General features: G+C 39.4%; 6 protein-coding genes across 9 annotated transcripts; 3 read left to right on the top strand and 3 right to left on the bottom strand.

The window, feature by feature from the left end:
* Window positions 1–7,756: 7,756 nt before the first annotated feature.
* ITGB4 (integrin subunit beta 4) lies at window positions 7,757–90,017 on the top strand. Its single transcript, XM_070934619.1, has 41 exons — window positions 7,757–7,833; window positions 7,921–8,088; window positions 31,779–31,951; window positions 32,427–32,509; window positions 33,243–33,341; window positions 34,151–34,355; window positions 38,942–39,038; window positions 40,633–40,804; window positions 41,676–41,939; window positions 44,485–44,574; window positions 45,708–45,830; window positions 47,231–47,395; window positions 47,573–47,649; window positions 48,841–49,052; window positions 49,970–50,073; window positions 50,527–50,625; window positions 51,820–51,955; window positions 53,587–53,694; window positions 54,872–54,978; window positions 55,801–55,834; window positions 57,291–57,476; window positions 59,259–59,362; window positions 60,071–60,129; window positions 60,453–60,476; window positions 62,216–62,364; window positions 63,943–64,122; window positions 65,517–65,665; window positions 67,618–67,877; window positions 68,835–68,937; window positions 70,970–71,150; window positions 72,334–72,471; window positions 74,193–74,375; window positions 75,052–75,183; window positions 82,134–82,283; window positions 82,532–82,702; window positions 84,479–84,631; window positions 85,351–85,539; window positions 86,039–86,194; window positions 86,415–86,579; window positions 88,379–88,495; window positions 89,545–90,017. Exons 3-41 carry the CDS (start codon window positions 31,873–31,875, stop codon window positions 89,685–89,687), a joined length of 5,346 nt encoding a protein of 1,781 aa, XP_070790720.1. The 5' UTR covers window positions 7,757–7,833; window positions 7,921–8,088; window positions 31,779–31,872; the 3' UTR covers window positions 89,688–90,017.
* Window positions 90,018–93,130: 3,113 nt separating this feature from the next.
* Window positions 93,131–104,689, bottom strand: GALK1 (galactokinase 1). The gene is made up of 8 exons (XM_070934618.1): window positions 104,483–104,689; window positions 102,192–102,381; window positions 101,539–101,658; window positions 99,631–99,766; window positions 98,289–98,470; window positions 97,655–97,805; window positions 95,216–95,378; window positions 93,131–93,489 (listed from the first exon to the last, which is right to left on the bottom strand). The coding sequence occupies exons 1-8, from the start codon at window positions 104,651–104,653 to the stop codon at window positions 93,415–93,417; spliced, it is 1,188 nt and encodes a 395-aa protein (XP_070790719.1). The 5' UTR covers window positions 104,654–104,689; the 3' UTR covers window positions 93,131–93,414.
* A 3,128-nt stretch (window positions 104,690–107,817) lies between these two features.
* Window positions 107,818–137,700, top strand: LOC139312623 (uncharacterized). 2 transcript variants are annotated; one of them, XM_070937563.1, is made up of 16 exons: window positions 107,818–107,930; window positions 113,278–113,385; window positions 114,233–114,308; window positions 118,698–118,854; window positions 119,974–120,019; window positions 125,008–125,066; window positions 125,207–125,242; window positions 127,589–127,641; window positions 129,477–129,609; window positions 130,737–130,933; window positions 132,743–132,788; window positions 132,895–132,960; window positions 135,938–135,997; window positions 136,222–136,304; window positions 136,781–136,875; window positions 137,462–137,700. In XM_070937563.1, exons 1-16 carry the CDS (start codon window positions 107,894–107,896, stop codon window positions 137,494–137,496), a joined length of 1,287 nt encoding a protein of 428 aa, XP_070793664.1. In that variant the 5' UTR covers window positions 107,818–107,893; the 3' UTR covers window positions 137,497–137,700. The 2 variants fall into 2 exon arrangements, with proteins under 2 accessions (XP_070793664.1, XP_070793665.1); XM_070937564.1 differs by lacking the exon at window positions 137,462–137,700 and adding an exon at window positions 137,163–137,216.
* Window positions 137,701–138,233: 533 nt separating this feature from the next.
* Window positions 138,234–140,358, bottom strand: H3-3B (H3.3 histone B). The gene is made up of 4 exons (XM_070937565.1): window positions 140,162–140,358; window positions 139,522–139,663; window positions 139,044–139,197; window positions 138,234–138,937 (listed from the first exon to the last, which is right to left on the bottom strand). Exons 2-4 carry the CDS (start codon window positions 139,647–139,649, stop codon window positions 138,809–138,811), a joined length of 411 nt encoding a protein of 136 aa, XP_070793666.1. The 5' UTR covers window positions 139,650–139,663; window positions 140,162–140,358; the 3' UTR covers window positions 138,234–138,808.
* Window positions 140,359–143,941: 3,583 nt separating this feature from the next.
* Window positions 143,942–202,050, top strand: UNK (unk zinc finger). Of its 3 annotated transcripts, none has more exons than XM_070937560.1 (17): window positions 143,942–144,089; window positions 176,749–176,958; window positions 177,421–177,597; window positions 179,004–179,134; window positions 179,266–179,401; window positions 180,262–180,379; window positions 182,810–182,894; window positions 184,440–184,582; window positions 185,336–185,383; window positions 185,946–186,146; window positions 188,064–188,132; window positions 188,906–189,080; window positions 191,175–191,276; window positions 193,515–193,703; window positions 198,126–198,223; window positions 199,618–199,875; window positions 201,484–202,050. In XM_070937560.1, the coding sequence occupies exons 1-17, from the start codon at window positions 143,992–143,994 to the stop codon at window positions 201,637–201,639; spliced, it is 2,394 nt and encodes a 797-aa protein (XP_070793661.1). In that variant the 5' UTR covers window positions 143,942–143,991; the 3' UTR covers window positions 201,640–202,050. The 3 variants fall into 3 exon arrangements, with proteins under 3 accessions (XP_070793661.1, XP_070793660.1, XP_070793663.1); XM_070937559.1 differs by having other exon boundaries at window positions 198,042–198,223; XM_070937562.1 differs by lacking the exon at window positions 191,175–191,276 and having other exon boundaries at window positions 198,042–198,223.
* Window positions 202,051–213,072: 11,022 nt separating this feature from the next.
* On the bottom strand, window positions 213,073–262,834 carry UNC13D (unc-13 homolog D). The gene is made up of 32 exons (XM_070934617.1): window positions 262,655–262,834; window positions 256,559–256,591; window positions 249,362–249,469; window positions 248,884–248,943; window positions 248,567–248,633; window positions 247,096–247,288; window positions 245,811–245,855; window positions 244,642–244,710; window positions 244,408–244,477; window positions 243,108–243,212; window positions 242,479–242,571; window positions 240,800–240,903; window positions 239,957–240,074; window positions 239,208–239,332; window positions 236,832–236,922; window positions 236,387–236,443; window positions 234,919–235,016; window positions 234,177–234,228; window positions 233,073–233,203; window positions 232,285–232,405; window positions 230,882–231,025; window positions 228,823–228,921; window positions 228,531–228,737; window positions 227,297–227,365; window positions 226,584–226,663; window positions 224,057–224,162; window positions 223,885–223,956; window positions 222,148–222,231; window positions 220,120–220,240; window positions 218,440–218,563; window positions 217,959–218,164; window positions 213,073–213,879 (listed from the first exon to the last, which is right to left on the bottom strand). Exons 1-32 carry the CDS (start codon window positions 262,709–262,711, stop codon window positions 213,773–213,775), a joined length of 3,216 nt encoding a protein of 1,071 aa, XP_070790718.1. The 5' UTR covers window positions 262,712–262,834; the 3' UTR covers window positions 213,073–213,772.
* Window positions 262,835–266,048: the final 3,214 nt, after the last annotated feature.

Genomic DNA, 266,048 nt, shown 5'->3' with positions numbered 1-266,048 from the left:
TCCTTCATGCAAGCTGCACATGGATAGTACCTTTCAAGTTCCTTAGCAACTACAGGTAGTCCTTGTCTTACAACAATTCATTTAGTGATCATTCGGAGTTACAGCAGCACTGAAAATAGTGACTTATGGCCATTTTTCACACAACCATTGCAGCATCCCAATGGTCATGTGATTTACATTCAGATGCTTGACAACTGACTCATGATGATTGCAGTGTTCAGGAGTCATTTTGCGACCTTCTGACAAGCAAAGTCAATGGAAAACCCAGATTCATTTAACAACCATGTTACTAATTTAACAACTGCAATGATTCACTAAACAAATGTGGCAAGAAAAGTCGTAAAATGGGACAAATTCACTGAACAATAAATTTTGGGCTCAGTTGTGGTCGTAAGGTGAGACTACCTGTATTATTAGTTTGTGATAATAATTAATAGAACTTAGAGAGTGCATCCTTGACATTACAACAAATAGCTATTGTTAGCATAATCCCTTTCTAATTCCCTTCTAGAACATTTGACATTGGAGGCTCTCACTGTATCTTGAGACAGTATATTTATTTGCACTTTTTTCCTTTTTTTCACCATACCCGTTTTTTACTTTTTCTGTGAGGATTTATCTGTTTGCTCCATAAGCTTGCACACAATTAGCTCAGACTTCTAGCAAAAAGTATTTATCCTTTCCCTGGCAGCCTGCAATGAGGAGGAAGAGAAAGGGCATAAAAGTGTCAAGAAAAATGAATGGGGTGTCAAGAGGAGGGGGGGGAAACTGGCTTTCTTCAGATGCACCCACTATTGAAATACATTTAAATTCTAAGTATCAAAAAGAAACATTGAAATAATGTATGTCTTATACGTTACCGCCACTGGAGAAGAAAAATGCCTCTCCTGACTGGAATAATACATGCTGGAACTTGATTAAACATAGCACGTTAAAAAAGTGGGGGGGTATATAAGTTACCTCAGCAATTCAGGATGAACTGTCTTGTGTTTTTATGAGGGTGCAAAGAAGAGTAAGTACATATAGTCTCCGTTGCAATAACTACCATCCTATTTCTGTCCGGGTATAGTTCAAGGTTAATGGGGAAAAAATGCAGATTTTGCACAACTCTGCAAGTTTTCCCCTATTCTCCTGTCTCCATTGACATCAATATAATGTTCTTAGAGATTAAATCAAAGAGTTACTGAGGGAGGGCCTCCTCATCCATGAACTTGTTTTTATGCACTGATTGCCCTGGTTATCCCTCAGCGTCCAACCCTGCAAACATTTCAAAAGCTTTTACATGTTCCTTCCTCTGCCAATTTTAAACCACTCCTTCGTATAAAGTTAACTACAGGTTGGTCTGGAATAGATTTATTTTGTTGAGAGAGAGAGAGAAATTCAGCATTTCTTCATATATAGAACTCGATGGAAACTTACGTAGAAATGAATGCCCGTGGGTATAGCACTCCCATTCGTATCAGAGCAAAATTCAGAACAACATGAAGGAGCATAGTTTTAACCAGTGGGAAAAGCTCATAGAGGCTTTCTCTGGGGTGCTTCCCTTTCCCCCACCTAGAGTGCTTCTGTTTGAGAGAGAATATTGTCTCCTATTCTCTATTGACTCACATAACTTGTTTCAGCTGTTTGGATTTCCTGAAGAAGTATTAGAGCCGGACCAAATCATTCTTAAAATACTTCAATCCATTTTTGTCATAGTCTATAGTGGTCTAAAACAGAGTTCTCCAAGGTTGGCAACTTTAAGACATAGAACATTGAATAATAGAGTTGGAAAGGACCTCGGAGATCTTCTAATCCAACCCCCCCCTACCCTATATCATTTCAGACAAATGGTTGTCAGCCTCTTTTTGAAAGCCTTCAGTGACGGAGCACTCTCAACTTCTGAAGACAAGCCATTCCATTGGCTAATTGCTCTCATCATTAGGAAGTTTCTCCTTAGTTCTCGGTTGCTTTTCTCCTTGGTTAGTTTCCAACCATTGTTTCTTATCTTGCCGTTTGGTGCTTTGGAAAATAGTTTAACCCCCTCATATTTGTAGGAGTCCCTCAAATATTGGAACAGTACTATCATGCCACCCCTAGTCCTTTTCATTAGATTAGACATTCCTGTAGCTGTTTTTCGTACATTTCAGCCTCCAGCCCCCTAATCATTTTTGTTGCTCTTCTCTGCACTCAGTCTCAACATGGTGGTGACCAGAACTTGATGCAATATTGCAAGTGTGGTCTTACTAAGGCCATGTACTAGGACTTTACATGATCTTGATTCTATCCCTCTATTAATGTATTTTAGGATTGCATTGGCTTTTTTTTGGCTGCTGCCGCCGCACACTATTGCCTCATATTTAAATGATTGTCCCCTAGGACTCCACTTGTGGACTACATCTCCCATACTGGCTGGGGAAATTTGGGAGTTGAAATCCACAAGACTTAAAATTGCCAAGTTTGGAGTCCCTGGTCTAAAATCTCAGAACTGCACTGTTTTGTTTGAACTGAGATAGACTATAAATAAAATGTTTTGGAGCTGTCTTTTTGTGAACACTGCCTAAAGCAACCTTCCACCACTGCATTTCAATTATTTTATGATTATGACTCTCAGAATCCCTAATCAGCAAAGCTATCGGTGAAATAGTCCAGGGAAAGTGACTGAAAGTGAGAAGTATTTTCTTGGAGGACAAAACTGCCTCTTTGGTATATCATACCGCAGTAATTGATGGGTTGCCTTTTTGCAATAACTCATCTTCCTCATCAAATTTGACACTATATACATTTCTACTACAAATCACCCTTTTTATGTATAAGGATAGTATGTTTTTCTGATTGCTGCTGCCTATTCTGTTCTCATCTCTATACTGTAAACCCTTTCAGGCAGGGCCTATGACCGCTTCTTGGTGGAGGGTCACTGACAAGTCACTAGGATTACATTTGGATGACACATTAACGATACAGTCTGTGATTAGATGTGAATGTGCCTGATCAAGCCATCTGGCTACCTGTGTCCTACCTTTGAGGTTATGCTATTCAGCATTATCTGCTGCTGGTTTACTGCAGAATTACTGGGTACTTTGCTTTCAACCCTTGCAAACTATGGAAGGAACTTAAAATGATAGGTTATGCTAGCATCACACTGACGTTACCATTAGAAGAAAAACCCAAAGCGCTAAAACAGGAGCAATTAAGACATCAACTCATTTTGCCTTAGCCATTCGTCATAAAAACTAAAAACCCGACCCGCTAAGAACAAGAAAATTAATAACTTTCAAAATGTTTAAAGGATCTAAAAGAAAATAAGCAGAGGTAAATTACCTCTTAGGAAAGAATTCCATAAATACGGTTCCACCTTTGATAAGTTCCTGTCCATGCCTGCCTGCTTGGCTCTCAAGGCCACCAGGCTTATGAGCAGCAGCCCTTCTGCAGCTCTACAAACAACATGGCCAGATGAGTAATTGCTATTTATCACACGAATGTTAAGATGGTGTGATTGGTTTTTTTTAGCTTCTCTTGTTTTTTGTTTCAGAGCAGGAGGGCATACTTCCAGATAAAGTGCTGAACTAAATTTGCAAAAAACTGAATTTGTGAAAAGCTCTTGGGTTGCAAGGATTTTGAGACATTTCAGCTGAACTGAAGTTAGTGCCTCAGTGCTTAACTCCTGAAATCAAATGATAACATTTAAGCCTGTTAAAAGCATCCCCAGTAACTTTTCCACTACAAAAGTTCAGAGAGCTTCACATAGCGCTTCTCAGCAACTCTTTAAAATAGCTGCTTCTATGCTCCATAGATGTAATGTGACTCCCAGGGGAAAAAAAAATTGTTTGCTCTAATGCAGCAATCCCCAACCTTTCCAGCTTGGCAGTCTGGCATGTGAGTGGCAGGCACACGCGTACTCACAGCTCCACTCGTGCAAATGCAGCTTCGTGCACAAGCGGAGAGTATTTTTGCTCATGTGCAAAGCTCCACTTGTGCGAGTGGAGGGCTCTTGAGCGAAGGGTGCTTGTGCATGCATGCGAGTGGAGGGCACTCACATGCAGAGTTTCATTCGCATAAATGGACCTCTGCACACAAGTGCACGCACCCTCCACTCACAGGAATGGACCTTCACACATGAGCTCAAGTGCCTTCTGCTTGCACAAGTGGAGCTTCATACATGCGCACTTGCCCATTTCTCCTGCAGCCCAGTTTCAAACAGACTACAGTCTGGTAATGGGCTGCAGCCCAGGGGTTGTGGACCCCTACTCTAATGAGTTGCCAACAAGAGCTACATAAGTCTCCTTCGGATCCAAAAGTCCGCACAGTTTTGATATATTTTTTAAAAAACGTTCCATTTCTCTTTCATTATGTGGGATCAGTCCCTGACTTCAGATTGATCAAGCTTAAAACAGTACAGGTAGTCCTTGATTTACAGCAGTTCGTTTAGTGACCATTCAAAATTACAACCGCACTGAAAAAAGTGACATGACAGCTTTTTACACTTATGACCGTTGCAGCATCTCCACGATCACATAATCAAAATTCAGATGCTTGGCAACTGGTTCACATTTATGATGGTTGCAGTGTCCCTGGGTCATGTGATCATTTTTCGAGACCTTCTGACAAGCAAAGTCAATGGGGAAGCCAGATTCACTTAACAACCGGGTTACTAACTTAACTGTGGCTAGAAATGGGGCAAAATTCACTTAACAAATGTCTCACTTAACAACATACATTTTGGGCTCAATTGTGGTCGCCAGTCGAGGACTACTTGTCTTGTACAAATATATTTCTACTTCCACAGCTTCCAGGCTCTTACTTTGTTAAGCCGGCTAATGAAAATAATGCCTGAAATTGGTGCAAGAATGGGTGTCCTTTAGTGGTGAAATGTAAAATTTGTTACTACCGGTTCTGTGGGCGTGGCTTGGTGGGGGGTAATGTGACTGGGTGGGTGTGGTCAACTTTTTATTTATTTATTTAAAAGCATTTTTTCTACAACCTCCTCGGCCGAAGAGGTTGTAAAAAAAATGCTTTTAAAAGGCTCTGACGATCCCAGCTGAGCCGGACAATCATCAGAGGCTTTTTTTTTTTTTACTTTTAAAAGCCTTTTTTCGACTGAAGAGGTTGTAGAAAAAATGCTTTTAAAAGTTAAAAAAAAAAAAAGCCTCTGATGATCGCGCGGCTCAGCTGGGCATGGAGGGGGGGCAGAGATTTTTGCTATCGGTTTTCCAAACCACCAGTCGCCATCGCTACCGGATGGTGTGATCCGGTTCGAACTGGGAGCATTTCACCCCTGGTGTCCTTGCTTTGCGTGTGATGAAGTGCCTTAATCAAGAGCTGAAACTATCCAGTGCAACAAAATCCTTTCTGACTCACAAAAAGAAAGTCCTTTTTCTCCCGCCTTTCTTTTTCTACAGAGAGAAATGGCCACCAATCTATTTGGCTCCCTAACTTGGAGCCAATTGACATTAAGAAGCCCTGATCTTAAACTCATAGCGGAAAAGGCAATTTAAATCAGGCTTCTCCAATCTGCAGCCGTGGACTGCGTGCAGTCCTCTGAATCCTTTTCTGCAGCCTGCAGCAACAGCTTTTGTAAGAGCTGAAGACACCACCTAACAAGATCAAAGCCCTGAGCGCTGCACTAACATGCAGACTTGGTCACCAGAAACACTCAGAGCAGCCTCACCACTTTCCTCAACTAAGCCAAGCAGACTTCCTGAAGCAGTTTGGACTTATTAGCCGAGCCATGAACTTGGTGCCCCAATTTCTCCTCCGCCCAGCAGTGCTAGCCTTTGCAAACTTCTGCCCCCTCTCATACTCTGGTGGGCACTGATTTGGAGGCAGGACTGAAGGCTCTCTGAATGTCTGAATGAGCGAGGGTTACTTGACCAGGAAAGATAGGCTAGAATGTGGCTCTGGGGTTGTCTTCTACCAGGACAAAATCAGGAAAGACAGCAAGTATACAAGCAAGCAAGATCTTTCTGCTAGGGGCAGGCAGGCAGGCAAGGAAAGGAGGGAGGGAGGGAGGGAGGGAGGGAGGGAGGGAGGGAGGGAAGGAGGAAGGGAGGGAAGGAGGAAGGGAGGAAGGGAGGAAGGGAGGAAGGAAGGAAGGAAGGAAGCCTGTGCTTCAGAAGGGGGAGAAGGGGGGGAAGCAAACCTGAGATGAGTTTCCTGGATTACAACATCGTAGATAAGATCTTGGAAAAATATTACATATCAGCTTAATAATAATGTTAAATATGAGTCTTCTGATTAATGCAAAATCTGCCAGCTAAGTGACCAAAATGAAATAGATCTGTTTATTCGATTTCTTAGTTAGCTGTTTAAATTGATTAAATGTATCATTAATGACCTTCAGTGCTGTGATGATCTTCGTTTTCTTAATTTTTGACTCAGTAGAGACTTTTGAATAGATTGACATCCATGGAGAGTAGTTGCCCTGAAATCAGAGGGTTACCAATTTTCTTTCCCTCTTTGAGTTCTGGAAATATGATTTCAAAATGAAAATTAGTCAAAGCATTCAGTTCTCTTCTTTTGCCTTCCAGCACTCTTTTTTCTACTGAAGATTTCAATCTCTATGGTTCCTTTAGGTAAGTCATCGGGAAGGAACTACATATAATTAACGTTACTTTGAACTTTAATGGCTGTCCCATTAGGGTAGGGATTGTGAGCAATGGTGACTAAATTTGATGTAAGATAGTGGATGTGTAGAGGCTTATCTACAGCACAGTCATTTCAGATTTATGAGTTTGGTGGAAATATATGCTATTAACGAGTTCCTACTGATGGCACAAAATTGCCACACAAAGAAAAACCCCTCCACCAATGAAATGACAGGGTAGAAGGAAACCCTTTGCTATCTTTCTTGTTTGTTTTGTTTTTGTCAACTGCTTTATATCTTGTGATTTTAGAGGGTGTGGTAGAAGAAGGGAGGGGGGATGCTTGTCCTACATTCAACCACACGGAGAGACTTGGGATTCCCAACTTTGAACAGAGGTGGCTTTGGAGGAGATTAGGGAAAGAGAAAGGAATCTGTCATTTTATGGTTCCTAGAACTCAGTTTTACAAGACTAGAACTGTATCCAAGAGAACCAGCCATCAACTGCCTCAACAGGACTATTCTTTAATGATCAGCAAGTTAGTCACATGAAGTCTGCAAACACTGGGAAACTGGATGGATCATGGTTTTGGTCCAAGAATACTGTAGACTGAATCAAGAGACTGCATCCATCTGCTGTCCTTTCACCCACTAGAAGACGTACAAAAAAGAGGATGCCCAAGACTTCAAGCTTTTCTCCGGCTGTGGAGGAAGCAGAACATTTGAGATTGTTGATTCTGCTACAGCTTTGGTGACCTTTTCTTGGAGGGTGGTCCTTGGACACAAATAGCAGAAAACAAAAAAAAACCATTTTGCTTCGGTAGCACTGGGAGCTCAGAGGGAAAGAGAGAGAGAGAGAGAGAGAGAGAGGGAGGGAGGGAGGGAGGGAGGGAGGGAGGGAGAGAGAGAGAGAAAGAGAGAGAGAGAGAGAATGAATTGGAAAATGAACTTCAAAAGCCACCCTGCGATCTTTCTTTCAGCAATAGAATGCCGATGAAATATTAAGGAACTAGAAGAATTTGTCCTGGGGCACCTTAAAAGCAAAGAGATTTGTTTTCATATCCTTGCTGTCGAGCAAACCTTTCTGTTGCACAAGTAGAGTTGGGTTGGGCTACGTCTCGGTGCTTAGCATCCACCCTTTTCCTGTGGGTGGGAACCTCAAAAAAAAAAAAAAGTACTGGGAAGAAATGGAGAAGAGATTTGGCTACCCGGGCAGTTCTTGCCCATGCAGGTGTGCATAATGCGTAGGAATGCCAGACAGACCTGAGTCACAGGTAACCTCCCCTGCATACATGCAACACACCTAATCACACCTGAGATAAAGAGAAAACTGCTTCTTTCCTACTTTACTTGCCTAACAGCTATAGGTGCTGCTACTAGGAACTCCTCCATTTACCCTGGAGAAAAGAAAAACAAGCCAGAGGGAGTTGTTTAAAAAAAACAAACGACAACAGCAGCAGCAAAAAGGTGGAGGGAGTGAAAAGGTGTGAGACAATCCTGGATCAGAAGCAACCAGGAGACCTGAAGAGGTGGGTCAAATTGATGAGCTCTTCTTTCTTTCCTTCCTTCCTTCCTTCCTTCCTTCCTTCCTTCCTTCCTTCCTATTTCAACTTTGCATCTGAAATAAAACTAGAGTGTGTGAAAGGGGGAAGAGAGGAAGAGCAAGGGGGAGTCAGGATAAGCCAACCTTACATTTGGAAATGACAATGCAGCAGTGAAACAAGTCTCTCTCTGTGTGTCTCTTCCCCCAACACACACACACACATGCACACAGCACACACACACACACACATCCCTTGCCACTGGAGGAAGTTCTTGCCTTGGTGTGTGTGTGGATGGCTGTTCTTTGGATTGTTGCACAGGATCTGGACTTTGAAATGGAATCAGCATGAATGAGGTTTGTGGCACAAAAGTTTTGTTCTTGGTCCCTGCATTTATTTTTGATTATCTGTTTATTTATGTTACTTGTTTAAAGAGACAACTAATGATTAATCAGAGAGAAAAGTGAAAAGAAACACAGGGCTTCTTGCACAGGTAAGCAAGCAGGCAAAACGGCTGAGGTAGCCCTGTGTTCTTTTCCACTTTAAAGTTAGACCGTAAGTTGTGTTCCCTCTTCTTTGCACGGTTGGAACTTGGCACAAGTTCTTGATCAGCCAGTTTGATGCAGCAGATCAGAGCATTCCCCCCACCCCCTCTTCGCTCTCTTGCTGGAGACTCCTTTTTATCTGAATTAACCAGGCTATTCATATAATTCCTTTGCGCCCACATACCCATGCAGTTTCTCTTTCTCTCTGTGTACATTCGCAGGGCACATTAGGAAATTACAGGGAAGATGGCTATCAACAATAATGTGTTCTTCTCAAACAGAGGAAGGTGAACTTTTCCTGAGTGAGAACGTTGACATTTCCCTCCCACAATATCCCTGTGTTGTTAACAACTTCATAACAGGCAGACATTGGGCAGTAAACTTGATCTTGGCATGGCAGTATAGTGAAGAACAGTTTTCCTTAACTAATTAATTTCAACCTGTCGTGCCATTTGTAAATTTGTTAAAAGTGGAGAAGAATGGGGGAGAGAGGGAGGATTATAGTAACTCTCCTAGCAGTTAGAAGACAGCGGCTGGGTATTTTTAATATGTTATCAATGTTTAGGGCTCTAAGCACAGATTCACATACCATTTTTATTTCACATAAGCCCCGTTCTGACTTGATTGTTGTTTAATTGAGAATCACATAATCTGTATAATTGAAAATAATGTACTTGTCCTGATTTCAGATGTTAATGTCTTTAGGAAAGAATGTGTGAGAATGAGGAAACTAGGTAGATTAACAATGTGCATGAGATTTAAGATAAATTGGATGGATTGTTTGATTGCTTGAGAAGTAGTTTAAAATAGGTAAAGCAGCAGATCTGGAAGAAGGGCAGATAGAAGTGAGGTTATAGGATGTGGACAGAGATGATGTTGGTCTGCATACAAGGAAGTCACTAAAGATCAGCTTCAAACCTCTAGTCAGTTCTAGAGCTCAAGTATGATATGGGTCCCTGAGAATTAAAAAGTGAAGTTAAGAACATATGCATAGTATATTTCTCTTTACCGCTAAGCTCACTTTCAGGTTAGAGAGACATTTTGGATTTTAGCTGAGGAAGGATTCAGGTAGCTCTAAATATTTGTTCTTGTTTGCAGTATTAGATGTCATTTTTTCTCTAATGGAAAGACTATCAATGTGTTGTTTACAATGCTAATTGATTATATCTCTATAATCTCTATTGTTGTGGCTACTGTTGGAAAACCGTAGCCACAGCAATAGGTCACATTTCGGATCTCCAAGAAGTGTTCCTGGGTTCTCCCCAATATAAAAGTTGTCAAAATGTCATAAATTTGGGTAATTTGGGAAGGAGGGAATATCCCAGCCACAGAAAGACAAGACCCAACTAGATTACTGACTTCTTTACAGTTTAGCAATACAAGACAAATCAATATGATGTTTCTGATAAAGAAAAGAGCGGTTTGGTTTTTACTGTGTATAATTAGGGCATAGCATCTTTTCTTTTTACAACGGCCATACTTAAAATATTATCTGTGATGTGTCATCTGTGACAACAGAGGAATGCAACAAAGGAAACAAGAGTTGCCTCGTGTCTCTAATTGATACCTGCTTATTATGCAAGCTTGAGTTCTAGCATTTCCCTCTGTCCGTTAAATACTAGATCAAGCTGAAATGCAGTCATAACAAAATCTGCAAAAAAAAATTGTTTTAGAAAATATGTAATTTTTGGCTTTATTAATGATGAGAAGGTTGGTCATGGAAGCCTATTCATTAGCTAAAAGGAAGGAAAATGAGAATAGTCAAATGGAAAGACTGGGGAACTGTGTTTTTATTGCTTTGTAGAAATAGAGATATCTCTATCAGTGTTTCACCTTGTATAGTCTAATTTATGTTTGTTTTCAATATACTCGTCTGTGTGGGATCCTTGGTGCTCTCTGATCTTGGTTGTTGTTGTTCTATCAATATTCTTCCACTTATTTTGGCCATGTAAGGTACTAGAGTGCCCATTCATGCCTCAAACTCAATGGAATTTGTAATTTATCAAAAGTGGTTATCTAAGTGAAGTAATATTCTGAAAGAGTGGCCATGGGAATTTGATGACTGGAAATCTGGAACAGCTCAAAATAATACATTTGGGATCTAATTTTTTTGGGGGGGTATGCTTTGCATAAAGGTATGGGAGAAGGAAATTTATCACAAGTGTGTGTAAGACTGTCTTACCTAATATCACCCAATTCATGCTATAAAAGCACCTGGAAGAAGTTTGTCTGTAGTCCCTCTACTTGATTTCTTTTTCAGTGCAGCGACCATGATCAGGGCCTTCCCAGTGGCAGCCCCTTCAGGTTGTCAAACTGAGGAGAGGCCTATTCACCCAGACTATTCAAGGTTATCAGATCACCTATCATATTACCCATCCTTCCTATGTATTTATCATTTATATATTTATTGTTTCTAACCATTGTTGGTTTTCTGGTAGTTTTAAGAGTTGGTGTTGTTGCTATTTGTATAATTTGATGGATTGATGTTGCTTCTGTACTAAAAAAATTCTGTTTTGGTCTCCTCATGGTTACTAGTAGAGAATTGCATGCTTCATAGTCCACTGCCTTGTGTGCTTCATTTATATGCTGTCCAGAGTCATCTTCTGATGCAGTAAGGTCATTGTCATTGTAGAACATTTGTATAGAATTCTTGCATAGATGTCTTTTTCTGGAAATTATTTCCTTGGGGGTTGATTGATTGATTGCTTCTGTTTTTCTGCCATTTGTAACATTGTCTCTATGTACGTCAGAAACCTTCATTTGTACCTTTCAAGTGGATTATCTCTTCTTTTTCAATTTCTCTTTTCAGCTGCAAATTTCTTTTTCTTCTCTCTTTCTCCCTCCCTCCCTCTGCTGTACAGTACTTCCTCCTTTGACGTGACTGTCCTATTACCATCTGTTTCAAAAGCTGGTCTTTTCCCTTACATTTTCCATCTTGCAAAGCTTTTGATGCAAGAGTTGAAATGGCTTCAAATGTTGCCATAGGTGTGGCACCATCTTCTTGTGCCTTTTTTTTTTTTTTTTTTTTTTGCTCCTCTGAAAGAGAATTTTTGTAGAGGAACATGCTATAGTTCAATGTCTTTCTACATACTGGATAGTGAAGTTGATTGGATTTAAGCAGAAGCTTTAAAGACGTAACAAAATAGGTAGGAGGTATCTTGCCCCATGTCTGAAAACAGTCCAGCAAGTTATTTGGTAGATAAATGTTGAATAACTATATTCAATTCAACTTCCTGTCTTCTCATGGACTTACTTTCATTGTTTGTCCCTAATAGTGGCAAATGATGGAAGTGAAGCATGCATGAAAATAAAGGAAATGCTTAGCAAATGGTTTAACACTGCAATAAGACAAATGCATGATATCCCCTTGTTTGTTTAATTTATTTATGAATAGGCACAAAAGGTTTGGTGCAGAGTTATTAGAGGAATGATGATTGGGGACACGAATGTGCATACACTTTAGTATGCAGATGTTACTACCTTGTTGTCTGAGAACCCAGAAGATTTGCAGCAAATATTAAATGAAAGAATGCAATCAATTCTGTAATATAGTTCTGAAAATTTATGTGGGAAAGATCAAGGTAGTTCTTTTTGACTGAGACAATTAAGTGAATAGCTGAAAACTATATACTGATGGCAAAAATTAGAGTAGGTAGATGCATTTGTATCATGGTATAATGTTTATTAAAGTTCAAATGGATGGAAACATTTGAAAATGATTAAATATTGATAGAAAAGTAGGGAATAATAGGAGGGTCTGTTGAGCAATGTTGGACTTCAGAGTTTAGTGATCATAGTCACAAATTCTGAAACCCAACATTATTTAACAGATACCAACCATAGGTGATTCTATGGCATGCTTGGTGCTCTCTGAGCTTAGTTGTTTGCTTGCAGACATTTCTTTACCCAACTAGGTAATAGCATCAGCACTAGTAACTGTGGGGTTTGCTTCCTGTTTATGTACAGTAATTTGTCTTGCCAGTGTATTTTGTTGGAGGTGTGGTTATCTAAGGAGAAAGCTATGGAGAGAGATAGTGAATGGGAGTGGTAATACTAAATTACTGCATTTCTTTTACTTTCCTCTTATTTCAAAATTTAAATTTATTTGACTTATTACTCATTCCTTTCCTACCCTTTGCATATTATTGCTTACCCTAAAAGAGAATAATGTGATAGGTACATATGTGGATAAAAGCTTACCAGAGGTGGATTTCAGCAGGTTCTGACCAGTTCTGGAGAACCAGTAGCGGAAATTTTGTGTAGTTCGGAGAACCGGTAGTAAAAATTCTGACTGGCCCCACCCCCATTTATTCTCTGCTTCCCAAGTCCCAGCTGATCAGGAGGAAATGGGGATTTTGCAGTAACCTTCTCCTGGATTGGGGAGGGAATGGAGACTTTACAGTATCCTTCCCCTGGAGTGGGATGGGAATGGAGATTTTACAGTTTCCTTCCCCTGCTATGCCCACCAAGCCACGCCATGCCCCAGCCACGCCCATAGAACCGGTAGTAAAAAATTTTGAAACCCACCACTGAAGCTTACATTACTTTTTTATCATCTATCTAAGCCAGAGAAAGGAAATCATTTGTTTTTGGATCTATAATTTTATTGTCTATTTAAATCAGGTGCAGACAACCTGCAATCCAAGGAGTACATATTGTGCAGCTTTTGAATATTTTTTTGTCCTGAATTCTTCACCCCCCCCCCCCCCCGCAAAAAAATCATTGTTGATGTTTTCTACCATTTGAAGGCAGGAAACAAACAGCAAAAAGGTGTAAGCCCTAAAACAAACTTATCACAATTAAAAAGATCTTCCCCAAACAGGAAAACTCAGAAAATGCCATCCCAGCTGCCCTAATATAATTATGACCTTCCTAGTTTGTAACATCTCTCAGTGACTTAAATACCACAGCCTTCTTGCCTTTGTTTTTTGTTTTGAAGTTTTTAGATTGCCAGGAATTGATAACCAGAGGGAGACGAAGTTACATTCTCTTTTTATCAAACCCTGAAACAAGAAATAAATCATCTAGGTATTAACTGACCATGGAGAGCTCTTATATTCCATAAGCGCTATATAAGTGTTTAAGAATGAAGCCAGTAGCAATTTGGCCTTAAGGAAACAAATTTCAAGAGGGATGTATGCAAAACTGTTGTCCAATAGCCTAGCAGAGCTGCAAAAGAGAAAGAATATGCCCAAAGACAGACAGGGAGGGAAAGAAAGTGTGCTGACACTGAATCCTTTCATAGCTTCTGGGATCTGGGCATAACAAAAGAGTTGTTGTATCACTCCCTTGTTGTAGTGCTGACTGATTCTTGCACAGCACATTGAAGAGTTCATTTTGCAGAAACACACAAGTTAGAACGGCTGTCAGAGTACAAAAGCTTAAACATACAAGAAGGAGAAATTAACAAAGGATCCCCCTCACAAGCATGCAAATAAGGGAAGAGAAGGCAACATAATTCCTTACACGTTTTCTTCCTCTTTTCTTTGTTTTGGTTTTTCTGGTTGTTCTGCTAGTGGGGAATTCTGGGATTCGAAGTCCACAAGTCTTAAAATTGCCAAATTTGGAGACCCCTGTTCTAAACTTTACACACCTAGAAGATTTTGGAGTAAGCCTTTTAACATCGCTAAAAACAACCCAAAAAATAATCAATTTAGGGACTCTCGGGGCCAGAAGAATGTGGTCAGAGGGCTGCATATGATGCATGGGTATCCAACCCTAGATTAGATGATAATCAATCTAAAGCAAAGGCTGACAATCTTTTTCAGACTGAGTTGTATTTTGCATTATTCTAGTCTAGGGGTATCAAACTAGATTTCTTCGAGGGCCAGATCAGCATTGTAGTTCTTTGTGGGCCGACGGGGGTGGGGTGGGGTGGAGAGATGGGACCCTTCCTGCAGCACCCTGCCAGCCAAAATGGGATGCCCCATTTTGGCTGGCATAGTGCTGCAGGAGGCTGTCCAGGCCAAAAACGGGGTGTGAGGGGTGGCACACAGTGGGCCAGTCCTTTGCTATTTGCAGGTTGGCCCCACAGGCCAGATTTAAGTATCCCACTGGTCGGATTCGGCCCGTGGGCCTTGAGTTTGACACCCCTGTTCTAGTCTCTGACAATGCCTCCAAACTAGTAGTTTACTGCTGAAAATGCTCTGGGAACTGGAAAGGTGGCAATGGTGGAAACCTGTAGTATGTGCATGGTGGAAACTCTAGGAACTTGTAGTTCTCCAAGTGTTGATGAATGTCATCCCCTAACAGGCCTAGGTAAAGTGGCCAATGGTGACAGATATGGGAAGTTGTGGTTCAACAATATTAGAAGGCCACAAGTTGCCTACCTATTATTTGTGCTATTTGGAAAATACTTTCCAGCAGTTGACTTGGGATGTTTTGCATGCAAAGATGTTCTCCACTACAGTGTCTTCCAGATGTTATTTCTGTTTCCCTAATTACAGGAAAAAAATCTATCCATAGCCATTTACATTCAATTGGGCATACCATATACTTTTTGTTTTATACGTAGTTGATTAAGAATGATCATATCAGAGTATCATATTTTACCCTAATACCCTAACATCTGTACACACACACAAACACACACATATCTATATCTATATCTAAATACTTTCACTTCCAAAGGATGGAGCAGTTACTTGGCTAAGATCATACCGTACAGTAACTATATCAAAATTATAACAACTGCCAATAAAATAAATTGCTGTCAGTTTTAAATGTATCAAAAAGCTGGCCATGGATCATACCTAATGTTCACCATCTCCTTTACCTACAGAAATTTCACTAAATAGGCACACTTATACAATTGCTCCTAATTAGCATCAATTAATGATTTCTGAAATATTTAGCATAGGGTTTTTATTGTAAATGACTTACTTCACTACTTTATATGGCTTGGAGGTAGCACTGCATGCTTTGGGGTGGACCCCTTGTCTTTGGGGTACTGGTTATTGAGCTGTTGCTTTGGGGTATTTTTTCACATTCAGTGTCTGTGTATGGAATGTGCTAAAGAACAGAGTATAATTATCCATCGAGTTTATACCTTAATCAAATGTATTCATTCATTCATTCATTCATTCATTCATTCAATTTGTTTACTGCACCATGGGTGACAAATGCCACAGAACCATGATTATGACATCACTGCAATAGAAAAAGGAAGTGTTTTGCAGACCATAAATGATTTTATTCTTTCCCTTTATAGCAACCAGGTTCAGTAATTGCAGGTATAAGGAAAATCACACAAACCATTTTATTAGGTTCCTTGTTTTTTTAAAAAACAAAACCATGTTAACTGAATCCCTCCTGTAAGAATGCATGTTCGGGGGGGTGGGGGGTGGCAGTGGAGAGATGGCATTGTTTTTCATACAAATAGATTAGGACTACTCCGTCAATCTGTAAAACATGCAAGGCAACCAACAAGATGATCCCTAAAACTCTAACTCTTGGCTCCCATCTAAAGATCATCTGGATTTTTTCAGCTCAGGCCATAACCCAGATCTAAATACACATTGAAAATTAGGGTCCTCCACTCTGAACATATGACTAATTACTAGCGTCATTGAAGAAAGGAAATAAAGGATAATCATAACTTTTTTTTCCTTTGCACAGCATTCCCCTGACCCAGAAGTGAAGTCAAAACTTACTGACCAGCAGTCTCGCAACACATCAGAGGGAGAAGTGCAGAATTCAGCCTCTAACTAGTTCTATCCTTCCTTTTCTTCCTTTGATGCTTTTATAGTATTTTTATGGGAGAAAAAATGTCACTAGTTGCAAATCTACCTCTTTGCTTTAACTGAAGTGTGGTGTAAACCCATTGTGAGGCAATGGCAGAAGGACAAGAAAGAAAGGAAGCTGCTGAGAGAGGCAGGGATTGGCAGAGATAACTCCTACTAATGGGGAAATGGCCCACTACCAAGCACTGCAGAGTGCCAGCTTCACAACTTGCCAAACAGAAAGTGTGTGATTTGTGCTGAGCTGAGGAGCTAGAACTAAATCTGCTGATGGTGGTGTGGAGTCACAAGAGTATGGGGTGCTTTATCCATACAAATCCTTGTATGGAAGGCATTTATGGTTTTAAAGGCACTTCCCTCAAGATGTTATAGTGCAAGATAGAAATACACATAATTGTGTACTGAGAGAAAAATACCACAGTAATGGGTTAGGATCACATGAATGAGTTAAAAGTTGTAGGACTTATGCCGATTATTAGCCCCCCGCTGCATAACTGCACATATTTGGAAGGCCACCATGAAGATGTGATTTTCCTACTATCAGGGCTGGCTTTAGACCAAGGCTGAGTAGGTTAGAGTGCCAAAGCTTAAGGAATGTCAATGCCATCCTGCCTTCTGAAAAGAAAGCCCACAAGAAATTTCATTTACATTTATTCTATCTTTAATGAATCAACCTTTAGTATTTTAATACAGGGTTTTAGGTACTATATTTTTGCATTGAGGCTTAGTAGTTTCGATAGATGATAGAGAGGGGATAGGATGGGAGGGGAGGGGAGGGGAGAGGAGAGGGGAGGGGAGAGGGGAGAGAAGAGGAAAGGTAACAAGTTAAAAAATGTTTACAGATACTGGACTCAAATTATTCCTTCCTTCCTTCCTTCCTTCCTTCCTTCCTTCCTTCCTTCCTTCCTTCCTTCCTTCCTTCCCTTCCCTTCCCTTCCCTTCCCTTCCTTTCCCTTCCCTTCCCTTCCCTTCTTTTCTTTTGGAGGTTTACAGATTATTTGACTTTCTAACTACCTTTATCTTTTATATTGGCTATTTTATATATAATAGCTCTCCTCTTCTAGTGAATTTATGGCATTTGATTACTTTTTCCATTACAGTACTGGTTATATGATTTACTATTACCACATTTGAGTTGGCTATCTGACACAAATCCATTCCTCTACGACTGTCTCTGGACTAATAGGCACCAGACCAAAAACTGGCACCATGCCATGTAGTTGTTAGTGTTTTGTACCTAAATTATATTCCTGAAAAATTACCCACGTAGCTGCTCCGTCAGCAGCATCATTAGCAGAGTTGAAGGGTGTGGACTTTACAATGATCTGAGGCGCAAAATTCTACACAGGCCTGCAGGTTATATCTGGAACTAAGGGCATACTGTGCAGCTCAGGTAAAGTCATGCCCGCCCAACCTTGAGGCAGCAGAAAAGTATACTGGCATAGCATTTGCTCCCTCCACTGCCAACTCCTATCACGCCCTTTTAGTGCATGTTCTGGTCTGCCAGGGAATAGAGGTGTTTTGATTTCAGCTGCACATGACCAGACTTAGAGGTTTAGCCATCTGTCAGAGTAGAAGTTCCTGAAGTCTCTTCGACAAGGTGATTTTCAGGCTGGGGAAATGGGGAGTTCACCAAAGCATTCAGTTTGAAAGACAGCTGCCAAGCCCAATTGCCTTGTGTCACATATGGATCTGAGGGTGTATGTGTGTGTGAAGGCGGGATCTTGATTCCAATAGCAAAATGTACCAGGTTTGATTCACCTTGATGGTGCTACAGGATGTTGTCAGGTTAAGAGGAAAATTTAACATCAGGAGAGCTAATGTCAAGCCAAAGCCCAAGGACAACACAGTGAAATCCAATCATGCCCAGATTCTGGACAGATTCATGTCAAACTAAAGCTAGAAACTTCTATCCCATTAGACACATCCTGAGAGATTTTAGGGTATGGCTACCCTGAACCTCTTCCCTCCCACACCCTCCAGCTCAGGACTGGGCAGTCTCTTAATCTATTCTAAGAAAGCTCTGCATTGCCAGAACTCCTATCCACTAATTTTCCATGTGCGCATTCCAGCACAGCTAAGGACCTTTGTGATTGTGGCAAGTGTGGGCCAGGAAAGAGATGGAGACAGTGTCATGAAGGGACATCCATCACTAAAGAAAAAGAAAAAAACTATCCCATGCTCTGGTGTAAGTAGGGAAAGTGTGAGTGTGCCTTGGTTTGAGTGTGCCTTGGCATTCTCAAGCTGTAACTGTATACTGGCCTCATGAATCATCTTATCCACAGAGCGGGACAGATATATTACATTTGGGGTCTTTTCTACCTACTGATCCTCCCTCAGGCGTTGTTCTCCTGGGTTAAAATCAGAAAAGTACCATGTAAGTGCAGACAGAGAATGGGAATATGACAAAGATCTACAATATATGATTCTGGGGACTTTAGGAAGGCAAAATATGGAGATATATACTGCTATAAATCAGGATTGGGGAGGGAGGGGAGATAAATTTAAAAACTTCCTTGTCAGACTCAAGTATTCCCAATGGGAGATAATTCCTAGGAGGTGCCACCAGTCAGGATGAACCGCTTCACTCTCCCTAGTTGGTCCAGCTGTAGAGTTTTTACTCCAGAGAGCCTCCTTCAATTAAAGAATCCAAATCAATAGATATAAAAATGTGTTTATTGGTAAAGGCTGGTTGGAGAGAGCTGGTTTGGTTTTTCTGTTTGGTTTTATGTTCATAAACAGTTTCTCTTTTTTTGTTTGTTTGTTCTTGTTTTGTCCCCCACCTTCCCCAAACACTTATTTTTACTTTTATAGAAAGTGGGGAAGAAATGAAAGCCAGCATCGTACAGGGAGACTTATGATTGTTTTGCCCAGTCGTGGACAATTGTAAAAGCTGGATCTAGCTAACAATTTAGAAATTATCTAGGGACTAAATCCCCCTTCTTAATCATTCTTGAAGGAATTATAAAGGCAGATTCTGTTTTCACAGGTTCTCTCTTTTGGAATTTTGTGAGACAGGCTCTTCTTGAAATAAAAGCCAAATCAATCTATCCAGACCTTTTAGCACAGGGTCAATTCATCAGGTGCTTTAGGGAGCTCTGTGGGATCATACCAAAATTAGGGGCTTATCATATAATGCCATAAGTCCTGATCATTCTTTTGTGTTGCTTTTATATCTCTGAGAAATGTACATCTGTATACATGTCTGGACATGAGCTATGCGGTCTGTTGCTCTAGTTTTAAGTGACCATCGTACAGACATGAACTGTGTGACTAACACCTTAGAAGAGGGCACGTTAGAGTAACACAGCTTTTCCAATTGGGTGCCCTCTAGATGAGCTGGTATAACCATTTATTGTGTTGCCATAGTTGCAGGGCATACAGACATTTTCAGGGTCCTCCTGTCTGGAGGACACTGAATTAAATATTGATGAACTAATTAAAACAAATATTGATTTGATTCATACATACAACTTTGTAACATGCTTTGTGTCAGCATTAACATTTATTTAATATTGCTGATCTCTCCCCTGAAAATCAATTATTATTAACAAGATTTGCACAATGTGGCAGAAATCCAAAGTGTTAGATGGTCAGAGGAGATTCCTTCTCTTCTCTTGCACTTGCTTTCCCTTTCCAATAATAATTGTGTTTCCCAAATTGTACTACATTCTTTTAAGATAAAGAATAAATAACTACTGATCCCAGACTCAGATATTGCCTTAAATGTATATGTAGATGTGTCTAATTTCCAAGCAAGAATGCTGCCCGCCTTACATAATCTCCTCCTACACACATGCCATTCATGTTGTTATTTTCCTTTTCCCCCCACAGCATGTCCTATAAACAAGTCCTTACTCTGACTGACCTTCTCCAGCAGTAGGAAGATTCATCCAAACTAACTTTGGTTATATGTAGACAATAACGCTTTTTCTACTGCTTTATATTGAATTAAGGGCTCTTCTACATGTCTTCTTAAGCCTGGCACAAAGGTGCCTTATTAACCATTCTATAAGAACACGTCTTCATGACATTGTCAGCATTGGTATAATGGTTACGGTACTGGCCTAGAAACCAGAAAATAGTAAGTTCTAGTCTTGCCCTAGTCATAAAAGTCAACTGGGTGACTTTGGATCAGTCATTTTCTCTCAGTCCAACTCACCTCACATGGTGGTGGTTGTGGGGAAAAAGAGGAGGAGGAAAGAGTATTATATACCATATGTTTGCCACCCTGAGTTACTTATAAGGTAATAAGGCAGGATAAAAATCAAATAAATCATAGATTTCAGCAGATAGCTGAGGCTATCTAATTTTGATGTTAGCTAATCTGAATATGTTAAAGAGGTGTTTCCATCTTCTCCCAGCACAAACATTGCTCCATAGACAATTTGTGATGTTTTGTCAGCAAGCATGATGATGCCATGGTGAGGGACTGGGACTAGGGAGCACAAGGTATTTATTTATTTATTTATTTATTTATTTACTTACTTACTTACTTACTTACTTACTTACTTACTTACTTACTTATGCATTCTTAAACTATCTCTAAACTGGCTAGCCATTTTATTGGACCTTAAGGTAGCCAGAGAGTTATGATTAAGCTTCTGAACTGGGACTAGGAAGACCCAAGTTCAAGCCTCCATTCAACTAAAGAGCTGACTGAATAACTTAAGCACTATCTACTTCATAGGGTTGTTGTGGAGGGCAGAAACATCCATAGCAGCCAATTATTTCATCAAAATATTGCTATTGTTGCAGCATCCTGATGCAAATTCTGCCCCGTGTGTGCTCCATTGCCAGCAGAAGTGAACAAGCTTAAGAGTGTGAATTGCAATGTCACAACATGTGTTGGTTATTTTCACCCACTCACCCTCCCCTGCTCATCCCCCACTCCCACTCCTGCTTCCTCCCCACCCCCCACTCAGATGTCTATGTTTGTGGGATAAAATGAAGGATGCCCTCTGCAAAGGCTGCCTTGAAATGCCAATGGTGAAATAGTAAATAAATATGGGAACTCTTGGGAAATTTCTTGGTGGAATTACATAAGTGGGCAATCTCTCAACAACTGAACTTGAGGGAAATATATACTCTTCCCTTGTAACCCCACTAATGTAAAAATGATGCATTAGATGAATTCCAAGATTTCCCCATTCAGCCTTGCCCAGTAGCTATAATGATAATTGGTCCCTTTCTACCTTCCCAGATTCAATTCTTGACGTATCCTTTTCAAAAATGAAGTGGATAGGAATTTTAAAACAGTGAAAGAACCCTGCTGCCAGATGAGGCAAAATGAACCTCTGCTCTTTGAAGATTGCTTCCTTAACAGTTTCTCTCTGAAGCCATTACATCCGAGGCAACTATTTGTTCACATAAATCCTCGGGAGCGATGACAGGATCTAGGCAGTGGAAGGGATTCTGCTGGATATATATTGGCAGAGAAATAACTAAAAACAGAGAAAGTGTTTCAAGAACAGTCAAAAGATCCTTCTCGCCAGACATCAGCCTTACAAATAATCATTAATATAATTATATATAATATTTTAGGCAAAGAGAAAGTGAAATTAGGCAAGCCTATTAGAGTAGGAGAATCACAATAGAAAGAAGTTGGTTGAAAATGCTGAATCCCCTCCCTTCCCACTGAAACCAAAGGAAATAAATTGCAAGTTCCAAGTGACAATGACTGGCATTGTGAGAACTGAGCAGCAATGGAATGACAATGGATAATGTCACCATCAATAACATTCTATTGCAGAAAGGTAAACAATCATCCCGAAGATGACAATGGAATACAAAGTAGTGAGCCTATGTGGGGTAGGGATTAGATCTGGGGGGGGCGGGGATCAAATTTAAATTTACCCCCAACCGTGAAACTCACTGGATGACTTTGGTCCAGTCACACACACTGAGCCCACCTTACATCAAGGAGATCCTGATTTCTTTTGAGCTCTTGCAGAGGAGTGCGGAGGGGGCTTAGAAGAAAATATCCAACAGGAAATTGGAAAATGTAGGAATATGTGAGCTTAGCCTGAGAAAACAGGAAAACGGGAGGGAAAAAAAGTCAAAAGTTTCTCTGGTTTGACTGTCTTTGATATAAGAAGGGGAAATGCTGTCAAGACTTTCAAGATTCAGTTATTATATCTATATCAAGTCAGTTGAGCTCTGATATTTCTTTTGGTGTCTGTTTCCTGAGCTGGCCTACCTTAGAGGGCTGACAGCTCCTCAAAAAAAGACCGGAAATAAATTGGACAAAGAAAGTGGTCTGTTATAATACAGCTTTGCTATATAAAATATTTAGATTGCTTTACTTATAGACACGGAACGCCGTTACCTTCCCACCAAAGGTGGTCCCTATTTTTCTACTTGCATTTTTACATGCTTTCAAGATGTCTTCGGACAGCGCTGGCTCTTCAGCTTTGAAAAGGAGATGAGGACCGCCCCCTAGAGTCAGGGACTAGCACATATGTGCGAGGGGAACCTTTACCTTTTTTAGTTATAGATAAGTCTTGCTAAGCTGCAAAAATTCTAATTATAGTTTCCTTTTTCACACACTCCCCACCTCTGCAGAAAAAAAGGAAACGATCCAAACTAGATTAATGGTTTTCAGTTTTACCAATCTCAGTGGCAGAAACATGATTCATTCTTCTGTTGATGTACAACTAAATCATATATTATTTTCATATTTTCATCTCTCTAGGGATGTAATAGAAATTGCTACCTCACCACACTTGGCTATGTAGTTAAATTATCACACATACTCCAATAGCACAAATTTATACTTAGCTGCAGCCACAAAGATTTCGGCAGTGTATTGACATGTCAGAATAATTCACTATCTAGAACTAGTCATGAGCCCCAGCTGGATGAATGCTCTTGCATGAAGAAGTTAATTTTATTTATCTCCGTGCGCAATCAGTAATCATACAGGCCACTACAACTCCTATTTATAACTGCTAGGTGGGAAGACTTCATCACATTATCAGATCATGAGCCCATTCTCTTTTAAAGTACAGGAGCTGTTCTCTTATATATTAAAAGTATATGCTTACCTGGCACAGATAATATGATTCTCTATGAATGCAGCACAGCTCAGACAAAAACATCATTACCAAAGACAATGCAGATAGAAATGTATTGTTTGTTTTAATAATACAACAATGCCAGCAATGATACTGCTGATCATAAAGTGACTGCAGGCGCCTTGAATGTGACAGGCCATATAAGCAGCTGATGGGCCCTAGACCAACTGATGTAGTTAGATTTATCCTGCCCTCTCAAGGTGACTTAGTGGGGATTTCCCTTCTTATTATCTCCACAGCAGCTGTCTTATGACTGAAGGAGGTTGGGCCGAGACAGTGCCCAAAGTCACCTGATGAGTCTTTAGGGCTGAAGATGGCTTATCCAACACCTTAAACACTTTGCTAGCTCACCTTCCAACTGTACAGAAGCTGCTCATTGATCCTGGGCCTAGGTGTGTGGCAACTATTTATGTATCTGCATGGCTTAGGAGGATGACCAAAAGCAGCTCCTGCATTCACCAACCATGCAGAACCAACCCACATTGCATCACCAAGTCATTTCCTATAAGCATAACAGCTTTATGGACTTTGTTTCAAAAATAGCACAGGATGCATTCATTCTGCAGCACAATTTTACAGCTTCATAAATGTTTAATATGTTAAAATGAATTCTGGAAAATATTATCTGGAATGGTGTGTTTGACTCCAGGGAATTATCTGGATTCAAATCCCAGCTTGGATAGGTTCAAGTTTTATTTAGGCATCATGCTAAGCAAAAAAACAGATCTTACTTTGGCCAAGTCTAATGTGTGTGGTCCCAGCCGCTTTGCTTTGAAAATCATCATTTATATATTTGAGTCTTAGCTACCGTAGTTTATTTTACAGGCACAGTTGCTAATATTGTGGTTTAATGCAGTGTGTGAAACTAAAAGAGACAGGGCAGATATATGTGTGTGTATTTGTGGACAATGTGTTTGCTCTATGCAACCTGTAGTACGGCTAAACCCATGTATGGGTGTGTCAGGCAGGTTCACATTTCCACTTTGCTTTCTACATGGTGCTTTTTTCTATTAGGCATTTTTCTCTCCCTTGATGAAATACTTTCCAAATATTTGCATGGAAGGACAGCTAATGTGGTACAGTGGCTAAAATACTGCATTAGAACTGGAGGCCAATTTCACCCTTTAGCCATGCAAACCAACTGAATGACTATGGACCAGCTCACTTTCAGTAAAATAGCCAGAGAGTTGTTGGTGGAAACACTTGAGGAATACTATGTATAAGGGGGTCTTTGATGCTCTCTGAGCTTGCTTGTTTTCTTGCAGACATTTCATTACCCAAACTAGGTAACATCTTATGTGCCAGTAAGGAATGCTGTTTGCCATCAGTTTATATCACAGGTGTCAAACTTGCGGCGTCACATTGCCATCACGTAGCATTTCATGTTTTTCCCATTCACAGAGCTGGGGTGGGCAGGGACTGCACGTGAGGTATCTGGCCTGTGGGCCACCATTTTGATACCTCTGGTTTATATTCTAGTGGCTTGCCTGTCAGTGTTGGTGGGGGATGATCTTAGAGATTCTTTGATTGGACTGTTTGCTGTTGGCTTCTTTGGCAGTTTCTTGATTGGGGCAGTTTACTTGATCGTTGGTCTGATGTTAACCTTGGAGTTAATCTATGCTGCTCTGGGTGCTGATTGCTGTTGGAGAGGTGCTTGGGTCTTTTTGTTCCTTTTTGGGCTGGGTGATAGTCTCTTTTGCATAATCTGTACGGTAGATGTTGTTAATGTCTATATGTCTATTGATGGCTGATTTGCCAGAGTGCCAGGCTTCTAGAAATTCCCTGGCATTTTTGGACTTGGCTTGATCTAGGATTGTCACATTTCCCCATTGAGACTATTTATTTAATTTATTTATTTATTTATTTATTTATTTATTTATTAGTCCAATTTATATGCCGCCCTTCTCCGTAGACTCAGGGTGGCTTACAATGCATTATAGCAATAGCCTGCATACTTTTTTGTATATACCTGCTTATTAGGGCTTTCGGCCCCCCTAAGCGGTGTTGTTCTATACAAAATTGGCTTATTGCCCCCACTATCCGTGTCCTCAATTTACCTACCCCGAAAGGATGGAAGGCTGAGTCAACCTTGAGCCTGGTGAGATTTGAACTTGCACTAATTGCAGGCAGCTGGCAGCTAAGTGCTAGCACTTAACAGCACTTTAGTCTGCTGCACCACCGAGGCTCTATAATTATATAACTATGGTTAAATCTGTGTATATGTGGTGAAAATAAAGAATTTTCATCATGCCTTCTGACTGCTAGTTGGTGTTTGTGGATGCGTTCTGCCAGTCTTATGGCTGCTTGTCCTACACAGTGGTTGTTGTAGCATTGTATGGTGTAGATGACTCCTGTTTTTCCTTCTGGGGCCGCTGGGTCTTTTGGTCTGCTTAGGATGTTTTGAAGGGCTTTTGTTGGCTTGTATGCTATGCTGATTCCATGTGGTTGTAGTAATCTGTTTGTGGTTTCTGAGATATTCTTGATGTATGGCAGTGTAATTCTTTTTAGAATTTGTGTTGGTTGAGCTCTATGGGGTTGAGTGATCAGGGACTTTCTGATAAAGTTGCGTGAATATCCATTTTGTTGGGATGTGTTATATAGATGCTCTATTTCTTTTTATGCTGTTCCAAGTTGCTTTTATGCTGTTCCAGTGTGTTTGAGCTCATCTAAATAAAGTCCCTACGGAGCTTCTCTTGTGGGAGGTTGGGTTGTTGCTTTAGTAGAAGAGCACCTGGTTAGTATGGGAGGTTTTTTTGTAAACTTTTGCATTTCTAGTTTCTCTAAGATCACTCCCACCAACAGAGACAGACAAGCCACCAGAATATAAACTGATAGCAAACAGTACTCCTTACTAGCACTGATGATGTTACCTAGTTTGGATAATGAAACGTTTGCAAGAAAACAAGTAAGCCCAGAGAGACCAAGGACCCATCATGTCAACCTTGAGCTACAAATATGTTCCTTTATCGGTACTATGTATGCCACTTTGAGCAGACGGAGGACAGGCAAGATATGAACTGAAAAATAAATATTTAAAATATTAACTGTCTTTGCACAATACCTTAAACTACCATTTGGTTTGCCTATTTGGTAGAGCTATTAGACCTTGGGTAAATATTCTGGATGACCATTAGATGGTGTGAGGTTGCTATCTGCTGAGTGTCAGATTTGCAATAGAGACCTAGTGAGTCTATCTGTGTGGTCTACTGTGTTGTATGAATCCAGCTACTGTGCTCTGCTTTATAAATTATGAGTCTGGCTCACAACTTTGGAATATTATCAGTAGAACGTGCTGCACTTTAGATCCAAAGCCAAAATAATGCCTTGGAGTGGGTGTAGATGTGCATGCCACACCTGCTGGGGCTTCCTGAAGAGCACATACTTGTACTGAAATTCTCTGTCCAAGCAACAGCATTTGTAAAGAACAATGCCCCAATTTAAAACAGTTTAGCATTTCATGTAACAATTCCATAAACAAGTCTTCTACCTCTATTTAGTTTATACTGGAAGAAAGAAAGAAAGAAAGAAAGAAAGAAAGAAAGAGAGAGAGAGAGAGAGAGAGAGAGAGAGAGAGAGAGAGAAGAAACAGAGAGAAAAGAAACAGAGAGGAGAGAGAGAGAGAAAGAAAGAGAGAGAGCAAAAGAAAGAGAGAAAGAGAGAAAGAAAGAGAGAGGGAGGGAGGGAGGAGAGAGAGAAAAGAGAGAAAAAAGGAGAGAAAGTAAGAAAGAGAAAAAAGAAAGAGAGAGAGAAAGAAAGAGAGAGGAAGAGAGGGAGGAAGGAAGGAAGAAAGAGAGAGAGAGAAAAGAAAGAGAAAAAAGAAAGAGAAAGAGAAAGAGAGAGAAAGAAAGAAAGAGAAAGAGAGAGAGAGAGAAAGAAAGAGGGAGGGAGGGAGAAGAGAGAGAGGAAAAAGAGAGAAAGAAAGAGAAAGTAAGAAAGAGAAAAAAGAAAGAGAGGAGAGAGAGAAGAAAGAGAGAGAGCAAAAGAAAGAGAGAGAAAGAGAGGAGAAAGGAAGAAAGAAAGAAAGGAAGGAAGGAAGGAAGGAAGGAAGGAAGGAAGGAAGGAAGGAAGGAAGGAAGGAAGGAAGGAAGGAAGGATGGAAGGAAGGAAGGAAGAAAGAAAGAAAGGAAAGAAAGAAAGAAAGAAAGAAAGAAAGAAAGAAAGAAAGAAAGAAAGAAAGAAAGAAAGAAAGACTCTGTAAGGATGTGAGCTTGCAAGTTTACAAACACCCACCCTGCTCTCCCCAGACGAGAGTTTCCTATGGAGGCAGGGCATTTTCCACAGTCCCACCCAGCATTCTTTAACAGCTGCTGGAAATTGTTAGCACAATAGGAAATAGCTGATAGGAGGGGGTTGTTTGGAAACGTATCTTGTTTTTCTTCTTCTCCGATTTTTATTAGGCTAGAAAGTCCAAAACTCAGGAAAAGAGGTGCTTGTTTTGGCAGTGAATCATGAGTCATGTGTGCAGAGGGATGCACATTTTGAACTACTGGTAGGAGAGGCCAATTGCACCAGATCACCCACACATCAGTTGTATGTGTACATAACAGAAGTTTCAAGTTTAAGTGCTAGGGAATTTTCTTTTTTCCTTGGTTTTCTGAATAGTATTCCCTGCAAATATTATTTCTTCAGATTTGTTTTTCATTTGAGCAAGTTCACTGAAATTTCAAAACTACAATGATAGAACTTCTGTAAATATATTATAGAAGTTAAAATAAGATTTGTAACTGCTCCGGGACAGTATGATACACGACATATTCTAATTCTGATTTGAAATCTTGCAAATCTTGCAAATCATCTTCTGCAATAAATTTATTAGTCTACCTTACTAAACTGAAACAGAACTTTAAACAAGTACTTAAGGCCAGTGGAACACAATAAGACTAGTGATTTCTAGAACAAGGGAATTGTGTTTTATTGTAATCTCATACATTATGTATGGACATTATCTCATACATTATCTAAGAAGAAGTTTCCTAACAGTTAGAAAAAATAATCAGTGGAACAAATTGTCTCCAGAAGTTGTGAATGCTCCAGCACTGGAAGTTTTAAAGAAGAGATTTGACAACCATTTGTCTGAAATGGTGTAGGGTTTCCCAGTGGTGGGATTCAAGTAATTTAACAACCAGTTCTCTGTCCTAATGATTTCTTCCAACAACCAGTTTTCCAAACTGCTCAGAACGTTAACAACCGGTTCTCCCAAAGTGGTGCGAACTGGCTGAATCCCACCGCTGGGGTTTCCTGCCTGAGCAGGGGGTTGGACTAGAAGACCTCCAAGGCCCCTTCCAACTCTGTTATTCTGAATGTCTTTGCCTTGAGAAATAGAACATGTTAGGTATACAAACTCAGTTGAACCTCTGCTGGTTTTATATTTGAGGGGTGTTTTATGAAGAATCCTGAACAATCGATCCCTTCCCTAGCTACAATCATTACTGATACAATGCAGCAAAAGCTTTGCATGGCTTTGGGATGGTATAAACAGGCACACATCCATTCAGAAATGCTAACAGCCATGCAGCAGAAAAGAAGAACCTTTAGCCTTGACCAACCATTGTATTCAGTTCTTTGCTCCATGCGGTTGAACATATTTTATAGATTGCTATTCATACCGCAGGTTTTTGTAGATCTCCTCTGAAGCACAAACTTTGGGCTATGTCAAAGTCCTACAAATAGACCTAGCAATTTTGTTTGCTGGTGTGATTGCACTGGGGGAAATGAGCATGAACATAGGGAGTATTCACAAAACATTCTGGGATAAAAGCAAAATATTTTCATCAGTGTCCCATTATGAGTGTGAGAACCATAATTTGAGAGTTCCAGAAACAAAGCGCCTAATTTATTCTCTCTTAAACATAGCCAATTAACTCATGGTTTTATCTGAGGCATTGATTGGAACTGTAGTTGTTTTCTAATCAAAATTTGTCAGCACAGTGAGGAATTATTTTAGTGTTAAAAAGGTAAATGTGCTAGTTGTTCCCGACTCTAGGGGGCGGTGCTCATCTCTGTTTCAAAGCTGAAGAGCCAGCACTGTCCGAAGACGTCTCCGTGGTCATGTGGCTGGCATGACTAAACGCCAAAGGCACACGGAACGCTGTTATCCTCCACCAAAGATGGTCCCTACTTTTCTACTTGCATTTTTTACATGCTTTCGAACGGCTAGGTTGGCAGAAGCTGGGACAATAATGGGAGCTCACCCCGTTGTGCGGCACTAGGGATTTGAACCGCTGAACTGCCGATCTTTCAATCGACAAGCTCAGCGTCTTAGCCACTGAGCCATCGTGTCCCTTTATTTTATTAATTTTATTTTTATTTTATTATATTTTTATTTATATTATTTATATAAATATAAATATAATTTATTTATATTATATTTTATTTTATTATATTATATTATTAATTAAATTAATTTTAATTAATTTTATTGTTATGGTAAGTTTAATATTAGAGTTATTTTATCATTATTATCTGGAATTCATGCAAAAAACAACAGAGATTTCAAGAAGCCACTTCATTTCCTGGGGTTCACCAGCAAAGGCTAAAATGTTTGTCCTTCTGAAATTCATTGAGAGGTTTATCCAAAAAAAAAAAGTCCAAAGTGTAAGTCTAAAGAAAAAACTATACATAAAATAATAAAACAAGCAGTGATTCAGCTAAAGAGGAGCAATTGAATAGCAATGATAATAATTAAAAGACAGCAGATGTTGAGATATCATCAAAACATATTACTGGTAGTACTTTAAAAGATTATCTTTCTTCTATGGAATATTTACATACTACACTTAAAGGACTTTTCATCACTAAGTACAATTAAAGTAGTGTTTCCCATCCTGACTACTCTTTTCAGTGCCTCAAATTTCCCAGCCAGCATGCCATTGATAAAAATTCTGGAACTTGAACTTGCCATTGATAAAAATTCTGGAACACACTGAGAATTTCCCAAAGCTGGGACATGGTTGGTTAAATGAAAAGACCAATGTAGGCTATTTTGACTCTCTTCAGATTTACTGAACATCAGGTCACTCTGATCATGGATATGTTTAGGTATGTGCAAGCCACAGAGAACTACCAGCCAATCAGTGCCCAAGCTAAGCATTGAGAATTATCAGCCAATTAGTGCTTGTCTACTGGTCTGTGACCAAGAATCTCACCCTACATTCTTAGGTCCATATCTTGCCTCACTGGTGGACTTCTTTTTCTTTCTTTCTTTTTTTCTGCTGCTGCCGTGCTTGCCATGGATAAATACCTCCCTTCCCTTTCAACGTCTAATGCTGGAGTGCTGGCAGTTCTGCATTTGGATTCCTTTAGCTTATAATGCCACTATGCTAATTAAGATAGGTAGCCAGAGCTGGGAGGTAGGACCAACCATAAATCTCTTCCTTTGTGAACATAGAACATACCATGTTTCCCCAAAAATAAGACCCTGCCTTATATTTTTTTGAACCCTCAAATAAGCGCTTGGCCTTATTGCCATGCGCCCAAAAGCCCGATTGGGCTTATTATCAGGGGATGTCTTATTTTGGGGGAAACAGGGTACTTTTAGCACAAGTCAGTGATGCCTAGTCATTTCTGAAAATACATTCTTGAAATGGATTTCCTCATCAATACGCAAAAATACTGGAGAAGGGATGCACGGTGTAAACTACTAGAAAGTTCACTATGTGAGCAGTGAGCACTATATGAGAAAACTCTTTGCAAGTTAACTAATGTGACCAGTGAGGATGCTTCATCATGAATGAGTATGAGGTCTGTGCCTTTCTATACAAGATATCTGGCCATTGTTCATTCCGTGTTAGGCAGATGCTCTGATTCAGTTACCTTCTTTGAATGTCAGAAGATAGTATGAACTGGTACTGTATTGCTCCACGCAGACTGATATATACTGAGAATGGAATCTATATCCCTTCCCACCCATCTCCTTCTTTCCTCCAAGCAAGTTTTTTTATTTTTCATGCCTCTGGAGGATAGTTGGAAAGTGCAAAAGCAAAGCCTGGCGAAATCTCAGAAGTTAAGTAGAATTTCAAAAAATTCAGATTTGGGGCTTTAAAACTTTCCACTTCCCCTTATAAATAGACACAAATCATTAATTTTTTCAAGCACAATACTTCATATTTGCTAGTTCAAGGCTGCTCAGGAATTTAATGTTAATTCAGTTACATAATATTCCTGACTATCTCAGGTTATTCGGAGGTCTCTTGTGTCTGCAGCAGGGAATGTTCTATTCTATTTCTTACCAAACAGCAGTGGTAAGAAACCTGTGATTGTTTTCTATAACCCTTCCATAATCTGATGGCTCCCAAATATGTTGGAATTACATCTTCTAGATTACAGAAGACCACGTTAAAGGAGTTCAAGAATTATCAAATGAGTCTGAGCTGAGCCATTGCTGACTCCACAGTCTGCTGTATTTCAGGAAGAATGGACAAGCTCTTGGGAAGGATGTGGTTCCAGCTGCTTCTGTTCTCCCTGCTTTTTATCTTGGGCCAAGGAAAGAAAAGTAAGTTCAAAAAGTACAGTCTTGATTATGATTCTTCTCAATCCAGGCTGTTTGCCATTTGGAAACATGCCTCTGCAGGAATCATAAAATCAATGGCACTCCCAAATGTGGCTTATGTACTCTCAAAATATAAAGTAAAACATTAGCATTTAAGATTAAGTGTTACCAAGCAAAAATTGACTAATGCCTCATATTCAACTGTATGAAGTGTCAGCGAATTCGATGAATTTAACATCTGGAAATTCAACAACTATGATGATGATGATAATCAGCTGCACTAATATACAATTTTATGTGATTGTGCTCACATATCAATGGGAACAATATCAAATCTTTGTAAAAAAACAACAACATTGATCCTGTAAATTTGAAAGGAAATTATGGTATGACCACATTTTAGAACTAGCCTATTTCTAGACAATTATGTTCTAACCTGTTTGTTTGTTTGTTTGTTTGTTTGTTTGTTTGTTTCTAGTTAACCAATGTGTGGCTTCTAGGGCAAAAAGCTGCACTGAATGCATCCGAGTGAGCAGCAACTGTACTTTTTGCACAGATGAGGTAAACGTTTTTAACAGTTATTGAGGATAGGATGATGTGATCTCAAAGACTGAGATTTGGCCATGATCCCTTTCCATTCAACACCTTGACACTGATCTTTTTATTTATTTTATTATTTAATCCCGCCTCCTTCAATCTGACAACATGGATTTCATGAGTTGTTTCTCAGTTTTAAGAACCAACAAAACCCATTAAAAACAATAAAAGAACAAATTAATAAAAAAGAACCCCCAGACTCTTTTATGGTGATTTGATTTCCTTGCTAGTATGCTCACTCAGAAACACTGAGGGGGAGAGAATTAAATACCGTATTCCCAACCTCACTGAGGTTTACTCCAGGAGGTCTACATGGGTAATAACAAAAATAATTTTATTTGCTATGGGTGTGCCTTATTTGAAACTTTTGTCCTAGTGAGGCAAAAAAAAACCAAAACCCAATTCAAATAAATTGGGTTCGAAGGCTGAGAATTCAATCAGTTTGGGGTTGGAGAGATTGCCTGGTTATCTACTGTGGTAACAGCCACTCTGAGATAATGCCTACAACATAACATCTTCACAAGGCCAAACAAGATTAGGATCTTTCAATACAGGCATCATGCTGAATTAGAATTTTTCAGTGAGTCACTAATTCTAACCTTAAACTAATATTAAGCAGAGGCTGAGTCCCTAAAGACAATTTAATTTTGAGCCTAATTTCTAAGCATACTTTACTGTCTAATTATTCTCATCCCAGAACTTCAAAGGCATCCGTTGTGATTTGGAAGATAATCTAAGGAGCTATGGCTGCCAAAACAACATAAAAGTAAAGTCTGGAGAGGTATTAATGACAAAGGTAAGTAGAGGTACAGTGAAAGAATGATGGATATGAACATAAGAAAATTAATATATACCTGAATAATCTCTCAGAACATCCCAATGCAAAATTTGTCAATAAGCAATTAACTAAGTAGCTATTCTCAATGAAGTAATTTCTAATTAGTCAGAATGTTTTTGTTCATTTAGTGCACGGGTATCTCGCCGTGTCACATTGCTGTCACATGACATTTTGCGACGTTTTTCCCATTCACGAAGCTGGGGTGGGCGTGGCCTGCACATGACACATCCGACCCGCGGGCCACCAGTTTGAAACCCGATTGAGCTCAAAATTTCTGTTGCTTTGCAAGGCAGTTGTTAAACAGGTTTTGCTCCATCTTTTTTGCCATACTTTTTAAGCGAATCACCACAGTAGTTAAGTGAATCATGTGATTGCTAAGCACACCTGGTTTCTCTCATTGACTTTTCTTGTTGGAAGCCTGCTGGGAAGGTTATAAATTGTGATCACATGACCCTGGGACAATGCAACTGTCATAAGTATGTGCCAGTTGCCAAGCACCCAAATTTTGATCATGTGACCATGGGGGATATTGCAATGGACATGAGCATGAAAAGCAGGCATAACTCACTTTTTTCAGTGCCATTGTTAACTTCAAACAGTCACTAAACCAATGGCTGTAAGTCAAGGACTACCTGTATACCCATTGCGGGGAGGGGATACTGTAATATTATCTTGGGAATCAGTACATTCAACCAATTTGCTATAATAGTAGTCTCTAAGTCTTTTCAAGATCCCCCATTATGTATAATTGATGTCTTTCCTGGCAGAATTTCCAAATTGATACAACTCTGAGGAAAACACAAGTATCTCCGCAGCACGTATTACTCAAACTGAGACCGGATGACGAAGTAAACATTGCCATGCAGGTGTTTGAGCCCACTGAACCTCCTGTGGACCTCTACATCCTTATGGATTTTTCATATTCCATGTCTGATGACTTGGACAACCTGAAACAAATGGGCCAGTACCTTGGTGAGAGATTAAATTATCTCATTTTGAAATCAGTCTGAGACATTTGTCAGTCAGTTAATTATCTGCAATTTTTCAAGGAAGTTGGCAAAGGGAGGGAAACAAAATCTAAGACCAGCAGGTGGATTATATATGTGGCAGTTAAAAGCTGGATTTTTTCTTGCAAACTTGATCTATTCCAGCTTCAGCATGGAACATGCAACTAAGAAATCTATTCCCATTTTATCTGCTTCACTTGATTCTCCTTGGTTGTTTCTCATCACAGAGGTCCTCACATTCTATGCCTAGCTAGATAATAGGTGCTAGGCAATTGTAGAAGAGAGGACATGGCTAGGAGGCAGAATTAAATGCATCATCAGTTTAGAGTCCTTGCGTTCCTACAAGCGCTCAAAGTTCAATCCTTCCTGTATTCCATTGACCATTATCTGGCATCAATTTAGCATTGAACTTTAATTCACCAGATTCTTATGTATACGCTTGAATAAATCTTCTATGCTGCATTCTTACAAATGGTCCTGATTCTTTGGCCCTGACAGCAACCAAGCTAATTTGAAACAGTATGCAAGGTTAAAGCTAGTTAGCATTTGGATGGGTAATCACCAGGAAATAATGTAGCCACTACCATGGAAACCAATAAAAAATCCAAAAAGAAAGCTATAAGAAATGCTTCTACATTGTTGCCAAATAACTCTTGAGCTTATCCATAGTCATTAATAGTCAAGCTGAGCTCAAAGAGATATTTATGTTCTTATGCACATATGTGTATACATCATCAGAACCAAGTTGATAGATATGAAAACCATGTTCTTGCTTTTGTTTATGTAATAGCAGCAAAGCACGAAAAGGATAAAAAGGGAACTTACTCCTGATTCAGAGAACTTAAAATTAAGATAAAGCAGAGCGGGGCGGGGGGAACCAGAGGAGAAAGAGTGATTAAAGTGAATAAATAGTTTATACATAGATTTAACTTTTGGTGGGTTAAGGACAAATGTATTAAGTCCAACATTTTATAGGAATAGGAAACTTTAAAAAATAAATCCATTTCATAGTTGTTTTCTTTTTTTTTTTTTGAAAAAAAAAGTTTTTATTTTATGATCAAACAAATATACAATATAGGCAATCATTCAATATATCATAAACCCAGCCTTCAACCCTCCCTTCCCACCCCCCACCCCCGACTTCCCAGAACAAAAACAGGGTATAAATTTTACCAAACATATGCTAAAATATGCTAAGTTAATGCAAGATTTAAAACTCCCTAGACCCCTTAACTCCCCTTCTACAGATTATTCATCAGCCTCCCTTTTTTATAAACTCAAAATAACATATAATCCTTTAGCCCTAAGAGTTTTACAAACATTAACAAACACTAATAGATCATTCAAACCCTAAAAATCTCGTAATACATCTGTAAAATATTCTTAGTTCATTTACTTAATCATTTTACTCTTCCTCCTACTTTTATTCTCAAAATTCAAATATTTTAAAAATTTTAATACAACAATAAGTAAACCTTAATTAATCATTAATTGAATTTCTATATTTTCTTAATTCATTTACTTAATCATTGTAATTAATCATTAATACACCAATAGTTAGACCAGAAAAAGTTAATCTTCCATTCTTCCTTTCTTTCTGTATTTTTTCCAGTCTTTCTTCCTCCCTCCTACTTTTATTTTGAGGAGGTTTTGAATTTTAACTTGAGGTTGATGTATCTTTAAAACTTGTCCCTTTCTTGGAACCATTTCCTCTGATTTAGAGCCCCCATATCGACTCTTCTTGCTTATATAATCAGTCAGTTCATAGAACGAAGAATTGACTCGATAAGATTTATCAGTTTTCAAAGAAAAGTCCAATTGTTGCTTTTTAATTAATTGTGTGAAAGCCTCTGCCAAATCTTCTTTGTCCTCCAAAACCTCGTAAGGCTGGTCAGTTTCTACTTCTTTCTGCTCCAAATTATATTTTTGAAAAGTTCTGTCAGTTAATTCCAAAAGAGCAGGAAGAAAGTTTGAAGATTCTTGAGAGCCAGCTAGTTCCAGCTTCTCTGTTTTGGTCAAAATGTCTCCTGCATTGTCATTGTGCTTTCCTTCAAAAACATCCTCAATTGCTTTTATATCCTCTACCAGTTCTGTAAGTTTTCGTTCCATGATTGCTGTTTGGCTATTAATAATTGCAATTTGGTTATTCATGGCTTCCTTTATAAATTCTGTAAGTTCTCTAAAAAATCCTCCTGGCTCTGTGAATCAATTCTCTGTTTCATTTCTGACACCATTAGAGAGCCTCCACCACTTTCAGGAACTCCTTGCTTGGAAGCCATATTATTTTAAAAGAATTTTTCTTTTCACAACCATAAAGTCTCTTGAACAGCTTTCTCAAATTTATTTGTGATTTATCAAGCAAGATAGTCTTTTCTACACCCAGCTCTCAAATCCCAGCAACTTAAATCCAATCTCTGAGCACAAATCTGTTAACAAGCACTTTCATTTCTAACTTTCACTTTTACGCCCACAACGAGGACACCATTTCCACCTCCAGCTCAGAAAAATCAAGTAGAAACAATGTATCCCAGGAGTTAAGCATAATACTTGCAAAAGCTTGTTCTCCTGCTTCCGTTCTGTCTGCTTTTGAATTCAATTAATCTCCTTTTTGAAAGCAGAGTTGGTCGCGACGTCTGGCTCCGTTTAAAACGGAGTCGCCTCGGATCTGGAGCTTCAGTGGGCTGACCGGGGAGCTCTACCCTCGCCCACCAGCTCTCCTCTCCTTCTTCTCCTGAAGGAGAGGGTTTCAAGCCGTCTGACAGCTGATTAGCGCTGTCAGAACAGCTCCAACGGAATCACGGGGCTGGCGGTCCAAAAAGACCATCCGCGACGCCGGCGGTGCCAACCGGAAGCCTTCATAGTTGTTTTCTATGACTAAAATGAGTGCATTTAGGATATCTTATGATAATTAGGATAGAAAGTTACCGAGAGAGAGATTCAAACTTGTGTAATCTATAATTAAATTCACAATGAATGGTAAAAACTTAATAATTCACATTCTAACCAAGGACCTAAGAATGATTAAGGTAGCATTTGAGATATGGGCTGCTCCAAGCAGTGTATTTTATTCTTGTAAAATTAAAGTCCGATAAATTCAAAATTTCCAAATATTGAGAGAAACCTTTAGGTATTATTCCAAGAAATCAAATCACAATTACAGTATAGTAGCAACAAATTTCTTTCTCCATAAGCATTAACTTCTATCTACAAGTCCTAGTATTTTGCAAGATTGCCTTTTCTCAATCCTAGAATTACCTGGTATAGCAATATCAATGAGCGAGACTTTCTTATTTTTATTCTTATTATAGCATCTTCAAATCATTGATTGCCTGGGCTAGTCCCTTCAGTTTTCTTGGCGATATTTTTTTTTAAGTAGTTTGCAATGGCTTGCTTCTTAGGACTGAAGAGTTAGTTAGTTTACTTTATTGTCATTGCACCTCGTACAATGAAATTAAATGCCATCTTCAGTGTACATTATAACTATAAAAATAAAACACAAACAAACATCCTTCACATTCTATACAATTGAACTGAAAACCCCTGATATTGTATTAATATTGCACTATACAGTAGAATTCAATATAGTTACTGCTCTGGGATAAAAGCTGTTTTTCAGCCTATTTGTCCTTTTTAAAATTATCCTATATGGTCTGCCAGATGGTAATAGTTCAAAAAAAGGGTGCCCAGAGAGAGTGACTATCCAAAGTTACTCAGCTGGCTTTGTGCCTAAAGTGGGATTAGATTTGATGATCTCCCAGTTTCTAGCCTGGTGCCTTAACTACTATACCAAACTGATTCTTATTACCATAATACTAATATTTATTTTATTTATTTATTTATTTTATTAAACTTGTATGCCGCCCTCTCTCCCAAAGGACTCAGGGCAGCTCACAAAGATAAAAAACACATAAAATTCAGTATTCAAATATAAAAACCAATACAATCCCCTTTAAAAACCCCTTCAGTCCAATCCAGCCAGGCCAAATAGCCATGTTTTGAGGTCACGGCGGAAAGAGCGAAGGTCAGGGGCCATCCGGAGCTCCAGGGGGTGCTAATTCCACAGAGTAGGCGCGCCCACAGAGAAGGCCCGCTCCCTGGGAGTCGCCAGCCGACACTGTCTAGCCAACGGGACCCCAAGCAGGCCCTCCCTGTGAGAGCGCACCGGGCGATGGGGAGCTGTCACTGGCCGCAGATGGTCCGCCAGGTACCCCGGGCCTAAGCCATGTAGGGCTTTATAGGTAATTACCATCACCTTGAATCTCACCTAATAAATAATTTATTAAATAATAAATAAATAAATAAATAATTCAAAAAACAAGAATGTATACTCAAATTGCATTAAGGTTCCGTTATAATACTGGGGTTTTCTCTGCATGGTCATAAACGTCTCTCGGGATTGCTGTAAATTTTAATTGGTTCCAGGAGTGAATGATTTCACTTCATCCAATGTAATATTTATAGTAACTGAACTCCATCATGGGATTAGAAGATTTAATCTAAAGTCCCCAAATATTTTCATCCTTCTTTCCTTTCTTTCTTCTATCCTGCTAGCAAATTTCTTGACGGAGCTGACGCATGACTATACCATTGGTTTTGGCAAATTTGTGGACAAAGTTACAGCACCACAGACAGACATGAGGCCCATAAGGTGAGTACTAGTGATGAATCCATCAAGTCACTTGGAAATGAACTATTCAGGATCTATGATATTTTTTTTAAAAAAATAAAGGCTTTTATCTAATCTGTGATCTTCTAGTCCCATATTTCTTCCTCAGACCATGCTTTCTTACTAACCTTGCAATATTCTACGTATACCCAAATCTTGTCGATATCAGTCGTTGATAGATCTGCTCTCAGTCAGAATTCCTTTGTTTTTAATTCGGCTATCAATTGGCCAGTTGAATCCATTTTTTTCTGAGGATTTAGGATTAGTTTGATTAATCCCCCAATAAACCTTTTCTTTTATATCCTTTTTAAGAAGCATATAAAAGTCTCAGGGAATATAGCTTCATTAAAGCTACCCTAAAATTATGCTTCTAAACATTTCACAAAGGGGCATATAACAGTATTTTAACTGCCCCGTGAATAGACAGCTTGAGTAATTTGGCTCAGTCTTGTCCAAGCAAGTCCTGAGAACTACTTGAATAGAAGATGACTCATCCATTTGTAGAAAGGGACTCTTGTTTGGGGTAATTTGTTTTTTTCCCCAATCACTTTGAGATGAAACTGAAGAAAATACCCAGAGAACCAAGTTTGCTTTTTAAAAGAAATCCTGTGATATTGTATGGAATTTTCTAGCAATTGGAAAAGGAACAGGAACGTTAATGTTTAGATCTCTTCATCTAACCCTCTGTGTGCATGTATGCATGCATATGTGTGTATTTGTGAATTATGTTATAACCTTATAATCAGTGGTGGAATTCAAATTTTTTTACTACTGGTTCTGTGGGCATGGCCTGGTGGGCATGACTTGGTGGGCGTGGCAGGGGCCATTCCCACCCCACGCAAGAGGAAGGCTACTGCAAAATCTCAATTCCCACCCAGTCCAGGAGAAGGATACTGCAAAATCCGCATTCCCTCCCCCCTCCTGGGGGAAGGATATTGCAAAATCCCCATTCCCTCCCCACTCTGGGGCCAGCCAGAGGTGGTATTTGCCGGTTCTCCGAACTACTCAACATTTCCACTACCAGTTCTCCAGAACCTGTCAGAACCTGCTGAATAGCACCCCTGCTTATAATATAAAAATGTGTTATGTATTATCATGTGTATCAAACAAAAATAACAGGAACAAATGGAACTATTCTGAGAAACTGAACCCAGTGTATGGATTGGTGCTCCAATGTCTCAATACTCAGAAATAGGATACATACACAAGAAGTAGCAATGTTAAGCCTCATTGTCCTCTACTACTGTAAAATGTTTGCTTCTCACAACTTATTCTCATAACTCATTGGTGCTTTGGGCAGGTTTCTATAGTGTGTTAAACCTTATAGCCTAGTTTAGAAATAACAATGGCTAGCTTGTATATTGTGTTCCAAATAACAAAGCTGAATTTGTTTTAGTTTGAGATTTTAAATGCAGTCTCTTTTTACTGCTTAAATCGAAACTGTTCTGCTCAGATTCATTGCATTAAATATTGTGGTAAACAATAATATGTTTTTTCAAGGAATCCTTGTTTAGGATTTCTGATAGTCAGGTTGGCAGTAGTTACCAATTAAAACTGTCTGTCCTTTTGCTTTCAGATTGCGGGAACCTTGGTTTAATGCTGACCCGCCTTTCTCTTTTAAGAATGTCATCCGTCTAACCAATGATATTAATAAATTCAGCCAGGAATTGATGAAGGAACGTATATCAGGGAACTTGGATGCTCCTGAAGGTGGCTTTGATGCTATATTGCAAACAGCAGTTTGCAAGGTAAACAGGATAAAAACCTTTTAGCTGCATACCAAACTGGGAGAGCAGTAGAAAAATCTAGGCCAAATTTTTGCTTTGAAAAGCCACAGCCCTTTTTGTTTGCAGTTTGATAAGAAAATGGGTGAGCTTTGGAGTTAGATATTGTGGAGACTGTTTATTTTATTTACTTATTTTTCAAATTTTTGAACCATCCATCTCCCGCAGGGATCACTGCTGTTATCAAGTTTTGCTATTATCAGCTCCTAACTGGAGTTAGGATATTATAGTCTGAATACCAGCTAAACATCTTATGAAGGTCAGGGGAAAAACAAACTACCTAGTGCCTAATAACATTTGTAAATTTAAGGAGCTGAAGAGTTCATTGCTGAGGAGACAAGATAAGCATGAAATTCCTAGATCTATGACAATGTTAGTTTTCTCAATTAACCTTGATCTGAGCTGCATTTGAAAGACATACTCAGTGGTTACTAACATTCCTGGAATAGCTGTTTATAGCATATTTCTCAAAAGTTATCATGAACAACCTTTCTGGATTTTTGGCAGCTATTCCCACACTCTAGTTATGTGATTCCTCCTGGCACATGGAGAAAGCACACTTAAATTTTTACCTTTTTTTTAATGGGGATGATACGATTATATAAAACGTGGATGCTTTTGGCATTTTTATTTTTGATGAATTGGGGACTTTGTTGTTAACAGTTGTGTGTGCTACCCTTATTCCCTGCTGAGAATCAGCTCAACATTGTGCTGTAGTGGTTTCCCATCAAATTTAGAAACATGAATTTAAGAGGGCAGGAGCTGTCAAAATGAGTCTTAGGGATGTGATTTGCCCACCTCCACTCTACATCTTTGACTTTCCTTATTCCCACAGGAGAATATTGGGTGGCGGAATGACAGCACTCACCTCCTGGTCTTCTCCACTGAGTCGGCCTTCCATTACGAAGCTGATGGTGCCAACGTCCTTGCTGGAATTCTAAGAAAGAATGATGAAAAATGCCACCTAACTCAAGCAGGGACTTACACCTTTGATACCAAGCAGGATTACCCCTCAGTGCCTACCCTTGTGCGCCTGCTGGGGCGGAGTAATATCATCCCTATTTTTGCTGTCACCAACCACTCCTATGATTACTATGAGGTAAAAGATGTCATTAAGCAGGAAAAATATGGGAACTTGGGAGTATAAAGGAACAACATGTGATGATATTTGGAGTTAATACTGGCCTATAGATATTTTCCCAGCAAGGGAACTAGCTCATCTATTTATTCCTAGGGCAAGAAGCTGAGTTTGCTTCCTATAGGAAGATTTAGAGTTAAAACATTAAAAAAAAAATGTAGTAATTCTTCATTAGAAGGGAGTTTCCATTTGTCCCCACAGAGTAGAAAGGAGTCTTGTCCACATATCCTGGCATCAAGAAAATCAGAAAAGAAAAAAACTTTGCATCCCGAAAAGTTGAGAAATCACTAATTAATTTTGTGAGAAAGGAGTAGTCTGATCCCTGCTAATTTTGTAGCCCAGGAAATTGAAGATTGCTTGCAAAAACTCAGGAAGGAGTGGGGAGGGCAGGCTGAACTTTAATAGTTTAGAAGATGTATGTCAGTGTAGCAGCTGAATGCCTAACTTCAGGTATAGGTAATCCATGACCTACAACCACAATTTTATTGAGCCCGAATTTTCTGTATATATATATATATAAAAAATGGTGAAATACATTTTTTTTTACTACCGGTTCTGTGGGCGTGGCTTGGTGGGGTTGGTGGGTGCGGCAGGGGAAGGATACTGCAAAATCTCCATTCCCACCCCACTCCAGGGGAAAGATACTGTAAAATCCCCATTCCCTCCCCACTCCAGGGGGAAGGATATTGCAAAATCTCCATTCCCACCCCACTCTGGGGCAAGCCAGAGGTGGTATTTGCTGGTTCTCCGAACTACTCAAAATTTCCGCTACCAGTTCTCTGAACTGCTCAAAATTTACCGGTTCTCCAAAACCTATCAGAACCTGCTGGATTCACCTCTGATATGTATGTATGTATGTATGTATGTATGTACTGGATTTGGGAATGAAATGTCTTTGCAGTCTGTATTTTGCAATGCAGTGGAGACACCCAGTGGCTAGCTAAATAATCCACGTTAGAGGTAACTCAAAGATAATTCTTCTGTTACCTCATAAATCTTGATCCATGGATAGGCCAAAACTCTATTATGTTATGACATCTAAGATTGGTCTGCATCTATCACCTCCATCCTATGGTAATTAAGCCTTCTGTTTTATTGCTTTTTGGATTGAAAAAAGACATTTATGGCCGTAGCTTCAAGTCTAGTTTGTCTCTTAGAACAATATCCTTCCGTTCGCTTTCTTTAGACCATGGACAATGTTCTTAGGGGTTTTTTTCTGCTGAAATATCATGGAGAAGAATTTTATCTTTATGTCTTACTTCTGGTCCATTTTCTCAGTCTCAGTTATGTTGTAAGGTAAAGGTAAAGGATCCCTTCGCATATATGTGCTAGTCATTTCCGACTCTAGGGGGGGTGCTCATCTCCATTTCAAAGCCGAAGAGCCAGCGCTGTCTGAAGACATCTCCGTGGTCATATGGCCAGCATGACTAAATGCCAAAGGTGCACGGAACACTGTTACCTTTCCACCAAAGATGGTCCCTATTTTTCCACTTGCATTTTTTATGTGCTTTTGAACTGCTAGGTTGGCAGAAGCTGGGACAAGTAACGGGAGCTCACCCCGTTACGCAGCACTAGGGATTCGAATTATTGAACTGTCAACCTTGATCGACAAGCTCAGCATCTTAGCCACTGAGCCACCACATCCCCTCAATTATGTTGTACTACTTAGCTATTGAAATTTGATATTGTAAAATTTTAATGTCATCTATCATATATTTTTAGATTGCTATTTTTGTAACTTTTGTAACTTTTTCTTTTCTGTTTTGTTTGAAAAGGCCTTCGGGCTATTCAATAAACTATACTACATTTTATTTGTAGGAAAGAAAACAGGTGTGATTTGGAAAATTGTATTTTCTTTTTGTAAAGCAACTAGTAGTTTCTTAGATAATGAAAAAGCCTAGGCCCTAGGGAAAAGACTAAATACTCCAGACTTCCTATTGTACTGTGAATATGTCTAGGCTAGTATTTTCTTCCTCTATGTCGGGATGTTAAACTCATGTCCTCACGTCATCATGTGATGTATCACAACTTTCCCCCCCTTTGCTAAAATGGGGGTGGGCATGGCCAGTGCGTGACGCATCCGACCAGTGGGCCATAAGTTTAACACCCTTGCTCTATGCACTCCTCAAGATGAATTGGGGGAATTTTCCTCAGAAATCAAGCTCTTATTAAAAGGAATTTGAAGTGAAGGTGAACAGAGTCTACCCAATGAATTTTTGTTATTCACTTTCACTTTCATTCACAAGCCATTGTATTTGCACACTTCTGTAAAAGTTAAAGGAAAATGTTACATTAGAATCCAGAGAAAGAAATCAGAGGAAAGTTTTTCAGCATTGTAACTGGTGTTTTGTCTTTCTCTACAGTTAGCCATAATAACAATAGAACAATAAGAATAACTCTTCTGTGCGCTTGGTTTTCTAAATATTTTCCTTGTCTTTTTTATCCATTTTGTGCTTACAATATTAAATTGTTGTATTATAATAAATAAATATTACTTTTTTATTAGAAACTGCACAAATATTTTCCAATTTCTGAAATTGGGAGGCTTCAAGAAGATTCTTCCAACATTGTGGAATTGATCCGTTTGGCTTTTAAGGTAAGAAGCAATGTGTGGTATTTTATGCTGTTACTTCTTGGGATAACATAATTCTCTTATAATTCCCCATAAATGATTTACTCACTCACATTTCATTCTTGCAGTTATTTCTTGGCGCAACTCTTATTTCAGCCAATTCATAAAGTATTTTCAGGCAGGTAATAATTAGATGATATAAATCAGGGGCATAAAAACTACGTATCTCAAAAAGATAGCCCATGGAGCTCTACAAAGTACCTATGATTTAAAAATGTAGACTCTTAGTTGCATTCAGAAGGATTGGTGGGGATTAATGGACAAAATGGGTACTAACAGATAAATTCCCAGTTTTTAAATAATTATTAATGATTAACAATATTTATAGAGTACCTCAATCTATACAACTCTGGATAGTTTCTATGAGCAAATAAATATAATATGGTTATCTCCTTCCTTAAAATCAGAATTTCAAATAATAACTACCATTTTCCCCCCAAAATAAGACCTTCCTGGATAATAAGCCACCCCCGAAAATAAACCCTTTGCCGAAAATAAGCCCTCCCCCAAAAATAAGCCCTCCCTGAAAATATTTAACTGCATGCGCAGCCTGTCCCTGCCATTTCCTCTGGTTAGGTAGACAGAACTGGAAATCAGGTAAGACGGCAAGAGGAGCCCAGTCTTGCTCCATGCACTCCAAAATAATAAGACCTCCTCAAAAATAAGGCCAAGCACTTATTTTGGGGTTCAAAAAATATAAGACAGGGTCTTATTTTCGGGGAAATACGGTAAAGAAGAATAAGAGAAATAATATAAATGTGTACTAAAACATTCTTCTGAAATAAGCTTGTATTGAGGGCCTTCCTAAATCTATAGAGGGAAGGGACCAATTGTACCTTCAGGGAAGCGTGTTCCATAAAGTGGGGCCCTCCACTGCGAAGATCTGTTTCCTGGTTCAGTCCCATTAACCTCCTATAATGGAGGGACCCAGAGAAGGCCCTCTCTCAATGTGCATACCAAAAGGTCAGAATCATGCTTGGCAAGGCATTTCCTGATATATTCCTGTGCGATGGTTAGACTTCAGTAACTCAAATTATGAAATCAGTGGCCTGAATCCATTCCGGTTCTGTATGTTTTCTTTCCATCTTCCTTCCCAGCGCATTCGTTCCAAGATGAGCATTCAAGCTTATGATATCCCAAAAGCCATGAAAACTGAAATATCATCCTCGAAAAGTGAAAAAATGGAGTCTGGTTCATTGCATATTGTTCAAGGCGAACTGGTAAGCTTTCTATTTTGCATTTCTATCTCTTAATGATTTGCAATTAAAAACAAAGAAAATGAAGAAAACTCTTGATTTTGGAAAGGCATTTAGATCTTTTGGGCTACAGGGGGGCCTTCTCTGAGCCCGTAAATTTGCATAACTTAAAGCAACAGGGGGAAAACTGAGCTACTGCAGTTCCTGGACCATTTTTATTTTTTGCAGCATTTCAAGATTGCACTGCCAAAATTCACTGACAGATTCAAAATGCAATTTCCTCCCAAACCCCATGTATACTGAACATGTGTTAAACTTTCCAGTAAATCTGGGATAACTTAACCAGCAAATTCTACTCCAGAAATCTGAACATTTAAAACAAACAAACAAACAAAGTTTGTCTCCACTAGTGTAACATCATGATATCAATGCCCATCCGTGTGACTCCCAGCTGCTGAGGATATCCCTGCTCAAAAGAATGCCCTCTGGCTGTAAACAAATTGGACACCTTGAACTAAACGAAACAAATGAGAACTGTCTGTGTCTCATGTCCTCTTCTCAGGTTGAGCCACTGATCATGTAACCTGTTGATCCCTGGAGGTATCTATTGAAGATTCTGGATTTGCATTAATTTCTGATAAATTATAAATCAAATATATTCTATAGTAACTGTGGCAGTAAATAAACCCAGTTTGAATGCTATGCCAATGGGTTTAAAAATGTTGGTAACTGGCTGTTGAGACCAAGAAGAGTAATGTCCCAAATCCCAGATCATCTTTGTATTTTATAGTATTGTTATTACCCCATCCTTAGTATTGTTATTATTCCTGGGAAACCCTGGCACAAGATCGATCGACATGGCACATGTTGATCCACCAAGGCTGCCAGACATTTGAAGGCAGAAGGACAATCATAGCACAAGAGAAGCGATCACTCCGCAAAGCCAGAGCTGCAAATGCTGCAACAATGGTGCCCACACATGTCTGCTCGACATGTGGCAGAACATTCTGTGCCCTTATGGGCCTTACCAGCCACCTGTGAACATGATTACTCCATCCTAGCTGTGCTTGAGGGACTGGGAGGAAAAGCAGTTAGTAAGAATAGTTTTGGAAATCTGTACTTCTTGCATCCTCTTTTCAAATTTAAAAGAGAAAAATCTTATTTCCGTGTCTCTATCCATTCAGCTTTTGAACTAATTCAGGAGGAAAGAATCTACTAGTTACTTTGGATTTTAATTTCTATTGGTCCTCTATTAGCCATGCTAAAAATAAAGAACTTTGCAGTCATAAAACAAACTATCCAGTGGACCTCAGGATCCCCAATTGATCTTTCTCTAGTCTTTCAGTTCTCACATTTGTGGATAAAGTTGCTTCTTTTTCTAAATGAATCCAGAAAAAAACACAAGGCTTCTCTCTTCTCTCCAGAAAACTTTCAATGTGAATTTGAAAGCTAAGCACTTTGCTGACAAGCATGTCTGTGATCTCCCAGAGAAGGAACGGAAAGGTATTATCCATATTAAGCCCTCCTCTTTCAGTCACAAAATGGAGATCGATGCCTCAATTCTCTGCGACACCTGCTCCTGTGAAAAGGTAGGTTGTTTCCCTCCTCTTTGATTAGCAGTTCCAAGAATTGTTGTAGACCTGGACAATATGTGACGCAAGAAATTTAACCCTGGTCTGATCCATTTTTACTAATAGAAATCATAAAATTAAAGGATGTTCTGTGTCTGGAATGAGATCCAGTAATGTCTTCTTGCTTGTTTGCAGACTCAGGAAGTTAAATCATCAAAGTGCAGTTACAATGGAAATTTTGTCTGCGGACAATGTGTGTGCAATCCAGGCTGGCAAGTATCCTAATTAGGTTTTTCTTTCAAAGTGGGGTCCATTGTCTTTCCTCTATCAGAAAGTTTATGCCTTTCTTCTCCAAGAACAAGAAGTAGATGAATTGGAGAAACTGATAATTCTCCTCTTGCCTCTCAAAATGTTTTTTTTCATACTTTAGATAGTGTGTGTGTGTGTGTGTGTGTGTATAATATAAACATATAGATTTATGCAATTATATATTTAATATACTTAATATTTATTTTATAATAATCCACATGATTTTATACACACACACACACACACACACACACACACACACACACACACACACACATAACCTCTTATTTATTCAATTTACATCTCACATATTTAACTCACAACAATTAAAAATAATAGAGTAATAAAAAATATAAACAAAAAACCAATATACAACCATGCTAAAACCATTATTACACTATTCAAACATGAAATATAATCCGTCTGCTGGTCAATACGAGTAATATATCCCATTTAATATAATCATTGGAAAGGCTCACTGCTACCACCTGACACTAAAGGACGGTGGCCCTGCCGTGTCTAGGACAGTCTTACCTTTCCTAAAGGCCAGAAGGGTAGGAGGCCAATCTATCCAATCTATATCTCAGTATATACTGTATATCAGGCCTGTGAATTCACATCCCAATAAAGGTTTGAACACATATAGAAGATTGAATATTTGGAGTAAGTAACATATAATAGCCAGTTTGTTGTAGTGGCTAGGGATCAGATTAGAAACTGGGAGACTGTAAGTTCTAGTCTTGCTTTAGGTATGAAGCCAGCTAGGTAACCTTGGGCCAGTCACTTTCTCTCAACTCTAGGAAGGAGGCAATGGCAAACCAATTACGAAGAACTTTGTCAAGACAACTGCAGGGACTTGCCTGGGTAGTCTCTAAGAACTGGACACTATGAAACTTAAGGGGGGACCCTATATGAAAGCTACCTATGCCTGGTTAAGTCCCATATAAGAGTGAAACTAATCAAATAATGTCTGCTAAGGTCAGTAACAAATATAGCAATTTATAAAGCACTTTATGCTATTTGTCAAAAATGAAACCAGACCCTGCCAATAGTCAAATAGCCTAAATGGTTTGGGCCTCTATTTAGCTGAACAAGATGTTATATCTGTGCATCTAATGGCCATTCTCACACTTGACTTCCTCTCGCTTTGACAGGCGGGGGGACCAGTGTAGTTGCTCAACATCCTCCTTTACTGATACTGAGGCCTGCACACGATCTGGAGATAAAGAACCCTGTTCTGGCAAAGGAGAATGCCTTTGTGGGATCTGTCAGTGCTATTCTGAAGATCTCATCCAGCGTTATGAAGGACAGTATTGTGAATTCGACAACTTGCAATGTTCCCGCACTTCTGGATTCCTCTGCAATGGTAAATCTTTGGGAAGGGCAAATTATTGCTTACTCCACCCTCAATTCATTGAGATACAGCCTTGTAAACTACTACCTGACAATTCATGAAGAGGTCAGCAATACTGGAGTAGCTTTGGCCAACTTGGGGCTCTCTGGTGGTGTCCCTCGGCCCTTGAAGAAGACTGATTTTGAGGGCATGTCCCATTGTTGATGACGGTTCAGAATAGCTTTCCCAGATGAGGCGTCCCAGTGATAAAGTTTAGAATATCTAGAGATTCCTATTGGCAGTAAACTTTTTTTTCCGGGTCAGACCATGTGTTATATTATTTATGGAGTGTGCAGCTGACTGAAAATATTAATAAGAGGAAACACCAGAATTCTAATAGGGATTGCAAGAATGCAAGTTGGGCAGTCACCTTAGAATTCCCCCTGGCTAGTCATTTTCATTCAACTCATCCTATCTCACAAGTTAGGAACGATTAATTGACTATGTGCTATCAAAACATTGTCAACTCTCAGTGATCACTTAGATAGATCTTTCCCATTTGTGTAAGGAATAACTCTATGTATATTGCTTAGAACTCCTTAGAAAAAAAGTGAGATACAATTATGGCAAATAGACAGTTGGCCCCAGTTGTGTTCTTGTTTGAACTGAATTCCTAGTTGAGGACAGAAAGGTTTTGAATGTCCATATGTTTTCTTTGAGGCACATGCACAAACTCAAACACAGAGGGGGGAAAAAGATGTTCTATTCAAGCATTCCCTTTGTTCTAACCTGTCACCTTTGCTTAGCTTATCTGTAGAGATATGTATCATATGTGAACTGCCCTTGTACTGCATATAGATGAGAAAAAAATAGAAACATAAAAACAGACCTGCTATGTAGGTAAGTTGGCTCTAAACGTCTTTGTGCTGATGCTATCTGTCTCTCTACAGACAGGGGACGATGCTACATGGGCCAGTGTGTATGTGAAGCTGGTTGGGAAGGCACCGGCTGTGAGTGTCCCACAAGCAACGAAACCTGTGTCAGCAGCAATGGGGTAAGTAAATTGCCCATCCAGAAGAGCTATCAGAAGAGGTCATGAAGAGAAAAATACAAGTGGCCTACTGGTTATCCACACACACCCCAATCCAGTGTTGGATGCACAAAGTGTTTAATATGACAATTCATGTGAAAATCTGCCAATATATAGTTATTACAAACTGAATAAATTGGAGATGAAATCCAGTATTGTCAATTCATCTTAAAAAGAATAATTGATCTCATTAGATCGCTAGTGAGATGTTGGCTGCTTGACAGTTGATCTTATTGCTGTTTAATATATATAATCTGTGATCCTTAAATAAAAACAGACAGAAAAAGGTTCTTTCCTTCCCTTTTAAATGTTCCCTGGTAGTGAAAAAAGCTCTGTCTCGAACATCAGGTAAAGCTTTCTGTTACCTCAATGTAGGCAATGAAGAAAAAGCTGAATAATTACTTTGCTCTCTTGTAGCTGATTTGTAATGGACAAGGGAGATGTGAATGTGGTCGATGCCTCTGTAATAACCCCACTGCTCCCCATACTGATCTCAACTGTGAACTTGGAAACTTGGTAAGTGCATGAAAGTGCATATTTGTTAAACAAATGACTATGACTATTAATACTGTTGCTATATTGTAGTAGGAAAAATTGGTACAAGGATATGTTCCTTTTTCTAAACCATCTTGCCTTTTCATAATGCATTTTTATTGTTGACAGCATCCATATGCAAATATAAGCCTGTACAAATATAGTCACAAAAGCTCTTTCTTCATCTGTCAATATTAACTCTTCCTCAATTCAGGAATAACTATTCCTATCCTTTCTCACAATAATCAACGAATCAAACAATCAATCAATCAGAACAATAAATTTTCTACAGTACAATAGAATATCTACAGAAGAGGCAAAGCAGATACACGTGATTTGCTAGAATAAACAATGCAGCTTATTTTTGAGTGGTGAGAAACTAAGGTTGCTGGTATTTACTGGAGGTTCAGTTGTTTTTGAAGGAGGCACTTCCATGATACAAGGTGTATTTTAATATACATAAGAATAGAAGTTCATATTATTTATTCCCCAGCAGAATCAAGTTCCCTGTTGGGTTGCTTGGGGAATCTTTCTATTTGCAGAAGGCTTTATCTTCTGTCCACCAGCGGAATGGAACCTTCAGGCTTCTACCCTTGGCCATGCCTCCTTCTCCTCCAGCCTCCCACCTCCGCCCATTTAAAGCCAGCTTTCATCCTCCACTAGTCCTCCCCCAGTCATTTGCCCTGGCCAATGTACCTCTAGCCCTCTGCCCCACAGCCTTCGGCCTGGCCCATTCGCTGAGACACTGTTTGTCCCAGGCCTTTGGCCGCATGGGACAGTTAGCTGCCAGCCAGCGTGTGATTGCAGGGAGCTATGATGCTATTGTGGAGGTGCCACAGCCGAACGTCAGAGTTCGTAATAGCATTTATTTTTCTATGGGAGATTCCCTCACTCACCCCTTCTTCTCCACTGGCTTCATTCACAAGACTGCATCTCACATCAGTGTTACATGCACGGGGCATGTATTGTCCTTTCTGATACTTTCTATGTGATATCCATGAAATGCTTTTAATGCTGTAAGCCGCCCAAATATGTTTCGAAACAAGATGGGCAGCAAATAAATGTAATAAATAAATAAATATCCATCTTTCCGCTCCTCACTATCTATTCGTGCTCAGCACTAATCTAGAACTGAAGGCTTTGTCCGCCTTCTCATGCTCTCTCCTTCGTGTCTAGGCTTTCCAGCAATTGTGTGAGGAAGAATTCCGAAGTTGCATCCAGTGTCAGGCTTGGGACACTGGAGAGAAGAAGGGACAGAAATGTTCAAAGTGCCATTTCGAGATCAAGCTGGTGGATGAATTAAAGCAAGGTAGTGTAGTTCTTCAACCACCCAGTTTAATATTCAAATGCAAACCGAACATTCCACATAACACTGTTGAATTTGATGGGTGGAGGGAAAGGAAGAATAATGTAAGCCAGACCTGGGCATTTTAAAGTGCCCAGGCCACATGTGGCCCTTTGGCTGTCCCTGTCCATCCCATGTGGCTTGCTTTTATTTTGAAGGCTATTGCTTTTTTAAAAAAATTATATATGTGCCTGCATGTATGCCTATGCATCTTCATAGATTTATTACTTTGCCCCTCCACAATAGTCCCAGTGTCTCACGTGACCTCTTGGAAAAATTAATTGCTTATCCCTGATGTAAACAGTAGGCAGTCCTAGTCTTCCTTTTCCTAAAAGCCATTCCATGTTTTTGGTTATCTTATTTTTTACTGTCCCTGCTTTGTCTGAACTTTACCTTTTGGGAAAAACTTAATTAAACTGTGAGTGAGTTGTACCATCAGTACTTGTTTCTGACAATCAAAACATCGGAGTATAATATCTTGGGCATGAGTGTATCTGTCTTTAATGGGCATGCATGTAAAAACATGTACGCAGACAGTAAATCACCAAGTAAGATATAAACCTACATATACTTCAAACTTCTTTTGAAATCTGAGAGCAGCATATCTTTAATTACATCTTCCTAAAATACTTACAGTATTAGCCAAAATTAAAAAGATACCACTGTCATCCAAACCAGGGAGCAAAGACTATTTCATAAAGCAAAAAAAAATGATTAAAAGTAAAACTATCTATTATGGATGGGGAACATAGGAAGAATCCAGGGATGTTCCTATTTTCATGTACGCAACATTGAAGAATGTACTGATTCCCGGTATTACACAACATGTTCATTACATCGCAATTGCAATTGTAAGAAGATGGTTGGCAGAGATAAGCTGTTTAAGTCTGTTTCCTTATTATGTGAACATATCACATTTTAGTAGAAACATGCTGATCAGTGGACTTTACCCTCATTAGTGATTTATAGCATCTCACAGTGGCACCTAACATAGATTATTTTCATTAATGATTTGTTGTCACAGTAATGATTGGGTAGCATTGTAATATACTATAATCTTCTTATAAGAAAATGATCAGTGATTACTGGTAAGCACGCTTTTTCACGCCCCCCCAATAAACTGAGCAAAGAATAAGGATAGAGCCATCAAATGCTTATGCCACGCTAATTGGCTTTCCTCTTTCTCCTTTTGCACAGACACATCAAAACATGCTGAATAGAGTTGCATCATGAATGTACATATTTCAGATATTCTAATGTAATTTATTACATGGCAATGATATAAAGTGGGTTGGATTAGCCACATTTGGATTAGCTGCATTGAAAACTCTGTGATTTAGTTCCTTCTTGTTGATTCAGCCTTATCTCCTTTAGTTCAGGCTTTTAAAACTAAGATAGCTTCTTTCCCCTTATTTTGAGGAGTGTGTTGGCAGATTGAATCACTCAAACCCTGAAGGTGTTTGTTTGGAATGGCCTCAAATGGAAAAATAAGAAGTTCTCCCTTTTCTCCATTGCCAACAGTAGAATTTTGATCCCAGCAATTTCCAACATAAATTGGCAATATTACATCTGATGGTTGTTGTTTTTTTACTCTGCAGAACAGGTTTGTACCTTCCAAGATGAGGAGGATGATTGCCTTTACCGCTACACTAGGGAAGAAGGCACCAATCTATCACAAAACAATACTGTTCTTGTGCAGAAGAAAGGCAAGTATTAACTTTCTATGAAGAGAGTGGGATCTCAAGATGTAGCAGGTGGGATAAACTAGAAGGTCTGTTATTTAGATTTCACTAAGCCCTGTCAACTAGTTTTTCATTTGTTTTTGAAACTCTGTTGGTCAGTATTTTCTCATTCACACTAATGGAGTTGCATCATGGTAGATCAGGATGTACTAGTAGTTTTCTGAATTATTTGCAATTGATTGACAAAGATGCCTGACTTCTTTTTTTTAGCAAGCACAACAACAAATGACTTTTTAAAAAATTGGGTTGCTGAAACAAGGAAAGCTTGAACTGACCACGAGTGGACTTTATATGACAAAGGCAGCTTGGTTCATTTCTGATCTTGGAAACAAACCCCTGGATTTAAAGGGTGTTTGGAGACATGCTTTTTCTTTCATCCCAAGTTTGTTTCTGCAGTCAATAGTGGCTCCTGAATGACAATGAAAGATCCTCAGTCATCCAGGCAGAGTTGTCTGACAGCTGAGTGATGGCAACTGGACTTGTTTTCTTGTTGGTTTGAGAGATTTCGCTGCCCATCCAAGCAGCATCTCTAGTCTGATCAAAGTTAGTTAGGGTGAGAAGGAATGTACCGACTAGGTTGAAGTGCAAATGATTCCTATAGTCTGCCACTTTTCGTACTGACTTTTTCTATTCCTTCACCAACCTTGGATGGGCAGCGAAACATCTCAAACCAGGAAGAAAATAAGTCCAGTTGCCCTGACTCAACTTCCAGTGGCTCCTGAAGTTTTAAAATAAATAAAGTCCACTCTATTAGTCTAAACTCTGCTGCTCTAAATTAATCCCTCCAGAAGTTTTAGACAACAAAACTCATTGCCTGCACACAGCATCACTATGCACAATCTTGATGGTGAGATTGTAATCCAGCTCTTTTGGAGATAAAATCTGGGCTCTAGAAGCCTGATCTTCGTAACCTGGCAGGAATTCTCAAAGTTTTCAGTTGGCTACCTCTATCTGGAGATGCTGGTGCAGAATTTTTTACATGCAATGCATGTGTTCTGCCACTGAGTTACAGTATCTGCTGCATTTGCTGTAACACTTTCCTCTTCTCTTCCCTAACCAGGAAAATGAAAGATAATGTTGCTTCCTTTGATCTCTTGATTCTTTTGGAACATGTTTTTTTATTTGTTGTCATTATATGCAGAGTGTCCACCGGGAAGTTTTCTTTGGCTTATCCCCCTACTCATTTTTCTGATACTACTCCTGGGGTTGCTGCTCCTCCTATGCTGGAAATTCTGTGATTGTTGCAAGGTAAATTTTATCTTCCCAACCTGCAGTAGCAAAGGAAAACTGGGCCGGGGTGGGGTGGGGGGTTTTGGTGGCATGTTTTGAATCTAACCTGTGACTCAGTCATTTTTTCTAACAACTTGAAGATTTTTTTAAAATCTTCTCTCCGATCACGTAAAAATTAGAGGTCAATATAATACATTTTCTGTCTTGTCCGTGTAAGCTTCTAGTTGAAGCTATTTTTATATTGACTAAATGTTAACAAGTATGTTTCTTCTACTGTAGATGTAGCTTTCTTCAACTTCAGGAGAATCATTATTTTAAAAGATTACTTTTCTCCAATATATCGGAGATACTGTATTTTGTTTTATCCTAAAATGATTGTGTATGGGAATTCAGAATGGAATATATTGGAAGGCATTGAGGTTTGGAGTTGGAGTAGACACTTGTCCGGTGGGAAAGATCAAGAAACAATGGCATTGCAACATCAATGCCAAGGAGCAAATGAAAATGAATGGAGAAAGAGAGCCAGTGATCCTTTACCACTAGTCCTATCGAGAAGTGCCTGAGAAATAAGCATGTAGAAAAGGCATTATTTGTAGGATGCATTGCCATAATCACTTACATCATTGATCCAAAGGGGTTAAGGTCATATTAAGCTTATTTATTAGTTCAGTCCCTATGCCATGTAAACCAGGTTGGTATGTTTCTCTTGTTGTCTTTCATGGATCCACTTAAACAAGGGCAACAGGCAGAGAGGTCTATTCTCCTGCCAGTAAGCTTAGCTTTGCATTTTTGCATAAAAACCAATTCATTAAAACCTTTTTTTTTTTTTTTGACACCTAGCATTGTTTGACGTTGCTACCCTGTTGTGCACGAGGTACATCTTTTGAATTTATATGCGGTCTCTGGTACGGGTGATAATAGCATTAGCATGGTGTGCTTAGCTCAAGACTGAAAGAAAGCAATATAGACAGTCCTTGACTTACAACCATTCATTGAGCAACCATTCAGAATTACAACAACACCGAACAGAGGGACTTACAGCCAGTATTCACACTTACAACCTTTGTAGCATCCCATGGTCATGTGATCAAAATTTAGGCACCTGTCAATCGGCATCTATTTATATGAGGTCAGGATTTGCAACCTTCCCAGCTGGTTTCTGACAAGCAAAGTCAAGGGGGGGGGAGGGGTTAGTGGATTCACTTAATGATCATATGATTCACTTAACAACTGCAGTGATTCACTTAATAACCATGGCAAAAAGGTTTGTAAGATTGGGAACATCTCACTTAACAATCACCTTGCTTAGCAATGGAAATTCTGGTCCTAATTGTGATTGTAAGTTGAGAACTACCTATATTACATTCAAAGATGGCTAGTATGTTTGGGGGGGGAGGGGAAGCTAGCAGCCAAAGCTTAATACAAGTTGCCTGTCACTTAAATCAGCTCAGTAATTATCTGTCTAAATTCTACCAGCCTGTATCCAGGCAGTTAGGCAGTAGCTGTCTTAAGAAGATTAGGACTTTTCAAGCACTGTTCTCTGAAGCTCTTCATTTTTGGGAAAACCTGGATCAAAACCTATGCATTTAACTCTCTGAACAGCAGAGAGAAAATAATCCCTTATAGAGTATTTAGAGCAGTGTTTCTCAACCTTGGTAACTTGAAGATGGGTGGACTTCAACTCCCAGAATCCCCCAGTCAGCGCTGCTGGCTGGGGGTTTCTGGGACTTGAAGTCCACCCATCTTCAAGCTACAAAGGTTGAGAAACACTGATTTAGAGAATGTAAGGAAACATAAAGCTTCATGTGTTTGAATTGAAATGCATTTTAGAATAGTATAATGATTCTGGAATATACACTATGAACCCATGCTGAAATATATGATGTAAAGTAGATGTATGATATAACAATAATGAGGGACAGAATTAGGAATTCAAGTCATGGATGGCCAATCTCAGAATTAACAATAATATAACTTATTGCCAGCAATCTGAGCACCAGTTACTAATTAGAAATAGGGAAAGGGGAGTGGGAAACTCATGCTACAATGTAAGTAAGGTGCTTCTCCTTTGACAATGTAAATAAGGTGCTTCTCCTTTGACAAAAGTATTTTATTTATTCTATTTAATACAGGGGTCTCCAACCTTGGCAACTTTAAGACTTGTGGACTTCAACTCCCAGATTTCATCAGCCAGCTTTGCTTCTGGGAGTTGAAGTCCACAAGTCTTAAAGTTGCCAAGGTTGAGACCCCTGATTTAATATATAAAAAAGATCTAAAGTTAGATCAATGGTGCTGAAGTACCAATACTAACTTTCTTTCCCTCTCTAAAGGTCGCATGGTTGGTTTCAAGGAGGACCACTATCTGCTCAGGCAGAGTCTCATGGCATCAGATCACCTGGACACTCCAATGGTGCGCAGTGGTAATTTGAAAGGGAGAGACACAGTCCACTGGAAGATCAGAAACAATGTGCAAAAGCAAGACTACTCATCCTTCGCCCTCAATCCCAAGGATATCAGTAAGTGCTCGTTTTACAAGGTGGAAAACAGCATCCTGATGGAACATAGCTTATTTCTGAAGTTAATGGTGACCATAGTGCAGGGGTGCCAAACTCAAGGCCCACGGGCTGAATGGCGGCCCGTGGGGCTGGCTTGGAAACAGCGAAGGACCAGCCCATGGTGCCTCTGCCAGCTAAAACAAGCTCCCAATCTCCATGCGGCCCTCCCGAGCTTCGTTTTCACTGGCAGAGGGTTGCAGGAGGCCATCCCAGCTGAAAACAGAGATTGGGAGCCCGTTTTCACTGGCAGAGTACTCAGACCCCCACAGGCGCCCCTGACACGAGGGACATCAAGCTGGCTATGCCAACCCTGGCCACACCCACCCCGGCCCACCGAGGTTAAACACAACCGTGATACCCTCAATGAAATCGAGTTTGACACCCCTGCCATAGTGGGATAGTTACTCCTTCAGTATCTGGCTTGAAACCAGATTCAAATATCAAGGCAGTCATGTAGCCTCACCCATGTGAGGAACTGCTGGTGAGGACACAGGTAGTCCTTGGTTACAATGGCAAGTGAGACCAGGATTAACGTTGTTAAGCAATGTGGTTGAAAAATACAACACCACATGTCCACATTGCTTAGTGACAGCAGTCCCAGGCAGTTCTGGTTGCCATCATAACCCCAAGATGGATGGGTGTTAAGCAGAAAGAGATGGGCATCTCAAGTAAGGAGCACATGAGTCGCAGGAGGCCAAGGGAGGGCATGCAAAGGCTTGGCGCAGGCTGCACGTGTATTGCAGGAGGCCAGAGAGAACAGGCTCAGGCCATGCATGAATTGGGGAGGGCAGCGGAGACTTTGCATGAGATACAGGAGCCAGGAAAGGGTCTAGAAGGACCAGTGGAAGCTGTGTGTGTTACTATGGGCAGGTAAAAAAGCAGGAGCAACTTACAGGAGCAACTTTCAACCTTCCTTCTGGGGCTTTGCTTGTGGAAAGCTGGCAGGGAAGGTGGCAAATGGTGATGTATGAGTGCAGTTTTTTGCAATGTCACAATCATAAGCTAGACACTGGAATACCCAGTTCACAATTATGTGACCGCAAGGGTATTGTGTTGGCTGGAATATCAGAGATTGGTCGTACATTCATTTTTTCAGTGCTGCCATAGCTTCGAACAGTCACTGAACTAATGGACATACAGTAAGCCAAATCCTTCCTGTACCCCTCAAGTCATGATCTCTTTCCACGTTTTCAAAGATAATGGTAAGCTTGCAAGCTATCTTTTTCAGTAGAGCTGCCTGAATAGAAAAGGATTTAACATAAGGCTGATTCAAAACAGATCTCAAACTTGTTTTTTGAGATGCTGTTAATTTTTCAGAGAACTCTCGTGACCATTAGTACAATTGCCTTGTTTTTTTAGATGTAATTGCACCACGAGCCTATACGTTTTATGTAAGTTTAATTTTTGAGATGTCTCTGGAATTTCTGCTCTGAAGATACTGATAGAAGGTGTATCTGTGAGAAATTCCTGTCATTCTTACCTACAGTTATACTTAGAAGCAGAGAAGGAATCACTGTGTAACTAATGTAAGACTATGATGTAGATTCTAATTTTTGAAGTCCAGCAAAACTCTATGTCAAAATTATAGGTACTTCAAAATTCTAATCACTGTTTGGTATGTGTAAAATAAACTCTCTGACTGAACCATATCATTATTTCCCATTATATCTCTGTACTAATTGGTTGTGCTCCTTGCTTGACTGGCAGCTGCAAATTCTGATGAATTTATTTTCTTATTTTCAGTTCCATATGGGCTCTCTCTCAGATTGACACGGCTTTACACCCAAAGTCTTGCAAAACTGGATAGCCGTGAAAAAGAGCAACTGCAGAAAGAAGTGGAGGAAAATGTATGAAGTAGGAGTATTTGTTCTATTTTTCACTCTCCCTTGTTATAGGAAGCATGTGTGTATATCTGTATGACTTGCTCCTCTTTTTATCCTCACCATAGTTCTGGCAGGTGGGCGAGGTAGATTTTGACAGACCCAAAGTCCACACAGAACATGACAACTAGTCAGGTCAAATAGGAACGAAAGAATCCTCCCCAAACACTCTGTCATGCTGGTTTGTTGCTGAGGAGGCAGAGATATTGAACCCAGTGCAAAATTTCTTTCCCTGGATTTGAGTGTTGATACAACTTCTGTTGTGGATGTGATGTCTGGATATAAATCAAATGAAGGGCAGAAGATGAAGGGCTTGATGCTTTTAATATTAATATTTGACTGAGCACCTGATGAACTTATGTTCCAGCTTGATGTATATTGGGTCAGTTAAGGATCCTGGTGGCTCACATGGTTAGGATGCTGGGTGGGAGGTTAGCAAGCCGGCGTTCGAGACCTGAGTACTGCTGTGGGTTGGGGTGAGCTCCTGTCATTTGCTCAAGCTCCTTTATGGGGATATCAAAGGAGCCCACTCAGGCATCCCCCAGGCAACAATGCTGTCACTGGCTAAACCTAATCTTTAAACGGTGCCTCTAACATGAATGGGATGGGGGGGATTAGGGATTGGGGTAGTTCTCTTGAGGATCTGGACTAATGACCCTCTCTTGCTCTTCCCAGCTGAATGAAGTGTACAGAATAATCCCAGGTTTTCAAAAGTTCCAGCAGACAAAATTCAGGTGAGAGCATAACTGTCTTGGGAAGAAAGAATGAAATCTCAGTCAACAGATTTTTTTTTACAGGAAAGTAGATGATGATAGGTGAGTAACAAGGAACTTGTGTAATGAGAGAATATCTTTTTGGCTATCTTCTTTGACTGTTTTCTTTCCTAGAATGTGAAGGTAGTAGAATTTGAATTCTTCTCTGATCAGCTTTCCAATGCTACAACAATAACTGTATAAGGTGTACAGGGTACTGATTTGGTCTGTCAGTCATTAAAGTTCTTGATATTCTTTTTCATTAAATCCAGGAAATTTATGGATTTTATCTGTTTTCTCCCCAGGATTCAGCCAAATGCTGGAAAAAGGTAAACAAAACCATTCATTTCTACTCTAACTTCCAGGCATGGACTTAGAAATAAATTTTCATGCTGTGCTTTACTGCAACAATTTTTGCCTACCTTCCAGAAAATAGGATGTTGTTATTTAACTTTATCACTGCTGGTCTTTTTCTCTGCATTGTATTATTTACTTTCCAGAGAATCAATAGCAATAACACTTAGACTTATATACCACTCCATAGTGCTTTACAGCCCTCTCTAAGTGGTTTTCAGAGTCAGCATATTGCCCCCAACAATCTGGGTCCTCATTTTATCCACCTCGGAAGGATGGAAGGCTGAGTCAACCTTGAGCCGGTGAGATTCAAACTCCTGGCAGCCAGCAGTCAGCAGAAGTAGCCTGCAGTACTGCATTCTAACCACTGCGCCATGACGGCTCAAGTTGTTTATCCTGAACTTCTCATTACTACCGTGCAAACCTATGCTGATACAGGTAGTCCTCAACTTATGTCAGTTCGTTCAGTGACCATTCAAACTTGGGACAGCGTTGAACAAGTAGCACTTAGGACCGGCTCACAGAGTTTTGACCTGTTGAAGCATCCCTGCGGTTACATCAGTGGTGGGTTCCTCCCGGTTCGGTCCGGTTCGGCCGAGCCTGTAGCGGTGACGATATGACGTCACCGAACCGGTTCTCCCCCCCGCCCTCCCATCCCCCCACCCACATTATTCTTACCTTTTATTTGGTCCCACCTCCAATCTATTGCTGCCTCCTGAGTCCCAGCTGATGACTAGAGGGAAAAAAACTGTTTAAATTCTTGCCGCGGGGCTTCAAAGGGCCATCCTACAGCTGATCAGTGTTAAAAGCAAACAAATGAGTTGGGTCGTAAGTGCGAGGACTGGTCGTAAGTGCGAGGACCTTCCAGAAATGACTCTGACCAGCTAGCCATGCCTACCTAGTCACATGACATCCAAGCCACACCCACAAAATAAGCCACGCCCACAGAACCGGTAGTAAAAAAATTTAGAACCCACCCGTGGGTTACATGATTTCCAATATCCCCTGCCAGCTTCCCTTAAACAAAGTCAAAGGGGAAGCTGGCAGGAAATTAGAAGTTATGGTCATGTGACATCCTTGGTGGGACTGCCGGAACTGCCATCGCTAAGAATTGTGGTCATGTGATCTCCCACTTTATGACCTCAACTTGGTGACAGCAATTCCAGTACTAATTGTCATTGTTAACTGAGGACTACTTGTAGTAGGCAGCTAAGAGCTACACATAGATTATTCTGGCTGTTGTAGATGGACATTTCCATTGACAGATTCCTCCACAAGGTTTTGGATTTGACTCTAGCCTGAAATGTTTGAAGACAGACATATGGCCATTAATAGGCTCCCGGAAAGTGTAACCAGCTAAAAACTGTAGAAGCCCATGTTATCTCTTTGGTGCTGCATGTTACCTGGTCTTTCAACTCACTGCAGGTGCCACTTTTGGGGATAGTGGGAGCCACACCCAATATTAATTCCTTAGCTGTGGAAGACTCTAGATCAGCATTGTCTGTGGATTAGCAGTTATAAATTTGTGTGGGCATTTGTGGACAATGGTTGCATCTTGCTACAGCTCAAGCTGGGATGGCTGATCGGTTTGGGCATGATTTTATTTTTTCTTATATAACACCAGGGCTTCATTTGTCATGTTTCCTCATATGTGGCCATATGCCAGGATGCCACATGGGCAGGGGAGGCAGCCTGATGTTTCTCTTCTTCCCAGGCAAGACCACACAATCCTGGACACGGTGCTCCCAGCTCCCCGCTCAGCCAGGAACGAAATTATCAAAGTAACAGAGAAGCATGTCTCGCAAGGAGCTTTCAATGAATTAAAAGTGTCGCCTGGTTACTACACTGTGATTGCCGACCAAGGTAGGGGCCTCCTCCTCCTCCTTTTTGTTTTAACATCTGAGCTGCTCCATTTCAGACTGATTGAAGGGTGGGGTAGGGGGAGCCTTCTGTGATGGAATGCTTCTCCATACACAGTTTTCTCTGTCAGGGAACCAGTCTGGGAGCCTTTGGGAGGGAGGAGTCTTCTTTCATACGTGGCAGAGTTCTTGTTTTTATTACTATAGTCCAGAGGTCTCCAACCTTGGCAACTTTAAGACTTATGGATTTCAATTCTCAGAATTCCTCAGCCAGCTTTGCTTTGCTGGCTGATGAACTCTGAGATTTGAAGTCCATAAGTCTTAAAGTTGCCAAGATTGGAGACCCCTTCTATAGTCAGCAGTGATACAGATTGTCCTCAATTTACAACCACAATTGAGCCCCAAACATCCATTGCTAAGCAAGACAGTTGTTAAGTGAATTTTGCCCCATTTTATATCCTATCTTTTCACAGTGGTTAAGTGAATCACTGCACTTGTTAAATTAGTAACATGGATATTAAGTAAATCTGACGTTCTCTCTTTTTTAAAAAAATGTTTTTATTCAACGTTTACATCTTTTAAATCTTAGTTATACTTTTACAGCTTTCCAATACCGGCATTTTTAGTAATATCCAATTTATCTTTCAGCCAGCTATATACATACACATTTTGCTTGTTACATACTTATTCATATAATCAATACATTTTATATACAAACTTACTACACATTAAATATAACATTCCATTATAATATCTTCTCTTTTGCTATACACTATCCATTAAGTTTAGATTCCTTTTCCAGCCAATCATACCATCTGTTCCATGTTTCATAATAAATCGTTTCCTCTCTGTCCTTAAGTTCCATCATTAACTTGTCTGCTTCTACACTTTCTCATTGACTTTGCTTGTCAAAAGATTGCAAAAAGTGATCACCATAACCCTGGGACACTGCAACCGTCATAAATATGAGTCGGTTTGCCAAGCATGCCAAATTTTGATCATGTGACCATGGGGATAGTGCAACAATCGTAAGAGTGAAAAGGGTCATAAGTCACTTTTCTCAAGTGTAACTTCGAACAGTCACTAACCAAACTGTTGTAAGTCGAGGCCTACCTGTACAGCCTAATGCAGACTGACAATTGCACTGAAGGTTAGGGGTGATTCCAGAAACAAGACTTTGCCATTTTTAGTCATGTGACACTGTGGACCTATTCTGTTTTCCTTTCCTGAATAAATATTCAATGACAGACGAAAAGGTAAATCCAAGTGGTGCTAACCTGTGACCTTCTAATGTTGTTGAGCTTCAGCTCCCAACAGTCCTGGCCAGCACGGCTAACATGAGAAATACTAGGAGCTGCAGTTCAGCAACATCTAGGAAAATGAATGTTGCCCACCACTTGAATAAATGATGATGTGCAAATTCAGGAAGAAGAAGATATTGCCATCTGGACTCTCCTGTATTATGTAGGAGGACAGAGTAACTACCGGTATATAGTAAGAACTCAAGGGCTCGTTTTATAAGAGTGCTTTCTAATAGTGAACTTATCCTTCTTCTTTCCTTTGCCTCCATTCCAAACCCCAGATGCCCAAGGCATGGTTGAGTTTCAGGAAGGGGTAGAATTGGTGGATGTTCGGGTTCCCCTGTTCATCAGGGAAGAGGATGATGATGAAAAACAGCTGCATGTAGAAGCTATTGATGTTCCTGTGGGCACTGCGAAAATTGGTCGTCATCAAGTCAACATCACCATAATAAAAGAGCAAGGTAGTATGATAGCGTACAGTGGGGAGGACAAATGTTAGTCATACAATCACCTTTGGCTGGTCCTTGTGTAGTTTATTTACCATAGTTAAATGTAGCTCATTCCTGGAAAAGACGTTTTGTTCCAATGGGCAGTCAGAAAACTTTTTGGTTCTCTGAAAAATCAGTTGTCCTATCTATATATTATAGACAAGAGATGGAAGAACTCCTTTTGTGTCACTTAGAGCACCTTCAAACTCTTCAAAGCACGCTTTGAAAAAGGAAAGTTCAAAAGTTAGGGTAAATGGATTGAGGGAAGCTGATTTCTATAAGTGAATCTAGGAGCAAAACAGGTACTTGCACGCCTTAAATGAGGTCACAGATCATCATTATATCAGGGGTGAAATCCAGCACGTTCTGACAGGTTCTGGAGAACCGGTAGTAGAAATTTTCAGTAGTTTGGAGAACAGGCAAATACCACCTCTGGCTGGCCCCCGAGTGGTGTGGGAATGGGGATTTTGCAGTATCCTTCCCTAGGGGTGGGGTGGGAATGGAGATTTTGCAGTATCCTTCCCCTGCCACGCCCACCAAGCCACGTCCACCAAGCCACACCACGCCTACCAAACCACACCCACAGAATCGGTAGTAAAAAAAATTGGATTTCACCACTGCATTATAGCTATATGAAAAGAGTAGAACTGTCTCCAGTATCACTGGTGATAAACATGTTTTCCATTTTTCTTTGGCAACTAATGTTTTTGGAATTCCAAATCTCATATTCATTTAGGGAGGGATGAAAATGGTGAAGAACATAGCAAAATCCATTTAGAGGGTAGGCACGCACATACCTGTTAATATTAGGGATGCCAATAAAAAAAAAATCTGAACTTGGCTGCCAACCTAGGCTATGCAGAGTATCAAGAAACTAGTTGGAGGAATATTGAAGTGTGAGGTCCTTGGTGCTCTCTGAGCTTGCTTGTGTGTGTCTGTGATCATGAGCCATATCATTTTTCACCCAGTTTCTTGGGTTATTTTCCATCCAGGTGTGCAGTTGATTGGAGGTTTGTTACCTGACACTGAAAGGTAGGGCATGCTGTCGTAGGCATTCATGCAGGAAGAAAAGTTGTTCTTTGGTGGAAGTATGCCTGCAGGCAAATTTTTCCTAGAAAATTTTCCTACATTTTTCCAAGCAAGCTCAGAGAGCACCAAGGACCCCTCATTTCAACCCTGAGCTACAAATATTCTCTTTTATTAATATTAAAGTGTAGATCTTGTTCTCTAGCTTAAAAATAGGGGCAATAAGTAACATTTCCTGCTTGTTAATGTAATCGTATGATTGAATAGTGCCTAGGTTAAATCATTATTTTACAGTATTAGATGATTAAGATTGTTAATATATTATCTTTGTATCTCTTTAGCAAATAGCATCATTAGCTTCCTGGAGCCAGTTTATTCATACAGCCGCTTTGACCAGCTGGCTAAGATTCCTTTGGTTCGAGAAATATTGGAGAAGGGAAAATCCCAGATAACATACAGGACACGAGATCTCACAGCTCAGCAAGGCAAAGTAAGCATTCTTACAAAAAGAGTTATCATAACGGTTGCACAAAAACTTTCAGTCACTGCATGGTCATATTGTAGCCTTGGCATAAAAGAGGGAATATATAAATGTGTTTCTAGAAAAAGCATGAAATCCTGAACATCACTTAGAAAAGCAAACTTCAGCTTCAGCTTTTCAAGTGGGTACAGCAATACTTTATTATCTTTCTGTTATCAAGCATACAAAGCTGTGAGGAGAGCAAGAAGCAACAAAATGTGATCTCAAGGCAGATTGACAGGTCTGCAGGCATTCCTGCCATATTAGACCAGCTCTGTGGGCCTGCATTGGTTGCCAACAAGCTTTTGGATGTTCTGATACGAACCTATTACATAGCTTGGCAGGACCACATTTTCCCACTGAAATTAGCCTGGCCAGTTTGCTATGCCTGAGAAAAACTTAATAATGTTTCCATTTTAGGGAATGGAAGGGGGCTGAAATTCAACAGTAGTTCTTTTTAGTGGCTGAGATGGTTCTTTGAAACAACCTCCCGCTGGGGATCTGTTGGCTCCAGCCCTAATCACCCAGAGCTCTTCTAGAGGATACTTGGATCCTGACTCCTTCTTGGTTTGGTTATAGTTTAGTTAATTTGACATGACGTGGTTTTCCATTAGTCTTTGTAGACTTTTTGTTTACTGTATTGTATATTGTTTGTTATATAACTTATCTTTCCGTTGCTGGGATTCCTTAGGGATTTGGCTGGCTATCTGAGTTAAAGGGTAGTTTAATAATAATAATAGGAAAACCCCTGAATAAACTAGTAGACTTTACAACATAAATCTGCAGACTAAACATTGTTTGATAAAATGTGATGCGCCTTTGGTGTTACTGCTTTTTCTTTGGGGTTTTTGTTTGTTTGTCTGATTAGTTCAGGGCACAATTCTAATTGAGACCAATGTATTCAGAGGAAGGAGGCTGTCTGGGGAAGTCTTAAAAAAGAAAAAAGCTTCCATTCCTGCCAATTCAGTTTTTAAGCTTCAGTGGAGCAGAGGGCACAGTAATTTTGTGAAGGAAGAGACTGGGAAGGAAGGTTAAAAAGTCCTCTGGGACAATAGTTTGTGTTAGGGAGAAGTTATACAGTAAGCATTTCACCTATTCTGTAGCTGAGATCTTACACCATCTTCTTTCTATAGCCAAAGGAGGAGAGGAAGAGAATCAAACTAAGAATAAGAAGTTGTTGGTGCTGCTTTCAGTCCATTATCAGCCCAGTGGGCATAGTCCCAAGGCCACCTAACATCTCCTCATTTCTTTGTAGCTACTTTGTGGATCATCCATAGTAATACAGAGTTCAATGTAGATTTTGTTCTCCTTTCTTTCTCTCTCTCTTTTTTTTAACCAAGTTTTTTTCTTTTCATCATACATATTTTGTGAACAGAGTGCTGACCAGGTCACATCTCATACATCTTATATATAATCCAAATCATCATTATAATATATCTTAATCTTACCTTTTTTCCCAATATTTATCTCTTTTATACATCCTTTATCACTATCATTTTTCTCCATCTCTACTTATTTCAACTTCTGCCATATTATTTTCTTTCCATCATTTTTTATCCTGTTCAATTTTATTTTTAAATAACATTACTTTACGCCTTATGCTCTTTCACTATTACAATCACTCCAGTTGTTTACATTCTTCCTTCATTTCCGGAAATATTTCTCTATCTTTCTCAAAGAACGAATGAAATATATTTGGTGAAATGCAATTCCACAGTAAATGTGGAAACTATTATATAGTAAAAGATTTTAAAAATATTTATCTGTACATTGTATGGCTCAAGGTGCAGGCCATCTGCTAAAATGTTGTAAATTGCTCTGGGTGGTGTCATTGGATCAGAAGGATGGAATATGGATGTTTCAATACTTTAATGGGAAAAAAATAGTACCTTGTTCAGTGTGTTCTGTCTTTACCTTTCCAGGATTATGTTTTTGCGGAGGGTGATCTGATCTTCCTGCCTGGAGAGAAGCAAAAGGAAGTACAAATCAAATTGATGGAGTTGACAGAGATTGATGCCCTCCTTCGGAACCAGCAGCTGAAACAATTCGCAGTGGATCTCATCAATCCCAGGTTTGGGGCAAAGGTTGGCAAATACCCTCAAACCATAGTGACAATTGTTGATCCAGGTGAGCTACATTCCTTTCCAATGTCAATTCTCATTTTGATGCCTAAGTGTCATTTGTCTATTGTGCTGTATTGTATAAATGTTTAAACTTCTTGATTCCCTAGGCTCTGGCAAATGGAACCACAGAGACTTCAGTATTTAGGATCAAAAAATTTGACATAATGTGATTCCCAGAAAATATATTTTCATTCATAAGCTAGCAGTGTGGTCATTAAACAGTCAAATCCCATTTGTTCAATGTTGCTTTGAGTTTCAGCCAGAGGTGTTGTGTCATGTATGTCCTGTCGTAATTGTGAGTGTTTTAATGATATTCCTTTAGCCATTGTTTGATGTGGTAATCAGGATACAATTAGAGAAATAATTTTGCTAATGATTCACTGCAATAATTTTTATAATTACTTGTTTTATTTTTGCTTTGCATAATTTACATAAATGAGTGATCTATCATATAGTATGATATAGTATGACCAATATTACCTTGCAACAGATTTCTACAATACAGTATTTTCGTGCATCGTTTTATGATTCCAATAATTTTTTGCTGTGCCAAATAACTTTGCACAGCCTCCCTTATAATGATACCGGATACACATATTTCATCTTCAAAACATATATTGAGATGTATTTTTCTTCTGTGAACTATGTTGTTTCTGTGAAAACAGTCTCAAAATGTTAAATATTGTGCAAAAAGTGGAAAAGAACTAGCAACAGCCTTTTATCAGGTGAAATAGAATATCTAGTATCCCTGAGAGATATTAGCCCTGAGAATGTGGCCTGTGTTTAATACCACTTAACTCTTATTATCCCAAGTTTTTTCTAAAGTTTTTTCTCACAATTTACAGATGTGTGAACGAGAAGTAACTATTGTGCTTCTCCCAGTTTATGACATGTCTTAATCCTTTACCATTTGACTTGTTCTTTTTTAGCTGTTTATAAAGTAGTGTAATTTCCTCTACCTTTTCTCTCCTTCCAGAAAATGTGTCATCAGAGATTCAGTTTCCATATTCTCCTAGAGGCACTCTTATAGCACCTCTTAATCCAAATGCACAGGCTTTAAGCTCTAGAAAGATCCGCTTCAATTGGTTGCCTCCACCAGGCAAACCAGCAGGATACAAGGTATGGAAAGTAAAGCACTAAGGACATATGAGACTGTTGTGTATGGAGGGAAGCACACTCTTGCTTATCCCATCTGCTAAAGTCAAGGCTCGTGAAAAAAAATTGCACTGCAGTGCAAGCAAGAAAAATACAAACACTTAGGAGATGATTTCTAAAGTTTTTGCCAATAGGTATTATAAATCTGTTGGAGTACAAAGGAGGGAAAAGTTGGAAATTAAATATTTATCTATATTAGTTTTAGGGTGCTGTGTTATTCTTTTTTATCATCTTTTTTTAAAGTATTTATAAACTTGATAATTTATACTTTTTTTAATATCATGAAACCTCAATATACCTTAATATGGTTCATCTTTTACTAATGTTATACTGAGCATTAACTATACAATTTCAGTAACTATATATCTATTTATAGATATTAACGTCTTTGAAAATACACCTTTGTTTTAATTTTTAAAAAAACATAAGAACCTTGCATTGCATTTTAAAGATTTTATTCATTCGCATTGCTTACACTCATTTAATCAGAATTTAGTTTTCCAAATATTATTAATAAATTAATTCCCTGTTGTTTTTACATTCACTCTTATGTCTTTCCTTATGCATACGAGAACAATCCTCACTCGGATCAAACAAGTGGCATAGCCATTCCATAAGAACACACAACCATATTCTATCATTTGTAGATCCACTTTCAATGCCATCTCTGCCTTGTGAAATAAAACTTGTTCCTCATTTCCTATTTCTTCCATAACATCTTTTGCACATAGTCTATCTGTAGAAGCAAGCATCGCTATTAACGTTGTGGATACTAACTTAGGATTCCATTTTTCAAAAATGCCCTTCAGTATTTTCAATGTTATACTTTTTATACAGTAATATAATCAGAGGCATAATGTCACATCATTTTGACATAAGAAACAACAAAACTGCAACGTAAATTCTGAAATATTTTGACCTGGATTTAAAATCAACTAAAAATCCATCTCTACCAAAACATTAAGTGTGGCTTCAAGCTATTAAAGATATGCAAGCCTTAACTCTTCTCCAGTGTGGTGGCCCCGAGATATTTAGGTCAAATTCTTGGGAATTGTGGGAAATGCAATCCCAGCACATTTGTGTAATGTCAGGCTGTACAAAATGCCACTGCTGCCACTGAGGAAATGTGGGGAAAAGCAGAATGTTGGAAGAGTCAGAGTAAGTGCTGCCTATTAGGTCTGTACATTATTCAATATAATAGTAAGTGAACAAGTCAGTATCTGTTGAGGGTAAAACTGCCCTCTGCAAAGTGGTACAACAGACCAGACAGCGAATAAATATGTTGCTTAGCAAAACACACAGATACTCACAGACTCTGAACATTTAAAGAAAAATAAACAGTCTTTACTTGTAGTAAAACAAAACAAACTTGGCTTCTCAAAACAAAGATAACACTTCTTCAAATAATCACGGTTCAACACAAAACATAGTTTGCTTACAATTCCAGTTCTCTTCAGTAACACAGACACGGTTCCTTTCAGCAGTTCAATCTTCTAATAGCAGGAGCAGAAGTGAATGAACTTCCTGCCTTCTTTTATGTCTGCTTAGCACAGCCAATTAATCATCTTGTAGCAGTTAAAGTTACAGAACATAGTTTTCAATATATTATCTACCCAACCATAGGATAAGCATCCAACAGTATCTCATCATAGATTGTATTCTGAATTGATTTCATGACCCCCTTTGTTATAAAAACAAGAGAAAGCAGTCTTAAAAATTACCATAGTAATTTGGGTATCTGCATCCTAACATTCCTAGGATTATTGCTGAAAATGCAGAAGTTAGGTTCACTACATTTTGAAGGCCTGGATAAAAAGAACATCTTGTAAAACTATGGAATTGCATTGCAGAGTTTTGGCTTTATTCTATTCATTTAGAGATAGTAACATTTGTGAATGAGAATTTCCCTGTTTATCTTTTAATTATGTGATGGTAAATACTTCTTGGCCACTGGTGCAAATTTTTAACAGGGAAAGCCTTTCTCTTTGGACTGCAGGTGAAATATTGGATCCAAGGAGATCCTGAATCAGAGGCTCATCTGTTTGATTCCAAAGTACCTTCGGCAGAGCTGACCAACCTGTACCCCTACTGTGATTATGAAATGCAATCCTGTGCCTATAATGCTTTGGGCGAAGGGCTTTATTCTAAGGTGGTCCACTGTCGAACACTTGAGGAAGGTAAGGTCACATCCCACAGAGTTTGACAGAAAAAAAATGGGCCATCTAAGGACTCCTTTCTGCAAGCCTAATCCATCAAGCATCAGCATATTCATGAATCATATTCAGATGAAGTGGATAGAGAAGTTCAAAACAAGGCAATGGTCAGGAAGATTATGTTGAAGCAGCCGGCATTTTAAATTGGAGTTAGAATCTGATTATTTCTGCCCATCCGGGGACTTCAGGCAGAGAGAGCATGTTCCCAGATCCTGACAATGAAACAGTGTCACCTTTGGGATCTAGGAACTGGGCTGTTACAATATTTGCCCTCTGGAATGTCATCACCCCCAGAGACCCATATGGCTCTCATCAGTGGTGGGATTCAAGTAATTTAACAACCGGTTCTCTGCCCTAATGATTTCTTCCAACAACCAGTTTGCCAAATTGCTCAGAAAGTTAACAACCGGTTCTCCCAAAGTGGTGCGAACTGGCTGAATCCCACCACTGGCTCTCATCCAAATAGCAATAGCACTTAGAATTATATATTGCTTTACAGTGCTTTTATAGCCCTCTCTAAGCAGTTTACAGAATTAGCATATTGCCCCCAACAATCTGGGCCCTCATTTTACCCATTTTGGAAGGATGGAAGGCGGAGTCAACCTTGAGCCTGGTGAGATTTGAAGTGCCAAATTGCAGGCAGCTGGCAGGCAGCAAAGGTAACCTGCAGTACTGCACTCTTACCACTGCACCACCACGGCTCAGTCTGATGACATTAAGACAATCATTAAAAACCTGGTTGTTTTCCTAGGTTGTTGGAATAGGATGAATGTCGAGTCCCTATAACAATTTATTTTGTGTTGTTATTCATCATTATTGAACTAGTCTTCTGGCTGGCTCTTTCTATGTCAGTTGCTTCTTTTTTTTACTAATACCTAATACTAATATACACTTATCCATCAAACTCCAGATTTTAAGTTTAGAATTCCTATGAGGAGCAGTTCATTGAAAATGCTCCTAAATTAAGCACTTGGTTGATTTTTAGGGCATCTGATTTAAAATTACTGTATTATATAGCTCTTGTGCTATTTCCAGCTTCAGGTAGCCAACTCTTCATATTCTTCCCTCAATGCATTCAAAGGCATTGAAACATTTCTACACTGTGTGTTAGTCGCTACAGAATAGTTTCTATATTTCATCTCTGCAGTTCCTAGTGAGCCTGGGCGCTTGGCCTTCAATGTCATATCCTCCACTGTGACGCAGCTGAGCTGGGCTGAGCCTGCAGAAACAAATGGCATGATCACAGCTTATGAGGTCAGCTATGGACTCGTCAACGAGGAAAACAGTAAGCATGAAATCTGTGGGCTATCCTTAAAAATCATGTATAGTGTTCAATATCTTCATGGTAGTATTTCAGTTGCATACATTTAGAAGGCATCACTGGAGGCCATTGCTATTAAAACCTATGATATCAAAACTGTCAATCCAAGGTGCAGACTATAAAACCCCCAGGTGGTGATGATAGGAAGTATAGCACACACCCATCTCTCCATAGGTTGGATACAATTGATTGGTCTTTGTATGAAGCTTGACTTTGCTTCTCTTGCTTAGACTTCTAATTTAACAGTCATATTGCACAAATAAAGGGGAATATACCAGTAGTGAAATGTAAAATTTGTTACTACTGGTTCTGTGGGCGTGACTTGGTGGTGGTGGTAATGTGACTGAGTGGGCGTGGCCAACTTTTTTTTTTTTTAACTTTTAACTTTTTTTTAACTTCGGCCGAAGAGGTTGTAAAAAATGTTTTTAAAAGCCTCTGACGATCAAGCAACTCAGCTGGGATCGTCAGAGGCTTTTAAAAGCATTTTTTCTACAACCTCTTCGGCCAAAGAGGTTGTAGAAAAAATGCTTTTAAAAGCCTCTGACAATCCCAGCTGAGCCGCGCGATCATCAGAGGCTTTTTTTTTACTTTTAAAAGCATTTTTTTCGGCCAAAGAGGTTGTAGAAAAAATGCTTTTAAAAAAAAGCCTCTGATGATCGCGCGGCTCAGCTGGGCATGTTGTGGGGGGCAGGGATTTTTGCTACCGGTTCTCTGAACCACCCGCTGCCATCGCTACCGGATCGGGTGATCTGGTCCGAACCGGGAGCATTTCACCCCTGAAATATAGACAGGATAATGTTGTAGGATCCAATCTGGGTCAGTTATCGGGACCAGAGGTTTTGTCTTCTGAGCTTTCGGACTCATCTTGGAGCCTATCTTCAGGGAACTTCTCTCTAGCCTCTCTACAAACCTTAGTTTACTAAATTAAATCAGTCTTTTTCAAATAAAGGCGGTTAATTAACTTTCTTAACAGTCTACAAGAATCCAAAGAATAAATCATCGTAATCTTACTATGATTGGCAGAAAGCCCAGAAGCAATTTGCAGGAAACTGATAAGAGAACTAAGATCCGGACGCGAAGGAGAGTGAACGAAGTTGTTCCCTGCAAATTGCCTCAGTCGTCGTCCTTCCTTAAATAGGCTAAGGGAGTGGCCAATTAGCCCCAAGCCTTACTCTCGAGGAGACCTCCTCCTGAGGAACCACTCCTGCCTTTTGGCAACTCTGCGCACCCGTGCATCAAGAAGAGGCTCCTTCTCTTCTTCCTCTTCATTTACGGGAGCTTCTGGAGGTTCTGAAGGCCCTGGCTGAATCTCCGCCTCTGGCACCACATCTTCTCCAGCCTCCTCATTGTCTCTCTCGAGTGCCAGCTGCACAGGCTGCTGGTGCAGCACCACACCAGCCCCCTCGCTGTCGGAATCAGCTACTAGCTGCACAGGCCGCTGATGGGCCACAACACCCTGGTGCTTATTTCTTCACATAAAACCTTTTGCTTGTTGAAGAGGCCATTCGATTGATTCTGCCAATCCATACAACATTGAGAGCCTATTTGATTCAGTAGTAAAAGAACTGGCCTAGAAACCAGGGGACCATGAATTCTAGTCCTCCCTTAAGCAGGAAAGCTGGCTGCGTTGAAAAGGAAAAGTGACCAAATATGTATCAAATTTATATACACATACATATTTTCAGGACCCATTGGCCCCATAAAGAAAGTCTTGGTGGAGGAACTCAAGAAGCGGATGGTTCTGATTGAAAATTTACGGGAATCACAGCCCTACCGTTATACAGTGAAGGCAAAGAATGGAGCTGGATGGGGGCCAGAAAGAGAAGCTACAATTAACTTGGCTACACAACCAAAACGCCCTATGTCCAGTGAGTTTTTATCATAGCTTTTCATATGTGTATGTATGGTCAAGCTTCTACTATACAGTATTTTTGTTTTGGACTTAAACTAATGCAGCGTTGTTAACATATATTCCTTTGAGTTTCTGCTCCTATTGTGTGGATATTATACAATCAGTATTATAGTCTGCATTTAGACAACTGTAACTTGTGGCATATATTCTCTGTTTAATGTGATACCACTGGTAACAAGCATCAAGCTATTTATTAATATTCTTATTTTTAATGGTATATGCTAAATATATCATACTATTCCACCACATTTCAGTATTGTTATCCTAACTTGCATATTTTTACATCAAAGACGTTCAATGCTGACATAGTTTTCTCCAGTGAACTATATCTCACATTAGATCAAAGTATTAGATCAAACAGAGTCTTGATTTAAAGTATGGTTGGGATTCATTATGTTTGAATGTATCAAAAAATCCAATTCATCTTTCTTTTTCTTTCTTTCTTTCTTTCTTTCTTTCTTTCTTTCTTTCTTTCTTTCTTTCTTTCTTTCTTTCTTTCTTTCCTTCCTTCCTTCCTTCCTTCCTTCCTTCCTTCCTTTCCTTCCTTCCTTCCTTCCTTCCTTCCTTCCTTCCTTTCTTTCTTTCTTTTTCTTTCTTTCTGTCTGTCTGTCTGTCTTTTTTTTTTTTTGCAGTTCCTATCATTCCTGATGTACCAATAATTGATGCACAAGGAAGAGAAGACTATGACAGCTTTCTAATGTACAGCACAGATGTATTGCGTTCACCAGCTGGTAGCAAGCATCCCAGCGTCTCAGATGACTCTGGTACAGTATGCTTCATTATAGCTTACAAAAAATGTTTGGTGGCCATTTTTTAATGATGTTTGGATAGAAGAGAAAATGTATGTGCAAGGGCAATACAAAACAACTTGAACATGCAGAGCACCATATTAACAAGCTAGCAAATATTTTTCCTATTATTTAGAAGCAAACATACCTTAAGTGCAGTGGTTGGAATGTGGCACAGTGGTTAGAATGCAGTACTGCAGGCTACTTCTGCTGACTGCCAGCTGCCTGCAATTGGCAGATCGAATCCCACCAGGCTCAAGGTTGACTCAGCCTTCCATCCTTCCAAGATGGGTAAATGAGGACCCAGATTGTTGGGGGAAAATATGCTGACTCTGTAAACCACTTAGAGAGGGCTGTAAAGCACTGGGAAGCGGTATATATATCAAAGTGCTATTACTATTGCTATTAAGGCAGAGTTAGTATTATTGCTTACAGAAGTTCTAAGAGAAAATGGCAAGGCAAGAAAAATAGAAACAAAAAGTCCATTTAAGTTATCAGGTCCAACCTATTTAACAGTACCTTCTGGACTAAAATAAATAAATGAATAAATAAATTCCAAAATGCTATAATCCAGGCACCCAGATGTATCAGGACGCATCTGGTGGGTCCATATTGAAATTAGGGGGCTAGACTTGACCTGTGCTTTCCCTTGGAAACTATTAGCCTCTCTAAAAAAAATCTGAGGAATGCTTGTGTGAAGGTTTCATAGTTCAGAATATTTATACACATACTTCTGAAGTGGAAGTTTTCTGTTTAGTGGTTTATCAACCCCTGATAGCAAAACGGGACTATAAATTGTTTTTGTACTTGCATTTCATGGGTTTTCCTCTAATGTAGCAAAATAGCAAACGATCCTTTCTATCTAACTCCAATGGTCATGGCACAAGTTCACCGTCAGACCACTGGACTTGTTAAATGCCTTTGCCATCTACTTTTCAGGAATAAAAGTTTCAGCTTAGAGGTCATCACAATTAATTATTTCATCCTTTTTTAAATAATAGAATAACAGAGTTGGAAGGGACCTTGGAGGTCTTCTAGTCCAACCCCCTGCCCAGGCAGGAAACCCTACATCACTTCAGACAAGTGGTTATTCAATCTCTTCTTTAAAATTTCCAGTGTTAGGGCATTCACAGGTCCCACAGGTCAAGGTTTTTTTCCTGGTTAACTGCTATCAGTCGTTGAAGTAGTACAAATCCAAAAACCAAAATATGCCTTCCAAAACCAATAATAACTTAAACCAGGACAAAAAGACTAACAACCAAATCCCATTATCTACACCAGAGGTGAGGAGCTTATGTTGGTAAACCAATTCTTAATCCCATCAATCCATACCATTTAAGCCATGGGCCCCTGTAGTCTAGTAATATATGCATTTTGACCTGGGTAGTAGATAGAAAAGGACCCTACCCGTCATAGAGTTTCAAAATTATTGCCGTTTTGAAGGTCAGATAAACAATACACATGAAAACCAGTTTGTAAGTTGTTGTATTTAGGCATATGATTGATTTCTTCAAAAGAAGTTTCAAGTGCATTGTACTTTGCATTTGGTTTTGGTTCAGCATGTAGTTCCAATTCTTAGTCATTTTTAGTCATGACCAAAGCCTACTTCTGAAAATTACCCTGCTCTATTCCTTGCCACAAAAGACTTTTCGAACCTTTTGAACAAAGGCAGGCATAATGCTTCTATCTGTGGATTCCATATTGTGATTTTATTTGAGTCAAGGTACAATGTCAATAATTCAAGAGGAATGTAGATCATGGAAATATTGTGTGTTTTTAAAGCGAAAGATCTTGATGGTAATACATAATAAAATGTTCTAATAATTGTTATTTAAAATAATCAGTTATATTATGTTAAAATATTTTCCCACATTAGGATCAGTGGTGGGTTGCTACTGGTTCGCCCCAGATCCGGTGAACCGGTAGTGGTGGCAGCGGGAGGCTCCGCCCTCCCGCCCGGATATCTCTGTGCATGCGCAAAAGCTTCTGCGCATGTGCAGAAGTGGTGCATGCATGCACGAGCAAACCATTAGCAAACGAAATTGAAACCCACTATTGATTAGGATGTGTTAGGGATATGTAAAGAATTATCTCAGTTTTCAAAGATCAAATATCAATGTTTCCTGTTAGCTGATTCCTGGATTCTACTGTTCAAAGAATGTAGTTTCATCCCCCTTACTCTCCTTAAGGCTCCCCTTAAAGAATTTGTTCTTTCTGGACCTTGTCTGTCTGCTGTAGAGTGATAGTTCTCCCAAGCATTACCTTGGTCATCCCTTCCCATTTTAGCTGTTCCTTCAGCCTTATTTATATTCAGCTTTGGAAATAATACTTCCATGAAGTAGCTGGCTCCACTTCATTTATTCCTTAATTATTCTTTTTCAGTGTATACATATTTGAGAACAAGCCACTTCAGATACTACAGATATTAGAAAATTGCATTGTCTTCAGCTGAAATGAAACTGACCCTTTTAGCCCATCCACAAGGCAGAGTTATAATTTTCTGACATCGAACACTGATTGCTAGGGAGGTGGATACAATAATTTCCATACAGTCAAGGGTTCTGAAGAACCTGATCTTTTTACAGGTAGACTTCAACATACAACCATTTGTTTAATGACCTTTCAAAGAAACAAAGGGACTGAAAAAAGTGACTTCTTATAACCATTCCTTGCACTTAAAATTGTCACAGATCCCCACGATCATGCGATTAAAATTCTGGTACTTGGCAACCAGCATGTGTTTACAATGGGTTGCAGCATTTCAGGGTTAGTACCATTTGTAACCTTCCCAACTGGCTTCCAACTAGCAAAGTCAATGGGGGAATCCAGATTTGCTTGACAACCATGTCTTAACAACGGCAATGATTCACTTAATGAATCATGGCAAAAAGGATTAAAATTGGATGTGAGTCACTTAATGGTCTTACTTAACAATGGAATTTTGGTCCCAACTGCAGTCATAAGTCAACTTCGTGTATGTGATTTTGCAGTTTGAAAAAATTCTTCAGCAAGCAGAGTGATGTTCTGATATTTTATTCTATAAATCAGTGCTTCAGTTCAGCACTCTGTGTGTGTGTGTGTGTGTGTGTGTGTGTGTGTGTGTGTGTGTGTAGATACATGATAAGGTAATACAGTAATTTTAAGGTTGCAGTAATGCATAGATGGATTTATTCGGGCATAATCACAACTGAATGCAGCATGATTCAGCTGCCGTACAGTTATGGCCATTAGTATAAATTATTGATATGATACAGAAAGTTTGAAAATAATTTCCCCCTTCTGTTCTTACATTGAACTCTTATACATGCATATTTGGGAGCATGTTCTACTGTATTAACTCACTGAAACTTGTTTCCAGGTGACTCTGCATAGCATGTGTGTGTGTGTGTATATATATATGTGTATATTTGTTTTTGTAGATTTTCACGGGTACAGGTATGCAAGTCTTGGCGTATTCGGGTCTTTTCCCATGTAAGATTGAGAGTATCTTGGTGACGTTTTGACGAGGTCCCACTCGTCATCTTCAGGCTAGTGTCTTCGGCTTCGTGCTTGTGCAAGCAAAAGCATGAAGCCAAAGGCACCAGCTTGAAGATGACGAGTGGGACCTCGTCAAAACGTCGAACTTGTGGCTCAGAAGGTTAATTCAACTGCCTAACATGCAGGAAGCCCAAGTTATTTATATATTATATATATACATATATATATATATTGGGGTCCTGCTACATATTGAATCAAGAAATCACTACAGGTAGTCCTTGACTTACAACCACAATTGAGCCCTAAATTTTTGTTGCTAAGCAAGACAATTGTTAAGTGAGTTTCGCCCCCATGTTATGACTTTTCTTGACACAATTCTTAGATGAATCATTGCAAGTGGTTAATTAAGCCACATGGTTGTTAAGCGAATCTGGCTTCCCCATTGACTTTGCTTTTCAGAAGGTTGCAAAAGGTGATGATATGACCCCAGAACACTGCAACCATCAAAAATTCATGTCAGTTGCCAAGCATCTGAATTTTGGTCAGTGACCATAGGGATACTGCAACAGTTGTGTGAAATATGGTCGTAAATCACTGATGCTGTTGTAACTTTGATCACTAAACTAATGGTTGTGAGTTGAGGACTACTTCTTTCTGGTGACAACTAAGGCTTAATGATGAACTTAGTGCAAATAAGGCAGTTTGGAAAACTAACTCTTGTTCCCTGTTACTGGATATCTTGCTTCAGAGATATCCAGACAACTACTACTGTGTTTCCCTGAAAATAAGACCCTGTCTTATATTTTTTTGAACCCTGAAATAAGCGCTTGGCCTTATTGCCATGCGCTCAAAAGCCCAACTGGATTTATTATCAGGGGAGGTCTTATTTTGGGGGAAACAGAGTAAGTATTACCCTAGTTCTTGGCTAATTCGATTCTATACCCAATTGTGATTTTGTTTTTATTTATCGTCCAATGTTATATCTATTAAATGAAGAGGGTAAAGGAAGGTCACCTCTGGTCCTATGATCTACTGATTTTAGATATCTTTTAAAAAGATGGGATGTCTTAATTTTACTATAATTGGCAAGAATCAGAGAGTGGGCCTTATGGATCCTGCTTGGGCCTCCACTTTCCACTCATAATCTGAGCACAAATACAGTGCATATGTAGCAGACTCTTTGAGTATTGTGCTTCCCCCTAAAGTGTTGCTAGGAAACACTAAGGCAGGTTTGCAGGTAGTTTGCAAGTGATGGACCGGCTGCTTTGTACCCCTCACGGCGCTTCCTGCACTCTTCTGACTGTGCCAACGCAAGTCCTTCACTTGTTCCAAAAGGCTCTCGATGGAAATATGTGCAGCTGCTGGGGGACGAGCTGGACCTTCGTCACGTCACCTGGAGACTCCCAGTAGAACTGATCCCTCGTTACTCGGACAGCAGTTGCTTTTCCTCGGACACAGAGGGTCTCCTCCATGAGGGTAGTACCCTCTCTGAGCTAGTGGACAGTGATGCAACCAGCGGCAGCCTACCAAGGAGTGGGACTTCCCAGCCCCAACCAGGTGAAGGATGGCCACCTTCTTCCCTCCCAGTAACCATGATGTCTCCTCCTACTCCAGGGCCATGCAATATAATTTATTCAAGCTACCCCTCTACAAGCTACAAGGACATGTTAATAGCATGATACATTTAGCATTTGTAATGGAATCTGCTTGAGATTGGTTATTTAGTACCAAAGTCAGGGCTATCCTAGGCATGGAATTGAATGAAACAGAATGGAAGTACAAAGAGAGAGAATTCTTTTGGGACGCACGTTGCATATTTCTGCCCTTCATGTAGCTCACAAGCTAATTTCAAAAATCCTCTGCAAACCATCAATTCAGACATCTGAGTTCCTTTCCTACCAGGTACTTGGTAGAAGAAGTGAAAAGGGGGGAGGGGGGAATGGTGGTCAAATAGATAGACCCATTATTTCCTTCAGCCTTTTCCATTGCTGGCATTCATTCCCCAATCGATTATACCTGAAGGAACACCCCTCCCCCCCCACCCCTCCCCCCACAGTATTTGGAAGTCCCCGCCTCCCATTTGGAATCTTATTAGCATAGGACAGAGCTCTTCAAACTTGGCAACTTTAAGGCTTGTGGATTTCAACTCCCAGAATTCCCCCGCCAGCTATGCTGGGAGTCGAAGTCCACAAGTCTTAAAGTTGCCAAGTTTGGGGACCCCTAGCATAGAACAACAGTGTTATCTGCTACAGCAACCTCATAACTATGATTTTCTTCAGCATGCTAAACTTAGTGAACTTTCACCATCCTGGTATGTTCCAGCTGCTTCATGTGACAGCTTCTCCTTCATGGAACCTGTAGCTCTAAATATCTGTACAATGCCAAATAGGGGATATTACATTGAATAATCAACCAATGATTCCAACAACTGTTTAAAAATTCAGTACATTCTTAGAGCTGCTGAGACAGAACTAATGTCTTCCCTTGAGCATTTTCTGTAATTTATTTAAGAATGTCTCTTCATCTTGCCCTCATTATTTCCAATAGTGGTTAACAGAGTTGATTAAAGAACTCGAAAAAGGAAAAAAAGATGACCAGCCAGAGTGTTTGTTATTAATACTTGGTTCCAGTATATATAATGCCTCTGAATATGAAGGGTCTCTAACTATTCGGACAGACATTTGAATATATTAGTCTTACAGGAACTTAATGAATGCTCTAAAATTGCTAGCAATTATAGCCATGTCTTGTCTTTTCCAATGTTTTAAAGTGGATTAAAGTAGTAATAACATTTTCTTTTTTGAAAAATATAGCATTACTTGAATATCATGTCCTTTAGTATTTGGTACCTCATTTGGCATTCATGAAGCCACCTTCTGACCTAACCAACCCTTGCTCTTTTCCTATTGGCCCTTTCAGTCTGTTTAATTCTGATATTGATGTTTTGTTGTGCATTGTGGGTTTAAGTGATGCGACATAAGGGATGTTGGTTCTTATGGAGCCCCAGAATGCACTTTATAGATAAGAAGCAGAATAAAGATGAAGTCAATGTTTCCCAAACTGATAACTCTTCAGGTGTCTTCAGCTTTGAATCCCATTAATCTGCAACCAACATATCTGGTTGGAAAAAATACAACTGAAATCAATATACTGGAGGCACTCCGTTACATTTTGATACTACAAACTTTGAGTTCACATAATTTACTGAATCATTTCTTTAATTTAAACATGGATTGGTTAATGTAACCACAGTTGGCTGATTTCATACAGCATGCTGCCATGAACCTTGATATATGAACCATAGTGTTTGGGTTCATTAAGTAAAAATTAAACCACATTATGACTTAGCACAGACCATGAACCCAGGCATTCTAAGGTATCTTTATTGTCATTAATTAACATAGTCACTGGTTACTGATGTTAACTGCAGCAAATTGAATAATTTCCAGAACACCTGATGAATGGCCGACTGGATATTGCCTTCCCTGCCGGTAGTGGAAGTTTAACCCGAAATCATCTAAGTCCACATGTATACCATGAGAGAAGAGTGATCGGAAACTCATCGCTAACCAGAGAGTATACCACGGTGTCTGGACATGGTAGGTGACTAATGTGCGCTAATCTGTTAGTGATTTGAGAATGTTCAGTGTTCTATCAGAAGGAGATTCCAGTTAGTTGAATTCTTTCTCTCTCACTTGGTCTCTCATGCCAGCATTAGATAAGGAAAAAATATTCCTTCTTCCTCAGGCTATTTCTTCAATCACTGTGCCTGGTGTTGGTGCTGCAATCTTTTCTGGTACTCTCAATGGTGTGTCTTTCTTTCTCTCTGTTTTGGCATGTCCTTTAGACCCATCCAAGAATGTTTTCTCTCCCACATATGAAGAAACTAGAAGGATACCCCAGATCCCGCAGGATGCGGGCTTTAGGAGGGCAAATGTGATGGGTTACTCTGACAGCAGTGATGCTCGGGATTCTATAGTCATGACTGATGGGCCCTCTTGGATTTCCAAATACTTAGGTATAGCAAATGGCATAGCATGGCTAATCAACTGCAAGGCTGTTTGTTCCAACTACAGTGACTCATGTCATAAACTGCTAATTTATTCACGTTAAGTTCCTTCAAGTGGCTTTGCTTGTAGACCTGCTTGTGTGCATGTGCTAATTTGCTCTGCCTTCTAACCTTCCATCTCTTTCACTTTGATGGCTTTCATGTTCTAATGACATCACTTCAGTTATTACATTACACACTCAAAGGAGTTAGTGCTCAGGCAGTATCCTTAACAATCTGCGATTCTTCTGTGTCTCCATGTCCATCTGCCCAGGTCATAACAGGCAAATATTACAATATGTTCCTTTTAAAACATATTTACATAGTTTAAGGAGTTGCTGAAGTTCATGGTAGGGCTGAAATCCAGCAGGTTCTGACAGGTTTTGGAGAACCAGTAGCGGAAATTTTGAGCAGTTCGGAGAACCAGCAAATACCACCTCTGGCTGGCCTCAGAGTGGGATGGGAATGGAGATTATGCAATATCTTTCCCCCAAGAGTGGGGAGGGAATGGGGATTTTGCAGTATCCTTCCCCTGCCATGTCCACCAAGCCACGCCCACCAAGCCATGCCCACAGAACCGGTAGTAAAAAATTTGGATTTCACCACTGGTTCATGATCTATATTTATTATAGCTCACAACTTTATAATTACAGCTAATTCCTCTGGATTTGAAAGTACCTTGTCCTCTATAGAAAGGAAAGCAACCTTGCTTGCATCCAAAACAAACATTTGGAAGACAGGGAAACTTCTTATTCTACAAAAAGGAAGGGGTTGTCTGGCCAGATGAATCTATTCTTTTAAGGAGGAAAAATCAACTAGCAATAGAAAGACATGACAAGAACACTTTAATCTCGCAACACATAGCCAAATTCAGACAGTTTCAACTGGGAAACTATTAACATCATAAACTAAGCCAAATTGAAAAATGCTAGGGAATTCCTAGGATGTTCAGACAAATAGATTTACAGAAATAAACCATATTTACACACCATTCAAAAAAATGGAAATAAAAAACCTAGGCAGGAAATAAAAAGACTAGAACACATACTCTCCAATAGCCCATATTCAGACAAGCAGGGATCAAACAAGACAAACAATCAGGCAGAAAATAATATTCTAATCAAGTAATCACCAAGGAGGAAATTATACCCCAACCCAAACTGTCAGGGCAAGCTACTATTTATTAAAAGATAGCAAAACCCACACTCACTCACATTAATGATGTTATCTAGTTGGGTAATGAAACATCTGCAAGCAAACAACCAAGCTTAGAGAGTACCAAAAATTCTGCAAAATGAACAGTCCAGGGTGCATTTTGTCCTTCTCAGCCCCAGAAGGCCAGGGACTACCCTGACTCTGAAGATATTTATGAGGTTCTGGTCAGCTAGGCCCTAGTTTGTCAGGTGGGTGAGTTTAATCTAACCTCCACCTGGAACCTTGCCATGCCCTGGGGATCTAGGACCTGGGGACAAGAAAAAAAATTGCTTCCCTGATAAAACCAACTCTCTTCTTTTCCTGCTGCATGTTACCATGCAATGCAGCCAAGATGCTCTTTTCATTCATTGTCCAATGATTCTTCAGCCATGTTGTTCCCTTCATTTCTTCTGGCTACATTCTCAACATCTCATCTTACTCTTTTGCTTGCTCTTCTTTGACACAAAAAGAGGTCTCATGCTGATGTGGAAGATTGCATTTTGTCCTTTCTTTGCCTTCAGATCTTATCTTGCTATTTCCTATCTGCCTCAGATTCTAGAATGCAGCTTCTGAATGTTCCGGACACTCCTACTCGCTTGGTGTTCTCTGCCTTGGGACCAACCTCCCTGAAAGTCAGCTGGCAGGAACCCCACTGTGATAAAGAAGTACAAGGATACAGTGTGCAATACCAGCTTCTCAATGGAGGTTAGTGAAGCTCTCTCTGTGGTGAAAGTGGGAATCGGAAATATATACATAAAACTCTGTTTTGTCAAAAGGCATCAGATTCTACAAACATGGTTTGTAACATGAAACATCCCCAAATCGGTTTCTTATTGCCGAGATCTGTTTCCAAACTGCCCAAACAGATTTCCCTGTCCTGATGTTTTCCAGATGTTTCCATACACCACAGCAGGGGCAGAACCTTCATAGATCCTCTGTGAGGGGGATGGACAGTTTCTAAATTTGATAAACATTTCTACATATGTTGAATAATGTTCCCTAATATATCAACCAAGACTCCATTAGAAGATAGCCATTTGACTGGAATAGGAGTAAGGTGAATTTGGGTCCTGATGAAAAACACTAAATTCAAAATGTGTAAAATCCTTAATTCCCAAATTATCCAGACAGAATTGGTAGGCTTAGTTTTCTTTTCATTTTTCTCTGAGATAATGTGTTACAAAAGAGACAAGGACACTGTTTACCTTCTGACGTATACTAAACTGAAGGACGTGATCATCTATGAAGAAGAAACATTCACAATTATTTCTGAACAAAAGATCATACGCACGGCCGCCTCAAGATGTGACTTGTAGCATTCAGCCTACTGAATGCACTAGCAGTGCCTATTCTTCCAATAGAAGCTGCAATTTTTGATGATCATAGTTTGTGGGATGACATCTGGTTTTTCTCCTATTTCTTAGGCGAAATAAAGAGACTTACAATTCCCAATCCAATGCAGAACTCGGTGGTGGTGGATGATCTATTACCTAACCACTCCTATGTCTTCAAAGTAAAGGCCCAAAGTGATGAGGGATGGGGTCCAGAAAGAGAAGGTGTGATAACCATTGAGTCACAGGTGGATCCACGCAGCCCTCTCAGTCCCGTGCCAGGTAATTGTTTTGAAATGTTTACAATTTCAGGGATATGCTACTACTTTTCCAAATGTTGATTTTCAACTGTGCCTTTTGGGATTCAAAATAAATCTGTGCTTATTTTGCATGAAAACCATGCATGTAGTCGTTATTCATATTCCACCTTTCTTTTGGGAAGTGGGAGTGTCACATCCTTATTTTAAAATTAAGATAGGTTTAGGCGAAGAGAAAGAGCTTGATAGTAGAGTAAGGACTAGAATCTGGGCTTCCCCAGTGCCAGTCCTACGTTCATCCACTACTTACGCTGAATCTTGAGTGGTACTTTACTTTCCTGTAAATTTCAAATGTAATTGGGTTAGCTTTTTGGATTCAAGAAAGCAATAAATGTATAAGATATTTGAAAAGCCCAAATGGAAATTCTACAATTCTAAATCTTTGAACTTCTGCCTGTGCCTCTGCTTGCTACTGGTTTGATATTCTCTTAACAGAACTCTGACCATTCTTCTTTATTTGATAGGGTCACCATTTACCCTGAGCACACCCAGTGCCCCAGGGCCTCTCGTATTCACCGCCTTGAGTCCAGACTCACTTCAACTAAGCTGGGAGAGACCCCGCCAACCCAATGGCTTAATTCTGGGCTACATGGTCACTTGTGAGACTCTGCAGGGTGAAGGTATGTCAGCCTTTTGAAATAAATTCCACTTCAGTTGCAAAGCTTCCCCTGCTAACATATAGCATTTCCCAAATTATAGGAGAGAGTAAGATGGCTCAGAGCTTTATAAAATAACCACAATCACCTGAAATGAAGCATCTGGAATGAAGAGATGGGACTATATGGGTGAATATGTATTATTCCTTAATCTTCCTACTTCTTTTTATTTTTCTCTGCTCAGGGGAACCCAGGACTATCTATGTGGAGGGAGATAACCCAGAGACCACCCTTACAGTGCCTTACCTGAGTGAAAATGTTCCGTATAAGTTCAAAGTGCAAGCCAAGACCACTCAAGGCTTTGGCCCTGAAAGAGAGGGCATTATCACCATTGAATCTCAAGATGCAGGTATGCTTTGGTGACAAAGTACTTTTATCATCTGTTCTTCTTGGTGTGTTTTGCCCCAGCTATGGACCCCAAAGAACGCAGCACACACAAACTCTATACAAAGCTTATTTACTCAAAATAACTTAGTCTTTATCATTCAAAGGCTGTTAACGCACTGTCTTAACAGCCTACCAGAATTCTAAGATAAGGAATCACAGTCTTACTAGAGTTGGCAGAAAGCCCAGAAACAGTTTTGCAGACATGAAAGAGAGTGAACTAAAGTTGTTCTCTACAGTTTGTTGCAAGCGGCGTTCCTTCTTAAATAGGCTAAGGAAGTGGCCAATTAGCCTCAAGCCTTACTCTTGAGGAAACCTCCTCCTGAGGAGTTACTCCTGCCTTTTGGCAGCTCTGCGTGCCCGTGCTTTGAGAAGAAGCTCCTCCTCTTCGTCCTCTTCACTTAAAGGAGCTTCTGGAGGTTCTGAAGGGCTTGGCTGAATCCCTGCCTCTGGCACCACATCTTCTCCAGCCTCCTCACTGTCCAACTCGAGCGCCAGCTGCACAGGCTGCTGGTGCAGCACCACACCAGTCTCCTCGTTGTCGGAATCATTTACAATCTGCACAGGCCGCTGACGGGCCACAACATGGTGTGCTGTTAAGGGCACGTTGTCAAACAAAGTGTAAAAAATGCAGAATTCAATTTTTCTTTCTTTTCATACTGTAAAGTACAAATTATAGGAATTGGCTCTGGTACTGGTCTTGTCAAGTGTTCCATGGGCTAATGGGTGGTGCCTGATTACTCCTGCTGCGTAACCTGAAATGGCCATAGAGTTGCCAGCAACAGGAGAGGTGGCATGCCACAGCAGCAGGGTAACAGAATAACAGAGTTGGAAGCAACTTTGGGGGTCTTCTAGTCCAACCTTTCGGACCTCAGGGACCACTAAATTCAAAATTTTAAATCCTGTGGATCACTAATACAAATCCAGCGCACCGCTTGCTGAATCGCCTGGACTCACAGTGATGGGATGGGGTCCTTCAGGCACTTAGTTTGGCCACTTGTTTCTGCAACCTTAAACACTTAAAAGAGCCATTTGAAGCATTGGATAGGATGAGGCGGGTGGTACTTAGATGTATGCGAAATTTTGGTCCCAGTATTCCATGGGTTTTTGAAATTTTCACTGACTTTGTATTCTGATTGTTTTTAATGTTTTCCACACTATCCAGAGTTGTTACAATATAAGCAGCTGTATAACTCTTTTGAAATTTTTTAAAAAAATGCACACATGAATGTGTTCTTAAAGAACAGTGGGCAAGGCATCCAAAACCCAAAGTTAGGGTAATATGGATATGTCAAATTTGGGTCCTCATTACCCAATTTGTGCAAGTGTAATATATGGGAGTAGACAGCATCTGGAATGGTGAATCAATTTTTCCTTAACATGATGTGTGCATGGACATTTTAAATACTCTTAAAAGTAATGCTGTTTTCTTAGTGAGTAGAAAATTGATCTTCAAGGCGCCGCAAATGATTTTTACAGGTTTCTGCTTTTGAAGCTATCGTTATCCCATTTTAATTCAAAGGGAGACAGATGATAGATGAGAAATGAGAAATGAACTGAATATTTAGGAAGATTAGCTGGAAATAAAAGTAATAGAATAGAGCTTTGCATGGTCATGTGAAAACAAATGTTCTGCTTTAACTTAGACACCATCTTCTTGCATTTGTTCTCAGAGTCATTTTTAAAAAAATAATATTAGATGGAATGAGAATTAGATATCCAAGCATTGAATTACATCCCCTCCCCTCCTCCTTTCTGCTTCAGGAGTATTCTCACAATATGGAACACATCAATTCACCAGGGAGGAAGTCTTCAATCTCCCTACAGAATACAACACCCAAACGAGCATCACTCACTCCCTACTGGATCCTTTATATGCAGGTAAAAAAAAGGAATGATGGAAATAGGGGGTGCCTTGATTTTCGATAACCTTGCTGAGATCTTTGGGACAATATTAATGAAGAGTATCTAGCATTCATCTTAGAGGAGAACAAACCTGAATCTCGAGACTCTGGGATCGCAAGGGGAAGGTTGAAATCTTTATTCAGAAATAGTTAAACGAAAAATAAGTGGTTTTTTCCCGCTAGAAAAATGGCAGAACAGGCCTTTTCATACATAGGTTTACTCAATGGTAATGTATTCTTTTCATAGTATTAGGAAACTCTCCTATCACTGCTAAGATCAGGAACAGGGCCAGAGCAGTTATTTCTAAATTAAAGAACTGCTTTTTTTTGGTACAAAAAATTAAATGGAGACTTCTTCCCAAAAAAAGAACTCTGCTTTTGCTTAAAGCACACTACGACCAGCATCCCAACTCTATTCAGGAATTCTGGAAAGGATTATATTAATCACACAAACAGTGCTGAGTGTCTGCAGTTGCATCCATGAGGTCTTTTAAGATAGATGTCTGTGTTGCTTTATATGTAAAGCCTTTTAGGTTATGGAAGATTTCACAGGATATGAAGAGGTCTGTCTTTTAGATATCAGAAGCATGACTTCAGGAAGGGCTGGGATATTTACTACCTCTAAGGGGGCTTGGCTCTTTCCCAAGTGCCTGAACATGTCTAGGGGTATCAGATAAACGGCTCTAGAGTGTTCCTAAACACAACCCAGTGCAGGGGCAGAAGTCATAAAAGTGATGCTTAGGGATTACAAAACAAAAAATAAACTATGCTAAGTTTTCACATTTGTATGGCCATGTGTTTGTGCACGTACACTGATTGAACGCGCTTAATCCATCATTCAATTACAGTTTAGAAAATAAACCACAATTAGCTGGCTTCACAAAATGCACTTTTATATATCTGGTTTTACACTACATACTCAACAAAACCTTAAACAGCCAATTTTATGTTTTAAGAATGAACTGCAAATCTAGCCACGGGGGAAGTTGCTGTTTACACCGTTTTTATTCTGTCCCTTTGTTTCAGATGGGATGCTGATGACCACCCAGCGAGTGGAAAGTGGCGGCACCCTGACCAAACAGATCACCAAAGAATACATCACCAGCACAATGTCCAGCAATAGTGGGACATTCTCCAGACAGACAGAGAGACAATTCTATGAAGCTTGAGCGCACAAGGAAACTGCCAAAAAGACACTCAAATTTCAACAAGATGTTCTGTGGCCATCTTCCAGATGAGAGCGGACGGCAATCTCTGTGCTCCATTAGCCCTAAAAGCCACCCACTGGCCATTGCTTTTGAAATATCACCAGGTGATATCTGCACACAGCCTAGCTGGTAACCTAGCATCTTGTGAAAGGAGCTTTTAACAGAACACTTGGTTATGAAACTCTCTTGGCTAGTTCAACTCTGAATCCAGCTCATGAGTATCTGCTTTGCTGCTCTGGATTTGGTTTGAAATCCTTACCTCAGACCATTGCTTTTCACTTTGTTTATTTTAACTGGATCTCTTCCTCTTTGTTGAAATTAAGACCATCCTCATTTTTTTTTCTTCTGAGCACAATAACATCCTGTTTGTCACATACATTCCTTGCAATCCAGGGGAGTTAATCCAATTGTTGTATAGTTGGTTATAAAATCCCACGCTGTGCAGTATATAGGAATTCATTAGCAGATTAACAAAAAATACTATTTTATGGCGTAAGGTTGCTAAAATATATACAGGTAGTCCTCGTTTAATGACTTTGTTCAACAGCCATTTGCAGTTACAACCATAATTTAAAAAGTATGGTAATTTTATGACCTATCCTCATATTTATAACCTTTGTGGGTTATAAAGCAAAGGACAGTTAAAGCAAGAGCACAAACACAGGCACAGTTTCACTTAGTGACTGCTGAGTTAAGAACTGGGCTGTTGATCCCAGGTCATGATTGCTAAACAGGGACTTACCTGTAAACCCTTTTCCAAAGAATCTGATACAACATGGGGCAATTAAAGCAACTTTCCAACTTTAATATGATATCAAATATTTGGTATTGTTATTACAATTAATTATCTTTAATTAATATCTTTAAGAGGTAGCTCTCAAAATAAACTGATCTAGCCAACATTTTAGTTACTTTTGGATGAGGCTCTTATGGTGCAAATACAATAGCCTTGGTCAGAGTCCCAATGTGATTGTTTTCCTACCTTTTTTTCTCCCAACCACTTAAAAACTAGTGAATTGACAACGATAGCATCATATTAGCGTATTTTTTGGGAAATAATCCTAAAACTCCTTTGGAAACAAACTGAAATCCAAATTAACATCGGTGCTATGGCTGCATTTTTCAGAAGCTGCCCAGGAATTCTTTGGTGAGAAGGTCAGAATGCAATTACATGGCATCTTATCTATCTAAATCAGGGTTCTCCAAGCTCGCCAATTTTAAGACTTGTGGACTTCAACTCCATGCTAGCTGAGGAATTCTGGGAATTGAAATCCACAAGTCTTAAATTTGACAAGTTTGGCGAACCCTGATCTAAATGACAGTTTATTCGTCAGTGCCAATCATCACGCAAGGTGTGGGTAATGCTAGCTGGCTTATCCTGCACCCCACATGACTTGAAGGTGCCCCGTAGTTGTGAGTGGTTCTCAGAACAGATGGACATAACATTTGTTGAAAGTGAACATTTGATCAATGCCACTAGGAAGAGTAATGCAGCTAGGCACATTCAGGCAAAATGTATCAGTCTGGAGCTCTTAGGATCTCATATTCAGTGCTGTGAATCATTCATAAGAGATGGAATTATTAAAGTTCCTGGACTGTCTTTTAAAAGGGCAAGATTTTTTTCATACTGAACAGAATGAATGATTTCCTGGATCCTTTGTAAGGGAGTTGCAAATCATTTCTTCTTAGGAGAAGCTGCATTAACTTTTATCTCCAGAGCTTTCCATTTCTTTTTCTGATACGATTTCCTGTTTCTTGCAAACTCTTACTACCGATTATTAAACTTTTCCCTCAGAGTAAGAACCACACATCTTGGTGTAATCCAAAGAGGTATCTAATGGCCATATTTTAATAACACAGTCGTTCTAAATAGAAGTTTTAAAAGGCATCCTATGCTTTCACTGATGTATAATGAAAAACACTTTATAATGTAAATTACATGTTTGTAGATTATTATGGCTTGTAGAGGTTGATGGAATTAAGTACACATGCAGTTTCAGTATTTCAGAAATCTGACAGATGGTGCTTTGGACCAGATGGCTTTGCATTGCACTTAATAAACATTTTCTCTATGATCGCAGCTATTTTTTTTTATTATTATTTTCAAATTTGCTATGTGTAAAAAAAACCCAGGTTGACTGCTAATGAGGGCAATGATGCAGATCTTGTACAAACCTAAACCTCAACAGGATTAGGCAATAAAAGCAAAACATATAACTTCTACCTGAAGATGTTACTAAAATAATCTGACGGCCAAAGTTAAAAGGATATAAGGTTGTCAAAATTAGCATTAAAGATTAGCATCAATAGCAATGGGATCTGTCTTTAAAAAATGTTGTATGGGAAAAGTTAAGTCTGCATCTGTTCAGCAGTTGAGATACATGTGAAGAATAATTGAATAACTTTTGTGAATACGTTTGAGTGCCCAGCTGAAGTTCATTTTTAACGTAACTGTTGCCACTGCAAAACATACAGTTGGGATAGTACTGTTGGGATATAATGGCTGCACAAAACACTAAGCTTTACATAACAACACAGGCTAGGCACATGATAATTTAAAAACTGGTTAGTGGACAGTTGATGTTAAACAAGTATTGGCTAGTTTACACATTACTAATCCCTGATGTGTTTAACCCTGGTTTATTAAGACATTGTGCTTATGCATAACATTGGTATAATAAACTGAGGTTTACAAATCAAGGCTGGGTCACAATCATGCTAAAATGAAAACCAACTAACCACATGAAGGTTTCCTATAAGGGAACATAGCCAATTATTTTAGTGTGACAATCGTACATTCTATTGCAAGAAAGTCTATTATTATTGTGAATTGTGCTTAATTGGATCAGAGTTGGGGCAGAGGGAGGGGAGACAAATGATAAATGCATCATACAAATGACACAACTTACATCGTACAAAGGACACATTTTACCGTACATCTTTGCATTAGAAGTCATGATGCAATTACACATCATCTCATAGACATTATGATGCCTATTTTATTTTGACTTCACTGTAACTGACTACGCTGTCACTTTCTACCACATTTATACCAATTATATGGGTTGAGGGTATTATGTTGCATCAGCCCGTCCTTGTCAGTAACAAATGATAATATGGAATGCAATGGAGAAACTCGTCACAAAGTGACTCTATTTAAGAGATGTTTAGTGGGTAATTCATTATTGGAAGATCACTCATTAATGGGGTAAGCAAAAAGGAAAGAATAGAAGCAAAATTTAGAGCACAATGTAAAACAGAAAGCCTATTTCCACGATTAGTCTCTGCTTGGGAAGATAAAAAGGAATTGAATTGCTTTGGAGTTGTGGAGTTTATGCCAGGCTTTCCCAGCCTCAGTATTTCCATCCAGGTTGTTGAAGGAACTTATCACAGAAAACTGTATGCAGAAATCAAGGGCTGTTTAATGAAACTCATCATAGTGTTTCTCTGAAAAGGAAATTTTGAGCCCCAAACTGTCTTGTGAATCAGACAAAAATCTCTTTTGGGCTCTTGGCTAAAAGAAAAAAAAAACATCTGTGTGCGCACACAGGTTTTCACTTACTTCACTTCTTTTATGGAAGAAGTCAAGTCTTTGCTCCAAGCTAATGTCCCAGGAAGCTGTCCAAAAATGTCATGCTTCTCTTTATCACTTTTCTTAGTGAATCCTACAGACGAGGTGGAAGAGCTTTCAAGACAGGAGATGTATTTGAGATCCATCAGCGGGTTTTGTGAAATAGAATGTTGCTGTCCTGCTGTATTTGTCCTAATTGATAAAAGCAAAAAAACCATGATATGCAATTATCTGAATTTATCAAGGCACACAAACTACATCAGGAGAAAAAGTTCACAAGTGTGGAAATCTGACTTGGGGCATATCAGATGGCCGTTTATCAGTCAGAGGGCAATTATTAAGAGGTAAACCAAAGACGAGAACCATTTTGGTGTAGTGGTTAAGGCATTAGGCTAGAAAGTGAGAGACTGTAAGTTCCAATACTGGTCTTAGGCACAAAGCTAGCTGTCTGACCTTGGGCTACTCACTTTCGGACCCAGGATGTAGACAAGGATAAACCACTTCTGAAAAACCACGCCAAGAAAATTGCAAAGACTTGTTCAAGCAATCTCCAATAATCAGACACAATTGAAAGGGGGAAAAAACCCCAAAGACATTATCAGCAAGCATATGAGTTTGCTCAAACAGCAAATTTAGCAACAGAAAACATGTGTTGATAATGGACGTTTAAGCCAGGAATGGGCAAATGTTTTTCCAAATGTTTTGGTCTTCTATCTGCCGTAGGCAAAACTGTCAATGTCAAGGAATTAAACACCCAGGAGGCAGCAGATTGCCTGTGTCTGGACTGAAGACATTTTTATCCAAACAACAGTTCTAATAGCAACAGAAAGAAACAGCTCTTAACAGAGAAACTGTGGGAAGATAAATAGCAGGTGGACCAAGACAGTTTCTATGCTCCCCAGCACAGACTTTTCTCCTCAGAACTAAATTCATCTATCCTGTCAAAATCTTTCTTTCTCACACACAGACACTTTCTACTGTACTTCATTCCTCTAAAAACATAAAAATGCTTTCCTCACAATTTATGTTATGACATTAGGGATTTGAAAAAATATTCCATGCGTGGACCATTTTATGTATGCAGTTTTTGGCCTATATACAGAAGAAAATAAGGGTGTTTTGTTCCAGTATGGACTGAAATGTAGAAGTTCTGGACAAATGTGGTTTACAATGGGGAGCAAGAGGGGGAGGGGAATCCAAGATTGAGTGTTTTCCTTAATGCTGGTGCGTGGGAACATGGTGCATGGTACAGCAGAACTTGAGAGAGAAAAGGAGGCAGGTGGGAGGTGTAGCAGTGGGACATTATCATCAGTGGCTGGAGACAGGCAAAGGAGAAAAGGAAGATGCTGGGAATTCAGGATCCAGAAATATATGCTTGGAGTCTGTTTCTTCCTGCTGGGATCATCTCAGGAATGAGCAGGCACATAGGCCAATACACCGGTGGCAGGTTATGGCTGATGAAGGCAGAGAGGGTTAGGGGTTTTGTTTCAGGGTATAAGTTCATATCCTTAAAACTATTCTTAGATATACAGTGAGGAATTAGACCACAAAAGGTTTAATGACCCAGATTGTTGGGGGCAATATGCTGACTCTGTAAACCGCTTAGAGAGGGCTATAAAAAGCACTATGAAGTGGTATATAAGTCTAAGTGTTATTGCTAAAAGACAGCCAGGAAGAAAAATAGGACTGGATTTTACTGATGAACATATTGGAATTTTTGATATCAAAAATAATTGCATACATTGATTACAGCCTATATTCTAATATATATCTATCCCCAGAGAGAGTGCTTTGTATCAAGAAGAACTAAAACATAGGTCCAAGAAGAAAAAGCTGATGTTAAAATTCTGCTCATGTAGGTTGTAAATGAGAGAACTGTACCAGCAAATCCACTCTTGCCGCCCGATCAACCACATACCTTGATATGTTTCAGAACTTTTTCTGCAGCTCCCGATTCAAGAAGAGTTACGGTGCAACCTCCAAAACCGCCACCAGTCATTCTGCTACCATAAACTCCAGGAACTTCCATGGCAGCAGCTACCAGCTCATCTAATTCCGGACAACTAACTTCATAGTCATCCCTGATGGGAGGAAAAATGAGTGATTTTTAAACAAAAATGAGGGAGGAAAAACCCTTGTCAATTACTATATGGAAGGTAGGAAAACAAAGGTTAGTAGTTACAGTAGACCCAATCATTATAATGATAGACATGGGATGATATTACAGAAGTATCCAATTCTCACCTTGGGATAAATTAAAGCAGACCTGGGCATTTTATGGCCTTGAGCCACATCCTGCTCTTTTGGCTGTCTCCATCTGGCCCACATGAGGTCAATCAGAAATCAAATGTAAATAAGTGTACACTATGCATGCAATACAAGTGCTTGCTTTTATTTTAAAGGTGACTGCTATTTTTTTTTCCAGTTTGCCTTTGTGCATGCATTCGTGCCTACACGCCTTCACAGCCCTATTAGTTCAACCCTCCACAACAGTCTCAATTTCTCACGTAGCCCCTTGGAACAATGAATTGCCCATCCCTGCATTAAAGTGTATCACTTGCAACAGATAAATTCTATGTCAGAGCTCCCCAACCTTTCAGGGTTGATGGCCCAGAACAGGGGGGCGGGGGAGGGGGCTTGTGCGAGTGGGGCCGCAAGCGCCCGCGACAACGCTTGTGCAAGTTGGGCCGCGACCACCTGCAATGCTTGCAGCAATGCTCAAGCAAGAGGGGCTGTGCGCACATGCTGGCTACTCATGCAGCCCAGTGGAGACTAGGCCACAGCCCAGTAGTGGGCCACGGCCCACAGTTTGGGGACCCCTGTTCTATGTCATTACACTGCATTTAGATCTTTGTTGATGGGATATGGAAAAGAATATGATGTGCCAAACTAACTTCATTTACTCTTAGGAAGAAATGCCCCATGTGGAACAAATATGATTAAGGCAGACAATCCAGTCTACACTTTCTCTGTGTTATTTAAAAATATGTCTCAGCTGGCCAAGGCATGACAGATTGTGTTTATGGGTCCATCTGATAATACATAAACAACAATCATTTAGTATGTAAGAGGAATAAAAAGTAATAGGTTTACATTAAGATCAGTGGTGGGTTGCCCCCGGTTCGCACCGTTTCTATAGAACCAGTAGTAAAACCGGCGGGAGGCTCCACCCACTGACCCTGACGTCATCAAAATGCTTCTGTGCTTGCGCAGAAGAGCGAGCGTGCGGCCCCATTGCAAACCGGTAAATAGATTAAGATGTTAATCTTAAAACCTGATTAAGATGTTCTTAATTCTGTGAAACGAAAGAGATGCAATAGATGTAAAATATAGGTTGTCCTCAACTTACAACCACAACTGAGCCCAAAATTTATGTTGCTAAATTAGACATTTGTAAAATGAGTTTTGATTTTATGACTTTTCTTGCCACACTTGTTAAGTGAGTCACTGCAGTTGTTAAATTGGTAACACGGTTGTTAAGTGAATCTAGTTTCCCCATTGACTTTGCTTGTCAGAAGGTTGCAAAAGATGATCACATGACCCTGGGACATTGCAATCGTCATAAAAATGAGTCCGTTGTCAAGCATCTGAATGTAAATCATGTGATCAAGGGGATGCTGTAACGGTCATAAGTGTGAAAAAGGGTCATAAATCACTTTTTTTCAGTGCCGTTGTGACTTCGAACAGTCAGTAAGTGAACTGTTGTAAGTCGAGAACTACCTGTAAGGTGTGTTGATCTTCTGAATTAAATAGCTTCGTTGTACATCCAATCTACATACATACAGGAAAATCTTTACGTGGAAATTCAAAAACAGCCCTTTGATTCTATGAATGTTAATTTAAAAAAAAAAAGGAATAACCTAGTCCTAGACCCGTGATGGCAAACCTATGGCATGTGTGCCATAGGTGGCACGCAGAGCCATATCTGTGAGCACGCGAGCGTTGCCCTAGTTCAGCTCCAGCGCACATGCATGCGCTGGCCAGCTGATTTCTGGGCCTTCTGGGTCCACCAGAAGTTGGGAAACGGGCTGTTTCTGGCCTCCAGAAGATCTCCAGGGGGGTGGGGGAGGCCATTTTTGCCCTCCCCATGCTCCAAGAAAGTCTCTGGAGCCCAGGGAGGGCGAAAAAACGGGCCTACTGGGCCCACAGATAACCTTTTTGCCATCGCGTGCTAAACGTGTGGGGAGCATGGGGGGTTGCGTGTGCAAGCGCGGGGGGTTGCGGGGAGTATTGAATTATGGTTGTGGGCAAGCACACGCATGACCTCCCTGCGCTTCCCTCGCTTTTGGCACGTGACGGCAAAAAGGTTAGCCATCACTGTCCTAGACTGTATATCAGCTTCAGACTGTTGCCTTACCTTAAGGAATTGTGGCTCTCTACCATCAGCTCTCCAAACCTCTTATAATCTCTGGCCTCCAGAGCCTCGGCTGCCATAGCTGTGCGTTCAATCTCTCCAATCACATGCCTGGCTCGCCTGTACATCTCCTTACTCAGGAGGCTCCTGGACTCTGGAAAGAGAGAGAAAAAAACAAAACGAAACAAGATTCAATTAGGGCTCAAAGGTTAAAAATTATCCCCAAATGGAAAGTTTTGAGCTTCCAATATGCCTTCTGTCACCTCCTGTATGATAGTACAGGAAACAGTCCTTGTTTAGCAACTACTTTGTTCAATGACCGTTTGCCGTTAACAACAGTCACAAAAAAGTAACTTTACAATCCATCCTAAGATTTGACTTTTGCAGGTCTGTAAAGCAAAGGCAAGCTGAAGTAAGATCATAAGCACAATCACCGTTTCTCTTAGCAAGTGCTTTGCTTAATGACTGAGTTATCAATCCCAATTGTGCTACGAGAACTACATGTATGCCTAATATGTCAATTGCCTCTAGCCTTTCCATCTCCCCTTGCTCTGCAACAGACACACAAAGCTTCATATGTTCTGAAGAATGGAAGCTAACATGCCCACCCCCACCCCCCTTTCCAAATAATGTTTACCCTCTAAATCTGACATGTTGGCTTCTCTCAGGCTTGCCTTTCCCAGCAACTTGGCTGCCTCTTCACACTGACGCCGACGTGTGGGATACTCGCTGCCTGTCAAAGTGTGTCGTACATTGGAATTGGTGATGAGAACAACTAAGTCTGGGTCAGTCAAAGGGACCAGGCGAGTTTTCAAGGACCTTTAATAACAAGAAGACATAACTAGATCACACAAAATGATCCTAAAGATGGTTGCTGGGTTTAGTTACTTATACATAAGAAATACCGAAAAGAGCTGTCATTATAAACCAAAGTGCACTGTCCACATAACACAACTTTACAAATTTAATGCTTTAAATTTAAAACCTGCATTCTGAATTCTAAAATGTGCATGAGTTGGGTATGTGTTACATTCTAACAATTTTTAATATTCTGTAAAAATATTCATACAATCATTAAAAATTGGGTCTTAACTGTCAACTTAAAGGACATGGATTTAGCTCTATCCCTAGCCTCAGCAACTCACCCAGGGCTTAAGGTAGAAGGGCTATCTGAACGCGCTTTGAGAATTTCATTCCACAAATACTTTACAGGAAGTTTTTTTTTTACAGAGCAATAACATCCTTCTCCTCTTTTGAATACTGTGAGCCTAGTTAGATGAGATAACTGATCTCATAACACCCTCTACATAGGGCTGCCCTTGGGATGCATCCGGAGGCTCCAGCTAGTCCAGAACGCAGCCGCGCGGGTAGTTACGGGGGCGTCTAGATACTCCCGTGTAACACCTCTCCTGCATGAGCTGCACTGGCTGCCGGTGGTGCTCCGGATACATTTCAAGGTGCTGGTGCTCACCTATAAAGCCCTTCATGGCTTAGGGCCGGGATACTTGCAGGACCATCTCCAGCCGCTCTCCCACCGTCCTGTGTGCTCTCACAGAGTCGGCCTCCTCAGGGTGCCGTCGGCCAAACAATGTCAGCTGACGGCCCCCAGGAGGAGGGCGTTCTCTGTGGGAGCCCCAACCCTCTGGAATGGATTGACCACCGAGCTCAGGACAGCCCCCGACCTTCTTTCCTTCCGTCGCGAGCTGAGGACGTGGCTCTTTCGTAAATTCAACTGATCCATTTGGGGATACACTGTCATAATTTTAAACAATAGGGTTGCTGATTTTAATTTATTTCATTGTGATTTGTATTGGAATTTGTCATTTTGTAAGCCGCCCTAGGGAGAAAGGCGGCATATAAATCGCAATAATAAATAAATAAATAAATAAATAAATAAATAAATAATCTGTGTGGACATGATCTCTCTATATAGATAGATGGAAGAAATTACAAGAAAATGACTATTGCTACATTCTGACCTGCAGTCTATCAGCAAGGCATGTCCTTCCTTCCCCATTACGGAGATAAATTGGTCCATGATACCACAAGGCATCATTGCAAAAGTGTGTTCCGCTTTCTGGCACACCAGTGCCTTAGTAACTGGATCCATGTCATCTGTAGCAAAGAAGAAAAATATCCACTGACAATTTAGTACTTTATTTCCATATAAAGGAAAGAGGGCCAAATATTAAAATGTTTGATATTCATATATCAAAACAAGCCAAAACATGCAGATGTATAAAAAATCTAGCCTTCTAGTGCTCGTTTTCTAGGACTGGAGCTCTTCAGAATGGGCACGGCCAAGAAACCAACCCATGTTCCAATCAGTTACTTTATTGTTCTCTGCCTATTGCACGGGGATCTCTCCAGAGTGGCCGATCTCATCTGGGAATGGGTAGATAAGGTGCCAAGGCAATCGGAGTGGTCAGACCTAGCCCTCTTGTGTTTATACAGTGCATCCAGGCTGATTCGTTGCTTGAACCCTTCTCCCTCCTCAGCAGGGATAGTTGCTCTCCAACAATCCTTGATATGTTGTGTGAATTCAGCTGCTGTGCTTTGTGATGACTAATGCCTTAGAGCAGGGGTGTCAAACTCCATCCATGTCACGTGACGTATCGCGACTTTTCCCCTCTTCACTAAACCGGACATGAGCATGGTCAGCGTATGACGCATCTCGCCCGTGGGCTGCGAGTTTGACAGCCCTGCCTTAGAGGGTCCATCCACTAACTAAATTCTAATTCACTATTTTGTTTTTAACGGTGATCATGCAGCTGCTTGAAAAAGAGGACACCAGAACCTATATAGGTTAGTCTTTCTCCATCTAGCCTGCTATGTTCTTCCCTGGGTGGTAGCGGCTTTCTAATCTGGCAGAGTATTTCCCAACAATTTGGAGTTTCCAGGGATTGCAACACATGTCTACAAAACTTCTTCAGCTGTGGTTAATCTAAGTCTCATTTAGCTAACAAAGTCGAAAAGGGGGTAGAAATTTCAGGTTGAAAAATATACCCCCGACCAGCCTTCTAAAGGGCTACTGAAAAAATCTGGAATTGGTTGATGATGTCAAAGAAAGGCAGGAAACATTCTTTGCTTCCATCTCATTGTCTGGATTTTGCCCCTCAGCCCCTAGACTTCCCCAACATGGCTGTGCTCCAGGTGGGTCATTTTCAGTCTCAGAATTCCCAATAAAGCTGGATGTGTTCTTTGTTCTAATATTTTTCTATAGTTATTCTGAGGGTAAATAAATATATTTCAAATGTCACCGTTGGCACCCTGAACTGGTTAAGTGTTCTTTTAAGTTATTTTCCTGATAGGTTAAGATTGGGGATTGAGAAATAAAGCCTTATATTCTCTCTCTCATTAACTCAGAGTAGTTGACCAAAACATTAACAATTACCCTTAATTGATGGAAAACACAGGAGATAGATATGAAAACCAAAATGCACCTTCTATGTTTTTTTTTTAAAGAATGATTGCTTAGTTTGTCACAAGAGCTTCTTTTTCTCTTCCATGGTTGTTTGTTTCCTTCTTTTCCATCACTTTAATTTGCCCCACTATCAACCACCTCTTCTTTCAGTTCTTCCAGAAAGAAAGAAAGAAAGAAAGAAAGAGAGAGAGAGAGAGAGAGAGAGAGAGAAAGAAAGAAAGAAAGAAAGAAAGAAAGAAAGAAAGAAAGAAAGAAAGAAAGAAAGAAAGAAAGAAAGAAAGAAAGAAACTTTGAGAGTGAAGGATTGAAAGAGAAGCAGTTGATGGTGGGGCAAGTTAAAGTGATGGAAAAGAAGGAAAAATAACTTCCTTCCTTCCTAAGATGTATCCATTTAGCACTTCACTTGCTTTAAGGAAAATGTAAGTTATCTGCTGTTTCATCATAGGCATAGTATAATTCTTACCAGGAGAGAGCTGCTGCAGGAAGGTGTACATGGCCACTTCTAAGGAGGCTGAACTTGAGAGACCACCACCTATAGGTACATTACTTTCTATCACAACATCAAAGCCTGGGAGAGGGCCAGCTATAATGGAATAGAAAAGCAGCACAGGGAGAAAACAACATAATTCACGGCACGTCCCACAAATAATCTGTAATTTAACGAACTATTCTGAAAAGCATCATGTTTAACTAAAAATCTGTCACGGTTTGGGAAAGATGCTTTAAGTAAAGGGCTACACTTCTTCGAAGGGGTCAAAGACATAGTGGTTGGAATTGTTTATCCCACTGGTATCTTGGCTTTGTGGGAGATAGGAACCCATTTAATGGGTTATATGGCAATCATTATTTAGATTTAGGAGGAGAAAAAAACCCTACTCAAAAGTGAGGGGACATGGAATATTTCAATCTCTCTATTAAATAATATATTATAGTCTCTCATCGCCTCATTCGTGCCAAAGAGGAGAGTCTGTGGTGGGAGGGGGTCACTTGGGGAAAGGCAGAGTTTTGACTGCATGGTTGTAGCTGCCATCTAAAGTTTCTTGACTCCCTTCTTACGGATGCTCCAACTGCCAAACAATGTAACAACCCCAATCGTTGATTGATTTTGAATCTTACCTTTATAATGCTGGATAACCCCTTTTACATAATTAGCCCAGCGAGGTTCACCGGGTTTCAAGGAAACACCTTCCCTTGGAACTGGAAACTGCACAGTTTTAGGCTCTTCCGTTTCCTCTGCAGTTGTAGTTATGGATATCATTCCATCTTCCCTTGGACTCCCAACCACGACTGTTCTCATCTGTATGGCCTGAAGAAAGAGAGCACTGTAGAGGGTAGCAGTGGAAAATCAACTGATCTTCCAGCAGTTGATGAACTACAACTCTCAGTGCCCTTCTCCACAGGCTGGGACTGCTAAGGATTGTGGTTCTGCAACATCTGGAGTACAATAGGTATGTCACGTCCAGTATAACTAAATACAAAAAGATGGGCAAGGTTCCTAAAAAAGCACTTTCTGCATGGTATTCCCCCCCCCCCCCCTTATAAATGCAGAGGAGCCCAAGAATGAATAGAAATGAGGATGAGGAATATGAGTAGGAGTGTAGATATAGAAGCAGGAGAACGACTCTTCCTGAGGTTTTTAGTTTTGATCACTTAGGATAATTATTATAATGGAGAAAATCCTTTTGATTTGTAATGATTCCTCCAACATAGTCCTTAGAAACATTGAATATGCCTATTAACTGATTTGTGTGAAAACACATTTCCCAAAATACACAATTGCTAACTTCACACATCACACCTGGTTAATCTATGGTTTGATATTGTGCAAACTCAGCCAGTGTGATGAGTCTGGGGTTCAATGTGTTGGATGAACCAAAACATTTGGATTAATTTAGTTACTCTACCTACCAGACATCCTCAGATCAGAGCTGCAGAAAATGGTACAGTAAAGAAATGAATTTGGAGATGTGGAGGAAATCTTATAGCACGCATACAGAAATCTGCTTCCATCACACTGGATGGAAACTGTTGTTATTCATACTTTCTTAAATTGCCACCACTGTACAGGATATCTTGTAGAATACAAAGAAATAAGTGGCTTACAATTTAAAATTAAGCCCCGTGTATAAACAGAGAAGGAATATGCAATTATACCATCTGTACTTCTTTAGGATTGGGATGAGATTTTTATTATCCAATGGTCCAGGGGTGAAATCCAACAGATTCTGACAGGTTCTGGAGAACCGGTAGCGGAAATTTTGAGCGGTTCGGACAACCGGCAAATATACAGGTGAGAATGGAGATTTTGCAGTATCCTTCCCCTGCCACACCCACCAAGCCACGCCCACAGAACCAGTAGTAAAAAAAATTGGATTTCACCACTGCAATGGTTGTTTTAGTTCAATACATCTAGTGGGTTGAACTTCGAAGTCTATGGGCCACAGAGAGAGAAAGAGTAGAACCTCTTTAGAAAGCATAATTTCAGTTAGGGGAGAATGGTGAAGCAAAGATGAAGATCAAAGATATTTTGGAATTTAAGAGTGGATTTTTAGCATGACATTAATATAGGCATTCCAAAAATTAGCTTTCCCTTTAACTTCTAATGGAAGCCTATGTCTTAAGAACCATTTGTAGATGCAAAGTTTCAGTAAAGGAGAAAAAAAAAAGAAACCACTTACATACAGTATAACAACCTATACTGTAGCAAATTATAAATAATAAAATTACATTCTAATAGAATGTGCTGTGTAAACCTAGTCCCAGGTTAACTCAAGTGTGTTGTACTCATGAATGTTTTGGAGTTATTTCAAGAAATTATATTCAATGAATATCTGTCAATAGTTGTCATAACAGCATTGTCACGATCAGGGAACTTTATTTCTTGCTAAATTTTTAGAGAAATGTCTTTATCCAGTAAACATTTTGCAACAGGAAATCATAATGTTTAGACAAAAAAGTCAACTTTTTATGGAACAATTTGCCTTTGAATTCACTACTATGTCAGGGAAATAAGAGAAGGGTAATGAAAGCATAACTTGGGAAAAAATAGCTTAACATTTGCTATTTTATACTTAGTGAATATTTAACTCCACGTTTGTGCAATCAAAACTAGGCTTAACTCCGCTGGCCGTGGAAGAGATCAGAAATATTTCTGAAAGGAACCAAGTCTTCAATGGTAATCTTCAGCAGCTTTGCCTACCCATTGACAAAAAAGAATCTCTTTAAATACTGGCATTTCCCACATTTAGGCACAATATTAGTATCTTCATGGCAGAAACGGCTTTTTTATTCTCCTCCTCTACATCGATGAAGGAATTTCCCCGAGATGTCTTTGGAAAATCCCCATAAAACTGGAAGAAGCACAGCCGAAGTTAATCTGATTTTTCTGCACGGCATTGCTTCCTTACCATAGGTAGCACGAAACCTTGATTGTAATCGGTGTGCTCTCCGATCAAATTTACCCTTCCGGGCGCCGACACTGCAATTTTAGGATCTTCCCCGCCATAAACCCTTTTGTACACTTCCCGAGCGGCTGCTAGTAACGACCCCACTGGGTTGGAGTCTCTCCTTTTTTCCATGATCCCGATCCACTTTTGCAAACTGCAGGTTCCAGCGTTGAAACCACCGATCCCGGAAAGAGAGGAGCGGAGTTCTGCGCAGACGCGCGACTGCTCTCAGTCCAGTAGTTCTGATCAAGGCCCGCCCACTCGGCGTGCATTTCTCGGGCGTCCAGCCCCTTTGCTCCGCCAGCACATCTTCTAGGTGTCCTGTAGGGGTCGCTGGTGCAACTTCAAATCTTGCCTTCACTTTCCTGGGTTTCTTTCGTAAGGGTCAGTAAAGAGACTGGGCTTTTTTAAAAAAAATTACATTAATGGTAATTTTACAGCATTTCGTATCGACTTACGTATTTTGCTTTTGTAATACTCTATTCTACAAAATAAAGATTTCTCAAAGCCACCGTAAAAAAAAAAAAAGACTGCGCTTTATATCCCCGCTGCAAAGAAGTAGTATGTTCCGTACTGAGGGGGGTAAAGTGTAAATCTACACACACACACACGCACACACACACACACACACACACGCCTTTGCTGTAGTTTGCATGAGTAATGATTGGTTAGTTCTAAGTTAATGTTATTTGAAAGATGGAGCATAAATAAACAAAAGTGCAAAGAAAACAAAAACCTCTTCCACTTATTACTGATTAACAATATCTTGGAAAAGTTCAAGTTAACTACCGTAATAACCTGAGCAGAAAATGCTTTCAGAATTTGCAAAATCATTTGATGTATGCACCGTTAAGTCAGACTCAGTACTGTTTCTTGCCAACCACATAAATGATCGTCTCCAGGATGATCTGTTCTCAAAATGGCACAGACCACCATTGTAATTGAGTCCATTCACCTTGTTGCTCTTTGCCCTCTTTCTTTCCAGCTTTCCATCACAAGAGACTTTTCAAGGGAACTGGGTCTTCCTGTGTAATGGGTCCAAAATGAGATAATTTAGGCTTACTTGGTCATTTGTGCTTTGAATATGAATTCTGGACTGACTTGTTATATGATCCATTTGTTTTCTTGTCTATCCATGGTATTCCAAATGTTTTCTCCAAAGTTCAACATTTTATATTCTAATGGTACAAGCTCATGTTATTACTTTCTAAAATATCTTGGATGTTGACACTCCTAATATATATAATTTTAGTATATTTCTTCCATCTTTGTTTGATCTTTGAATCAGTTATTATCTATTGGTATTCTTTCACATACCAATTTGAGGTTGAAACCTTCTGAATTTGGAGATTTTTTGGGAAGATTTTTCTTGTTTTTCCAGGACTGTTCCCATCTTCCTTATCTTTTCAGATGTTGATACTATGTTCTAAAAGATTTATAAAATTATACAATTGAATATAGGGAAGTTAATAACAGCAAAAAAGAAAATAAAGAGCTCCAGAGAATTAAAATCATCACACACAAGCAAGGTGCCATAACACTCATATGCTAAATATATATGTGCAGGGCTCAAATCTAAAATGCAATAAAAAAGAGAACATTTGTGAATGAGGAAACAATCTGATTACACACAGGAGTAAGGTTGGATGCCTACTTAACCTCTGTAGAATCATTATCACTATGAAGAAAAACCTGCCAAACTTGGCAGGCAACTTATGCTGTGTACGTGGCAGTCAGCACTCATAGGGGTTAAAACTGCTATTGGTGGCCTCCTTCCTGTAGTTCTCAAGCCTTATTTCTTTCTAGAATTTGTGACTGAAAACAGCTGGCCTCAAAAGAGCTGCAAATACAAGGTATTTAAACCAATACATTAACCACACATGCATCATGAAGATGTATGATGATAGACCGTCCATTATAAAATATTCAAGTGAAGTTTGATTTCTGATGACCTTGTGGACACACCCATGTAGGGCTTTTTATAATTTATTATAAACAATAACAGATTTACTCTTGCCATCTTCAAAGATGTTTCCTCCACTTCTTATTCTACTTTACATCCAGGGCCAGCTTTAGGTTAAGGTCAAGTAAGCACTGGCTTAGCTGCCTAAGTTTTGGGGGCACCAATGTTACTTTTCCTTCCGAATCATTCTTAAAAAAAGATCTTGCATTGTGGCAGAAGATGGTGTTGTTCAATCAATGTGGCTTAGGAGCAACCCCAGACCCTTGAGCTGACCCTGCCTGCTTAAAGCCTTGAATTTCCTGTATGGTTTCCCATTCAAGGATTAACCTGGTCCACGTTGGACCTCGCTTAGCTTTCAAAATGAGCCAAGGTCGGTTAGTACTTAGGACCGCTTTTCACACTTATGACTGTTGCCACATCCCCATGGTCACGTGATCAAAATTCAGATGCTTGGCAACTGGCTTGTATTTATGACAGTTGCAGCATCACGCTGATCCCCTTGTGCGACCTTCTGACAAGCAAAATCAATGGGGAAGCCAGATTCACTTAACAATCGGGTTCCTAATTTAACTGCAGCAATTAACAACTGTAAGGTCGTAAAATGGGGCAAAATTCACTTAACAAATGACTCGCTTAACAACATAAATGTTGGGCTCAATTGTGGTCATAAGTCAAGTACTACCTGTATAGGGTCTCCTGCTTATGCAGTGGGTTGGACTAGAAGACCTCCAAAGTCCATTCCAACTCTGATTACTCTTATTCTGTTGCCACTTGGCTGGGCTCTCAAACTTTAGTTGCGTATTAAGGAAACTTTCACTGTCCTAATATTTCTTTTTACTTTTTACTTACTCTTTTCATGTATTCAAATTATGTTTATACTTTTACATGTATATATATATCATATATATGTATGTATGTATGTATATGTATATGTATATGTATATGTATATGTATATCTTGTATATATCTTATATACATGCTTGACAAATAAACTTATGATTATGATTAACAACCGAATCCTGGAGACCGGCGGCGGGTGAAGAAAACATCAACGTCGGACCCACGCAAGAGGGGTGACAGAACCGTCAGTAATTCCAGAAGTTTAACGACATCAATCATATCCGGGAACGGGGATATACATTGAACTTTTGGGGCTTATTTTCACCTCTCTCCAAACCCCGGCAAGTTCGATTGGGCATTCTTCCGGCCTGAAGATCGCTTTACCTCTCTCTCCCCCACCTCCACCCCCCGTCTCGCCGGAAGAATGGTACCTTCCAGAGTTTTGCCTACCTCCGGGTGTTCGGACGAAGAAAGTCGCTCGCGGACAGGAGGCGCGAGCGGAGGCTGAGTCTGGGACTCTGGGCTGAGCCCGAGTCTGGGCAAAGCAGAGCCGAGCAAAGCAGACTAGGATGAGTGGGAAAGAGCCGCTCCTGGGCGCTCTGAAAGGTGAGAGAGAGAGAGACAGAGAGAGATTCGCGACGGGTAATGCGAGCGGGATGTTTGAAAATGAAGTGTTGGAGAATAGCCGTCCTTCGTAGCATTGGGGGCTTAAATGGAGTGTGGCTCTGATGGGTCACCCAGCTGTCACGGTGAAGAAATGCGCTGTAGGAGATGCCAGGTGATGAAAGGAGTTGGATCTGTGCTAGAAGATTGGTACCTCCCAACCGGACACGTGTTCTCCGCTCCCCACGTTCAAGTGATTGCAGAACTCTCATTTCATTTGTGGCAGTATTTTAAGATTGGATTTCTAAGGTTCCAGTTTAGAAGGGGATGGAATCAGGAAAACCGATCACCAGAAGTCCAAGCAGCATGCAGGAGAAATGCTGGGATAGGGACATTTTATACTCAGTTCCAGGGCTCTCACCACCCCCCACCAACCAGTAATGAAAACTTGACAAGATCTTGTTAGACTGACAGGTGTCCCTCACACATGGGGATACATAGAAGAGACAATTTCATGTTTGCTACTACTTTGTTTCCTACTGTATGGACATGCAGGCAAGATACATACCCACCTATTGAGTTTTGTCACCTCCAGCGTCCTGCTAGCTAAAAATATATTTTTTTAGTTCTCATATTGGGTTACTTCATTTAATATCCTGTCCACAGCTGTAGACATTTTTGATGCCCGAGGAAAAAGATGCACGTGGAATAACTAATAGAGTAATTTCTTAGAGTTGTCTTTGTGTCGCCCTCTACTTTTTAAAGTGCTATTTCCTGCTGGCTGTTGATGACCATCAGTAAGAAACTAGGGGATAGTATTTTTGTCAAGCCACAAACACAGATTTTTTTTCCAGCCAAAATATCTTTTTTTCCTATCTAGATAATTACTGGACTAGCCCACAGAGAAAAAAATGTGCAAATACTGAAGTTGTCACTGCTCCTTTTCTGTAGAGGAAAAAACCGCAATACAAAGATTTATGCAAATGTAAACCCTCTTATATTCTATAGGATTTCTTCCAAACTAAAACAAATAGGATTGTAGCCTGTGAGTGCAAACATAGAAGTACTATGTTTGACCATTTTATTTCTCAAATCACACTAGTATAAACTGGTTTGCATGATGTAACGTTGACTTTTTAAAGGTCTGAAATCATGGGAAGCTAACAATTTAATTTTCTATCAATATCTTGGTAAAAAAATATATGCAAAACTACCATGAAAAATACTATATCTTAATTATTGTAGTGGCTGTCACTTGTATGAACAGCATGTATATTACGTCTAGTTTTTGTCTCAAGACATAAAAACTTCATAGATTACAGATCTCCCCATATAACTATCTTTTGCAGTGACATACACGGGATTTTAAAAATGATGACTTTGATTATAAGTTTTTTCTTCCTCATTTAATGATTTGTCCTATGCGTTTCCTTATCCGTCTTCTTTAAAGTAATCTTGCATGCCCCTACCTAAATGACATGGAACAGAGTGGGATTTACTTCAGTAGACATGTACAGGATTTGATTGCAATTTTTATTCTTTTGCCTGCATTCACATAACACACTAACCCAAGTTTTTGAACCCTGGTTTACAGTACAGAATTAAGGTATGGTTCGACAATGCAAACCATGAACTTGTTATTTGGGAGATCTCTTGGACTAACAGCTCCTGTTTGAAAGGCAGGTTTTATTTATGGCTAGTAGCACTTTAACTCAGCTTCATGTTGTGCACCAGTAATGCCCTTTCCAGGATAGAGAAGCTTGCCTCTTGGGCTCTCCTGCCCTGGTCATCTTTCATTCAGTCACTTATGCTCTGGACTATTGCAATGTGCTGTACATGTATCCTTGAAAAGTATCCAGAAGCTTCAGCTGATACAAAACGTGGCTGCGTGAGCAATCTTGGGCACCAAAGATCAGTGCATGTGACACCTTTGCTGCGTGAAGCTGCATTGGGGTGACAGTTTGCTTCCAGATCCAATTCAAGGTGCTGATTAGACATTTAAAACTCTACCTGGCATGGGACCAGATTACCTATGGAACCATCTTAGCTCCATCACATCAGTCCATCCCACTTGGTCAGGCAGGGAATTTATGGTGCGGACCTCGTCAGTTAAAGAATTCCAACTGGCAGGATCCAGGAAGAATGCCTTCTCTGCTGTTGCCCACTGCTCTTTGTAACTCCCACCCACTCCCCAGAGGCAAGGCAAGCCCCTACTCTCCTGGCCTTTCAAAAGTATCTAATGACTTAGCTCTGCCATCTCACTTAAGGCTCACATAGGAGACACAGCCTATGTCTCCTATGAGGAAGATATAGGCTGTGTCTCCTATGTGAGGCCTTCAGGTTAGTGCCCTGAAGGCCTTGCCCACCCCCGCTTTTATTTACCTTTTAATGTTAAATTTTGCTATCCTTGCCACTATTTTAAATTTTTATATTCAGTTTTTATGTTTCATACCACACAGAGTTCTTCTGTGAGGGAGATGGGTGATTTCTAAATTTTATAAACTTAACCACATAGGCTGGGTTCTTACAATCACTACCATCTAGCCCAGACAGTTCTAAGTAAGTAGTAATGTATACCACTGGTGGGGCTTAGAAGTAATATAGCTGGGTCTTGGAAGGACTTTACACCATTAAAATGTACAGGAAAGGATAACTGTAACAACAGTGCCTATAAGCATATATATGATGGTGATAGTGGATAAAGTGAACTTTTAATTTCAGTTGTGATGGAGCCTAGTTGTAATAGTTGTGAGAAATGTGCTTTTGGAGGAATCTACCATTGGAATTAAAATTGGTGGTAGGAATATCAATATCCTCCGATATGCAGATGATACAACATTGCTCATGGAAAGCAAGAAGAATCTGGAGTGGCTTTGACTCAAAGATGAAAGTGAAAAATTTGGACTGCAATTTCAGCCAAAAATTTGGCTGAAATTTGTTTTCTTAAGATCAAGAAAACAAAGATAATGACAACTGCAGAGAACATACAGATCAGAATGCAGTTCGACAATGAGACCATCGAAATAGTAAAGGAATTCATCTTCTTTTACTAAACTCAACCAACATGGTGAGTGCAGCCATGAGATCAGAAGGATATATAATACAAAAGAACTGCAATGTCCACCATGAATAACATCTGGAAGAGTAAAGACAACAGCTTCCCAACCAAATGCAGATTAGTTAACACAATAATTTTTCCAATTCCTACTTATGGATGCGAAACTTGTACTCTGAAAAAGGCAGATAGAAGAAGGGTGGGCACTTTAGAACTGTGATGCTGGAGACAACGATTACACCTCCTATGAACTGCAAAAATAACAAGCAAGTCCTAGACCGAACCTCACGAAAAATACGAAGCCAAGATCACAAAACAAAGGCTGTCATACTTCGGCCATGTTGTGTGAGCTGACTCACTCAAAAAATCATGTTGGAAGTGAACAGAGGAAAAAGGAGAAGAGGGAAATCTAGTACCCATTGCCTGGACCCTATAAAGCATGGCACCATGGTAGATCTGAAGGAGGCAGGGTGAGACAGAGGGGCATGGAGAGTGCTGATCTATAGAGTTGCTGAGGGTGGGACATGACTGAATGGCTGACAACGATGATAATGGAACCCAAATTAATTGATAGCATGAATGATAGGAGTTGATATAAAAGATTAAGAATTATTCATATAGCGAATCCATGTTAGCCCAACATTTTATATAAAGCCTATTGTAGGCTGTTCCTGCAAATTCATTTCATATAAGAAACTGAATTCTAAGCAGTTGGGATTATATTAATGAGCTCCCATTTTATAAGTGCACTTTCTTGTGCAGTCTTAAACTATTTACCCCTGGGTGTTCCTTGCAGGGTTCTTCTGAACTTCTGAAGATACCTGGATTGTAGAAATCAGAATGATCATTAGATAGCAGCAAAGAGTTAGTCTTCTGTATTTCTCTGCTACCATCTAGTAATGGCCCAGATTTTGACAGCCCAGATACGATAACTCTGTGTAACCACATGTACCACAATGTACCATGTTAAACATTTTGGAAAAAGGTGAGATCATTATTATATGGTAAATATTCAAATAAGTACACACAGTCATCATCTTGATAGAACAGAAAAAGACACAGGGTCTGTTATACAATATTGTTATTCCATTTAGTAAACAAAAATGTGGCAGGAAATCTCTTTCCCAAGATGGTCAGTGGGCTTGATGGGTGGAGCATGCATTAAAAGAACAGTCAATATTTGCCCAACCAAGCCCATGGCTGAAGACTTTTTGCATACATTCTTATTTATATTAAATATTTCTTTCTTCCTTGTGTAGGCCCGAAGTAGTAAAAGCATTTTACAAACAAAATTAATATCATAAATTAGCCTTTGTGTGCAAATCAACTAAAAGGGAAGACAGCCACTTTTAGAACATTTCCAGTGGATGTGCTAGTTACTAATAAAATGAAAGCAGAAAGAGAGAGGGAAGTGAAATCCTGGAAGTGAAAATTGAGCCTTATTGAGTATAATGAGAATTGCATCTAAGTAGGTGTGTCCAGCACAATTTAAATAAATCACTTGATTTAATCTGTTTAATCTGCTTTAATCTATTGATTTCCAATGTGTTCCAATTTAATGTTTTGCAACTGGAAACTCCAAATTCTTTCTTCCAAATAAACATAATTGCATGAAGTCTATAGAGATTCTCAGTCATCCAGGTCATGGCTGTCCCAAAGGTGTTTTTTCAGGTGGCAACTGTCCATTCCATTCTCCACTATCCTGTCAGAGCTGAAGAAGCTTCTTGAATGAGAAGTGAAACATCTTCAAAAGAAAAAACAAGAAAGTCCAGTTGCCTCCTGAAAAAGCACCTTTGGGGTATGATTGCTTGATTTGCTATATGTTGTAATTTATTTCAAACTTACTTGGCCTAGTTTGCTGTGCCTAAATTGCTGATGGAGACAACATGACATTTCTGCACCATATCATCTATAAAATTGCCTACACTTTCAGTCAGTTTTAAGAGATCTCTTTTTATCCCCAGCGTTAAGACTTCAGTGAAGCCATTACACTGAAAAGAAAGAATGGGTTTTTAAATAATTAAAATAATGTATTAACATTTTTTATTCTATAAAATGAGAAAAAAGGTTTGTCCCCAAAATCAGTGTGTACAGTATTTCAAAAAAGGGATTTTGCCTAGAGTTCTTCTATTATTGCAGCCTGCATTTGAAATTGCATTTGAAATTGCTTATGCGAGTCAGACTGTATTTGGTATTGTTTATGTTAGTCAGACTCCACACTGAGGCAAATATTTTTAGATCCATTCTTTCCTTTTCCATTTGAAATTCAATTTTATACATTCTGTTTTCTTGCAGTGTGCATTCTCAGCTTTCAGGAAAGCAATAGTCCTTACACAGATACCTGTCCTCATTTACAGTCTTTTTGTGAGATCCTGGAAATGATTCTTCGGAAAGGATTAAAACGTGAGTAACTTTTTTTGCTCCATGGCTTAATATTGAGAAATATACTTGGAACAGTTTTGAAGTCCTGACTTACATAAAGTCATGCCAATTAGGTATAAAATGGAAAAGGAAAACATAGATCTAAAAATATTTACCTCAGTATGAAGTCTGGCTAGCATGAGCAATACCAAATTATTGTACATTGGGCCTTAGCAACCACTGGCTATGCGCATGGTTTATTACATTTTACTAATGGATTAGAAAGGGTATAAGGTAATGAATTAGGAATGAATTAGAAAGGATATAAAAAATCGTCCTTTGGACCAAGGGTCTCCAAACTTGGTAACCTTAAGACTTGTGGACTTCAAATCCCAGAATTCTTCAGCCAGCCGAAATTCAAATGAGGAATGTTTGTATGTATGCTACACATTTAATCTATATATTATAGATTCAACATTCTTCAACATTCAGACCATAACAGTTCTGTAAAATATAGATAGTTTGCTAAGCATATGGCACCATTAGGAAACCCATGCATCGTGGTAACTTGCATGTAACATTTATAAATTTCATGTCTTGAAGGTTTCAACGATATATAAATATGGGTGGTCAAATGGTAGTTTGTGCAAAAGAACCCCAAAATTGTTTTTAAATAATAGATCACTTCTTTGCAATTGGGGAAGACACAAAACATTGATGCGTGCACAAAATAGACCATGTCGTTCCCTGCAACAGTACTCTGGACCTAAGGTAGCATCTAATTGTAGGTCTGCAAAAATGACTAACTCTTATCAGATGATAAAAAGTCATACTGCTGCCATCTCCCAGTCTTACCATTCTTTGTAAAAGATGTCTTTGTCCTCTTCAGAGCCAGTTCTGGGATTCAAGAGGAAGGACTATTGGCACTGGCTAGAGCAGCTTCCACAGCAGGAAACCCATCACAGGTAGGTGGTCTCTTGTAGCCTTTTATGATGCTGTAAACAGAAACTCACAATATTGGGTTTTGTTCTTTCACTGTTGCAATTTTATTTATTTATTTATTTATTTATTTATTTTTCATATTTGTATACCGCCCTACTCCCGAAGGACTCAGGGCGGTGAACAGCCATAATAAATACAAATACATATAGAAGTTAAAAACTATTAAGAAACAGATTAAGTAATTTAGGCTCAAAGATTAAAAAACATCCAAATGTATCTAAAGAGGTTTAAAACCCAATTTAAAAGCCAGTTTAAAAGCCAATTAAAAAGGGAGAGTTAGGCCAGACCAGCTTGTTGGAATAGAAATGTTTTCAGGGCTCGGCGGAAAATGCGTAAGTCTTGGATGTTTCGTAACTCCGGGGGAAGCCCGTTCCAGATGGTAGGTGCCCCCACAGAAAAGGCTCTCCCCCTGGGGGCCGTCAGTCGACATTGTTTGGCCGACGGCACCCTGAGGAGTCCCTCTCTATGGGAGCGAACTGGTCGGTGAGAGGCTATTGGTGGCAGGAGGCGGTCTCGTAAGTACCCTGGTCCTGAGCCATGGAGCGCTCTAAAGATAGTAACCAAAACCTTGAAGCGCACCCGGAAGACCACTGGGAGCCAGTGCAGCTCGCGCAGGAGGGGGGTTACATGAGAGCGCCACATTGCTCCCATTACCACCCGCGCGGCCGCATTCTGGACCAGTTGGAGCCTTCGGGTGCTTCTCAAGGGGAGCCCCATGTAGAGAGCATTACAATAATCCAGGCGTGAGGTGACAAGGGCGTGAGTGACCGTGCGTAACGAGTCCCGATCCAGAAAGGGATGCAACTGGCGAATCAGGCGAACCTAATAAAAAGTCCTCCTGGCTACGGCCATCATATGCTCTTCAAAAGACAGCCGTGAGTCCAGGAGGATGCCCAAGTTGCGAACCCCATCTGTGGGGGCCAACGACTCGCCCCCAATAGTCAGAGATGGCGCCAACTGACTATATCGGGACGACGGAAACCACAGCCACTCGGTCTTGGATGGGTTGAGTCTGAGTTTGTTCCTCCCCATCCAGATCCGTACGGCCTCCAGGCACCGGGACATCACCTCGAGGGCATCATTGGGGTGGTCTGGGGTGGAGATGTACAGCTGGGTGTCATCAGCGTACTGATGGTACTTCACCCCAAAACCACGGATGATCTCACCCAGCGGCTTTACATAAATGTTGAATAGAAGGGGCGAGAGGACCGATCCTTGTGGCACCCCACATATAAGGGGCCTCGGGGTCAACCTCTGCCCCCCTGTCAACACAGACTGCGACCGGTCAGAGAGAAAGGAGGAGAACCACTGTAGAACAGTGCCTCCCACCCCCAACCCTTCCAACCGGTGCAGCATGATATCATGATTGATGGTATCAAAAGCCGCTGAGAGGTCTAAAAGGACAAGGACTGAGGAGCAACCCCTGTCTCGAGCCCTCCAGAGATCATCAACCAATGCGACCAATGCTGTCTCTGTGCTGTACCCGGGCCTGAATCCCGACTGGAACGGATCTAGATAATTCGATTCATCCAGGTACTGAGGCAGTTGTCGTGCAACCACACTCTCAACAACCTTTGCAACAAAGCGAAGGTTGGAGACAGGACGATAATTTGCTAATACAGCTGGATCCAGGGAGGGCTTCTTGAGGAGGGGCCTCACCACCGCCTCTTTCAAGACGGTGGGAAAGACACCCTCACTCAAAGAAGCATTTATAATCTCCTGGAGCCAGCCTCGTGTCACCTCCTGGGAGGCCAGTACCAACCAGGATGGACACGGGTCCAATAAACATGTGGTCGCCTTTAGTCTGTTCAGTATCCTGTCCACGCTTTCGGGAGTCACAGGATCAAACTCTTCCCAAATAATATTCTCAGGACCTGCCCCTGTCATCTCCTCTGGATCAATCCAGTCAGAGTCTAGCTGTTCACGAATCTGAGCAATTTTGTCATACAGATATTGTACAAAATCTTCAGCTCTACCCTCCAAGGGGTCTTCCCGCGTCTCTTGATGGAGCAGAGAGCGGGTCACCCTAAACAGGGCGGCTGGGCGATTATCTGATGACGCAATAAGAGTAGAAAAGTAGTTACTCTTCTCTACTCTTATCGCCACTAGGTAATTCTTAATATGAGATCTTACCAGTGTTCGGTCGGATTCAGAACGACTAGCCCTCCAACTGCTCTCTAGGCGTCTTTTCCGGCGCTTCATCTCCCTCAGCTCTTCAGTATACCAAGGAGCCAGGTGAGACCGGCGCCGGGTCAGAGGCCGCAAAGGCACGACTCGGTCTAAAGCATCAGCCGCCGCCCTATCCCAGGCGGCCACTAAGTCCTCAGCCGAGTCGTGTGCTAGAACCTCAGGAAATGGCCCAAGCTCCATCTGGAATCTCTCAGGATCCATCAGGCGCCTGGGGCGGAACCACCTGGTCGGTTCCGCCTCCCTGCGGCGGGGTGTGGCGGTTCGAAGGTCCAGGCGAAGGAGGGAGTGATCTGACCATGACAAGGGTTCAATCATTATTTCCCCTATCTCGAGATCACTCAACCACTGTCCAGAGACAAAAACAAGGTCCAGTGTGTGTCCCCCCATGTGAGTAGAGCCATAAATTAACTGGGTCAGGTCCATAGCCGTCATGGAAGCCATGAACTCCCGAGCCACCTCAGATGTCTCGCCAACTGATGACAGGTTAAAATCCCCCATGACCATAAGCCTGGGGGTGTCAACAGCCACCGCGGCTATAACATCAAGCAGCTCAGGCAGGGCTGCTGCCACATGGCAGGGAGCCAGGTACGTGACTAGCAAGCCCAACTGCACCCTATGACCCCACTTCACAAGAAGGGACTCACATCCAGCCGTCTGAGGAACAGTGGCCTCCCTTGGTCCAAGACCCTCGTTAATAACAACCGCCACCCCTCCGCCCCTCCCCTGAGACCTTGGCTGATGGAAAGCATGGAAACCTGGTGGGCACATATCAACAAGGGGGGCTCCCCCTTCCTGGCCCAACCAGGTCTCCGTAATACCCGCCAGGTCCGCACCCCCCTCCTGAATAAGATCACAAATGAGGGGGGCTTTATTTACCACGGACCTGGCGTTGCACAGCATCAGCCGAAGGCCTGGGGCCCGAGGTTCCCTACAACCTGGGGAACGAGAAGAGCTTTGAGGGTCGGAGCGCGCCACCGCTTGTAAACAGCGAGGACGCACTCCCGTAGGATGATGTGGCCCCCTGCTCCCGCCATATCATAATTTTAAGTTCCCAGGCTTGATTTCCTTCTATCGCTCACATCCAATGCAATTTCATGTCTGCTGGAGGAGTTGTAGTCCCATATTGGAAGAGTACCAGTAGGGAATAGAAAGTCAGAGATGCTCTAACTCAGGGATGGGCAACTGTGGCCCTTTTACAACCTGTGGACTTCAACTCCCAGAATTCCTGAGACAGCCAAGCTGGCTCAGGAATTCTGGGAGTTGAAGTCCACAGGTCATAAAGGGGCCATATTTGCCCCCCCTGCTCTAACTTAATACCTCTCACACTTATTACAGGTTTCACTGACACTGTACCCATGATTGCTTTGGAATTGGGCATGGAGAAATTGTGGTTTTTGTTATTTTATAAGTTTCAACCTAATTTTAATGAACAGAGGGTGAAATATTTTCTTTTGATAACAAATTCACAGCTGCTAAAATCTCTGATTTGTATCAGAGAAAGAATTTGTGGAAGGCACATACAAGTAATCCTCTTTCAGTGATCATTTGAATAAGGGGACTTACAACTATTCCTCATAGTGCAGAATCCCTACAGTCACATGATCTCAAATTGGGTGCTTGGTAACTGCTTGCAGTTATGACAGTTGTGGCATCCCACAGTCACATGATCACCATTTGCAATCTTCACTGCTGACTTCTGACAAGCAAAGTCAATGGGGAAATATCTACCACATTGTGTCCGAATGTTCATCAAGAGCTTACACAGGCCCAATGTCTGATTTTTTCAACATAGACCATCCTGTTCTTGAATGGCTGGGTGGACTGGACATTAACATTTGAACTACTATAAGTCCATGTATTTACCATACTCTAAATAAAATAAATAAATGGGGAAGCTGGCAGGAGGTCACAAACGACAATTATGTTCAGGATTTGCCTAATGATGGCAGTTGGAATTGCTGCAACTGCCATTGTAAGCAGACATGGTCATGTGATGCCATGTTTTACAGCTGCATCACAAAGCAATGAAGTTGCGGATCCCAATTGCCATCGTTGAGTGAGGACTGCCTGTATGATTTTGTACTCATTTTAACAATATTGAAACAACATTTAAAAATACACAATAGCAGAGACTGTGTTAACAATAATTTTTCCACTTGTAGTAGGACCCTTCTGTCCATGATGATTGAGAAAACGAGTTCCTGTGAGAAGGTGTTGACAGCTCAAGGAAGAGGGCGGTACTTCCTGCGTCTGGCTTTGAATGGGAAGTTATTAGCAGTTGCTGTTCAGCAGCTCATCAAAACTCCCAGGCTGCTTGAGGTGATTAAATAATCCAGAAGAATTAAGAAGATAATTTGAATAACTACCATACTTTGATTTGTGTCTTTGTCTCTTTGCTTGAGGCCTGAGCTTGAACACTAACTACAGGTAGTTTTCAATTTATGACCACAATTGGAACTAGAATTTCTAGTCGATGCAGTTGTAAAGCAAACCATCACATGACTGGATCCAATCTTGGAATGTATTATTCCAATGTTGAAATGCTTATCTCCTATAATTAATATGATCTTGGGGAAGAAGGGTGTATGGTCAAGGTTTTGAAAAGTGTACCTATGTGGTTGGATATTAGATCTGTATCACTGTAATATTGATTGCCTTGGACTTCAACAATCCAAAGTCGGGTTGAACTGGAAGACCTCCAAAGTCCCTTCTAGCCTTATGATTCCACCTGGGATAAATCTATCATTTTAGTGTTGCATCTGAATATTGAATTTGACATGCTTTTCTTAATAACAACTACAGTATTTTGCCTATTTTTTTCTTTGTCTACAAAGATCTTGTGCTTCCTGGATACAAAATGACCCATTCCAGGTCATTTCAGTTTGTTGATTTCCAAAATGTCAGTGTTTCATTTTGACATTTCGGCTTTGCTAACATCCAATTTGTTTTGCTTTATATTCTGCCATTCCATCTACAAATGGTGTAGATATCTTTGCACCACTGATTTTCGCTTTTCCTCCCAGGCACAGCGGCAGTTGGACATCATTTGAACATTAATCTAATTATATCAAAGGACCAGTGCTCCTTGTATTGGTCCTCTGCTTTTCTCTGGTAGCCCACTGGATACCTTCTTAATGGGAAGCTCATGTTGCAATATCGTGTTGACATTGTTCTGACTGGAAATGTCAGTCATTGGGGGTTTTTTTAGCAGAAAAATGGAGTGGGTTACTATTTTTAAGTCCTGTGAAGTTTTGACAGTTCTCCAATACTAGTCTACATTTAACATGCTAGGTTTCAAATTTATGCTTCTTGCTTGATTTTCACTTATTATCTCTTATTACAATACACACGTTTCATATTTAAACATCTGTATCATAAATTATTTTATTTAAACTATTCTTAGTGTACTGCATGTTTGTTTTTATAATCTGATTTCAGTGCTATGATCCAATAACATCTATCCTGAGCAATGAAGAATTTTCAGGTAAGATTCTATTCTATCGTTATGCTACCCTCTCAAGATGCCTCCTTGCATACATCATTGTACTGTATGACATTTTTAGGCAGTAACTGAGGTAGTGAATTTTAGCCCGTAAAACAGTGGACCATCCTTTGAAGCAGGGGTCTCCAACCTTGGCAACTTTAAGACTTGTGGACTTCAAAGCTGGCTGAGGAACTCTGGGAGTTGAAGTCCACAAGTCTTAAAGTCGCCAAGGTTGGAGACCCCTGCTTTAAAGGCCAAAGGCAGCATTAACATTTTTCAAGAGTAAAGGGCCTAAAAGTGAAAGTCCCAACTCATACATTTTAGTAAAAGTGGCCTTTCAACTGTGTCTTTTTTTTTTTTTTTTTTTGCTTTAAGCATGATGCGCCTATTTTCAGATTTACACTGTAGTTTTCATCTCCCTCCACCTACTTCAACTTGGCAAAAGTTATCCATTAATTTCCAACAAGCCTAGCAAAGAATGGGTTGTGAAAGCTACCAAAAAAAAAAAAAAAGGAATTGAAGCCCTGAGGCTTGCAGGTTTTCTATTCCTGACCTAAAAAGTTTGCAATCATAATTTTTATTTTTTAAAAAATATGATATGATTCCTTTGGTGTGGAGTTTTTATTATGCAATTGCCCTGCTTCATTTACAGACTCTTCTAGGAGTGGGGAAGAAAGTTCCAATAATGTGTACTTCTTCCCAGTTTCCCACTGTTTCTTTCATAATACTTCTGTTTGGTAAAAAATGCTATTAAGAACAGTTGTGTGGTGCTTTTTAATGGGCAATAGGAATCACCTGTCACTAAGGTATGTGTCCTCAGCTGTTTTCAATGCAGGTAGGACATCGCAACCAATTGTAATGTGACCAAGTACCTGAATTGCAATCACATGACTGAGGGAGCAGAGCATAGTTAGTTCTCAATTTACGACCACAATTGAGCCCAAAATTTCTATTGTTAAGTGAAAGATTTGTTAAGTGAATTACAACCTTGCTTGCCACAGTTTTTAAGTGAATCACTACGGTTATTAAGTTAGTAACATGTCTGTTAAGTGAACCTGGCTTCCCCATTGACTTTGCTTGTCAGAAGGTTGCAAAAAGTGATTTACATGACCCCACGACACTGCAACCGTCATAAATATGAGTCAGTTGCCAAGTGTCTGAATTTTGATCAAGTGACCCTGGGAATGTTGCAACGGTCGTAAGTGTGAAAAATGGTCATAAATCACTTTTTTCAGTGACGTAACTTTGAACTGTTGTAAGTCGAGGACTACCTGTAGTTGTAAGGGTGAAGATGGGTTGTAAATCACTTTTTCCAAGGCTGTCATAACTTTGAATTGTTGTTAAATGAATGGTCATAAGTTGAGGAATACTTGTACAATACCATTGCCCTTTGGAAATTAATTTCACCTAACTCACGAGTCTGCACACACATTTATGCCCAGAAGGTTGGCAGCTTTTATTGTAATAGTTTTTTTAAAATATAAGCACAGGTAGTTGTCGACTACCAGCAGTTCATTTAGTGACCCTTCAAAGTTACAACGGCACTGAAAAAAATTGACTTAGGACCATTTTTCACACTTACGACCGTTGCAGCATTTCCATGGTCACATGATCAAAATTCAGATGCTTGGCAACTGACTCATATTTATGACGGTTGCAGTGTCCCTGGGATCATGTGAACTGCTTTTTGCAACTGTCTGTTGAGCAAATGGGGAAGCCAGATTCCCCAAGTAACAACCAAGTTACTAACTTAAGAACTGCAAGAATTCACTTAACAATTGTCGCTAGAAAGGGTGTAACAAATGTCTCACTTAATAACCAAAATTTTGGGCTCAGTTGTGGTCGTAAGTCAAGGACTATCTCTAACTTAAATTTTGCCAGGTTTCTGGAAAAAGTTCAATCCCAAAAAATATTAGTGGCCATTTGTTATTGTGTTAGATTTTAAAGGAGACCAAATATTCGGTTTTAATTACTCTCAGTTTTGTATCTCTTGAATAGCCTTATTCATTCTTTTTCCTTTCCTCGGTTTCCCCTTTCCTATTTTCTTTTTTTTTTATATTATGTAGCCCCTTTCTTTCTAGTATTGCTTTCTTTTAGCTCTTGTTTGATTCTTTCTTGTTCCTTTAGGTATCCTAAACTCTCATAGAATCTTATGCTGATCTCTCTAATTTAGAATCTTCTCTTTTCTCAGACAAGGGGGAAAAAAGTGCTAATACAGCTTTTCCACAACCCAGTGCTCTCCAGATGCCCAGGACACCAACAGTGTAGTGTACAATTTAATTTCATGGCATCATTCCCTAATAACTTTGGGATATCCTATTCCCTACCATCTAAATTAAGGAAACACATTTTGCTGCCAATAACAGTTTACAGCTATCTCTTGCTGTGAAGAAACTTTGCCCATACAGAGGTAGAAAGGTGCAAATCCATCTTGTCTTCATCAAGCTTTTGTATGGGGATTCAGTTAATTTGGGGGTTGCACATCAGCTATTTTGAAGGCATTTTATGAAGTACTTGTCTATATGTTCCAGCCATCTTGTGAGACACCCAGAGTTGCTATTTCACTAAAAGATCTGTGGAGGAAGAGTAAAATAAGAATTTAATTAAGTGATTGGACGCTTTAAGCTCAGCATAAAAACCCTAGAGATGCTGGTATATTTTATTTATTTATTTATTTATAAAATTTATAGGCCTCCCATCTTACCCCAAGGTAATGGTTGGGAGAATGAAGTCCAGTACATCTGGAGAATACTGAGAAATGAACATGAGAAAATAAGTTTAGTATAAATTTATTAATTTTGAAAAATTATATGATATAGTGAATAACCTTGAATTATAAAATGTCCTGCACAGATATGAGTTGATGGTTGGTGAATGTGATAAAATAGCTGTACATCATGGTAATAAAACATAAATGTAATGCTTAGGGTTAGCAAATGGTTCAACCCTAAACAATGAATAAAGCAAAGATGTGTGATGTTACATTGGGTTTTTTTAATGTGTTTATGTAATATTTTTTAAAAGTGCTTGTGGCAATATTACAGGTTTGTTGATAACCTGAATGTTCTTATACTTTTGTATGAAAACAATGCCATGTTGGGCTCCCAAATGATTTGAAATGAATGTTAGGTAAAATTGAATGGATCTGAAATATTTTTATTCATCTATTTATTCACTTATTTATTTAGTTTGTCAAACGTACGAGAAAACAGGTATAACATGGACATGAACACAGGAAATGAATACGAATAAATGGGGACAGTAGGACAGGAACAGTAGGCACGCTGGTGCACTTATGCACACCCCCTTACAGACCTCTTAGGAATGGGGTGAGGTCCACGATAGACAGTTTAAGGTTAAAGTTTTGGAGGTTTGAGGATATAACAACAGAGTCAGGTAGAGCATTCCAGGCATTGACCACTCTGTTGCTGAAGTCGTATTTTCTGCAATTGAGTTTGAAGTGGTTTACCTTGAGTTTGTATCTATTATTTGCCTGTGTATTATTGCGGTTGAAGCTGAAGTAGTCATTGACAGGTAGGACGTTGTATCAGAAATTTTGTGTACTACGCTTAGGTCAGACCATAGTCGGCGTAGTTCTAGGTTGTCCAGGTTGTCCAAGTCCAAAATTTCAAGCCTGGTGGCAATATTTATATTTATATTTCATAAATATCATAAATATATATGAAATATATAAAAGGCCAAAGAGTTGCATTTAACAGGGAAGATTGAGTGAAGAATAAATGAGAAAAAAACAAGAAAAAGCAGAGGAAGACTTTGTATACCTGGCAAAATGTATAATAAAGATTGATAAAGCGAATGGACAAAATTGATAAATGCTGGTTGAAAAGTGGAGGGCTGTATGAGTTCTACTGTGAGAAACAAATGATGAAAAAACCAAAAATATTTATTGGAGCATATTTCTGCCTGATTTTTGTATGCAAGTGAAAGTTGGGTATGTTAGGACAAACAGAAATAAAGAGAGGTAACTTAAAAACTGTGTGGTAAAACAAGGGGTTTGTCAAGAATGAATAAGGGCTAAAATAGTCTGACAGAATACAAACATAAAGTGATCGGTAGCAATAAAAAGTATGTTGAGGTGACTTGGTAATACAACTGCTCAGAGTTGCTCCTGATAGCAAGATACGGTAATAGGAGCCTTGGTAGCACAGTGGTTAGAATGCAGCATTACAGGCTAACTCACTGTTCACTGCCAGGAGTTCAATTCTGACCGGCTCAAGGTTGACTCAGCCTTCCATCCTTCTGAGGTCGATAAAATGAGAACCCAGATTGTTGGGAGCAACATGGTGACTCTGTAAACCGCTTAGAGAGGGTTGTAAAACACTATGAAGCAGTACATAAGTGCTATTGCTATAAATTTCATAAATAAAATGTAGGCAGAATGAATGAATTGGACTATTTAAAATATTTGAAGGATTGAAAGGAAAGGAAGAGCAGAAATCGTGATTGGGAGGAACTGAGAAGTCCCTCGGAAAGAAAGGGGCCAGAATTATGAACATCAGTGTTAATGTATGAAATGGTGTATGACTGTGGTAGAAATAAGATTAGAAATAGAGAGAGAGAGAGGAATAGTGAATGATGCTGATGAAAATTAGATATAACTATTTCCTTTTCTTATCTCATGCCTTGATTTCCTTGGCTTAACTATACCCCTTTCAGCAGTTTGTGTGAAGGCACTTATCCTGAAAGTGTACAGCATTATGGGTATGATCATATGTTTCCTCCTCCTCACTTTAGGTTTTAATGTGCTTGCCTTCTGATCTGAATACTGTAAATTTTGCTAGTTTATAATCCTGCCTGTGTTTGACATTTTCTTGAATATTATCTTGGGAAGTCTGACTCTCACTGCAACAAAATGTCCATTTGTTGTGCCCCCCTAAACATTCCTATGACATTTCTAATAAATTACTACAGTACTGGTCAGTTATTGGATAATGATCTATTTTTTATTTATTTTTTTTGCTTTCCAGAGCCTTTCTTTTCCATGATGTTGGTGGTTACAGAAATGAATTTCTTCTTAGATTTGCAGGTACAGTAGTTGATAGCTTTGGATCATGTTTCTTTTTAATCTTTCTTATGATGGATTTATTGATATTCTTCCTCTTTTTTCAGCCTTTCTGTTTAATCACTAATTATGGGTGTTATAGATTGTTGAATTTCTGTTTGCAGAATTCCAGTTTCTTGGATGAAAGCTGGCAACTTCCAGTAAGAGATTTTTAATTTTACTTTCTTTGATGCCATCTATTATATAATTAATTATGTTCTCCTGTTCTGATTTATAACTCATAATGTTCTGCTGTTGTCTTTTTTTACTGATCGTGCAAGCCTTAACATGTTCATGACAGGAAAACCAAACTGGCATTTCATCTTTGGGGCTGGAATTTAATTTTTATACTATCTTATACAGAACTGATGACAGGGACATGGAACTCTCAGAAATCTGCATTTTGGGCATATTTTTGAATTTGATAATGAGCTTTTAATTTGCTTTCTAATCATGCATCCAACCTCAGTTACAAAAAAAACCTATGAAATTTGAGCCTCAATTTCGAACAGTATTGTTTCTATTATCTATGCTTTTGTTGAAATTTTAAGCATTTGCCTTTTCAGTATTTCAATTGTATCTAAGGCTTTAGAGCTCTGACTTTTACTGGATCATGGAAACAGGCTGTCAGTTTGATAATTGTTCTTAAATTGTATCTGTTATAATCATGTTTATTACTCTTTTGTGGAGAGAAAAGATACTATGGTAAGACTAAAATAGTTTCATGCTATCAAATTGGGCCTTAGGCTGGCCGAGTATGTTTCTAAACCGTGCTTGATTTAGTGCATTAAATTGAGATAGGCTTCTGCATTTGCATAATTATGACTTCTTTACAACTCTTATAGCGTGACTAATTGTGAGAGGTGCTGGGAGCAACATATAGAAATGCTATGATTGGTTCCCCCTCTTAGCTCTCAAGATCAAGGATAATTTAATTCAAGTTGTGTTGAAACTGAATCTGCCTTAGAATTCTACTTTCCCTACAATTAATGATTTTATTTCACCCTATAACTGCAATTCTGTTTTTTCCTTTGTGAATAAAAGGAGATTTCAAGGCTTCAGGAACCTTCATAAAGTCCCTTTCAAGTGCTTAGGTTCATAGAAACATGCATATAATTTCCCCATATTTAGTAAACATGATAGGTATACAAATCATTGATTTACTGTAGTCTTCACCATTTATAGATAACTTAAAACTCTTCACTCAATTTTGTTCTATCAAATACAGCTATCTTCATTACATAAGGTAAAGGTTCCCCTTGCACATATGTGCTAGTCGTTCCTGACTCTAGGGGGCAGTGCTCATCTCTATTTCAAAGCCAAAGAGCCAGCGCTGTCCAAAGATGTCTCCATGGTCATGTGGCTGGCATGACTAAATGCCAAAGGAGCATGGAACACTGTTACCTTCCCACCAAAGGTGGTCCCTATTTTTCTACTTGCATTTTTTACATGCTTTCGAACTGCGAGGTTGGACAAGTAACGGGAGCTCACCCCATTACGCAGCACTAGGGATTCAAACTGCTGAACTGCCGACCTTTTGATTGACAAGCTCAGCGTCTTAGCCACTGAGCCACCGCGTCCCTTCTACATTAGTTACATTAGTTACATTAGTATTAAAATAATTTTGGAATTTATATGGCTTGTGCATATACAGCTTTATTTTAATTTTTTTTGCATATCTTTCAGGTTTTTAACTAACAGTATGACATCTTATGCATAAAAAGTACATATCCCAATCAACACACCTCTGATATCACAGTTCTGTTTATCCTATGCCAAAATACAGTAAGCAGCAAAAGAAACATCATATGTCCTTATCTTACCACTTCCTCAATGTTAGCCCTTTTGCTAAGCATTCCATTTATCTTTGTGCATGCCTTACTTACCAATGTACAACTATGATCATGCTCAACAACTGTCAACTTAATGTAGAACATTTCAAATGGAAGGTTATCATTTTATTATACAGTTTATCACAATCAAATGTACAATAAACCTAATTTCTTACATTTATACATTTCTTCTACTAAAGATTACAATTATGTTCTGTGCACCCATGTCTGGCACACTATACTTCCCAAACTTTATTCATTGTCACCTTATGAAAGACTAAACTCACCACCCATTCATATCAGGAGGCATTTTTCTGTCTCCTGATATCCAGAGCTTAACTGGGCTTTTTAAGTCACATTTTAATATTATTTTATGATGTTACTTATAAAAGGCCCAGAGTCGCTGAGGTGAGATGGGCAGGTTCCAATCAGATAGATAGATAGATAGATAGATAGATAGATAGATAGATAGACAGACAGACAGACAGACAGACAGACAGACAGACAGACAGACTGACTGACTTGCATCCCGTCTAATGGAAGCTACATAAGAGTGGTTGTATTTAGAGGCCCTAATGGAAGAAAAATGTTTCATTTTTGTCAATGATGAAAGCTTGATGAAGGAGAAGTCCTTCAAATGTGCTGGAAGTTCTACTGACAAATCGTGCTTTCCAGGTATGCCAGACTTATGAGACTGTCCCTTGCCGGGAATTGGGAATGGTGTTGAGGTAAGATACTTGACCCTTTCATATATGGCTTTCTGATCCTTGGTTTTAAGATCCAGCCATTAAGATCCAATCAATAAAACCATTGCTGATTCATAGATCATGCCAAGCTATGATTTTTAATTGTGGTTTATTGAATAAACCACAGTATCTGGGGTCACATACAACAATAAATCATGATTTACAAAACATAATGGTTCATTAAGCCAAACCAATCCGACTATTATGCTTTGGCACACAACGCTAACTTAATTCCATTTTATATTATGTATTCTGCTCAACTTCTGAGATTTCACTGGACATTGCTCACGAGCTGCTGAAACGAAATATAAGAAAAGATACTTTGGTAAAAGTTCAACAATCACTGAGGCTGAAATACTTTCTCAGATGGATATAATTGGGCCAGGTACTACCATATTGGCTTGTCTATTATGAGGTCAAAGAATCAAGTTTTTGTTAATGAGTTCCTTGTATATAGACCAAAGATATTAAATTCTGCATCCATCAGTAAATTAAGAATATATACCCTGTTTCTGTTAAAAGCAACAGCTTTTTAAACCACTATACATTATTTAGCATTTTCTTCTTGTAATCCATCTGTCAGATAGATTAATTTATTGTAAAGCTTGAACATTATCTAAAATAAAAAACAAATTTAGGAAGGAATTTAAGAATTTTTTTAGAAAGGAGTACTTAACATGTTTTCTCTTCCAAATTCTGACCCCTGTCCAATATAACTTTACATGTAGTATTTTGAACTTAGTGGTGAATAAGCTAAACAAAATTATGGACTGGAAAACATTTACTTTCAAAGTTTTGCTTCTCTGCTCAAAATTAATGATACAGTATTTTTAACTATTTCAAGTATATGTTTATATCTTAACATCGGAACCTCTTTGCAATATTTCAACCTAATGCATCTCAAATGGCAAGTGGTCCCAAGGAGCTAGTCATTTGAACTGCGACCTCCTCAATTAATTCAGTACGCTTATTGTATCAACTTTCCACTTCTGTTCCTTTTGCTTAAAAAAAACATTGACATCGGATCTTCATCTTAAGATAATTTCAAGTACAATATGTAACCAGTTTCAGGGTGTTTTGATCTGCAACTTCCATCATGCCTTAGCACTAGCTTTGCTGGCCAATACCGATGGGAGTGTAATCTAAACCAGGGGTCTCTAACCTTGACAACTTTAAGGTTGGCAGACTTCAACTTCTGGGAGTTGAAGTCCTCCAGGCTTAAAGTTGCCAAGGTTGGAGACCCTTGATCTAAATCATTCAAACAAAAAACTACCTCTATAAGATCTGGTTTCTCGGTCACATGGCCACTAATTGGTTGATACATTGGCATTTTTGGTCTGGTTTGGATTTTCCCCTCTCGCCAAAATTTTGTAACATGCTTCAGTTTATCAAAGTACCCAGGTTTGGAAGAAGGATAAGACTTTGTATGTTGCTGGGCCAACTGCATCATTGGCCTCTGGGTGGAACTCCCAGCAATTCGGCAGTTCAAATCTCACAGCTCAAGTTTAACTCAGCCTTCCATCCTTCTGTAGTCAGTAAAATGAGGACCCAGATTGTTGGGGGCAATATTCTGACTCTGTAAACCGCTTTCAGCACTGTGAAGTAGTATATAAATCACTATGAAGCGGTATATAAATCTAAGCGCTATTGCTATTATGTTTGAATTGTGACTAATCAGTGTATTATTTTCCTAATGTGCTGTACCCAAGCTCATTATTTTCCTCATTACTTTTTGTTTGAGTTTCTAACAATACAATTCTTCAATTCTTCAGTTTGAGTTTCTAACAATTCAATTTTCTTCTTCTTTTTTATATCAGGTATTTAGATGGACGGGTTTTCATAATAGAAGTGCTTCCAAAGAGCCAGGCAGAGGTGGATGAGGTAGTACTAGTTGGAGATGTCATTGACGAGATAAATGGATCTTCACTGAGGAATGCGTGCAATGGACAGGTATGGGAGGGAGGAACAGGTATGGGAGGGAGGATCCCTGGAGATGGAAGAGGGAAAGTTGGTGTGTTGTCTGCTACTTTGACCTGAAAAGAAATGGAAGAGATGGCTGTGCATTGTTGCTATGGGAACTGTACTGAACAAAAACTCTTGGGTTTGACCTGGAGATCAAGATGAAAAAATCAAGGTGGGAGGGATGTAGAAACGTACCAGGTTTTTAAGATATTTTTAATATTTATGAAGATTTCTATTTAGGATTATTATTTAAGATTTCAGAAATGTAAATTACTGGTTTATTTAAGGACTAAAGAGTTAAAACTGTACCCCACTATTAGCATACTTCCCCATCCCCTCCCCATCCATATTACCCCTCCAAGAGATGACCTTCTGTGGGAGTCAACATAGAATGTTCAGATACAAACTTATAAAGTCTGTTGCATGGAGATCATGAAGAAGAATAGGTGGCTTACTTGGAATAGCAATGCTTAGTATCAGTGCAATGACTATTCAGTCCACCATATCTTCCTCAGAACAGACGATTCATTTCTACTCTTATCTCAGGCACAGCATGCTGAGGCATGGGGACCAAGACTGGTATATACAGTATGTAAAAATAAAAAATAGGGAAAAAGAGAGAAAGGGCACCTGTCAAAGCCAAAGAACACTTTGGAATAATGGTCCATAGCATTTCAAAAAGAATAACAATTAAAATTAAGTGTGGCTAAAGAACTTGGTCTTGAACTTTTTAAAGGAAGAGAAGAGTTTAAAAAATCATCCAATCTTGTCTGAAGTAGCTATCACTCTCAAATGGTTATGTACAATTCTGTAAAGTAAAAATATATATAGAAGCTTCTCTTAAGAAGTATGGTCCCAACTCGTTGCAATCTTTATACTAAGAGCCAATTTTAATTCTTTCAGTATATCTATATGTAGGCAAAACAGCATCTTCCCATTTTATAAAGAGGCAATGATAAATTTGGTGGGATTGTACTATTTGTAGAAGTATTAAAAACAAAAGTCTTTAGAAACAAAAACCAAAAACCAGATTTATTACAAGGACAGGGAATAACTAATCTAGTGGATAATGTTGGGAGGCCCTTGCTGATCATCCATGTATCTCTTTGTTGCAGGCTGGTTCAGTACTGCAGAAGCTGAAAGGCAAACCACTGAACTTTCGCCTAATCCGATGGAAATGGCACGATGGAGGAATGTTCAAGCCACTGTTGCCCTATCTAAAAGTTCTCAGAGAAAAAATCCCCAGCTTCCAGCTCCAACATGAACACAAACCTAAAGAAGAGAATGAGGAGCGAAGTTTGCAAGGAGGCAGGTAGTGGCTGCTCGGGACAATTATGAAAACAAAAGTGTGGCAGATTTTCACAAGTCCTACCAGTGGTGGGTTCCTCCCGGTTCCGCCCGTTTCCGAGTCGATAGCGGTGATGATATGATGTCACCGAACTGGTTCTGGTCCCCCCGCCCCCTATCCCCTGCATTATTCTTACCTTTTATTTGGCCCTACCCCCAATCTATTGCTGCCTCCTGAGTCCCAGCTGATGACTAGGGGGAAAAAAACTGTTTAAACTCTTGCCACGGGGCTTCAAAGGGCCGCCCTACAGCTGATCAGTGTTAAAAGAAAACAAATGAGTAGACCGGTGCCTGCAAAAATACATGAGTAGACCAGTGCCTGCAAAAATACATGAGTAGATCAATGCCTGCAAAAATAAATGGGTAGATCGGTATAGCCTGGTAGACCATTACCTCTGCTAAATCCAAAATAATTGTCACATGACCATCAAGCCACGCCCACAAAATAAGCCATGCCCACAAAATAAGCCACTCCCACAGAACCAGTAGTAAAAAAATTTAGAACCCACCCCTGAGTCCTACCTCATCACCACTGGTTGGGTGCATAAGTCATTCCCCAAATCTAACCCACTGGTCCTTCAGCTGCTGCAGTTTGTAGTCTCTAGCCTGAGAGGCAATCCTGGACAGGAGCCAGCCTCTTTCAAATGTCAGACAAAGGGTGGCAGACATACATACTTTTGAATATCCCTCCTGAAACAGAACTCCAAGAGATCTCGCAAACCTCATTTCTGGTGGCTACAGAAAAAATGGAGTTACAGGCAGTGGTGGGATTCAAATTTTTTTACTACCAGTCCTGTTGGTGTGGCTTGGTGGGCGTGGCATGGCTTGATGGGCGTGGCTTGGTGGGCATTATTATAGAGAAAACTCATAATGCAGTTTTGCATTTCTCAATCACATGTGTGGCATGCCATCTAGGTTTTACTCAGCTGCCTTGTATAAATTTGCTGATGATGATATAGCCCAGTTCTCTGAAAATGTGTGGGATGCAGTTGTGAATCCTGGGAATTGCAGTCTGAATACTAAATAAATATTTTCTTACTGGCAGTATACAAAATGAATTTAATGGAACGCACCACCCTTCCTGAAATAGGGAAGAAGTCCATGAAAGCTAAGTAGGAAACCAGAGCTGCCCTTGTAGGTTCATGCACTGAACCAAAAGACTGGAGAATCTCAGTAGATCATTTCTTGGACTTCAGAGATTTTTGAGCTCAAATCTCAACAATAAAAAGAACACTTTGGATTACTTAATACTATTCCTGATTATTTGAGTGTACGTCTATGGTTCAGGCTTGGCAAAAGTCTGCTCCCATAATATCAGACTTTACTCAATTTTTAAAAGTTTTTAGTAGTTGTTATCCACTGTATCATTTTTCCTGTTCTTGTTATTTCATAGTTATTATCAGCTGTATTTATATATATTTACCTTAACTGATCAATATAAGAGGTGTCCTATTAACATATATATGTCCTTCTTAGAAAAAGAGGGCTTTGGGTTTCTGGCTTGATGGTACCAAGACCATTTGATTGCATGATTACTGACACATGATAGAAGAACTGTCTACTACGGTAGTAGTAGAACTACTCTTCCTCTGCTGTCAGTAAGGACTACTGATCGAGAGGCTGGGGAAACAAGCATAGCTCTTCAGTCCAAAACTTCTGTGAAGGCAACTTCGGTTTGCTTTTGGGATTTTTTCACATGCTGCATCTTGATGTGAAAATAAAGAAACTGTGCATAGATTTCTTGAACGAATTGTTTAATCTCATTTCTCCATAGACTCCTGTACAATCTGCGGTACTTAGGCCAGGCCAATGTAGGAAAGGTGAGGCTATGTTTCTGAAGAGAAAAGGGGGGTTGTTCAGTTTTCAATACTACTTTTAGGTCTGCATTTTTCTCACATTTTTTTCATCTCTTGGTTTCTTTTCCAGTATGGAGGCAAAGACATATTAGACGTAGGCATACCCACGGTGTTAGATAAGCATTTACCACAGCAGGTAAGATTCATGCTGGGAATAAGAGATGAATGTTTATCAAACTACTTTCTTTTGTTCTTAAATCATTATTTTAAGTTATGCTTTTTAAACAAAGAAGCAGATTGAATCTTGAACACTACAGCCCATTGTGATGGCAATCTTGATAATTTAATTAATAAAGTCAAAGGGATTTAGATGCTGGGGTTATTTGAAATGAGAAAACACCACAGGTGATGAGGCTTATATTTTAGATAAAAACATGTTCTGTGTAACAAATTCTGTAAAGAAAAATCCCTCCTTTAGGTCTCTAAATTAAAGGCAGAATGTGGCTGAACTTTTGTTTTTAATAGGAAATGCCTTGAGAAGTGCCATTAAATCATGTAGGACAAGTAAATCAAGTATCAGAATTTTCTAAATTAGAACTAGTAGAAGACCACCGTTTGAGGCAGATATAGACAGATATCAGGTTGTGATTCTTATTTGGGTTACCCCATGAGGCTGACAGTGTACTTTAAAAGCCTCTGACATGATTGCGAGCAAGATGGCTAATTCCCTAATCTCCCAGTGCTCAAGCCCTCAGAAAACTGTTGGCCTATGATCTCCACACAGGAAGCCATCCAGAACACATGGTGATTGCTCATCTTCTCTTTATCTGGAGGAGGAGGTTCCGAGGAATCAGTCTAGACACAGGTTGCTTGATCTTTGCCATGATCATCCGTTCTATGTTTGCAGAGCTGTCTTTAGTTTGCCATACTTCTCCCGGAAGTCCAAGAAGAAGAAAAAAGTCTTATGAGATGATTCCCCTCTTCTCCTGCAAAGCTATGGCACATCCCACCTGCTGATTTTCCAATTTCTTCCTTCCCTTTGTAAGCATGTAGCTGCTGCCATATTTGAATCCAATGCAGCATATCCAACCTGCCCCTCTTCCCATCTTCACCTAAACCTTTTTTGCTATGCACTTTGTCCCTCCCTTTGATTTTTCCATCATCTTCCCAGCACCGTGTTTCTCCTTTTCTGCTACTTCTCATCCCTAAACACGTCTTCCAGAATGTGCACGTATCAGTTTCATGCCTGGAGAAAAAAATTGGGCTTGAGTCTGGGCACAAACTGCTCAGTCCTGACTGGTCTATGGCAGTACAAGTATGGAATGTTTTATGTATACTGGTGCCTGGCCATTACGGTTGTAAGTTGTGATGGTCTTAAAACGAGTCATCATGTGACCAAATCCCATTTTACAACTTTTTTGTGGTGTCTATTGAGATTCTCAGTCATCCAGCTCATGGTTGTCCCAAGGATGCTTTATCAAAAGGAAACTGGACTTTTCGTCTCTCATTCAGTTCTGAAGATGAGAAGCGAAACATCTTCAAAGAAAAACCAGAAAATCCAGTTGCCTCTTGAAAAAGCATCTTTGGGACTTTTTTCTGTGATGATCATTGAGCAGCAGTTGTTAAATGAACACAGTGGTCGTAAAGCGAATGCCTCCGTCCTAAAGCGAACGTTGCAGTCCTAAAGCAAATGTTGTGGTTGTTAAATGAACTCCTGGTTCGCTATGGGATGTTTTTCTCCCATATTAGAAGTAAACAGCAAAAATGTTGTAAATTGTGGTTTTGTGACCATGGGATGCTACAGACAGCCATCAATGTAGGCCAGTTGCCAAGCACTCAAAATGCAGTCATGTGACTGGGTGGAGGGGAGGGCTGCCATTAGAACTTTGGAACTGGGTTGTAAGTACTTTTGGGGTGGGGGGCGGTCTGTCACGATTTGAAATAGTTGCTAAGTGAACCGTCACAAGTTGAGGACTACCTGTACCCGTTTTAGTTCAGTATCCCTTTTTTCCCTGGTTTTGAAGTTTAAGGAACATAAATCTAGATCACTCTGCTACCCAGCAAAATCCATCAAATGTATGTAACCTTGAAGAATTTTCAGCTATCGAAAAGAAATGCAGAACTGTAATAAGTAGAATATGTTTATATTATCCCAGCCAGTGTTTATCAATAGACTTAGACTAACTTTATTGTCACTTTGAATGTAGACTAATCAGCATATATTAAAATGAAATTTTGTTGCATACAGCTCTCAAGAAGGGTGTCCACCTCTAATATACACTACATAAACATGACAAAGTAAATAAATACAAAATTATGCATATACCCATATATATTATATGACACGGAGAAACAAACAGAATCTAGTTGTGATGGCAAAAAGGTGAAAACTGTACCCAAAACATTTAAAGGAAGATGCTAAATTGCCTGTTCCTGGTATACTTGTAATTTAAGTGATGATTGGCTTTGGCAGCCAGTGTTAAGCTGGACTGGCTTGTTCAACTTGTCTCACCCAAATATTATAGCTATGGCAACGCAAGTTGCTCACTTGCCTGTGTGGGTTTTTAATGATCTAGATAACAAGTCAACACAAACATCAACTCTTGAGAGATATGGCAGAAATGTGATCAGCTGCCTATTTACCACTATTGAGCAGGCGTAAAAAGATTTTCCCAGTCTGCGTGTTGCTGTTTAGTTGAAATACTAATAAATAAGTATTTATAAGAGGCTCTCGGGTGCATTAGGATGGTTTTGAAAGGCCCAATGACATCATTTTCCTCTTTATTGGGTAGAAAGGTAAAGGGAAGCCAATAGGCCAAAGTTCATCTTTCTTTGACTAAGGTTGCCATGGTTAAATTTGTAATAAACTGAAGCTGCTATACATTGCATATAGATAGAACTATTTAAAAGTCATGCTGTTACATTAATGAAACTTTCAAATGGTTTTCATTGTTTTTTCAGATACTTGCAGAAATGATTGTTAGCTCTTTAAGTGGCAATTCACTGATCTGTAAAGTGATTCAGTTGAAACTATGTTTACTATGATGTTGTCTGGGTAGAAGGAAGAAACAGGAAAAGAAAATTGGAAACATAGCAGGTCCAATTTTAAGTTTCTTTTAGGGACGCTTTGTCACTTGATAGCGTTATTAACAGTTGTAATATTATTTCTTCAGGAAATTTTATTCGATGTCAAAGAAACCGAAGTAATTGTTCAACACAAAACGACTTCAAAGGTTAGAATGTTTGTTTGCCGACTGTGCTTGATCATGCCTTAATAATTTATTGCCTTTTTATAACCTGGGCAATACATGCTTAAAATATACTGGAAATGTTTCTAAGGATAGTCATTTTTTAATTGTAGATCTAATCTTTATTTTGTCTCGACATTCAATAAAAATAATTCCCAAAAGAATGAGCTTTGATCAATGCCTTAACGGAAAACTGTTGTCATTTTCAGGTTCTTTTCCGTTATTCTTACACAGACATTTCCTGTGTGGGACGCCTTCTGGATAGCCACAATCTCTTTGCTTTCTGTAGCTTGTAAGTTTTATTTTGAAAAACCATCCACGTGTGGTGACATATTTCAAGACTATATTTACCAGTCCCATTAATCATGTCATAGTGGTAATAGTAATAGTAGCAATAGTAGTAATTTTCAGTGTAGGGTGTATCCATCAATTACATTCAAATGCTTCAGTGTGTCCTTTACTAACAATACAGGAATCTTAATGATTTCCTTATTGGACTTTGTGAATCATGCCGATTACCTGTTTAGCACATATTCTACCAAAGTTCCTCTTTGTGATTAAATATTCCCTTCCACATTGAATTGTTGATAAACTAGCTCATATCCAAGATGAATTAGGTTACCCGCATGAAAGAACCAAGTAATCCATTTTATTGATAGCCTGGTTTGTCACTTAGACCCATTAGGGGAATGCTATTATGTACGGGGAATTAGTCATATGCTATCTTAAATGTATGGGATGTCTAAAGTTACCATCTTTACTTTATAGAACTTCACCTGACTCTCCAGAAGATAGCACTTTTGATTGCCTAGTTTTTGAATCAAATTCCGAAGAGGAAAGTGAGGAAATCATCAAACGGATTGGTAAGGAATATGCTTTGGAATACATATTGTAGTAAAGGCTACTGTATTTTAAGGTGTATTACTCTATACTTCACAGCTTTACCTCTTCTGCAACTTTCTTCCATTTAAGCATTCTCCAGAATATATAGGTTGGGATGGGCTGTTGAATTAATATGAGTCCTGTTGCATTAATGAAATTCTGCTAAGGCAACCCAGTTATGTCCCAAGCATATACAGCATAAAACTAATAGTTCTTTGATATGATTACTTTGGTTAGGCTTTTAAATTAATCCATTCTTACATTTCAGATACCTGTATAACGGCGTGATAGCTTAAGAAATAAAAAAGTAGACCAAGGCAGCATATTAACATGTGGTCCTGTAATAATTGATGTTTGAAGTTTTACAAACTTGTATCAATTTGTTTCATTAATTGTTGGACTAAACATCCCTAGAACTAAAATCCAAAATGTTCTTTAGATAGGGTTCGTAAACAATGCTAGCAACTACACATCTAGCATGAAAGTATTTACGACTATAGCAGTAAGCGATCTGTAATGTGCCTAAAAAATAATTCAAGACATGACAAATTGTGTTTGTTTCTTTAGCTGCTGGATTTAAACATACAGAGTGGTTTGTCTGACAGATGTGATGTTCTGCCGCCTCATTAGCCTGCTAAAGTCTAATATCAATCAGTGATATCTTGATGGGTCAACTCTTGGATTACGGAGTCGCTTGGTAGATTAACATTCTGTCCAGATAAAATTGTTCTAGATAAATCAAACAGAAGACTCAACTGCTTTTTCAAATGTTTACATTGACAATTTTCAAAATGGAATAAAATCAAGCTGAAGCAATAGTTTGCATAAGGTAGCATATCTACACTGAAAACAAGACCAGTTTGATAAAGCAAAGCAAATAACTGAACAGTTTCTCAGCAGGCAACTTTACAAATGTTCTTTAAATTTAAAATACCCATTATGGGTTATCTAACAAAGACAAAATCCTAAAACAATCTGTAAATTTATATTCTCAAACAATGGGTTGAAATACCTGGAACAGCTTGTTTTTTTTAAGAGGCAGCACAGAAAGCTGGGCTGCTCTTACCTAGTTTCATTTCCATGAGTCATCTAATTAGTCCAGAAACAAGACTGAAATAATTTTGTACGCCAAGAAATTGAGTAGCATTTCCTAGTTCCTAAATTATTCTGCAAACGTAAGAATCAAAATCAGAAAGACTATTCACTGACTTGTTACATAATTGCTGCAAACTATTACTGCAATTGGGGATAAATACAAAGCATAGACATGCTTCAACTTGATTTAAGCATAAACCCAAGTAGAAATGCTACTTTTCCCACAACAATGACAGGACTCATGTGAATGTAAAACATTTAATTTAAAAATGTTGACACTACAATATATAAAATAGCTATTATAAATGCACATAGTGTATTCTATAGCTGCCAGGTTTACGTTTTTTTTAGGAAACTGTAAGTTACACTGTGGTTAAGACTTGTACTTTTACCCCTTCAGAAAGTCCACATTCTGTCACAGTGATGTATGGTCAGACTTAACAGCCCCAATTGTTAAACACTTGAATCAAGTTATAACCAGTTTTATTGCAAAAGGACCCTGTACACATTTATATCAATTCTAGTACCTTACAATTTTAGCTACCCAACAAGTCATTAACATACAGAAACATGCATGAAAAGCAAGAAAGATCACCCATCCCTTCTGCATATTAGCAACTTGTCACTACTGAGCAACAGGGCTCACATCACTGAGTTTTATGTGAACAGTCACTGTTAGCATTCATCCTGAGTGAAAGATGGAATGACTTAAGTACAAATGTAACATATTATAAACAATTTCATACAAAAAAAAGTCACAAATTGAAACCAAAGTATTTTACAGAATTTACTACAAAACACCATAAAAACTGCTTCCTTTTAAGCCCTTTCGCCCCGTATCCTACGAGCCAACTGGATGTCTTTGGGCATAATGGTAACTCTCTTGGCATGAATGGCACAGAGATTTGTATCTTCAAACAGACCCACCAAATAGGCTTCACTAGCCTCCTATGTGAAAGATAAAAAAACAAGTTATTGGTTAGACATTAACCTATAAGGACACATTATTCCTTTCCCCACATATAAGAATAGTAGTACCTGAATAGGTTCATACCTGCAGTGCACCAATGGCTGCACTCTGGAACCTTAAGTCTGTCTTGAAATCTTGGGCAATCTCCCTTACGAGCCTCTGAAATGGAAGCTTGCGAATCAAAAGTTCTGTTGACTTTTGGTAACGGCGAATCTCACGCAGTGCCACAGTACCAGGTCTGAAGATTTTGGGGGGGGAGGGGAGAGAAAGGAGTAAAGCCATCTGTTAACAGCATATAACAGTTCCAGGAAATTTCTAAGTCCATCTTTCAAAATAGTTTCAAAGAAGTAAAAATACCCTACAGAATCTTGGCATGGTTGGCTGGTCGCTGACAACAGCAGTGAGACATTTATAGTTAAAGCAAGGCTAACACTAAAATCACAGTAACAGAAGCTAACTTTGTTACAACACACACACCACTCCCTTCTTAATCCTTTTATTTCCACAGATCAGCTTGGCGGTTGTCCTGAAACACACATTCCAGATTGTTTTGTCTTATTACCTGTAGCGATGAGGTTTCTTGACTCCACCAGTAGAGGGGGCGCTTTTCCTAGCAGCTTTAGTAGCCAGCTGTTTACGTGGAGCTTTGCCACCAGTGGATTTACGGGCAGTCTGCTTGGTACGGGCCATTTTTGTTCACTCTTCTGAAAGAGAAAATAAATTCGATGGATGGACGGACGCGGCAGCTTTCTCCAAATTCCCGAAGGTCGAGCCGGCCTAAGTGGGCTTTCCGGCACTTCAGCCTCCATCTGTGCGTCCTCCTCTTCCCCGAGACGGAAACGCTTTGGCGGGAGGGGAACGGCAGCGGCAGATGTCGCCGTCCTCCATGCGGGCACAGGGCCAAGGAGGTTCAGCCAGCGCGGCGCACCGCCAGGAACTGCTCTCTCCTGCTTGCTTGCCCACGCGCGATGCCGGAGAGGAAGCCCGACTTCGTTCCTTCCCTTCTGTTCCCAGCCCCGATAACTACCGCCGGCGTTAAGTCTCCGGCCTTTGCTTAGCAGCCGACCCAGAACAAAGCGGCCTGCCTTCCACTTCTTTCCTCCACCCATTTGTCACAAAATTTGCTCCCCGAAGCACGAGGACCCTCTTTCTTTTCCCCACTGTCACTGTTCCCCCCACCCTCGCTCCCAGCCGAAACTCACCTCTTTCGGGAACAAATCCTTAAAAAAAAAAAAAAAACACTTCCGCTGTAAATGCACAAATAGCACGTACCGGACAGCCTTCGAAAAAACCTGAACTGTCCCCTCCCTCTGTTGGGACGCTGCCTTTATAGAGGGAGGGAACCTCAAACGTCATGACGTCACAATACAGACACGCGACGCGCGGAGCTATTGGCATCTGCTTTCGCCGGCGCCATGACGTTAGCTGATACAAAGACAGTTTCCCTGCATCCTGCATGCGATTGGATGGAAGCTCGAAACCCGATTGGTTGTTAAAGTTACACGCTGATTGGCTACCGTGGGCCGGAGCAAACCAATTACAATTGCAGTGAAGCTGGTGGTTCTGATTGGACAATAGAAAACATGGTTTGGATCCTACTTTTTGTTGCAAAGCTCTACAATGGAAAGTCAATGGGAAAGAAAAGCAGTCCGTTCTGAGTATCCTGGACTCAATGGGGAGGGCAAATTAGAGAAAACACAGCCTGGCAAATACGAAGGGAATGTGAAATGGTAGCAGAGGTAGGAGGACGTAGTTGACTGTACCTGACGTTCGTTTGCCGTCATATCAAATTTTATTTTTCAAAGTTTATGTTACCTATAAATAAAGAACATTTATAAAGTTCAGTTATAAGCAGCACATAAACCACAACTTTTCATTTCATTTGCCTAATACTTTTAACATAACAACTAACATATACCAAGGTTTCTTAATTAATTTTTAAATCATCAAAGAAATAACATGAAATTGGTTTATATTATATTTTATTAGCAAAACTAACAGACCAGTATCTAGTTTTCATAATCAAATAACCATGTGTAATGGGCACACTGAATATTTACAAATGTAAAATGACAAAAAACAGATCAGTCTGATTACAAAGAATCAAGCTAGACTCTAGAATGACAGTTGGTTGTTGCATGTAAAGTACAATGATGATAGTGTATTTTAGATATAAAATGCATACCAAGTTAAATTTGGCAAGTTTGGTCTAGTCTAGTGGGTAAGGCACCAACTAGAAACCTTGGAGACCATAAGTTCTAGCTCCACCTTAGCCATGAAAGCTGTCTGAATGATTTTGGACCTGTCATACATTAATACAACACAACAAAATTACAACAAAACAATATTTTTAAACATGTAATTGTGTAGCAATTATGGATCCTATGGCTAATTTCTAGGCATTTACTGGAGGATCTGGGTACAAATCAATAATTAAGTTATTTTAAAATTAGGTTAACAAAGCAGAAAAGAAACTACTAGTATGTTTGTTAATGAATTCACAATCTTTATTTGCTTTAGCATTATTGCTACACTGAGAACGCTTCTCAACAAAACATATTCAATGTAATGCACAATCAACCAGATTTTTTTTAAAAAAACAAATAAGTACTGTTTTACAATCAGATTTGTGACTATTTAGCAACAAGTGGATTAAATAGTGGGACATCTGGGCAATGTTTGTGAAAAAGAGGCGGGAAAATTCTTATTCAGGTAAAACAATGTTCTATCCAGCCAAACCACAATCCTATGCTCATAGATTCCAACAACACTCAACAAAAAAAGTGTTACATGCCTGCTTCAATCATTCTTCACCACTAATGTTTGAGTACAATAGAAAGTAGTTTGATTTTTTTAAAATAATGGGATAATCATCATGGAGAAGAGTACCAATCAGTTTGTGATGTCCCATATTGGCTCCAAATCATTATGCATATCCTTCTGCTGTTTCACCCAGTACCTTGGTAGCTGTTGTGAATTTATACTTTGGTTGTTCCACAAATATAGTAAATAAGAAGCTTAACAGTGGTGGTAGTTGTTATATCCAAAATATAGTTTTACTAGATATGACTGATGTGCCAGTTGTGTTCATATCTATGATGAAAGGATCTGGAAGTGGTAACTCATGCTCTCATCATCAGAGGATAGATACTGCAATATACTCTGCCTGGGACTATCTTTGAAAACTGAAATTAGCAATAGTAATAGCAATAGCACTTAAGACTTATTTACAGTGCTTTACAGTCCTCTCTAAGCTGTTTACAGAGTCAGCATATTGCCCCCAACAATCTGTGTCCTCATTGCTGCAAAATGCAGCTGGCTATGTACTGGCAATCAAGAACTGCTTCAAACATATTACATCAATGTTGTAGATGCTGTAGTGTATTGGTTGCCAATACATTTCCAAATACTGTTCATTTCACTTTTGAAACCACCTACAGCGCAGGTGTCAAACTTGATCGCGTCATGATGAATCATGATATATATTTTTTGCCTTTGCGAAGCCACGGTGGGAGTGGCCTGCATGTGACGCATCTAGCCGTGGACCGCCAGTTTGACAGGCTTGTAAATCTATAGTTTGGCTCCTAGGTACATTCAGAATTGATTTCTCTAGGCAGAACCATTGCAACCAACATGCTCATTTCAACAGCAAAATTTATTCATCCCCCCCAATGGAAGGTGAAATAACTGGAGGTTCAAGGATAACATTTCTTAGTTGCAGACTGACAAAACATTATCATTGTTCTGTAAAGCAATAACCCTAATCCTAAAAATATTTCCTTTAGAAACAAACCAAACAAAATATTTAAGAGAAAAATACATTAATTAATGTTCATGAAACAAAACATCAATCAAAGATCTCAAATACATATGCTTTAATCTAAACACAATACATATACCAGGATTTACTTTCAAGGAATAAGGATGGAACTTGGCAGTATACAAATAACATGGTATTGTATGCTTATTGGAAAAGAATAACTGTTTTGACTCATGCCCCCTTAACTATAGGGACAAAGTAAGAATTGCAAAGTATGTAAAGTGTAGCCATATGATTAAGTGCTATCAAATCACTGTTTACTCTTTAGAACCACATAGATTTTTCTGTGATTAACCATATGAGTAATCAAATGCTGTCATGACATGTTATAACAAAGATGAAGCATTGTTATGGCATAAATTTGACAAGGTATGGCTAACTTAAATTATTATACAGAAGCCTTGTAGCACTCATCACTTTTCTTATGGCAAAATACTTGATAGATCAGAATCCAGTAGTAGATATATCAGTTTTAACAAGTTTATGGAATTAAACTTTTGCTTTAGGATCAACAATCCCACTGTTTTTATTGTAACAACCTATATAATTTTTAGATTTGTGAGATAATTTTGAGGGTGCTGTCTCTTTGTGTTGGAATACCGATGTGTTATCCAAAGAAAAGATCATACTAGCCTGTGTTTTTTTTAAAAAATAAACTGGACTTCTCCTTAATAATCCCTAACGAATTTGCCATTATTTTAGTATGACAGCCCATCCATCATCGTTTAGCATAATCACCTACATTGCACTATTAATTCACACTCAGTACCAAATCTTACAGCATCTAGCAACATTTATTTCCAAATTAATAATGCTAATATCGAGAAATAAAAATAATTGGGGGGACGTAATTAAACGATTCACAGCTGGCAAAACAGCAATCCTGCTTACATTTTCTCGAAGGCAATCCATGGACGGATTACTTCTAACTACAACACCTATAAATCCCTGCGCTGTTACAATATCCGGGACAGCAAGCGCAGAGGCCCCCTGTACTTGTAGTTTCAATGGCCGGAAGCCTAGTAGAAGAAAAGGGGGATTTTCCGCCATCACCGGGACTACAAGCCCCAGCATGCTTTGGGTAACCCGGGGCGGTAATGGCGGCGGCAGCGCCTGCGCATTGCGGTCTCCGTGCGGACCGCGCAGAGTGAATAATAAAGCTCTCCTCCTCGGTGGTAGCGGGCGGCGGAGGAGGGAGCGGAGGGCAGGAACATGTCGAAGGGCCCGGTAGGGACCGGGCCTCCTGCGACCGGGCCGGTGGCGCCCGCCAGCGCTCTCCAAGCGCAGCCCGAGAAGCCGCAGCACTACACGTACGTAGCGAGAACACCCGCAGCCGCTTCTTAGTGCTGCTGCTCCAGCCGCCGCCGCCGCCGCCGCCGCACCCCTCCGCCCGCCCGCGCGCCACACACGCCTGACGTCAGCGGGCAGCGTGCGGCACGCGCGCACGGAAACAAACGGCCCGCCCGGAACCGGCTGAAACCGGTTGTGGTCGGCCTGGGCCGGAGGAATTTCGGCTATGGGAGGGGGCGGGGAAGGAGCGGACACCCCCTCCCCCCGCAGCGGTTTTTGGTGCGGGCGGGCGCGCGCGCACCTAACCGCCCCATAAACACAAGCACACCCCACAGGCAAGAGGCGCGTACAGTGCCCACGATCCGTTGCGTCGCCTTCGCCCTACGGGTCCTCTGCTCCTCCGTTGGTCATTGGGTTGGGGAGGGGGGGCGTCCGTCTCGGTACTCCCCCCCCCCTTTGAGAGCCCCCTTCTTTTCGCCGTCACCTCCTTTTTCCCTAATTGAAGAGGACCCTTTTTTGGCCGAGCGGTTGACAAGCCGTTCTGTAAAATGAAATTCCCCTCGGATACTCGGAAAGTTCGTGATCCGAAGGTCCAGGTGGGGAAAATTGGGGTGTCTTGTCACCAATCTTCATCAACTGGCTTTTCTGTACTCGTGGTCTGTCTCGTGGAATCGAGAGCATCCTAAGTGAAACACTGTATACAAAAGTATTGTGACTTTCCTCGCCATTTTCTCTTGCTGATGGCTGTCATTAGAAGTTGGGGAGGGGGGTGTTTGTTTCTGGCCAAGCCTGCAAAATAAAACTTAAAAGCATAAAGGGAACTGTACTTGTTCTTTCTTTTTTCTTTTTTGTCTTTGAATCCTCTGGAACAGTAGTTCCTTAATAAGGAATTTTGAGCCCTGTAGCATATGGTGAGGGGTAATTCAGCTTGTGGTTAAAATAAATGGTCTTTGCAAAAATAACAAAGCCATAAACAAACATTGTTATGTTCTATTGATTTCATAGAAAATGTTTTAATAGCATCAACATAAAGAGTTAAGTATTAGAATAAGTTGTCTCTTATATTTATAGGTTGCCCTCTTCTGTTCAGAATTCCTAATAATTTCGTATATCTGAGAGCAGTTGCTGTAGCAGGTACAGGTATTTTAGATCTGTTGGTAAATACTGTGCTACTTTGGGACCTTGTAAATACATTATTGGTGACAGTTAATTTGTGATATTTTGTATCGTTACTGTACTAGCAACACCTTCTGTTCCTACATCTATTTTATTGTATCTGGCAAACTTGTTTTGCAAGGAATTGGTCATACATAACCTGTTCCACATTAATCTGAGGAATTCATTAATGTGAGATGTGATGGGTACTGATTCGGATGGCTTGGAAAGGAGTAAATACATTCATGGGGGATATTAGAACATTACCTCCATGAGGGCACCATGCCACCAAATAACAATTACAATGAAACAGTGATGGAAAGGGAATATGAAGGACTCCATGTCATGATTGTGAGCATCCTGAAGGCATCTGGTTGGAGACAGTGAGAAGCAGAATGGTAGACTAAAATGGGTCTTAGTCTAATTCTGCAGGGTTATTCAGTTGATTGGTCAGTTGTGCTGCTAATGTCTCAAACCTATTAAAAGCATAATAGAAAACTTTTAAATACATGCAATACTGGGTGTATAACAGGATGATACAATAATTACTTAGTTTCAACCTGTATGAATGATTGATGAGATAGTCCTTAATTGCAAAACAGGAAGTCTATAGGTTAGTCTCATATACCTGCTGTACATCATCACAATTTTGAATTGTTGATAGAGATTTATGCATGTGATTATCAGACAGTATGCAAATTGCATTTATAATAAAAGTCAGTATAATGTTAGCTGGTTTTTTCCTGGTTACCATCACCTTCCACACCTTCCTCTGTATTCTCAAAATGCATTGGGATATTGGGGGAATCATACAGAGGTGACACTTGGTGTACAGGAGGAGCTATAGAAACTCACCGTCTCCCTGCTTTCACTGATTAAAATATCAGTGAAAAAATCTGATTGAATTTCACTCAGTTTATTTCAAAAAATGTGAAGTTAATATATTTAACAAAACAAAAAATAGCCATGTGAGCTGGTAATTGGTTTATAGCAATAAATATTTTATTTATTTTATAGTTTTTGTTGTGCTGAATTCTATTTAATTTCCTTTACAAATGTACAATTTAAAAATGAAGTTTTTGTTAAAATTATTTTTGATAAATTGTGTGATATTGTAAGAAGCTCATAGCTCTAAATCCAATTGTGTACATCTTCTAGTGCAGAGGTGTCAAACTCACGTCGTCATGGTGGCATCACTTGACATATTGTGGCTTTTTCCTCCTTCACTAAACCGGGCATGGGCATGGCCAGCGTTTGATGCATCTGGCCCATGAGCCGTGAGTTTGACAGTCCCGTTCTAGTAGAATAACATCTGTACCATAATAGGTTCCCATTCATCCCAGTGTCTTCCAAAATAGTTCTAGAGATTTGGGAGAAAATCTATTGCAGATGGATTAAGAGGAGGAGGGTGGGAGAGTAATGCATAATCAAACGACCACATGTGTGGAAAGTGTGTAGCTGGTAGTTGGTTTTAGATAGCTTTTTCAGATATTTATATACATGTATAGATCACACTTTCAAATGCAACAGATTCTATCTAGCTTTGATGTATTTGCTTTCACTAATGTTTAACAGTTTATATTTTGCTTATGTTTTTGCAAACAGAGGATGTGTCTCCTGTCCCTTCCAAACCATACCAGTGTAGTGTTGCTGCATCTTGTCCCTTATGCGTCTTCTGTCCAAATGCTGCTGCGGCATATTATTATAGGCATAAAATATGCCCATGTGTGTGGGAGAATTTTTTTGACAGTCTGTTTCTTGTAGGGATATTTATGAATTATTACACATAGCATTACAGCGTGAATGATGCCAATCTTAAATAAGAAATTCAGTTCATGTACCAAATTTGTGTGTGTACCTGTGTGCTGATTCCTGGTGACTGCCTGACCTAGTCCCTAAAAAGGTTTTTTTTTGGGGGGGGGGGGGAAATTATTTTGCATTGCCTGCTTCCTAGGGATGAGAGAGTGACTGGTCCAAGGTCACCCAGCTGTTGTTATGGTCTAGGATTCACAATCTTCAGGTTTATAGCCTGATGCCTTAATCATATCACCAAACTGGCTATCATGTGCCACTACTTAAGACTATTACTGATTTGTAATTTTTGTTATTCTCTATATTTTTAAAGTAGAAAGTTGAGGGAAACATATATTTATAAAGAAAAACTTTGAAACTAGTCTTCCTCAAACCAAATACAAGATACTAGCTAGCCTGATATCTACATACATAATGCAGTATTTTGATTAAGATAATATTTAAAGTTGAATGCAAATACGCTAATCTACTTCTACAGCTTCAGTATAATTTGTATTTAACTGTCAGGCAGATGCATATTTTGTTAAAGCTTTCAGAAGTGAAAATTGAAAGGATTTTAGATTTCAAAATAAGAATATATATGGAACTGTTTTGTTTGTAGCATATATTTAAAAACAGGGTAATGTAAGTAGAATTCCACCTATAGCCGCTGTCTTCCTTGGTCTGATTTTAACTAGACAAGAAAAAAAGAACTTTTTAAAAAATTTGATACTGTATTGAAATAGTGAGAATGGTGAGAAAACAGTCATGAAGGATCTACTAATACTGAAACTGTTTATACATGTAATTTAAACATAGGCAATTGTGTCTCTTGTATGAACTATACTTCTGAGTTATCAGTTTTTAAGTCATAAATTTAAAATTACAGTGCATAAGTCAAGACTGACTCCTTTTTATGTGTAGTTGGCTTTTTTTCTTTGAGTTTAGGCAAATCATGTCTTATTTGTAATGGCAATATATTGTTTGTGTTATTCTGCAAAGCATATTAAATACCTAAATAAAATAATTGGAAACCGGATTCAAAGCACACTTCTAATCACGAAGGAAGCCAATAGTGCACACAAATGAAATGCTGTAAATGATTGTTAATGTAATGCCATGGGTTCCTGTTTTTGCCAGGACTAGACTTCTTATGATAAACTGTGTTCCTGTTTAATATAGAACTTACTTGTATGTAAAGGTCTTTTGGTGACTATAAAGAAAGCTCCTTTTTCACCTCAAGGTAATTTTTTCTCTCATGTGAAAGTGATACTAGGATATTATGAATGTTAAGGTTTTTGAAAAATACCTGCAAAATTTAAGTGATTTTATTCGACATAATTTATCTTTTTTGTTATTGAAGAAATAGTTGTGCTGTCCCTGATTGTGGAGAAAAACAGAGTAATGCACTTATTTCCTAGTCACTTATAAATAGGGTCATAGTTCCTATTTTGATCCTGAGTTTTCTTGGAATTTAGCTGCCTATTTTCAAGTGTGCCTTCACATCTGCAAGTGTTAGAAACAGCTTTTTTCTCTCTTTACGTAAATCTTAAGCTTCTTAGGAAATTGAATTCTGCTACAATGTCATCTGGTCTAATTTACACTTCACGATTCATTAAACTATAGTTTATTGGCTAAGGAATGGTTGTGGATTGCTTGTTCTTATTAATTGTGATATACTAGTTTGTAGAGAATCAGAAACAGCTATTCCATAGCAAACTACTTTAAATAGATTTATTTATTTATTTATTATCAAATTTATAGACCACAACATTTAAACCAGAAGAGTACATGCAGGTTTATGATGATCCAACAACCATAGTTATTCTGCATATTTGTGAAATCGGCATAAAAATATGAATATGCTAAATGGAATCTGTGCATCAGTTGGCCTTTAACTCGCCCATTTGTAATCCACAAAACAGGTATTCGTACTAAACGTAAAAAAAAGTTTGTGTAAGAGACTGGAAAAGCTTTTGATGGGAAAAACTATAAAAGGTAGTAAGGTGAAAATTGTGACGTTTTCATAATGTATTTGAACTCTATAGTTAGAAAACAGTTATCGTGGGATGAACCAAAATACTGTGCAAGAGCATTCAGAGTTTATGCTCTTCAGAACATTTCATCAGGCAAAATGATATATTTGACAGTTCCCCAACTTCTGTTCCAAAAACAAACAAAAACCAGACAAAATAATTGTCTTTACTGTAGTAGAGTACAATTAACTGTACTGAATTCTGGAGAATTTGAAAATGGGCATTCTTATTGTGGTAGTTTATGTTGATCATAAGGAAGCTATTTAAACAATTAACTAACATATACTTTTGTTTAATGTAACAATATTTGTTTTTGTTTCGTTTTTACAAAATTATTACTGTACTAAAGATTTATAGTCAAATGAAAATTTTACTTTACATCTAAAATATGTCTTATCAGCATACAGATTTAACAACATAAACATTTAAAGATTTCACTACTGCTTTAGCTAGATTTCTGCTAATGGCTTGAGTCCTACTTGAAAAGAAGAGCTCTGCGGAAAAAACTCTAACCAGAAAAGGCTTTGGTGCATGGAGATAGGAGAAAATGTAACAAAAGTGCCATCTCTCTTTATCACTAGGAATGACCCATGTCTGACTTGGTTCAATACAGTACCAAGTATTGGTACACTAGTATCTTGAGGAAAGTAATTTGAAATGAAGGCCAGAACTACTGCCTCGCAGAATAAAGCATATCAGAATTTTGGATAGCTCAGTGTAGGAAACTCAGGTAATCCTCAATATACTAGTTCTATTGTTTCACCAACTGTCTTAAATTTAATTGTAATCTTAAACCTGAAGAAGCAGTTTTTTACCTTGATGTATGTTGCTTACTGCTGAGTTTGGATTTAAAGACACCCCCCTCCCCCCACAACAATTTCTGAAATCTGAGGTTCCTATGTTGCGGGATAATCCCAGAACTATAGAAATTTCCAAACAAAGGGGATGGGAGGAAGGATGGGCTGCATCCTTAGTCTGGGAAAGTTTGCATTCAAATTAAGACAACTTGCTATGAGTATTGGAATGTTGCTGGGCTCCTACTTCCAGTGACTCCAAAGCCCCATGAATAAAATGTCTATTGGCAAAACATTAGGGTCCCAAATTAATGCTCTTTAGGTATGAATTATTAATGCAGCACGGCTTCTTTTCAGATTTTGACTTTAATATATTTCCCTTTATCTAGAAAATAATGCATAGCTGGCCAGATTAAGTCTAATATTTGCATTATTATCAGAAAATGATGATAGTGACAGTCTTATACATTTAGTCCCATTGTTGCACATAAGTTTAATTTCCCATTATACATTGTACAAACTGATATTGCTTCATATACATGGTTTTGCTGTCACTGGAGTAAAATAATTATATTCAAATTACTTATTTCAAGATTATTGTCCAATAAATGTTTTCCTACAAGATCCTTTTATTTTATTTCTCTTAATTGATTACATTTTAGGCTATAGGTCTCAGACTTAGAATCTAATTACTTAGAATCTAATTACTAATTACTAATTATTGGAATTATTCTGTAATAGTTCAGGTTGTATATTAAGTCAACATTGTTTACATATTATATCTTGAGACTAAGATAATATTTATTTAATGCAATTTCGACTGATATATTTCTTGTGAATATGGAGTGTTGTGCTAGACCTACCATAATTTCTCATTTAAAGAACTGGCTTGTAAGAGAAAGAAGTACAGTGGTGTAAATTCTGCTTTTCTGCTAAAAATGTTTGGGGAAGTAGGAGTGAATAAAAAACGATTATTTACAAAACTGTTGTGACTGTTTGAAGATACAACGGCACTGAAAAAGTAACTTATGACATTTTTCACGCTTATGACCATATCATAAAAGGTCACAAGTCCATAAGCTTAATGGACATAAGTCAAGAACTACCGGTAGTATTCATAGTCATGGTTTTGGTTTCTTATCTAGGCTACCTTGAAGGTTTGACATCAGTCTTGCAGATCTCCTCCTCTCTTTTTAGAGACAGAAGATCCCTCCCTCCTTTTTTGGTTTTTAGTAATGGCCTCCAATCTTATTGGCCTCTATCTGCCAATCACATTGTTTAGCTGAGCGTTGTTACAACATCAGCAGCAAGTGGATAATATACAAATTACCAATTTACAGAATGCCATGATGCAGCTAACATAACAGCTGGAACCAAATTTACTTAGTATGAACTGTTTATGGTTGGCAGACCAGCAGAATTTCCCACAGATTGGACCAAGATAACTTTTGGGCTGAGTTTGTTAATGGAAGGAGCAGCTAAATGAGCCATACTGATCATTGAAGGACAACAACCTGCTGCTGAACAAACTAAGACTTCATCAAAAGTTTAAAAGGTACATTGAAGATCCGGTATCAAGACTCACAGTGAATTAAGAAAGAATGATAGAGAAGAATGAGTTGATACATTTTAGATTTTAAATTACTTGCCAGAGATGTGGGATGCAATGACATGTGGGATGGAAAGATCTCTCTCTGAGAGACCAGTTCAGAGAAGGACTTGCTGAAGACCTGAGAGATGAACTGATAGAGTAAGACACCTCAAATAATTTGGAAGACTTGGTTCAATAACATGTAATAAAAGATGGCAAGCTGGAACAGTTGAGACAAGGAAGAAACTAAGGATCTTGATTTATTCTGAAAATCCCTCCTTGAAGGAGTTGCATGTCAAAACATCCTACAAAGACTCTGTGAAAGCAAGCTTTTTGCAAAGTTGGTGTGCATTTGACCTGTCTCAATTAGACTATTTGGGGTATAGGATCTCAACTGAAAGCACAGAAATGGATTTTGCAAAGATACGACACATCTTTACACACAGATTAGATGTGCAGTGTTTTCTGGGCTTTGCTAATTCCTACTGGAAGTTCATTCCTAAATTTGCTGACTATATAAAAGCTGTCTCAACTTTTTTAAAAAGGGCTTGGAAATTCTTGTAATCTATTCAAGAACAAAAGGTGTTTCAAAAGTTAAAAGTACTTTTTGCTTCACAGCTCCTTCTAAGGCACCTAAATCCTATCCATCCATTCATAGTTCAGACTTCAGATGTCGCAGTAAAAGCAAATGTATTTCAAAAAGAGAAAAAAGTGGGGGTCAGATCTACTGCCAGGTGCCTTTTCTCTGGGATGCTTCACTCAGCAGAAATGAACCATGGCATTTTTAATTAGGAGTTGCTTGCAGTGAAAACTGATTTCCAGCAATAGAGGCACTTTCTGGGAGGAGTTGTCAACCCAATACATATTCATAGAGGCCATAAAAATTTAGAGGCTTTGCAAATCGCCCAATTCCATCATCTCTTGACAAATGAGTTAGGCACAGTTTTTCCCCCCAAAACCAAGCTGCAGCCCAGTAACTTCTGAGTCAATTGTAAGTCATACCTCCTTGAAAGTTTGGGAGCAGAGACTTTTGATCTCTTATGACAGATTTGGGTATAGCAGCAGCAGGATCTATATCAGGAGTGTCAAACTGCTGGCCCATGGGCTGGATGCGTCACGCGCAGGCCATGCCCCCCAAAGCTCCGCAAAGGCAAAAAACATAGCGATACGTTGCGATACATCATGTGACACAATCGAGTTTGACACCTGTGATCTATATGGTAGGGCTTGGATGGACAACTTCAGGGAGTTCAACAAGACAATTTTTCACCTTTTACTGTAGAGGAAGGGCAGCTGTTACACAATGGTTATTTGTACACTCCCCTTCCTCTAAGAGAACAAGTACTACAACACTGCCACAACACGAAAATAGGACAATGGGAGGGGGGTGTTCAAACTCCATCAAGTCTTTAGGGGCTTCTTGTGTCTAAGGGTAATGGCAGATGTTAAGGGTTATGTTTCTTCTTGTCATGCCTGCTGTAGAGCAAAGCCAGTTCCTAGAAAGCTGTCTAGCATACTGCAACTTTTAAAGATTCTGTCATGGTCCTCGGACAATGGATCACTACTAGATTTTATTACCAACTTATCCCAGTGCAAGTATTGACCAATGATTTGACCAATGATTTGGTAGTTACGAACTGACCTATTTCATTTCAATCAGCCCAGGAAATAGTTTAGCTTCTTTTGAACCATGGGTTTAGGTATCGAGCAGGGGTGTCAAACTCACGGCACACAGCCCGGATAGATCATGTGCTGGCCCCGCCCCCGCCCAGTTTAGCGAAGGGGGAAAAAGTCCCGATACGTCATGTGATGCTGCCATGACGCCGCGAGTTTGACACCCCTGGTATAGAGAATCGGTCAATCACATCATTTTGAACAGAAGAAGTCAGTTTATATCCAAATTTTGGAAGGACCTTTTCCACATTAAATATTAACATTCCTTTGTCATATATGCAGCTTTCAGTGTTACATGGAGAAACTGAGAAAGTTACCCAATTATTGCAGCAATATAAGATGCTACACTTCCTATCAACAAGATGCCTGAAATTCTATCCCTTGCAGAATTTGCTTACAACTACATTTTTTCAGTATGTCCCTATTTAAGACAACTTTCAGCTATCACCTCATGTGCTGCCCTTTACCATTCATAAATGCACAGTTCCGAAACATCTTGGATTTCTGCATAAGAGGCAAGTGGCCCAATGCCTCTTAAAGGAGCAACTAGAAATAGCATGACTATCTATAAACTGCAGCAGATGCACACAGATAAGAGGGGGCTAAAATTGCAGAAGGGGATTTGGTATAACTTTCTACAGTTATTTTTTTTTTTACATCTGCAGGATCTCCAAAAAGCTGATTCAAAGTTTATTGGTCCCTTCCCAGAGATTAAACAAATTAAACCCTGTGGCTTTCAACTTGCAATTGCCAGCACCAGTGAAAGTTCATCTGGTATTGGTCTTTGCTGATGAGAGAGGCACTGTCCTGCACTTTGCATACATAGTAGCTCACCTCTTATGACACAACTGGGATCAGAACTTCAATTGTTACTCAAGGCAATTGTTAATTGAATTGCATCCTATTTTATTACCTTTTTTGCCATCGTTAAGTGAATCATTACAGTTAGGAAGTGAATTGTGCAGTCATTAAGTGAATCCAGCTACCACCATTGACTTTGTTTATCAGAAACTGGCTGAGAAGTTTGCAAATAGCAAACACATGACTCCAGGACATTGAAACTATTATAAATACATGCCAGTTGCCAAGTGCCTGAATTTGAATCATATGACCATGGGGATGCTGCAATGGTCGTAAGTGCGAGGACCAGTTGTAAGTTACTTTTTTTCAGTGTCATTGTAACTTAGAATGTTCCTTAAATAAATGGTTATAACTTAAAGACTACCTGTAATGTCTTTCTCCTTGCAATCATTGCAAACATACCATTATTATACAGGGTTCTCCTGATGATTGTCTCATGAATGCTGACATTTGTTAATGCAAGGGAGGTTTTTAGTTCCTAGATGTTACACTGGGATTCTTGAGACCCCCAGGAGTATTACATGCCAGGCTGTTTATGTGATTTTGGTTGGTCAACCATTCTGAAAAGAATATCAATGGTGTTGAATTATCTCCATTTGTACATGATCTAACTGATGGTAGAATTCAAGCTCTTTGGAAATAGTTTTGTAATCTTTTCCAGCCTGGTACTGCTACCCTGCCAACCCCGCTGGCTCCAGCCTGCTGCCTTCTCCCTGACTGCCCAGCGAGGTCTCAATGGCAGATGAGCTCCACCACTCTGCCGTGATCAGCACTTGTATCCTGAGGCTATGCCCTCACCCAACTCCTTTATCCTGGGTCAGTGCAGGAAGAAATGACAGTAAAGGTTAGTTGGGGGAGACAGTGGTAGTACTGAATAGATGGGGGTAAGATAGGTGAATGGGGAGTGCATACTGTGGTGATAAATGCAGGCCAACTGGCAGGTGCCTATATTTTAATCACGTAAAGAGGGGGGGGGGGGTGCTACAATGGCCATAACTTTGAAGACTGATCAACTTCAAACAGTTGTTGAATGAATGGTAATTAATTGAGATCTATCTGTAGCTTCCTCTTGACTTCCTTTAAAAGGAAGCTTCTGTTAAAATAGTAACTTGCTTTCTTGGTGATCATTTCAACAAGAAGAATAAGGGAACTCATAGCTCCGTCAATCAGTGAAAGCCTTTCTGACTTTAATTTATATACAGTACTATTAAGGCTTGGCCCTTTTTTTCCTCCCTAAGTTAATTTAAAGTCACATAAACCAGAAAAAGAAAAAAAGAGTTTTACCTAGGCTTTTGAGCAAATCCCCACCAATCTAAGTAGAGATTTTGAAATAAGTGAAATTGCATCAAAATGTTTATTTATCTGAAACATAAATATAAAAGGATAGAAAACCTTTTTATCATGTATTAAGTTTGGCAGTGCTAGGAAGCAAGTCTCTAGGTCCTTTATTAGGTGGATAAAGGATTGTGTTTTTCCTAGGATATTTTGCCAGTGGTGTACAGGTACCTTATAGTTAACTCAGTTAGAAAAATAGTTCTCACAGTGTTTGCCAGCAACGTTTTTTTTTTCTTAGAAGAAATCTGCTGAGCATCAACTTGGTATGAAATGTCTCCCTTCATTAAACACTGTGAAACTGATAGATTCATCTTTGTGATTGCAGAACTAAAAAAAAATTATGTGCTGTCTGCAAAAATTACTTCTCTGTCAATAAGGCAAGTGCAATTTAGTTTACCTTACACATAAAATAGTTCTGTGTTCATATATATGCCTGCCTTACATTGTAGAGGAAAGTAATGTTTTAATTTAGACTGAAGGCATGTAATGAATTAAGTTGAAGGCTTTGTTTACTCGCTGTTTATTCTTCATGATAGCTGTTCACCAGGATTATCTGTCAGTAACTGCTGCTTTGAGTTCTTGTATATGTGTGCTAACGACATCAATGATAGTATTCAGCGATCATGTATTCTAGTATTTTTATTGCTTTCGATTTTTCGAAACATCAGATTCTTCTCCAGTAACTCTTGCTTCTGCATGGTTAAGCTTTAGCTTCATTATTAGTCCTTCCAGTGAGCAGTCTGGTTTTACTTCACTTAATATTGAATGATTTGTTCTTGTTGTCCAAAGTAGTCTCAAAAATTCTCTCCAGTACCACTGTTCTAAGGTATTGATTTTCCTTCATTCACTCTTTCTGATGGTTCAGACGGTTACAAATATATGTTGCAACTGGGAAGACCTTGATTCTGACTTGGATGTTATCATTAAACTGCAGTTGGTTTCAGAACTACCTAAAGAGGTTGTTCCAATGAGAGTGAAAACAATGTGTGTTTTTAAAATTGCAATTCAAATTTACCGGTACTTAACTGTATCTAGCTTTAGAATAACATTAAGATATTTATTTATTTATTTATTTATTATTTATTTATTATTTATTTATTTATTTATCTATCTATCTATCTAGCTATCTAGCTATCTAGCTATCTAGCTAGCTATCTAGCTAGCTATTTATCTATCTATCTATCTATCTATCTATTATTTGTCAAGCATGTATGAGAAAATAAGTATAAGTATAAACATAACATAAGCATATAGGTATAAACAGGTATAAGTATAAACATAAGAAATGAGTACGAATACATGGAAACATGGACAGGGATGGTAGGCACGCTGGTGCACTTATGCATGCCCCCTTACAGACCTCTTAGGAATGGGGTGAGGTCCACGGTAGACAGTTTAAGGTTAAAGATGCATAACTAAATGGAATTCTGTGAGAAGAAAATGCAATTCATACAGATAAAATATATTTTTTGTTTTATTTTTATTTATTTTTCTCATTTCTGAACAGTCCATCTCCCTCATTTTAGCACATGTTCTATTGTGCATTTAATATGTTCATTTCTAGTTTTCGGATAGAGTTGCATTACCGCCTTCTCTTTTTTTATTGCAGTTGTTTTTCTAGTAATTAGCAGACCAGGGACTCAAAACATTTTTTCTGTTCCCAGTTGCAATATTACTAATATTGCTACTACTGTATTAAGGAGGGGAAGAGGGTAAACTATCAGCCACTAATGTGGGTTTTTCCTAAAACAATTTGCACTAAAACATTTTCATTAAATACAATTAATGTGCTAAATTTCCAGGAGATTTTCTAGTATAAACTGAACGTTTTTTCTGTCATGAATTACCATATTTTCTTCAGGCTGCTTCTTTTATTGTTCTGTTTTTGTTGTTGTTCATACTTGGCTCATCCTTTCAAAAGTATTTCTTTATCAGAAGCATTACATTAGAAGCTCTGTCATTGGTGAAGGCACCAACAGGGTTTCTAATGTACTATCTTCACTGGAAAAAACTGGGATACATCCAGATATGTATCTCCCTTGAAAAGTTGAGATACATTCAGATGTATCTGCCTTGAAAATAACCTTTATTCAACAGTCAAACATCAGCACAGGAAATATTTTATTTCATTTTGCATTACAGATAGTCCTCAATATATAACCACAGTTGAGCCCAAAATTTATGTTGCTAAGCGAGGCAGTTTTTAAGTGAGTTACGCCTCATTTTATGACCTTTTTTGCCACAGTTGTTAATCGAATCATTGCAGATGTCAAATGAATCATGCGGTCATTAAATGAATTCAGTTTCCCCATTGACTGCTTGTTGGACGCTGGCTGGGAAGGTTATAAGTAATGACCACATGACCCCAGGGCAGTGCAACTGTCCAAGAGTCATGACTCCCAGATTTTGGATGCATTTTATGGGTTAACCCGTTTGAAGTATCATAGTTCAAAATGTTTTGCTCTATGGTTCATCTTTTCACTCATTTAGTAGTATATAAATTTATATGCCTCCCAATGACTTTGAACAGCTTTAGAATGTGTGTGCGCCTGCTGCTTTGGCACTGAAATTTCAGATTTTTATACATTTTTATTTTTATTACTCGTGCTATCCTTTGAAAGTACTTGCCACTAAAAAATTGCTGCTGCTGAAGACGGAACCTGAAAATATTTTGCATGAATGGACAGAAACTTGCTTTACAAAGAAGAACACTAACTTTAAATAATTTTTTATTTCAAGTCATAAACATATGGTTTCAGTATTGTATCTGTGAGTTGTTCCTCATTATTGTTTTGAAGCTCTGAATTGTGTCCTGGTACTGAAAATATGTTTTGAAAATATTTATTCTGAGAACTCTGTTTCTGTTTTTTAATTGGACTTGCTTGCAAGACTCTTCCCTGAAAGGTACCTAGATACCTGAAGGGTAGGATAAATATTGTTCTAGAAATTAAATTAAATTAAAATACAATGTATTTTATTTACCATATTTTTATATTTTTTTCTTCTTTCCTAAATTGATAAAATTATTCTATATATCTTATATTTGGTTATATAGTTACTGGGCACATTCTAATGAATAGCTGAAGATTATCCATTTCTTAAAACTTTAAATGTTAAAAAGATAATTTTAAATAATCAAATCCAATATTAAGCTATTAGATACATAAATAAAGACAGGCCATATGCCTTTTTTATTAACCAAGGACAAGAAATACATCATTTCAATCATGTCTTTACAGGGCAAATACTTCTGAGGTGCTTGAAAGAAACTTCATGTTACTGATGTAGCAGTGAGCTATGTATTACTGAGTTTCTGTTAAGCACCAACTCTTCCCTTCAGTTAGTTATTACTAGATATTTCAGTTTCCTGAATTTTTTTCTCTTGATATCTGAACCAACAAAGTAGGGAGGAGATAAAAATTCAGAACTATGGCCAAATGAGGGACACCACAGGAAGTGTATTTGTCAGGATCCTGACTTGTCTTTGCTTTTGTTTTTTGAAGAGCAACCACTGAAAGCTGTGAGTGAAGCGGTGGTAGAGGTAAGAGAAGGCTGCTTAAAACATCAATTTTCAAATGTCTTTTTGCTGTGGGAGATACAGGTATTCCAGTGAACTTTTCATTGCAAAACTGTTAGGAAATTGTTACATGCCCCTGTCATATAATTTTTAATACCAATCTTGTAGTGTTATATTATGATCAAAGCAAATTCTTCTGTTTTCTGGAGATAGCTAATGTCCAGACTATCACTTGATATCGCTTGAAATAATCGTAGGAGTATTTTTCTCTCTTTTGTTCCTGTGCCAATAAAACAAGTAAATGCAGGTGAAATGTTAACAGAAATGTTTCAATATTAACTTGAAATTAGGACCGGATGGCTATAATGTCAGATTACTTAAAAAATGGATATCAGTTGATAATATTATATTTTAAGAATTTATTATAAAACAATAACAGCTTCCTGGCTAAGCAGATGAATAATGCCTACTTTTATTTATGTATTTATTTATTAAATGGAATTCTATCCCAGAATTGTAAAAGGATCAGACATTCAGTAAGGGGGGAGGGCATGGTGTTTTTGATGGTGGGCTAGTTGGAATTTGCTTCTCAGAAGAGACATTAATAGCACACCTGTTTAGTGACTGTTGAAGAATCAAAACCCCAGTTAAGCTGAATGTTTATTATAAATAGTTTACTGCTGTTTAAGTCACTGTTTTGAAATTCATTGGGTACTGGATAAAATCAAATCCCAATAGTTTAAATCAATGGTTTTCAACCTGTGGTCCATGGACCCTTGGGGGCCGCGATGTCGTAACATAGGGTCTGTGAAGTCTTGAAGAAATGTTATGATTTAAATCTTGAGTTAAGTCTTGGGAGTCCATGGCCATAGTTCAGGCCACAAAATATATTTAAAGGAGGATTATGGTGAAGAAAAGGTTGAGAACCACTGGTCTAAATACAGAATAATGTGAATTTTGGGGAAACTCTAATGATCATTTTCAGCTATGATCAATGAGATATTTGCAGACCAATTAGAAGTTTATGTGTATGAACACAAAAGCATTCTTCACATGTACATGAACAGAGATATATTACCTTCAAATATGAAATTAATATATACCTATTGTGAATGATAGCTACTAAACCATTAATAGCCTTCCACAATTTTGTCTTATGATCTTTAAAGCCATAACTCTGTTTTGTACAAAATTCAATAGCTGAAGGAGAGTGATACAGTGCTTCCTTTATTGTGATGTAAAACTTCTACTATTCTATTTCACTGTATGCACAAGATTCTAGTATAAGAAAGAGAAAAAAATTGCATATATAATTATATTTAACTGCATAATCACTTTTCTTTTAAAGCATCCCTCAGTGTTGTAACCTTTTGTAACATAGGAGCCCTTTGATTATTTTGATTTTCATTTGATATTCATTTTTGCATCTTTTTGAACTCTATAATATCAATATCAAGCAGTAATATACAGAACTGACTGCAGTAGTTCAAATGTGGTTTTACCAAACATTTTTCTAAGATGTTATATTAGTAGTTCTAATTTTCACATTAACTTATTTTGTATCTGTATTTACTCAAACTATCTAGTAGATTGAAAAGATTCTTTTCAACTTCTAAAATTAGATGTATGTAATTATATCACCTTAATTGCCACCTTAAACCAAAATGTTACATACTAAATATTATAATAATTGTTCTTATGTCAAGGAAACATTGGTGAAGTATATTTCTTAAATTGGTAAATAAAGATATGTATTGAAATGCATTTGAAATGCATTTGAAATAAAGCTTTAGATATATTTTTTTTAAAAAAACATCAGTTGGAAGATTGTAGCAGATCCAGGTACTTTGTGTATAGTTTTATATAGAATTTTTGTTAGCTAAGAATTTTCTCTCTTGATTCTGATTTGCATCACTGGAAGTGGTCCCATTCCAGTGGAATTCAGATAAAAGGCCATCTGTGTCTAAAATTAGTGATACTTATAGGGTGAGATTTTGAGGAAAGAAAGGGAGGAAGTATCTAAGAGGATAAGCCTTCCATGTAAGCATTTGCTATTAATGTTAAACTGGTAGGCAGTGCAGGGGTGGATTCTAAATTTTTTTACTACCGGTTCTGTGGGCGTGGCTTATTTTGTGGGTGTGGCTTGATGGTCATGTGACAATTATTTAGGATTTAGTAGAGGTACTGGTCTACCAGGCTTTTAACTGCTTGCAGAGCTGTACCGATCTACCCATTTATTTTTTGCAGGCACTGATCTATTCATGTATTTTTGCAGGCACTGGTCTACTCATTTGTTTTCTTTTAACACTGATCAGCTATAGGGCGGCCCTTTGAAGCCCCGCGACAAGAGTTTAAACAGTTTTTTCCCCACTAGCCATCAGCTGGGACTCAGGAGGCAGCAATAGATTGGGGGTAGGGCCAAATAAAAGGTAAGAATAACGTGGGGGGTGGGGGTGCAGGGGGTGGGAGGGTGTGGGAGGGCGTGGGGGGCAGAACAGTTCAGTGACGTCATATCGTCACTGCTACCGGCTCGGGAGAACTGGGCCGAACTGGGAGGAACCCACCACTGTTATGGTATGGGATGCTGCTTTTAGAACTTGGCCATACCACTATAGTCTTCTGGTCCTTCCAAAACATTTCTGTAGGGTTTGGACTTTATGAAAACATTAAGTTTCTTTTGTTTTAATCATTCTTTGGTCATATGACTTGTGTGTTTTGGATCATTGCCTTGTTGCATGACCTCTTTTCTCTTGAGCTTCAGCTCATGGATACCCTAATATATTCCTCTAGAGTTTGTTGATACAATTTTGAATTCATTATTCCAACAGTAATAGTAACCTGTCCCAGAGCAGAGGCCACAAAGCAGGCCAAACCATGGTATTGCCATCCCCATGTTTCACAGATGGGATAAAGTAGTTGTTCTGTAAGAATGTGTTCTGCCCCAGCTCCGGATCCCAAGGATCCTTGGTGACACACACCAAGGTCCAAAAACTCCATTTATTACAAACAGACCCCTTTCAAAATGCAGGCTTTCAGTGCAAATGTCCTTATCAGCCTGCTATAAAGTACAAAGAATAAACAAAGTCTGACAAAGGTTGGCAACCAGCGCAGAAACCAAGATGTGATAAGAAACTCACTCTCCAGAATGCGCTGCGTAATAATTAAACGTTTCCAGCAACAATTGCTAACTGTGTGTGACTTAAATAGGCTAAGGGAGTGGCCAACTAGCCCCAAGCCTTACTCTCGAGGAGACCTCCTCCTCCTGAGTAGCCACTCCTGCCTTTTGGCAGCCCTGCGTGCTCGAGCATTGAGGAGAGGCTCCTTCACTTCACTCTCTGCACTTGAAGGAGCCTCTGGAGGTTCTGAAGGCCCTGGCTGAGTCTCTGCCTCTGGCACCACATCCTCTTCAGCCTCCTCGCTGTCATGTCGCGAGCACCGGCTGCACAGGCTGCTGGCGCAACACCACACCAGCCTCCTCATTGTCGGGATCAGCCACCAGCCGCGCAGGCCGCTGGCGGGCCACAACACTATCCTCACTGCAGGGCCCTTCCCCCGAGTCTGTCGATCTAGATGCGGTCGGGACGGGAACTGCTCATGGAAGGCACGAACCAGGTCCGGAGCATGAACAGAGGCCGCATCCTCCCATGTGAAGTCCTCCGGCCCATACCCCTTCCACTCAATGAGGTATTGAAACCGACCCTTCAACCACTGGGAGTCTCGAATACTTGCCACCTCGTACTCTGGCGATCCATCCCTGTCACGGGGCACTGGCGGAGGACGGTCCAGTTGATGGAGCGGACAAGTAGGCTGTTCAGGAACCAGGAGGGATCGGTGAAACACTGGGTGGATTCTCAAAGACCGAGATAGGGTCAGGTGGTAGGCCACTGGGTTGATGACCGCCTCTACCGGGAAAGGTCCAGTGAACAGTTCGTCCAGTTTTCTCACTGACCAGTCTGAGGGGAGATGCTTCATTGACAACCACACACGATCCCCATCAGCCAACGGGGGTGTGGCTCGCCGAGAGCGGTCTGCGACCCTTTTGTAATCGTCCTTGGCCTTGTTGAGGTACCGCTTCACCAACTGATACACGGCCTGTAACTCAGCCAAGAAGTCATCCGCTGCTGGAACCGGGGAGTCCAGGGGAGTGGAAAGAAGCGTGGGTGATAGCCCAGATTGGCTAAGAAAGGGGTGGTCTGGGTGGAGGTGTGCTGGGAATTATTGAACGCAAACTCCGCGACTGCTAGGTACTCTGACCAATTGTCCTGTTGTTGATTGACAAAGCAGCGCAGGTATTGCTCCAAGATCCCAATGACCTTTTCAGTCCCGCCATCAGTTTCCGGGTGATGAGCCGACGATAAGCAGATCTTAACCTCCAGGGCCGACATCACCCCTTTCCAGAACTGGGCGGTGAACTGGGTCCCTCTGTCCGACACGACCCTATTCATGAAGCCAAAAGACATGCTGGATGAACATGCAGGCAGTGGCGCGAGCTGTCGGCAGTCCCCGACAGGGTACAAAGTGCGCCATCTTCGTCAACATGTCCACCACCACGAACACCGTTGTGAAACCTGAGGACAGGGGCACGTCTGTGAGAAAGTCCATCGAGATGACACCCCAAGGTCTCTCGGGTGTCGGCAAGGACTGAAGTAGTCATGGGGGAGCGCCCGTGGCCGACTTGGCCTGTCGACAACGAACACAAGAGGTCACATCACAACGGAAAGATTGTGCATCCATTGTGATGTACAAGAGGACTGTACATCACAACGGAAACCAGGCCACCAGAAAGTCCGCGACACCAGATTCAGGGTCTTAAACAAACCGAAATGCCCTGCTGCAGGGTTGTCGTGGCACTGGGACAAAATGAGACCCCTAAGTGACCCCGATGGAACATAAAGTCTCTCCCGGTACCTCAAGAGGTCATCGGTAAACATCCAGGGAGAGTTGGGCCCTACCTCCTGCTTCTGAAGGTCGACGAAGGTGTCCTGCCGCTGTGCCTCCCAGATCTGACCCCATAGGTCAACAGGTTCCTGGATGGCAGCAAACAACTCGACAGGAAGAATCATCCCAGGTGGAAGCGGGTCCTTGGCTTGGGCGTAGTCGGGCTTCCTGGAGAGCGCATCTGCCCGTTTATTGCGCCCACTCGGGATGTAGGTGACTTTAAAATTAAAGAAGAAGGACCACCGGATCTGGCGTTGATTGAGCTTCCACGCGGTCTGCAGAAACTCCAGATTCTTGTGGTCCGTCCGGACTTCCACCTGATGTCATGCCCCCTCGAGATGATGTCTCCAGGTCTCGAACGCGGTCTTAATGGCCAGGAGCTCTTTTTCCCAGATGGTATAGTTGCGCTCGGAAGGATTCAACTTCCAGGAGTAGTAAGCGCACGGGAAAAGAATACCGCCATTCATGTGAGCATGGAGTAACACCGCTCCGACCGCGATATCCAACGCGTCCGTCTCGACCACAAACGGACGCTGCGGGTCAAGATGCTTGAGGATCGGCTCAGATATGAAGGCCTGCTTTAAGGCCAGGAATGCCTGCTGCTTGGGGTCGCCCCACAGGAACGGGACTTTCTTTTGCAGGAGTCGCAATCAGAGTGGCGAAGCTGGGGATGAAGGTCCAGTAATAGTTGGCGAATCCGAAGAGTCGCTGAACATCTTTCACTCAACGGGGAGGTTGCCAACTTCTCAACGCCTCGACCTTGCTCCGATCCATCGCGACACTCTTGAGAGAAATGTGATGGCCCAAGAAGTCGAGGGTCGACTGGAAGAACTGGCACTTCTCCAGCTTGGCGTATAACTGGTGTTCACGGAGCCGTTGCAAGACCAGATGGAGATGTTGGAGATGGCTTTTCCGGGATGTGGAGTATATCAGGATGTCGTCGAGGTACACCACCACAAACTGGTCCAAAAAATCCCGGAAAATATCGTTCATAAAATGCTGGAAGACAGCAGGAGCATTGGTTAGTCCAAACGGCATGACTGTATATTCAAAATGGCCATACCTGGTGCCGAACGCTGTCTTCCACTCATCCCCTTCTCGGACCCGAATCAGATTGTAGGTGCCGCACAGGTCCAATTTGGTAAACACGGTAGCCCCCCGGAGTCTCTCTAAGAGTTCAGGGATCAAGGGTAGAGGGTACCGGTTCCGCACCGTAATGCCATTCAGCTTCCGATAGTCACAGCACAGACACAAGTCTCCGGTTTTCTTCTTGACGAAGAGGACCGGAGTGGACAAGGGCGATGACGAGGGCTGGATAAAACCCCAGGCTAGGTTTTTGTCCACGAATTCCCTTAATGCCACCAATTCAGGGTCCAACATAGAGTACAACCTCCCTACAGGGAGCGGTGCATCCGGGATTAAATCAGTGGGACAATCGTATGGCCGGTGTGGGGACAATTGGTCCGCCTCTTTCTCACTAAAGACGTCTGCAAAGGTTGGCTGGCAAAGAGACCGCAGGTGGACCCTGCACCTGCCTGTGCACATTTGGCGAGTATGATCCACATACTGCAAGCTTGGGAACGACATGAAATTCTGGGACCAAAGAATGCATAGATCATGAGTCCGAAGCCAAACCAGGCCCAAAACTAAGGGGAAATGCAGTTCGGACATGACATAAAATTGGATAGCCTCCTCATGCTTACCGATGGTCAGGCGCACGGGCTGAGTGGCCGCCTTAATCAGCCCGGACAGAAGCACCCGACCATCAATGGTCTCCACGACCATGGGAGGATCCATGGGACACAGGGGAACGGCAAAGTGAGTGGCGAACGCCTCGTCCAAGAAATTGGTCGTCGCACTGGAGTCCACCAAAGCATGAGCTGGGATCCCTTGGGGGTTGTCGGCAAGAAAGATCTTGGTGTTTAGAATCAAATGGTGAGGGGGTCCAGAGTCCACTTCCGCAGGGCGTGAGTCAGTGTTGGTACATGCCCGACCCAGGGTCTCCCCTAGATCGGGCTCCGCCCGTTTCCCGACAGGTTAAGCGTGGGCTGTGGTACGGGACCAGGAGCCGGTGGGCCGCGTCGCTTCTTGGCGCAAGAGGCAGCGAAATGTCCAGGCTCCCCACAATATAAACACAACCCCCCTGCCCGGCGGCTGTCCTCAGCTCTGGACAGGCGGGGTCAAACTGCACCAATTTCCATTGGCTCCTCCCTTGGAGCCGGAGCCTCAGGTACAACTGGGGCCATATGGGGTTCCTGAGGGGCACGACAAGAGGGCTGACGCTGTAACCTTGCATCGATCCTGAGGCACAGGCGACACAGCTCGTTAAGAGTCGGAGGAATGTCCACTCTGGCCAACTCATCCTGTAACACGTCCGACAAACCCTCCTGGAAGGCATCCATAAGTGCTGCCTCGTTCCACGCTGAGTCCTGGCTTATCAAACGGAACTCACTGATAGATTCCTGAAGAGGCAGCCGGCCTTGCTTCAAGGACTTCAAGCGTCTGGAGGAGGTTTGGGCTTTAATAGGGTCCTCATACATCAGCCGCAAGTGCTCACAAAACCTCTGAAAGTCGTTGAGCAACGGGCTGTTCTGAACCAACAAGGGCGTGGCCCAACGAGCTGCCGAGCCGGAGAGCAAGCTGATAATAAATCCAACTTTATCTCGGTCCTGGGGAAAGTCTTCAGCTCGCAAGCTTATAAACAGCTGGCATTGTCCAAAGAAAGCCGGAAACATTTCCACATTACGGGCAAATTTATCAGGCACAGCTACCAGGCAGTTTCTCCGAGGAGGTGGAGGAGGCACAGGAGGAGATGAAGCCATTTGGCTTTGAAGCTGAGTTATCTGAGCATCCATTAAAATTAACTGCTGCCAAAGCTGCACATTCTCTTCCCTCAGCTGCTCCATCGTCTTCAAAGCTGTTGTGTGTGTTTTTTTGGGCTGGAAACAAACTGTTGGCCAATTAGCCCCAAGCCTTACTCTCGAGGAGACCTCCTCCTCCTGAGTAGCCATTTCTGCCTTTTGGCAGCCCTGCGTGCTGGAGCATTGAGGAGAGGCTCCTCCACTTCACTCTCTGCACTTAAAGGAGCCTCTGGAGGTTCTGAAGGCCCTGGCTGAGTCTCTGCCTCTGGCACCACATCCTCTTCAGCCTCCTCGCTGTCTGACGCAAGCGCCGGCTGCACAGGCTACTGGCGCAACACCACACCAGCCTCCTCCTCGTCGGGATCAACCACAAGCCGCACAGGCCGCTGGCGGGCCACAACAATATGTATGCAAACATAATGCTTTTCATCCAAGCCAAAAAGTTTTTTTTTAGTTTCACCCATTCATAGAACATTCTTCCAATAGCTTTCTGGTTTATCCATGTGGTGTTTCACAAACTAGACAAGCACCAGTGTTCCGTTTTTGGATTTAGTGACTTTCTCCTGCAACCCTGCTAGGCAGGGTTTGGCTTGTTTTGCTGCCTCTGCACCAGGACAGGTTGCCATTACTGTTGGAACAATGAATTCAGAATATTATAGACCTTGCTCTTGATGTTGGTTGGTTGACCATTCCTGGGGAGGGTAATAATGGTGTTGAATTGCCTCCATTTATATACATCTGCTTGACAGTGGATTGATGTGGTTCAAAATCTTTGGAAATAGTTGTAATCTTGTCCAGCCTGGTGAGCATCAACGATTGTCTTTAATATAAATTTTATTAAAAGTTTTAAAGAGAACATAAAAACTAACACAAATATAGAAAAAAGAGAACTAAGGAAGAGAAGAAATGACAGTCGTGCAGAAAGAAAGGATAAAAAAATAAAAGAAGCTTCTCATTTCCTTTGCAGTAAATGGATGTATGATTACAAAGTTATCTCATATTCTATTATTATTAAAAAAAAACTCACTTTTTTCTATTATACATTTTTTCTAAAAATCAAAACTACAATTCATAAATGCATTTTTTTCTGTTTCTTGAAAGAAATGTATAAAGTGTTTCCATTCAGCGATAAATGCAAATATTCCTCTAATTAAGAAGTTAATTTAGCCATCTCTGCAAGTTCCATAATTTTTACCAACCATTCTTCCCTTGTGGTAGTGTTAAACCTTTCCATTTTAAGCTTATGATAGTGATGGTGCAGTTGTCACATTTAAAAACAACATTTTGTTCTTTAAATAAGACAGGACTTCCCACATACCTGATATATAATCTCATTGATTGAAGCCCCTGACTCTAATTTCCCTTTCAAACGAACTGATAAACTTTGAATGTACATACTTTTGCACACACAGAGATATGTAACTTTGGATCATTTTCCTGCAACCAATAAATGAACAAGTATAATGTTTTTGACTCATGTTTAATTGGGTTCTCTTTATCTAGTTATTCTAAAATGGAATATTTATATTATTTCAACTTTTGTCTTGCCTATTCATTTCTGGGTTTCCACAAAATTATGTTGTGAAGCTTTAAATGGTTGAGATAGCTGTTTAAAAAGTTTGCTGTACTTTGCCTTTTCTTTGGGAATAAAATAATGGATTGTAATCAGTGCTACACTTAGAAAAGAGGCAAGCTGACCTTTTAATATAAAAAGGGATGTGGAAGAATTAGCATTCAGTTACTTAGTTGAGGATGCCAATTTGCTTCTGGTGTCTGGCTCAAAATACAGATGTTTAATTAGGTGGAACAGAATATGAGAATAGGAGTATTTTTAATGAAATTATGAAATTGTATATCAGAAAAAGTAAGAGGAAAATACTGAAGCTTAATATAGATTCATACTTTTTGAGCTGAAAGGTTCAACCAATGGGAAATGGGAATCTTCCTTGTTCTACCTTAGATATTTAAATCATATACCCCTGTATAGTTAAAATTTGAATGGTAACAACACTTTGAAATTTCAGTAAGATTGTTTTGAGCCCTACACTGATGAATCATCTACAGCCCCTAGGCCTTTTTATTAATTAGGATTTCTGAAAATTCTGAAAAGCACAATTATCAGTTACCTTTTTGACATTGAAAATTCTATCTCAAACCTTACATATGACATGGCTATATCCATTGTGGCCCGTGTCTTCTCACCTTCTCAAACATTAAATGTAATTTTCATTTCCCAAAGGTGCTTTTTCAAAAGGCAACTGGCCTTTTTTTGTTTTTCCTTTCCCATCCAAGAAGCTTCTTCAGAGCTGGATGAGAGGTGAAAAGTCCAGTTGTCTTTTGATAAAGCACCTTTGGGACAACCATGACTTGGATGATTGAGAATTTCCATATACAGTTTTTAATTCATTTTTTAAAATGTAGCTTCTGTCTGAGAATTATACCTTCTCAAAGCAAAATGTTTAAGTAATTTATATATTGTTCACTCCCAAATGTTCCTGGAAAACTTAAGAAAATATCCCTGTTCCACTAACTCTCTGTGTAAGGTTGGGAACACCTCCTGCTTGAAACCTAGATGCCACCAGAAGGCAATATCAACCTCCCCTAATAGCAATGTGCCTTTTAGGAAAGGGAGGGAGGGAGGGAGAAAGGACTTAACCAAGATACCGGAATCTCAAACATAAAAGAGTAGAATTAGATTGTTGTGGTTATTTGCACATTAAAAACTTAGAGTCATGTTTTCTAATGAAAGAGCTGTTAAGGGTAGATTTTTCAGCCTTCTAATTTTATTTTTTTTAATAAGACTTAACAATGGTTCAGTTTTAGTCAGTAAATACTGACTAAAATCCAAGACTAGGAATTTTAACTTCCTAGTCTTGGATTTTAGTCAGTATTTATGTTTTGTGGAGAAGAGATATGGCCTTTGGTTACTGTTATAAAGGTACATGTTAATGATCCTCTTGTTAAGGTTGTATTTCACTATTGTCATATTCCCGAGTAATGTTCGCCTTGTAAAAGAATACTTCTAATTACTGTATATTCTTTGAAGTTGGTCACATAACCAAGTGAATTTCCTTCTTTTTCTCATTATCACCATGTTCTACAAAATATAAAATATTTTGGTCCTTGCTGAAAGCAAATATCTCAAGCTGTCCTTGAGCAGCTATCTAGGCTTTTTCCTACCTTGTTGGAGGTATGTGTGTTTTCAGCAGTCTTCATGTATCAGAAACCTTATTCTTTTTTCCCCCTAACCTACATATTTGCTTGTTAGATAAAGCAAATTGCTAGAAAGATTTTGATAACAGTCAAGTACAAGACACAAGTCCTCCTGTAGACATTAGGACCTTTACAAAGCTTGAGTTCAAGTTTTTCTCTCTGAGGCTACTTCAAAAAGCAGTTACTGACCTGAAATTGCTATGCAATTTTTACTGTTTATGACTAATTTAGCAAAATGGGACAATTAAAATAACGGTAACATTTCTTCTTCTATTAGAGGCTACATTTTATGTAACTATGATGCTTTAAAAAAACTGCTTAAATTGATTCTGAGCAAATGTAGTATAAATATTTTATACCGTGCTTATATGATCAAGTTACAGTTTAAGAAAAAAAAGTTGTGCAAAATGTCAGAAAAACAGTATGCCAGAGTTTAAATCCACTGCAGTTTCAGAACGATTGCTGATTAGGTTCTAACAGGCATTTTTACCAACTTAATTTATTCTCGAAGTTGGGTTTGCTGTTTATTTTGCTTGATATGAAATTAAACCAGACTGTATGTTTTAGATGAAAGGAAACAATGGCTTTTTTAAGGCTTCTCACTCACTCACTAGTAAGGAGTGCTAATGCATTATTTTTTGGGGGGAAGAACTATTTTTTGCTTCTTAAAGACTGTGACTGAGACCAGAATAACAGCAGAGATTCCAATGCGTGAAACATCCAAAGGCCCATTGAATTCTAAGGGTGTATTGCAGTGATGGCTAACCTTTTTGCCATTGCATACCAGGAAGGGGGGGACGGGGGGGTCGCATGCGCATGCCCACACCCATAATTCTATGCACTATGTGCATGCGATTCCCCCGCCCTCTCCTGGCACGCAGTGGCCTGAAAGGCCTGTTTTTCTCTCTCACCTGGCTCCAGAGCCTTTCTAGGAGTCTGGGGAGGGCGAAAACAGCCTTCCCCACCCCCCGTAGGCCCTCCAGATGCCAGAAACGGCCCGTTTGCCACTTCCACTGAGCTCGCATGCCCACTGATATGGCTACGCATGCCACCTGTGGCACGCGTGCCATAGGTTCTCCATCACAGGTGTATTGTGTCAAGAAATTGCTTTGGTTATTTAGATGTTAGTATTATTTTATTTCTAAAATTAATTTTTGCAGAAATGACAAAACAAACAAAAATTGTTTAGCTAGATGCCAAGGACAGTAGGACTCTTATTATATCTTTAGGTAGTGGAAAAGATTTTCTCAACCAAGTAGGGAAAGCTCCACCTGTCAACATTTTTTCTTTACAACTGTATAAAATCCAAGAGGGCGGATTGGAGATTTCTGCTTATTTAGCTTGTAAATAATCAGAGTAAATTAAACTCAGAGGACATATATTGTAGCTAACAAAGGAAAACAAATCATTTAGCTTCTTAGAAGATGAAATATTTTGCTTCTTGCTGACTCCTTCCACTTTGGCAGTTAAATAGGACAGAATTATGTGTGCTGCACAAAAAAAGAAACTGATGAGATATTCTAGAGAGACTTAAAACTCTGTATATATATGTAAAAAGCCTTAAATGTATATTGAGAAATGTAATGTAGATTCTTCCTATGTATAAATTAATATCAGTTTTATGTACACATAGACTTGTAACAAATTATAATGATATTTCTATAACATTTAGTGCTGGTTGGCACATTCATCCCGATGGCAGCTTCAGACTGTGATGAAGAAATAGCTATTTCCGGTTGGTGCCGGGGCGATCCAGTCAGGGAAATGGCGGGGCTCTCATGAGCCCCGTGAAAACCCCGACTGTCGAGCCGCCGCTGACAGGTCTGCAGACCTACCCTGTCCTGTAGGGACAGGGGGAAAGAGAGGGACCCCTTGGATGGCCGAGAGGAACAAGCAGGTTTGAATTTTAAAATAAATATGAAGAGAGATGACTTTACAATCATATGTGAGAGATATCTGTTAAAATAATGTTGAGTTAAAAATTGTGGGAGAATGCATTGAAAAAGCAACTTATGTAATATGCTGTGAATTAGTTAAAATAAAACAGCTAAAATAATAGAAGTAGGCATGGAGGAAAGCATGCTGGTATACCAGCTAAACAAGAGGTGGAGATTTGGAGGAGAATATGCTGGAAATCAGCCAAATAACAGTGGGAGGTTTGGAGGAGACTATGCTGGAAATCAGCCAAAACACAATATGCTGGAAATCAGCCAAACAATGGATGGAGGTATGGAGGTGACTATGCTGGAAATCAGCCAAAATAAAACATGCTGGAAATCAGCCAAACAAAAGTTGGAGGTATGGAGGAGAATATGCTGTAAATCAGCCAAAATAAAATATGCTGGAAATCAGCCAAACAATAGGAGGAGATATGGAGGAGGATATGGATTTTGAGATAAATCTGTGTAATATGAAATATGTAAAATTAAAGGTAAATTGATAAAGTTTAAGATTTAAAGATTTGATGAAGGGATCTAGAGATTAAGAAATATGGATAGAACTTTGATTTATAAATTGAAATAAAAAATAGAGCTGTAGTCAATTTGAAACAAAGATGTATGGTGATAAAATTGTAAGGTAAATAAATAATCAACCAAGAGGTTAGAATATTTTTTAAAATCTTATGTTTTGATATTGATGTTAAAAGGCGTAATGAAGGGAGCTTGGGAAAGAACCAGATATAATTGAATTTATAAATGAGTATATAAAATGAATTAAGCTTCTATTTGGAAATTAAATTGGTGGTGATATAATAGAATGGTTCTGATTAAGATACTAGAATCTATGTTAAAAAAAAATTTTTTTTTATTATGTTCTGATCTTTAATTTTAAAAGATGTAATGGAAAATTGTGAATGGAGTTTTTTAATATTTAAGCGATTGTACCTATCTATGACCGGATCAAGACTTCGCTCTTGAAAGATATATTTTATGTTTTATGTTGGAAAAAAATAAAAAAATACTTTTCAAAAAAAGAAAAAGAAAAAAGAAATAGCTATTTCGGGGGGAAATTTTTTAAACTTGAAATTATTACACAAGAAAAGTGGTTACAATTCTTAGTGATTCCAGGTCTGGTCACTTTTTTGGTTATGATTTTTAAGGGAAAAATGAAGTGCACCAAGAGGTGCATTCAGAAAATAGAAAAATGACAAAAATCAAACTCATTCTACTTTCAGTTACTCAAAATACAGACTGAAAATTTCAGTATTCCAGTCTCTAGAATTCCAGTAGTCAGACTTGGAGATAAAACTTAAGTAGAGGTTCCTAGGTTACTTGAATTAAAAATAAATTAATATACCATATTCAAAATGTTGAGTCAAAACAAGCAGAAGTTGCATTTCCAAATCAAAGGCAGGACCACAATCTTGATTTACATTTTCTGGTATATTGCATTAAGCCATAATGAAGTTTCGTTTTTTTGGTTAAAACTAATGAACAAACCCATCCACTGATATGTTTACTCCTGTCATAAAGTACAGTCTGAGGCTTTTATGCAGTTAGAAAATGCTGTTACTTTGTGGTCCTGAAAATTCTTTTCCCTCTTCAGTTGCAAAAAATTGATGGCTTCCTCTATTTTGAGGTAAAAAGTATGCAAGAAGTAGTAGAAGCTTTGCAATTACCTCATCCCAATTCCAGGCAAAAAGTAATAATCCCGATTCTACTCTCTTTCAAAACGTGGGCCCGCTTTCTTACATAATTATCTTACTGCAGCTTTGCCTCAGAAAAGTTAATTAAGTGTTGTCCCCAGATAGTAATACGTTATGCATTCCTATTTTATTTTCTAAGTTTATTTGCAATTCAGGCCACTACGGCTAGCTTAACAAACCATGGTCTAGTGCAAAACTCAGACATTAAGCACCAAAGTTAATAAAAGAGATATAAATTAATAAAGCCATGTATCTTCAGAAATAACAAACTGAAATATTTATCTGCTACTTTAAAATAATGGAATAAATAAGGAACAAAGTTTATTTTTGACCAGATATGAGCACCAGCAAGGAAAACGTTATATTCTGAGAACTTTTTTCCCTCACTTGCTTACTTCTGCCATGAATCTCCTGAAACAAAACATTTTTAAAGGAACAGGAGAAATCTATGATAGAAGATTCTTAATTCCCAAACGTGGCTGATCGCACATAGACAGACAAAGTAAAGAACCTGGGAGACAACTAAATATGCCATATTTAGGGCTCATATATTTTACTCTTTCAGGCCCAAATTATTGGAACATTTTCATCCTGCAGTCTTAGAGCCTCTTTAGGCCTACTAGAATATAGAAACATGGAATACTTCTGCAAATACTGTATACATCTTGTTTAGATTTCTTATATAGAAGGCCTGATACATAATTTTGACATGATTTTCCTTTTTCCTGTTCCCTTTTGATAAAGCTATGTCATTTGATCATATGAAATGGCATACTAGCTTTGTGATTTATAATTTGATTATGTTTAATCATATTAAGAGTCTAAAGGAAGTTGTTTTATTTGGTTGGGGATTGAGGCCTTACTAATCAATTTATTTACTGTAGGTTGAATGGCTCATCCATGAACATATCTTGTACTGTTCACACTAGAATACTCTAGTTATGTCCACATTTACACATACATTATTTCTTGCTTTAAATTTAGACCTGGATCATGATGATTTCCAAGCTTAATTTACATTGTTGAACTTTATTGATTGGCTGTTCCTATGTGAAGTTTGTTAATCCTTTGGGAATAGGTTGTTGATGTAAGAATTCTTTTGCATTTGCAATAAAGATAGTATAAATTATTACATGATGTAAATACTGCGGTATGCTTGCTTGTTTCCCTACTTCAGTTCAGACAATATTTTGGATGCTTTTTAAAAAAACATGTAATTAGTATTGATAAAAACCATTGCAAATAAAGATGCTCTAATTCTGGTGGTTAATAGTGAATATGGAATATTAGACTGCAGCCAAATGTTCCTAAACAAAACTGTTCCCTTGTGTTGAGCAGACAAAACTGTCTACAGAATTCTGTAATTCGAAAAACTCTTGATTTTTGACAGTAAAGGTAGTCCTTGAGTTACAACAACAATTGGGACTGGGGCTGCTATAGTTGCAGTGGGAGTGATGCAGTCGTAAAGCACAATATCATGTGACTGCATCACTTAATGACAACAATCCTGGCACTCCCAGTTGCTGTCATAACCCCAGGTTGTACAAGTTGTTAAGCGGGAAAAAGCAGTGGGAGGGTTCAGGTGCTATGGGAGAGGTGGAGGTGCTGCAGGCAGGCTCTAGGGAGCATGGACAGGTCAGCAGAAGCTGCCAGAGAATTGGCAGAGGCCTCAGGTGGGTCAGCGGAGGCTGCTGGGGGTGACCTCAGGTGGGTCAGTGGAGGGTTCAGGAGGGCAAGGTGGTCTGTGTGGATGGATGGGGGTGCTATGAAGTACCGGATTCCTAGGAACTTGCACTCTATAACAGGCTCCTCGGGAGAAAAAGCAGTGGGAGCAACTTTCTAGGGCAACTTTCCTGCTGGCTTCCCCATTGATTTTGCTTGTGGGAATCCAGAAGGGAAGATTGCAAATGGCAATCACATGACATGGCTCACTGCAATGTAATTGTGAGCCAGGCATCTGAGTGCGCAATTACATGACTGCGATGGCTGGAATTTCAAGGAATAGTCATAAATCCACTTTTTCAATACTGCTGTAACTTTGACCTGTCACTAACTGAATAGACTAAGTCAAGGACTATCTGTCTGGAATTGTTGAATCAAAATAGTGCAAATGGACTCAAGCTTTTAAATTCTTCAGTTTACATTATGTTAGTAAATATTGAAGCAATGCTTCTTCAATTGTCTTACACTTTGTTTTTTAAATATCCTACCCAGTTTCCTAGGAAAATTCAAATATTTTTGAGTAACAAAGATGTATTCCTGTACCATAAGTGCGCTTGCTTGCTCACATCAAAGCAAAACTATAGAATTGTGACTAAAATACGGGTATTCTGTTAAATGTGTAGGATTCCCAGTGAGGGCATAAAATAGATGGATCATCAGGCTAAGGGCCATCTACCTTATTTGGACCAGTTCTTACGTCTCTAGTTTCCTCACTGCTTTCCAGCAAAACTAAATAATATAAGTGGAAAGACCTGGAAAGCAACAGAGGTTAACAGTCTCAAATAACATATGAAAGCAGACACAGAAGTTTCCTTTTCTAGCATTAACGTGTCATTTAAAAAAAATTAATCTACCTTTTCATATAATATATAATAAATCAAAACACTTTCTTGCTTTCTTCTGAATCTCATTTCATGTTCTTGAGCTAGGGTAGGGTAGGCAGTTTGCAGGCTGCCCTATTCTACATTGGTATCAAAGTAAATTTTCCAGTATCAGACCTGCCATCTTCTTTTCTGCTCCTGCAAAATAATACTCCTGAGTATTATGAGGAGAGTGAGAACTTCAACCGATAGAAATACTTGATGCCTTTCCTTACTCTTCTCATATAGTGCAAGTCCCCACTTCTTTAGACTGTAGACTTATTAGTAATGAATTAATGCAAAAAGTTTCAACAAACTATCTGCCCTTTCTTTAACTCTTGATTCTTTTGCTCTGATACCCATCTGACAGCACATAAAGATGGTAATCTAATTTAACTCAACTGAAACAAGTTTCGAGAATGGAGAAATTAAACTGAATGTTCAACTCACTGGCTTGCTTGTGGAAAGTAAAATGCAAATGGAAATACACCAAGTATGGGTGTTGGGGAAGAAGTCTTGATTGATGAATAATGAATGAATAATTTATTCACATCTACCAGCTTTTTTGTGAATATATTTGAATGCAAACTTAAAACAAGAAGGGAGAATGATTTGATGTGAATCTGTTGTGGGGCTCAGTTGAACTGTCCAGCTAGAATTCAAACCAGTTTCTTTCTCTCTGCAGATACCTGAAGGAATTCCGCACAGAGCAGTGTCCCCTGTTTGTGCAGCATAAATGTACTCAGCACAGGCCCTACACATGCTTCCACTGGCACTTTGTTAACCAGCGTCGTCGCCGATCTATCCGTCGTCGGGATGGCACCTTTAACTATAGCCCTGACATTTACTGCACCAAATATGATGAGACCACAGGGATCTGCCCTGAAGGAGATGAGTAAGTTACTTAACGTTGCATTTTACTTGACCCTGATGGAAAGTCCAGTCTGTATTAACAGAGGCGATTTCATCAATTCAGCTTTTAAAATCTTGCAGAAGAGCTTATCAAGAATGTGGAAAAACTGCAATGAAAACTTGAAGAAAATATTTATTATGATTGCACTACTTTTATATATATTCCTCCAAAGTAAAACCTGCATTTCAAAGTTTTGTGCTTTGGAATAATTATAGAGAAATTTGTGAGATTTATCATAAAATAATTGCTTAGAGAATTAAATCTTTATATATGTTCTTAATTTACAAATGGAATTATTTTCAGAAGGAAAAAATGCTGGATTTTTCAAACCTGATGACTGTTTATCTAAAAGGATTTTGTTTTTGTTTTTTTCTTTTTGGGCTGGAAAGAATGTTTGAGATTTTAAGTTTCTATGAGCTCTTTCTTTTTCTCCCTCCTCCTTAGGTGTCCATTCCTGCATAGAACTACCGGTGATACAGAACGGAGATACCATTTGCGATACTACAAAACTGGAATCTGCATCCATGAGACTGATTCAAAAGGAAATTGCACCAAGAATGGCCTTCATTGTGCTTTTGCTCATGGACCACATGACCTACGTTCTCCAGTTTATGATATCAGGTTGGTAGGGAATAAATTCTGTGATATTTACTTGCTGAATCGAAATGAAAATCCTGGAATGTAAAATGGAGGTAAGAGCAACTTCAGGAAAAGGGAGTGGAGCAGGGAGGGCAGAGGAACCCTGTCTCTCTAGATTTTTTTTCCTTTCCAACAAGTCTTTACACCTGCTGAAAGAGATAGACTGTCACCAGTTTTTCCTCTTCTCTTGGATACTGGAGAGGAGAAAAACTAAGCAGTGGAGGTTACTAGTAGGATAGCAACTTCATGGAATATGTTCCTACCTGAGCCTAAAAAAGAAAAATAACTTTGATTGCTTAGCCTATTTTGTTTTCTCTTACTAGCCAAACTAAAAATGGCCATGGAACAGGGGTGAAATGCTCCCGGTTCGGACTGGATTTTTCCGTTCCAGTAGCAATGGAGGCGGGTGGTTCGGAGAACCGGTAGCAAAAATCCCCGCCCTCTCCCCATGCCCACAATCATCAGAGGCTTTTCTTTTACTTTTAAAAGCATTTTTTCAACAACCTCTTCAGCCAAAAAATGCTTTTAAAAGTAAAAAAAAAAAAAAGCCTCTGATGATCATGTGGCTCAACTGGGATCGTCAAAAGGCTTTTAAAAGAAAAAAACCCTTTTTTTCCCTTTTTAAAAAAGCCTCTGCCAATCAGGCAACTCAGCTGGGATCGTCAGAGCCTTTTGAAAGCATTTTTTTAACAATCTCTTCGCTGAAGAGGTTGTAGAAAAAATGGTTTTAAAAGGTAAAAAAAAAAATTTGGCCATGCCCATCCAGTCACATTACCCCCCACCAAGCCATGCCCACAGAACCGGTAGTAACAAATTTTAGATTTCACCACTGCCGTGGAGCTATAGAGCCCTAAGGCATGCGTAGGAAATTGAACTGTGTTTTACATTGGAAAACATCACTTTTTCCTCAGAACGCTGACACTGAGATGGAGGCTCTGTGGTAAGAATATATACTCAGCAAACAGCACACCATTTCAGTGCTAGGTTGAGGCAGATGTGTGAATGAAGCCAAATTACCACCAAACATCTGTGAATACAGTTAGAGGTGCATGGGGGAGAAATGCGTAACCCTTTTTCATTCTCTTCATCCAACTTCTTCTTCCATGATGCAGCCAACAGACATCTGGGGTCTGAGAGAGAGGAGATGCCCAAGAGGAGAGAATAAAATCAGGGGAAACAGTTAAGAACTATAAACTCTGCAAATCACCCTTTTCCATTGCAATTTTGGTGATGATGTTTTTTTCCTGGGCTGCCTTTTACCTCAGCTTTTAGTAGGGATCTGAATATTATTAGAAAGATTTTTTTTTTTCCAAAAAGCCAATTGAGACATATGTTTTTCTTTGAGTATCTTTACCTGCATAATTACTAATTTATCTATGTTCCCTAAGGGAGCTTCAGGCCATGGAAGCTTTGCAGAATGGTCAGACCACATCAGAAAGTGGCATAGAAGGTCAGTCTGCAGTTGCTGCTAGCCATGCTATGATAGAGAAAATACTCAGTGAAGAGCCAAGGTGGCAAGGTAAGTTCCTTGGCGTTTTACACAGTACTGAATCCAATTGTGCTTGAATTAGTCTCTCCTCTAAAAAATATATTTGTAAAGGAGTAAATATGCTTAGGATTTTAATTGACTAATTATACTTATCTTCACAGACACAACTTACGTTTTAGGAAACTACAAAACAGAACAGTGTAAGAAGCCCCCACGCCTCTGTCGCCAAGGTTATGCTTGCCCTTATTATCATAATAGCAAAGATAGAAGAAGGAGTCCTAGAAAACACAAATACAGGTACAGTGCTTCAAAACCTGGTTATAAAGGGCCAAGACTTTACATTTTCTTCATTTGGATAGTAACTTTAATCTCAGTGTAATAAATACATCAATCATGATGGGAAAACTATATTTCACATTAAGTAGTTAATTCATGGATCAGGATTACATCTGTGTAAGATGCTGCCATAAGTAAGGATTAGGGCGCATGTGCTTTAAACCTATTGCACTCTAATATGATGTCAAGATAAAGAAAATAATCCTTGTGCAAAATAAATTCGCATATGAGCAGGTGGCTTTCTTTGTTATGAGGGGATTTCCAAGTTGTAGTTCTCAGCATATTGCCACCATTGTAGTTAAATTCTAAGAATTAATCAGGGAATACATAGACGCAACTGTTCTATTATGATGTTCAGAATATTGTTTCCTTATGAAAACTGAAATCAACATCAAGCCTAATGGTCTAAGGGTGAAGACTTTGAGATAGCACCTTTCTGAGAAGTGTATTACAAGAAAAACCATTATACTTCCTAATCATATGCTGATTAACAGTTATTTATTTCCTTCGCTTATGTTCCTGCTGCCACAAGCTTTACTTTTCTAAACATTAAGCACTATTTTGGGAGATGTTGCAGGGCTCAGCTGTAACCCAATTACATTTTTATAATCTATTGGCCTTGGCCAATTTGAATTAAATACAAATGATTTCTTTTAGCGTTGGTTGATGAAGTACAATTTGCCCTTCAAACAGTAAAGGTGCTCAATAAAGGTGCTCAGTGCCAGAAATTAAGCTATATAAATATTGTAGATACAGTTTCTCTGTTTGGCTCAAAAATTATATGACTTTCTAATTCATTCTTTTTCTGCCTATTGCTAAAGATCCTCCCCATGTCCTAGCGTGAAACATGGGGATGAGTGGGGAGATCCTAGTAAGTGTGACAATGGAGATGCATGCCAGTACTGTCACACCCGTACAGAGCAACAGTTTCACCCAGAGGTAAAGACTCTTCCTTGTTGGTCATTTACATAGACAAATGCAGAGATTACACAATTTACTGGAGATGATAAACTGCACAATACTCATGCTAATTACTGTTTTGATTATCTTGGAGGATGATTTACACCAGAAACGAGTTGAGGGAATACATCAGTTTGTCTTCTTGATGGCTTTTGATACCATCGACCATGGTATTCTTCTTGACCATCTGACCATCAAGACCATCTGGCCTTGGAAACACTGCTTTGCAACAGTTTTGGTCCTTCCTGTCAGAAAGTGCTGCAGGAGGACTATGGTTTGACCTTCTAGGATGTGGACCTATAGTGTCCCATAGGGCTTGGTTTGTCCTCCTGTGCTGTTTAAAGCTACATGAAACTTCAGAAGGAGCTCATTCAGAGCTGTGGAGCAGAAATATGTTGATGACAACCTGCTCAATTGCTCCCTACCTTCTAATTCCAAGACGCAACCAGTCTCTTTGAAGTTTGTTCATTGTGATAATAGACTGGATGACAGAGAACAAACAAGTTAAATCCAGAAGATGGAGGTGCTCTTAATAAGGAAACTTTTTGGTTAAGGAGAAAGCTAGACTCCGAGACTGAGGTGAAGCCTGTTCTGTAGCCTCATGAAGTTATAGAGGTTTTACAGTCAGGGAAAAGCTTTCTCGTGTGTGCTTCCCAGGCTATGGAATAAGCCCCCTAAAATGAGCTGGGTTTTTACTTTTATTTTACTATGTTTTATATATGCATGTTTTAGTGTGTGTTTGGAAATATAATGTATAGATTCAATAATATATACAGTAAAATACAAGTTCAGTGCATCCTGTTTACAAGCCTTTCTGTTATTTAGAGATTGTGAAATTGCTTAGAAACTCACTAAAAAGATTTAAGATTCAGCTCCCTGGCAAGGGTGCTTCTGAAATATACTAGAGAGTTCCCAGTTAAGGAGGACAAGGCAGATTGAAGCAAAATTTGGCTGATGGGAAAACAGCTTTCCAAAGGCCACAAAATCCCAAAAATTTAAAACAAAGTTTGGGATGTGAAAGGTCTCACAAGGAGTCAAAAAACAATCAGCTCAGCTATCCTGGAAAGAAGATGGCATGTGATGATAACGATGTGTAGAAACTGCCAAAGCCATGTGCGGAAGTGCCAAAAAGGTGTGGCTAGCAATTGCTGGGGCAGTGCATCTGGATTGATTTCCATGTAATTGAAAAGTTTTCTTCTGAATTACTTCTGTTGCTGAAAAAGCATTTCCTAAACTGAAATAGGGTTCCTGGATAGTTCCATTTGATGGGACAATCTTTGAGTAAATTGCAAAGATAATTGACACTACAGTTCTATATGCATAGAGGTTCTATGTAAATAAGCATAGATTATGCTATAATTCTGCCCATATATTATGTATATGTGTACATCACTGGAAATAGTTCTTTAAAGAGGTACAATTCTATAGATATTAAGTCCAAGCATAGGTTGAGGCTCAGGATTATACTGTATGTAGCCCTCGATCAACCGGAGTCCTCCAAATTTTATTTTTAGAATGATTTTTTTTTTTTTTTTTTTGCCTTCAAGTTAGTCTTTGATTCCTGGAGACAGCCTAGATCAGTGATGGCTAACCTTTTTGCCATCACGTGCCAAAAGTGGGGGAAGCACGGGGGGGGGGGGGAATGCGCATGCGTGCCCACACCCATAATTCAATGTGCCCCGCGCATGTGCGCACAAGGCCCCCGCGCTCCCCCCGCTTTTGGCACATGATGGCACAGTGGGCCAGGTAGGCCCATTTTTTGCCCTTCTCAGGCTCCAGAGGCTTTCTAGGAGCCTGGGGAGGGAGGAAAACGGCCTTCTTCCCCCCCCCGAGGCCCTTCGGAGGCAGGAAACAGCCCGTTTCCCGACTTCTGGTGGGCCCGGAAGGCCCGAAAATCAGCTGGCTGGCGCACACATGCACACTGGACCTGAGCTAGGGCAATGCTCACGTGCCCACAGATATGGCTCCGCGTGCCACTCAATTAGTTTCATGCCTAAGGGAGGACTAGAACTCTCACTCTAGTGTCTAGCCTGGTGCCTTAGCTTAGACCATTACACCACTACTGGCTCTCTTTTTTGGAATGACAGGCAGGAAAAATTATTGGAGTCATATATTATCTATATCTAGCTGATTAATTAAATTATATGAAACTAAAATTATATTTGTTTTAGAGCTGCCTATTTTGTTCTTTGTGTTTTGGGATGCTGCCTATCCCAGCATGCTGCTCAAAGACCCAGCATAGCCTCAGTCTCCACAGATTTATGCAGTCTACATATAAAGCGCAAACGAAACATCAAATTATCTATTGTATTTCTTAATACATTCCTCTCTTTTTAAATCCATTATAAGCAGCTGAGTTTGAGCAGCTTCATCTTGTCCCAACTTTCTTTTTGTTTTTATTTTTCCCAGATCTACAAATCAACAAAATGTAATGATATGCAGCAGTCTGGCAGCTGTCCCAGGGGACCCTTCTGTGCCTTCGCACATGTAGAACGTAGGTGGTCTTCTCTTGATGTAGCAATAATCTGTCTACTGAGTGTTGTCCTGAGTGTTGTTTAGAGTACAACATTGCTTGCTGTATTAAACAAGGCAAGTACAATTCTAAGCAACCAAACTTCCTCCCTCCCCCGTAATTAGTCATATGGGGGAGGGCACCTAAAAATAATATATAATGAATTTTATTCCAAACTGCATATATATTTTTTTAGAAAGCAGTCTTCAGTCATCAGATGGTTGATAGCTCTGCGCTTTGTTCTCAAAGCAGAAGTGACACCCAGTGGCTATTTAAGGATACTGTGAATGATACTGTGTACTACTTATTTTGAAGTTATAATTTGCTATTGATATGATTTAATTCTGGGGAACAAAAAGGAACAAGTTTTTTACTGCATTGTTTGTCATGCTCTTCCTTCAATTATGAAACAAGGGCATGGTGAAGGAAAAAAAATGCAAACAATTTTAAAGCTTTTGACATTGATTGCTTCCCAACAATGAAAATATTTACAATTGCTTGTAGAAATGCCTAGAGCATCCAGATATTTTCAGTCATCTGATTATATAGTCTATTTTCCCTTTTTAACAAGGATAATCACTTGAGACAGAAAAAGTTGGAATAGAAGCACAAACCTTCAAGAAGTCATTCCCTGAACCCCTAGTTGTCATTATAGTTTTTTCACTCCTAAATGTGCATTACTTTTTGTACACCGCAAATTCTAGAATTTCAATATTGTGGATCCATGATTTTTCAGATTAGGCCTCTTCCTGTCAATCTTTTGCATTGAGAGTAGGATAAAAGTTGTTGGCCTTTTCAAACAAGCAGTGGGGTAATATATGCAAAGCCAAGATCTGATGAAAGAACTCACAGATAGGGCTTGTGTTTTGAGGGTTCAGCTATTTTTAAGCTCAAAAATAAATAAGCAGCCTACTAACCAGTAAACAATTCTGTGATCATATTATGTCCACATTGAAAGATCAGTTATTTTTCAATCATAAATAAAAGCATTTTTAATTTTTGAAAACATACATAGTTTGGGGGTTGATTACATTTTTATTTCAATATGAACCTGCTTTTACATTAAAGTTACCATTAGGTCTTTTCAGGCGATATAAAAGGAATTTCAGCCAGACTGTTACAGTCTGATTCAGTTAACAATTATTTAAAATGTTTATATTTTATTGTTAGTTGTCTTGGAGGCCCTTTAGGGAGAAAGGTGGAATATACATTGAATAAATAAACATGAGCGTAATAAATTAGGGCAGCATAAAGCCTAGTGGAAACAGCTACTATGAATATGTAACTGCTATTCTTTTAAGATTATTGGTATAGAAAAAAAGGAAGACGTTACATTCTCTCCCTTAGTCTTGTGATACCTTTTTGTTTTTGTTTAGTGGTTTGTAGATTGCTGCAGATGGAAGATTAGCCCTTTAGAACCGGTGCTGGGCATAATAGCCTGTTTACCCTCTGCTCTTACGGAGTTGTAGTGAACCCATTTTTGTAACTGTATTTATCACGTGGTTTGTTTTGTTCTGTTTCCTATAGAACCTCCACTTAGTGAAGATTTACAGCCAACGTCAGCTGTCTCTAGCCCAACGCAAGCTGGCCCTGTAATGTACATGCCCTCAGCAGCAGGCGATTCTGTTCCTGTCAGCCCTTCTAGTCCACAAGCCCCAGACCTTAGCAATGTATGTAAAATTGTTACAAAATTCCTCACTGAGCATGTGATACTGCAGTTCTCTCTAAATATAAGCTCTTTCTGGAAGAACATTGTTAACACTTTTTGATCCCCAAAAGTGTTTTGTGTTTATGAATAATGGCAATTCCTCCTATATCTTGGGTGTCCAACCTTTTGGCTTGCCTGGACCACATTGAGTGAAGAGGAATTATTCTTGGGATGCAGCTAAAATGTATAATATAGTGAATGTATATAAATAGCACATAATGTTAAAAGTTTATGATCTTGTGGATCCACATTATTAGCTGTCTAAGGCTGCACATGGCTCGTGGCCCACAGGTTGGATTCACCTGTCCTAGATAAAACTTTAGGATTACAGGTTCAGAGCAAGCTCAGCATCTTTGTAGCATTTAAATTGCACAAATTATGTTTTAGTTAGTTCTAGTTATTCTTCAACAGAATCTTGCCACTTTTCAATTGAATGGATCCAACCAATTTTTAGAAGTGGAATTGCTACTACCTAGCATAAGTTTTCACTTTGGGGGATTTTAAAGAGTAGATTATAATACTGCATGAGATCTTACACATATCCCAGTCCAAATTTTTATCATACTGTGACATATACTATATATGTAATATTGCTGACAGAAAGAATAAAGTTTATTTTAATTAAAAATATGCCCAAGTGAGTAAACCTGTGTGTCTCCTAGAAATCTGTAGCCCATGTCACATATGATGTGTTTCATTCATCTTTGCACTCTAGGTATGGAATAAACCAGGAACTCTACCAACTAGCCCTACTTCTGCTACAGTAAGTATTTTCTCTAGGGGAAGAGGCATTATTTTGACCTGGGGAACACATTCCTTCCATTATTGTGATAAGCATCTCCAAATTGCCCGTTTCCTAAAGCAGAAGCGGGACATATTTCATGGTTTTACTTCTTTTGCTGTGAGAATTCCAAACCATTTTAAATATGAAAGCATCAATTTACAGCAAGAAATCTACTTGATTTTGCATTAGAAATTTATATGATCTATTGAGATTGCGGCAGTTCATGCAGTATCTGGATCTCTGAGAGTCTCAGAAAGCTGTAAAAGCATATGAACTATAGAGACAATCAAAGTTGGAGTAAAGATATTGTCATCTTTAAAAATATGGCTTTGATGAAAAAAATGCTCAATATACTTCTAAGATCTGAGGCAAAATGTAATTGTTGGGACTTTTATTAAATTATGACTTTGTATATCTCAGTAACCTGATTGAATTTAACAACTTAGCTTTTAGAATTTTACTATCATCTGTGATGCAGAGGTAGAGAGTGTTATAATCTAATACACAAATTATTATCTTCTTTTCTTCCTGCTTCTGTTAGATCCTCTGTAGAAATAGCAGTCTTGGAAGCCCATCTAATTTATGTGGATCCCCTCCTGGTGCAATTGGAAAACCCCATAGTTTGGAAAGCATTGGTTTCCCCACAGATTCAGTAACTACTGGAAGTAGCTATAAGAAGGCACCTGGATTTGAACGGGAAGACCTGGTTGGAGCAGAGTATCTAAAGAATTTCAAATGCCAGGTAGGTATAAAATATTAGAAAAGATATTGGATATACATATGTATGTATGTATGATATATTGTTATCATTAATGATATGATATATTAGCTATGGAACCAATTGTTGATACTTCATGCTAGATGTACCTGTGCACCTTAATAGTACCTGTGGGTGCCTTAATATCTGCAGATAAATCCCTTAGGGTCTGTCTGTCCATCCTAATTTTATAAAGCTACATTAATATTAGTTTTTGTTCTATTGCAAGTTGGATGCACTGCAAAATGAAGAGATGTCTTGCAGTATGCGTTTTACTTCCTTGGAATACCTCTTGTATTCCATAAGCAGAAAGCCCTTACATGTCACATGAGCCTAGTAGCATCATTGTTAGAAAATGACTATGATGAATGAATTGAAAGGCATACATTTCTTTGAAGTAGACCCAGTCATTCAGAAAAAAAGGAAAAAAATGATGTAGAAAATACCTCCCTGTCTCTGCAATGGTGGTTGCTGTAAGAGCACTAACTTATGTAAATTGATTTTAGGGCTGACATGTGGTCAAGTAATGCATACATAATTGTTGCAAACTTCCTGTCATGGATCTCTGTATAGCAGCAGCCCCCAACCTTTTGGGCATCAGGGACCAGTTCCGTGGAGAGAGGTTTTTCTGCAGGCTGGAGTGGGCTTGGTTTCGTGTGCTACCTGCATCCTGTGGATGGGGCTTTGCTTGTTTGTGCGGACCGGTTTCTGGCATGCCGTGGACCGGTGCCGGTCCATGGACCTGGGGTTGGGGACCCCTGCTATATAGTATTGTGGGAATCTAAGAGGTGCAGGTCATGAGAACATACATAAATGCAAGCAAGTATGAAGAGGCTTTTGAAGAAGAGATAATGACATTGCTGGAAAGGTTTTGTATTTAAAACAAAAACAAAAAGAATTGGAAGTCTGGGAAAGGATATTCAGAATAAACATATTTACTGTCAACTTGCAAAGCTTTCAAGCTGCCATGAGCAGGAGGGAGGGAGAACTGAAGTGAATTCCATACATTCTTTCTGACCGCAATCAGAAGGAGGGTGTTAGGTTTCACAGCCAGCCAAAGTGGTTAATTGGAGAATGTGATTTATGACATGGCCAGAGAGGAGGGGAGAGACAGGGTCATAGGGGAACGTAAATCTACGTAGGATCAGTCCTAACTGCATCCGAGTATTGCCGGAATGTTGCTCCTAATAAATGAATATATTTCCTTTGAAGTTTGGATCATGGCTCATGAATTAATTAGGGCATCTTTCGGAAACTTGACATTTACTCTGTTTACACATCAGTTAGACTTGGAAGCTTCAGAAGTGATTCATAAAATAGACCAAAGTAAAAGTTATGCAAATATAAATTCATCTTTTAGATAAGCAAATGAGAATTTATTCAGAATAGTTCTTCTTACTGACTGTCTCATTTAAGGACCATCTGAAGTTGCAATGGTGAAGAAAAAAAAAGAATTCTTTCTTTCCCTTCAACAATTATAGCCATAACTCAAGCCCATTTCATTGATAATACAGTAGTATTATCTTGTATTATGAAGTAAACCATACTGTTTCTAAAGTAATTTGTATCTTTAGGTATAACATTCCCAGATTTTTTGTCCCCTTTACAGAACTTTTTAAATCTATACAAACAACATTGTCTTCAATTTGTTATCCCCTTGTATTTCGCTATCATTTTATCCCATCTCTTCTAGTTTTTAAAAAGTAGGTGTTAAAGAAAAGAGAAAATGTTGATACAATATCTTTCATTTGCTAGTTTCAGGAAGCCCTCTGGCCTTTTCCTTTGTAGAAATTTATGTTACAGAAAGTAACAAAATAAGAGAGGAAGTGCTGTATAACATCTGAAGAAGTTGACAATTTGAGTAGCATGTAATGTCTTTTTTTCCCCTTCTAATTACTGCAGCAGGCAAAAATCAAATCCCATTCCATGGAACATAGAACCCAAGAACAACCTCTGTTACAACCCAAGCAGGTATGTTATTCCAGGGGATGCTGCATAGTTTCTAGAGGCCCATATAATCTCATGTGTAGATTTCAGTTGGTGGTATATGTAAAAAGCTAATTGGAGTTGAAAGGGTATTGACACTTTCCTAAATATTTGAGAATCAGTCTGGTTTCTTTCAGATTTTTTTTAAAAATGAAGTTGGTGTGAATAGAAAATCACCAACTCAGAATTTTTGAATACTGCTTGGACTAGATAATTGGAGGAAGGTTCACTGCAGTTCACAAGTCTTCTTTAGGCCTCTTTTGAATTTTGAATGGCAAGATTATACAGTCATCATGAATTATATAACTTGATGATGTGATGCAGCTGACAATATACATGAACTGTTAACAATCAGTGGAAACAACTTGCTTCTAAAAGTTGTGAGTGGTCCGACACCGGAGGCTTTTAAATGAAAGATTGGACAACCATTTGAAATGTTATATGGTTTCCTGCTTGAGCAGAAGGTTGGACTAGAAGACCTCCAAGGTCCCTTCCAACTCTGTTATTCTGTTCTAAAAGAGTCCCAAACAGTCTTCCTTTATTGTGTTGTGTTGTATTGTGTTGTATTAAATGCTAAGAACCAATCAGCTGCCCTGGGTGTACCTTAGAATTAAAGGGTGTAAGATATAAATGTTAGGAAGAAATACTTATTTTATGACAAGTATATCATTACTTCTCTCTGAATATTCTGTTGCATCATAGGAATACATGAGTGTATTTTCAACACACCAATACATGAATGTATTTTCCTCTTTCAGGATATATTAGGGATTCTTCCAGTTGGCAGCCCACTGACATCTAGCATCTCCTCTAGCATTACTTCTAGTTTGGCAGCAACACCACCAAGCCCAGCAGGCACCAGCAGTGTACCAGGCATGAATGCCAATGCCCTTCCTTTCTACCCAACTAGTGACACTGTGGAGTCCGTGATAGGTAATACTGCCTATGCACATTGATGGTGCAGGGAATCCAGAAGAATATCCATTATGGGTGGGAAGCCTTTGGTGGTTTTATTTAGAGGACTTACAGTAGAAACTATGCTTTATTGCTTTGTGACTTGGCTGATGACTTGCATTTAATATGAACTCTTTCATATTTCATAAATTAAATTATAGAACAATCTTACATAACAGCTCCCATAGCTGAATTCTGTAAACAAAATATGGCAAAAACCACAAGCAGTCCTTTATCTTTTTAAAGGCTAATAAATTTATTGTGGAATAAGTTTTTTATACAACAATAAACTTATTGGATTGTGACACAGCTCTGCTGTTTTTGCTAGAGCAAGACCATGTGACAGGATGGTCAGTGGAAGATCATGATTGCTCCTAAATCTCTGTGTATATGTGTGTGTAGATCTTGTTTGATGTTCTTCATCATATCCTATATTTCCTAAACTCATAAGTCACCAAATTGGCTCAGTGTGCCATTGTGTGGGCCAATCCACTAAAAATTCACTCCTATGACATGTATAATCTGTTACTGAGCAGCTGTTTTTATAAATATTAAAAAGATGAAACTTTTCCATTTATGACAGCAATAGCAAAACATTTCAAGTGCAGAATTTTAAAAAGATGTTATTTACATTTCTGTTTAAGGGTTCGTATGTTATCATATTTAAATTTCTAAGACTTTCCAAGAAGAGTAAGAGTGCAGATTGTACAAGGATTACCATTTCTCTTTTTAATGTATTATTGTTATTTTTATGGCTGATTGCACAGTCAGCCAGATTTTTAAACTGGATTTGGCATTTTTGTCCACTGAGTCCTTCCCAAGAACCTGGGAGAGACAAATATTGTTTAATGATATTAAAGGTATCGTCGCAGGATATATTCTGTTCCAAGTAAAGCTGCCTTTTGCAATTTACTATTATTATTATTATTATTGATATTTAGCATTGGTTCATACATGTCTCTTATTCTCCAGGTAACCTATTATCATTTTTATTAACTGTTGATGTTCTATTACAGGCCTGGAGTGATACAAATAAAAGAGACAACTCTTGCCACTAAATTAAAACACTTACGAAGGATCTGGTGGGGGATATATTTCTTAATTCTAGACAGGGACTTTCTTATACTTTCTAATAGGAAATTTCTGAGGAAATCTGAAATCCTTTTATGTGCTTTCTAAATGCTCAAGAAGTAAACTTCCAGGCAGTATTTGAAAACTGATTATAAACTATGTAGAAGAGTGAGGGTGGGGAAACATCCATTTTCAGTATCTAAAATTGTTTATTATTTATATTATAGTTTTTATCTTTCTGAAACAACAAGAATGTCACAAATATAGCACAACCCATGCTATGCTTTATAAGACAACATTTGACAAGACATTAAATACATTGGCTAGGAATACCCCCAGGGATGATCCTGTGCAGGTTTGCTCCATCTCATCCCCAACTGGCAGTGTCCGTGCTACATGGCTGGCTCATTATTGGGCCACTGCTGGCTATAGCCTGTTTCATAGGATATGCTAATTCATTTCCCCTTCCCCGCCACCTACACACAACCACGTATATTACTGCCATACACACTTCCCTTCTTTCCACTACCATACTTGCACCTCATTCCTATTGCCATCTCCTCTATCATTAATTGCAATCCAAGTTGCTCTCCACAGTGGAATTCCTAAATATAGGATTAGCGAATTCCAATCACTATGCATCATGGACACCTAGGTTGCCAGGTGAACTGGGACGGGCACCTGTTATTAAAGCCAACCCTGGATGTACTTCTACCCAAGGTCAAGCTGTACAGCAGGTGTGCAGGGAGATCTGTTTTGCATTGCTGTTATTTCCAGTGTCAATCTATGGGATCAGCCTGATACTGAAGAGACTTAGGATTCAGATCAGGCAACAGAAAAACAATATTGAAAGCTGAATCATTTAAACGACTAATGACAGCCTTGCATTGTAGATTCTCCAGTCCAGAGCAGTGACATCTCTTTGTGAACTCTTTGGACTTCCCTTTCCCTTGAAGTTGTTGGTCCTTTTTGTAATATATAATTGGTGCCTCTGTCTGGCAGAGTCTGCCTTGGATGACCTGGACCTGAACGAATTCGGAGTGGCTGCCCTGGAGAAGACATTTGACAGCAGCTCGGTGCCCCACACGAGTGGCATCATGATAGGTACATGAAAGCAACAGAGCTTTCTTTGATCTTCTGCCAAGCAGGGTTTGCCCCATCGGCCGGCTGGCTGGCTGAAGCAGCCTAGCAAGCTCTCAGGACCAGCCCTTACATGACATATTGGTTGACGGCCAATGTGGGACCTTAGAGCCAAAGGACCCTCATTGGTTGGCAAATCGGAAATATCTTTCACTGGTTTCTGATGTCCCAATGACGTTTACGAAATAGGCATGGCTTATTTTGCTTTACAATATCTTAACAGTGGCACACTAAACATGTTCACAAAATTCTGACACAAGATTACCATGGAAGGGAGGGGGGGAAAAATCGGTTTAAATAGTAGGAAACAAATTGGATTGGTATCACTGTTCTGCTGTCACAGGGTCATGGCAAGGCATGTCGCCACACATTGACAAACTACCGCTTGTGTATCTCATCCCTTGTATGTGGTCATTTCAAACCAGTGTCTTTTTTTTTTTTTTTTTTTGCCCCATGTCTGGTTTTCAAGTGAATATAGTCTATGCAACCTTACTATATTCTAAGTGTACAGATCCCATTAGTAATTGACAAAACATTTCTTTGTGAACTGAAACTGTGTGCAAATTGGTAAATGCCTCCTGGCTCACTGCTGCCACTACACTTTTTTTTAAGGCACATCCATTAGCTTAAACCACCTTGGTATCAGATTTTTTTTTTATTGCAAAAGAGTTTGCAACTGTCTTTCATCAACACATAGTTTTATTTCAGCATATCCTGTCCTTTAGTGTTGTTTCTTCAGATTTGAGTAGTTATGCAAATTAGAATTAGCCTACCACGTGCCCAGTATATGTTCAGGTCTGCTTTCTCCAAAATTGGTTCTACTTTGAGGAGATAGTATTCAACATAAAACCATTTGGCAGTGATGCTGTGCCCATATTGGTTTGGGCTAAGATCAGTTTGGAAATAAATATGGAGAATATGGCCCAGTGTTGTTTTTCCTTTAGAGTTAGGTTTTGTTCCCATAAGCAGCATCCTCTTTGATCATAGATAGATAGATAGATAGATAGATAGATAGATAGATAGATAGATAGGAGTGAGAAATTGGTTTTTCAGATTATTGGAAAACTTTGTTGCCTTGCAAGCCATCTCAGTATACCATAGCAGAAGAACAGGTTGGTTGATCTACAGTTGCAACTTTTAGGGTAAAAAAGGAGGATGGGAAGTTCTGCGCCACGTAGGAGTCCTTTTAATTTTGAAGCTTTCACAGGCAGTGCTATGTGCCAAGCATTATCAAAACTGAGGAAAAAAATTATTCTTCCAACACTAACAACTTTCATGGGCTAGTGAGTTTGATTTCTTTTTGACTGTGCCATGCAACTTTGGCTCCTCTAGCCAAATGGGAAGGTGATTTACCCTACTCCCTTTCCTGTAGATGAAACATAAATAATTGCTGTGCTATCAGTTTACCGATCTCTTCTGCTAGAACATCTTATGAGTGTGTTTCTGTGTGTAGAAGTTAAGCTCCATTTTTTTCCCTTTGGCCCAGTACCTGAATACAGAAGTCTGCCCCATTTGCTGTCTCTTAACAAACTTTTATCCTTACGATGGAATGGGAGGTTCAGCTTGCAAGAATATCTTTGGCACGATCTATAAAAAGTGGAGATGCCATTTAATTCAAATGATTGTTCTTGAAAAATGTACTTCTTAATCTATATGATTTGATGAACACATATTTTCCCGTTCTGAAAAAAAGCATAAATCATAATTATATTCTAATTATGATATATAATCATGATAATCATTACTAGATACTACAGTTGTCATAAAAATGTAGTCTCTTGAACTAACAAACAATGGGGATAGTAGAAAATTAATTTAATTTAAACATGTATATAAATAGTGTCATTATAGAGCTATAAGAATTGAAAATTAACTTTCTAAATATCTCTTAGATTGTAAGCTGTCCTTTGTTTACTGGAGAACTTCTGATTCTTAACTCTAACCCTAACCCTGACTCCTAGTGTTTTGCAGCTAACATTCAATAGTTTCCTTTTTAACTTTCCTTGGCCGTAGGGACAATTCCTATAATACCAGCTCTGAAGGTGTAGAAAGATAGAGATTAGAGGAATATCCTGGATTCACCCATCCTTTTACTGGTGCAGAGAGTGAAGCAAACACCTGCTGTTCAAATTCCTGTGCTGTGCTTCCACTCATAGTTCATGGCTTCTACATTCCCATACTTTCTGTGTGTTCTTTGTCCAGGTGGGAGTTTGCTGCAAAGTTCTGCTCCTGTAAATATCCCTGGGTCCCTTGGAAGTTCTGCCTCCTTTCACTCTGCTTCTCCTTCTCCACCGGTCAGCTTATCATCGCATTTCCTCCATCAGTCCCAGGGACACTTAAGCCAATCAGAAAATACTTTCCTGGGGACATCAGCTTCTCATGGATCATTAGGTAAATGCCCAATGTAAGCATGAGAGTATATCTGTTAACATGTTCACTGTCTATGCCATGTAAGTATTTTCCCTTTTTTTTTTTAAATTAACTTTCATTTGAATGTTCACATTTTTGTTGCCATCTAACATAATGTATTGCCCAGTTTCTGTATAATCAGAAAAGATTCATTAGGTCTAAGGTCAGTGATGAGGATTTAACTTTTTTGAACAGGACTATGTTGCAGACAAAGAATGAATCAAATAAATTTAGTACAGGTAGTCCTCCACTTACAACAATTTGTTCAACATACATTCAAAGTTACAACGGCACCAGAAAAAAGTAACTTACAAGCAGTCCTCATACTTAAAACCATTGCAGCATTCCCCCACTGTCACATGATCAAAATTTGGGCACTTGGCAGCTGGCATGTTCTCTGCTGACTGCATTGTCCCAGGGTCACGTGATTGCCATTTGCAATCTTCCCAGTTGGCTTCCCTTAAGCAAAGTCAGTGGGGGGAAGCTGGGTTCACTTAACGATGGCATGATTCATATAACAAACACTGTGTTTCACTTAACACTCGTGCCAAAAAGGTCATAAAATCAAACAAGACTCACTTAACGACCACCTTGCTTAGCAGCAGAAATTCTGGTCCCAATGTGGTAAAAAGTCAAGTATGACCTGTATCATACAAAGGATAATTACTAATTGTGTATGGATTTCAGAGGAAAGGCTGAGCCTTGAACTCACATCTGATTTAGTTTGGATAGGTGATTTCAGATTGAAACAAATTAAATCTCAAATATGCAAGTAGACCCATTCAATAGTAACTATGTGAACAGCAGTTCAATTCCCCTAAATTCCATTCTTCAATTCTTGACTGAGGGTTTGAACTCCATAAGGAAATCAGTGGCAGCATACATTTAATGAGTCCCAAACAGGGTGAAACTGGATACTGATATGGTCTATTAATAATTTATAAAAAACTGTATGAATATGAAATGTCATTAGTTATCAGCTTTTAATTCAGTTAAAATAAACTTGTCATACTGTGCCTACATTGCTTTTACTTATAAATATGATTCCTATAAACAAATATTCTGACAGCACCTGAACAAAATATTTCTCTTTATATGTCAATTTTAAAGCAGCATCTTTCTTATTTTTGTGTTAATCTTACATCAGTAGGCATAGAAGCATTCTTTATTTGATCAGATGTTCTAACATTGAACTCTGGCATTAAAATGAGGCCTTGGGACACGTTTTGTGTTTAATGAAGGAAGTACTAATAACTGTAGCGCACTTTGCAAATTTGAGCAGTGTGCTGCTTCCATTATATTATATATACTATGTACGTTAGACTGAGAAATTGAAGAAACATCCCAGAAGAAAACAATAACAAACCAGTTATTTTTGTTACCAAGGAGACAACGCAGACATTTCCATATAATCACCAGGAATTGAGTTTGATTTGATGGAAACTATATCTTTTTAATTATATGTAACCAATCAGACTCCAATGTAGTCATGCTGTGAAACACATTCATTGAAAACAACAAAGGAGTTGTGGATAGTTTATTGGTTTCAGTTTACTAAATTAGGCTAATGTTTTACATTCGCAAACCAATATTTACCTAATGTCCTCTACGTTTGTATAGCATAACTGATTTTTATTCCACAATAGGTAAGATATATGAATTAAAAGATTAAGAATTGACTAAAAATTAAGAATTGATAGAAGAATGATTGATTGATAGAAGAATAAGGCGGGAATGTTGTTTCAAAGGTGAGGTGAAGAGATCTTAAAATCAAGTCATATGTTTTCACATGTTCAGTCATACATGTCTTGTCACATCTGTGATCATTTACTTTGAACGAACTCATGTTCCATATATTGCAACACTTTTGATTTTCAGCACTCTGCAATTTACACACTTTAGTAAGTAGGGATGGCAGATCAGGCAGATTATAAGAGATGATTGCAGAACGGACTGATGCACCCTATGGTTTAAGAAAGGACAGAAAATATAGGATATGATCGAAGGTCCTAAACAAATGTATTGCACTGAAATCAATACTCAAACATTCATTTCCCAGGATTCCTTATACAGTAATACAACAGCATTGATTTTGCTATAAGGTGATTATATCCAGTTCAGAAAAACTCTCATCCGTTATCACATACATACAGGGATCTCCAACAATGAGCATTTGAGCTATTCTTATTGCAGTTGTGTACACTCTGACCTCGAGGTAGGTCCTAATTTAATTAGAGGGGAACTGATTTCTAAAATGACATGTAAGGCTTGCACTGTAAAAGGCATCTCACATAAGGAGCTGCATAAGGCTAATGGACAGAAGGAAAGATTATCTTCAACGAGTAATTTAGCTCTAGAATTTTTGTTCCTGCCAAAACATAAACAGCTTTCATGCTTACAAAAAAACAGTGTCAGCAGTAACATGATAGCAAATCAACATGATGAATGACCTAAAATATGTAGAATTTTAAGAAATAAATTTTGTTATAAGCATATTTCTTTATGCTTTGAGTTCTTCTACAATACTGTGTGCCTTCGATTTGGCAATTCTGTTGTGGCCAATTTATTTCAAGATTATAGCCATGCTTTTTATAGTGTAGTTTAAGCACTGCTGCTGAACAGCAAACTTAAATTTAAAGTAAACTTTATATTCTGTGTGGGGGAAAAAACCATTTTCATACGATGCCTAGAGCAGAGAGATACCTACAAAAACTCATTTGATTTACAGCATCTTTCCTTATCTGAGCAAATGTTTAGTAAGAAATAGATCCATCCTTATTAGAGGACAGAGTCTCCTTTGTTCTTCTTTCTTCTCTTTGTTCATGGTGGATCACACTTATATTCTAAAACTAAACACTTCATTCCGTTTTTTCTGCGTGATCTCTGGCAGAAAGCGGAAGAGAATTCGTTTATCTCCACCAGATATGGAATGGTTGTATGCTGTGACTTAAATGGAGTAGATCCTGAAGCCTACTTTGTATCGTTTTCAAGAATGAACCAATTTTACCATCCAAATATTCTCTCAGCAGAGCAAATTAGCCAGTCCTTTTTCTCTTAGAAGTATCCCTGTGTGATACTCGATTTTTACAGTCACACTTTAAATAGTATAAAATATAGTGGGTGGTATATTTCCCCCCCCTTAATATCAGATTCTGTGCCTTATTCCAGTGCCTTATCTAAAGATACATTGGTCTGTTGTGATGAAAAGATTTCTCAAATTAACATTTGAGGATCTAGTTGAGGGCACTCTCTACATTATTGTAAATTGATTGATGCAGATTAACAACAAAAGAGAAATAAAATTACTGTAGTTTAATATACTCTTACTATAATTTTTCCACAAAATGTCCAGATGGAACTTTGGTCTGTTAACAATTGTGTATTTGAAATGAAAAGGAAGATACTGTGATATAACGGATGTAATACTAAGAAGAGAGTGTTGTGTGTATTTTCAAAATTAAATGGGTAGAGAAAAATTGAATAAGTGCCAACATATATTCAGATACAGGTTTTTAGACTTCTGGCAGCATCATGAATTAGCTGTATGCTACTTTAACTTGGCTTCTGCCCATAGGAACAGCTAAACAAACTCCGATTCCTCCATCTCATTTCCTTAATGTGTGAACTGAGGTCTCTTTATTTCTTTCCTAATAAGTCAGAGTTATTAACCATAGTTTGCTGTATATTATGATTCTGGCTTCTTTAGAGCTAAACAAGTCAGAATTTTCAGTTGTCACTTAATGGCTGGATCTCAGTGGGTTTCTTTAACTGTTCCCACTAGCAAGAGTAGCCAATCAGGAGTGGCCAGGCAGAAGACAGCAGGGCAGGGTTCGATCATGCCAGAATTCTAAAAGATATCTAACTTAATATGGCATCAAATGTGGTCCTAAAGATATTAACAAAGTATGAAATAATGGGTGACTGTTTCATTTTGTTCTTAAGCATCTGTGCGCTGATTGCTGTTCCCTGAAGCCTAAGCCTTTACCGAGAGTTTATGGTATATTCGTTCCTCATGTGCTCTGTGTGAATCTGCACTAGGTAAATTCATCCTGTATCTATCTACACTGCATTTGTGGATTAAGTGTACTACGAAACTGTTTCTGGGCATCGTTGGCACAAGATGGTCAGCTGCCACTCTTTTTGCTAAAGCTGAAGTGGCAGACTGATAGTGCACGTATATACATATCCCTCCCAAACGGTTTTCAGATGCAGTATTGCCCGTAAAAAAGTAGCATTTTATTCTAGTTTTCAAAAAAAATAGTTTGGGACAAGAAAAAGAAATGTGAAATAACATGCTTTTCTTGTCTCCACGTGAAACAGGTTTAAATGGAATGAACAGCAGCATATGGGAGCATTTTGCTTCAGGAAGTTTTTCACCCAGTACTTCACCTGCATTTCTGTCAGGTCCAGGTGCTGCTGAACTGGCCAGGTTGCGGCAAGAATTAGACGAAGCTAACAGCACGATAAAACAGTGGGAAGATTCTTGGAAACAAGCCAAACAGGTAGTGTGGTTGGCAAGGTGTGTGTGTGTGTGTGTGTGTGTGTGTGTGTGTGTGTGTGTGTGTGGTTGGTTGGTTGGTTTCCTAAATCATTATTGGTAGCCCTAGAGTAATGAGTAATTTGAGATCTAAGAGAGTAGACAGAAGCTCAGCTGGCATAATTGATTTGTAATATAAACTCCCCACAGATCTTTTTACTAATGGACAAAGAAAAAAACTGATATCTTAGGTATGCAGAGGAGTAGGTTTCAAGCTGTGATGCTCAGCCCAAGCTTTCTTGAGTTCCTCTATGACAGAGTTCCCCAACTTTTCTGGCTTTGCAGACCGGCAAGTGGGAAAGAAAGGATGGTTCTGTGCGAGCATCAGGCACACGCGCTTGCTGCTCGTGCAAATGGAACATGCGTGCACATGCTTGCCTGCTGCTCGCACAAGTGGGGATGTGTGCACTGCGCACACTTACCTGCCACTTCTGCGGCCCCGTTCTGAATGGCTCAAGGCCCAGTGGTGGACTGCAGCCCAGGGGTTGGGGATACCTGTTCAAGAGTATTAGCTTTTCTAATTTGAATTTGGACTCATCTACTTAAAGGTTCATGCAGCTTAACTTGTGCTTCACCTCTAAAATGATATTCTCCTTTCCTTCACAGTCTCCAATATACTATTTATTTTTATTTGTTAATTTTTTATGCTGCCCATCTCACTGATGCAGCAGTAGTGCAGCCACTTACAATACTGTTCTTGACCTAAGGCAGGGGTGTCAAACTGGTGACCCGTGGGCTGGATGCGTCGCGTGCAGGCCATGCCCATCCCAGCTCCTCAAAGGGAAAAAAAGTCACGAAACATCACGTGACGGCAACGTGACACTGTGAGTTTGACACCCGTGACTTAGGAGAATAAGAAGGTATCAGGTTGCAACTCCTGTAGAAACATCGACTAATATTGATTATTTGAACTAATTTGGCTTTTAGGTAGGTGATGTAACTAAGGCTGCTTTGTCAATTTTGGTAGATAACTTTTTTGGGAACCGGATGCAAAGAGTGCAGCACTTATAGTTCTCTTGGAATTGTCAACCATAGTTGCAGCCTAGTAGAGTTGCATCCCCAAAGTCATATGGTGTTGTGGTTCTTCCAATCCTGTTGTTAGATTATATCCGGAAGGTATTATAAGGTGGCTACAATTTAGTATCACAGAAATCTGTCCATTTCTTTAAGTGAGACATAGATATCTAGACATACCAGGTAGTCCTCAATTTACAACCATTTGTTTAATGATGGTTCATAGTTAAGATGGCCCTGAAAAAGTGACAATTGAAAAAATTGCAAATGGCTAAAAACAGCTGTTTTTCGTCATATGAAACGATTAAGAAAAGCTACTAATATTACTTTACTTTGGATACACAGGCCTGTGATGCATGGAAAAAAGAAGCAGAGGAAGCTAATGATCGTGCAAGTACAGCAACCCTAGAATGTGAGTTAGCCCGGGAGCAGAGAGAGACCTTGGAACTGCAAGTCAAGAAACTCCAGGAAGAAATCGAGCGGATCCATACTGGCCAGGACCCCCAGTTCCTGCGCTCATTCTCTGATTTAGAGAATCTCTCCTTGTCCACACTCTATAATCTCCAAAAACAGTTGCGTGCCAATTTAGAAAGAGTTGATAAGGTGAGTTTGAAGTGGAAGTATGGAAGCTTTAAGTTGCATTTAACTCATGATGGGATTTTTTAATAAGTTAAATGAGCAATGAAGTTTAAATGTTGGGCCCTATTTTTCTGGAAGGAATAGCAGAAGATTTTTCCATCAGGATGCAGCTCTTCTCAGCAGAAGAGGGAATTGGGGGAGGGGGGGTTCTTCAGGCATGACTAAATACAAGGAAGTTGCTCTTCAGATCAAAGTGAGGCTGGCCTTTTACCTTGAAAACAGGCTCAAGTACAGGTAGTCCTCAATTTATGACTGGTTTTTTAACTACTGTTCAAAGTTATGATGGACCTCCTGTAAACTACTTATAACATATTTTTGGAGTTACAACATCATCGTATTTCGGGCACTTGGCAACTGGCTCACCTTGATGCCATTTCCAGCATTCCACAGTCACATCACCATGATTTGCACCATTTTTGGTTGGTTTCCGATTTCTTGGTGCCAGCAAAAACTCTCTATTGGAGAAAATGCATTCACTTAACAATCATCATGTTCATTTAATAATGACTGTGTTTGCTTAACAACCACAGTGTTCACTTAACAACCTTTGTAAAAAGAAGAATCCCATGACTCCTCGACTTAAAACTGCAACAATTTAAAACTAATTCCAGGTTCAATTATGGTCATACGTCAAAGACTATCTACAATGATTAAAATCTCAATGCATTATTTGGTTTCTCTGCCATTATTTTAAGAGACTAAAGGCAAGGAAAAGGGAAATTGGTCAATAGTTTTAAAAAAATATTATCTTTACAAAAAAAATTCTCTGTCTCCATTTCTTCTATTATATTAGTGCAAATACTGTAGGAAAATCATGGGAAAAATTATGGACCTCTTTCACCCCAAACTGTAAATAGTCTACAATACACATTTTCTTTGCATGGGCTTCCCCTCAGCCTTTAGTTTACTTTGTTTGGAGTTGAGGAGGTTGAATACAAAGAATCTGCCAGTCTGCTTTTATGCTTGGCAGTAGTTAGTAACCTTTTCTACATCATGGAGTCGTAATTCAGTCTCCAAAGTTGCTGGTGGCTTTCCCTGGTGACTTTTAACCTTGTGGGGGGGAAGGGTGTTTATACTCCCATTTTCACTTAGGCAGCAGAAAGCTCCCCAAATCAAGCAAAAACTGCATCATCCAAACCCAGCAATTGTTACTATATTTCACGGGTTCTGAGGGAGTACCAGAGTTGGATGCAGGCAATGGATTGCCCACCCCTCATATTCTTTATGGTTGCAGACCAGGCCATTTTTCTTGTAATAGTTTCCTGGATCAAGGAGTTAATATATCAAGGGAGTCCATTTATTTGACAGCTCTGCTGAGCTGCAAAATAAGTTCCGGAAAGAGGATAGAGAAGAAGAAGAAGGTTACCTACCCCAGTTAGAGGAACACAAGACTGGATTGCTACATAGAAAACTGGACAAATGAAATGTCCTTCTCTTTTGAGTGCCCCTTCCCCAGCCCCTTGGACTCTCTCTGGCTCCTTCAATAGTTGCTTTTTGAACGTAGAACATTCTGTTTTACTAACAATCCCCCTTTGCTTCTCCTTTCTCCCATCCCATTTCTTCTCTTTTCAGGCAGTGTTTCAGATGCAGTCGGTGAAATGCCTCAAGTGCCAGGAAGAGAACCGGGTGGTACTACCGTGCCAACACACTGTGCTGTGTGAAACATGTGCCGAGGAGGGTGAATGTCCCATCTGCCATCCCAACAGGCCACATGCTCTCCAGTCGTGACTGTACTAGGACATTTGTTTAGCATATCACATAGAATTTTTAAACTTTTTCAGATATATATATATGTCTATATATATCTGTGTGTGAATGTGTGTGTATATATGTACGTATGCACACACACACACATAAAAACAAAATATTAGTTGCAGAGCACTTTTTTAATACTTTGCATCTCCCATTTAAAGGATCCCTGCTCCCCACCCATGCAGTCCCAATTAATTCTAACACATTAGGGACTTTTAGAGCAGTTTTTTAATATAGATCAAAGGGCCATTTGCAAAATCTGTTTCTCCTCCCTCCCTTTTTTATTTAGGAAATAATCTTTTTTTTAGCCTTTTCTGGAGAGATATTTAGAGGGAGGATGAAGAGAGTTTGCAAGTGATTTCCAAGCTAGGGCTTTGGGGGAAGAGAAAAGATAGAAATAAATTTTCGATTCATTTCCTTCTTTCATACTATAGTATTTAGTATTTTTATTTGTATCACAACCATTACAGGTGTGCAAAAGTCTTTGAAGCAACTCTTTTGCAATGTACAAAAAAGCAAGACATCTTTCTTTGAATTGCTAAAGCAGCTGTATCTTTTGCAATGCTCACTCCAGGAATGGCTTTCAAAGCTGCTGGATAAATCTTACAAAAGATTAATTTGCTTTAACAATTGGAAGAGCGATTCTTTCTTCATGCTGTGTGCTTTCTGAAACACTTCTTTCACAGGCTTTTTGCAGCCATAATAATCTTACCCATGCCGGTCAGTAGTCCCTGCTTATGAGCCTCAATTATTCAGCATTCTTGTGGTCTCCAGTATTGTGAAAGTTTCTTGACTTGTCTCTTGGAAAACCAGAAGTTCCTTTTTTGAAAGTCATTTTGCATACTTCTTTAATTCTGTCCAAGGAATAAAAACACAAAACACACTGTAGAGATGAGGCCAATGTTAACATACTTTTTTTCATCAGCATTACTCTGCAGTAAGACTTTGAGAAACTTCAGTGGCACTTTTGAGTGGGACCTTGTAAAGAGAAAGGTTCAAATTTGTAATCTGCATTATCATGGAAGTGGAGAAGAGCTTCAGAATCAGGCTTTGATAATGGAGCCACCTTGGGTCTTTTCGGTCTGTCTAAGATAAGTTTATAACTCACCAAACACAATCCATTAAATTTTCTAGCTTTTGCCTCCCTGCAGAAATTGAGCATTCTGGTTTTTAAAAAACCTGATTACAGATTGCAATACATAGTGGGCTGTGCTTAGCTCAGTTATCTAAGTTGTTTAGTATTGAATACTTGGTATTTCTTGCCAGTAGGAAGAAACAAATCAACACATTTCCTTTATCATTCTTATCTATGAATGGTGCTGTTACAAGTGTTGTAGTTGAAAGCAAACTCTATTCTATAGTTCAGAGAAGGATGGTCCTTTGTGCATTCAGAAATGGGGAAGATGCGGATTTGCAGCACAAAATCATCTTTCCTGAACTGTGCAGCACTTCATATTGTTAACTTAGAGTAAGCTGTCACCAACACAAACATGGGCAGAATGTCATAGAGAAGATAGTTACTTGCTATATTTTTATCTGCCTGCAATAAGGCAACGAGGTTTCTTTTCCTATCTTTATCCACATTTAATACTAGAAAGCATCTGATACATAGCATAGCTGATGACTTTTGTTAAGAGTTGCAAACTGAACGAAACTTGGATTCCTTAAACTAGTAATTTCTGCAAAAATACAGAGTTTATGGTAAAAAACTACAGAAAAAAAAAACAGTTTTGCAAACATTTAGAAGCCGTTGTATGTGTTTGGTCACAGGATGCAAGTTCTCAAAATGTTTCACACTGAACATAAATAGCTAGAAGTAGTGAATGCAACAGTGCAGGATGAAAATTGGTGAAGAATGTAAGATGTCACAATATCCTCCTTTGCAATTAGTTAGCTGTTTAGGAATTAAAGCTCTTAATCCACTTTAAATTCTTGTGATAGATTTATCATGAATACCACAAGGGCCACATTTCACCACATGTAAGAGAAAGAGAAGGGAAAGTTATGCTCAGAAACCACACTGCTTCAGCTCCAAAATACATTCCTTTTTTCTTATTACTAGGAAATTTTCTCATTTCCTTGAAATTTTTAAGCTTTCCTTGAGCATCTACATTAGGTGTTCTTTGGGATCAATTACATTAATCCCATGTTTCACTAGTCACCTTCTTGTGACCATTCTCTTGGGGATGGGAATATTTTTTGAGCCTGCACAGGATACACCCTGTGTTTGGAGAATCCAAAGAATGATTCTAGAGAGGAGAGGAGATGGGTCTTCACTCTCCTGCATTTCTATTTTGGCATTTATACCGCCAATGAGAAATGTTTTCCTTCCTACTGCTCTGCTTTTTTTCACAAAGTATCTCCAAACTTAACCCTTAGTTTAGCATCACCATTAACTCCCTTGGTAAGTACAAATTCCCTTTCTGCCAGCAGACAACTCCAATAAAGATAATGTATATCATCCCCCAATGACTAAAATGTCTGAATCTCTAAGCATGTTCCTTGTTGTGGACTTACTAGACAAATACATAAATCAGACAATACGGGCAATCTTTTGTCTTGGACTGAAGTGTCCACTCTTATTATCCACTTTCTGGATGCAGTGCATCCGGTCCAGAGGAATACATAAGTTTGGCTTGTTGTTTAAAACAGATGGACAGTAACTAACTGTCTTGAGTAACTTGAGTCCCAGGCAACAATCAGCTGGGTTTGCAGGAGTAGCTATTTATTTTTCATGCTTTTGTGGGCCAGCATGAGTTAAATGTCCAGGCTCTAAGCAGATCGTGTTAAAAATCAGTTACAACAACAACAACATGTGGAGTAATTCTAAGCATGTTTACAAAGAATTTAGCCCACCTGAACTCGCTGGAATTTGCTTCCTAGTCAATATGCTTCAGATTGCAGCATCAGAATCACTTCCTTTGAGAATCCATGTGCACTCTCCCCAGAGTGTTTTACAAAGGAGTGTCAACTCACTGATTATGTTGATAGTTCGATTATGTGTGTTAAGTTCTAAAAAAATGATATTGGGCCCTAAATCCAACAGACTTTCATCGAAATTTATGGTTTGGAATATTTCTGTTTTAAAATTTGTATCCAGTGAATGTGTTGTCCTACTGTCCCTGAGTGATAGAGCTCTCACTGCAGTTTGTTCTTAATTCAGACAAGCGCAACAGCTTCCAGATGATGAAAAGCAACAATCCAGTCTAGAAGGACTCTAATCCCATTTTGCACTGGGAGTTGTTTAATGTGTAAAAGTGTAATATTTAGAATTTAATCTCACTCCCTTGCTCACCGGTCTTTGCTTTGTTTGCAGTAGTTGACCCACTTTTCCCTAAGCTGAAAAAAGCACTGGAAACTCTTGTCTTCATAAGAGGGATCCAGCCATTCACCATCAAGATAGTTTTTCCATATGTAATTCAAGTACATCATTAGATTTGCTTCCATAATTCCGCCCTTCTATATTTGGAGGGTTAAATATGCATTCCCAGATAATCTCAAAGTGCAGCTCTGGTTAGGTTTTTTTTAAAATTAACTTTTATGTTTGATAAAACTGCTTTTTTCAATGTGTATGTTGTACTAGTATCTGTTGTTTTCTTCATTTTTTTTTAAAAAAAAACACTTAATTGGCTTTTTTATGTATGGAGAGACACTGCTGGCTGACTCTTGTAGCTGTGTTGTTTTTGGTTATAGCCTTTGAATGTCTGTGCCATGAGGCATCCCTGGTCTCCATGGTCAGGAAACATGCTTCAGTCTTAAAGAAAGCTTGTTTGTTTAAAATATGTGAACATTTTTTTAAAAAAATACATACAGATACAATACATTTAAATTATGGGGAATAATACTCTGCTGGAAATGTACTAAACTATTTTGGTAACTAATTTAAAAATAATAGGAAATAAAATCTTTGAATCGGGTCTATAGTGTTTATACAGAATTGCAGCCATTTGCAGATCCTCTGGTGGTGACTGATTTGTAACACTTACTTTTGTAAACATTGTGTTTTATTGCTTCCTCTGCCTTTCTATGTGATTGTCCATAGTGAATTGTTGACTTTGTGGGATATATCCTGAATTGCCATAGCTTTATTAAATTCAATAGAATTCTTTAGGAAGTGTGTCACCAATACACTTGGTGTCACTTAAATTTAGATTTTTTTTTTTAAAGAAATCTTTTTCCAAGAACTGACAACTCTGTACAATATTGTTGATTACCCAATTCCTATCCCCAACTCCATTGGCAAATTGCTGGTGGAATGTGAAAAAGAAATTGTGTGTGTATTTACATGCATGCCACAACCTACTCTGTCTGTCTTATTTTGAAGGACCAAAGAATATAAGAAAATTTAAAAATTCCCCCATTCTTATAAATAGCGTAACAGATTCTTATCCAATTATGTCCCCTTCACCTGCCTCATTGATATCAGTATTATACTTGGGCAAGAGATTATAACAGTAGATTGGTTTTATCTAAACCTGGGAATCAGAAGGACAAGTATATCTCTATCCCACTCTTTTAAAAAGCACTTTTTAAAAAAAAAAATGCTAGATTTCTATGAATTTTAATATTGAAAATGAAATACCTGAAATGTGAATGTTTTATTAGTTATCAAGTGGAAAAGCAAAAATGGCTTCTCTGTTTTTTAAAGATTTAATTCTGTATTAAATTTCTGTAAAGGCAGTTTTGTTTACTGGGGTGATTGAGAGCAATTCTGCTCTATCCTGCCAGCAATTGTCCATTAGAGGATCTGCGCAGTTCCTCTTTTTTAAACCAACAAATTCTATAGCTTCTGCCTGTCAAAAATTGGGTTCGTGACTAAATCATCCCTAATAAAATGCCGAAGGAATTGTGTTTGGATTATGGAATTCCCCACACAGTTGAGCCTAAAGCCTCTCGTCTCCCAACTCTGGTTTTTGAGCAAAGTCCTAACTAGAAAAATGTAATGTATTTCCACTGTCCAAAAGGTCTTATGGAGTTGGAGGTCCGGCTATTAATACTATTCACTAATCCAAACTAGACGTTTTAGTCTTGCTCTAAATATGAGAAAAATGAATATTGTATTTGCAAAATCCACATTATTCAGATAGGTTATTAAATCTATATATGAGGTATAGGATAGTTGATTAATTGAAGAATTAATAGGGAAGCTTCTAAGTGCCCACATATGTTCCTTCCTTTTAAGATGAATGGTTTTGTGAAGGTGAGGGATTGCACCTTTCATTCAAGCATTGTTCCACATCTGCAGGGCTCCAATAGAAGAGATAGTGGCCCCTTGCCTATGCTTACCCTCTCCACTTCCTCTTCTCCAGTGCAAGTATGAAAAGGAAGTTGAATTCATTTACATCCATTTGAAACCCTCACAGCTTGCTGTGCTGTTTGAACTTCTACAACTGTCTTTAGTGTTAATTGTGGTTAATGGAAACAAACCATCATTAAAACATAGCTTGAGAACAGAAACTAGTTTTTTTCCCTAAAGTTAACTGCAGATTTGTGTTCACACATAATACAAAAATATAATTAGTCAAAACTCAAAAGAAGAGAAATGCACAAACTCAATGCTAATGTGGAAGCCTTGCAACTATTTCCTAAATATAGGAGATACATTTCTTCCTTTTATAACCAGTGTGTGTGTGTGAGGGAGTTTCTTCATTATAATTTTTAATTCTTCCCCATCCCCCCAATATATCAACCTTTGAAGTAATTCAATGAGAACATAGATGTTTCTGGTGAGAAGTATAAGTGAAGTGCTCCTCAAATCTGGTGACTTTGGATCAAAAATCTCTACGAGGCTTCCCCACTTTGTAGCTTCCAGTGTTTTAAACAGAACATAAATAATACAATATAAATTCTGAAAAACTACACACTGCAGTATTTATCATGGCACTTCTTGACCAGTCTCTTTCCTTGGATTTTCCATGGTGGGAAGGGTGGCTGGTGGAGGGAGAGCCATTCCAGTCTGTGTAGAAGTCAGCCAAAAGATAATAATAGATGGTGTGTACAATGTGGTGTTTGATTACATTATTATAGACTGTAATGCGGAACTGTGATTTCAGCTATTGTTCTTTCTCGTATTCTGTATATATGTGTGTTTGGCTGTCCAGAAACCTAATTTTAGACACTCTTTCTTGGCAAAGTGAATTTGCATGTGGAGCTGAAACAAAATGCAATCTTATGTCACAATTTCCAAAGGCAGGATGGATTTTCTAGAAGACAATAAATTTTTTTATTTTTTTGCTAAGAAAAAAAAGGTAGCCATTTTGTTTGTGCATATGTTTGTCTGTATTAGAATGTATGTACATGTGGTGTCACTTGGATTTTAAGAGAATATTTACTTCATATTTAGAAGGTAGGGAAGTAAGGAACAATTCCCTGTATATTATTGATAAAATATCTCAGTTAAAATAGAACAGTTTTTTTCTGTTCAAGCTTCATAAAAGTAAAAAGATAGTAAGGGATGGCAAAGCTTGACAGAGCTTATGCCTGAAGAGTATTTTGTGGGTTGTATGTCAAACCTACCTGTCACATTTTTAGTTTTTGATACTATGGCAACCCTAATATGGCTCTAGAGAATTCTGAACACAGTGTACAGTAAAATGAGTTAATATTGTAATCATATACTAAAATGAGTTAATATTGTATTCTATAATTCATTCCCCATTCTGTATAATACAGATGATAGGATTTTAGGATGTTTTTTTAAAAAAAATATGTTTATGGTATAAAGACAAAATTAAAAGAGACTTGGGCTTTTTCTCAAATCCTAAATTCTCATTCTAAAAAAATGGTTGTTACTGCCAATATTCCCATTCCTAAGAGTTGGGGGGGGGGGTTCTAGACCTAGGAAAGCCTTCCTCCTTGATGCTTTATAGTGACTACTTCTTTTGTTTTCTTCACACTGTCATAACTTTGGTACTGCTCCTGAAGTGCAGCAGATTCTATACTAAAGTAGGCGAGCTGATTTTCTTTCATTCAACTGCCTAAAATCTCAAATCACACATTTTTGTTTTGCTGTTTGAGACATTAGAGCTTCTTTGGGTTTGGAAGTGGGCTGGTTTTGGGCTTCATCGTAGCGGCTCTGTGCCTTCAGGCAGGTCTTGGTTGAAGTTGGTCCAACAGCAATGGGTTTGGGTTTTTTCCCCTGCCATAAAAATAAGAGTATGGACCCATCTAGAAGAGCACTAGTTGACTCTAGTGAAACTTTGTAATGGCTGAAGATGAGACAATTGCAGGCTATTGAATACGTAGTCTGAAGGTATCCAGTCTGGTATCCCATCTATCTTCCCATCACTTAACAGTTACAGAGTTGGAAGGGACCTTGGAAGTCATCTAGTCCAACCCCCTGCTCATGCAGGAGACCTATAGTAGGGATTTGAACCGCCGAACTGCCGACCTTTCTGATTGACAAGCTCAGCGTCTTAGCCACTGAGCCACCTAGCCATGCTATTTTTGAACAAAGGCAGGCCTGTTTAATAAACAGATTACTGTACTGTAATATCTGCCTATTCATATGAGCTGGACAATTGTTGCATAAATAATTCTGCTAATTTTAAGATCAGGATTTAAAACTGAAGGCTCCATCATAGAAATTTAGCAATTATAAATTTAATTGTACTGAGATTTATTGATATCAGCATGATAAATCAATCATAATTAACTTGAGAGTCAGTAAAATTAGGCACAGTACAGTAACTTTCTCTGGATTGTGCTACACTCCTGAATAATAATTGTATTTGCACTTGTCCAGATTGTCTTTATACTTCTGTCTGTAATGACTCAGATTTAAAGTGTTCATCTTTGGATGAATATGGTCCCATTTCATACAAGGCTAAGAATAGCTGGTGGCTGATTGGACAGTGGAGCATTCACTCTGTTAGTAAATATAGCTCATGGAATAGGGTTTCTGGAGATTATAAATGTAAAATGGATAGTTCAGAATAGGGCTATCCCAACGGTGCTTTTTCAAGAGGTAACTGGACTTTATTTTTCTTTGAAGACATTTCACATGTCATCCAAGAAGCTTCTTCAGTTCTGAGAAGCAAAATGTCTTCAAAGAAAAACAAGAAAGTCCAGTTGCCTCTTGAAAAAGCACCTTTGGGACAACCATGACCTGAATGATTGAGAATCTCCGTAGACAGGATAGGGCTAATTAAAAATACCACAAGACACTGCACAATAGTATGAAATTATCAAGTTGTTTCTATAATAGTTTCACATTGTCAAAGCTAGGACTGCAGCAGGTCAGAATATCACGGCTCTGCTTATTTCCTATTGAGCAATTGCAATTCTTAAAGTAAATTCTCAAGGTGAAAAAAGCAGGACAGTATTGACTCCATTTCTTAAGTAGCAGGACATCAATCTTTCTAATCCCTAATTTTTTCATAGTGCCATTGCAAATGATAGAGAGCATTCATTTATTCGATTTTTATTTATTCTGCCTTTATTACTCTATAAGTAACTCAAGGTGGCAAACATGCCTAATATTCCTTCCTCCCTTTCCCCATAACAACAATCTTGTGAAGTGGATTGGGCTAAGAGCAAGTACTGTCTCAAAGTTACCCAGCTGATTTTAATGCCTAAGGCAGTACTAGAACTCTGTCTCCTGATTTCTAGCCTACTACCTTAATCACTACACCAGACTCTCATGATTGTGTTTCCAGGTGTTTCTGGAATTTGTAATCCCAACACATCTGGAGGTTATGTCGCTGAGGAAAAGAAGTTCAACCTGACATTTTTTTTAAAAAAAAAAGAAAAATCATTGGTTCAAGGTGGATGTGAAAATGAGATATCCAAACTGTTAAGAGGAGCAAACTTCTTATTCTTTGTTTTCCCAAAACTCTGTCAAATTCTTACGGAGGAGGGCAGAGGAGAAGGAAATCTTCCATGTCTCCCATGGTCTCCCCTTCCAAAATAAGTTGAAATTGCTGCTGTTTTGGCTAAAATAGTTCATTCCTAAAATCACCTGCACTGGATGTTTGTAGCATTAATTTTTTAAAAGGAGTTACTGCAGAGAGAACAAATGATAGGCTTGAAGGCCTAAAAGTCAGCTAGGATTAATAATTAACGTCATGGCAGGTCAGTCTATAGATGGAACCATATTATTAGCATTATTTCTTTGCCTGAGGAAAGTTTCTGTTCATTAGAATTTTTTTCCCCATTAAGACATCAAACAATTGGCATTTCAAAATATTTTTGACAGGTTTTTCCTGTAAAAACTCCTGCATAAACCAAGCATTCATGCATTAGAAGGATATCTGTCTTAGGAATCGGTAATTGATTAAAGATGACATAGCAGTTACACATATTGATAACATTTTCAGTCAGTAAGAGGTATAGTATATTTGACAGATGATTGAATGGCTGCAGTGCTATTTAATTTATTCTTAAATTATCTGGAATGCATCATTGTTTTAAAGGCCACTAAATTATTCAGAATGGTGGTTTATATCAAATTGGCCTGAAATTGATTTCTCTATGCAAGGTAAACTGACAGCTGAATTGAAAATGAAATCATGTTAAGCATAAATTGAATCACTTTGAGGCTAGGGAGATTCCTAACTTTTCATATACACATACCATAAGTAGTGGTAAGTCTCTTGGCACATTAAAGATGATAATGCAATGGGTTGCATTGCAGTGAATCCATCTATATCCTACTAAAATGCATATCTTTAGACGAAACAATGCATTTTGGGCAATTCTTGAACCAAGATACTCCAAATGGGCTTACTTACAGAATGCATCCAAAATATGGAACCCATGATTCCCAAGGAATGAAATTCGGGGAAAATTTGGCTATTGCAGTGCTACTGGTTGCTACTGTGGTTGTGTGATCTTCATTTTCAACATTCTGTGACAGTTTCCCAGCCAATCTCACAATCTCTCCCTCCCTCCCCCACCCAGCAACAGTCATTATCTGCCTGCTACGGTAGGGAAGGGATTAAATATTTCTGGTGTTCTCTGCCAGATTTCCTCAAGGAGACTCGATGGGGAAGCTGGCAGAAATCAGAAGTTGCTATTGCTCCCACTGCTTTTTTGCCCGCCCTTGGTCATCTGTTTCTCTTTTAGATAAGGAAATCTCTCTGAAACAATGATCCCATGAAGCACATGTCTTATATTTTAAAAATAAATGGCAAATAAAACACCTAGTATGATAACACTTTTGTTTCAGAGCTATTGATGCTGATTGAACTTTTCAATAAGGATGTCACAGAGTTGGCAAATATGCAAAAATACTACTAGTACGATCAGTGTCTTACCAATGGCAGAAAAATATGAAATAGCAGGAACAAGATATATTTACAAGTAGTAAGCATGAGGTGGTGACCCCCTAAAGGTAAGCATTTCACACAGCATATGAGTTATGGAAGTCACATCTGCAATGCACAGCTGTGACCTTAGCTTGAAAAGAGATTTATTTATGAGGAGCAGATTTAGCAAGTAAGGACTTGACTCTTAAGCGGTATGAACCCTGAGGCCCAGCTGTGCTCTCCACACTTCTGCTCACCTCCAAATCAGAAGAGGCCTTCTAGTTTATGCTTATTCCCAGAAAAATAGTAACATCTGCTTCGGTTGCATCTGTAGCGATTTAGGCAACAGGTCTTTCTGGAAGCAAATCTGCCTCCAGTGCCTTTCACAGATAAGTGGTTTAGAGCAATACATTTTAACCTCCCTAAATCTTATTAGTGAGAAATGTGCCCTAATTATGGCTAGGAATGTTTAAATACCCTTAAATGAATTTCAGGTCTGAGTAGCCATATCTACACTCTTGTGGAGAGGATAAAGGGAACTGGACCTAAGGCTACAAATATGCAACGCTGTTTTCTAATCCTGTGAAAAATCTTTGAAGTATGACAGCTTCAACATACTTGAAGCAGCCATCATGAGGCTTTGAACTCTCCCTCCCCCCCCCCTTCCCTAATCCTGAGACCTAGATTCCTTTCTCACATGGTGAAACAGCATGCCCTAGTTTTATTTAATCATTTTGTAGTCTGATGGGAGAGGGGGAAAAAAACAGCTGAGAACTTTAGTCTATTTAGTTATTTTCTATTTTTTTAATGGAAACCTTGTTTAATTTTGGACATGAAAATGGGCCCTCAGAAGGAAGAACGCGTGAAGCTGTAATATTGCCATGGCAACATGGGTCCCGGCACAAGAAAGAAATGACAAACTTTGAAAAACTGAAATGTATTTCTGCAATATTGTTACTTTTCTTTCATGCTCCTGAATTTATTTACCTGAGACTAATTCAGAGCAGCATGACTTTTCCTTCATGCTGTGGAAGCAAAGACATTTTGTTGCCCTCATCCTCCAAAATTCTGCTTTTGTCATCTCAGACCCCAGTGATTCCCTCTTAAGAGAAAACTATAAGGTTATAGCTATAGCAAGAACAGTACTGTTGATAGAGGAGAGGATTGTACAATAATTTTTAATCCATCCCTTGCTTTCAACCACAAGGGTTTTTCAGACCTTGCCTTTGCAATTATGAAAACGATGCCCTGGATATAAAGAGACCTAGGAGCTGTTACTAGCAATTTTTCAGTTTTTTTTTTTTTTTAAATCAAGCTGCTTCAGCAGAAGGTAGTCCCAGACTCTAACAGGCTAGAAAACACACCCATTTTTTCCTCCTCCAAAATGTTTATTTCCTTTTCCTTGGGAGCCCCTTTCCTGTGTCATCTGGAGCACAGAGTAAAGAATTCCTGCAGAAGGTCCACAAGAGGCTCATCACAAGCTTCACTACGCAAGCAGCCTGGTTCTTCCCAGCAGAGGTGCATTCCACACATAATGATGGGCATAGATCAGCTCGCAACAGCCTGCAATAGCTTCTGACATTCCCCTTCTTTTCGTTCTTTCCTACAGCAAAGAAAGAATGGGGAGTGGGGAGTGGGGTGGGTGGTATGGGTCCTTCTTGTTGTCTCTTGGATGAAAATTGATCAATTATTCATCGAAACACAACCGGCAGCTTCAGTTTGCATGGATAAAGAGCCTCCAGTGTCTGGTTTGTTGCATCATGGCTTCCTATTTTCCCCGTATGATCAGCTGTTGCCATGGCAGCAGAACTTCTGTGGTACCTTGGTTCAACCTGTGCTTTCACCCATTTTGCTTGACTGCATCATGCCAGCTCCTTGGAATACTTCGCTCTTTGTTTGCGTAGCTTCACAAAGGCCTGTGCTTCCTTGTCTCCTTTGCGGGTCCCCAAGAGCTTCAGGATGTCATTGCCTAAGAGGGAAGAGATGATCTGCAGTTCACTGAGGTACTGTATAGCGGTACTGCTATAGCATACTGTACTTTCCCCCCGTAATTTAATACAAAGTACATTTTCCTGCCAAAAAAAGTTCCATTGCTCATTACCCAGCTGTCAGCAGAGAAGCTGTCTAGATGCTTCTGAGCAAGGCTTTTACTGCATAATTTCTAATTTATATCATGATAAAAATAAAAACAAAGAAAGATGCTGAGGCCTTAGAAAAAGCGCAGAGAAGAGCAACAAAGATGAGAAAGGCTCTGGAGGCTAAACTGTGCAATGAACATCTAAGGGAACTAGGCATGTCTTGCTTAATGAAGAGAAGACTTAGGGATGACATCATAGCCCCTTTCCAATACTTGAAGGGTTGTCATGGGGAAAAGGGGGTCTATAATGCCCTTGAAGTGATATCCCGGTGCCTGGAGGCCTTGCGGATCTGGATGGGGAGAAACAGACTCAGGCTCAACCCACCCAAGACCGAGTGGCTGTGGTTTCCGACATCCCGATATAGTCAGTTGGTGCCATCACTGACTATTGGGGGCGAGTCATTGGCCCCCACGGAGAGGGTTCGCAACTTGGGTGTCCTCCTGGACTCACGGCTGTCTTTAGAAGAGCACATGACGGCCGTGGCCAGGGGGACTTTTTATCAGGTCCGCCTGATTCGCCAGTTGCGTCCCTTTCTGGATCGGGACTCATTAAATACGGTCACTCATGCTCTCGTTACTTCCCGCCTGGACTACTGCAATGCTCTCTACATGGGGCTCCCCTTGAGGAGCACCCGGAGGCTCCAGCTGGTCCAGAATGTGGCCGCGCGGGTGGTTATGGGAGCGACGTGGTGCTCCCATGTGACCCCCCCCTCCTGCGCGAGCTGCACTGGCTCCCGGTGGTCTTCCGGGTGCGCTTCAAGGTTTTGGTTACCACCTTTAGAGTGCTCCATGGCATCGGACCGGGCTATTTACGAGACCGCCTTCTGCTACCAATAGCCTCTCACCGACCAGTACGCTCCCATAGAGAGGGGCTCCTCAGGGTGCCATCAGCCAAACAGTGTCGACTGGCGGCCCCCAGGGGGAGAGCCTTCTCTGTGGGGGCACCTACCATCTGGAATGAACTCCCTCCAGAGATACGGAGGATCCCGGACCTGCACATGTTTCGTCGTGCTCTCAAAACTTTTTTATTTCAGCAGGCTGGCCTGGCCTAACTCTCCTTTTTTAAATTTTTAATTCGTGATTTTATAAATTGGGTGTTTTAATCTGTGTTTCGGCCAAAATATTTAATAATTTTAAGGGATTTTTAATATTTGTATTATCTGTATTTTATCTTGGCTGTTCACCGCCCTGAGTCCTTTGGGAGTAGGGCGGTATAGAAATTTGATTAATAATAATAATAATAATAATAATAATAATAATAATAATAATAATAATAATAATAATAATTTGCCAAAGTGCCTGAGGCAGGACAAGAAGCAGTGTGCAGAAGCTTGTCAGAGAAAGATCCAACCTGCAACTAAGAAATTTTCCTGGCAGTCAGAACAATTAATCAATGCTTGTCTCACAGAATTGTGGGTATATCATTGCTGGAGGTTTTCAAGAAAAAATTGGACAACTATTTGTCTGGAATGGTATAAGGTTTTCCTGCCTTGGGTTGGAATAGGAGACCTCCAAAGTCTCTTCCAGCCCTATGCTTCTATGTGCAAAAATGACTTGGCTTCTTCCATGCAATCCCAAGAGGACAACATTGCTCAATTTGGCCTTCATTATTATGCATAACTCACTAAAAATTTGTATTGTGTTCTGTACATTCCTATCTGTTTGCCTATTTTTTTTCCTTCTTCCTACAGAAAAGTCTTTTAAGGTAATATAACTTTCGTGCAATTTGTTTTGAGCGGGGATGCTAGGTTTCTTGTGGAAGCATATAACAGAATAACAGAGTTGGAAATTGAGGTCTTCTAGTCCACCCCCCTGTTCAGGCAGGAAACCCTATACCATTTCAGACAAATGGTTATCCAACCTCTTCTTAAAAACTTCCAGTGTTGGAGCATTCACAACTTCTGGAGGCAAGCAGTTCCATTGATTAATTGTTTAACTGTCAGGAAATTTCCCCTTAGTTTTAAATTGCTTCTCTCCTTGATTAGTTATATATGCTACATAGCAGTGGTGAAATTCAGCTGGTTCTATCCGGGTCGGGTGAACCGGTAGCGCCAGGGGCAAGTGGCTCCACCCCGCCCCCCAGACGTCATCACGTCCCGTTTTTGACCCTCTGCGCATGCACAGAAGGCTCTGCACATGCGTGGAGGAGGCGCGCATGCTCACATTTGCGAACTGGTAGCGAAGGTAAGTGAATTTCACCCCTACTACATGGATATCAGTTGTGAAAACATTACAAAAATTGAGAGGTATAATTTGGGGGGAATTCTTCTGTAGAAATAAAAACTAGAAATATTTACTGGCGGAAAAATGTGTATTAATATAATGGTCATTAGTGAACAATACATATAGCAAACAAGGCAAGAAAGTTGTTTCGATTTCTTCCTTTAGCCTTAAACACTTCCTTCTGATCCCATTTAGTCTTGAATTAATCTTTGTTTCATCTTGGGAGAATCTTAACACATATTTTTAAAGGAGTGGATAAAGTGAGATTTAATTGCTAATCTAATGTTTTGAGTACAAGGGATGTAAAATGCATAGAGTCAAGAACCACAGGAAATTTCTATTTTTTTCTATGAACCTTAAGAAAATTCAAAAGCAACCACTGATACAGACTGGGATTTATAACAGTGACTTGGAAAAGAATGAAAGAGCTAAGAAAGAAAAAAAGCTACAGTAAACTGCAATTTGGAATCATTTTTTGCAAAATGCCCCGGGTTTATCTTTCTCTAAAGGCCAGTGCAAGCCTTAATCCTCACTTCACTTTGTCATGTGCTTCATCCTTACATTACTCTATTCAGCACTTTTTCACTGCTCAGCCAACACGAGGAGACATGTTCATCATATAGAAAGAGCAGCAAAACTGACCCCCTAAAGCAATTGAGGAGAAGTAGGAAGTGGGCACAAGACTTACACAGCATGGCCAGAGGAATCAGGGTGAGATGAAATCTCAATCCCTGTCAATGGGAAATAATTTTATCTGCTGCTCAAGAAGCAGCTCAAGAAGGCAAAACCGTTTTTGCAATTGCCGAGGCAGTAGGTAATCAGCTTATCTTTCCAAGCCCATGGTGCTAAGAATTTAAAACTTGGTATCTAGTGAGATCTTTGGAAAATATCCACTCTCCATTTAATAATGCAAAGCTTAAATCAAGTTTTAACCCACTAATGAAAAAAGAATTGCATGTAATTTCTCCTGTGGGTGGAACAAGAACAAGATCCTAATAGAGCAAATAGTCTATTTTCAGTAAAACAGATTAAAAACAAGCCAATAGAATTTTCTTAACTTTGCCTTCTTTAATGACATTATAGGCCAATCTTGTCTAAGGTTTCATCTCATTATTGCAACAGATTATTCATAGTGTACAAAATGTAACAATCCCAGAATTGTATTAAAATATTACAGCCAGTTTCTTCTTCACCTTCACAATTACTTGGGAGAAGTGGTAAGATATTTGTGGGCAGGAAATTCATCTGATATTTCTTATTTTTTGATAATGTGTACATTTCCAGTTGCTATTCCTCTACATTTTTATAATGTTTAAAATGTAGCCTCCTATATAAAATTCTAGAAGGGCATTTACTTTACCCAAATATTTTCTTATGGAAGTTTCAAAACAAAAGATATTTCATGCAAATCTATACCACTGCCTGATAAAAGTAGAAGAGCCACCAGCTAGATTAGAATGACTAATGGATTAATTCCTCAATTTAGCATGCTATAACTATAAACACTTCACGGCCTCTTCTCCCTTCTGTAGCAAAACATAAATAACATAATGAATATTCTGACCTATTAACAGCCTGGTTTGTGCAATAGAATAAATAAAATTGTTCTTTGATTCTGTTTGAGATGGATTCCTAACCAGAATGTTTTCATTCCAGAGAATAGCATGAAGGATGAGAGAAGTGGTTACCAGCAGTTCCAGGATGAGTTAAAGATAAACGGATCTGTGGTATTCTGGATGGGTTGATTGACTCTTCAGGCTCATTCAGACCCAAGACCCTGCAGAGTGGGAGGAAAGCTTCTCCTTCCAGGTCATTTGCTCCCAAGGTGTCATAGTCAAACACTGTAAGCAGCAGACATGCTCCGTCTTGCTGACATTTTTCTGGAGGAACCAAACTGTAGGGAAAACCAATATGGCAGTGATGAAGTCAAGATACCTCGGGTCTTCAAATAGAAATAGGACAAGTTAATATATTACCACCACCTCCACCCCCAATAGGGAACAGAGCTCAACCTCATAGGCAGTTTTCTCAGAGTACAGCAGTGATACCTCCAACATGTTAACCAAAGGAAGATGAGGGACATATTAAACTTATGCTCTAAGTATGATAACTGTGTAATCTTGGAAGATGACTATAGGACAGGAAAGAGGAGTGGCTCTTCATACATACAATTCAAAGGCTTCATCAAACAGAGGATGGAGATTGTTCTTTATGCACTCAGTTGTCCGTACTGCAATCTCAGGGAACTCATGACGTGGCTCCAGAGTGAGTTGGATGAAGGGATCACTTAGGCCTATATTGGGGAGGAGGGGGGAGGTATAGAAGTAACAGAACAATAATGCAAAATCTACTTATCTATCATGAACATTTGTTTCTCAAAAAAGCCTCCAAAGTAAGGCACATCCGCATAGTATTCAACCTCTTGTAATACACAAGGTTAGGACAGAGGTAAAATTCTTGTCTTGTTCATTTTTATTGGAATGTTTATAAACTCAGATCAAGTATCACTTTCTTCTCCAGTCCTTTCCAATATGATATGGACTAGATGAAGCCACTGTTTTTGGAGTCATTCTATTGATCACTCTTGACTAGCGCCTGTCTGTTGATATGCAACAGTCCTCTGGCATCTAAATCAATTGTCAGAGACAGCGCTTTCCCATTCCTGTTAACTAACAATGACAGTCCTAAGTGTTACATATATTCTAGCCCTTCACAACCTTATGCTCCCCAAATGTTGAGAATTGCTGTTTCCTATCTTCTACTAATTTTTCAGGGAAAAATTATCCTCACTGCAGTGCCAAGATATCTGGATGATGTGAAGTTGGGAAAAGTTGTATGTATGTGCTGCACTGCTAAAGGCTAATAATTCTTAAATTCAAGTTGTTTGTATTTTCAAACAATTTTTCTTTCATTCAATGTTTTTATTATTATTATTATTCCAAGTCCTGGAGCACAAAGTGTGATTTGTGGCAGCTTTTTAAAAGCCAGAAATGCACTATTTGCAGAGCACTCAGTCAACATCCTCCTCTTCTGGAAAGCTGAATGAAATGCAGGCAATCTATTCTTTTCTCCTTTTAAGAATGCAACAACATGACACCTTGGCATTTTTCCCTAACTGTGTGCAATGACATCCTTGGAATACACACACACACACACACACACACACACACACACGCTACAGAGCAGAAGATCTTTGCTCAGATTGCCTTTTAGAAGATAAAAAATTATTCATGTGCTCTATACACAAACAAAATTAGGAATTAGAATAGAAACCAGCATGTGGGATACATTACATCACCCATTTGTGTGGCTACCAATGGGCACAAATCTGCAGGTCTGGATGTATCCAAACCTATCCATTTCTATGGTCATTCCCAAGTTTTCTTTTATTTTAGCCAAATTATAGTAATGAACAGAACGTTGGAGATAGCTCAATAGGTAGGACTGTCTTTGATTTTTAGCGGCTAAGATTGATAGAGATGGGAACCAGTGGTGGGTTTAAACTGGTGTTATCACCGATTCGCTTTGCGCACACGCTTTGTCAGTCAAGACTGAATGGGGGTATTCTCTGCAGAACAGATTAAACTCATCCTAGAAAATTAAAAGCTAATTTTGCTGTCTTTGAATTCTTGACCCCATGGCTAGATTCTACAGTGAAATCAGTTCCATCTGAATTAACTCTGGCCATTAATGCCAAACAGTGGCTACACTCAAAATTAAACTGCAATATGTTAGTTAAGTGTATCTCTAAACTCAACAGTGCAAGCAAGGATCAATTCCACACCCATGCTAATGAAGCTAACAACATATCCCAAATTATTCAGGAATTCAACCCAAAAATTCTCTTACCATTCGAGTCCATGGGAAGGAGATTAACAGCATTGAGTACTTCAATGTACAGTTTTTGTTCTGAGTGACGGTAAAAAGCTTTGATAGTCACAGCACCATATTTTTCAGGAGTGGCCTCTTCCTAAGAGAAGAACAACCCAGAAAAACTGTCAGGGAAAATGATGATGTGCTGTCAAAGATAAAAAAAGCCAACATATTAAGGAAGCCAGAAGATAAACAATCCATCCCAAATTAGAAAGTCTGATACTATTGCATTGTACAGTTTTATAACTCATATTACCTGTTCCTAAATAATGTACAAAATAATTAAACTGCATAATTTCCCATATTCATATGATTGATCATTGGATGGCTTAATCCCTCCCTGGCTAGCTGATTAAAAGAACCTTGGTGGCACAGAAAAGAGCCTTGGTGGCGCAGCAGACTAAAGTGCTGTTAAGTAGCACTGGCTGCCTGCAATTACTGCAAGTTCAAATCTCACTAGGCTCAAGGTTGACTCAGCCTTCCACCCTTTCGAGGTAGGTAAAATGAGGACCCGGTTTGTGGGGGCAATAAGCTGACTTTGTATAAAAAGAGAACACTGCTTAGTGGGGGGGGGCGAAAGCCCTACTAAGCAGGTATATACAAAAGTATGAAGGCTATTGCTTAACACATTGTAAGCCACCCTGAGTCTCCGGAGAAGGCATATAAATCGAACCAATAAATAAATAAATAAATAAATAAATAAATAAATAAATAAATAAGTTAAGGGTTAAATTCCAATATCCATTATCTATAGCCAGCACGGACTATGATGAGGGAATCTGATATCTGGAAGGCCATATACATTGCCCAAACTTCATTTTGCTCAAATAAATATTTTTTCTTTTCTATGTAGCAATTTGTGTGGTGAGTAGATTTTAATTCCATCCTGAATAGTAATAAAACTTTACCGTATTGCCTACAAAAATATTTAACATTTGTCATTGATGATGTAGGTCTTTTCAAAAATCAAACAGCACTTTATATCCTGTTCCATTTTGTTGACAGTCTTGTTAAACATATCTTCTTGATAAGGTATTTTCTAACATAACAAACACCATTTTCATATAATGTTACTTAATTTCCCCCCATAAACTTTTTTTTAAAAAATAACAAGGGTGGGAAAAATGTATGCCAATGGACTTTCTTCAATGTTAGTATTTGCCTGACTGTGAAATATGGTGGGAGCATAATACTCAAATTGTTTCCACCAGTACTAATGGCAGAATTTTTATGCTTCACTATACTAATCTTGAATAGGAAACAATACAATTCTTCTAAAAGGAAAAAAATACATCTCATGGAAATCTGAAATAGCAACTCTGGCCCTTGGTGATTCTGGCCAATTCTAACACTTCAAATTTGAAGCTGTTAATCAGTGGTAGATAGCCTGAAGTTCCAACATCAATTGCGGTTACCTTAACCTTTGTGTGTGCTTATGTGTGAGCCTGCTGTACACAATTCTGAAAGTTGAAGGTATGTATGGCTTCCCACTAGTTAAAGGTAAGACATCAATAACAACCATTGTGTAAACTCTACAAGAATTTTCAACATGTTAAAAAAAAACTACTCCCAGCCTACCTTGCCAAATCCAGAGAAAGCAACAACTCCTGTCCCACTGTCTATCATTAATATATCCCCCTGCGGTCCTTCCACTTTCTAAAAAAGTAAGTGCTGCTCCATTTATCAAAAGATTGTTTACCATGCTGTAAGTCAATAGTCATGGCTGTATCAACAACTGAACTCAGTAAGATGAGCAAAAGGAAGGAACAAATAAAAAGGAGCTTTAACGGCGCAGTACTGCAGACTAACTCTGCCCACATACCAGGAGTTTGATCCTGACTGACTCAAGTTTGACTCCCATCCTTCCAAGGTTGGTAAAATGAGAACCCAAATTCTTAGGGGCAATATACTGATTCTGTAAACAGCTTAGAGGATACTGTAAATCTAAGTGCTATTACTATTGCTATTATCATATTATTAAACAGGAGCTAAGATCGGCCTCACCTGTTGCTGGATTCGAGCACTGAAATACTTTTCAATAAGTTTTCTGCTGTTAGAGGAGCAAAGATCCAACTCTTTCTCCAGAGCCTATGAGAGAAATGAGTATCAGCAGAAATACTAGACTATGAATAAAATAAGTAATACATGAGTAACAGAGAGAAATAAAAGCGGAAGCTTTCCCAGGCAGGAAGTGTTGCTACATCAGCCACTTTTGACACTGTGATCTTGTTTGTCCAATGTCAGGCCATACACAAAGTTTCAGCTAAATGCTTAGTGCTTTTAGTGATTTGCCTCCTTCCTAGGGCTGAGAAAGAATGATTGGCCCAAGGTCACCCAGCTGGCTTCATGCCTAAGGCGGGATTAGAATTTACAGTCTCCCAGTCTCTAGCCTGATGTCTTACTATACCAGGCAGATGCTCTATTAGTTAAAGTAGTGTTTATTAAATTATTTTCATATAATAAATCTTGGGGGGTTTGATGAACAATTTTAAACTTCCTGAAAAGGTCAATGAGCTGAAGAGTTTGGGAACCCCAACCTAAAGCCATTTTATCAGCATACTTATGTCTAATATTAGCATGAAGTGAATACTTTTGCCCAATGATTTTGATAATTTCAACAGCTACATTTGTACAGCTACAGTACAAATGACCTCCCTGCTCCATTCACAGATTACCTCTGCCTTAACACTATTTAAAATGAAGTGGAATCTTCAAAATGCACAAAAGCTTTCCTTCCACTTCACGTGTGAACTAGATCCGTAGTTTGAACAGGATGGAAATCCTGACAGGGCAGCACACATGATGCCACAACATAGGTGGGCAACTTTTGTGTAAGCCAGAATCTGCATTTTTTTAAAAAAAAAATGTTTGTGCCTGGCTAACAGATACAGTATTTGTGTCCCTTATGCACTGTTGTTATGTGAGTGAGCAGGGAACATATGGTATATTCATGCAGGGGTTTTGTATGCAAAGGTAGGTTGATGCAGGAATGGATAGAAAAGGTAGGTTATGTGTTATTGTTTTTTTTTTTATGTATGTAGATATATAAAGCCAATGTTTGGGCATGCTTAGAATACCTGTTGCTCAGAGGTTTTTCTGTAAAGCAGGCCAGCACAGCTTATGGCTGGCCAAGCAGTCCCAAATGGCTCACTGGCATTTTTTTTTTAAATAATAAATTCATTACCATCATTGTTGCTGGCTTAAAAGGCACACTGCAGAACACCTCCAAGTGTCATCCAGAGGTGGGATTCAGCAGGTACTGACCAGTTCTGGAGAACCGGTAGCGGAAATTTTGAGTAGTTCAGAGAACCGTAGTAAAAATTCTGACTGGCCCCACCCCCATCTATTCTCTGCCTCCCAAGTCCCAGCTGATCGGGAGGAATTGGGGATTTTGCAGTAACCTTCCCCTGGATTGGGGAGGGAATGGAGATTTTTACAGTATCCTTCCCCTGCCACGCCCACCAAGCCACACCCACATGCCATGCCATGCCATGCCCACCAAGCAATGCCATGCCCAAGCCATGCCATGCTCACCAAGCCACGCCCACAGAACCGATAGTAAAAATTTTTGAAGCTGCCAGTTCCAAGGTTGCCCCTGTTTCACTAGCCATCAAACAGCTGATTGGCACGCCAGGTGTTACTCTGGGGGCCACAAGGATTTTTAATTTATCGATGTGGCTCCTTCCTTTTTACAAGTTGTACAGGCTTGTTATAAGGGTAGCAAAGGTTGCATTAGCTTACTATAAAAGCTGGTGTGTGAAGAGCATCTTTGGATAGTCCACAGCCTTCTCCATGAAAGCAAGGTTCCAAGTTCTGTGGGAGAGATGGAGAAAAAGAGAGAAAGTGGCAGGACATTGGAGCACAGCATAAGCCATACCCTTCCTCCTTGGTTTCATTTTACATCCCTAAGTACCTGGAGGGCAAACTGAAATTTCTTAAAGTAGTCCAATTTTCCAACTTGTTGTTTTGTAGCGTTTTGTAGCAAGTCCAAGGTGTGATTCCACAGAAGCTCCAGAAGACTGTTTGGAAAGAACCAAAAGAAGTAGAGTTGTACAATAGATTGCTAGACAAGACATTTTTACTAAGACTCGGCAAATTTAATTTAATTTAATTTAATTAATTAAATTTATATGCCGCCCCTCTCCGAAGACTCAGGGCGGCTAGTACATTTGATCCTGGGGCTGGACTGAAGCTGCTCAAATTAAGGATGAGTGGATTATAAATTTAACTTTTTCTTCATTTCTAATATTTAAAGATCTGTCTACATGTTTTATTTTCCTTGCATTTTTAAGTTCCATTTATCCCACTCTTGCCCCATTTGAGCTATTTTCTTCATTTGAGAAATGTCTAATTTTGGGAGGATGTATTTCTCCAAATATATTATTTTTGTTTGCAATTTTATCTAAATATTTTGCAACCAGTGTCCTCATTTCTACATAACATTTTCATAATTAAATTGCACTGCAAAATTTAGAGAATAATGACTTTGTATATTACAGCTAAATTACAATGTGCATTGGTTCAAACATGTGATATCATAAATTTGCATTAAAAAAACTATTGTAATTAAATGATATCCCACCTCCCTAATTCACACCCATTGATCCACCTATATTCTAACAAACACACTATCTCAAGAATGATTAGTTGGGGCAAATATACAGTATATTAAGGAAGATAAGACAGCAAACCAGTTTACCAAGTTTCTAATTCCTAGAGGTTTAAGAAAAATTCTATAGGAGAACAACATAGGACAACCAAAAGGCTGATATTAAAAATAAAACATGCAGATGTTTAGTGGGCCATGAAAGAGCATCAATTATTCTAAACTCAGAGGAAAAATAACAACAGGCCACAGAATAGGGACATTAATATTCAAATGACAAATATGATGCCAGTACTTTGTTTTAACCATTAACGATATTTATACCTCTCTTTTCCTCTATTCCATTCACAGCAATGTACCTAGCCAACTTTTGCTCTTCTCAGAAACCCAAACAGGGCTAGACATGGTTAGTAGTTGTCCCTTTCAATAGGACACCATTAGGACACACCGTAGCTTTAGATGACACTGAGAATTTACACAGAAGAATTCACAAACACTATTTTATTTATAGACTTTATTGAATGTAAAGAATGCTCAACTCCCAACAATTCTGGGTGACTGACACTGTAAACTAGAAGACGTTGCACAGAAAGAAAAGGAAAAGAAACACATCCATCCAAAGACATTGGTGTTGTTGCCAAGGGAGTTACCAAGAGCTGGTCTCGACTTAAAGAAGCCCTATGTCATTTTCATTTTTTGCCTAATTTTGTTTCTCATGCCCATCATATCCTAAAAAGCTCCAGAGACAAGGATGCATATAGAAAGAAGGGAACTTGTCAGAACATATGGAGAACGGCCATCACATCCTACGTAGACACAATTAATGCCTTCTTCTTCTAGGATGGTTTTTGGATTCTACCAATGATTTCCTAATGAACTATCTTATCAAATTAGAAACCAAACAGAGTTTTCTTTCCCCCCCCCCCCCTCTTATCCTTTGATCCTGGCAAAATCCTAGGTTATTCCTCTTGATTTTACCTTGATTTTCACAAACTGGCTCTTTCATATGTTGGATGCCCTCAATTGTTTTGGTTTGTTCAGATGCTTTCCATCTCCCTTTTCCCCAGCATTTGCTACTTTTGAATGGTAGACAAATTACCCCCAAACTGTGGCTTAAGAGAGAGAAGAGCCTTGCTCTTCCTTCTGCAGATGCCCTAGGTCCATGATGGCGAACCTATGGCATGTGTGCCACAGGGGGCACACGGAGCCATATCTGTCAGCATGTGAGTGTTGCCCTATCTCAGCTCCAGCACACATGCGTGTGCCGGCCAGCTGATTTTTAGGCCTTCTGGGACCACTGGAAGTTGGGAAACAGTTTCTGGCCTCTGAAGGGACTCAGGGGGGTGGAGAGGCTGTTTTCGCCCTCCCCAGGCTCCAAGAAAGCCTCTGGAGCCTGGGGAGGCTGAAAAACGGGCTTCCAGGCCCACCGGAATTCGGGAAACAGGCTGCTTCCGGCCTCCGGAGGGCCTCCAGGCAGGTGGGGGAGGCCATTTTCACACTCCCCAGGCTCCAAGAAAGCCTCTGGAGCCTGGGAAGGGCAAAAAAAATGGGCCTACCAGGCCCACTGGTGACCTCTTTGGTGTCGCATGCCAAAAGCAGGAGGAGCGCAAGGGGGTCACGCACGCATGCATGGGGGGCATTGAATTATGGGTGTGAGCACGTGCACACACACACACACACACACACACTCCCCACGCTTTTGGCACGCGACGGCAAAAAGGTTAGCCATCACTGCCCTAGGTAGTGCCAACTACGATCCCTAATTCATAGCATGGCAAGACATCTCTGCAAAAGCCATTTTCCTCCTTATGTGACCTCCTTATCCTGACTTTACCTGTTAAAATTCTCCTGGACAAGGTTCACATTTAGATACTGAAACTCATACTCCAAGAATTTCATTAAAGGCACGATGCACTAGAAGAGACAGAAAAAGATCCACAAAAATTAAGTGACAGGAAATAACATTTATCAGCTATGAAACTAAAGTATTACGTATGAAACTTTCAAGGAACACCACACAAGAAATACAAAAGGCTCGCTGCAGGTGAATACAACATCATAACATTTTAAGTTGATTATATGCTGATTACTGACCCAAATTCATTGTGGATGCCTTCAGATCAAGATATTTATTGTGCAATTATTTTGTTATAAAAGTCTATAGAATTCTGTGGAAACTGCAAACAAATATTTTTAAACCATTTTTAAATGGTTGTAGTTTAGGACACTAACTGTTATTTAACTCATTTTCACAAAGTTATATCGAATATAGGTTTCCCCAAGACTGGATTCTTATCAGTGCATTACCAGATTCTCCCCCATATCTAACCTGATTCAAAGCCGGGAAGATAAAAGAGGGAAAATATGGGCTGTCTTAACAATAATAATATTTTACGGAGAGATAAAGAACAGAGAGTAACATTGAGTAACATATTGGTTACTGTTATGGCTTTTTGTGAATCGCCCCAAAATAGTTAACATACGTAGGAACAAACCAAGAGAAAAAAAGTGATATATACAATATTTAGCGAGCAATTAAATACTCACATTCTCTGGGTTATCAGAGTCACTGCAAACAGACAGTTCTTGGATGTGTTGGGCAATTCTAGCATCCATCTGCCAAAAGAAGACCCACACATGTTTTTAAGGAGAAACACAATACTGTATAAATATTAAAAGTGCTAAGCCATTCATATCTACATCATTTCAGGCATTCCATACTGCATCTGAGAGATTTTTGTGGGAACAATCTAAAGCTGGGACATTCATATTTCACACTGTCCACACATTTAAACTCCTTGAACGTTTAAGATAGAAGATATGAGTTTTCTCTCTGTTCTGTCCAATGCCATTGTCACACATCACCTATACCATTACAGACAGAATTTCTTCTATAGAATCGAGTTTCATGTACAACAGGCTGGTGAATTCAGCAACTTGTATGAAGCATTCTAGTACAGATTGCCCTCGGATTACAATCGCAACTGAGGCCAAAATTTCTGTTGCTAAGCAAGATGGTTGTTAAGTGAGTTTTGTCCCATTTTGTGACTTTTTTTTGTCACAGTTGTTAAGCAAATCATTGCAGCTGTTAAGTGAATCATGCGGTGATTTGGTGAATCTGGCTTCCCCCATTGACTTTGCTTGTCTGAAGGCAGCTGGGAAAGTTACAAACGGGGATTGCATGACTCTGGGACACTGCAACTGTCATAAATATGTTTACTTTGATCAAGTGAGCATGGGGATGCTGCAACGGTCATAAGTGTGATAAATGGTCATAAGTTATTTTTTTCGGCACCGTTGTAACTTCAAAAGGTCACTAAACAAATGGTTATAAGTCAAGGACTACCTGTAGTGTAAAGCCTAATGATCTGTAATGGGTAAAGGATGGAATGGGATAAGGTAGGAAAGGGCATCATTGGCTGATTGGCTTCTTGAACCTTTGGCATGCAGGCTAACAATGACCAGCTCTGGCCAGTAAACCCTCCCCCCCCCACTCCCAAATGAAGCAATCCTGCTGTTTTCTTTTTTACAAGTGCCTTTGGTTTTGGCATGGATGTTTTTCCCACGGTCTGTCATTCCAATAGCCCTGATCCACACTTCTCAGAGGCATAAGAACTCAGTGAGTTTGGTCTTTGAAGAGCCAGAAGTTCCCTATATGAAGCAGCCCAAACAAATGTGGGATGACAATTTGCCCTTGGAGTTTCGCCATTCTAATAATGCTCCTCCCCTGTCCCTTTTCTGCTGCTGGAGGAAAAGAGGAAAACCAAGCCTGTGAGGTTACTTTGGTCGCTAGAGTCTTCACCACTCCTCGGATCTCATTGTTGAGGCAGGAAACACAAGCCTGAAGCTGTTGATGCAGTGTGTGCTGGATCTGCTCTGGGGTAATGACAGGTCCGGTGTTCTGTTCCAAGTATGCCCAATTCAGCTGTTTGGGCAACTTCAGGATCATCATCCGGAGCTGCTCAATGTTGTTCACTACAACACAGAGCTGGAAGATGGGAGGAAGGTAGAATCAAGTCAATCCTTGCGTTCAGCCTTGTTTCTTGTACCCAAAATCTGGCTCTTCCACTTACCCTGTTTGCTGCTTGTCCTGCCTCAGTTTGATTGGAAGACAATTCCTCTGCCCTTGCTTTGATCATCTGACAGTACATCTGAGCAATTTTACACGTGTCCTAAGAAGTCAGAAAAGAGAAAACTGTCACTGATCAGTCAATACTGTAGGTAGGCTTCGCTGCATCCTCCAAGGACACTTGATTGACTTTGATCCCTATAATCTATATATATAAAAGCCAAATACCACTCACTCATCACGAAACCTCCAGAACAGTAAAGCCTACAAACTTGAAATTTGGCACGTATGTTCCTCTTGGCTTCTAGGTGCTCACTAAGAAAGGATTTTTCGAAATGACCATCAGCTCATTAGCATTTCATATACAGTATTATATTCACATGCTCTGATGCTAAGGTATTAGATCAGTGGTGGGTTGCCCCCAGTTCAGACCGGTTCGCAAGAACCAGTAGTAAAACCGGTGGGAGGCTCCACCCACTGACCCAGATGTCATCATAGGTGATCTGCGCATGTGCAGAAGCTTCTGCGCAAGTGCAGAAGAGTGCACGGGTGCGTGAGCAAAGAGTGCGTGCACGGGCGCGATGCAAACCGGTAGTAAAGGTAAGTAGAACCCACCCCTGAGTTAGATGTTCTACTCTCCCTCCCCACCTGAAAAGAACTCTGTTCCAACTGCCAGTTGCCTTATATTAACATGCTCTGATGCTACCCCTTTGCTAAACCTGGTGTGGGCATGGCCAGCGCGTGACTCATCTGGCCTGCGGGCTGGGACATTCTACTCCCCCTCCTCCTCTGTTCCAACTGCCAATTGCCTTATATTAACACACTCTGATGCTACGGAGTTACACATTCTATATTAAGTTTCGGGCTGTGTGAATTTATCACGCCCGATCACATAGTTTCGTAGCAAAGTACAGACGTCCAGCTAGTGTACAATATGGTCAAGCACAGCTGACTCTTCTGTAAGGAAGCATCAGTGATGATTGAGTTCAGAGGTTCTAATCTTCTAACGCTGCAATTCCACCAGTCTTTTTTCTCTCTCTAAGAAAACAAATTTGCCTTTTGTTCTTCAGTGAAAAAGGGGGGGGGGGGAAGTGAAGGACAAATAACATAACTTTTTGTTGTTGCTTGATTGGCACATTCCCTGAATATATTAAGAGTCTTTAATTAAACGTAATTCCCATTATCTCATCCCTGTGCAATACATAGTCCCTGGAAGGAAGACATATTACTAATATTTTAGAAGATTTTGAGTACAATCATAATATTCAGTAGAATAATACAATTTTTTGGAAGCACGGTAAAAGGCATATTAATGAGATCTGGGTTGCAAAACCAATTCTTCCTTCTTTCTAATATCTAATGGTCATGACCACTCTGCTGGCTTGTGTGAAACAAAGAGAAATGAAGACAAGCGATTCTGTAAATAACTCAACTCTGTACCATGCAAAGTTTTGTAGGTAAAAAAAATACCCTTTGAAATGCACCCAGAAGCCTTTGTCAGAGCCAACATAACTCACAAAGTAGTGGTGTTACATGGTCATACTGAAGTACACCCATAACTACCTCTGGCATTGTATTCGGGAACGGCTGCAAATTCCAAGAAGTTTTCTAAAGCAAACCTATGTATAGCATACGGCAGTAATTTGGAGAAGATATGCCTAAGTAATCATGAACTTAGTGGAGTAAGTAACTATGTAAGTGTAAGTGACCATGAACTTACACTGGTCGCTTGTAAATTGTAAATGTAAATGACCAGTGTAAGTGACCATGAACAAGGCCTCCCAATCCAAGAAGAGGTGCAATTCTCACACAAATTGGATTTCTGCAAAGGTACTCCTAATCACAGATTTAATCTGTTCTTCAGATACGTTGAGTCCAGAAATTGTTCCAATTGCAGCCAGTTCTACTCCATCCAGAAATAATGATGGCAAGTACCCAAATCACAGGAGCTCTGATTTTTACACTGAATTTTCTTTAAACCATTGTAGACTTAATAAAAAGTGGAACAGAAGTGACTTCTGGCACAGATTAAAATGATCTGAGCTTCCTTATTCTACACATACCTCAACAAATTTCACCATGATCATAAAGGCCTCCTCAGGATCAGGCCAATCCAGCTGTTGCCATGTCTTCATCATCTGAGCATAACAAGTGGATAGGTCCACAATGGATGTACTGTGTTTATTCAATTCTCCCAGTGGTGTCAACTGAATAGAAATGAAACCAGAGAAAGGGAGCAACATCAGATTATTAATCAGAATGTAATCTGAAATGTTACAGGATGAGCTTTTGACTTCGGTTGGAGTTTTTTGGACTCTGAATATCCTAGACAGACAATGGGATTTTAACACTTGAATTTCCCTTCTTCCAATTACTTGACCCAGAACATCGTATCTTAAATTTGATCAGTACATGGAGCAATCAGAATTTTGGGGTATTTTGTTTTGTTTTTAGAAATGTCACATAGCAATTCTGCGCGGAGATGCCTGAAAAGGTAACATCTCTGCTGCAAAGGCCTCCAGTATGCTCATGGGAAAAGCATTCTGGGATCTAGGGATATGCCTACAGTATTTTCATTAGTAGTAAGAACTTCAAAAATGGTGGTGTGGAAGTGTCTTGGAGGCAGTTGTAGATCCCAAAGCCAGTACCATTTGTTTTCTTCTCAGTGGATTTCAATGGGAGGAAAAAGGACAAGAAAATAAATTTTCTAGACATTCTAGAAAATGTTGAAGACCATTTCTGGCTCCTTGTCTCTTTCTATTTTGTATATCCTGCACTGCCCATTGTTAAAGTTGCATATTTTGTCTTTTTCCCAGCATCTTAAGATTTCTCTTTGCACTTTTTTACCTTCCGTTAATATATGCTATATTAAACAACATGCCATCTTTTCTGTTGTCATTTGAGAAACCTCAAGGTAAAAGAGCAAAAGAATAGAAACAATAATTGACAATTATCTGAGTTGAACAATATTCTTTAAAAATATCTTATTAGAATGAACATCAGTTTGCTTAACTAAAATAGCCTTGTGTCTTTATCTGAACAACATAGGCATCATGAAAGCATTATAACATTATTAGCTTGTGCCACCTATGTGAACACAGTAGCTAGTTGAAAGGATCTCATATATAAACTCAATGAATCTTACATGGATCTGATGTAAGCTCAAATTACTGAATTCACTGCTGGATAATTACTCTGATTCAGATAATTCCATAACTACCAACCACAGGTGTCAGATTGGATTAAAATATTTTAGCAAATCATTCATATTAAGATATCTGCTTATCTGCAAAAATTATACACACAATGTAATTCACAACTTTCATTTGTTAATCCACAGACAGAAGTATCAGGGGATGCTATGAAGGTGCTACATAATATACACCAACGATTAAATGTATGAAGGCAGAAAAACCTTATCCAAGAAAAACAATTGAGCAATGCTTTCCTTTCCGGGGGGGATTACCTGGTCTACTTGGATGGCTCTTTGGGTCCTTTCTAGAGCTATTGTGTAGGTCTTCTGTAGCCACAAGGGGATGGCTTCTTTAAACCATAGGTGGAAACCGGTCAATGCAAGAGGGGTATCCCTGGAAATAGAAAACAGAAGTGATCTGCATCTCATGAGAAACAGGTCTTCCTTATTTCCCAAACATTCAACTTAGTTTTTCTCTAGAGGATATTTTTGTTGTGGTGACCAATCACAAACTTGTCTCAACAAACCCTCATTGGTTATATACAGTCAGCAATTCATCTACAGAAGAGTTCACACAACATGCTAAACATTTGCTTGTTTAACAGTATTCTACCAAATGAATCATAATTAGCAGGGGTGGGTTGTACTTACCTTTACTACCGGTTTGCAACAGGACCATGCGCACGCTTCTGCACATGCGCAGAAGCTTATGTGCATGTGCAGATCACGTCATCGCACATGATGAGGTTGTGGTGGGTGGGTGGAGCCTCCCACCAGTTTTACTACTGGTTCTATAGAACCGGACTGGACGGGGAGCAACCCACCACTGATAATTAGGCTATACAGCACATTACGCTTAAACAGGACTTGCAAGTCACGCTATCCCAAACCCAAACAAACCCCAATTTGTCACTGAAGCATGCAAACCAGGCCACAGTTTTGGCACTGAGTTTTCAATGATAACAATACATTATAAAAGTAATCTCAAAACAACAACCACAATGTATAAAACAGCCTAAAAAGACTGAAGGCAAAGTGTTGTCCTCTGCAGAGATAAACACCTGCTGCACACAAAATCCTTCATGCGATAGAAGTCCTTCATGCTGAGATAAAGTTGGAATAGGCTCTCGGCTGTTAATTGGGACATGCCACTGTCAATCTTGCTCAGCTGTTCTTGGACATAAAAAGAAACCTGCAGGGGCATAAAAAAGGTACAATAGATCAGGTTTTTGAGTTTTTGACTACAACTGAATCAGAAAGATCCCACTAGTTGACCCTGAGTAGAAATCTGCAAAAACTGGCTCAGGAAATAGCTTCATCAACAAAGTGAAACTGAGGAATCCTCACCACTGATTAGAGTAGCTAATTCAAAGACAAATCCCTGTTTTCCTCCTCACTCTGGGTGTACACCAGATCAGGGGTGAAATGCTCCCGGTTTGGATCGGATCGGGCAATCCGGTAGCGATTGTGGCAGGTAGTTCAGAGAACCAGTAGCGATAGCGGCGTGAGGCTCCGCCCACCCGCCCAGGTGTCATTACTTCCTGCTTTTAAAAGGTAAAAAAAAAGGCTCAGCGTGCCATAGCTGTGATCATCAGAGCCTTTTTTTTACCTTTTAAAAGCATTTTTTAACAACCTATTCGCCTGAATTTTGTACAACCTATTCGGGCGAATAGGTTGTAAAAAAATGTTTTTAAAAGGTAAAAAAAAGGCTGTGACAATCACAGCTGTGGTGCACAATCGTCAGAGCCTTTTTTTTACTTTTTAAAAGCATTTTTTTACAACCTATTCGCCTGAATAGGTTGTAAAAAAAATGCTTTAAAAAAGTACCAAAAAAAAGTTGCCTACTCCCACCCAGTCACATTACCCCCCACTACCACCAAGCCACGCCCACAGAACCGGTAGTAACAAATTTTACATTTCACCACTGCTCCAGATATACTGTATATAGACTTAGCTTCTAGAAGTCTCCAGCCAATATAACCTTTGCTAAGCATTCTGTAAGTCTGCCACATCTGGACGGCATCACTATTGGAGAAAGCTGTCTTAGAAATTCTGAAGTAATTGGCTTATTCATCCACTAGCCATTTCCCCCAGTATCTACTGCCTTGGTGCTGGATATAAACCTGAGGTCCCTTTTGATACAAAGCAGAGAAACAGCTACTCACCAGTTCCTGCATTTTAAGATATGCAATTGAGAAAAGATCTAGTCTCATGGTGCTGTATTGGAGGAAGGAGAAAGACACAATCAGAAATTTTCTCATGGGTTTTCTCTTCTAGGTTTATCATTATGTATTAAAGCTAATAGCACTAATTTAAATGATGCATCCACATACAACAGATCAGTAACTATAACAGCCCAGAGGCAACCAAGAACCAGCATTCTCAGTATTGTTAGCTGAATTCTCATAATTGGCAACAAGACAACTGGGAAGTTGAAACTTTGACTTGCTGACAAGCCTACTTAGGAGGATAAAAAGAGGCCTAGAGGTTTATCTTCTCAATGCCAGCATTAAAATAATCCACCCATAAAAAAATAGTTGCTGAGCAGGGAAATAGAGTGACAAAAGTCTCTAAACAACCACAAGAAAATTATTAGTACAGTAAATACTGCACAGAGGTCTGACCTAACCAGTTTTATTATCTTTTTTTTTCTTTTCTTTAAGCCACCAGCACGACATGTATTAAAATGTGCATTTATTTAACTGAAATACACAACATCCAAATCCTCTGGGAAGAAAACCATATCATTAGAGTGGAATTTCGTACTTGCTAAACTTGTTGTCTTATCACTTTTGTGATCTGGGCTCAGCCATTCACTTTGGTAGCAAGTCTCTGTGGCCTTAGAAGCAGTTTGTGACCAATTGGCCAAAGCTGGGAAAGAAGGAAAAAAATCCTTCAGAGACTTGCCTGATGAAATATTTGTTCCAGGTTTTGTGACACTCCCGGAGATCTGCATTCACCTCCAGAAGAAGACAGACCAGAGCTTTGCCACATTCCTCCATTGTCTACGGATAGAAAAAAGAGAAAGAGAGGTAGAGATCTAGCATGAGCTTTGTTTCTCCCCAAAATCAAGATACTTTCAGACTAATGAACTTCTCCTAGATTTCCACACTATTTCTCCAGGGTAAGAGGCTGTTTCACTCTTCTGCCACTTGTTGCTATGTTGCCATTGCTCAGTGGTAGTTCTTGGTGTTAGAGAAGTTGGTTTAATTTACTCAGTGGTGTCCTGAGCAGTACAAACGGATATTCCATGTTACAGAAGGGCCTGGTCCAAAAGTGGAGTTCTCAGTTTCAGCTGACATCATTCTGACATAATTTCAAACTTCATGTTCTGAGGAAAGTAGGAAGAGCAAGTATACTAAAAGCTATCAGGAGGTTTAAATGGCAAGGGACAGTGGTGATTAGAGACTAATTACCTGGGTCTTCTTCTAATTAAGTGAACAAGAAATGCTATTGTGGGACCTCAGCCAAGTTTTTCTCTGTTGTTGACATTAGGAATTATACGCTATTCCACATATAAGGGACTGATAGTCTAATTAAATTTTTAATTCTTTTGTAATACAGTGTTGTAAAATAAAGCTTCTGTCATTTACTTTGCAGAGTTGCTTTTCAACCAACTGTTAAAACAGCTATGGTTTTTTCTCCCCTTTTTGTGAGAACATAGCATCCCTGATGCTAAGTATGCTTCATAGTTGTAGGAAAGTTCTATACAGTTGCATGCTCATGATAACATGTGCTCACGTGCATTTCAGTGGTGGGTTTCAAATTTTTTTACTACCGGTTCTGTGGGTGTGGCTTGGTGGGCATGGCATGGCTTGGTGGGCATGGCTTGGTGGGCGTGGCAGGGGAAGGATACTGTAAAGTTTCCATTCCTTCCCCAATCCAGGGGAAGGTTACTGCAAAATCCCCATTTCCTCCTGATCAGCTGGGACTTGGGAGGCAGAGAATAGATGGGGGTGGGGCCAGTCAGAATTTTTACTACCGTTTCTCCGAACTACTCAAAATTTCCGCTACCAGTTCTCCAGAACTGGTGAGAACCTGCTGAAACCCACCTCTGGTGCATTTATGAGGGGAACACAAGTACCAGTTACGTCCTGATTTTGACAAACTTAATTCCTTATCTAAAGTCAAACTACAGCAGCCATATCTGTGTATTTGGGAGGAAAATGTTGTTGTAGTCTTTATCCAAAATTGTTGTACAGATTAATTCAATAGATTGCACAGATACAAAATATAATACAGGAGCGTTTTTATCCTGGCTGGGCTAGCAGATGTTTTGAAAATGCCAATGATATGCTCTTCTATAATCAATAGGAAACACAATTCAACAACCACCAGAAGATTCTAACATAAACTTTACTAGAGAGTAACATACCTTTACCATTGGCTTCAAGTGCTGCTTCTTCATGTAAAACCACTCTGCTGTTCCAGTCTAAGAAAATAGGTAAGAAAATAAGTTACACAATAGCCTTCCCTATGCTTCTGTGCATATTAAAACCTACATACACATTAAGGCAGACATTGGTAATATCTGTATATATATGGACTATATAATTTGGCAGAGGTCCAAGAGTAGAGGGTCTAAGATCACAGTTAGATCTTCAGACATTCTGTGAAACATAGTCTGTAGCTGAAGAAAAATAGAACTGTGCATTTCTCCATAAAGAGAACCATGTGTAAATCCAGGTGATGAATTTTGACAAGGAAACTAAACTAAAACTGTTTCTTTTTACCCGTCCCTTCAAGACTTCAAAAAGCACTAAAAACAAAACTGTAGGCCTGAGATAAGACATCCCAAAGATAACGAGATAGCTTTGTACCTTAAGTGCCTCCATTACCATTTCTTCAAGATCAGGAGTTGGAGTACAAAGTTCTTTGAAGGCTTTCATTTTACACATTTGGACCAAAACCCTGTGAAGATAAAAAATCATGGCTGAAATCCAAGGCAATTCATAGAAAAGTTTTGTTTCTCTTTTCCATGCAAAAGATGCCATCCCTTTTCTTTTAATCAGCCTCAAATGCAAAGATCCCGAATCCATTCACTGACAACTGTAGGGAGAGCTGAGAAGAAAAAGACATCTAAAGACCCCAACATTTGTTGATAAATAGCATAGAACAATACTAAGAAATATTGGTGTCCCCCTATAAAGAAGCTTCCTATGTTCCTATTGACCCCAACATTGTTGTTCGATCCCTCTCTTTAGGATATATTATAAAGAGATCAAACAGAAGCCTGATTTCCAATGACATGGAGATCAGTATTTGTCAGCTCTTACATCATAGACCAAACTAAGAAACTAATGGCATCTAGGCCACGACTACTTTTATTGTAATAACTACTGTAACAGAAGAAGGGACATGGTGGCTCAGTAACTAAGACGCTGAGCTTGTCGATTGAAAGGTCGGCCGTTCAACGGTTCGAATCCCTAGTGCCACGTAATGGGGTGAGCTCCCGTTACTTGTCCCAGCTTCTGCCAACCTAGCACTACAAAAGCACATAAAAGCAAGTAGAAAAATAGGGACGATCTTTGGTTGGAAGGTAACAGCATTCCATGCGCCTTTGGTGTTTAGTCATGCCAGCCACATGACCACGGAGACATCTTCAGACAGCGCTGGCTCTTTGGCTTTGAAACGAAGATGAGCACCGCTCCCTAGAGTCGGGAACGACTAGCACATATGTGCGAGGGGAACCTTTAGCTTTACCTTACAGCAACAGAATCTTGAAAGTCTGGCTGTAGTTCCTCCCTCCCTTACTTTATCTTTGTGTAAACTGGGATGGGTTTATCTGAGAGATTTTCTCAAGTTATTTTCCTCATCTTTTTTTTTTTTTAATTTGATTTATATGCCGCCCTTCTCCGGAGACTCAGGGCGGCTTACAATTCGTTAAGCAATAGCCTTCATACTTTTGTATATTTATACAAAGTCAGCTTATTGCCCCCACAAACTGGGTCCTCAATTTACCTACCTTAGAAAGGATGGAAGGCTGAGTCAACCTTGAGCCTTGGCGAGATTCGAACATGCAATAATTGCAGGCAGCTGGATGTTAATAACAGGCTATTAGTCTGCTGCGCCACCAGGCTCCTGTGGGCTCAAGACTCTCTTATCTGACCATTGCCTGCCTGGTTGCAATTCTTCTTTGGTTCTTCTTCCTGTCCTTCAAGACCATTCCTCTGCCCTCTACTTACATCATTATAATAGGTCTCATTTTTTTTCTGTAGGAAACACTTTTAGGAAGTTCTGTGGAGAGATTTTTGCTCTGCTTCTTATGTGCTTTAGGCTTCTCTCTTTTCCTGATACGTTTTATGCTCAAGGAGAGATCAGGCTCTTTCTCTTTTCATCTTCTAGTCTCACAGAACTGACAAAACTGTCAAACACATATTTTAAAGTGGTTCTTGGAAGACAGGGATCACCAAACCTGACCTTGATTCAGACAAGACAGGGGTACCATTCGTTGGGAAGACTGCTAATATGACTGGAGGTTTAGAATTGAACTTGCATAGAATACCAAAATCCAGACAAATAAGACTGATGCTTTTTTTGTTTCATGTTTGCTTTCTGTTCACTTTTTCCATTAATATAATAAAAAAAGAAAAAATAAATAGTACCTGCAGGGGTCTTGACAGGTGCCAAGGGATAAATATATTTCTGTCTCTTGGTGCTATTTGGGTGAATCATGGCATAAACTACAAGCTTTGGTTCATGAAAGCTTCTATCATAATAAGTACATTAGGCTTACAAATTCTTAGGTGTTATGTGAAGGAAATATGGGATCAATATATTGAATGATTCATGATTTAAGGTAAAGGTAAAGGTTCCCCTCACACATATGTGCTAGTTGATCCCGACTCTAGGGGGAGGTGCTCATCTCCATTTCTAAGCCGAAGAGCCAGCGCTGTCCGAAGACTCTCCGTGGTCATGTGGCCAGCATGACTAAACGCCAAAGGCTCATGAAACGCTTTTACCTTCCCACCAAAGGTGGTCCCTATTTTTCTACTTGCATTTTTTACATGCTTTTGAACTGCTAGGTTGGCAGAAACTGGGACAAGTAACGGGAGCTCACCCCATTACGCAGCACTAGGGATTCGAACTGTCCACTTAATTAAACAGTAATGCTACTGAGAGAATATCCATGCTTGAAAAATGTTGGTAGTTTTCCTTCTGATTATGTGCATCCCAGAAGGTTTCTGATAGCTCACCTGAGCAGTGACTGCAGCCTATGTGTAGATTTGGGTGAGGAGAGTGGAAAGACGATCCGGAACCTTTGAAGAAGAGAAATCCCATAGTTCAGTAAGGACTGGAAAGAGTCTGCCAATTCAGCTGTCTGCAGGAAGTAATCAACATGCCATAGATGTAAGAAGACTTAGTCCTATTCGGTAATATCTAGATCATTTCAAGATCATGATATACTAACATTATGCTAAGAGAGATGTATTTCAATGCACTTTATTGGATAGGCATTGTAAAACTATAAGGTAACATAAAGGTAAAGGTTCCCCTCACACATATGTGTTAGTCGTTCCTGACTCTAGGGGGCGGTGCTCATCTCCGTTTCAAAGCCAAAGAGTCAGCACTGTCTGAAGACATATCTGTGGTCATGTGGCCGGCATGACTAAATACCAAAGGAGCACGGAACGCTGTTAGCTTCCCACCAAAGGTGGTCCCTATTTTTCTACTTGCATTTTTTACGTGCTTTCAAATTGCTAGGTTGGCAGAAGCTGGGACAAGTAACGGGAGCTCACCCCGCTACACGGCACTAGGGTTTCAAACTGCTGAACTGCTGACCTTTCAACGACAAGGTCAGCATCTTAGCTACTGAGCCACCGCATCCCTTATTTAGTAAAACCATACAACCCACCTAATGGATAAATGTCTGATGTTGGAACCAAAGATGTCTTTAGCTGGACCAGAATGTTCCAACAGCCTTATAGTTCCAGAGCTTTCTTACCTGCTCAGATCGTAATCGGCCTTGAATCCACTGATACTCTATGCTGGTAATCTGATGGAGCAGGCAGCTGCTGTTGAACTCCAAGTACTGATACAGCTTGCTGTAAGCCAGCCAGTTCCTATGTTAACAAGGGAAGGAAAGCAGCATTAAACGCCATAAGAAAAACCTGCAAAAAGTACAATTAGAAACAAACAAAAAAACCCCCTCATATTAAGTGACCTAACCAAACTATACTGCTTAAAAAAATAAAGGGAACACAAGCAGAAGACATCCAAGATCTGAATGAATGAAATAGCCTTATTAAATACTTTGTTCTTTACATACAGTAGTTTATACACTGCTCAAACAACTAAAGGAAACACAAAACTACTGTATGTAACGAACAAAGGCTATTTCATTCATTCATTTCGGATGTCTTCTGCTTGTGTTCCCTTTATTTTTTTGAGCAGTGTATATAGATTAGGTATGTAGTCAAATTGTCTGTTTTGCCAGTTTGCTGGGAAACTGATTGAAAGAGAAGTTAAAAACAGCAGAAATTGTAGCATGCAGTTCTTGGCAAAGTCCACTGCAGGAATCACATTCAATTGGCAGGATGTATTAACGAATCAAGAAAATCCCAGTTGAAAAAGAAAAGTCAAAATTATTGAATTCATGAATGGAATTCTAGGGATAGTACTAAACCCTTGTGTCATGGCATGCCTGCACATTTTAATAAAACTACAACACTCTCAGGCAATAGAAAAGAACCTTCACAACGTTTTTTTAAAGAGAGGGACAGAAAATGCCAGGAGCTTTTAGTTTTCAGAAGGTTGCCTTGAGCGGAAGCATGCAGGAGATATTTACGCCAAGTCTTGGTGGAAATCTGAAATGTCTTTCTGAGTTGCGTGTAGATACAGGATAGTACCGGCATGCTTGCTTAATTCTCCATCCCAGGAAGTGCTGCCAGCCTGCAGTGAAAGAGAACAATGAATGGCTCTCTATGATATCAGATGGGGAAAAATGCAGCATATCCATTGCTTCACAGTTTTGCAAATAACAATTGCCTGTATTATGTTCAGGTCTTTCTTTCTTCTGAAACTTAGTTCAATGCAATTCCCATTTACCTAGCATTTTTAATTGGCTAAAGAGTTAATGGCTCCACTTCAGCTTGAGGAAATTATCAAGTGGAGGAAATTGAGGGATGCTGATCAAGTTTTCAGATGATAGATAGCTGGGAGGAGTGACTGATATTTTAGTGGAAAGGGAGAACATTCAGTACTATAGGATATGGATAGGCTAGTATAGTAGGCAGAAATAAATGGAATGCAACTTAAGAAGTAGACATGTAAAATCTGGCATCTCTGCAGGAAGAATGAAAGACACAGGCATAGGATAGGAGAGAACTGGATTGGTAGTATTACAGTTAAATATGAGCCAGCAATTTGAGGAAACTGCAATGTGGGGTATGTTAACAGGAGAATGGGTGTGAGCTTACAGGATGTAATTCACCCTACACCGATTCCACTTGGAATAATGTGCCCAATTCTCTGCACCAAAAAGGATAGTAACTAAGAGGAGTAAGTTCAGAGGACAGTGACTCAAATGCTGAAGGGTATAGAACCAAGCCCTATGAGGTCACATAAAGGATCAGAATATATTTAGCCTACAGAAAAGATAACTAAGGGGGAATTATGACAGGAATCACCTGTTGTCCCAAGAAAAGGGAGTAAACTTATTTTTCCCCAAGGGGCAGGTCCAGAACAAGGATCTGGGTGTAAATTAGCACACAGAAGAAACCCCTTAAATGATACATGAAAGTATTTTCAAATAACTTAAGAATTGACACAGTAGAAGTGGCTTTATTTTCCTACTGCCCCAGAAAACAGGACTAGAACCAACAGGTTAAAACTACAAGGGAAGTAGATTCAAGCTAAATGTCTGTTGGAATGAGTTTTCAGTCAGCGGAACAGACTGCCACATGAAATGAAGAATTCTCATTTCTGAAGGCCTTCTTACAAAGGGTAGGTGGCCATCTGTTAGAAATGTTCTAGTAGAACTTGCATTGAGCAGTATGTTGGACTAGATAGCTTTTAAGATACCTTCCAACTCAGAATCTACAGTCCCAAAAATAGTAGAGCAACTAATAGATGCCCCTCTGCATTAAAAACAATTTAATCACTCTCAAGAAAGCAATTTGGATTCAAATAGGAAAGATCTATCATGCCATTCCAAGACTGTAGGAATCTGTTTTGCAATTGGTCATCCATGGAACACATACAATTTCATCACCTCAGAGTAAAGTTTCTTCTAGATGTATGAATCAGTTTACAGCCCTGAAATTTTGCCATTAATCATCTGAGATTTCAACTGGGGACAGAGCTTGTGCTTCAAACCAAATTTGTATCTTGACTTCAGAGAAGAGTTGAAAAGAGCAAACAGGTCAGCTGAACTGACTGCAATATGAAATCCATTTGTTTTCCAGAGAACAGCTGAATATATGTCATTCTGTCATAATCCACTTATCAGTTTGTTTATCTATTTACCTGGTATTGAAGAATCTCATATGAAACAATCTGCTGAAGAAGTTGCCGATGAACTTTGTAACTTGTCTGTGTCTTGCTGGCTGAAGTAGCTCTCTAAAATAACAAATATATATATATGTATATATATACTGATCCAGCTTTCAGAAGATATTAGAATTTCTGCCAACAGGTTTCATTCTTACATATGCGTCCATATTCACAATTATAAAAATGATAAAAATATCATTGAACATTTAAGCATGCTATACGTTCTTGATGTATTAGTGTAAGATTTATTATAATTATCTTTTTTACAAAACATAAGCTAAAGCAGGATACAAATCCATAAGTCAACCTTGCATCCATACAGTTTTAATATGCTCTTAAAGTCATAAAATGTAAATCACAACATCAATTTAGAATATCTGATGGTCTTCTACCTTTGTGAAGAAGGGAGAAAGACCTTCTTCCCACCCAGATCACCACAAGAGAAAAAGATCTCAGTGGTAGGACAGCCTTGTCTTAAACATTGGCAGCAACTATATTGAACGTGTCTTAAAAGGTTAAATGAATCAAAACTGCTTAAATCAGAATTTATAAAGTACACTTCCTTTACTCAATGGGAAATTGATTTCTCTTATGATCCCTACCTTCTTATGTACCAAAAAAAACTGCAGGTGGCAATGCCCTCGGTTGGGGTAAGTATCAGTGCGAGGTTCCAGCCTGTACCAGCGATCCTCCCGACAATGCAGGTCCTACACAAGCGAGGTGAAAAGTCTTAGCTCAGAAGTAATGAACCACATTACTTCTTGAAAGTGCCGGTTCTCCATTCCTACTACATTTCCAGGAAATGGCTCTACTTTCATCATAGAAATGCAGTGTCTCAATTAATTGAGAAATTGGGCAAACAAGAGAAAGTGCACAAATGGATCCACCTATCTTAAATTAAATTTCAGGGCAATAATTAATGGCTTCACGGCAGGGGTGAAATCTACTTACCTTCCCTATTGGTTTGCAAGTGCATGCGCCGCGCATGCGATTTTGGACCCTCTGCGAATGCGCAAAGCCTTCTGTGCATGCGCAGAGGGTAAACAACAGGTTACCTCCTGGTTAAAACCAGGAAGTAACGACATCCAGGTGGGTGGGTGGAGCCTCGCGCTGCCATCGCTACCGGTTCTCCGAACCACCCGCCGCCGCTATCGATTCGCTTGAACCGGTACAAACTGGTAGCATTTCACCCCTGCTTCACGGGAACATTTTTTTTTTTTTGCTCTCAGTTATTCTAATGGTTGATTCACGAGAACAGACCCTGAGAAGGTTCTGCAGAAATCTTCCTTTGTGACAAGAATACACTTGAGGTTTCCACCCACCCAAATTTATTGCACTCCAGATATATTGAACGAACTCCAGAATTCTGATGCTAGCTGGGAACTGTGGAACCTGGAATCCAAGATATTTGTATGGCAACTGGCTAGGAAAGAGCAATATGTTCTTGAATTAGTTTGTAGCTGGCACAGCTACCGATCTTTATAGGGCTAGTCAAGTTCTCATAAACCCTGGCCTTCTACTCAGAGACCACAATAGAAATTCATGCTGAGGCCTGCAAAATATGCCTCTATTATTTTTCTGATTATTCAAGCAAAATCTATAGTTCTCTTACAGCATTTTCATTAGGTCTAGTGTTTGAAAAAGGAGTCTCAGATTTATTTAGAGCAAGGTGACATATTCTGCTACCAAGTTCTTTCATAATCACATACAGTAAAAGGTTCACTTGAACTTTCAGTTAACCTTTTTATTTAATGGCATTTATGTTGCTGTCTAAGTGAAGAAGATAGACCACACAGTAAAAAAAGACTTATCTGCCCAAGATCAAGGTGATGTGTGTGTGTGTGTGTGTGTGTGTGTGTGTGAGTGAGCATTATTCTGGCAAAATGCTATTCCCTTCCTTACCTGCAAATGAATGACCACATTCCCCAGGAAATCATCCTGTCCTTTATTTTTCCGAGCGTCCTTAATAATTCTGAGTAGGCAAAAGCAAAACAAGGACAAAGATGGGAGAACATTTCTCATGTACCAAAGAGAAAAAGAATGTGCTGCCTAATTTAAATATTTTGTTTAGTCTTATCAGCTGAATTATGTAATTAATAGAATTTCATATACAAAAGGCTCATAATTAGCCCAAACCTCTTCAGGCCACGAAGGTCACTCAGTTCTTCCAGTTTGTGCCGTACAGGTTCAACAGCATCAAAATCCCTAGGAGGAAGCAAATAAAAATATGCCTTGATGCTTCTTTTCAAGACCTCCAGGAAACAGAAAGAAAAGGAATCAAAGCAAGAAGAGCAATTGATTGATTGATTGATTGATTGATTGATTGATTTTCTATTTATTTATTTGTCAAGCATGTATAAGATAACATATATAAGTATAAACATGATTATGAATACAGGAAATGGGTACAAATAAATGGGGACAGTAGGACAGGGATGGTAGGCACATTGGTGCGCTTATGCACGCCCCTTACAGACCTCTTAGGAATGGGGTGAGGTCAACAGTAGACAGTCTAAGGTTAAAGTTATATCTTATTTTGCTTACTTAGGGGCAGTTCCAACCCCCTCAGATGTTTGAAGGTGAACAATTTGCGGCCCATAATTCCCTGCCCCTTTTTGAAGCCCTTAGATCATCTTCTGAGTAATTTTTGAAAACCGACAGCACAGTTCTTTGATATTTTCAGATGGGAAACAAACTATAGTTGACATAACAGAAAAATAAAAAGAGCCCCCCTCCTTCACAACTGTTGCTCCACTTATCTCTGGGATGGCCTCACTCACTTTGTGGCCATTAGCCTCCAGGAATATTAAATGTTCATCTAGGCACAAAAGTAGTCCCCTTAAGAATTTCCCTGTTTTAGTCGTAGCATGAAAGAAATATAGTGCCAAGTTCCACTTAGAAAAGGATTTATTCATATTAAGCATATATTTTTGGGGGAGATGATGGACAGTTGTAGGGAGCTACAGTGTTGTCACTGCGATCTGAAAACTATGTTTATATATTTTTATCTTGTACAAATAATTAAACAAGCTGAGGAAAGAATGCAGAGCCTGGCTCCTAGAATCCTTTACAAACCCTTCACCAGCTGTGGCCATAGGCTTGTGGGCGCACACATGCACTGGAAAGCAAGTCAGGCTGCATATTCTCTGGTCATTCCTAAGTGACCTGCTTCTACGCCCTCATTATGTTGGACAGTGTTTGCCTAATGAATCTATCTCCTTTCTGACTTCCTTTGGAACACTGGTTCTCAAATTTTAATGAGATACAATGAAATTCAGTAGGAATGAAGAGCCAGTTCTGCTTACCACATATCTAGCTGGAATTCGGCATTTTCTACATCTTCAAACTCCCTGGAAGAAACCATTAAAAAAACATAACTAATGCAAGGGAACATTGGAGTGAGAAGGGGGACCCAATCCCCTTGCCTGCATGGAGAGATAAGATGGAGCTAGACCAGGGGTGAAATCCAAAATTTTTCCCTACCAGTTCTGTGGGTGTGGCTTGGTGGGCGTGGCAGGGGAAGGATACTGCAAAATCTCCATTCCCACCCCACTCCAGGGGAAGGATACTGCAAAATCTCCTTTCCCTCCCCACTCTAAGGCCAGCTAGAGATGGTATTTGCCGGTTCTCTGAACTACTCAAAATTTCCACCACCGGTTCGCCAGAACCTGTTAGAACCTGTTGGATTTCACCCCTGAGCTAGACCCACTCACTCTCAGATGCCAGCAGGAACAATTATCCATTCACTGAGCCAATGTAAAAGGACTACATCTGCATACAGATGTATATCAGGATCCTTTTCTGCTAAGTAATAAGAAAAATAGATTTGGGTGGAACTAGTTGATGAATAGGCATATAGAGATGGCGGTCAGCAACTATGAACTTAATTGTATGTACAAAGAATGAATGAGAAGCATGTATACAGTCCACCATTCCCTTCCATAGCTAATGACAGAAATAAAAGATTAGACAATGGAGCAGCTGGATTTAAAAAACAAACATACAAAACCTCCCCAAACTACGTTTTCTAGAGATACTTCATATTGTGACTCCCAGAAAGTGGAGCTATTATCACCTGGAGCAATATTTTTTAACCATGGCAGCTTTAAGATACAGGGACTTCAACTCTCAGAATTTCCCAGTCAGCATGGGGACGTTAAAGTTGCCAAGATTACAAAACACTGATCCAAAGGCTCTCAGGCCATCCTATATTACAAGTTTAAAATCAATGGCTATTGTACAGGAAGAGGTCTAGCGGTGTGATTACACCTTTCCAATATCTCTACTGTAACCCACCAAATCCTCTCTTCTCTCAGGCCTTGGCCGTAAGGAAAACTATCATATGTTATTTGCCTTATGGTAAACTCTTCCTGGGTCTTCAGCTTCAAACTGTTCATCTCTCTAAGCTATTTTCTCTCCCAGCCAAGAGCTTTTCCTGGATATAGTATTACATTTTCTAGAATATGAGCTAGCTTGCTGAAAACCATCATTTTCTAGCCCTAAAATTATCTTTAAGTTTGATTTTCTAACAAGTCCAATATTCCATTAAAGGCCAACGCAAATTAAATATGCTAAAGAGATGAGACGTACAGAATGAAGGTTTCGTCCCACACTGGATTTAATGTCTGATGGATGACTTGTGTGCGATGGGTCTGGTCCTCTGGCAGCAGGTTCTTCACCACACCCTTAGATCGCCTTTTGTTCTCCTGACGAGGAGAAGCATGGGGTAAAGAGCTCTGTTTTTTTCTTTCTATCCCTAGGAGGCAGTATGGATCACTTAATCCTGAAAGCAAAGAAGGAGCTTTAAAAAGTACAGGGGTTGTGGACTATGATAAGGTTTCATAACAAGTAGCAGAATTATGGCAGGAGGTCCTCTAAACCAGTGGTCCCCAACCCCCGGTCCGCGGACCGGTGCCGGGCCGTGGAGTACCTGGCACCGGGCCGCGCAGCGGCCGGGGGACATAAACGCTGCAGCGCAAAGGCTCCTGGGCCGTGCGCAATGGGCCGTGCGCAAAAGCTCCTGGGCCGTGCCCCCACCCCTGCGCGCGCTCAGCGGGCCGCAGCGATAAAAAGGTTGGGGACCACTGCTCTAAACCAGGGGTCTCCAACTTTGGCAACTTTAAGATTTGTGGGCTTCAACTCTCAGAGTTGAAGTCCACAAGTTTTAAAGTTGCCAAGGTTGGAGACCCCTGCTCTAAACTTTTCTTTCCCCATTCCACTATTAATCATGATATTGTGCATGATCATTATTTTCCACTATCCCTGAAAATCCAAAAAATAATAATAATGTTGCATTATTTTTGCTTCATTCATTTTCCACCATCGATTAATCCCCACCATTCAGGCGGCTTCTTTTATTTGAGGGATCATCATCTGTTTCCCCTTTCTTCTGATAATTACACTCCGCCTCCTCTAAATATTTCAGGCACCAAAAGATTGGCTTAACTACACTGTATGAACTAAGCTGTCATGATTGCTCAGCAAAGTATGAACAAGGCCATTGTATGTTCAGGGATCACGATTAAAATAATAATAATAATAATAATAATAATAATAATAATAATAATAATAATAATAATAATAATTTTATTTCTATACCGCCCTTCTCCCGAAGGACTCAGGAGAAACAAGCCAAGGTTTAAAGGGTATCAATCATGAAATTTCAAATTCATTAGTGTTGTTTTAATGCATAATTTGAATAATTGCCATTTCCAAAGATTTTACTATAGCCCTAGTTTTGCACGGAATTAGAAAGTCTAATCAGTCAATTTATCTCTCTCTCTCTCCCTCCCTCTCTCCCTCTCTCCCTCATAAAGGTAAAGGTAAAGGTTCCCTTCCACATATGTGCTAGTTGTTCCCGACTCTAGAGGGCGGTGCTCATCTCCGTTTCAAAGCCAAAGAGCCAGCGCTGTCTGAAGACATCTCTGTGGTCATGTGACTGGCATGACTAAACACCAAAGGCACACGGAACGCTGTTACCTTCCCACCAAAGGTGGTCCCTGTTTTTCTACTTGATCTCCAAATTTCTGCATTTGAGCTGTGGTTTGTTTTTTGCACTTACCACTGACATCTTTACCCAAAATATTTCTGGCTTGCTTCACAGTGGCTTTAAGACAAAAAATTGGCTTCTGAAAAACAAAAGAAGATCATAACATAAGGTCCTAGCTAGCAGGTGAACAGAATAGCATCTGGGATGTCCAGGTTGATATAATTATTAAAATGGAAAAGGCTAATGGTGATTAATAATAACATGAATCTTCAGATTAATCTGGAATATAAACAACAAAGCATGCTTGGAAACTCTTTTGCAACTAAATAAATAGAACAATTCCGTAATAACAACCTACAAGTGAATGGAAAATTGGAGTTAGGTCTTACCGCTAGCTCTTTGACCCTCTGTAATATAATTTGATGTTCTTCTGGATCAATACTGAAGGCCTGATTTGGATATTAGAAAAGAAATTTTCAGAGTGAGAATTTGGTTTCAATAAAATAGGAAAGCCTTTAAAGTAAAAACAAACGACAATTGAATATGAGTTTCTTTTAAGAAGGAATTAAGATTCTGTATCCTGAAGTCATATCTTCCTCATAATTTCAAACGCCCTTGGTTTCCAGTCCATTCAGACCTTTGGCAAGAAGGCCAAAGACAGAGTGATTTGGGGTAGGTGGGGGGATTGAGGGGGAGAGGAAGACAGTGTGGGAGAAAAACAGAGGCAGGGTCCATCCTGCCTACCAACATAGTTACTATATTGCAGAAAGTAACTATTTGTCCCATTAGCATTTGGGAGGCTTAACTGCAACCCCAAAGTCTTGGGGATGAATAATAAGATAGATGCATCTGGCTCTTTATCCCAACCTTTTGCACATATTCATAGAGCTCATCTGAATCAGTAACATGATTCTGTTCCACTTGGCCCACACGATGGAGAATGGTGTAAAGGACCTCTTCGTACAGCAGGGTGAGCTGCAACAATAATTCAACAAAAATTAAAAACAGATCGGAATCAAATCAGCGTAATTTGGCTTAGCAGGGTTGCAAACTATTTTACAGTTTGCAAATATTTTTTTACAGTTTAAAAGCAATACTGTTAAGGAATTTGCAGAGTAACCTTTGAATAGCAAGGGTGTGTACATGAAAGCGATTGAAAGTACGTATGAATAAACACAATCAACACACAGATACACTGAGTTGTGTACTTTCAGGAAATAGTAAGGCACAGTCCAATAAACAGTCCACGCCATACATATATAAAGCAGGAGATAGCAAAATGACAGTCCAGGGATAATCCAATAACAAAGTCTTCTTACCAGTCATCGTAGTCATTCACAATAAACAGTTCTTCTGGATTTGCAAACAGTAGCATACAGAGATATCAGAGAGCAAGAACAGCAAAGAGAAACAAACCATGTTTCTAGCTCCCTCTTAAGGAGATTGGCTACAGAGCTAACCAATCAGGACACAGTATGATGCAATACAGCAGTCTTAAAGTTATATTGATGGTTTATATATGGCCAACTCAACAAGCTAGGTAATATTCATTTCCTAACATTCTCCCCTTTGGGTAGACAATTTATAACACCTTACATTCTTAAACCATAGTTCTCACAACACGCTTTGTGCTTAACTGCACCCTGAGCCTTTGTGAAATGATCTGCAATATTATGTTCAGTCATGCAGTACTCCAACTGAATCAATTTACTTTGTATACACTAACATTTAAATATCACAAATCAGTATGTTAGACCGTGTTCTTACAGCTAAATTAGTAGCCATATTGATTGCAGATTGAATTGTCTTCGTTAACTACAAATGGATCATTCACATTTAATCCCATATCCATTAACAATTGTTTATAACATACTAAGTCAGTACACATCAAGGATAAACATGAAAACTCGGCTTCCATAGTTGACAAACTAATGTGCTTTTGCCTAATAGATTTCCATCCTATCAAAGCATTACCCAATATTACCACGATACCTGATGTTGATTTACGAGTAGGTAGATCAGTTACAAAACTTGCATCAGCATATGCCATTAAAACTAGGTCACTACTAGGCTCCAAATATAACAAATAATAAATCGTTGGCTTCAGATATCTAAGTATTCGCTTAGCAGCTTTCCAGTGCCTTTCAGTAGGTTCAGTGTTATATCTAGCCAGTTGATTTACACTGTAAGATATATCTGGCCTAGACCAATTACTCAAATATGATAGACTGCCTATTAAGGATTGATATATTTTCTTATCGAATACAGGACTTTGAATATTACTATGTTATTACTATGTCAAGACCCAGATAATACTTAATTTCTCCCAAATTCCTAATTCTGAATTTCTTTTGCAACACAGAAACAACTTCGGTTGCTTCATGTTCAGATTTAGTAATAAGTGCTATATCATCAGTGAATAGCAATAATAGAGAAACTAAACCATCTTTCTCTTTCTTAAACAAACATGGATCAGCTATACCAGCTACAAAACCCATAGCAACTAACTCATTGACAATGCATTTATTCCACTTTAAGCCATAAAGATTTTCTTCAGTCTCCAGCAATCAGTCTTCCCATCAGTTTTCAAACCTAGTGGCTTCTTCATATAAATTGTATGTTGTAATGGCGCATGCAGATATGCAGTTTCAACATCTATATGGTTTATCCTGTATTTATTCTTAGTTGCCCGTACTAATGCTGCTTGCAATGTAGTCGCCCTCAGACTCGGTGCAAACACTTCATCATAGTCCTTATTTGACTGAACAAATCCTTGAGCAACTAATCTTGCCTTATGGGGAACAGTCCCATCCACACCAGTTTTCAGTTTGTAAATCCACTTGCAACCAATTGCATGCTCACCTTGTGGTAGCCTAACGTTCTCATAAATATCTAACTCCTTCAATGATGTCAGCTCTTTGTCCATCGCTTCCTTCCAAGCTACCTGATCCTTTTCAGGATACAGTTTAATTTCATTGAAGTTAGAAGGCTCTATGTTCACCTGACATACTACACTGGCTTGATACCTATCAGGTGGACGTTTATCTCGAGTTGAACATCTAGGTAACTCAGGACTCGTTAGTGGTATTTCCGCTTCTACCTCCCCTATAACCTCCTTCTCCTTTACAGTAATAGAAGGTTCTACTTCAACTGTGTCATTATCAGGGGTATCAGTAAATATTTGAGTATCAACAACAACACTATCATTTACCTTGTCGGATTCTTGCTCAAGCTTACTCCAACCAACTTGATCCAGGAACTTGGCACTAGTACTGCAGTACACACTAGTGGTACCTGGCGCCCAAAATCTATATGACCTGTGGTTGGATTCATAACCAACAAAAAACAGCTTCTTTGCTCTATGTTGCCCCTTTCGCCTCAATTGAGAGGGAATATGTACCCATGCTGGGGCTCCAAATGTGTGCAAATAACTTAATTCTGGTCTTCTTCCATGCCAACGTGTGAATGGTAATTCACCAGTTGTTGAATTGACTACGTTATTAAAGACATGGTTAGCACACATTACCTCACTCCAAAGTGCCTCAGGCAAACCAGAATCAGACAACATGGTTCGAGCCATAGCCTGCAATGTTTGCCCTCTGCGTTCAATATACACATTACATTGCGGTCTATAAGGGGCAGAACACTTTTCTTCAATGCCAGCTTTCTGTAACATAGTTACAAACCTGTTATTGGTAAACTCAGTACCATTGTCAGTTACCAGGCAAAGAACCTTGCGTTTCTTTTTCCTCTCAGCAAACCTCAGCCAGTTTGAAAAATGCTGGAATGTTTCTGCTTTGGTTTTCTTAAGGTAACAGAAACCATAACGGGAAAAATGGTCTATTATACTCAATATATAACAGGCTCCTCCTAAACTAGGTTTTTTAGGACCAATAATATCTGCAAACACTACCTCTAAAGGTTCATTGGTTGTAAACCCATTAATTCTGTTTGCAGGAGTTACCTTACTCTTTTCTTGGCTACAAGCATTGCAGTTTAAATATTTTTTACAAGGTTTTAGTTTTATCCCATCAGATAATTCTACATTTTTCTTTAACATTTTAAAGTTTACATGTCCCAAACGCCTATGAAGCAAGTTAATGCATTCATCATGTGGCTTCGTGTTATTGTAAGCTGAATTGGCATTAGCCATGATTAATGGATCATCATTCAGAACAAACAAATAATTCTCTAACTTTGCAGTAACACTTGTACCATCTTTTTCTATCAGACATTTATCTCTCCTAAATGTTACTACAAACCCAGCTTTTAATAATGCTTTCACAGATAGCAGGTTAAATGTTAGTTTAGGTACATACAACATAGGTAAATGTTCATTTATACATGAACAATATGCAGTACCTTCTCCAAATACTTTCATTTTACATCCATTTGCTAATGATACATGTTGTTTACTCTTGGTTATTTTAACAAACCTCTCTTTATGCCTAGTTATAGACTGCGATGCTCCACTGTCAATCCACAAATCATGGTTTACAGTTGTAGTTGAGCTGGATATAGCTAAACTAATATCCTTTTTAGCTCTCTGTTGACTACCAGTATTCAGTTTCTTGCCCTTTTTACAGAATCTAGCTATATGATCCTTAGCCCCACAAGAAAAACACTTTCTAATAGTATAGGCAGTTTGAGACAGGTTTTCTTCCTGTGCTTGTCTCTTTCTCAGTTGGTCTTTATCTTGCCTTCTTCTGGACTCTTCTAACAATCTTCCGGTTATGCCAGTCAATGTCAGTTCATCTCTGGTCAGGACTTCCAGTGAAGATACATAATCATCATAACTTTCATCCACAGAAGAAAGAATGATATAAACCTGATGCAGCTCTGAAAAAACCAGCTCCTTTTCATGTAGCTCTTGTAAAATTATTTTCATAAACTCCAAATGAGCTAACATATCTCCATTCTTCCGAAGACGAGCTCTAAACAGTTTACGTGTGAGGTGTGAGGTGTGCACTATCACGAACATAAATCCTCTTCAGAGTGTCCCAACACTTGGCTGCAGACTCCTCATCACAAATATGGACTAGCTGCTGGTCACTCAGTGTCAGTCCGATTATACAAAGAGCCCTTTCATTATCCCGGCTAAATTTGACTATTTTCTTTGCATCTTCATTGTCTGCTGGATCCCAAACAGTTACATCTGGTGGATCATGAACTACAGCCCATAGTCCTTCCTTATGCAGAAGTAGACTGCACTTCATAGACCAGGAAACGTACTTTGTTCCATCCAACTGGGTTATCAGAGATATGCTGGTTGACTGTTCTTGTGCCATCTTCACTTGGACAATAAACCACAAAAAACAGCTGTCTGAATATGTACTGTGTATTCACACTAACTCTCAGTATCCTGGGCCCATAACCCACAACCGTAACCGTAACCATAACTATAACCATAACCATACTGTAACCATAACCAAATACAAATTTAGAAAAAAGAAGGAAAGGAAGGAGATAAGTAAACAAGAAAAAAGATTAAAGAGTTCGTCTAAAAGCAGTGTGGGAGTGCAAGAGTGGGCTAGATGGACTAAAACAACAACGTGCCAAAGTCCAGCAGAAATTTAAACTATGCCTGATGGGTAAAAATATAACAGCCACCTAAGGAAAGCTAGACTTCTCAATTTGCCTTCTAAATTTTAATAATAGTCTGTGGCAAGATGGATGAAAAGTAGCTGACCAGAGTCTAATACACTTAGGTTAGGAAATGAAGTGGGGGGAGAAGCAAGTGAAGTGTGCAAAGATGGGTAGATAGACTAAAAGAGGTTCTCTCTTCTATAGTTAACTATTTTATTTGCCGCTTTTTGACCACTACTTCTTTTACTATCTTTTCCACATTAGGAAATCTTTCTGGAATCAAGGTGCTAGAAGACAACCTTTGGTACCTACTAGATCATTAATTGAATTACTAATACCATGTTTCCCTGAAAATAAGACCTCCCCCCAAAATAAACTCTCCCCTGAAAATAAGCCCTCCCTGAAAATATTTAAACGCATGCACAGCCGGTCCCTGCCATTTCCTCTGGTTAGGGTTAGGGAGACAGAGCTGGAAATCAGGTAAGATGGTAAGAGGAGCCCCGTCTTGTTCCACACGCCCCAAAATAAGACCTCCCCGAAAATAAGGCCAAGCGCTTATTTCAGGGTTAAAAAAAATATAAGACATGGTCTTATTTTCAGGGAAACACGGTAAGATACCCTGCCTTCTTTCATTTGTTGGGAAGATGGTGTTCATCAGTGACAAGTACCTTTAATGAGTTGTGCTGAAAAGAAGCAATGTATTAAAAGAGACCAACTTATTCAAGCTTTTGATTCCATTTACAGTATGCAATTGCGGTGTGCATTATTGCTTTCTGTGCTGATAGTGCCCATCAAAGACAGAGTGGAGGATATACATTCTCTATGTTTACCCTTCCCAAAGGGAGGAAGCAAGCCAACCTGATATGCTTTCTAAATCCCCAGCAGCAAGCAGGGAGGAGAAATACAGTACTAAGTCTTTAGGCAAAAAGGAATGGGAGGGTAGTGCCTGAGAGATAGATCGCCTATAATACTTGCTAGGTATGCATTTTCTCATGTAAGCCTCTCAATTTGTTCCTGGGAGCCTGCTTATTGAACCAATCTGTGACTAATTTTGTAATAATACTGGTTTACTTTATATTGCATTTCAACAGTGGAACTAGGTGCTGGTGCAGAACATCTAAACATCTAAACTAGGAGTGTCAAACTCGATTTAATTGAGGGCTGCATCAGGGTGGGTGTGGCCAGGGTGGTCATGGCCAGCTCGACGTCACTCATGTCGGGGCATCTGTGGTGGCCTGAATGCTCTGTCAGTGACAATGGAGCTTGGGAGGGCCACTCTGTTTTCACTGGCAGAGGGTTGCAGGAGGCTGTCGCAGTCGAAAACAGAATTGTTTTCGCTGGCAGATGCACTACGGGCTGGTCCTTCACTGTTTCCAGAGAGGCCCTGCAGGCCAGATCTAAGCACAGTGGTGAAATCCAAATTTTTTTACTACCAGTTCTGTGGGCATGGCTGGGTGGGAGTGATGTGGCTTGGTGGGTGTGACTTGGTGGGTGTGTCAGGGGAAGGATACTGCAAAATCTCCATTCCTACCCCACTCTGGGACCAGCCAGAGGTGGTATTTGCCGGTTCCCTGAATTACTCAAAATTTCCGCTGCAGGTTCTCCAAACAGCTCAAAATTTCTGCTATCAGTTCTCCAGGACCTGTCAGAACCTGCTGGATTTCACCCCTGTCTAAGCACCCCGCAGGCCACATCTGGCCCGCAGGTCTTGAGTTTGACATCCCTGATCTAAACTCTAGAGATTCCAGTATAGTACAGCCTTTCTTTTCTAAATGAGCAAATAATTCTGATCAAATGCTTTCACTAGGAGCTCACCCAGTGAAACTGGCGGGAGAATGTGAACTGAAAAGGATCAGCATGATTTACTGATGGTTCAAAATTATAACAACACTGAATAAAAAGGACTTCTGATTGCTTTTCATACTTACAACCAGTGGTGAAATTCAATTTTTTTTACTACCACTTCTGTGGGTGTGGCTTGGTGGACGTGGTGTGGCTTGGTGGGCGTGGCTTGGTGGGCATGGCAGGGGAAGGATATTGCAAAATCCCCATTCCCACCCCACTCTGGGGCTAGCCAGAGGTGGTATTTGCTGGTTCTCCGAACTACTCAAAATTTCCACTACCGGTTCTCCAGAACCTGTCAGAACCTGCTGGATTTCATCCCTGCTTACAACCATTGCAGCATCCCCATGGTCACATCATCAAATTTCGGGCATTCGGCAACAGGCATGTATTTATGACAGTTGCAGTGTCCCAGGGTCATGTGATCACCATTTGTAACCTTCCAACAAGCAAAGTTGGGGGAACTTTGGGGGAAAGCCAGAGTCACATAAAAAGCAAAGTTCACATTTAACAATTGCTTTGCTTAGGAACGGAAATTTTGGGCTCAATTTGTTTGTAGGCCAAGGACTACTTGTAGATCTTTCCCCTGATCTGAGCAGAATATACCTTATGGTCATTAATGAATGAGTTTCTTACCTCTCTCTTAGATAATTTATGGGAGAGATCCATCTACAGAAAGAAAGAAAAAAAATAATTTCACTTGATCTGCTGTAAATTCACTTTTTAAAACGCCTAGACTGTAATGTTTTTTTGGTGCAAAGGAAGAAATGCCACTTCCCATTACCAACCTGTTCATACTCCCTTATCAGCAGGATACCACGTGGGTGTAAATGAGAAGTCTTTTACATCCAAGTTGTACACTGGAATCAATTGCTGGCTTTCAGACACTGGGTTAAGGCATTGTTTATTTAGCCATTCATTTTAAAATATTGGTAGCACCTCTATACGGTTTTTGTGATTTTATTTGCTGGTTTTATTTATATGTTATCATATCTATCATATAGAGGTAGAACCGTTTATTTTATATCACCCAGGAACCTGATTTAATGTGGATGATATTAAAATTAATTTAAATCAATCCAAGTTTTCTTGAACTTTTATTTAATTTTGCATTTACTAATTTTTAACAGTGATATATCGAAAATGGCAAAGCTTCACTTTATAGACTTTATATTAATAATAATAATTTTATTGTCATTGTACGTATATACACAGTATACCCATACAACGAAATTCACTTAATACCCAAAGACCAGGTCCAACACACATAACAATCCCCAAACACACACACACACACACACACACACACACCACAAATTCCCCACCCCTAAACCACCCAAACATCCACACAACAAACCAAGTAATGCTGTCCAACAGCTCACTGATGGTGGCCCTTTAGTTCATTGTTGAGTGCAATTATAGCTCTGGGATTAAATTATTGAAGCAAATGCATTATGCCAGGTACTGCTTAAGCACTACAAGTACTTTAGGGGAATATATTCTGCACAACTTTTCCTCAAGGAACACCATATATAATATACTATATATATGTATTTCTCTTTAGCCAGGTTCTTCCTACATAAACCAAGATTTTTATGCATCCCTAGTTCAGTGAAATCCCAATCCACTAGTTTCTAGGCTAGAAAGCTAAGCCTAAAAACTAGTGGATTGGGATTTCTCTGAAATAGGGCTGCATAAAAATCTTGGTTTACATAGGAAGAACCTGGCTAAAGAGAAATACACATAAAGGCCTACGGAAAGAAAAGAAAACATATACTATATATATTATATACAGCTAATTCATTTATATAAAGCTAATTCAACAGCTTTGAACACACCATAGCTATTTTAGCCACTGCTAACAGACAAACAGCTATTTTCTTACACTAATTTAATGTAAACAGTATGATTCAATAATTGAATCTTTTGAAATTTCACACCCCATGATACCGAATGTATAGCTCAGGACTGTTCATAATGAAAAGTAACATGGAAATGCTTTGAATACATCAAGTTAAAAAAATTACATAACCATCATATTCCATTTCTGAATAAACAGCATTATACAATATTCAGAAGAGAATTCAGAACTAGTAAGCAAAGAAATTTAATTGCATAGTAGAAAAGATAACTATTTTATCTCTCCCTACAATATCACCGTACATTGCCTTTTGCTCTTTAAATTTCTCTGTTTTTGATGATCAACAAACTCTCATGGTCTTCCTTTCAACCAACCAATTCTTAATTACATAATAGAAAAGATCACTATTTTAAACTAACTCCATTTATTATTTATTCTTCCTTTGCATCTGTTTTGCAATTCATCTCTCATGATAAACCATATTTAACAGACAGTTAAAACCAGAGGTCATGATTCCAAGGCAGAACTAGACTGCTGTCAGAGCTACAAGGTTCTGAGACATCATAATTATTTATTTTGCAAGACAAAATAATACTTTACTTTTTATAATCAGCAGATAAAAAGTTCTAGAAATGAATATTGCAGAAGCTTTAAGCCTTAGTCTGTAATGCACTGGAAATGTTGCCCAAAGATTTTTCTAGCCAGCGTGATTGCTAATTGGGAAGGGCAATTTGGCAATGGGAAGAGTTTCCATGAGGGTTTGCTCACAAGATGGGGAATTTACAAATATAATCCATTGCATTGCATTTTACAACTTGCAGAGTTAACTTGTTGGGCAAAAGATAAACACACAAACACTCAGAACAGGAGATACATTTAGCTACAAGAATTGTCAGCTACAACAAGTAGCTTTAAGAGCTGGTATTTAGTTATGAAGACTAATAAAAATAAATCCTGTGAAGGTGTTCTTAAAATTAATAGGACAAAACATGTGTGGTATGTGCCTCCCATAACATTTCAAACCTCTCCTAATAAAAAAGCTATTAACTGCACAATGAGCTCCTCCAAAAATGGGTCCTGCAAATAATACTGGATTTTGTGTTCTTTTTTAGCAGAATAACCCAAGCTCTGTTTTCACTAAACTTGTCCTCCCCCACTCCTGAAAAAGCAGAAACTTCCCACTATACTCATGACAGTCAGCATTAGAATTTATTTTGTAACTATTATAGGTAGTCCTTGCTTAATGACCACTCATTCAGTGAAATTATGACAGCATTGTACATATGATAGTTATGACTGGTCCCCAAAATTATTGTCACAGTATCCCCATGTCACATGATCATGATTTCCAACCTTCCCGGAGAGCTTCCCACAACCAAAGTCAATAAAGAAGCCGACAGGAAATCAGAAGTTGTGATCACATGTGAGCCTCACTTAATGACCTGTGGTGATTTGCTTTATAATGGCAATGGAGGACTGCTGGGATTGTCATTGCTAAGTGAGGTGGTCACATGACATTGCACTTTACTCCCACATCACTTACCAATGGAAATTTTGGTCCTAATTACCTTCCTTTCAATTATCACCATTAAGTGAGGACTACCGATAAAAGGGGTGTAAAATTCTGGGCCTAGAAAACTTATAACTATGCCGTCTTCGGGATGACCTAAGTGTAGCTCATAAAATTATCTGCTACAATGTCCTACCTGTTAACAAATACTTCCACTTCAACCACAACAATACACAAGCACACAATAGATACAAATTTAAAGTGAACCGCTCCAAACTTGATTGCAGAAAATATGACTTCAGCAACAGAGTGATCAATGCCTGGAATACACTACCTGACTCTGTGGTTTCATCCCAAACCCCCCAAAATTTTAACCTAAAACTGTCTACTGTTGACCTCACCCCATTTCTAAGAGGTCTGTAAGGGGTGTGCATAAGAGCACCTACTGTCCCTGTCTTAATGTTTCCTCTATTTGTATCTATTTTATGTATTCAATTCATGCTTATAATTATATAAATTACCTAATACGTTCTTGACAAATATATATATATATAGAACAGTAATGCATATATATATATAAATATATATATATATATAGAACAGTAATGCATACCCAATCAGCTCACACCCCCACTAGCAGTTAAAAGGAAGAGACAGCTGCGATCTCACATTGCTCCTGGAAGCACGAAGCCGAGAACACCAGCCTGAAGATGACAAATGGGACTTCGTCGAAACGTCGCCAAGACACTTCCAATTTTACGTGGGAGAAGACCCGAATAACCAAAGACCTACATATATATATATATATATATATATATATATATATATATATATATATATATATATATATATATATATATATAAACTTGTGGCATCAGATTGTCATCATGTGATGTATCATGACTTTTTTCCCCTTCGCTAAACCGGGGTGGGCATGGCCAGTGCGTGACACATCCAGCCCACGGGCCATGAGTTTGACATCTCTGACCTATAATATACTGACACCACCAAATTTACAAAACAAGGTGGGAATGAGGTTTAACTCAGTGAGGAGAATTCAAAAAGATAGAGTACTTCCAGTTTAGCTGTTGGTGACCACACAGATACATACACATAGTTATCTTGGTAACAAGTGGCTTGCCGTGGCCTTCTTTTGGGATGCATTAATCCCCCAGTCTAGGCAGCAGCCCTGGAATTACTCAGACATCTCCCATTCAAGTACTCACTATCTCTGAGTACTCTGATTTCAGGGTTTTTTTTCAGAATCAGTTGATATAAGTTAGATGCTGTCATCTGCTGTAATGAGCAATTTGCAACTATTCACATTTGCACCCACAAGTCAAATCAGACAACTTTCTTCTTCCACAAATCGAGCCAAGATTAATACTGCCATTGAAAGACAACAGGGTAGTGCAATGTCTTCTTACATCTAACCTCTGCACTCCATCGATCAAAAATCATCCTAGTTTGTTCCTTTTAAACTCCATGCTAAAGTAGGAAGTGGAATCCATCTCTCATCAGATGCAGCTGAACTACATTTTCTACCATTTCACGCTGCATTTTCACATTAGTCAGGTTTTTAAAAAAAACAACTGGGATGGGGGGACTAATTCTCTACAATTGCAATCGAGTGATGAAGCTGTATCTTGACTTCTACTTCCAGTTTAAGAGACAGAGCTGGAAAAAATGGTTTCATCGTCCCTGTATGTTCCTTACCTTCTCCAAAGCCTTTTAAGGTTTTCAAACACGTTTCTTTATTTTAACACTCAATATTATAAAGATCTTGAGGCATTCATTATCAGAGTTAGAAGGGACCTTGGAGGTCATCTAGTCCAATCCCCTGCTCACGCAGGAGACCTGTATAGGGATTCAAACTGCCGAACTGCCAATCATTCTGATCGACAAGCTCAGTGTCTTAGCCACTAAGCCACCAAGTTAGGCAAGTAGAGTTCCATGGAATCTACTGAAGTGTGACTTTGTTGAGAAGCAGAAGTGCCTTATCACCTTCACAATGAATGAAGATTTATTTTAGGCAAACTTACACAATTGAGTATGTTGCAGGAAAATATGAGCAACCATGGCTATTGCTATCAGGAGATTGGAAAAAATAGCTTGAAAATGGGAAGGAGATTTTATTTTTATTTTATTTTTTTGGATAGGGTAGGCTTTGCTGTACATTATGCAAAAGATAGAAAGTGCAGCAACACATTTGCTACTTCTGTAATTAAGACAATGGGGGAGGCTGAGAGGAAGATTATGGACTCTTGGTGCCCTGCCAGATTATGTTTTGCTTTCTGAATAATAGTTAAAAGCCCAATTTTGAATTAAAGCTAGTCTTCCAATTTCTATCTTTCCCACTTCGGAAATCAGTAGTTTAAGAGAATGATGATCAGATAGGTTGACCATAAAATTGTTTGATGAACACAGAGTTCAGATGTCATACAAAGATAGAATGTGGTTTGGTTATAGTTATTTTGTATGAACTAATGTGGCTTGCAAATTATGGCTTACTCCTTAAGAGCTATGCTCTCTAATCCCTTTATGGTTTATTTGATACATCACCGTTAAATAATGATTTAGAGCACTATGCAAACTAAGATGAGAGTAACGAACAAGGCCCTGGGCAAGTTAATCACTATTTAACAGTCATTGGGAAAGGAAGTTAGCTACTCAGAGGAATTCCATACTCAGAAAATGTTTAATAGTGGTTAATAATATAAATACAAAATACAATGGAGTTTGAATCTGCAAAACCTCTTCTCCAAAGCACCTGAAGGCAGAAGCAACAGATGGGAACTAATCAAGGAGAGAAGTAATTTAGAACTAAGGAGACAGAACAATTAATCAGTGAAATAACTTGCTTCTAGAAGTTGTGGTTGCTCCAACAACGGAAGTTTTTAAGAAGAGACTGGACAACCATTTGTCTGAAATGGTATAGAGTCTCCTGCTCGAGAAGGGGGTTTGGCTAGAAGACCTCCAAAGTCATTTCCAGCTCTGTTATTCTTTTCCACGCTTGTCTGGATTGATCGTATTTTCAACATTCAAGTTTGCATGTTGTTTCTTTTTGCTAAAAAAAAAATAACAATTATGGTAAGTCTCTCTCTAGATAGAACTAGCTATTGGAGCCGGTCCTCATTCTGTTCTGAGCCTCACTGAACATCTTTTGGCAAGTCACAAGCACAGCCACCTCTGCAGACTTTTGTATAACTATTTCAGAGGTCAAACCAAGAAAGCAGCTTAATAACTCTTATGGTATCTAAATGCACTCCTAAAGGTTTCAGCATATTTTCAAATTAAAGCAGAATGTGAAAGAGAAAGGGAAGGAAAAAAAGATTGATTGCAGTTAAGCACCACCACCTACGTTTTTGCTGTCTTCTGGGGGGTTTTCCATCATTAGGGTCTCACTCTCAGGCTCCATACTGGGATGGACTGGGGAAGGAGTAAGCCGAGCGGAGGACACCGTCAGAACATGGCCATGTTTTCCGACAGAGGCTGACCCACAAAGTCAGAAGTCTGCCTTTCCTAGCGTGAGGCTCCCATAGGCTCTCACATGCTGAAGAGGAAACCACACTCTTTTATCACTCTGACCATTGTAGCAACAAACGGAAATTGAAGCACGGCTCTCTTTCTCAGCGTATACCTTGCAGTTCTCTAAACATGGAGTTCTCTCCCCGATGCTGAATAGACCCTAAAAAAAATTACTTGTCCTCCTCTGATGGCTTCTCTGTAGTCACCCCCCTGGAGCTAAATCTGGATGCAAACTCTCTCAACCAATGTTTCTCAACCACGCTGGCTAGGGAATTCTGGGAGTTGAAGTCCACACATCTTAAAGTTGCCAAAATTGAAAAACACTGCTCTAAACAGATTAATATAAATTTACACTCAACATTGCCCCAAATAGAAAGGAGAACTATGAATTTCTAAGAGAGCACTGCCAGAGGCTAACAGGACCAAGCACCTTTTATTCCTTATACATTATGGGTGATGTATTCTTCGTCAGGTTTGTATTACTGTTTTTGTTATCTTGAAACTAATTATCCAGCATATGTAATCCACAGAAAGCTTCAGCTTTGAAATAAAGTTCAGGACCAAAGCAGTGGTGAATTCAAATTTTTTTACTACCAGTTCTGTGGGTGTGGCTTGATGGGCGTGGTGTGGCTTGGTGGGTGTGGCAGGGGAAGAATACTGCAAAATCCCCATTCCCTCCTGGGGGAAGGATATTGCAAAAACTCCATTCCCACCCTACTCTGGGGCCAGCTAGAGGTGGTATTTGCCGGTTCTCCGAACTACTCAAAATTTCCACTACCGGCTCTCCAGAACCTGCTGAATTTTACCCCTGGAGCAAAGCAAATTCTACAGAGCAAGTTCCATAAATGATGCTCTTCTCCAAGGCCAGACTGAAGTAATGGTGATTCAGTTTTTTGTGGTGGTTTCCACAGAGTGAGTGGGATTTCTTTAGGCCCTGGCAGTGGTGAAATCCAATTTTTTTTACTACCAGTTCTGTGGGCGTGGCTTGGTGGGCATGGTGTGGCTTGGTGGGCGTGGCAGAGGAAGGATATTGCAAAATCCCCATTCTCTCCCTACTCTGGGGCCAGCCAGAGGTGGTATTTGCCGGTTCTGTGAACTACTCAAAATTTCCGCTACCGGTTCTCCAGAACCTGTCAGAACCTGCTGGATTTCACCCCTGGGCCCTGGCGATTGCAAAACTGACTAGTTATTTTCCAGACAGGCCTGGCATGATGCAACTTGCTTGTGGCATGAAAAGGCTTCGCTGATAAGCACTGATATGAAACAGACCTCCAAGAGAGGAAGGCCTACTCTGTCCCAAGCCAGTACATTTTCTCAGAAATTGAAACAGATCAAGACAGGGTCAAACATGTCTGTCTTTTCTTCCCCAAGAAAAAAAACCCAATATGTTTCAGCTTAGATCTCAGATCTGATTTTGTCTTGCTAAAACACCAGTAAGGAGGCATTGCATTTGGAAATTCTAGTTGTGGGCATCTTGGTTTGTCTTTGAAAAACAAATACATGCCTCATAATTACTATTGTTTCAAATATCCAGTATACAAATCCTTTCCCTTTAAAGAAGATTAGAATATGGCACCAATTTTTCTTTTAAACATTAATGCTTTGATGGTCTTGATCATACAGGGCAAAGGAATTTCTTTGTTTCTCTTTTTATTTCCTCCTTTCTCAGTAATGATCTATACCTCTGTAGCTCTCATGGGACCTCTAAATGAAAATAACAATAAAAATGTACAAGAATGTGTTATTGAGGCAATATGCAATTGGCAAAATTAAAATGGGCCAGTTAAATTTAGATCTTTGTATGAGAGCAACCTTATATGATGTTTTATTTCTCTTGGGATGAAAACATATAAAAATCCTTATTCCTGTGCCAGTATATTAGAACAATATAGATCTCCGTTAGGGTAACATGATCTTCAGTTCATCTCTATATGTTGTATATGGTTATGAGGATTATTGACATACCTTTCCTGCATCTGGTCACTGGGTTGATGGTCAAGTCCCTGTCTGTTGGTGTTGAATGACTTCAACCTCCATTCATTGGAGGCTCAGTTTAGTAGAGTCCCAGGAGTTTATGGTCTCCATGAAAACCATGAGCCTATCTAGATAATCACTAATCTGATACACAGAGATTAGATCCTATTTTCACTTGATCTGAATATGAGAGTACTATCACCATCCTTTTGTCATGGCCAGAGCGTTTCATGGTACAAATGTGAGTGATTATCATCCCTGATCTCCACAGGGCTGGAGCTCTGGATCCAGATGATTTTAACCAGGTTCTTGAGGTTTCCCCCCACAATCTGACAGGCATATCCATCAAGAAGCTGGTTTGCCACTGGCCAATTTTTGGGCACTTTTGGGGAGAGGGTATCTATGATTTTCTGAGGCTTTTCTAGGGTTATAACTTCACAGTTATTAAATTGCTTGACCCAAGAACCCTTTTTCCCGGTCTCAATGTCATTACCTCCACACACATAAGCAAAAAACAGATTTGGTTATTAAAAAATTCAGCAGCAGCAATCCTAAACTGGATCCTTGACCCACAAACAAGCAATTGCAATTGCTTCATTACCCCAGGATATGCCCAAATAACCCCAATTTAACAGCCACTGCTCTAGGACATGAAACATCAAAAAGGATGGTTAGAGCATAGTTGAAGAACAACATTTTAATCTGACGAAGCACAAGTATGTGCCCAGGATCAGGACTACACCATGTTGTTAAGAGAGGCAAAACATTCTTACTTCTCACTTTGCATCCACATTTATAATCCAATGGTTTTATTTCAGATGCCTGATTCTTTCTGGGGAAAAACCGATTGCAATATGTACATACGGTAGATCTTCAGCTTCATTATGCACAGATTTCTAAACAATCAGTAGCAAACCATCAGGTACTTAGAGCAACTTTGATACTAATTCTTACAACCTTCTGTATATAAACAGAATTTGTGTGCTTGTTTGGAAGCAGTTAATCTCTTTCATACACTTGCAGTCAGGATATCTGAGCACCATTTTTCTGAAACATGTAGCACATCCTCCCTTATGAAAAGCCTTCTCTGTCTTTAACATCTGGAGAATGGATTAGTGTACTTTAGCTTCTTTGGATCCCTTTGTTTCTGACGTCAATAGTTCTAGTGTGCATTTCTACATAGCCTTTGCAATATGGTGTCTGTTGGACCACATGTTAATATTAAACATTAACATCTGGTTCTAGTTTGTCTA

The sequence above is a fragment of the Pituophis catenifer genome, unplaced genomic scaffold, assembly GCF_029215685.1.
Source record: "Pituophis catenifer annectens isolate HBS135680 unplaced genomic scaffold, rPitCat1.0.hap2 SCAF_2, whole genome shotgun sequence".
In the NCBI taxonomy this organism is placed as follows: domain Eukaryota; kingdom Metazoa; phylum Chordata; class Lepidosauria; order Squamata; family Colubridae; genus Pituophis; species Pituophis catenifer.
The sequence above is the reverse complement of the archived record's forward strand: the minus strand, read 5'-3'. Positions and strand labels throughout refer to the sequence as shown.

Bases quoted from the DNA above. Each gene is read 5' to 3' on its own strand.
- ITGB4 (XM_070934619.1), top strand. From the start codon at position 31,873: ATGGACAAGCTCTTGGGAAGGATGTGGTTCCAGCTGCTTCTGTTCTCC. The intron at 64,123-65,516 runs GTAGTATGATAG...GTATCTCTTTAG, and splicing joins CACCATAATAAAAGAGCAAG to CAAATAGCATCATTAGCTTC. The intron at 86,580-88,378 runs GTATGCTTTGGT...TTTCTGCTTCAG, and splicing joins CATTGAATCTCAAGATGCAG to GAGTATTCTCACAATATGGA.
- GALK1 (XM_070934618.1), bottom strand. From the start codon at position 104,653: ATGGAAAAAAGGAGAGACTCCAACCCAGTGGGGTCGTTACTAGCAGCC. The intron at 102,382-104,482 runs GTAAGGAAGCAA...CTCTTTCTTCAG, and splicing joins AAGGTTTCGTGCTACCTATG to GCCATACAGATGAGAACAGT. The intron at 101,659-102,191 runs GTAAGATTCAAA...ATTCCATTATAG, and splicing joins GGTTATCCAGCATTATAAAG to CTGGCCCTCTCCCAGGCTTT.
- LOC139312623 (XM_070937563.1), top strand. From the start codon at position 107,894: ATGAGTGGGAAAGAGCCGCTCCTGGGCGCTCTGAAAG. The intron at 113,386-114,232 runs GTGAGTAACTTT...TGTCCTCTTCAG, and splicing joins TCTTCGGAAAGGATTAAAAC to AGCCAGTTCTGGGATTCAAG. The intron at 135,998-136,221 runs GTTAGAATGTTT...TGTCATTTTCAG, and splicing joins AACACAAAACGACTTCAAAG to GTTCTTTTCCGTTATTCTTA.
- H3-3B (XM_070937565.1), bottom strand. From the start codon at position 139,649: ATGGCCCGTACCAAGCAGACTGCCCGTAAATCCACTGGTGGCAAAGCT. The intron at 139,198-139,521 runs GTAATAAGACAA...CAAAATCTTCAG, and splicing joins AAGAAACCTCATCGCTACAG to ACCTGGTACTGTGGCACTGC. The intron at 138,938-139,043 runs GTATGAACCTAT...TCTTTCACATAG, and splicing joins CAGCCATTGGTGCACTGCAG to GAGGCTAGTGAAGCCTATTT.
- UNK (XM_070937559.1), top strand. From the start codon at position 143,992: ATGTCGAAGGGCCCGGTAGGGACCGGGCCTCCTGCGACCGGGCCGGTG. The intron at 180,380-182,809 runs GTAAAGACTCTT...TATTTTTCCCAG, and splicing joins AGCAACAGTTTCACCCAGAG to ATCTACAAATCAACAAAATG. The intron at 188,133-188,905 runs GTATGTTATTCC...TTCCTCTTTCAG, and splicing joins CTCTGTTACAACCCAAGCAG to GATATATTAGGGATTCTTCC.
- UNC13D (XM_070934617.1), bottom strand. From the start codon at position 262,711: ATGGAGCCTGAGAGTGAGACCCTAATGATGGAAAACCCCCCAGAAGAC. The intron at 240,075-240,799 runs GTAAATATCTCC...TTGTTAACATAG, and splicing joins GATTTCCACCAAGACTTGGC to GAACTGGCTGGCTTACAGCA. The intron at 218,165-218,439 runs GTATGTATGAAG...TTTTCCCTACAG, and splicing joins TTTGATGAAGCCTTTGAATT to TTTGGTTCCTCCAGAAAAAT.